Consider the following 288,358-nt stretch of genomic DNA (forward strand, 5'->3'; position numbering starts at 1 on the left):
GGCGGAGCTACACGGAGCCGGCATTCTGCACGAGCAGCTCCATTGAATACAGCAGAAGACCCGGACTGCGCAAGTGCGGCTAATTTGGCCATCGGAGGCCGAAAATTAGTCGGCACCATGGAGACGAGGACGCCAGCAACGGAGCAGGTAAGTATAAAACTTTTTATAACTTCTGTATGGCTCATAATTAATGCACAATGTACATTACAAAGTGCATTATTATGGCCATACAGAAGTGTATAGACCCACTTGCTGCCGCGGGACAACCCCTTTAACTGCTTACATGCTGCGGTTGGGGGGCCTTCGGTGTCCCGTCATCTCTTCCATGGCGCACTGATGCATTGCCTTGGCTTCCTGGGGTCTCGGCTCCTTAGGCTACTGGTGAAAATACTAGTATTAATAAAAACTAGCTCTGCTTATAAAGGAAATGCATACAACTTATGCGGTTCAGACTCTGCCAATAGTGCCCCCCCCAAAGGTTGTGCCGATGACCCGCATGATGCCGTTAACCTGCCATTTTTACACCTTAAAAAGCAAATCTCACCCCAACCTCAAAAAAAGTTTTTCGATGTCATCCCACTTAGAAATTTGTAAAGGTTTTCAGTCCATTTATATAGTAGGTTAACTGGTCCCTTTAAGAACCACGGCTCACCCTATGAAGTCCAAGCCCTCATGCGGCCGTTGTCAGAAAAATAAAGCCGTGGATGAAATAATGGTAAACCAATGTGGCGGCTCGTTGCGTTCAGTCGCTGGATTGGTTGTAGCTGCAGATCTGCTCCCATGGCTTCGCACTGCCGCTGGCGGACGCTTCTGCCGCTGCCCTCTTGCCGGTAACAGTTGGTTTGGTGAACTTTATGGATCTTTCTTTAATATTTTTAGACAACTGGAGCGCCAAGGCCAAGAGACGCAACACCACCGGCACCGGCCGCATGCGACACCTGAAAGTTGTGTACCGCAGATTCAAGTAAGTCTGGCCGTGGCTGCTGCTCCTAGAGGAGTTCTGTCACGTCTTCTGAGTGCAGTTTATCAGCTGTGATTTTTAAAGGGGGTATTTCTGGACTTTTAACCCCTTGTGGTACTGATGGCCTAGCATCACAGTAGGTCATCAACTGTTAATTGGTAGTAGTCTGCTGCTCGTGTTCCCCGGCGATCAGCTGATCTCAACCCCCTGCATTCATTGCAGCAAGACCGTACTTCCACATTCGGGTTGGAACTTGAAGTGCAATAGAAGGTACAGCTCCTGTTGATTTCAGCTGTACCTTCAGTTGCATTTCTGGCTCTAACCCCAATGTGAACGGAGCTGTCAACATTTGACCCACTGAAGTGAGTACGGGGGCTGAGATCAACTGGTCACAGGGGTCCTGAGCAGTGGACCGCTGATGATAAATGCAAGTGGTGTCACTAGGCTCTGCTCACAAGGGTATCCATGTCAGAATTACTCAATGTGGAGATTCACTCAAAAAAAGGGCAGCAGGGTGCATTTTTTTCAGTGGTATTCCCACCATGATTCCACTGCTAAATCTCTGGCAAATGAGTAAGATGCGGATTTGTCATTGTATTTACTCAGTGTATTGTAAGGGTTAAATTCACGGCACAAACTGTGATGTCTGACGTTTGCTGTGTCGTTCGCAAATCTGTCAATCTCGTGCAGCTGCGGACTACTGGCACATTCACAGAAGCCAGTCGATTCTGCCCACAATAGCGCTAGATGACCCGCCTATGTGCTGAGCCACGGTTGTGCTTGATTAGTACAGACCTGTTGATATAGGAGATGTCATCCATGTTGCTCACAGCAAGTGTGTCTGGGGGTGTGTTAAAAGAAAAATATGTTCATTAAATGGAAAGAGGGGGAAATATCTAAAGAAGAATATAATGCAGTCTGCAGAAACTGTAGGGCAAGTGTCAGAAAAGCTAATAATGAATTGAGGCTTGTCAAAGCAAAAGAAAAATCAAAGAGGCTCAATTGGATGCTTACAGGATGAAAATGGTGAATTGGTTAAGTATGATGTTGAGAGGGCCGAGCTATCTATAAACAGAGATGGTGAGGGAACACTTAGCTAACTTGTAAGTCTCCAGGTTCAGATGAATTACATCCTAGGATACTGAAGGAAGCAGCAGAGGTAATTGCTGAACCACTCGCTGTAATTCCTATAGAACAGAAGAGTCCCAGAAGATTGAAAAAGGGCAAATGTTGTTCCTGTCTTCAAAAAAAAAAAAAGGAAGAAGGTGGATCCAGGAAACTAGAGGCCTGTGAGCCTGACTTCTATACCGGGAAATATGTTTGAACAAATTATTAAACCGCATGGATGCAAGTACTTGGATGAAAATGGAGTAATTAACCAGAGACTGCATGGGTTTGTAATAAACAAGTCATGTCAGACTAATCTAATTTCCTTCTATGACGATCACCGACTAGGTTGATCAGGGAAATGCGGTGGATATACTATATCCTGACTTTAGTAAAGCATTTTAAGAAAGTATCTCATGTCATCCTTATGGAAAAACGACCCAATATAGCCTTGACAAGACAACTGTCTGTTAAAGGATCTGGGAATGTTTAATTTACAAAAAAGGCAGCTGAGAGGAGACTTAATAGCTGTCTACAAACATCTGAAGGGCTGTCACAGTGCAGAGGGATCAGCCCTATTCTCATCTGCATAAGGAAAGACTAGAAGCAATGGGATGAAACTGATAGGGAGGAGACACAGATTAGATATTAGACAGGGAGAGGGACCAATGAGTGGAACAGGTTACCACGGGAGGTGGGGAGTTCTCCTTCAATGGAAGTGTTCAAACAAAGGCTGGACTGACATCTGTCTGGGATGAAATGGTGATCCTGCATTCCTGCACTGATCTTTCTGCCATTATATAATGGTACCGTAGTGCTGGCTGTAGTGAGCAGATGGCATGTGACATTCTGGAAAGGCCCCGATAACAGAACGGCCAGTAATCTACAGTAAGAATACCCTGCCGGACGTCTTCTGACATCGAAGCTGTACAGCCTTCCGTCAGAAAGTCTTTAGATGTCACTGTGGATTGGACAGGGTTAATGCTGACTGTGTTTGGTTATACATTGAATGATCACCCCCATCAGCATCCCCAAGTCATGAGCACAAGTTATGGCAGCTGGGTGCCTTATAATGGTTTCCCAGGGCTATCATGTACATAGCCAGCAGCATGATTAATAAAGACATGTCCCACTGACAAGTGTATTACAGTGCTGGACAAATATATTGCAGTGCATTATACCAGAAATAGGAGATTCCTCTAGGACAGTGGTGGCGAACCTATGGCACACTGCCAGGGCGGCACGCAGAGCCCTCCCTACTGGCACGCGCTGCCATCGGCCACTCACCACTTTGGTGTATACCGGCAGGGGCCGCTGGGGGATGTCACTATTAATACTGGGGGCCGCTGGGGGATGTCACTATTAATACTGGGGGCCGCTGGGGGATGTCACTATTAATACTGGGGGCCGCTGGGGGATGTCACTATTAATACTGGGGGCCGCTGGGGGATGTCACTATTAATACTGGGGGCCGCTGGGGGATGTCACTATTAATACTGGGGGCCGCTGGGGGATGTCACTATTACCGCTGGGGTATGTTTACATGTGGCAAAAATTGGCAAGGTGGTTTCAAAATGGACAGGGTGCAGATTTTGGATGCGGAAATGCTGCAGAACTTTCCACAGAAATTTCCGCATCCAAAAAGCAGCCGAAATCTGCTCCCTGTCTATTGTAGAACAATGGAGGTAAAATCATATGTTGTGATAAGCCTCGCCCCCCTGACATGTTGGCACTTTGCAATAAATAAGTGGATTTTATGTTGCAGTTTGCTCACTCGGTCTCTAAAAGGTTCGCCATCACTGAACTTTGAGGACTAGACGCTGTTTACAGAACTTTTTTGAGCTGTATATTTTTTTTTTAATTTCCCTTCCCCAGTTTAAAAAAAAAATAATAAATAAAACACAGACCTATTTTTCCCCTCCTGAAAAGTCCCTTTTTGACAGTTGTGCTTGGCATAGTTGCCCCCATATACTGGCGTGGTCGCACTTCTCCAGCGCCGTCCTGCTTATCCATGATGTCTCCATAAATGTCTGAACAAATGACATCCAGTGATTTCATGTTCCTACTGAGATAAGCGCCTCCGATCCTCCATGTCTCATCTGTCGCTGATGTTCCTGCTAACGCTTCTCTCTCCCCTTACAGGAATGGTTTCCGTGAAGGCACAACCCCCAAACCTAAGAGGGCCGCCGTCGCTGCTTCCAGCTCATCTTGAGGACAGAAATTTGTTAAAATAAATGTTTAAAAAACAGAAAAAAAATGTCTCCTCCCCCCTGGTGTCTGACCGTGGTTTGTGTGTGCCGTGTTTTATGACCCCTTGGTTACACTTTGGTTGTTCAGTTTTCTCACGGCAGATTCCCTTTATAAACCTAGTGAGATCAGCTGGACCCCCACCCCCCAAATAACTTCTGTATGGCACATATTTCATGCACGATGTATATTACAAAGTGCATGTATATGGCCATACAGAAGTGTAGTGTTTAACTCTATTTTGCTGGACAACCCCTTTAAGGCAATCGGGCTCATCAATGCACAAGAATAGTCGTGGGCCGTGTTAAGGCCCATTTCCACACGATTATCGCTCAAAAGCCATCTTTTGAGCGATAATCGTTGTGTATAAAGGTGCGCCTATAGCTGACTTCCGGGCCGCATGCAATCCTCGTCTCTCAGAACGATCGGACTGCAGGATGACATTCTTTACCAGCTGCTGTTCTGCTCGAGAACAATTGTGATGTATTTAGAGAGCAGATCACCGGCTGTTCACTAAATACCTGCAATGAAGTACTAAAGGGCTGGTTTAGCCAATTAGTACTATGCAAAATAATCGCTGAAAGCTGTCCGTTTCTGACACATTTTGAGCAATCATCTGTGTGTGTAAATGCACCGTACCTCTCCTTTGATTTTTAGGCTAATTTAGACGGAGCTAATGTAGCATCATATTAACCCCTCTATTCCGGCCCTGATACCCTCAACTACTTCTAGTTCTGCTTAACTGAACGGAGGGCCCTATCCAACCTCATGATGCTGTACGTTTGGGTCAGATAATCTACGGGGTATTTCTGGTGTTCTGTTAAGCTTTACACCTATAGGATCCTCATTCGTTGGATGCTTTCCTCCATCACAACGTTACATGAGACATCACCACGTAGTTGGCAGTGACACCCCGGCCAGTCTAGCCCCGATGACCCGGCCTCGTTGGAAGTCACTCAGATCGCTGGGTTTTCTCATCTAATGTGGATTCGCACTAAAACCGATCCATGGAAAACTTGTGACATGATTTTATGCCGCACTCCGGGGTCACGGGCAGCGTTTCCATGCAAGGAAGCCCCAATTGTGAGAGGGCCGGGGCCCTAATGAAAGGTCCATTTGGTGCATATCGACCTGTTCAGGTCTCCCTGCTCTTTCATGTGCTCTTCGCCCTCATTCACTGCAGTTTGCACCGTTATATCTGTTAAGTTCTGATTTTCAGATAACAATAATAATAAACTTTATTTGTATAGCGCCAACATATTCCACAGCGCTTACATAGACAGGGGGAATACAGAAAGACAAAATACAAACATTACAGAACCACGGTTACATAGTAATCAATTGATGGAAACAATAGGGGTGAGGGTCCTGCTCCAACGAGCTTACATACTACAAGTAATGGGGTGATACAGAAGGTAAAGGGGCTGGAGATGTGCATGGTATGGAGAGGTGGAGAGTGAGGGATGCTATACACACACAGACAATGGTCAGACATTTAGCCGTGTGACGGCAGAAACGGTATGACTGCAGGAGTGGTTTATGATGGCTAGCAAGGATTGCAGTCAGTAGGTCAGGGAGCATGTTATCGGGCGGAGTACAGAGGGGTTTGTTTAGGGAATGCGGTATGCCTCCCTGAAGAGGTGCGTTTTTAGAGCACGCCTGAAGTTCTGCGAGTCCTGGATTGCCCGGGTAGCCTTTGGTAGTGCGTTCCAGAGGACCGGTGCTGCTCTGGAGAAGTCTTGGAGGCGGGAATGAGAAGTTCGAATTAAAGGGGCGCTCAATCTGGTTTCGTTAGCAGAGCGGAGAGCCCGGGCTGGGTGGTGGATTGAGATGAGGGAGGCGATATAGGGGGGCGCTGCGCTGTGGAGGGCTTTGTGGATGAAGGTTGCGAGTTTAAACTGAATTCTGTATTTATCGGGCAGCCAGTGCAGTGACCGGCACAGGGCAGAGGCGTCCGAGTAGCAGCTGGACAGGAAGATGAGCCTGGCTGCCGCATTCAGGATGGATTGGAGAGGGTAGAGTCTGGTGCAGGGGAGGCCGATCAGCAACGAGTTGCAATAATCGAGCCGGGAGTGGATGAGGGCAACAGTAAGCGTTTTTAGCGTGTCCACAGTGAGAAAAGAGCGGATTCTTGCGATGTTCTTGAGGTGCAGCCGACATGTTCGGGCCAGAGATTGGATGTAGGGGGTAAAAGAGAGATCAGAATCAAATATGATCCCACGGCAGCGGGCATGTTGTCTAGGAGTTATGGTGGCGCCACACACGGAGATAGAGATGTCAGGAGGAGGTCGGTTAGTGGAGGGTGGAAATACCAGCAGGTCAGTTTTAGAGAGGTTTAGTTTTAGGTAGAGAGAGGACATAGTGTTAGAGACAGCGGACAGTGATGTTTTGGAGGAAGGGTGCAGAGATGTCACAGGAAGAGGTGTATAGCTGGGTGTCATCAGCATACAGGTGGTATTGGAGGCCAAAGCTCCTGATGGTTTGTCCAATAGGGGCTGTGTAGATAGAGAAAAGGGGGCCGAGGACCGAGCCCTGGGGGACCCCAACAGCAAGGGGAAGAGGAGGGGAGGTAGAGCCAGCAAAGGAGACACTGAAAGAGCGGTGAGATAGGTAGGAGGAGAACCAGGAGAGAGCAGTGTCCTTTAGGCCAATGGAGCGAAGTATACTGAGGAGGAGTTTGTGGTCAACAGTGTCAAATGCTGCGGAGAGGTCGAGGAGGATCAGTAGGGAGTAATCGCCCCTCGGTTTGGCTGTCAGTAGGTCATTGGATACCCTTGTAAGGGCAGTTTCTGTCGAGTGTTGAGGTCGAAAGCCAGACTGTAGGGGGTCTAGGAGAGAGGGCTCTGATAGGTAGCTTACAAGGCGGGAGTAAACCAGGCGTTCTAGTAGTTTGGAGATGAAGGGGAGGTTTGAGATGGGTCGGTAGTTGGCAGCATCAGTCCCGTCCAGAGTCGGCTTCTTTAGCAGTGGGGATATGATGGCGTGTTTGAAAGAAGAGGGAAAGATGCCAGAGGTCAGAGAGAGGTTGAAAATAGTGGTGAGATGGGAGATGACCACTGGGGAGAAGGAACGGAGGAGGTGTGAGGGGAGGGGGTCGCTAGTGCAGGTGGTGGGGCGAGCAGAGAAGAGCAATTTGGAGACTTCTTCCTCTGTCGCTGGTCTGAGTACAGACAGTGAGCAGGAGCTAGATGCAGTGCTGACAAGACTAGGGTCAGGGCTAGTCTGGGATTGGGAAGTTATTTCCTGACGGATGTCATCAATTTTCTTTTTGAAGTAAGCAGCCAGATGGTCTTACAGGTTTTTCTGCTGTTTGCAATCCACTTTCAGAGAGGGGGTGTATAACAGGCCTAACATTCTGCCAGTAGTTCGCTGTCTTGAGTTCCTTGCCTGTACTTGCGATGCTACATTTCCCTGTGTTTAGTTCAAGCAGCAGGGAGGCAGTATCTGAATGCCCAACCCTCTGCTCTCCCAGAATGATTCAAGCATTCACAGACATTCTGGCCAAATGAGTTGTAAACTTGCTATGTACATAGACACTGTAATGGTGGCGGCAACTGTGAAGAGCTTTATCACACTGTCTGCAGATCAGTAAGCCTGAGTCCACGAGAGCTGCCTGAGAAGATAGCTTCTCCCCCTGTTGTCAAAGAAATGCCCCTATGTCCTTGTCACTATAGAAGCTCTGCACCTAACAGTGGATTGCAGAGAAGCTGGAAGGGAGACCCCCTAGTGGCGGCCACTTCATATACATGATTCACAGTGGTAACGCATCAAAAGAAAAGGCTGGCATTGCTGCTTTTTCTTCTTAACAAAACAATCTTTATCCTAAAATCGTACCACAAAGTAAACTTATTCTGCAAGCAAAATGAAAGCGAGCCGTCAGTGGGGAAAACATAAAAGTTGTGGCAATGGCGGTGTAGCAGCATTATTTTCCTATGAAAAATGCATTTATTGTGCAGCAGTAGCCATAAAACACATGGATTTGGTATTGTGTTACAGTAGCTTTACCCAGTGCGATGATCGTGCCATAATCCTCCCATGTGTGCGGCCGCAGACCGGCCCCGAGTGACAAGTCGCTCTTGTTCAGGTTGTCGCTTTTTTTATCAGAACTAAAAACCAAGCGCCTGTCGGGCTGAGTGAACAGGCAGTGCTACATCTGTGACGACTGCCTGTTTACTGTGGATGGAGGCGGACGGCCCGAATCATCCTGGCGCGCTCTGCCTAAAATAACATACGCGGGTCTGCTCCGCTTTCCTGGCGCTGCGGTGGTGAATTCTGGAGGGGCAGGAGGCTGCAGCGTCACGTCCCCAAACACCTGCCATCATGACAGCCCGGATATGAGCGCTGATACCAGGAGCGCCGGGTGCGCTATTTCGACTTGTAAACTTTACCAAAATGCCGGACTGCTGGCCAGAAATTGAACGGAGCCGCATTATAGAAATTAGCGTCCGCTGACAGTGTGCTCATACAATATATAGTTAATAGAACCAATGGGTTCGTTCACGCTCTATTTTCTTGCGCATTTGTGCCCCAAAAGTCTGCATAAAAGTCAATAGAGATGCGTGAATGTGCGCGGAATGCACTAGGAGAGCTATGGAACTGCACAGGAAAAGGAACAAACCTTAAAGGGGTTGTCCCGCGAAAGCAAGTGGGGTTCAGCACTTCTGTATGGCCATATTAATGCACTTTGTAATATACATCGTGCATTAATTATGAGCCATACAGAAGTTATTCACTTACCTGTTCCGTTGCTGGCGTCCCCGTCTCCATGGTGCCGTCTAATTTCAGCGTCTAATCGCCCGATTAGACGTGCTTGCGCAGTCCGGTCTTCTCCCTGGTGAATGGGGCCGCTCATGCCGGAGAGCTGGTCCTCGTAGCTCCGCCCCGTCACATGTGCCGATTCCAGCCAATCAGGAGGCTGGAATTGGCAATGGACCGCACAGAGCCCACGGTGCACCATGGGAGAAGACCCGCGGTGCATCGTGGGTGAAGATCCCGGCGGCCATCTTGCTAAGGTAAGTAAGAAGTCGCCGCAGCGCGGGGATTCGGGTAAGTACTAAACGTTTTTTTTTTTTAACACATGCATTGGGTTTGTCTCGCGCCGAACAGGGGGGCCTATTGAAAAAAAAAAAAAAAAACGTTTCGGCGCGGGACAACCCCTTTAAACGCATTAGCCCGATTATAGCTGGGGGCTTGGGTTCTTTTTTTTTTTTTAATCACACAACTTGCGCAAAAAAGCAACGTTCGTTATGCAAAAGTGCTGCTCTCATGTCGTGTGAATCCTTACTGCACACGGTAAAACAGCAACCAAACTACATCACCATAGAGGAATAAGGGGTGCAGTTTCCAAAATGGGGTCTCGTCTCTGGGAGTCCGGATATATGATGACGGGCCTGATCACCAGTCGGCAAAGCCTGTGCTCTACAAAGCCAAATGATGTTTCTGGTCCGGCAGTGCGCCCAACCGGTGGTTATGTCCGTACGGCGTTGCCGTATCTCAGGAGCTGTCATGGAGGGGACCTGGTGGTTCGCAGCTCGTTTCCTTGGTGAAGGCTGCAGTACCGGCTCCATGTAAGGTGGCGCACTTCTCTCTGTAGTGTCTGGTCCTGAGGCTGATTTACAGGCTTCATATCTAACGACAGACTATGGCCGGGATCACATGACCATGTGCGCCATGTAATAACCTGTATGCTTGCTGCCTGCCTCCATTCCCCATGCACTGTCTTGGCGTATAAGAGAGCACGCTACGATACTTTCTTATTGTGTGAGTAATATGCAAAATAAAATGCAGGTGTGGGTGACCAATGGAAATCAATGTGCTACTGGCATCGCATGCCACGCACGAGACGTTTAATGCCGATACACCCATGTGACAGCGGCCTAACAGATGGTAACAGACAGAAATGAAAGCGACCGTCCAATCCAGAAACAAAGATGGCCACACCAGCTTCTCTGCCTGCTGCCCACCGGGCATAGTATGCCCATAGATTTGTACGAACGAAGTTAAGTGATAATCGTGCAGTATGAATGCACAGAGCGCTCACTCGTCGTTCACAGATCTTTAAGGTCTTTTCAGTCCACTTAAAAACCATCGCTGGATCGCAGGCTTCTCGCTACGTGTAAACGCTCCCCGCTCCACCTAGAGGGTGAAGCGCTGAGCGAGAAGCCCACCATCCAGTGAGAAGTCCTCCCTGACGACCTGAGCGGTGACTTCAGCGCTCCTGCAGTTGTGTACCCAACTGTCGCCCCGTGTAAAGTGCGTGTAAGTTCAGTGTCGGGGTGAAGTCCACGTGCTACGTCTGCTTTTTAACATAAAAAAAAAAACAAGAACGGCGCAATTTTGTTTCTGGAATTGTGTAGCAACAATTAGAGGTAATCAGCCCATACGGATGCCCCCTGGTTTTCTTTTGTGCACCTATTGACTTTAACCCCTTAATGACACGGCCTATTTTGGGCTTAAGGACGCAACGATTTTTGGCGGATTTTCATCTCAATTTTTCGAAAGCCATAACTTTTTCCGAGTTCCCTCTGTGAACCCTTTAAATGCCACGATTTACATAGATCGCAGCAGGGAAGGGGTTAACAGCGGGGGTCGCTGCTCCGATGCACCCCCGCTGTTGCAGCAGGAGGCCAGCTACCGGTGACAGCAGCCTCCCGCTCCCGGATAGTGCGGGATCTCTTATGATCTCGCGCGATCACAAAAAAAACCAAACCAGAATATGCAGCAGCACCCCTCAAAAGCCCGTCGTCCGGGGTGGGAGAGAGAAAAAGCGGCAACAACAATAATGATGTCGTGCACGCTGGGTCTGAGCGCAGACTTTTCAATGGGCCCAATGGATATCAAATATGCAAACAACAGAGGGGCCAGCAGCACGTACAAAAGGTGCTTGATGTAAGGAGGAGATCCACCGCGTTGTAGAGAGGTAGAAAAAAGCGTACCTTTATTGGATATCCCAGATAAAACACGGACAGCAACGTTTCGGCTTTTGGTTAGCCTTTGTCAAGCGGCTAACAAAGGCTAACTTATAGCCGAAACGTTGCTGTCCGTGTTTTATCTGGGATATCTACCGTGTTTCCCCGAAAATAAGGCACCCCTGAAAATAAGACACCCCCCGAAATTCGCAGAAGTCCCAAATATAAGGCACCCCCCGATAGTAAGGCATAGTAAAGTGTGCAGGCAAGTCAAGAGGCCTGTCCCCTGCTGCCATCCCCGTTGTCTCCTACCTCCAGATGTATAGGTAGATCTGCAGACAGTCTGCTGTTATCCTGTCCCTGCTGTGCTGTACATGTCTGCTGTGATGAGCTCCCCCTGGTGGCCGGAAGCTGCAATACCATCCCTGCTTACAAGTGGTACAGGAACTTCTGTCTGCAGACAGGTACGTTACTTTACAGCCCTTATTTTTTTATGGCTCTGTGTGTGAGTCAGGCAACCTGTGTGTGATTCTTAAGGCTGGGTTCTCACAGAGCGTATTTCCAGCGGAAATCTCGCAGTTTGGCCACAGCGATAAACAGCGAGATTTCCGCCGGGAAAGCGCTGCTTTAAAACCCACAGCACTCAGCCGCTTGTTTTGAAGCGACCTGGCTGCACGCTTTTCCATTTCTGTGGCCAGTGAATCCGCACCACAACACCGGCTTCTCCCAGCTTTGCCGTGACAGATTTGCTGTCCCATGTGGACGAGATTTCTGAGAAATTTCGTCCACAAAGCTGGCCAATTGAGGAATTAGCGGCCACAGAGGGATTTGCCACGGCGAAATAAGACACCCCCTGAAAATAAGACATAGCGCATATTTGGGAGCAAAAATTATTATAAGACACGTCTTATTTTCAGGGAAACAGGGTAATAAAGGTACGCTTTTTTCTACCTCTCTACTACGCGGTGGATCTCCTCCTTACATCAAGCACCTTTTGTACGTGCTGCTGGCCCCTCTGTTGCTCGCGCTCTCACAAGGGTGTAACTGTACGCCATGTTGCGCCAAGTACCCCTCTGCCAGGACGTACTGATACACCCTGTGGCAGGAAGGGGTTAAAACTAAGTTCACACAGGATGGATTCACCACGGATTTTTCGTTCACAACCTCCACCCAGAAAATACGTTCAATTTACAGTAACAACAAAGTGGATGACATTTTGAAAATCTTGTCCACGCTGCCGGAAATATCTGCGCAAAACCCGGGCGGAAATTGAAGTGCGGTCAGATTTTAACTCTGCAGTATGTTAATGAGGCTACACGCACACGAAGGCGAAAACACGCATGAATATGAACTCCATTCTCTTGATTGGAGTCGTACACATCAGCGATGCTGCGAGGTAACACTATCGCTGCATGACCTATTTTTTCACGTCCCTCCGCATACATCACCCATTGTGCTCAATGGGACGGTCAGACACATCGCAGGCCGTGGGACGTGCAGCCAGTGTGATGGGAGGTAATCTATTGGTATCAATGGAAACACTTGCCGATCCTCCAGCGCTCAGGAATCCTGCGCCGGACAATAGCAATTTCACTGAAGTGATGCGAGGTTTTGCATTAAGGACGCCTCTCATCTGCGGGTAAAACAGGTTGAGCAGTGCGATATCGGGCCGCGCTTCTCACGCTCGCCTGTGTGACGGTCGCCTTATAGCAGTAAACCTTTGGTGTGGATTCTGCACCAAATAGAGCAGATTTTGATGTGGAATGTCCACAGTGGGTAACCCATGGCAGATTCCACCCCATATGAACATAGGTGATTGTTATCTGGGAGGTTGGGCCAGAACAGCACATGGTGTAATTATTAGGGCTCTTTTACATGCAACGATAAATCATTCATTGTATATGCATGTCCTGACTGCACAACGAGCAGGAATTTGTGTGCATCTCATTCATTGTTCAGTTTTTGCATGCAGAAAACCGAATGATGTATCGGCCCGTGTAAATAGGCATCACTCATCTATAAATGAGTGAATGGCGTAGGGTGGGTGAACAATCCCCGGCCCGCGCCACCTCCATTCACTAGTGATGATCGTTCCATGTAAAAGGGTCTTTGTAGTCCATGTCTATATAGCCCCCCAAAAATGTACGGTGTTAGCCAGTAGAGCAATGTTGGGATCAATAGCATTTAGATAAATACCAGGGAGGGATGACCATAACAGTAAATTATCCAGTGACAAGGAATCTGAAATCTCTCCTTCAGACCTGCAAACAAGGAAAATGGAACAATACCTCTGCAGCGCCACCTACTGGATGGCAACATTCCTTCAAGTATGAGTTTTTACCAAGTTTGTAAGACAATGATTGAGAATAGCATGCCTTCTGGGTGCTCCCCTGCCATCCCCTGACCCACTGACCACCCCAGGTGTCTCCACAACCCCCAAGAGTGCTCTCCTTAAGGACACCCATCGTGACCTCCTTCAGACCTTTCATATTCTCCACTGATGTAAGAACCCGCCTCCGAGGTTCATTCCATTCTTGAGGATATCAAAAATGGCCATAAATTTATACTCCCAAATTCTTCGGTGACGCTGTGACTTGAAGTTGCCCTTCAGTATGATAACTCTCATCTGCTCTATGCTGTTTCCATGACCACAAAAATGTTTTGCCACAGGGAATTCTGTCTTTCCCTCTAATTGAGTGGCAATGAGATCTCATTCTGGCTCCCAGTTTTTGTTCTGTTTCCCCGATATAAGGCCCCCAACAGGACATTCACTGCACCGAATCAGGTACACAACATTGGATGTGGAACATGTGAATGTCCCCGAGCTCTTACAGTCCTGCTGTGTGTTGGGGATTTGTATCCTGTCTGCAGTCCGTACATGTGAGCAGGTCTTGCAGATCCTTACATTAAAGGGATAAGGATTATAAGGTTCCTCAAATTTGGAAGTTGCCTGTAACACAGAAGGGGAGCGTCTGAGAATATGGTACTAAGGAAAACTGCAGAAAAACTCCATCCTACCCTACACAAGGCTGACTGTCTGAAAACCATATACCGCCTGAGGAAGGATTCTGAGAGGTTGGAAAGCTCGCACTAACATCATGTATTTTTGTTAGCCATTAAAAGGTCTACTATCTACAAGATGACCTGGTTTCTATCACTGAGGACAATCACATATATAGCCCCACTGACTGTAATGGCGCAGTGTGCTGTCTGTGGGCAGTCAGTTGGAAATAAGACATAACATGGATGTGAAAATCGCCCGTGTAAGCAAGCCCTCAGGACCCTCTTATGTGGGAGAACGGCCGGGCGCAGATGCCTTTATACAGGAGAGATCCTCGCTCCCTGAATTTAGGCGAAGTGGGCCGGGGATCGCTCCAGCCGCCCGCCTCCATTCACAGTAAACAGGCAGCCATTCTTAGATGAATGACTGTTCACACGGGCCGGTCGTCATTTGGATTTTATGCCTACAGAAGCTGAATGATGAATAAGCGAATGAATTATCGTTGGTCGTAGATTGACTGAATGATAATCGTTCATATCCCTGCGATCCAGCAATAATTTGACCGATAATTGGCCCGTGTAAATGGCCCTTTATAGGTCTGTGAACTACGCAGCGCTTATCCCCTGAACAGTAGCATTTCCAAATCGGAGATAGAGGCGTGATGCTCGGCCTCCTTAAAGGGGTTTTCCAGGCATAAATACTACTGATGACGTATCCTCAGGATAGGTCATCAATAGTTGATCGGCAGGGGTCCGCCACTCGGGAACCCGACCGATCAGCAGAGGGGATGCATGCCGTCAGCGCCGCAATAACACAGAGGTCAGCGTGGAAGCCTCCACGCTGACCTCCATATAGCGGCCGGCGCTTGTAACTGCAGGCACGGCTCTCATTGAAGTCAATGGAAGCCATACCTGCAGTTACAAGCGCCGGACACTACATGGGAGGTCAGCACGGAGGTTTCTGCTCCGACCTCTGTGTATTAGGAGTGGAAGTCTTTGCAATGGACTCTCATGTAGTGGCCGGCACTGACAGCATGCGCCCGCACAGCTGAACGGTTGGAGGCCCAAGCAGTGGACCCCAGCCGATCAACTATTGATGACCTATCCTGATGATAGGTCATCAGTGGTATTTCCCTGGTAACCCCTTTAAGGCCTCATTCACACGAGCGCTTTTTACGCGCTATTTTGCTACGACTTGACTTGTCTTTTGACGGAAAACACTGGAGGCTCCCATACGGGGGGGGGGGTTTACCTGCATCCGGCGCTCGGACAGAGGACAGCTGTCTCATTAGAAGTCATTCTGAGGATGTTTGCCAACCAACAGAATTCCACGCTGCAGCTACAATGCTACAAATCGCATGTATGTGAAGCCCATGGTCTCCAATGGGTTCCTTCACATTAGCGGTTTTCTCTGATGCTATACAGAGCATGCCGCAATTTATGATTCCATGTTGCCCATGTTTCCCTATGGAGCCTTCGTTCTTGTTGCGTCACAACGCACAAATCGCGTTTTTTTATGCAATGCGACATTATCATTAGAAAATAAGCTCTACCCCGAAAATAAGCCCTAGCTGCACTCAAACGAAAGGGAGTATTTACCTAGCAGGCTGGGTCCGGGTCCTCCTGCTCTCTGGCGCTCTGCTGGGCATCCTGCAGCCCTCATTCACCCACAGATCCCTTCCAAGAAGTGATAACTCTCATTGGCTCATCCAGCACTGCTCAGCCTATCAATGCAGCTCTGGATAAACCAATCACAGTCATTGCATTGGTTCATTGAGGGCTGCGTTGATTGGCTCAGCAGCGCTGGGTGAACCAATCAGAGCCATTACTTCTTGGAAGAGATCTGTCGGCAAACGAGGGCTGCAGGATGCCCGGCTGAGCTCCGGAGAGCAGCAGGAGGACCTGGACTGAGCCTTTTAGGTGAGTATACCCTTTTTTTAAATAATAAAGTTAGGGCTTAGCAATAGTAGTGACACCCAACAGCAGCCCCAGCAATAACAGTGACCCCCACAGTAGCCCAAGCAATAATAGTTACACCTCACAGTAGCCCTAGCAATAGTAGTGCCCCCCCCCAGAGAAGCCCCAGCAATAATAGTGATCCCCACGGTAGCCCCAGCAATAACAGTGACCCCCACAGTAGCCCTAGCAATAGTAGTGCCCCCCCCACAGAAGCCCCAGCAATAATAGTGACCCCCCAGTAGCCCAAGCAATAGTAGTTACACCTCACAGTAGCCCTAGCAATAGTAGTGACGCCCCACAGAAGTCCCAGCAATAATAGTTATCCCCACAGAAGTCCCAGCAATAATAGTGATCCCTACAGTAGCCCCAGCAATAATAGTGATCCCTACAGTAGCCCCAGCAATAATAGTGATACCCCACAGTAGCCCCAGCAATAATAGTGATACCCCACAGTAGCCCCAGCAATAATAGTGATACCCCACAGTAGCCCCAGCAATAATAGTGATCCCTACAGTAGCCCCAGCAATAATAGTGATACCTCACAGTAGCCCCAGCAATAATAGTGATCCCTACAGTAGCCCCAGCAATAATAGTGATCCCTACAGTAGCCCCAGCAATAATAGTGACCCCCCCCCACAGAAGCCCCATAGTATTAGCTCTTCTCCCCCCTTATACTTACCTCTCCCTGTTCTTCACAGTGCCGACGCTCCTCTCAGCGCTGTTGCTGGCGGGTGGAGGTGTGTGTGCCCGCAGGAGCGCCTCCTCCCTTCTCCTCTTGCAGATGAAGATCCCAGATGCACACACTGCCGACAGTGTGTGCATCCGGCCCGTGGTGCTGCAGAGTGATTACCAGCTGAAGAGCTGCGGCACCCCAGCTAGTAATCACTAGAGTGGTGACCCGACGTCCCGAAAGGCTGTCCCGCTGGGGTCTCCACGGAAAGCAGGACTGTCCCGCCTAAATCGGGACGTCTGGTCATCTTATTTATAGGATTTTTTTTTACTGTTACCATGGAGACACACAGCTCTGCATTTGAGCTGTAGACACAAAACGGTACATTTTCGACAAAGATTTTTTGTAAAGTTGCTTTATTTTACACGTTTATGGAGAAAAAAGTGAACAGATATTCTCAGGATTCACGTGTGTTGCACAAGTCTCCGCACCCCACGTGACCGACACGGACCGGCACCTGCCGCCCCATTCACTAGTATGAGGGGACTTTTCAATCATAGAACTTTCTAGAAGCGCCCTGTGTGACTCTGTGTACAGCGGCTCCTACACACACTACAACCACGGAGGCTGCCCTCTAGCGGCAGGCAAGGCTATAAGGTAACACAGTACAGAGAGGCCGGCGGCTGGGACCGGCTCGGGCGGGCTACGTGCGGCGCTGCCACCTCCCGCCTCCTCCCAGCGTCTCACAGACCGCCGCTTGTTGTTTACCAGGTAACCCTACTGACCCCGCCCCTTTCCTAACCAGCCACTCAGCGCCTCCCTCGCCTCATAATTAACCACGTCCCCGCAGTTCCGCCCCCGACGCACTGTTGGCCCCGCCCATGAGCGCGCCTCTGTTTCCTTCCTCAGCGGGCGGGAACGCGCTCTGCGCAGCCGCAGATCCTTCCTGAAGATGGCGGCCGATAAACAGAAGCATCATGACGGCCGGGTGAAGATCGGCCACTACATCCTGGGGGACACGCTGGGGGTCGGTACCTTCGGCAAAGTGAAGGGTAAGTGAGTGCTGCGGAGGGGTGAGGCGGGCTGTGCGGTCCGAGGCCGGTTACTGCGGGGTGTAGGGCGGGTAGGTGGGAGTGGTGAGGTGTAATAACCTTATTACAGGCGGGTGGGTAATAACTGTCACTGGGGAGGCAGCTGACAGTCTTATTACCTCTCCATGTTAGTCAGCGGACGCCATTGGAGTGCGCCAATGTTATGGTCAGCGCCGTTGCAGCGTGCGCTGAGTGCGGGCCGGTAACGCAGGGCGGAGTTCGTCCACAGAGGGCGCTGCGCTGTAATGTTACCCCTATGGGGGCCGCGCATTTTACAATCTACTTCCAAACCGCGAGATTTCACTCCGCAGCGGGAAAACGGCCGTCCAATCGGTGTCCGCGGTTGTTTCCGTCTTGCGTCAGGCTGCGGGCGCGGCCGTCTGACCGGAGAGGAGTAATATTTCTAGTATGGCGGTTTGCTGTATTCCTCTGCCCCTCCCCCATCTCGCTGCCTGGTTGTCATGGGAACGGTGAGAGACGTTCGCCTCCTTGACTGTATGTTACGTTTTTATCAGTTTTGTGACTCCGCCTTTGGCCGGGCCGCCATCTTGTTGGTCACCGTTAAATTGGCTTTTCGACATCAGCTGGCGACTCTTTTGCGTACGGTTGTGTGACTGTAGGGGGCGCCGCACGGAGGGCGCCCGTCTGCCATCCAGGTGGGTTGTGCGCTGTTTTTGCAAAAGTATGATTGGAATTGTTGCAATATTGGTCGTCGCCATGGAAACGGATGACGGAAGAAGCGTGCAGCGTCCGTTTGGCATCGCGGTTCATGGGACGTTCTGTGCGTCCCTCTTAGTTTGACGCCCTTCTTAGTCACCTGCGCCGTGTTGTCATGGAAACAGCGGCTTAAAGGGAACCTGTTGCCCAGAAAGTCCCTCTCATTCTGCCGCCGTAGCGTTCAGCGATGACGGACGGATGGACGGACCTGGAGGGATGCTGGGAAAAAGTTTGGGAATTCCCTAATTTGAAGGTTTTATGTCGAATTATGCAAATGCATTACCTTTAGTCAAAGAGGCGGAGCCGTCAGCGCCTCACTGGGTAAGCCCCGCCTCACTGGGTAAGCCCCGCCTCTCTCCTGCCCTTAGTTTGACATCCATGCTGGGAGTGTTAACAAGCGGTGCCTGTTCTGTGTGACGTTCGGGTACTATTGTACCTTAACGCCACCAGAATTTAAGGGTCTGACAGCCCTTAGCAGGAGGGAACGCCCCTGTCAGGCCCCTAGCTGCTGATTGGCTGCATGGCACAGTGGGGACGCTGAGGGCGGCACTCACCGCTGGAGGAGCGTGACTGAAGCAGTGCACCGCGGCGACGGAACCAGGAACAGCAGGGGGGGGGGGGGTGAATGGCATCTGTGGCCCACCTGAGCAGGTAGACTGATGGCAGGAGCGCCGAGGGGACCAGTCAGAGGGCTGTGGGTGACTGACTGGACCAGGCACGGGGCCAGACAGTGTGGCAGCGCAGCAGCAGGCAGAGGGTCGGGGATGGGGGGGCGGAACATAGTTGCTGGAGAGTGTCCAGAGCCAATCAGAAGGTGGGGGCGTCAACATATGTTGAAACTGCAGTATTATGTCCCCACCCCTAACTTCTGGTGGCGACATAATACAACAGTACCGTCGCATTGTTTACTAGCATAGCAAACTGCGTACCCCTGTGCATTGTCGCACTTCTGCACGCCTATGCCTGCGCACCAACAGTCTATCTCACGCAGGCCGTTCTGCCGTGGCTTCTGTATTTGTGACCTCTGAAGTCAGCACCCCATCTTTCAAAAAAGTTAATTTTTTCATAAGTTCTGGATGCACCCAAAGAGTTCTAGAGTTCCCAATTATTTTTAAAAATAGTTCTAGCGAATTAAGCAAAAAAAATCAACAAATGTGTCTCTGCGGTGCTAACTTCCAAAAATATTACTAAATCAGCGAGAACTTTGTAAATATTGGTTCTAGAGCTTCGAGCAGTAAGAGTTTTCTTCAGAACTCTTGAGGTGCTACCCAGAACTCTTATAAAATCGCGGGATTTCCCCAAAAAGTTTTTACACATAACTTTGAAACTTTTTAAGCTATTATGTGTAAATACTTTTTGGGGAAATCCCGCGATTTTATAAGAGTTCTGGGTAGCACCTCAAGAGTTCTGAAGAAAACTCTTACTGCTCGAAGCTCTAGAACCAATATTTACAAAGTTCTCGCTGATTTGGTAATATTTTTGGAAGTTAGCACCGCAGAGATACATTTGTTGATTTTTTTTGCTTAATTCGCTAGAACTATTTTTAAAAATAATTGGGAACTCTAGAACTCTTTGGGGGGCATCCAGAACTTATGAAAAAAATTAACTTTTTTGAAAGATGGGGTGCCGACTTCACAGAGGTGTATTTGTGTTTTTTTTAAACTCATGTTTCCTAGCAACGTGCATAAATGTCGCACTGACGCAATGTAACTGTATATGTACCGCGTCCCAAATGCACTCCTAGAAAACAAGGCTGTGCGAGCGCAACACGCGGTAAAATAAGAACGTGCTGCATTTTTTTCTTTTTTAATCGCGCGTAATATACGGCGGCGTTAATGGATTTTCATTGACGCAGTTCACCGCGCGTTGTGTACATTGTGGGTGTAATACGCTGTTCAGATGCGTTGGCGTGAGCGCGGCCTAAGGGTGCTTTTACACAGGTGAATTTAGGGAGAAGGCAGGCGAAGCGCGTTTGCCGCAGAGCCTCCGCACGGGAATTCCGTGGCATTTACAGTAACAGCAAAGTGCGGGAGTTTTTGAAAATCTCATCCATAAGTTGCGGAAATAATCTGCATAAAACCCGCGCGCTAATAGACTTGTGGCGCGGTATTCAATTCCACAGAATGTCAGATTTTATTGCGGTTTCTGCTGCGTTTTGCTTCTTCTCAATGAGGGGGGATTTCTGCGACCGGCTCCCCGCTGCAGATCAGCCGCCGTGCAGATCTGGACTTTGTGCGAGGTGTGTACATTGCGAGATGCACAACAATTATACTTATAATTGGGGGGGGGGGGGGGGTCACATGATCAATTTTACTATCGCAGTGATGCTGCGAGAAAGAGGAAGACTGCAGCGCGTTCCATATTTCGGCTCTATCTCCTGTTTTCAGTGCACCTGCAGACATCCGCATCGCCTTGCGTGCCGTGCTGCGTGCGTACGGGTGTGATGCCATTTTTCTATCTCTTACTATTGCAACAACATGCATTTTGTTCGCACAAACAATGGCAGGCGAGTTGCAGGTTCACGGGCGCCATACTGCGCTGAGAAACAGGCGCTCGCCAGGGTAACTGCCCCCTGGTGGCGGAGAGCGGGAGGAGAGGCTTGGTCTGGGCGGTGAGGCGCTGACTCAGAGGGCTCCTGACACGAGGCGGTGCATTGTTTAGTATACAGCCATGTGTATCCGGCTCGTCGCCCTGCTGAACGTTATGGTGGCGAGCGGAGTACGACTTTACCAGTGCCGGGTTCCCTTTGGGGACGGCGCGGTCCCTGCCCAAGCCAGCCGTATCTTCGTGTTGCATAGAGGCAATGCGTTTTTCTCACAAACCGCATCACACTTGCAGCAGGACCCGCAGGCTCAGGAGGGCGGCGGCGGTCCGAGTCCCGGGCCGGGGAATGGAAAATAAAAACATTACAAATTGGAAAATGTTTGCCGATCTGCCTGTGAAGGGCGTCCGTCGCGTCCTCCGAGCAGCGCAGACTTGGATTAATGGCTGATGGGATGGGACAGGGCGGGCTGGAGGTGTGCCTCCTATACTAACCCTTGCTGTTGACCAGGAAGTAGTCGCTCGGGTGAGTGGACTATTCGGTGCCTACTGCCCTCTATGGGAGAGCGCGGAAAGGAGTCCGGTCAGTGCAGCAAACAGTCCTCAGGCTGGCGGAGCGGGGTAAGCAGAAATACCCCCGGACTCCAGGACACTGTCCACTACTGAGTTCTGTAGTTTCTCTTCTGTATGGAGTCGTCAGTATTGCTCCTCGTCGTCCGACTACTAGTCCTCCTCCATAGGCCGTAAGGTTTGGACCAGTGTTCAGCGGCGCCTCCGGTCACAAGTGACATTTTATTTGATGGAGAAGATGGTGCTGCAGGTAGCCACACACTGAATATAATCATTGCCACACGGACCTCATGCAGCTCGTCTGTCTGTTACACAGGGGTCCCCAACTCCAGTCCTCAGGGACCCCAATAGGTCATGTTTTCAGGATCTCCTATAGTAAGAACACCTGTGGCAATGTCTGAGGCACCGACAATAATTACATCACCTGTGCAACACTGAGGAAATCCTGAGGACTGGAGTTGGGGAACACTGTTATAGCCCCGTATCCCCACTCATCTGCAGGTCTATTGAGCTGATCCAGCAATATCGTAGGTGGCATGATCCAGCAGTATCGTAGGTGGTATGATCCAGCAGTATCGTAGGTGGCATGATCCAGCAGTCCGACATGGGCACAAAAAGTACTACTATATTGGTAGGATTCCGATCTTAAAGTCCCTCTTATAAGGGCTGACTGTGGGGCTATAGGTCAAGTGGATGACGGCAGAGAACAGGCCGGTGAGCACTTTGGGTGCCCGCCACCATTCACAGTAAACAGGCAGTGGTTTGTAGTTGAGTGACTGCCTGTTCCTGCCGCCGGCCAGTCTCTTGGTTCTCACTTAAAATAACAAGCGGCTCCCGATTTGTCGCTCAGTGCCGGTCGGCATCTCAGGACGATGATCACACAGATTCGCTGTTTTCAGCGAGATTTCAGGCGATCGCCCCGTGTAAAGTACTCTGTAGTGTAGAAGTGGAGCCTGGGGTGTGCTGTACCTCCGTGTTACTGCTTGTATCCAGCTGTAGACCCCTGGGGATCCGCTGGGCCGGAGCCATCTCTGGAGTGCTTGGTATTGATTAGTATATTTGCTTTCTGTGGCTTTTTGCTTCTGTATGATGTCAGGTAAACAATGAAAATGTCTGTGCGTGTTCTCTAGGAGGAGGTGGGGGGGGCGACGCGGGAGCTTGCCATCCAGGAGGAGGTGGGGTGGGGGGGTGCGGGAGCTTGCCATCCAGGAGGAGGAGGTGGTGTGGGCGACGCAGGAGCTTGCCATCCAGGTGGTGGTGGTGGTGGGGGGGGGGGGCGACGCGGGAGCTTGCCATCCAGGAGGTGGGGGGGGGGGGGCGACGCGGGAGCTTGCCATCCAGGGGGAGGGGGGGGGAGGGGGGGGGGCGACGCGGGAGCTTGCCATCCAGGAGGAGGGGGGGGAGGGGGGGGCGACGCGGGAGCTTGCCATCCAGGAGGGGGAGGGGGGGGCGACGCGGGAGCTTGCCATCCAGGAGGAGGGGGGGGGGCGACGCGGGAGCTTGCCATCCAGGAGGAGGAGGGGGGGGGGCGACGCGGGAGCTTGCCATCCAGGAGGAGGTGGGGTGGGGGGGTGCGGGAGCTTGCCATCCAGGAGGAGGAGGAGGTGGTGTGGGCGACGCAGGAGCTTGCCATCCAGGTGGGGGGGGGGGGGGCGACGCGGGAGCTTGCCATCCAGGTGGGGGGGGGGGGGGGGCGACGCGGGAGCTTGCCATCCAGGAGGAGGTGGGGGGGGCGACGCGGGAGCTTGCCATCCAGGAGGAGGAGGTGGTGTGGGCGACGCAGGAGCTTGCCATCCAGGTGGTGGTGGGGCGACGCGGGAGCTTGCCATCCAGGTGGTGGGGGGGGGGGGGGCGACGCGGGAGCTTGCCATCCAGGTGGTGGTGGTGGTGGGGGGGGGGCGACGCGGGAGCTTGCCATCCAGGTGGTGGTGGTGGGGGGGGGGGGCGACGCGGGAGCTTGCCATCCAGGTGGTTGGGGGGGGGGGGGGCGACGCGGGAGCTTGCCATCCAGGTGGTGGTGGTGGGGGGGGGGGGGGCGACGCGGGAGCTTGCCATCCAGGTGGTGGTGGGGGGGGGGGCGACGCGGGAGCTTGCCATCCAGGAGGAGGTGGGGGGGGGCGACGCGGGAGCTTGCCATCCAGGAGGGGGGGGGGGCGACGCGGGAGCTTGCCATCCAGGAGGAGGAGGGGGGGGGCGACGCGGGAGCTTGCCATCCAGGAGGAGGTGGGGTGGGGGGGTGCGGGAGCTTGCCATCCAGGAGGAGGAGGTGGTGTGGGCGACGCAGGAGCTTGCCATCCAGGTGGGGGGGGGGCGACGCGGGAGCTTGCCATCCAGGAGGAGGGGGGGGGGCGACGCGGGAGCTTGCCATCCAGGAGGAGGTGGGGGGGGGGCGACGCGGGAGCTTGCCATCCAGGAGGAGGTGGGGGGGGGGGGCGACGCGGGAGCTTGCCATCCAGGAGGAGGTGGGGGGGGGGGGCGACGCGGGAGCTTGCCATCCAGGAGGAGGTGGGGTGGGGGGCGACGCGGGAGCTTGCCATCCAGGAGGAGGTGGGGTGGGGGGTGACGCGGGAGCTTGCCATCCAGGAGGAGGTGGGGTGGGGGGCGACGCGGGAGCTTGCCATCCAGGAGGAGGAGGTGGTGTGGGCGACGCAGGAGCTTGCCATCCAGGTGGTGGTGGGGGGTGACGCAAGAGCTTACAATAGGGAATGTGATCGGTCTCAGTAAAGAGATGCATTTTAGGGTTCTGGATATTGGGGATTGTCCGGAGTGGCGAGTACCAGAGAACTGGTACAGTTTGAGAGAAGTCTTGGAAACTGGAGTGGGAGATGGAAGGTCTGGATTACTTCATTTAAGGCCATTAGCAGAATGAAGAACCCATATAGGGAGGAGCAGCACTGTGGAGAGCTTTATGGATGAGACTTATGAGTATAAACTGTATTCTGTAGTGCTGGGGGCCATCGGTGCGGCTGCTGGCACAGGGGTGGGGGCCATCGGTGAAAGACAAAAAGAGGAGCCTGGCTGCTGCGCACAGGATGGGTTGGAGCGTTTGAGGGGGCGCCCGATCAGTAGTGAGTTGCCGTGAATGGTCCAGGAGGAGCAACAATAAGAGTTTTTGCCTTTTCCACAGTAAGAAAAGGGAGAATTCTGGAGATGTTTTTGAGGTGAGCGAGCCGGTGACTGAATGTGGAGAGTAAAGGAGAGATCAGTCAAATAACGGCTCTGCCTATGCCTGGTGCCCTGAATGGAGGAAAGGGACTTGTTTGTATAGCGCCAGCTTATTCCGCAGCACTTTCGGGTCATTTATTACCCCTGAGCAAGCTGGGTACTCATTGCTGGCTATCTGAACCCGCAACCCTCAGGTCATGAACGAGAGCTTGGGACTGCATACTGCTGCCTTAACACTCTGCGCCACACGAATGTGCCAACCTCTAATCTGCTGCAGACATAGTTGCCCCCAGCTGTGAGCCGGCCGGTGGTTCCTCCAGCAGTGGTCGGTGGCCCTCGGCATGCAGTGTAGTTTATGGCGTCCTGTCAGCAGTCTTCACCTTCAGCCTCTGTTTGTTTCTTGCTGGTGTTGGAGGAATCCAAGAAGCCGCCTACCGGAAACATTAACCCTGTTGTGAAGACGACACATTCCAGCGTCTTACACCTTCGAGACGTCTCAGGTTCTGCGTCCGCAGGAGTCTTGTCGGCTGCTGCTCAGACAGGATCTAGAGCAGAGGTTCCCAAACTTTGTTGCCCCATAGACCACTTGCCTGTTTTTTTTTCTCCTGTAGACCCCCTGCCGGCCTGATATTGAATTTCCCTTAACTTATTAACCCTTTCCAATCCACTGTCTGACGTCTGAAGACATTCTGATTGAAGGCTGTATAAGCTCCGATGTCGGAAGATGTCCGGCAGGGTATTCTTACTGCGGATTACTGGCCGCTCTGTTGTCGGGGGGCCTCTCCAGCATGTCCCATACTACAGTACTGGCTCTAGGCAGCAGATGGGGCCATTGTATAATGGAAGAAAGAGAAAGCCCCCTAGGAAACCCTGAATCCAAAATTGGATTGCAAAGGGTTAAAGTCCAATATGTTTTTCCCAGCCGGCACAGGGCTGCTCACTTACATGGGGCTTGTTGTAGCGTGAACGATTGTTACAAAAGAACATGTACAATTTTTATTCAGATCTTTATTGAAAAGACACAAAATGCAACTAAATATTTGGATTTGGCCCTCAACCAGCCGACCTCCCCCCCAACCTCTCCATATCGATATCTGGCACCACCATAACCCCCAGACAGCACGCCCGCTGCCTTGGGGTCACACTGGACCCCGACATCTCCTTTACCCCCCACATCTGATCTCTGGCCCAAACATGCAAACTGCAATACAGAAATATTGCTAAAATCCAGCCGTTCCTCACCACGGACACGCTAAAGACACTCGTGGTCACCCTCATCCATTCCCGACTCGACTACTGCAACTCGCTCCTCATTGGCCTTCCCCCACCAGACTCCCCGTCTCCAATCCATACTAAATGCGGCAGCTAGACTCGTCTTCCTGTCCAGTGGCTTCTTAGACGCCTCCGTACTATGCCAGTCTGTGCACTGGCTGCCCATACACTACAGAACTACCGTAAATTCAGGCTCCTCACCCACAAAGCTCTCCATGGCGCAGCGCCACCATACATTGATCCGCTGACCTAGTCAGACTAAACACCCCTGTAATACGAACCTCACATGCTCGCCTCCAGGACTTCACCAGAGCAGCACCCATCCTCTGGAACGCTCTACCCCAAGGCATCCGGACAATCCCCGATTCACGGAACTTCAGATGCGCCTTGAAGACACACCTCTTCATAGAAGCTTACCAAACCTCCTCATCTAGCCCCCCACAATATGCCCCCTGCCCCTCCCTATGGCTTTCCACTTTTGCCTGTCATGTACACTTCTTGCCCCTGTATTACCCCCACCCCGTGTGTCCTAAAAACTATATATCACATGTTATCGATGCACTGCTGTTCCCCCTCGCTCCGCCGCCCGCCCTGTACCTTCTGTATCACCGATACCTCCATCGTCTCCAAATAACCGTAACTTCTGTAATTTTCGTATTGTTTCTGTTCCCCGTTTGCCTCGTAAGCGCTGCGGAATCAGTTAGCGCTATACATATTAAGATTATTAATATTTGGGACGAAACGAATCGGAAGCTAGTAAAATGATTACATAAAGGAATCCGCAGATAATGCTATTATTGGGGGGGGGGGGGGGCGGGCCGGACGCTCCGATGGCAAGTGCTCAATATTTGGCTTCACATTAGTGAGGTTTAGGCTCGTCTCCAGTGATTTGCAATCAATTTGCTAAAACCCCTTTCCACAAGGCATGAAGATGGAAAAGCTATCAAACCCTTTCTTGCGATAGTCATGGGAAGGGTGGGGTGGGGGGGAGAAGACAGACAGGATCAGTGTGAGCGAGCAGCCTGTCCAACGGATGATCTGCAAGGGCTTGTCAGCCGCACACGCTGCATGCGATCTACGGAAAGGCAGTAGTGTAGACTCATGGGACGTTATGCTTCTGCCCCTCTATTAGCGCCCCCTAGGGTTGGGTTAGGTGTCTGAGGCTTCATTTTCCTGACAGACTCCCTCCAATACTGTGTGGCCATCTTTGAGTATTAGATTGCGGACGGACCCCGGCTGACTGGAGATCTGCTAGCGATGGAAGCTTCCTGCATGTGAAGAGGCCGAGCCGGCCCCCTGCCAGTCCGCGGAGGTTCTTGGCGTATTGTAGAATGCATCAGCAGGGTTTCTCCTTGGAAGACTGACAGCTCCACAGACAAGTCAATTATGTTTGATCTTCTGTATTTCTTGGAAGCGATTATACATGTCTCGTGGGGGGGCTGTCACTATTATGTCTCGTGGGGGGGGGTCACTATTATACATGTCTCGGGGGGGGGGGGGGGGGTTGCTTTGATGGTTACGTGCAGCCGTGTCGGCGTTTGTTGCGCAGTGTGGGAAGAGGATGAGGGCCTGTAATGTAATCACCGTATGTGCCGCTGTTACAGGATGGCGGCTTCTACTTTGTAGCTCTGAAGTCTTTCAGGAGTGGAGATCCTGTTCAGATCCAGTACATGGAGAACAGCAATATGGAGGGTCTCGGGGATTTATCCTCGACCTTCACAGAAAGGTCCTCCAAAAAGAGGAAAATGGTGAATATATAATGTAAGAAGAATAATTGGGAAATTAAACATTGTTGGAGCTTTTGTTAAGTAAAACTACCATGTCAGGTCTGTCTCAGGGCAGTACAGGAAACGGGGAGGGGGCCGAGCTCCAACTCCCAGAAGAGAGCCTGGGAGTCCGCCCTCTTCCCGCTCGGGGGGTGGGACCAACGGGCCTCTGGTGGGAGCCCGGCCCCTTCCCGCTTGGGGGCGGGCCTCTGGTGGGAGCCCGGCCCCTTCCCGCTTGGGGGCGGGCCTCTGGTGGGAGCCCGGCCCCTTCCTGCTCGCGGGCGGGCCTCTGGTGGGAGCCCGGCATACGGTGGGTGACAGCACTTGCTATTTGAGAATACAATGGGAAATTTTTAGCTTTTTATGCTAGTTTCTGGAGTAACGTTACAAGGCATGCTTGTACAAAAGGAAAAGTTGCCACTTCATCTTCTAGTGGGTGATCAGGAGGGGTCTTTGCCACCCCGACCAGAAAGGATGGCCAGATGGGACCCGTGTACATCTGTGTAGAGGAGCTGAGATGCCCCTAATATATGAAGAAGCCTGCAGAAGCTGAAATATTAAGATAGGCTTTTGAAATGCCGGTTTTAATATATTTCCCCCTGTAGGCCCAGGCGTGGGCTGTCTGCACCCTATACTAAGCCTGCATAGGAGTGCATTACAATACGCACTCTTATGCAGACGGCCGCGCGAAATCTCGCGCGGCAAACAAACCGCGGCATGTCCTATTTCAGGCGCGGGTGAGTACGCGCTCGTCCCTGCAGGCTCTCGGGTCGGGTCCCGCAGCGAGAATTCTCGCCGCCGGATCCAACCCGCTTGTCTGCAGGCGGCCTTAGGGCAAGTTAGAGCATACCAAACCTTTCAACAATCTCTGCATAAATCGTTAGTCCAGTGTACGTTCCCTCCAGCGCCGTGGAGGCGGAGTCTTAAAGAATGAAGGAGTTGGCGGTTTGGCTTACCGACTCCAGCTTGTGGTTCTGATCCGTATTGCCTCCAGCCTGAATGAACGCAGCAGGTCGGGGGGAGGGGCGGCAGGAAGGATCAGACATGTAGAGTTACACTGTCGCCTGCCCTTTGATTTCCCAGGAGATAAGCTGACAGAAGTGTCCGACAGCCACTGATCTTCTCCTGTGTGTCCGTGTCCGCAGGTTGTTGGCAATTTTAATGTGCCTGTCTAAATTCAGTATGGGGGCTGCAGCGCTGGTTCCAGCTGTATTTACGTGGACGATTTTCCTCGCGCCTCCGACTAACTCAAACGACTAAAATAAAATGGGTCAGTCTGCTTATAAACGCAGCCGGATCTTCTCTCAGACCGAGTCGGGGGTGTCCTGTTCTTTGGGTGAGATCACCCATTGTTTCCTATAGGGGGAGGGGGGGGGAAGGATTGTTCTGGCTGATGTGACTTTCGCGGGAGTCTGAGGTGAACTTTGATTTTCTATTGAAAAATGCAATATTTTTTTTTCCCCGTGCCGCGATGTGATGTGTTTTTTTTTTTTTTCTCGAAAAACGCATTGCATTCACAGTTAAAATCCCAGGTTTGCAGGTAAGATATTGCAGTCGCCCGTGTAATTGCAGGCCTGGGGCTCATTCAGACGCGTACTGACGGTCGTCACGTAATGTGTGATCAATGCTAATGGCCTCCATGGCTTTCACCTCCATGGCCGCTGATCATCTCACCCCTTATCTCTGCAGTGAAGTGTCCTCTGTGTGCTGTTACTGCCATGGTCCACATGTGGTGGTTTTGCGCTGCCCATCGTACGTAACCCCGAACACACGGACCCGTTTACAGTGTGCACCATGGAAGACCGCCTCATAATTGGGCATCCCGATAAGCCTCTTCCGTTACTAAAAGATGCTCTTAAAGGGGGTTTCCAAGTTTTTCCTTGTTATATAGTTTTGGGCTCCCCTCAGTAATATACTCACCGCGGCTCCGGGTATCTGACAGGCGATGTCACCCAGCAGTCCTGGGGACGTCCCGTAAACCTGTCATGTGGGCTCCTAATGTAGAAACTGCAAGGCAGGTTTATGGGATATCGCCTCCTATTGGCTGCAGTGGTCACATGGGTAAAAAAACACATATCGCTGCTGCTGGTTATGGCTAGTAGACCGGCGGTGGGAGCTGTGTATTATGGTGTTTTTATTTATTTTTTAACCCCTTATGTGTCATCCATCACCCCTCCCTTTCCCACCAATGTTTGGGGACTCGGAAAACCCCTTTAGCCCCTTCCTTGTGTACAACTGATACAGACTGCAATAATCTGTCTACAGATGGGCCTTTATTAATGTACCTCTTTGTTTTCCCCCCACTAGTCGGGAAGCATGAGCTAACGGGCCACAAGGTCGCGGTGAAGATCCTGAACCGGCAGAAGATTCGAAGCCTCGATGTGGTGGGGAAGATTCGGAGGGAAATACAGAACCTGAAGCTTTTTCGGCATCCTCATATCATTAAGCTGTGAGTATTCGTGCCTCTAAGTAGGGATTTATAGTGATTCTTGTGCTCCCTCGTATTAACCCCTTAGTGACCAGCCATGTGTGTTTTCATAGCTGTCACTTACCTTAGACTAGATTGCTGTAAGAAAAACAAACTTAAAAAAAAACCCCTAGTGACCCCCCCGTCTAAGGCTTCGTGTCCACGGGGACACGCAGTTTCCCAGTGCAGAATCCTGCAGTGGTTTCCAGCTGTGCCCGCAAAAATACATTTACTCACCTGTCCAGATGCGGCACGGATCTCCTCTGTTGCAACTGGATCTTCTTTCTTCTGCAAAGCGGATGCGCTCCGGATGTCGGCGGCGCGTATGAGCCGTGCTTTTTTTTTTTTTTAAATGCCCCGCTTTTCCGTGGATCTTGACTTCAATGGAAGCTGTCTGTGCAGGAAAACCACAGAAAATGGAGCATGCTGTGGTTGTTTTTCTGCGTGTGCGATCCGCACGCTGGGGTAAAATGACATCCGCAGCATGCGGGTCTCCAATGATTCCCTATGGGCGTGGGAGACCCGCAAAGATTTTTAAATTCCATTTTTCCCGTGGACATGAGGCCTAAGGCCAGCATGGGAGTCTCGAGCCAGAAAGAGCCGAGCTCCTGCTCTAAAGGACGGGACTAGGGAGCCTTAGATCCTTTAATCCCTTACATGCCACAGTCCATAGCATCTGCGGTATCTAAGTGGTTGACGGGGAAGGGAGTTCTCCCTGTAATAGGATTGTGGTTTATTGATGGGTTGCCATGGCTTTCTGGGTTTGCCATGCAAGCCATCCCATTACATCCTACCTCAGGGCATAAGTCACGCAGTGTGCCAGCAATCAGACAACTGCATCAAGTTCCTTTGAGGGACAATGAAGGGGTTAATATGGATCAGAGTCTGTCAGGATGGACGTGGAAACCCGCAGGTATATAGTCTATGGGTGTTCTATACAGATGAGCGCCTCCTGAGAACCGCTGGCCGTCCTACAAAGCTGCCACTGACCGCTGCGCTGTTTGTGAAGGTTGCACAACGTGACTCATCTGCTTGTTGCTCCATCATTCTGCAATGTTTACCGTGGAAGGTTTGCATCATCCTCAGAGGGCTTCAGATGTGATTTGCAGAGAAGTATAACTCGTCTACAGACACCGAGCCTTTACCTCTCACGCATAAACTTAGATACTCGAGTTGTTGACGTGTTTCTTCGAGACTATACTGCAGCTCAAGTGCTCAGCCATCTCCGGCGGCTCCATTTAATTGAAGCTGCACTTCTGCAACCGACGCCTGTTTAATTCCAGGACAGATGGCCCCATGAGGGCTTCCGATGTGCTATGCTAATCAGCAGACTGTCCAATAGGCAGTTCTCCTCTCTGAGCGGTCAGGGCTCTCCCTCCCTCTTCCACAGCTCACTGAGGGTACGGGTGCATGCACCGAATGTCAGTCACACGAATGAGCCCCGTCCCTTACTGTGGCGTAAAATAAATCTTATTTGTATAGCGCCAACTTATTACGCAGCGCTTTCAGGTAATTTTTATTTATTACCCCCCCCCCCCCCCCCACCAAGCTGGGTACTTATTTTACTGACCTCAGAGGGATGGAAGGCTGAGTCAACCTTGGTCCGGCTCCCTGACCCATTTGAGGTTTGAACAACCTTCAGGTCGTAAGCGAGAGCTTACACTCTGCGCCACATGAGGTGGAGGCGTTCCGTATGGGGAACGCATGATGCTGCTGCAGATGTCAGTCAGCAAAGAAAGGGCTGGTATTTTATGGAAGAGGGAGGGAGAGAGCCTGGACTACTTGGGGAGGTGAGCCGCCCACCAGACGATTTGTCGCCAATTAGCATATCGCACAGAATGCCCTGATGGGGCTAGATTTCTGGATGGGACCTTGTGCTGAAGGCAAAAAAGGGATTGTCTTATTGCCTGTGAAATCCCACATCTGACACTATTGGGTTTATATACCAATAATAACCAGAGGGACTTGCGTAAAGTTTTACAATACATAAACGACTTCAGTCTGTCTCATTTTAGGCTGCGCGTTCATTAAAAAAATGTCTTCTTCTGTTTACTCAGGTACCAAGTGATCAGTACACCGACTGATATCTTCATGGTGATGGAGTATGTTGCTGGTGGAGAACTCTTTGATTATATATGTAAGAACGGAAAGGTAAGTGTTAATCGTACATTGTGCGTCCCCAGCTGCGGCACGGGCAGAATAATTATCAGATGTTTCTGTATAGCGAAGCTCTCTGTATGCAGACCCGCTGCTGAATGATGTCGTTTGCATAGACGGCGATGCTCTTTGCATGTCTGGAAGCTCGTTGAGCCGCTGGTGGTAGAAACGTTGCAGTAAATGATGGGAGTTGTCTGACTGCAGCGGCTATATATATATATCTCTTACTTTCCATTGTAGTTGGATGAGAAGGAATCGCGACGTTTGTTTCAACAAATCCTTTCTGGCGTGGACTATTGCCACAGGCACATGGTGGTGCACCGAGACTTGAAACCAGAAAATGTCCTCCTGGACGCGCACATGAATGCAAAGATAGCCGACTTCGGTAAGTCACTTTATTAGAATCACTGTAAGCGTCTGCACAGGTTGGGATCATGTGGGGCATGGCTTTTGTCATGTTAACCCCTTAGTCCGCGCCTGCTACAGACTCCTCTGCTGTCCCGCCTATACACTGTATAGTGGCCGAATTTGGTATTGCAGCTCAACCCTATTCACTTGAATGGGACTGGGCTGCTCTTGGGCTACGTGACCAATGAACGTGCTGTCACATTCCTGTCTCTAGACAGCTGATCAGCGGGGATCCTGAATGATGGGTCAATCAGTATTCTAGTCCAGGAAAGCCTATTTAATGCGTAGAACTTTGCTAATACACCCTCTTCCATGGTGCATCGCAGCAGAGCAGGACTTGTGCGGACACTACATCCTTGGGGATAATGGAAACAGGATTTGCAGTTTTGTGTCCTGATTTTCCAGGTGGTCCATCCTTACGGCGTTGAACAGAACAATTGGGGTCCAAGAGCCATTCTTATGCTGTGATTTATACTTTGTCTACAGGTCTCTCAAATATGATGGCAGATGGAGAATTTCTGAGGACGAGCTGCGGCTCTCCCAATTATGCTGCGCCAGAAGTAATATCAGGAAGGTAAGTATATTGTAAAGCGAATGGCCTTATCTCCATAAAAATCATTGACTTCTATGGGAGTGTGTGGTGGGCATTCTGTGCTACCTGTACAGGGAGGGGGAGGGGTTGACGGCAACCCATCATCAAAGCTGGTAACACTTCCGTTATAGAGCTGGAGGCAAATAACCTAATTCACCAATCACAATAGTTGAGGGTCATAGCTCCCCTCCTCCCCTCCCTGCACAGGTTACAGAGCATGCCCACAACACTCTCCCATAGAAGTTAGTGCATCCTCTCCAGTCTACAGGTTACTGTGGTCTGTGTGGCTGCTGCAATGCTTTTCTCTGAATGCTGGTAATGGCAGCTCAGACAAGATGGCGTCCAGTAAGTCACGAATGCATAATTGATATCCGTATAACAGTAACTTATAGTGAGGGGTTTATTTTAGATGCTTTGAAGCATTTATAGTGTTAATTCCTCTTGCCTGAGGCAGCTATTTGGCACCTGGAGAATATGGTGAATGGGCTGTATTAATCATCATGGGACCTGTGCGCTATAGTCCTGTACATTGTGCGGTTGCCTTGGTGTAGTGCACTTCCACTATCCCACCCCTGATGTCAGATCACTTTTAATGGGGTTGTAACAGAATTTCAAGTCATCCCTTGAGATGGGGGATAACTTGCGGATTGGTGGGTCTTGCTGCCGATCTCAAGAACAGGAACCTGTGTCCCCCGTTCTCCTCCCTGAGGGTTTTTGTAAGCAGGAGACTAAATGAAGCACTGGATGTGCGCAAACACCAGCGCTCCATTCACTTTCATTGGGACTGTCAAGAGACCAAAGCCGCACCCGCTCGATTGTTTCTGTCAGCCCTATGGAAATAAATGGAACTCTGACCGCATGTACGGCCAACGCTCCATTCACAGTGATGAAAGAGTGGGACAGGATTCACGTTCTCAAGATTAGTGGTTGGTCTCGGCGCGGAGACCCCCACCGATCGGTAAGTTATCCCCTATCCGTGGATAAAAGAAATTGAAATTCTGGTACAACTCCATGTTAAAGAAAAATTAAAATTGTTGCAAAAGTGTTCACGCCCTCTAAACTGTGATCTTCCATAGAGCAATAAACTAAATAGTACGCAATGTCTTCCATGATGCCCTCTACCTCGTATCTTGACACTGCAGACATGAGGAGCCCCTGTATATTAACAGGTCCGTGTTTTGCTCCTCAGACTGTACGCTGGTCCTGAAGTGGATATCTGGAGCAGCGGGGTCATTCTCTATGCATTGCTGTGTGGGACGCTCCCGTTTGACGATGACCACGTGCCAACACTATTTAAGAAGATCTGTGATGGGATCTTCTACACCCCTCAGTACCTGAACCCTACAGTCATCAGCCTCCTGAAGCACATGTTACAGGTGGATCCCATGAAGAGAGCAACCATCAAGGACATCCGGTAATGAAATATGTTGCGTCAGACTCTTCTCAGTAGGTTTATATGGCAAGGATAAAGGGGCGGCTAGAATGAGGCCGGAGTGCGCTGTATGTCTATTACTTCTGCCTCTCTAACGAGGCAGATTGGTATCCCTGAAGTGGAAGCTTGGGGATATACGGCAATGCTGAAGTGTTACGAAATGTTTTGATACAGTTATTATGGTACCTCTTTTGACTGTTTATGCACTGAATGGCACAACGATTATTTTATACCCAATTGGGTTTTTGTTAATATGTTGTTTTTAATTTAGGGAACATGAATGGTTTAAACTGGAGCTTCCCAAGTACCTCTTCCCGGAGGACCCCACCTACAGTACCAACATGATTGATGATGAAGCCTTAAAGGAAGTGTGTGAGAAGTGCGAGTGTACCGAGGAGGAAGTTCTCAGCTGCCTGTACAGCCGCAATCACCAGGACCCACTAGCGGTGGCGTATCACCTGATCATAGACAACCGCCGGATAATGAATGAGGCCAAAGATTTTTATTTGGCTACGAGCCCCCCGGATTCTTTTGTTGATGAACCTCATACACCCCGTCCTCATCCGGAGAGAGTACCGTTTCTGGTAGCGGAGTCTCCTCGGCAGAGACACACTCTCGATGAGCTGAACCCCCAGAAATCCAAACATCAGGTCGGGGTCAGGAGAGCTAAGTGGCATCTTGGAATTAGAAGTCAGAGCCGACCGAATGATATCATGGCCGAGGTCTGCCGAGCGATGAAACAGCTGGACTATGAGTGGAAGGTAAGTACTGAATGTCAATTACATCATCTGGAAGATGGGTAGGCCTGAGATGCTCTTAATGTATTAACCCTTTCCAATCCAATTTGTATCCTGGGTTTCCCAGGGGGCTTACTCTTTTTCTGCCATTATACAACGGCGCTATCTGCTGGCTAAAGCCAGTACTGCATGAGGTGACACGTTGGATAGGCTCCGACAGCAGAGCGACTGGCATTCTACAGTAAGAGAACCCCGACGGACGTCTTCCAACATCGGAGCTGTACAGCCTTAAATCATAATATCTTTAGATGTCAGACAGTGGATTGGAAAAGGTTAAGAGTTGTACGCCTCTTCTGACGGCGGGGCTGCAGGTTGAGTGGTGTACGGAGCGCTGGTCTTATGACCCATAGTATTTGCTGCTTACAAGTTGGTCCTCAGAAGTATCTTCTGTCTTCTCAGCTTTGTCTTTAATGCATACTTTGTTTACATCATCCATATGAGAAATACAATATTTTCGGGTGGGACGTCCCATGTGTTCTGGCATATCCCCCAGCCCTACAGCATAGTGACTATATAGGTGACACATGTGGTATTGATGTCTTGTGATGGACTTTGCTTCCTGTGCTTGGACCCTGCAGGTGGTGAATCCGTACTTTCTACGAGTCAGGAGGAAAAATCCCATCACTAGTATGTACACCAAGATGAGCCTGCAGCTATACCAAGTGGACAGCCGGACGTACCTGCTGGACTTCCGCAGTATCGACGGTAAGACGTGGCACCCGGGGGTAGAGACAAAAGGGAGTGAGCAGCCATTTACATGGCTGCTTTCTATGCAGCTGCTTCCTCAGGAACGTCATGGATTTACTTTCCATAGCGAACGGTTCTTGTGCTGCAGTTGCTTGCAAAGATGTTTAGAATTTGGTGGATGTTGCAACTAAGGTGAAGCGATGGGATTCGGCGCTCGGCTGCCTTCTCCTGAGTTTGTGGTTGAGCGCCTCTGTGCAGATATTGCAAAGAGGAAGAAAAGGCGGACCGGAATCTGGGATCACTGGATAGAGGTTTTCCTTATAGGGGTTGTCCAAGACTTTTATGTTTGCTAAACTATCCTCAGGATAGGTCATCAGTAGTTCACCGGCCAGGGTCTGCCGCTTAGGGTCCCTGCTGATGCCTGGGCCTGTTGTCTGTGGACAGCGCTGGAAGTGGAGAATGCTGTCCTTATTGCAGCGCAGCACTACAGGCACCGCTCCAATTGAATTCAGTGGCAGCTGTGCCTGCAGTACCAAACCGGTCCACCGCACTACGGACAGCGCTGTTCACACTGACAGTGGGGGTATCGAGCATCAGACCCCTGCTGATGAACTACTGATGACCTGTCCCAAGGATGGTAAAAATCCTGCACAACCCTTTTTAAATATCTTGCCCTTTAAGGTCTGTGAGATCAGTCACTGCCGCAAGTCTTTAGAGCTGCCCTGGCTTTGACGGGAGATATAGGCCGATGATACACCTTCATATTTCGGACAGGTTTTTGCATCCTTTAATATGGATATGTCTCCCAACCTGACCTGGACTCCGAGCATCATGGGAATCTTTGCTCTGATTTTGAGTCTGGAGATCCGCACTCAAGTCGGGATGCATGTTCGTATTACAGATGCAGAAACGTGGCCGAAATTCGATGGTGTCACCGGCCTTTCAGAGTATTATATTGGAGTCCCACCCTGTACAGGAACACCTGCACATCGTAACGGCACCCGTTGTATTTCCAGCGGATGGCAGAAATGCTTCAGTGATAAAGATCCCTGTTATGGCCCATTTATACAGGACGATTATCACTCAGTGTGTTCAAATAAACTAATTAGAGTGATGATTGTGCAGCGAACATGGAGAAAATCGCTCACTATTCGCACACAGGTTTTAGTCAGCATATAAACTATCGCTGGATCGCGGGCTTGTCGATCAGAGTAAACTCAACGCTGGGGAAAGAAGGTGAAGCGCTGAGCGAGAAGCTGTGTAACCGCTCTGCACGAGCGCCCATTACCTTAGCGGTGCAGTCGTTTCCCAAACAGTTGGCCCATGTAAAAGGGTCCTAAGTCAGTTAAGCCCACAGGCCAAGTGGCTCATTATCAACAAATGTTAATTACCTTGGTGTGATGGCATACCTGTGCCATGAAGGAATCATTGTGGCACATGATATGGTACACAGCAGTATGACCATACCTCCAGCCACGATGGGGACTGTGGCATCTACGGGTCGTGCCTTGTAGTAGTTAGTGGGTATCATGGCCACGTGACTCCACCCCAGCCCTCCTGCACATAACGTCCTCTTTCCCCTCAGTGGCCATAGTTTACAGCCTCGAGTCTTGGATGTGCTCATTACAACAGGACGTTTGGTTTTGTTCTATATCAACACTTTTATTTCTCCAAACAGACGAAGTCACAGAACCCAAGCCCGAAGCCGCCCCCCGCAGACGCTCAGGATCCGTCGGCAACTTCCGCCCGGGCCAGAAGACCGATTCTGATGCCGAAGCCCCAGCAAAGTCATCCGACGGTTCTGTCCCCTCCTCGCTGACCTCCTCTGTGGACTCCTCCAGCAATGACGTGGTCCCTCGACCAGGAAGCCATACTATAGAGTTCTTCGAAATGTGTGCAAACTTAATAAAAATCCTAGCGCGGTAGGCGGGGCTCTTAACTATTTCATATCCAGCAATAAACATGCAGTAACTTGTAGCCAAATGCTTCCAGTTTTAATCCAGTCATACTATACAAAGAGCTGAAGGCAACATCACAATGCTATTTGCACATAGACTGTATTAGCTCTGAAGCAGTTTAAGCTTAATGTGTGATAGATCCTCGTCCGCGGGCGTCTACCGGATTGTATATAAGTTCCTTCAGGTCGACAGACTTCTACTTGCACATTTTATTGAACACTGGGCTTTGTTGCTTGTTTTTAATTTTTACCATTTTTTTTTTTTTTCCGTTCATGGTTAATTTTTGCATTAATCCCGGTATAAACATATCGTGAGAATGTCGGATGTGTCGTATCTGCAAATCTGGGGGTCGATCAATGAGGGAATTTAGGGGGGAAACAAATCTCATTCCATTTCTACAAAGTTGAAGGTTGTGAAATAAACAGTGACTTCTATTAGTAATCGGAGATGAAACCTTCCTCCAAGTCCTGGGGCATCTGATTGTGTAAAGCGTCTTAACGAGATATTGCCTGCAATGTAGAGACACTAATGACGTTAACAAATCAACACGCTGCCCCCCCACCATGTTGTCAATTGGGACCAATGGGCACAGCGCAGAATTCAGACACATTCCATTCAGCCTTTAAAGTGTCCAACTTTGACCCCCATTTTTTTTATAGAAAGACCAGAATTCTGTGCTGATTAATTTCTTATATATCTTTATAGCGGTCAGCTCTGCTTTCCTGATATAGAGCTCCAAATCCCCTGTGCAGGATCGGTCAGCCTGCAGCTACCACTAGGGGAGCGCAGGTTACTGCATAAACATTGCACTCTATAACATTGACTATACAGAAGATTAATATATACTTACCGTAGTTACACAACTTTCTACTACCTACAGTCACCACTAGGGGGAGCTCAGGAGATGATTGCAGTATATACGTTGAATTATTTAATACAGCAGAGAAGTAACTTCTGGGCCCCAATGCAAAATCTATAACTGGGCCCCAACTTTAATGCTTTATTCATAGTACTGGGCTCCCTATATGGAGAAGAAAGGTCTCTTGGGCCCCCTAAGGCTCCTGGGTCCAGGTGCAACTGCATCCTCTATAGTTACGCCCCTGTAACACAGTATACACTAATCTCCTGTATAGTCGGTTACATGATAACATTCTACTACCTGCAGTCACCACTAGGGGGAGCTCAGGAGATTACTGTATATACATTGTACTCTATAATACAGTATACAGTAATCTCCTGTATAGCCATAGTTACATGATAACATTCTACTACCTGCAGTCACCACTAGGGGGAGCTCAGGAGATTACTGTATATACATTGTACTCTATAATACAGTATACAGTAATCTCCTGTATAGCCATAGTTACATGATAACATTCTACTACCTGCAGCCACCACTAGGGGGAGCTCAGGAGATTACTGTATATACATTGTACTCTATACAGTAGATTACTGGATACTGTATTAGTCATAGTTACATGATAACATTCTATTTTCTGCAACCACCACTAGGGGAGCTCAGGAGATTACTGTATACACACCCTGTTTCCCTGAAAATAAGACCTACCCAGGAAATAAGCCCTAGTTAATTAAAATATAAAAGCAATTTAAATAGTACCCAGGCAGCTATACATGTAAAAAAAGAAAAATCTTTTGAAACAAAAATTTAAGCTCTTGTCTTATTTTCGGGGAAAACATTGCATTTTACACTATAATACAGTACATGGTGATCTTCTAGGCTCCCCCTAGTGGTGGCTGCTGGAAATCAGATTTTTTTTGTTGCTCTAATGTATGACTGTATACAGGGGATTTGAAGTTCTGTGTTGGACTGAAGCCCAGGCCGCTGTAAATATATACTAGGAAATGAAGTACTTGTTAGCAGTCCATCTAGTGGACCATCAGTGAGGAACATGCTTTGTCTCTAGGGGGCACTCATGCTGTGCTAGGGTAGCACAGTGTATGATCACAGCCTTGTGGGGGCTTTGATGTCTTTATTTTTGGGGGTAATGGGGTACTTAGAAATATTAGGAAATCTTGTTCTAGATCACGTTCCTGTTTTGTGGCACCAGAGCATTTTTTTTCTTTTTTAGTCTAGCACCGACGTGGTGCCTAATGAATGTCATATCTGTGTGGGCTGCTGTTGTATACATATCTGATGCCTGTACTACCTTATCCTGTACTGTATGCAGATCTAGTCAGGAACACGTGATTAAGGGGAGCATGTGCCAAAAACTGAAGGGAACCTGTGTGCTGCCATTGGGTGCTGTTGGATATCCTACCATTGAACTGCAGGGGGCAGTAGAGAAACCAGATGGTTTTTGCAGTGATCTTCCTCTATATGAATGTGCTGCAATGAGGAGTCATGTGATCAGTCCCTTGTAGATATACAGGACTGGTGCCGGATACCGGGTTGTGCTCTGATTTGCATCTAGTTGGATCCGTTCTAATTTAAGGTCTACAGGTTTTCTTCAGTCAGCAGCGTTGGGCTATGGCGACATGGCAACTTTTGGCCCTGAGAAGGGTTGTCCACCAAAGCGCCATGTAGCCCTGTGACCTCTGAGGTCAAGGTGGTTATAGTGTGAGATGCTGGTTGCAAAAAAATCTTAACTCCTGGATTTTTTTTTTTTTTTTTGGCGAGCTGCCCCTCTGAGGACCTCATTGCTCTCCATGTGAGGTCACAGGGCTACATGCCGATTTTTGCTACTGCAACTCCCCTCGAGCCTGAAAGTTGCCGTGTAGCCCGAGCCTGAAGGGTTAATCTAAGACATCCTGGTTACCAGACGACCATCTTAGTAACGTGTCCTGAAAATGTCTGTTGTTGGAAAGTCTATGTAAATGATTTTATACACGCCTGGGATAAACGTGTATATCCTGAGATACGAATAAAAAGGAAATCTAAGAGCAAACACCGCGGCGCGGGGGTCTTATTCTGCCGTCATGTCTCCTGTGTGTCTATAATGTAGTATTTGGATATTTTTGAATAGTCAGATTACCTGCTGCCAGAACTCGGAGCCTGCGAGTCCTGCTCACATATAAAGGGAGTCCTGTTCCGCCATGCCATTGTATATGGGAAGCCCAGGGGGGGGCGACTGGTTTTCCCCATCCATGCATAGAGGAAAACCTGTAAGGACTGCTTCACATACACAGGTAATGCAGGACTCACACGCTCCCTAAGCCTAGAAGGGGAAGCCTGTGTGTCCCACATTACCTAAGCCTAGAAGGGGAAGCCTGTGTGTCCCACATTGTCCCGCCCATGCCTAGAAGGGGGAGCCTGTGTGTCCCGCCCATGCCTAGAAGGGGGAGCCTGTGTGTCCCGCCCATGCCTAGAAGGGGGAGCCTGTGTGTCCCGCCCATGCCTAGAAGGGGGAGCCTGTGTGTCCCGCCCATGCCTAGAAGGGGGAGCCTGTGTGTCCCGCCCATGCCTAGAAGGGGGAGCCTGTGTGTCCCGCCCATGCCTAGAAGGGGGAGCCTGTGTGTCCCGCCCATGCCTAGAAGGGGGAGCCTGTGTGTCCCGCCCATGCCTAGAAGGGGGAGCCTGTAAGAAGTGCTGCTTTCCCCCTCAGGCAGTCATCTGACACACCAGAGTGCATCCGATGACCTGGTAACCCCAGTGCACAGCTGATGCAGCTTAGATAAACTCCTCTCTGCACCTCATTGCTTTGTTCTATGTGGCATCACCGGGCCGCTCTATCAGGTTCACCATTTTCCACTTTCTTGAATATGGTTGGCCAGGATTTAGATTTGTAGTCGCAGTCTGTAGCGGTCCTCTCCTTTTACATTGTAATCACCCATAAGGGCTTCCATATAAATGGGGAGGAAGACTGTAACACAAACCTCTGGCTGATCCCGCTGCAGGAATCTCCTATCTCCACCCTGGGGGTCCTGGCAGATTCCCCACTGTATGGGAATCCACCTGCATTATTAATCTGGCTGAGGAGTACCAGCTTCACTCCTTCCATGGCTGTCAGGCCTGTCTATTTACACGGGCGAGTACCAGAAACTCGGACCCAGATCGTGCTTGTAAACATGCCACTTTGCATCTGGGATTTTTTTTTAAAGGATTTTCCAATAGTAAAAATAATAATCGCGGCGCCCTCGCGTGAAAACTGCATCTGTCTGTGTGCGCCATTTGCTCTACTCCCACAGTAAATAAGAACGGGGGTCACTGAAAAAATAGGACCTGCTGTGATTTTTCCGTTTCTTACTATCATTCTAATACAATCATCCTGGTAAATAGACCTGCTGCAGATAATGGGTTGTATCCTCCTGCGTCTCGCATCGCCCAAAACCCGTATGATAAACCCGCCTGTGTAAATACGACCCGAGGTCGCCTCCACAGCAGGGTGGCACTTTACATAAAAGTGCTTTGTATGAAAAAAGTGCGGTGACGCTGCGCTCTGACTCCTTTTTGGAATTAGCGTTTTCTAGTCCACATGAGCGCATCGCATGAATGGACTCTACAACAAACGCCGCAGCAGGTACACCCCCCCCCCCCTTTTTCCGGCTCCCATAGTAATCTATGAGAGCTCTCAGTGATTTCCCTGACGACATGGCCTATAGTTTTACGCTGCAAGGAAAAAATGGAGGCTGAAAATCGCCAGTGATTCAGTGATTTTCAGTTGCAATTGTGACGGTGCGAGAAAAAAAAAAAATCCCCAATGTAAATGACTGCATTGGAATCCGATGCTTTACATAATGGCAATTCCCAGTTGATGTTTTCTCGCAGCTAGCATTTGTGTGAGTAAGGACTCGGAATGAATCTTTACTTTCAAGTGCTTGAGCTCAATAATCTCCGTCCGTCCAGTTGACATGAATTGAGCTGCAGTGTGCCTGCTTGACCTCCTGCCATAAATGCAGGTCATTCAGCTGTTTGCAAGGCATGGCATGCTTGTACACTCAACTGCTTTTTGCAGGAAGCGGACAACTCTGTTCTTACTGTAGTGGCCAGACATGACATTGCAGGCAAAGTTCCCATTCATTCCAATGGGAGCTTGGCTTGTAATACCACACTTGGCTGCTATAGTCCACTTCCTGCAGAATTTAGTTCAAGCAAACAGCTGCTTGGTGGGGATCATTGTCTGGGCCTACTGCTAATTTAATAATCAGGTCCCCTTTTTCCCAGGACTACAGCAGGACAACAATTTGTCCCGCTTTTGGGACGTCTGATCGCCATTAAAGTCATTACCAGCCAGGATGCCGCAGCTCCCAGTTAGTAATTACTCTGCTGCACCGCAGTGGATGCACATACTGACGGCAGTGTGTCTATCTGGGATCCTCCTCTCCTGACTTCTTAGTTCCGCAGGGGAGATGAGGAGGAGGTGCTGCAGCAGCGGCATTCTGAAGACGAGGAAAATGTAAGTATATAGAGGGGCTCTATTACTACTGGGGCTACTGGGTGGAGAGCACCCCTGTTACTACTGGGGTCAATATAGAGGACACTCCTAGGAGACACTATTCCTAAATCAGCTCCAGTAGTGATAGTATCACCACTGTGGGGGGCAGCATTACTAATTAGGCCACTGATGCTACTGAGGGGGGGGGGGGGGGGGGGTCACTGTTACTACTGGGGTTGATGTAGGGTACTACTGGGGCCACTGTGGGGGGGTCACTATTACTGGGGGCCATTCTGCAAGTGGCAGCATACCTCTAGCTGATTTAGGGCATGTTTATATGTGGAGGAAATGCAATTTCCATGGCAAATTCCGCAGCATCTCCGCATCCAAAAAACAGTGAAATTCCGTACCATTGCTGCAGGTTTTGACTGGAAATCAGCCATATATCTGCAGCTGCTTACATACTGTGTGACGCTTCCTCATCTCTGATGGCTTCACACTGTAAGCCTCTCTGGCCTTTTGGCTCCAGCGGCCTGGTCAGGTGAAGCCACTACAGGCCGCTGGGAACTGGAAGCCGAGGAGCGCTGATTGCGAGAAACCTTTAGAGTAGGTGAGAGCGTGCGAAGCATAATATGATATCAGCTGCAGGTAAGCGGCATTGCCCGTTGTTCTCAATGGGGCCTGCGGCAGCATCACACTGGGTGTTGGCTGCTTGCGAGTGCGATGCAAGGTTTCCCATTGAAAACAATGGGCATCACTCCGCGATCGCCGCTTCCCTGAAGTGATGCAGTTTTGATTTTAAACGCCTCCCATCAGCAGCCAAATCGCATGTTGGTGAACGAGACATCGGGCCAGATGTCACAGCCTGATTTTGTACTTACCAGTGTGAAATTAGCCTTAGTCACATAACCGTATACATGTGGTGTTAAAAAATAGCCCAAAAATCGCGACAATCTGAAGCATTGGGTTCCAGTGTATTCATGAACATGAATGATTATTGGGCGCGTAAAAAAAGAAAAATAGCGCAGCGGAGACCGCGGTCTCAAGGTTTGTGCGCCGCGTCAAAAGATAGGGCAAGACCTATCATGATGATATATGCAGGAAGCTCCCATAGACTTCTATGGAAGCAGAGAAAGAATGGGGCAGGAGGGCGGGCTTGCCTGCATCCAACGCTGGGAAATCACAGATGGCTCTATTTAAGCATTAGCGCATAGGGAGGAGGATGGATAGGGCTGTGCTTAGCTCTGCCCCGCCCCCTCTGATTGCAAAGCGCGAGCTCCGTGGAGAGCAGAGGGTGGGAGCTGCTAAACTCCCTCACTCCGGCCGCTGTCATTGGCTCCCATAGGAGCCCATCCAGCGGCCGACGTATTCCGGCCCAAAAGATAGTTCCAGGACTATCTGTTGGGCCCGACATGAAAACGCCCGGCGCTATATTGGCCAGCCGTTTTTATGTCACGGAAATACGGCCATGTGATCTGATGCATTGGAATCTAATGCATCAAATCGCAGCGTATATTGGCCGGCCGTGAAAACGGCGGGCATATATACGTTCATGGGAAAGAGGCCTTAGTCACAGGCTGTGGGATATTGTAAATCCTCCTATATCCGGGAATTCCTCCGTTGCCGTTGGCCTACAGCAGGGCGGTCGGGCGGTCGGTGGTGTATGCGCTGTGATGGATCCGGGTTATTGACAGCTCTGCTACATGTTGTGTTTTACAACCCTCCTGCGTGCTCCTTGTACTACAGAACGGAGACCCTCCAATGAAACAACGTAACGCTCTGAAGGGGTTCCAGCTGAACAATAACCTGACTTGGTTGGGTTTTTTGAAAAATTTTTTCTTTATCATTTGCATCTCTATTTCTTGTATCATTTGCTGACACCTGCAGGCAATAGCCGCGATCGGTTGTTCGCAGCTATTAACCCTTTAAATGCCACATTTAAAGCCCCTGAACTATGTTCGGGGCCTCCGTATGGCCCCCCGTGGTGAGATCGGGGGAGCCGTGCAGGTGTCATGGCAGCCGGGGGCCTCCTGAAAGCCTTAGCAGACTGCCTATCAAGCCATTCCCGTGGGGTGGCTTGATATACTGCATTCTGACAGGCAGTCTGACGTAATACTATAGCATTACGTCATACTGCAGGAGCGATCAAAGGATCGCATGTTGTAGTCCCCCCGGGGGGACTTAAAAGTTAAGTAAAAAAAAAAAAAGTCAATAAAATTTTTTATTTGCCATATCTGTAATTAAAAAATCGAAATCATAAAATAAAAATACATATTTGGTATCGCCTCGTCCGTAAAAGTCCGATCTATTAAAGTAGCACTTTATTTACCCCGCACAGTGAACGTCGTCCAAAAAAAAAGCCACAAATGCACTTTTTCAGTCACCCTCTCCCAGAAAAAATGCAATAAAATGCGATCAAAAAGTCGTATGTATTCCGAATTAGTCCTAACGAAAAATAAAAGGACATCCCGCAAAAAATGAGCCAGCGCTGAACTAGGTCGATGGAAAAATAAAAAAGTTATTGCACACACAAAATGACCGCAGAAAATGATTGAAAAAAATTAAATGTCTTTAAAAAAACAAAACAAAAAAAAGAGTAGTATAGTAAAAAAGAAAAACCTCTACACGTTTGGTATTGTAGTAATTGTACCGACCCGTAGAATGAAGGTATCAGGTCATTATTGTTGCAGTTTGTGTGCAATAGAAACAAGACGCACCGAAAGATGGCGAAATGTCGTCTTTTTTTTTTTCATTTTACTCCACCTAGAATTTTTAAAAAGTTTTTCAGTACATTATAGGGTGCAGTAAATGGCACCACTGAACACTACAACTCGTCCCGCAAAAAACAAAAACATATTTCATATTGGGCTCGGACCTACATGCCTAAATATCCGTTATTAAAAGATTCTCCCATTAATCTGCCCCGGAGTCAACTGGTCTATGGGCAAGGGCAGAGACATGGATCCTCATTGGCAGGCGGCCGATTAGCATCCCCCTGTCACTAGCTAGTTTTATTGCCATTGGAACAAAGGATTTCCTGGCCTCCTGCACATCAAAGACCTATTTTCCAGTGATTCTGTTACAAATCACTCATTTGTTCCTATGGAATCAGAAAAAAAAATCGTATCCCACTCATCTGTACATGTGAGTTTCATGCAAGTGTAGTCACGTGGTGCCAAAGAGCCAATCAGGTGGCTCTAATCGGCAATGCCGCTTAAGTGCGGCTGAAATACCAAATATGCACCCTGGGCTCCGCACTGCAAGTTATTGATTAATATGGGGTACTGGCTGATACTTGCATGCAGTGCGGGTTTCTTTGCCTGTTTTTATATTTCCTTTTCTGCGGTTTTTTTTTTTAGTACATTCATCCAACCTCATGTTGTAAGTTTTGGGGTACGTTCACACGAAGCGGAAAACCCACTCCAATGCCTGTGTCAATTTCCGCGTGGAAAAGCTGCATCCAAATCTGCACCATTACTGCGGATCCGCAGCAGTACTTACCCTCCTGCACACCGCGGAATTTCCGCCCGTGGAAGCTGCCATAGGATTGCGTTAGCAAACGCAATCCTAGGCAGACAGCCGCGATTTGTCCGTGCGAAATCTCGCGTGGCAAACAAATCGTGGCATGTTCTATTTCAGAAATCCATTGACTTCCATTGAAGGAGAACTCATCACCTCCTGTGGTAACCTGTTCCACTCATTGATCACCCTCACTGTCAGAAAGTCTTCTAATAACTAATCTGTAGTAGATAGACGTTTAGCAGTCAGCAATAACACTTTATAAACACGTCTCTTACTGTCCATTCTCCCCACATTGTTCTAGAAAAGTTTTTTTTCCAACTTTGGCGCCATGTTTAATGCCGAGTGCTCTGGTACACTTATATGGACTATTCCACTCTCCCGGGCTCTTCTGTTTAACACCTTCCCGCCCCAGGATGTAAGTGTATGTCCTGGGTGGGAAGCAGTTCCTCCAAATGGACATACATTGATGCCCTATGGATGGCGCGGGCTCAGGAGCCATCTGTGACTAACAGCCAACCTCCCTCTGCAACAGCGGGAAACTGTGAGAACACCGATCCTCGCTATTAAAACCTTGCATGATTGTGGCATGAAAAAGCTTCACAGGGGGAGGGCACTCCCTCTGTGATGTCCTTGGCTCTCCGCTATGTAATAAGAGAGCGGATGGGTTGCCATGGCAACAAGACGCTGGATTGCAATGTTTACCGATAATGCATTACTGTTAAAAAGAAAAACTTTTTTTGCGTCTATATCCACTTTGTTTAGAAAAAAAAAATTAAATCAACCCCCCCCCTGATTTTTTGTATTGTCACATCCGTAACGACCCGTGCAATAAACTGAACACACATTTTATGCCTGAGGGCAAATGCTAAAACAAAAAAGACATAAAAAAAAAAAAACGGAATGAAAATGTTATTTTTTAATTTCACCTCCCATAAAAAATAAAATAATAAAAGTGATCAAAAAAGCCAGATGTAACCCCAAAATAGTACCCATAAAACTACAGCTTGTCACACAAAAAACAAGCCCTCACAGGGCTCCATTCATGGAAAAATCAAAAAGTTACGGTGGTTTCATGCTGGTAAGAAAATCGTACGATAATGAAACAGATTATGAAAGCAGCGATTTTCGATGGTTTCCTTCCGGTCTGCGATGTTTCCACTGATGTGATGTTCGCGGCGCGCTCTGTCTTTATGCGATTTTTATTCTTTTTTATCTCCCATGTTCCCCTATGAAGGCTCCCTTTATCGCGAGCGGCAGCGATGTGATGCCAGATTATTTTTTTAAAACATTGCTGGTGCCCAAAAATCGTGGGAGCAACAACGCGATTTTCCGCAATTTTCTCTCGCGATCGCCCGTGTGAAACTAGTCTTATGCGACCGAATACAGCAATGCAAAAAGGAAGGTATAAAAAGAAAGGTGGAAAAACCTAAAAAGTATGTATTTTTTGGTGCAGAGTGTTAAGGCAGCAGTGTGCAGTCCTAAGCTCTCGCTCACGACCTGAAGGTTGGAAGCCATCCATACGGAATCAACAGCAAAATAGCGCATGCTGCGATTTTACATCCGCGAGCAGTTGGTTTCCGCTCATGTACATGAAGAATCAGTCGTGCCTTGCATGCTGTAGTGGCCCCCAGGGTTGGGGACCTTCATGTTCCGTGCCTGCCCACCCCACAGGGATTTGTCCTTATGTATTTGTGTGTCTACATGGTGGTTGGTTTTTGTGTCCGCCGAGGTGACCTTTTGGGGTCAATGTCTTGTGTTAGTGTCACCAATCTTGGTGGTGTCCGCAGGACTGCTCTGTGTGATGTGATTGGTAGAGCAGTTGGGGGCGGTATTGGTTGAGAAGGAGGAGAGATGCAGTCGGGGAAGGAGGACGTGTGAGCCGGAGGCTGAGGCTCTGATGCTAGCTTTGAGATGAATCCCCTCAGGGGACCCGCAGTGAGCATCAGTTCTTGGAGTAGGGGTCTGCGGAGGATGCTACACACTCCCCTGCTTAACTATGGAGTAGAGGGACAGTACCGACGCCGCTACTGAAAGTCGGAGGACGAGTCTGGCGTGAGTGTTTGGCGCAATGAATGTCGCTACATCAGCAGGGAAAGTGCGTGAAAAGTAAGAACCGCCGCAGAACCTTCCATCAGATAACTGAGACTCATGACGCCGGGAGCTCGGGAAAAGAGTGTGTGTCTAACGCAAGTGTGTCGGAGGGCGGTGACAGGAGGCTCTGTACTTCAGACTGTGGCAGTAATGTACTCGGACAATCAGAGTTGGAAATACCCAGTAGAAACCGCGGGCCTCCGGTTTAAAACCACACTTTGACTGTGGAATCTTTATTTGGTTTCTGGAAAAGGGGCACTGGCGTCACGTGAAATGTGCCATCATTTCTCTGCTGGCACAGCCGCTAGCTTTTACCCTGGCATGCTGCCGGGACAGACGGCGTTTTGGGATGTGAGGGTAGAGCCACCGTGACCCACCATTCTGTTCCCCACTGTCTCCCTCATTAAAAAGTTTGCCCTGACCGCTGCAATGCTATGGGCGGCATTTGCTGCGGAATCTACAGTAAACCACGCACAGCCAAGTACATAACACCCACTGCGCAGAATGGGTGCTGCACATTTACAAGCACATCAACATAGTTTACAGTACTTTTTGCACGCGCAAAGAAGCGAGATTTTTGCGCGATGCGAGAGCGCATGAAGACGCAGAATTAGGAAACCCCTGCTTTTCAATGGCTTCCTTCACATTTGCGATGCAGACTCTGCTCGCAAATCACAGCGCCGGAAGGCGTCACCCAGCCCTGCTATCGAGGGCGTCTGCGAGGCCCCATTGATTTCAATGACGGCGTAGTCAGGGGAGAAAAAAACGTAACACGCGTGCAGATTACATGTCTACTTGTAACCGTTCTACTCCACAAATCCTTTCCCCGCTGCCGATATCACATGCAAAGCATGAGGGGTTACCCATAGCAACCAAATTCAACCAATCGTCTGATTGGTTCCTGGAAAGTGGAGGTTGCCCATAGCAACTAATCGGATTCAATTTAAAATGCAAACAATTGTCTGATTGGTTGCTTTGAGTGAATTGCATATAGCAACCAATCAGATTCAACTACCAATGCAAGCAACTATCTGATTGGTTGCAGGGGCAGCACCATCATATCACCCTGCACACCGCGCGGTTCTAGTCTATCATTTCACGGAGGGCGCAATGAACGGCACACAGCGCGGCCACCGGCCTGTTATTCCACACTGGGATCTCACAAGACCCTGGGCCTGCGCGCAAGCGTGTCACGTGCCCGCTCTACAACACGTGACTCTTACGTCACGGCAAGCAGCAGCTGACGCGATGATGATTGGTTGGATATTGAAAGCAATGGACAAGACGCGGCCGAAAATAAATTAACCCTGGGAAAGTCTTGACGTCGTATGTTCATCCTCTGCTTCTAGTTCTATATTCCTGGGGTGGGTTATGTTTGGCCGTACGGTATAGCTCTCTCACCGCTGCTGTGTACGTACGGACGAGGAAGAAACTACAGGTAAACCGCAGTCATGTGAACGCGGCCGACGAGCTGCCCGGCACCGGCTCGTGCTGTACACAGCGGGGTTACCGGTGCACGGGGGCTGTTCATAGTCCTCTAACTAATAGAACCCCGACCATCCCAGCTCCTGCGGCACCGCACTCTTATGGAAGCGGCGTAAAAGAAAACCTGTTTCTGTTGCCCCTAGCAACCAACCACGGCGCAGCTTTCATCTTGTATACTGCTGAAGTACAATGAAAGCTGCACTGTGATTGGTTGCTATGGGCACCACACTCTGCCTTGCCTGTAGCAACCAATCACAGCGCAGCTTTCATTTTACCTCAACAGTATGAGTCCAAAGCTGCGCTGTGATTGGTTGCTATGGGAAACGCCAGACAGATTTTCTTCCTGATGACTTCCATAAGCGTGCTGCTGCGGCCTACTTCTCTGCGGCCGACCCTCATGTGTAGTCGTTGTCTGAGGGCTGAGGTGCGACATTTCTTCATTAACGTGTATTATTTTGGGGAGGCCGCTGCTTTATGGGTTTATTTTAGCGCCATTTTCCTTGCGGTATAAACAAGGGTTGTCAGAGGGGTCTCCCTGCCAAACCCACACCTCTCCTGTCTGAGGGTCCGACCGCAGGGACTCGTCACAGGCAGCCATTTCCGTATCATGTGACCGGGGGCGCTGCGCACACTAGAGGCCGCCGTGGAGGCAGGAGGAAGGCTGCGCCGATAGTGCCAACAATCGGGAGGTGCGGCGAGCGTTCTCCCTGACCAACCCTTGAGTCTCATTCCGCCCGGCGGCACGGATTCTCGCTCTGTTTTGGATGTTGAATTTTCTACTGAGTTTCCGCACCATTTCCATCCCCGTGCGAACGTAACCTTAAAATGCCTACTGATGCCAGTGTGATTCTAGGCTCATTTACACGGGCACAGGCGGTTTAATGTTCGCTCACTTAAAAACGCGTAAACGGGCACACAAATCTGGCGCCTGTTCAGACAGCCTGGGGCGTTGGGCGGCAGAGACAGTGTAGCTCTGCTAAGCTGTCTCCCCCTTGCAGGAGCCAGTGTGCTAAGCTCCGCCCCCATTCCGCTCATTGCAATGGGAGGGGGCGGAGCTTAGGCTCACTAGGGGTCTCAGTGGTGACATCCCCACTGGTCAGACCTTTATCACTATCCTATGGAGAGGCGACAAAAGTCTGTCTGGTACAACCCATTTATGGCGATTTTTCTCGTACGAGTTTTGTGCGTTGCGAGATGCACGGCGGCAGAAGCCGTTGTTTTCAGTGTGATCTTCCCCTTTCAGCAATGTTGTGAGATGGGGGGGACTGTCTGAGGGTGCACACAGTATGCCTTACTCCCTTAGCACTGACTTAATGCCTTGTAGAAGTTCTGCGGCGATCTTCGCAAAGAGTCCGCTAACTTTCTTCTTGCGGGGGTTAATCGCTTAACTCTGGCACAAACTCTTTAAATATCCCACTGCTGCCACCCATTTGTCCCGGATCGACTAATCCGAGTGCTCTCACCGCTACGACCGCTTGTCACGGCAGAGCCTCGGTCGGTCACTCTAGCGGATTGCCAGCGCGGAGTTGTAAGAGTACAGGCTGATTTGTACCCAGCTTTCCCGGACTCCTGCACACATGCGAAACAAAAGCTCAAATCAGCCCCTGGTCCAGTGTAACGGCTCCCGCACTCTGTAATACCCACACGCTGCCGCTACGACCAGTAGCTTGTGTATCACCAGTATGCTGGAACCCAGACTATCAATTATGAACACATTTTTCAGAGTTCTGATTCGTTTTAAAACAGACAAGGGTCGACTAATAAATCACAGATTTATTCTAAAAGAAGACTAGCAGTGCAAATCTATAAGGGAATCTATCACCGTGTTTTTTCACCCCCTTCCGAGGGCAGCATAAGGTAGCGCCTGTGACGCTGATTACACTGATATGTCTGCTGTGTGGATCTGTGCACGGGTTTTAGAGAAACTTACATTTTATTAGTAGCAGCCAGACACAGAAGTAGTCCTCCATATTCATGAGCTGCAGGCTAGCCACACCCACCCCGCCCTCCAGCCAATGATTGGCAGATCTCTCTCTATGTATAGTAATAGCAGACAGCAGTCACCATTGGCTGGAGGGCAAGGTGGGTGTGGCTAGCCTGCAGCTCATTCATATCCAGGACTACTTCCTGTAGTCCTCTATGTGCAACTACTGATAAAATGTAAGTTTCTCCAAAACTCCTGCACAGATGCACCCAGCAGACAGATCAGTGTAATAAGTGTGGCTGGTACTGCCTTGTGCTGCTATCAGAGAGGGGTGCAAAAAGATGGTTAGAGTCTCCTTAAGAGAAGACGTTGTGCCACAGGGTAACAACAATTACCTAAAATGTGCCTCCACAAAACAAGAGCCGCTCCTCACACATCCTGAGGCGACGCTGACGCATCGGACTGGAGTTGCACTCGGTTTATTGGCTTTTTCTGCTGTTTTTTCTAGTCAGTCATGGCCTCCTTTGGATGGAAGAGGAAGATCGGGGAGAGGGTGTCGAAGGTGACATCTCAGAACTTCGAGAAGGAGTTTGCCGAGGAGGCGGCCGGCATCGGGAGCAACGATGTAGACTGGCTGCATTCCATTAAACGCAAGAAAGGCCTTCTAGTGGAGGACAACGTCTCCAAGAGTAAGCGGCTGAAGGAAGAAGGAGCCTTACTGGCCCTCAATGGAAGGTACGAGCAATGGCTGTCTACATCTATCCCATGTCTTGTATCATCACCCTGTACCCCAGAGAGTCTCGGCGCTTCGGCAGCCTTCCAATGTAGTCATGCAGCTTCGTAGACTACCCAACGTACGCTGACCACTGGGGGCGCACCGCTAGTCTAAGACACTGCACACTGCTCTGATTGGCCAACATTGCTCACATCAGCGGCACTGGCCAATCCGAAAGCAGTATGCAATGTCTGGCTACCGATTGGGTAGAAGCAGAGCAGCTACGTGGAAAGACGTCTGAGGGGCCACAGGAAAAGACAGATCCAGGGCAGTGTGCAGATAGAGAAGCACATCAGGTAATATAACTGCCCCCTCTGGTCCCTAGACAGATTTTGTCCCCAGGACTGGAGAGTCGCTTCAAGGGTCTTTGACATCAAAACATTTGACAATCAAAGAGATCGGCACTCGTCTACCTGGCCTTTACACAGGCTGATTCAGAGTTTGTGGTGACGATCACTGATCCCCCGTAGGGTTTCCTCAGTGCCCCCTGTTTATACGTGTAGATGGGCTGCGGACCATAATGAGCTTTGGCGCAACATGAAGGTGCGATCGCCCAGCGTAGATAACATTGAGCTGCATAGTAAGTAACGCAGTAACTGATTGATGAGCCGCTGCAGCGGCTGCGTGTGCTTACACATATATGGCGCGGGGCCGGGTGACACCGACATATGTTCATCCATGGAACGCACACGCTTTAGTCCAAAGAACAGAATGAATATGTTGCGTTTCACGGATCCACAGGCTATAATGGGTTAAATGTAGTCAATCTACGCATGCGTTTAGCCTGACACGTTTTCATGCATTCTGCTTGCGGGAGTGAGAGGCTCAGCGGCGTCACGTGGCGGCGCGCTTCCATACGCTTAACGTACGCGTTTTTTTGTGATGAGCTACAAAACTTTCATAAAAAAAAAAAAAAATTGTTAAAAATGTAGATTACATACGTGATTTTAAAATGTAACCATGTGCTTAAAATGCGCGCGTTTTTACACCTTTTTTTATGTACGTTTCTCGCATACCTGAAACGTACGGGAAAGTTCCAGCGCGGATGGGCCTTTGCTTGTCTCAAAGATATATCCTACCATCGGGATCAACCAGGTGCCCGCAGGACCTCTAGAAGTGGCTTTAGAGGGTATTGATACCTTTGGTTATTGTTGGTAACCCTGTACAGAATGTGGTGCGTGACGGGTGATAACGCCATGACAGGCGGTGACCGTGCCTAATGCAGTGCCTGGTACTGTATATAGCACATGTCTGGAAAACCCCACAGCATAGGAGCGACCGTTATAGGATACCAGGCCATGCAGCAGGATGACTTGTTATTTACTCACTTGACCACTTGGGGGCAGTAGAATCCTTCAGGACGGGATCTTTGGACGCGGGAATGGAAGCCGTTCTGGTTTGCTGTAAGGATCGCCTGCAGGACTGTTAGTAAGTTTGTGATATTACGGGTACACTACACTTATTATAAGAGGATAAGGAGCGCCTGCGCCCCGGCCTACATCTGCACGCCCTAATTCTGAGCCATGATACGGACAAAAATAGGATGTGGTGAGGCGTTTTTCACGTGGACCAGCGATCATTTCTGTTCTGTTTTGATTCCATATAGAGAAGGTTATAAGAAAGTGCTACAATTCTATAACAGCGTCACGGACCCAAAAAATACAGGAAAAGGGAGAAAAACGCCTCTAGAAATTCGCAGTGTTCGTGGGGCTTTTCATATTTTGCTGTTGCCGTTCAGGAAACATCTGGATACAGCGTTGTTCTCCGCAAAACAACACAGCTGCGTCAAAACCGACTGAATGTGGTGTTTTTATAAAAAAAGGACTGTGTGACATCAGCCTACAGCAGCAGCCTAATGGTCACATGGGCAAGTCCCTAGTGGGACTAAAAAACGGAAATGTAGAGAAAAAAACGCAACAAAATTTCTGTTTCTTTCAAAATGTTTTATTTTCTAAAGAATAAATGTAAAATATGAAGAAGTACAGACGCCTGCAATTAGTACCATGCTTCCCCGAAAATAAGCCCTACCCTGATCATTGGGAGAACTCTGCAGCCCTCTGTGTGTATGGATGTAGCAGAGCTGTATTGTCTTTGCTGCAGAACTCCTTGTAGCAGAGCTGTGGATGTTGTGCACATGTACAATGTGTGCAGCAGTGCTGTGCATGTGTATAATGGTAACTTATGTGCTTCCGCCAGTGTTTGAATGGGCACACTCCATTTACCCAGGAGCGGACTGTTCACTGTTAACCCCCTTTCTACACTTTAACATCAAAGTTAAGGCCTCTTTCACATGGGTGACAGTGATATCGATACATTTTCTTGCAGCAATATCACAATTTTGTAGCGCTACAAACCCTCGTGTCTTTGTACTGCTCTTTTTCCAGGATTTTCCGGGGGGTGGGGGTCTTAGAATATAAGCCCTACCCTGACAATAAGCCATAGCTGCATAATAAACAAATACATCACCTAACAGCGGCTGTCGGCTCTGCCGCACGTCTCCTCTGCGGGTCCCCGGCACTTGTCTTCGGCAACAATTCCTGGTCAGGAGTTTGAAAAATCCCACCTCCATGAAGTGCAGCCTCTGATTGGCTGAGCCACAGCACTCGAGAGCCAATCACAGCCATTCATTGAATGGCTGTGATTGGTTCATCAAGCACTGGCTCTGATTGGCTGAGCTGCGGCGCTTGAGAACCAGTCAGAGCCAGCGCTTCCTGGAGGTGGGGTTCTTGAACCTTCAATTCAGGAAGCGCTGACAGAAGACTTCAAAACAAGTGCCAGAGGCCTGCAAGGAGAAGTGCGGCGGCGCGGACAGCGGCTGTTAGGTGATGTATTTTTTAATGCAGCTAGGGCTTATTTTAGGACGTTTACAGTTGGACTTTCTACTGTAAAAGTTGCATCGCATCGCACGAAAACCGCGTTTTCATGCGATGCTACAGAAAGGAAGGTTCCATAGGGAAACATGGGCCATAGACCCCGCAGATCCCGCAATGTTTAGCAACCCGGGATTTTTTTCTCACAATGTAGCAGCCTATAAAACATCGCTAATGTGAAGGAACCCATTGGAAAGGACGGGCTTCACATACATGCGACTTGTAGCGCTGTCGCATCACCAGAAAATCGCACAAATTTTGTTGCTTGTGTGAAACTGGCCTAATGCCGGAGGCCCCCGCACCTCGTTAGATTCACAGAAAGGTTTAAATTAGTATGAAGTATATTCACCCCAATATATTACCATTAAAAAAAACACTCGTCCTGCGAAAAAACATCCTGCCCCCCCATCAATGGGAAAACGGGAACGCTACGATCCCTGGAAGACGTCGCTGCAGGCAAAAAAGAGTAGGCCGGTCCTTAAGGGGTTAATGATAGGACATTAACATTAGTTACAGTAAACCCTTTTACCGCACTATTCCTGGTTTCTCCTAAACCACAGAGGTCTGGTTATACGGGGAGCAGAGAGTGAATCGTATGTTTAGGCGGGGGGCGCTCCCACTGATAGCTGTTCATGGCGGCCATATTGGTCGACACCCAACTATTTCCCAGAAGTAATTTTTAACAATTAGACAGTGAAGGACGATACAAACCCTCAGCCCGAGGTCGGCGGGAACTCCCCCAATACTTCCAATAGTTCATAACCGACCTGAGGTCACATGTTACACGGCTGATGACATCACAGGGCCATTGATGTGTCATCGCTAATCACAGACTTGACCACAGATGAGTGTTTTTGGCCCGTCCGCCGCTCCACACGATACCTCTGTGTCCTCAAACTCCCATTGTTATGTAGCAATAACATAAAGTGAGAACACAGCGCGCCTCCTCTCCGACGCTTCGCCAAGTCCCTCTGAGGTTTCATCTGGCAAAACTGTCTGTTTTTGTTCTGGCATCTCCAATAAAAGGAGATTTTTCTCCTGTTTTGCAGCAGATCTGCTTAGTCATTGTGCGAACCACAAACCCCTCAGTTATTACACATGTAAGCCACCGGAGAGCGCCATATTATCAGCTTCCTAAAACCACCAAAAAACAACCCCCCAAAAAGTATTATTGCAGTCTGCATGAGAGCTGCGTACTCCGTACAGAGGAACGATTAGATCTCGTGCCGTGAATGTTTTCGATTCTGTGTTTGACGCAAAGCAGTTTCCACGCACCTCAGCCATAGGAGAACATGAATAATGTGCGGGTATTGTACTCTATCCTGCCCGGTCTCTGACCTTATAGGTGTAGACTGGTGACTGGACAACCCGCCTTCATTGGGGCTGGCGCTTAAGATGTGAGCGCCAATGCCAGGAGAACGAGCGGCGACGCTGCAGCTTCACCTGATCTCCTGTGACATCATCTGTTACAACAAACACTGGGACCACAGCGGGGCTGCAGCTTCACCTGATCTCCTGTGACATCATCTGTTACAACAAACACTGGGACCACAGCGGGGCTGCAGCTTCACCTGATCTCCTGTGACATCATCTGTTACAACAAACACTGGGACCACAGCGGGGCTGCAGCTTCACCTGATCTCCTGTCACAACAAACACTGGGACCACAGTGGGGCTGCAGCGCTGGATCCCAGCAGATCCTACAGGCAGCCCTGTGTTGTCCAGTAACTGGATCACCGTTTTAAAGCGGTTGTGCCAAGATGGCATGCCCTGTTCATGTGCCGTAATAAGGCATATGGGTGTCATAGGATGAGGTCACCCACTTGGGACCCCTCCTTTATGTCCCAGTACAGGGGATAGGTTTACACCGGTGGGATTTGCTGTGCAGACTTTTCGCATGGAACATCTGCCGTACTTACAGTAGCAGCAAAGTGGATGAGATTTTCTTAATCTAGTACGCACGCTGCAAAAAAAAAAACTGCTATGGAAACTGACATGCGGAGCAGAATCTAACTCTGCAGCATGTCAGTGATAGCCCCAGATACGCTGCGGATTTCTCCCAATACACATCCACACTAGTGCCGTGGATTTGGAAAGCTTCAGAGCAGCTCCCATCCCGGCAGACCTTCTGATGTCCTACTTGCAGGAGGTGTGAGAATGGGACCCGCGGCGATCAGCTGAGGGCCTGCAGGCTTGTATTCTCAGAGGGGCTATCCCAAGTATTACATGTAGAGAAGACCTATCCCTGTCCCATATCAGGGAGGTCAGCTGCACACCATCCACAACCCCACCGGCTACAACAATGTCTTCTGCTTATACTGCCCCGGGTGTCCCGGACTGCAGGCAGAGTCTAACACTCCCCGAAGAGATGCAAGATGGCAGCAACAGAGAGGTGTTCACAGAACAGCCCCCAGGAACAAGAAGCCTGGTGCCCAATGGAGTCATGTTAATGCGTCAAACATCTACAGAATGGCCCCTTTATTAGAGCCCGGGCCTCTCATGATTGGCACTTCCCTGTAGGGAAATTCTCCCCGTGACCCCGGGGTGCAGCATAAAATCACGTGACAAGATCTCCATGTATCAGTTTCAGTGTGAATCCACGTTAGATGGAAAAAACAACGATCTGAGCGACTTCCAACGAGTCCGGTCATCGGTGCTAGACTAACCGGGATTTCACTGCCGACCGCGTGGGGTTTTCTCATGTAACGGTATGGATAGTATACAGAGAATGGCGTGATGGAGGAAAAACATCCAGTGAGAGGGGATCCTGTGGACGGAAACAACTCATCACTGAAAGGGGTCACAGGAGGATGTCAGGAATCGTTTTGACAAACAGGCGCTGCAGAGGCAGGAGTAGCCGAATACAACGCTGGTGCTTGTCTGAACGCACAACTTCCTTGGGGACTATATCAGCAGACGACCAGCTCCAGCACCATTGTGTATAAGAGAAACAGAAAGACAAGACTCCGGGGGGCAAAAGAGCCCAAAAATTGTATCACTGAGCAGCGGAAAAGCATCTCCTGGTCAGATGGATCCAGATCTCTGTTGCCCCATGCTGATAGGTGGTCAGAATTTGGCACAAGCAGCATGAATTGATGACCCCTTCCTGTCAGCTGGTTAGAACATGTCAGCACCTCAATCTAATCTGCAGCAACTACAAGAAGCTTCCTGTCCGCAGGGGCCGATATTTCTGCAGAGTGATTTTATTACCTAGTAGAGTCTAAGCCACGACAAACTGCTGTGGTTCTGAAAGCCAAAGGAGTCCAACGCGCCACTAGATGGGGTCTCTAATAAAGTGTCCTTTCCGTGCATACGGTATATATGATGTGTTCTTCGCTCCTGGTGCGGCACGCGGCTGTTATTACACGGCACGGCAGGGACGTCCCGCTCCTCTTTCCGCTTTGTAGGATGTTTCCCTGTTATGTAACCTTTGAAATCGATATTTGTTTTTCATCTTCATGAGGAGAATACCCCCCCGGATAACGAGGTCATTACTGGGTCTCATCAGGAGAACATCCCTGCTATAAAGTATCTGCTCAGCGCTGCGGAGCTGGAGCGCTCTGTGGAAGTGTTGGATCCTGGGCCCATAAATCAGCGCTGCGGGGCCGCTCCTCACGGAAGGAACCGAAGGGACAGCATTCATTATTCTCTGCCAAAGACATTAAATCTCTGGAGAAGCATTTGTGCCGCGGTCTCCAGTTTCGGTCCTGCTGCCGTTTGACGTCGGTTCGCACCGCTGGTATTAATTACATTCTGATGACGTTTTCAGTCGTTTTTTCCTTCGTTGGGAAGCTCAGAGATCCCTGTGTCCTCATTTGCTTCCTCAGCTGCCCCGTCTTAGAGCTCGATGAAGGTGTGAAGGGCAACTCACTTTTTACTGCCTTCTTATTCCAATCCACACTGAACGACCCCTTTATTAGAGACCCCCATCTAGTAACGTGTTAGACCCCGTTTGGCCTTCATAATGGCAGCAGTTCATCGTGGCGTAGATTCCACCAGGTGATGAAATCGTTCTGCAGGAATATCGGCCCCTGCGGACAGGAAGCTTCTTGTAGTTGCTGCAGATTAGATGGAGGTGCTGACATGTTCTGACCAGCTGACAGGAAGGGGTCATCGATTCATGCTGCTTGTGCCAAATTCTGACCTCCCATCAGCACGGGGCAACAGAAATCTGGATCCATCCGACCAGGAGATGCTTCTCCGCTGCTCAGTGATACAATTTTTGGGCTCTTTCCCCCCCCCGGAGTCTCATCTATCTGTTGTTATAGCCCATCTGTGCTAAGGAATGGCGAGTTGTGCTTTTGGGCATTTTTAGTTGGAGCTCCAGTGTTGTAGTTGACTGCACCTATTCCAATAATTAAAAACAGAATACTTCATTAATTACCTTAAATATCTGCATACATATCAGTAATTTATGGAAATAGATGATATTCCATGGTGAATAAATGAAGAAGCATGTAAATACATTCCAGCGGATCTTGATAAGCAGTTGGTGTTGGTTGCCAGATCCCAAAACAGATAAGATGGAAACAATACGGATGGCGAATTAATAAGAATATCCCTAATCTGACTGCTGGAATGGTATTTAACTAACTGTGGAGTAAACGCTCTGACAAGGGCAACCCCTCTGGCGTCATCAGGGGTGTAGGAGATATCATAGCTCCCATACCCCTGATGACGCCAGAGCTCTGGTGAAGCGTGTTGGGGAGCTGATCAGTCTCAGTTCATCTGGCAGCATTTATCACACATGCTGGCAGTTCATGCAGGGATCTAATCACTTGCCATATCTTCAGTATATAGCGGTGTATTGCTGGATGGTAGTGCACACCATTTGCAGCAAGTGTTAGTCGTGACCCTAATATTGGTGCACCATCAGCCAGGCAGGGTGTTGTTTCTGTATCACACTCCCACTATATGGAGACTCCGATCTTTTTAATTCATTGTTACGCTAATAAATTTTATTACATATCAATACAAGTTACTTTCAGCTTATGGCAAAGGCTGTGGTGGGATTGGCTACAATTAACCCTAGGGGGCTCTTGAGCCCCCCACATTTTAGTTTGCTTTACTACAGGAATGTCATCTATATATATATATAAAGCTGAAAGCCCTCACTGACTGACTGACTGACTGACTGACTGACTCGCCAAAAGTTCTCCAACTTCCCGATGTCGTAGAAACATGAAATTTGGCGCGAGCATAGATTATCTGCACAATAGGAAAATAAATTGGGTCCCAACTTGATTATTCAATTCTAGCGCAAAAGAATTGGCGTCGAAATTTTACGTACGTAATCTAAATCTGTCACTTTCCAATGTCATAGAAACGTGAAATTTGGCACAAGCATTGATTGTCATAAATAGGAAAAGTTAATGGGTCCCAACTCGATTATTCAATTCTATGCGCAAAAGAATTAGCGTCCAAATTTTAAGTACGGATTCTAATTCTCTCACTTTCCGGTGTCATAGAAACGGGAAATTCGGCACGAGCATTGATTATGTCATAAATAGGGAAAGCTAATGGGTCCCAACTCCATTATTCAATTCTATGCGCAAAAGAATTAGCGTCCAACTTTTACGTACATAATCTAAATCTCTCACTTCCCAATGTCATAGAAACATGAAATTTGGCACAAGCATTGATTGTGTCATAAATATGAAAAGTTAATGGGTCCCAACTCGATAATTCAATTCTAAGCGCAAAAGAATTAGTGTCCAAATTTTATGTACGTAATCTAATTCTCTCACTTCCTGATGTCATTTTATATAAAGGAAACGTCGCATGGTTGCCTCCACGTGGTGTTTCCTGGGTAACGCAGAGAACTATGCAAAATGGTGAACATATGTTTTTCCTCAGTATCTCTTAAGTAACCACGACTTCATAAGATTTTCCATGTGAACACCAGATAAACACCAGTACCAAATTAACTCGGGCGAAGCCGGGTATATCAGCTAGTCTGTTATAACCGCCGTATTACGTCAGTCACCTGCAGACCGAGATACATCTGGCGGCTGTAACATGTGTGATACTACTTTATGAGACCTGTGTGGAATTACATGCTGCTTCCAGCGGCTCTTCATGTAACGGACTCCATGTGCAGTACTACTCATGACCTGCAGGTGGCACTGCTGCTCCTTGGTGTAGCTTCACTGTCAATCTTAAGATACTAGTCAAGGAGCTGCTTGATACATTTGTTCCCATTGCCTACAGAGAATGACATCGTACACAAAGCTGCATGAGGAAAGATCTAGAATTCAGGGAATTACCCGTCTCTGCCACGGGGTGACAACCAGGACGGCCTCCATGAGGGCAGGTTGTTATCAGGCTTCCCCAGATTCCTGACCCGCTAATCTCCACAGTTATGTGGTAATTGGGAAGCAGGCATGCATCGCTGCAATTCAGGAATGTGGGACATCCGGTATTAGAGCTGCAATGGCGGCCTCATTAGTGATTACCCAGCTTTCCTAGTAACAGGGAAGCCGTCCGCCGCCTCCTGCTGAGGGTGGAGTGCGGTGCGCCGGTTACTTATGATTATGGGGTCCTTTGGTGAAACTCACAGTTTAGTCCCAGGAGTGTGCTGTAATGGTGTGAGGGGAAGTCTCTGGTGCGCTGTAAAAACGTGTGAACTGGCGCACAAATCTAACAGACGACCCCGGCCCGTTGAGCGGGGATAGACAGCTTAGCTCCCCCTCGCCGGCTCACCTCCAATCTCCTCCCCTCCGGCTGTTTGCAATGGGAGGGGACGGAGCACTCCCGCCCCCTCCCTGCCCCTTGCCCGCTCCCAGCAATGGGAGGGGGCCGAGTGGGGTGAAGCTTAGCTCCGCCCCCATGCCGCCTCTCTCATTGCAAACAGCTGGAAGGGAGGAGAGAAGGGGGAGGGAGTTTAGCAGTCACGCTGCTAAACTCCCATCCGACCTCCCTTCTCCGGCCGCTGTCATTGGCTTCCATAGGAGTCTACGGCAGCGGACAATGTATTCCGGCCAGAAGGATAGTTCCAGGACTATCTTTGCTGCCCGTAGTAAAAGCGCCCGGCACTATATTGGCCTGGCCAGGCGCTTTTATGCTGCGGGAATTTGCCTGTGGGATCTGATGCATTGGAATCCAATGCATCAGATGGTAGCATATATCAGCTGGCCCTTAGGGCTTATTCACACGAGCGTATATTGGCTGGCGTTTTCACGGCCGGCCGATATACGCTGCCATCTAATGCATGGGATCGGTGTATATGCTGTCGGACGGGAAAGACAGCTTAGCTCAGAACGTGAACAACGAAGCCTTGTAGGAGCTGTGAAGACATCGCACACATTGTCTGCCCTCGCTCAGGGGGTCTCACAGGCCATTGGGACATCCATTAGTACCAGAACCATCCGTAAGGAACTAAATGTGAAGGGTTACCATGGACGAGCGGCTGCACACGACATCACAGCAGTGTATGCACAGCGGCGCCTGCGATGGGGCTTGGAGCGACGGACTGTAAATGAGTGGAAGCAAGTGTTGTGGACAGATAAATCACAGGATGCCATCTTCCGGTAGGATGGCAGCACTTGGATATGGCAGTTGTCTGGAGAGCGTTTTTTACATGACTGCATTGTCCCAACAGTGAGGTTTGGAGGAGGTTCTGTTATGGTGTTGGGGGTGTTTCTGCTGGGAAGGACTTTGGTCATTGGTTGTATTGAAGTCAGTGCTCAACACCAATGGGTACAGAGACATTCCGGACAATGTGGCATCACCTACCCTGTGGGAATACTGTGGTACAGCTCTGTCTCTCTACCAACATGACCGAGCACCATGTCATACGGCACGCAGGGTTGAGGTTTGCTTTGAGGAGCAGAACGTCTACATACTTCATTGGCCGACCCAAAGTCCGGATCTCAATGCCATTTAGCGTCTTTAGAACAAACTAGAACGTCATATCCATGCACAACCAACACATCCATCATCCCCCCCATCACTATCTGAAGCTCTCCTCCAGGAATGGAGGCCAGTCAAAAACCCACATGTCTCTCACAAATTCCCACATGTCTATGGTGGAACGAGGCCTAGGAGGGTTACTGCAGTCACTGAGGCCGAAAGCGACCCAACACCAGATGGAAGAATGCGAATAACCCCTAATGCCATTCCCTTCTATGTGTCCAATACTTTTCTCCGCACAGTGTATGTCTCTGCATCAGATTAGCCTTCACTGAGGACAGTTTGCCGGAGGCTCTTCCAGCTGAACTATAAGACCCATCATTCAGCACTTCTCCCGGAGTCTGTACTGGTTTTACTATCTGACTTCTTTCTTCTTAGACTCCCAGACACTTGAGATCTCATACCGTCATAATTGTACTGACCCACCGAAAAACGTCATGTCCTCTATACCACATGGTGAAGGCCGTAAAAAATGGCCGAATTGATGTGTTCTTTCAGCCTGTCCTCCCCCAAGTTATACAATACGTTATATGTACCCCAGAATGGTACCAGTAAGTACTGCGGCTCATCCATCAACAGACAACCTTCATACTATTATGGCTCCTGAAACGTGAAGATAAAAATCCCCAAAGATAGTCATGTCCTTAAGGGGTTAAAGACGATGATCCGTTACTTATAGAGGTATTGGCATTTACCTTTTTCATTGCAGTGGCAGCTGCAACAAGTGGGTAGATTTTCATCTGTTGCGCTATCAAGGTGTCGACATGCTGGAATTCGTAGTGCATAAACATCTGGAGGGCTGCAGCCACTGCCTTGGACCGTGTGACTTGTTGGGAAACATGTTTTTGTGAATCCTTCATGATCCCGCGGCACATATTTTGGAACTCTCATGATCCAGATCAGCAAAAAAGTAACCTCAATCATCAGTTTTTTTTCATGATGCCTCTTTGGCGGTGCTACATTGTAACCTTTTTTATGTCCTCTCGAGCCTTGCCCTGTGTCACCCTCGATGATTCATTGGCCAGATGTGGTAACGATGCCGCCAGGGTAATTAGCTTTGCTGATGCGAAATGTGAAAATCTCATTTCTGTGCCCGGTATGTATGCTCCTCTAAATTAGACATTTCACAGTTTTTCCACATCCTTCACGTTACGTCTCCGGTTGCTAATTGGTAGAATTACAAAATCCTCAATGGGTACTTAATGAACTCTGGATCAGCACATGCTGAATATATGCTGTTATAATCATATCCCACCCAACAATAAAATAAACTTTAGTGTTAGAAGATGAGGAGTCGAGTTGTAACGCTAAAAACAGCAGCAGCACCAATGTTTGCTAGTTTGCTATGATGTATAAAACTGGAGTCTAGGCTGTTTAGCTCACAGAGCATTGTCTACACTGGATACAATTATATGCACTTTTCAGCTGAGAGCAGGACTAGCTATGTACAATGTATCAGTCTGGAGTCTGGGCTGTTTAGCTCTCAGAGCATTGTCTACACTGGATACAATTGTATCCACTTCTCAGCTGAGAGCAGGACTAGCTATGTACAATGTATTAGTCTGGAGTCCAGGCTGTTTAGCTCACAGAGCATTGCCTACACTGGATACAATTGTATCCACTGCTCAGCTGAGAGCAGGACTAGCTATATACAATGTATTAGTCTGGAGTCCGGGCTGTTTAGCTCTCAGAGCATTGTCTACACTGGATACAATTGTATCCACTGCTCAGCTGAGAGCAGGACTAGCTATGTACAATGTATTAGTCTGGAGTCCAGGCTGTTTAGCTCACAGAGCATTGCCTACACTGGATACAATTGTATCCACTGCTCAGCTGAGAGCAGGACTAGCTATGTACAATGTATTAGTCTGGAGTCCAGGCTGTTTAGCTCACAGAGCATTGTCTACACTGGATACAATTGCATCCACTTCCCAGCTGAGAGCAGAACTAGCTATATAAAATGTATCAGTCTGGAGTCCGGGCTGTTTAGCTCTCAGAGCATTGTCTACACTGGATACAATTGTATCCACTTCTCAGCTGAGAGCAGGACTAGCTATGTACAATGTATCAGTCTGGAGTCTGGGCTGTTTAGCTCACAGAGCATTGTCTACACTGGATACAATTATATGCACTTTTCAGCTGAGAGCAGGACTAGCTATGTACAATGTATCAGTCTGGAGTCTGGGCTGTTTAGCTCTCAGAGCATTGTCTACACTGGATACAATTGTATCCACTTCTCAGCTGAGAGCAGGACTAGCTATATACAATGTATCAGTCTGGAGTCCGGGCTGTTTAGCTCACAGAGCATTGCCTACACTGGATACAATTGTATCCACTTCTCAGCTGAGAGCAGGACTAGCTATATACAATGTATCAGTCTGGAGTCCGGGCTGTTTAGCTCGCAGAGCATTGTCTATATGGGATACAACTGTGTCTACTTCTCAGCTGAGAGCAGGACTAGCTATATACAATGTATCAGTCTGGAGTCCGGGCTGTTTAGCTCACAGAGCATTGTCTACACTGGATACAATTGTATCCACTTCTCAGCTGAGAGCAGGACTAGCTATGTACAATGTATCAGTCTGGAGTCTGGGCTGTTTAGCTCACAGAGCATTGTCTACACTGGATACAATTATATGCACTTTTCAGCTGAGAGCAGGACTAGCTATGTACAATGTATCAGTCTGGAGTCTGGGCTGTTTAGCTCTCAGAGCATTGTCTACACTGGATACAATTGTATCCACTTCTCAGCTGAGAGCAGGACTAGCTATGTACAATGTATTAGTCTGGAGTCCAGGCTGTTTAGCTCACAGAGCATTGCCTACACTGGATACAATTGTATCCACTGCTCAGCTGAGAGCAGGACTAGCTATATACAATGTATTAGTCTGGAGTCCGGGCTGTTTAGCTCTCAGAGCATTGTCTACACTGGATACAATTGTATCCACTGCTCAGCTGAGAGCAGGACTAGCTATGTACAATGTATTAGTCTGGAGTCCAGGCTGTTTAGCTCACAGAGCATTGCCTACACTGGATACAATTGTATCCACTGCTCAGCTGAGAGCAGGACTAGCTATGTACAATGTATTAGTCTGGAGTCCAGGCTGTTTAGCTCACAGAGCATTGTCTACACTGGATACAATTGCATCCACTTCCCAGCTGAGAGCAGAACTAGCTATATAAAATGTATCAGTCTGGAGTCCGGGCTGTTTAGCTCTCAGAGCATTGTCTACACTGGATACAATTGTATCCACTTCTCAGCTGAGAGTAGGACTAGCTATGTACAATGTATCAGTCTGGAGGCCGGGCTGTTTAGCTCACAGAGCATTGTCTACACTGGATACAATTGTATCCACTTCTCAGCTGAGAGCAGGACTAGCTATGTACAATGTATCAGTCTGGAGTCCGGGCTGTTTAGTTCACAGAGTATTGTCTACACTGGATAGAAAAATTGAAGAAAAAAAAAAGTGCGGAGAATATGTTTTTTTTCCAATGATAAATAATATATCTATGGTATGGTATTCAAACTATGTAACATAAAAATGGCTTTGGAGGCTTTCCCATTTCTACTCATTTATAACCTCTCTTTTAGTATGTTTACTCAACCAGTTGTGAATCCACCTAACAGTTGCCTTGTCAATCCCATAGTTGGCCGTTTTTTCAAAAAGGATAATATGAGATACTTTGTCAAATGCTTTACTAAAGCCAAGATATACTATATGAACCGTATTTCCCTGATCAACCCAGTCGGTGATTCTGTCATAGAAGAAAATTAGGTTCATCTGGCATGACTTGTTTGTTACAAACCCAAGCTGGTTCTGCTTAATTACTCCATTTTCATCCAAGTCCTTGCATAAATGCTGTTTAATAATTTGCTCAAAGATCTTTCCTTGTATAGAAGTCAGGCTCACAGGCCTGTAGTTTCCTGGGTCCACCTTCTTACCCTTTTTTGAAGCTAGGGACAACATTTGCCCTTTTTCAATCTTCTGGGACTTCTCCTGTTCTTCAGGAATTACAGCAAGTGGTTCAATTACCTCTGCTGCTTTCTTTAGTATCCTAGGATGTAAATCATTTGGACCTTGAGACTTGAATTCATGTAAGTTATCTAAGTGTTCCCTCACCATCTCTCTGCTTATGGATAGTCTACATTCTTGTATCCCCCAATAGGACAGGGAACATCAGTTGATGTTACATCTACTCTCTGAGAGAAAACAGATACAAAGCAAGAATTTAGAAGTTCAGTCTTCTCAACATAATTTTTAACAAATTCAACATTTTCATACTGTAAACATCTTATAGCATCTTTGACTTTTACTTTTGACATACCCCCACAATCTTTTCTGACACTTGCCCTACAGTTTCTGCAGAAGGCATTATATTCTTCTTTAGATAATCCCCCTCTTTCGATGTGATAAAGATATTTTTTTTCCTTTTTAGTGTGTGTGCAAGTTATGTGTTCATCCATCCGGGTCTCTTTAAATGTCTCCCATTCTTCTTTCTTTTGGGCTATTCCAGCAGCATAATGCCCTGTGCCATCGGGCCCAAGTTTTCCCAAATTAGTTTTGAGGAACATCCTGGAGAGTTCCTACGAATGGTGTGACCTCCACGCGCTCCTGACATGAGCGCAGTCGAGCATTTCTGGGATGTGTTGAGGTCCATTTGCTCCTGCATCTACAAACATCCCACTTGTGGAATTGATGCCACGTTGAGTTCCTGCAGCTTTCCAGGGTAGAGGGGGTGCTACACAAGATGAGTCCCTGTCCCATGACTTTTGGCATGTTACTGTATATTTAGTATAACCTTCAGCTTGCTTTCTAATCATCGATTAGTGTTCCGGCTCATAATCTACCTTTTTCCAGGTGACCTCCAGAATACTGTCTGATCCATGAAGATTAAGCGGCACTTTAATCCTCCGTAGATAATTGTTTTAGTTTTAATACACAATTAGAGCAGTTCTCGCTTTTCTGCACACGACCGCTGTGATTGCATTAGACTTTAATTTCCTGACCTGTCTGTGAGATATTACTAATCCTTAATTACTGCAGGCAGCCGCTGCGCACAATGATAGATGATTAAGGGTGTCCGTACGTGGTGCGCCCCAGCCGCCAGTAGTGCACGCGTTTTACCGCGCTGTGTCTGTTTTTGCCATTATTTCAGCTGTATTACGGGTGCAGCCTGCAAAACGTGCCCACTACACCTCTGGCTGCACCGTCTATGGAAACCCTTAGTTCCATCTACAGTGTGGAGTGATATTTAATATCTGCGTCAGTTCAGGCCGTACACAGATGACCTGATCCTGGGCTGTAATGATGAGGGGCTGTATAATCTTATTGTTTGATCACATTCCTTCTGAGCAGCTATGCACCTTACGTCCACTAGTCTTGTCCCCTGTCGTTCCCCAAGGCTCAGAGCTTGCTTTATTCTTCTTGATCAATGTCTGTTATAGATGTCCAGTACACAATGAATTATAGATGTCCAGTACACAATGCAACTGCCACAGGGTGTGAAGGAGAATCGGAGTGTTAGAAGAGAGCCACGCGTTTTGCAGAAGAGAAGTAAGAAACTATTATTTATTCTGTACTGCAAAGCTGCACTTGCTATTTTGTTGGTGGAGTCACTGTGCATATACATTATATTACTTACAATTAGTCATACTGAGTTCCATCCTGTATTATATTCCAGAGCTGCACTCACTATTCTGCTGGTGGAGTCACTGTGTACATACATTACTTATCCTGTACTGATCCTGAGTTACATCCTGTATATACTCCAGAGCTGCACTCACTATTCTGCTGGTGGAGTCACTGTGTACATACATTACTTATCCTGTACTGATCCTGAGTTACATCGTGTATTATACTCCAGAGCTGCACTCACTATGCTGCTGGTGGAGTCACTGTGTACATACATTACTTATCCTGTACTGATCCTGAGTTACATCTTGTATTATACTCCAGAGCTGCACTCACTATTCTGCTGGTGGAGTCACTGCGTACATACATTACTTATCCTGTACTGCTGCTGAGTTACATCCTGTATTATAGTCCAGAGCTGCACTCACTATTCTGCTGGTGGAGTCACTGTACATACATTACTTATCCTGTACTGATCCTGAGTTAAATCTTGTATTATACTCCAGAGCTGCACTCACTATTCTGCTGGTGGAGTCACTGTGTACATACATTACTTATCCTGTACTGCTCCAGAGTTACATCCTGTATTATACTCCAGAGCTGCACTCACTATTCTGCTGGTGAAGTCACTGAGTACATACACTACCTATCCTGTACTGATCCTGAGTTACCTCCTGTATTATACTCTAGAGCTGTACTCACTATTCTGCTGGTGGAGTCACTATGTACATACATTACTTATCCTGTACTGATCCTGAGTTACATGCTGTATTATACCCCAGAGCTGCACTCACTATTCTGCTGGTGGAGTCACTATGTACATACATTACTTATCCTGTACTGATCCTGAGTTACATGCTGTATTATACCCCAGAGCTGCACTCACTATTCTGCTGGTGGAGTCACTGTGTACATACATTACTTATCCTGTACTGATCCTGAGTTACATCCTGTATTATACTCTAGAGATGTACTCACTATTCTGCTGGTGGAGTCACTGTGTACATACATTACTTATTCTGTACTGATCCTGAGTTACATTCTGTATTATACTCCAGAGCTGCACTCACTATTCTGCTGGTGGAGTCACTGTGTACATACATTACTTATCCTGCACTAATCCTGAGTTACATCCTGTATTATACACCAGAGCTGCACTCACTATTCTGCTGGTGGAGTCACTGTGTACATACATTACTTATCCTGTACTGCTCCGGAGTTACATCCTGTATTATACTCCAGAGCTGCACTCACTATTCTGCTGGTGGAGTCACTGTGTACATACATTACTAATCCTGTACTGATCCTGAGTTACATCCTGTATTATAGTCCAGAGCTGCACTCACTATTCTGCTGGTGGAGTCACTGTGTACATACATATACTGTCGTCCTGATCTTTACTTACATCCTGTTTTATGGTCCATGGCTGCATTCAGTATTCTGCTGGTGAAGGTACTGTGTACATGTACATCCTGTACTGATCTTGTTAGACATACTGTATTTCCCCGAAAATAAGACTTAAATGAATTTTTGCCCCAAAAGAGGCACTAGGGCTTATTTTACTTACAGAGCAGGCTCGGTCCAGGTCCTTCCCGCAACTCTTCAGAGCCCAAGCGCAGTACCCGCAGTCCTCGGTCACCCACACAGAATCACTTCTTGGGTACAGGATTCATAAATCCCGCCTCTATGAAGGGTTAGCTGTGATTGTTTCTTCGAGCGCTGCATTTATTGGCTGAGCCACGGCACTTGAAGAACCAATCACAGCCACCGTGCCGTGGAGGCAGGATTTATGAATTAGCTGAGCCGCGGTCAGACCTGGACTGCACCTGCTGGGTAATGTACTCCCCTTTTGACTTTTCTTTCATGTGGTGTAACTAGGGCTTATTTTCAGCACAACACGTTGTGTCTCTTCCCGCCTTACACACTATATTACTTTGTGACCCAACTGCTGGATGTGGATTAGACTGTTATTTACATCTTAGTGTCTCCGCTGACTATTCTATTAGGTTCATTAGTTTGTCTATTGAAGCAGTGAAGCCCCTGAATCCGCACATTAGTGGTCAGCGGTCGCCGTACTCTCACACAACACCTGTGTTATACCGACAAGGAACATATGGTGTTGGCTTTAGTATTTTCACTCCTGTTTCCTTCTACTGCCGTCATCTCATCAGCCATATAGCACCTGCAATACAGCATGTACACAGCTGATCACGGAGGTGTCTGATATGTAAATCCTGCGTGGGGCCTCCCGTATTAGACAACTTCATGGTGTTTTAATCTCTTCCTTAATACTTTAAATAGAATTCTAGTTCTGTGGAATTTTCCAGAACGTTCCATCAGTTCACACCTATTAATTACCATTTATAGTCGCTGTACAAGAGAGGATGCTGGGAGTGTGCTGGATGACTAACATATACAGGATGCCACAAGCTGCTTTAATAGAGCCCCCGACCTCTCACGATTGGCGCGTCCCTGTATGAAAATTAGATCTGTGACCCCGGAGCATAAAATCACGTGACAAGTTCTCCGTGGATCAGTTTCAGTGTAAATCCACATTAGGTGGGAAAATCCAGCGTTCTGAGTGACCTCCAACGAGGCCGGGGTCATCGGTGCTAGACTAGCCGGGGCCGGGATGTAACTGCCAACTGTGTGGGGTCTTCTCATGTAACGGTGTAGAGAGTATACAGAGAATGGGGTGATGGAGGAAAACATCCAGCGAGAGGGGATCCTGTGGATGGAAACAACTCATCACCAAAAGGGGTCAGAAGGGGATGTCAGGAATCGCACTGACCAATAGGCACTGCACAGTGCGTAGTGGGTGAATATTATGCTGGTGCTCCAACTAACATGTCTGAATGCACAATGTGCCATTCCATAGCACAGATGGGCTACAACAGTAGATGACCAGTTCCAGCACCATTGTGTCTAAGAGAAACAAAAAGATGAGACTCTGGGGGGAGCGGAAAAACATCTCCTGATCAGATGGATCCAGATCTCTGTTAAAGCGTGCTGGTGGTCTTTTGTCTAGAATAGTCCACCAATCTGTTATTGGAACACGTCTGGAACCCTCTCGATCAGCACCTTCAGTTATATATTCAGCATGGTGGCTTTTAGGTACGATTATATTTGCTGCTGCAGCTCAACCTCAAATGAAGACTTTGTACTGCTATGTGTTTGATTTGAATAGAGTGCTGTGTAATACCACATTTCTCCTGCAGTGGCCGCTGCAGGTGAATTGGTGCTTACCTGTCGCCAAAATCTCTTCACGGCGCCTCATTCTGAAGGCAGGGTCTGCGGGGAAGCGGGACCAAATTTTGACTGCTCTGCAGCTGAAAAAAAGGCTAATTTTTCGAAGTATGTGAACCCCTTTTAAGCACCAGATATTGGCAGGTCTACAGCTGACTAAATGATATCTGTCATTCTCAGGGAACATTTTGTTTTCCGTGGTTGGTTTTCGTCACACGCTTTTTCCAATGTCTGCGTACAATGGGTTCACTTGGGAACTGGCGCCGCCATGATTTTTGTTTTTTTAAGAAATTCTGTATATTATTGCGCTATTGATAGAGCTGATTGTCTCCTCTTGCCCCAGTTTCAGTGGACCCACTCATGTTCCTGTTTACTTCTTCTCTGGTTTTCCATTCTTTGATTCCATTTTAAAGCTCTGTTTATAATGTGAGATTAAGGAAAAATGGAAATGGGGCTTGGAATAATATTGTAGAAATTGGCATCGTGGCCTGACGCACTTGAACTTACATTTTACTTCTCTTATCCGGAGTTGAGAAGTGGCCTGGAAATTGATTTCTTCATAAACAGTGAAACAATGTGTCACACAGCCGTCCCTATCATTACACTGTGAGAAGATGACATTAGGCGAAGACCTCCACAAGTACTGAGTTGCATCCTGTATTATACTACAGAGCTGCACTCACTATTCTGCTGGTGGAGTCACTGTGTATATACATTACTTATCCTGTACTGCTCCTGAGTTACATCCAGTATTATCCTCCAGAGCTGCACTCACTATTTTTCTGGTGGAGTCACTGTGTACATACATTACTTATCCTGAGTTACATCCTGTATTATACTCCAGAGCTGCACTCACTATTCTGCTGGTGCAGTCACTATGTACATACATTACTTATCCTGTACTGACCCTGAGTTACATCCTGTATTATACCCCAGAGCTGTACTCACTATTCTGATGGTGGAGTCACTGTGTACATACATTACTTATCCTGTACTGATCCTGAGTTACATCTTGTATTATACTCCAGAGCTGTACTCACTATTCTGCTGGTGCAGTCACTATGTACACACATTACTCATCCTGTACTGACCCTGAGTTACATCCTGTATTATACCCCAGAGCTGTACTCCCTATTCTGCTGGTGGAGTCACTGTGTACATACATTACTTAGGTGATCCCCAGGATAGGTACACAACATGCGGTTTAGCTCCTTCTCTACTGCACTCTAAGTCAGTGAAGACAGATGAATAACATAATGTAGCCAGGTTTTATTTTTGTTGGGTTGTTTGGAGAGCTCAGGGTCTGGGCTGCCCTCTTGGTTACACTTCTCTGCCATAGGATATGTATAGCCTTGGTACATTAAATACTGCATCAGGAACCCTCCTGTAGAACAAGTCACATATTAATTTCTCTCTCCCTCGTGTCTTGTGGACTATTGTAAGACTTTTTTAATGCACATTTCTTGAATCTTTAATTGGAGTCCAAAAATGCATCTTCCCTGGAAGCCGGTAAAAGGTGGTCTCGGTACACTTTGGTTTACTTTGCTTCTTCACACATTAAACACACTCAGCTCGCTCATTTCACTTTGTTTAAAGATTTAATCTTGTCACATAGGGATTACACTGAACCAGCGTGTCCTTAGCATTGGGCACAAAGTGAGCCAGGGGCAGCCAATTTCCAGTGTAAACAGTGCTGCAGAAGGCACCGAACGCCCGTCTCCAGCTGTGTACAATACTTGGAAAAAGAGACTCCAAGTCCATGTCACCCCCCAACCTCAAGAATCTGAATTTCTTAAGGAGCCAGGCAATGTTATATCTCAGCCTTTGTAGCTAGTCAGTGGGGAATTTAGTATTTATATAAATTGGGTGAACTAAATCCGTAGTAAATGACTGTTGCCATATAGCACCAAATAATTAGCCATAGCTAACTATGATAGGTAATAAGAAATGGAAACATCTCTGGGTTATTGGACAGAGAAGGCATGAATCTGGTTCTATCTTCGTCATCCGCAGTCTCAGGTCACCCCTTACACATGTCTAAAGTTTGTTTATCGCTTTTGTCAGGAGCTGCTGAACCGCACTGAAGCCCCTCTCCACTAAGTATGTAGATGGAAAAGCTAACAGGAGCAGCTTAACTTCCTGCCACAGTATAGGATAGGAATTCTTCACTTTCACCCAAAAACATTCATAGCCACATTGTGGGAAAGGTGCTTGTGCTTCGCTATCATGTTTCAAGTCTTACAACTGCTCTTGTAATCAGGGATGAAATTCTTCTGTGTCTGCTGAAAATGGATTGAGTACCCACAATTGTATTCCAAGGGTACCTAGATCATGAAACCTAGTTTGCATGTCTTCTTTGGCTGCATCTTCAAGTTTGCAATTCTTGAAGACTTGGAAACTCACAGAGCTCGCGTCAACTCAGGTTATTGGTATGAAGGTTCAGTTTGGCAATGAAGGAAGAGATTATACCTTTAGCCTTAATGAAATTAATTTTCTCTCCTTGTAGCTTTGTGTTGACCTCGCTGAGTTTGTCAAATACATCTGTGAGATAGGCAACGTCAAGACATCGTAATACGATTGCATCGCAAAGGCTTGGGTCAATCGGCCGAAAAAACTTGACTACTGTGTCAAAAAGTTTGTAGAAGCATCGTAAGCACTTTCCTCTTGACTACCACCTCACTTCGGTGTGTAGGAGTAGATGTTTTAATTCTTCATCATGGTCTTCACAGAGTTTGCAGAAAATACGGTCGTTCAAAGAGTCCGCTTTTATCTTGTTAACAGCATTAATTCCATAGCACAGAGAATCATGCAATCTCTCACATAATTGTTTAGCAACAAGGGGCTGCCGATGGATCACACAGTGGAACAGCATTATGCCGGCTATAGCCGTTTTTAAATGGGCTATAAATCCGTGATATCGACCAATCATGGATGCTGCTCAACAAGCAAGTACATTTGTTAAAGGGATGTTTTTTCTTGGAAAAATTCTTCCACTCTTTTGTATATAGATGAGCCTTTTGTGTCAGTAATTAAATTTCTGGTAAGCAACAGTTCCTCCACTACCTCTTCATTCCGATTAATGAAACGAACATAAGCTAGCAGCAATGCTTCATTCTCTCTAACTGTTGACTCGTCAATTTGCACTACAAATCCTGTGCTCTTTAACACGTCCAAAAGCGTTTCTTCCACATCAGCAGCCATCTCGTTAGTTCTTCTTAAAATTGTGTCCTTACTAAAAGGAATCGATTTCACCATGGCACACGCGTCAGGCCCCAGCACAGTACTGACAATCTCTTGAACTGTGGGTAACACAAGTGTTTCCCCAATAGTATGTGAATTTGCCACATTGTGCTATTAATAAAGAGACTTTGTAGGAAGCAAGGAGGCCTTTGTCAGCATTGAGAGCACATTTTCCAAATAGCTTGCCTACAGTGCTGCGGTTCTCAAACCTTTTTTTTTTTTTAAACTCGTTTTATTGACAAGTAAACAGTTTACATTAACAAAACTTTTGCAGTACAAGGTCATACATATGATTTAAAGGACAAACAGTCACAGACTTACAGTGTTCATTAAGTACAGTGCATCTCATGGGTGGAAAGAGGAGGAAGGGGCTGGTGGGGAGAAGGGACTTATAGGAGGTTCATAAAGAAAAATAAGGCAGGAAGCAGCAGATCACATAATGAAGGTCACATACCATTTGTAGGGCTGTGAGTAGGTGAGCGTGTAGACCTCTATATAGGGAAAGAGGAAGGAAGGAGGATGATAAATGTGCCCGCATTGGGGGTTTAGTGTAGTATGTAGTGTGAATATATAGTTGTCAGGGAGATTTAGATAGGGTGTTCTAGCTAAGTGATCAGGAGTGGGGGTTGGGTTTTGTAGGATGGCGGTCAATCTCCTAAGTTGTTAATGCCGTCTTTGTAGTGCTGATATGGCTAAGGTGAGAGGTTGTTGGGGAAACAGAGTCGCACCATTTACCCCATACTTTTTGGAATTTGTCTTGGCACTTACGTGCCTTAAATATTAGGTTGTTGTGGGGTATAGTTGAGTTGGTAATCTTTTTCCACGTAGCCAAAGTTGGACCCCTCGGGTCCATCCACCGCAGTGCGATAACTTTTCTTGCTAGGAACAAGACTTCCCACAAGAAGACTCTGTCATAGTGTTGCCAGTGTTCTGCATCAAGGACACCAAAGAGGCATATTTCCGGGGTGATGGGAACCGGGACGTCCAGGATTGGAGCCAGCAGGCCAATGACATCGCCCCAGTATGACCTAATCGACGGGCAGTCCCAAATCATATGCCAGAAGTCAGCGTACGTGCATGTACATCGGACACAGTGGGGAGATGGGTATCTGCCCATCCTATGCAGTCTCGCCGGGGTGAGGTAACATTGGTGGACTATGTATAGCTGGGTCATTTTATTGTTTACTGAGGGAGAGACGAGTAGAGGGGATTCTAAGACTTCTTGAAAAGTTTCTTCTGTCAATGCTGGGATTAGGGATTTCCATTTCGAGAGGGCTGGAGGGATCTCACGGGCGGCTTTTGAAGTTGTTAAATGAGAGTATAACGTTGAGATAAGACCCCTAGGCCCTTGTGACCGTAATATTCCTATTAATGGATAATGCGATATATTGCTACTCTCTGACGGAAATGGCGTCTGGAGTGCATGCCAGATCTGTAGGTATTTGTAAAAGTGGGTTCGGGGAATTTGATATTGATTTTGTATCTGCTGAAAGGATAGCGCGGTTCTCAAACTTTGACTTTAAACCTTAGAAAAATGACATCGGCTTACCCACTTTGTCTGAATGCATTTTTGCAAGGTGATCACTCAGTCTCGAAGGCTTCATAGCTTCATTCGAAAATGCCTTTTCACAAACAAGGCACAAGGGAAGCTGTCTGTTTGTAGGAGAACGGATGAATTTGTACTTCCAGTATTCATTTGAATATTGACGGCATGTCTTCTTCTCAGCCATTTTTATAAAGTATTCTTGAAGAACGCACTGCTTATGTCGCTCTATCATATAATGATGTATGACTTGTATAACGCCATGACTGCTACAGATCAATCACACTGGATAACCTAAAGAACAACCTAACCTGCTGTATTCCATAATGCTGCTGATTGGCTGGAACTTTCAGTTGTGTGGGTCTCTGGGAGTTGTAGTTTATATCAGTGTTCTGAAAAGACACTTGGCGTCCACTAAGACTAACTGACAACTCCCAGAGACCCACACAAGTGAAAGTTTGAAGCGGTTCCAGCCAATCAGCGGCATTATGGAATATAGCAGGTTAGGTTGTGCTGTAGGTTATCCAGTGTTATGAAGTGTGATTGGTCTGTAGCAGAGTCAAGGAGTTATAAAAGTCATACATTCTATGATAGAGGCGCGCAGGCTGCACACAACTCCCATTACATGGAAGGGATTGGAAATAATTGTCTTGGTTTTTGTCAGTTTTGGATTTCACCGATTTGTTTTTAGACGGATAATCAACCAAAACCGAGGTATCACTACTAATTTTTAGAAAAATGTTGTTACTAGATGAAAAAAATCAATAAAGCAAACACAGAACGCCCTGCTTACAGCCCCTTAAGGTTCCAACAACCCCCTGCCGCCCCTTTTCGTTCCACCGCCCCTTGGGAAGTAAAACCGGCCCCCAGAGGGCAATAACACCCACGTTATGTACCGATGATCTAGAGTAAAATATGTTTTAGTGAGGCTTAAAGCGAGTAAGTTCAGTCTGGCCTCGTTATTGAAATCTCCCAACTAGTATGATGGGCACTTGTGTATCCACCATCGTGTTGCCACGGATCCTCTCTGTAGTCTCAGAGGAACAGCCATCAGTCCCCCGAACAGCGGTATTTTCAAATCCGAGATAGAGACGTGACGCTCGGCAGCCTTCGGTCTGAGACGCTCCCGATTAAGCCTTTAGATGTTCAGCATTAGTGAGTTTAGACTTTTTGTAATTCTCACGAGCCGCTCCGTCCTCGCAAATTAGTTTTCTATCATTTTGAAGCCATTTATTAGCCATATGTTGCGGCATAAATTTGTTGCCGTTCTTCGCACCACATTTTTCTCAAAAGTTCAGCATTTGCTTTTTTTCAACGTATTCTTGTGAGTCGAATCACGTGACACCCCCATGATGTGATGGTATGCTGGCGCTATTGCATCACCCAATAACATAATACCGAGCTCAGGCTCTAGTTGCTGGGTACATCAGTCCTTCCTCTTTACAAGTATTTAACACCGTCGTACGTGTTGTCTAGAAATGATTTATTTCTAAATGTAAGCCGCCCAGTAATGCACTTTAATCCTTGGGGAAGCAACATCTGGCCTGCGTCAACCATAGCATTATAGATAGTCTATGCATAGATGGACCTGGCCCATTGTTTCAAGCTAGAGACCCCCTCCATGATGTCCGCATCCCGTATAGGACACGTGGGCAGGTGTTGTCTGTCTTCATGAGAACACCCTTTTAAAACGCTTCCACATTTTTTCCTCCATGAGTAGCGCCACTTTTGTCCATGGTTGTGCCTGGTATTGCAGTTATCCCCATTCAAGTAAATACCAGATACCTACCAGCCATGGACTAGACTGCTTGTGTAGCCAAGCGTCATAGACGTGTAGACTTAATGCTATTTTTGAGCAGTTGGTCAGACGTGTAATAGGGTGAAAATCTGCTCTAATGGAAGGTGTAGCTCCAGTGAAATGCAGCTTGTCCTCCCCGGGGATCCACCGTCCTGCCACTTCATTTTCACCTAATTTGCTTCTTGTAAACACTCTCAGATTTCATCTATTACCTGAACTGTTCCATCTGGATGTTTTGTCCTCATCTCAGCGTCATTATCCCACCGGAGATCTTCTCAGCCTCTATTTTCCTCACAGATTGGCAAGAATATATAAGAATATTCACCTTCCCAGACTGTTTTATATCACTCCGCTGCATCTGCAATAAAAAGGGAACAAAACCATTTTACAACTACTTTTAAATTCAAAATCCCCTGCAGATTTGTGTCTGCAGCTCCAATGCAGGCTTATACTGAATGGTCCCTTTATTCGAGACCCCCATCTAGTAGCTCGTTGGACCTCCTTTGGTCTTCAGAACTGCAGTAGTTTGCCGTGGCATGCATTCCACTAGATGATGACATCGTTCTACAGGAATATCGGCCCCTGCGGACAGAAGCTTCTTGTAGTTGCTGCAGATTAGATGGAGGGGCTGACATGTTCTGACCAGCTGACAGGAAGGGGTCATCGATCCGTGCTGCTTGCGCCAAATTCTGACCTCCCATCAGCAGAGGGCAACAGAAATCTGGATCCATCCGACCAGGAGATGTTTTTCTGCTGCTCAGTGATACAATTTTTGTGCTCTTTTGCCCCCTGGAGTCTCATCTTCATGTTTCTCTTAGACCCAATGGTGCTGGAACTGGTTGTCTGCTGTTATATTGTCAACTGTGCTAAGGAACGGCGGGTTAAGTGGTCGGAGACATTAGTTAGTTGGAGCACCAGTGTTGTATTCAGCTGTTCTTGACTGTGGAGTGCCTGTTGGTCAGAATGATTCCTGACATCCTCCTCTGACCCCTTATCATGACCCTCTTTAGTGAGGTATTTCTGTCCACAGGATTCCCTTTCGCTGGATGTTTTCCTCCATCACCCCATTCTCCATATACTCTCCACACCGTTACATGAGAAAACCCCACATGGTTGGCAGTGACACCCCGGCTAGTCTAGCACCGATGACCCGGCCTCATTGGAAGTCGCTCAGCTTGCTGGATTTTCCCATCTTATGTGGATTCACACTGAAACTGATCCACGGAAAACTTGTCATGTGATTTTATGCTCCGGGGTCACGGGGAGAATTTCCATACATGGAAGCACCAATTGTGAGAGGGATGGGGGTCTGATAAAAGGGGCGTGCATTTCCTTGGTTACAGACTACAAACAAAGCCTTGTCATGTATAACTCTTGTACTAACCACTAAATCCACACATGGCTAGCTGTTTTGGAAATATTCTGACCCAGTCGTCTAGACAATCTGGCTCTTGTGACAGTCGCTCAGATCTTCACAATCGCCCATTTTCCTTCTTTCAATATCAACTTCAAGAATTGGTCACTCTCTGTCTAATGACCCTTTTACATGGGCCAAGAATCTCACGATTCTCTTTTGCCCAACGGAACAAACTGGTGACGTCATCACTAACTCATTCGCTCTTGGGCCGCCCGTTTAGACTGCACAATTTTCGTTAGTCATTCAGTCAGTGGCTCTTGCTTAAACTGAATGATTAACTCTGCCACCAGGCCATGTGGGGCCCAGACTGGAGTCAGTGCTGCTTCTGCATGCCAGCCTGGACACAGAAACCCGTCCGTGCTCACACGTAGATCGCGGCCGCAGGCCTGTGTGCCACAGCAGGGGAGGGATGCACAGTGTCGTCTGGCCACGAGGAGACCACCGTCTTTCATCTTCACCTTGATACTGGATAGGAGCAGTCAGGACTCGGGAGGACAGGAAGGAGAATCGCCGCCACATGCTGGACTCGGCGTGAATGACTGAGTCAGACAGTCACAGAGCTGCAAGTGCCGCCCAGTGCCTCGTCATCTGTATAAGCCGATCTAAGAGTAGAAGCTCATAGCCTGCCGCTGCCAGGTACCGCCTACAGCCTTGCTTTCTCCCCTTCCAGCCTGCGCGGGCCCACCTTACCTTTGGGCCACATTCATAGCCATCTTGGGCTGCATGCAGCCTTGCGGTTTGGATACCCCTGCTGTACACTATATGGTAAAGAGTAAGCAGATCCTGTATAGCATTGTGATTCAGGCAGCTATATGGCATTATCATGCGGCCACCACATGGCACTGTTATTTGGAGATTTTACAATATAGTGCTTAGAATTAGGCACTGTATGGTTCTTTGTGCACGGTATTGCAGTACATCACATTGGGGTGGAGAAGAACAGCAGGGTGCATGCCACCATCCAAGCCAATGCCAACATCCAGGGCTACTGTCGTAGTCCCCAGCAGTACAAGTAGAGCTGTCATTCATGTAATGGACCCCTCTAGAGATGGTAGAAATGACCTTCAATAGTATTTGACTCTGCAGAAAAAAAGATATAGAAGACAGAAAGTCACCGTGATTTCCTAGGAGCCGGCATACTCGACCACATGTTGTCTATGGTATATGTTCTCAGATTCAGTGCCAAGATTCTACTGGCTGCATATACACATGGAGCAATGTACAAATAATAGAGGCTCACGGGGGAATTTTGTTTCTTCAGCTTAATAATTTTTTTTTCATTTGGCAAAAAATCAGCTCTCAGAATGTAATGACACGGTGTACGAAGAACGCCATAAGGAAGCTTCAGCCAAAGGCTGTCCAGAGAGGCTCATCCGGAATCCATCAGCAAGAATAACTTCATCCAATGTTTATCAGCAAGACGAAAATACATGAACAAAGACTCATACCCCAACCTTCAAGGATTGAAAATAGGGACGATTCTGATACTTCTGTGCACCCTCAAAGTAATAGTGCCGCTCTGTGCCCCCTCAAATAGTGCTTCCTCCGTACCCCTACAAAGTAATAGTGCCCCTCTGTGCCACCTCAAAGTAATAGTGCCGCTCTGTGCCCCCTCAAATAATGCTTCCTCCGTACCCCTACAAAGTAAAAGTGCCGCTCTGTGCCCCCTCAAATAGTGCTTCCTCCGTACTCCTACAAAGTAATAGTGCCCCTCTGTGCCACCTCAAAGTAATAGTGCCGCTCTGTGCCCCCTCAAATAGTGCTTCCTCCGTACCCCTACAAAGTAATAGTGCCCCTCTGTGCCACCTCAAAGTAATAGTGCCGCTCTGTGCCCCCTCAAATAGTGCTTCCTCCGTACCCCTACAAAGTAATAGTGCCCCTCTGTGCCACCTCAAAGTAATAGTGCCCCTCTGTGCCACCTCAAATAGTGCTTCCTCCGTACCCCTACAAAGTAATAGTGCCCCTCTGTGCCACCTCAAAGTAATAGTGCCCCTCTGTGCCACCTCAAATAGTGCTTCCTCCGTACCCCTACAAAGTAAGCGCCGCTCTGTGCCCCCTCAAATAGTGCTTCCTCCGTACCCCTACAAAGTAATAGTGCCCCTCTGTGCCACCTCAAAGTAATAGTGCCCCTCTGTGCCACCTCAAATAGTGCTTCCTCCGTACCCCTACAAAGTAATAGTGCCCCTCTGTGCCACCTCAAAGTAATAGTGCCCCTCTGTGCCACCTCAAATAGTGCTTCCTCCGTACCCCTACAAAGTAATAGTGCCGCTCTGTGCCACCTCAAAGTAATAGTCCCCCTCTGTGCCACCTCAAAGTAATAAGGCCACCTTGAGTCTCTCAGACTAATGGTGGTATGCTGAGCCCCTCAAAAGCGATAATGGTTCTCTTTCCACCTCTTAAAGTAATAATGCCCCTCTGTCCCTTAAAGTAATAGTGCTAACCTGAGACCCTCAAAGTAATATGGTCCACTTTCCACCTCAAAGTAATAGTGCCCTCATTCGCTCCTCAGATTGTGCCACCCTGAGCTCCTCAAAGTAATCATAGTCCTCAGCGTAATAGTGCCACTCTGTACTTCTAGCAGTTCAGTTTCTCTTGTACTCTGAAACTTTAGCTGGCAGAGGTCATGCTTTGTTACTTATGCTGCTGCCAGGCACCTAGTAACTGAGTGCATAGCATAGCCCGACTCCTCTCCTTGTCTCCTGCTCCCAGTACGCACAGCAGAAGACTTGGGGAGGAGTTGGGCTATGCAATGCCTGAAGCCATGCTGAGTCCTGCAGAAGTGTGAGTTGGTAAGCTTGTCCTCTGCCCTTGTGTTCACCCCTGATGGAATGCAGCTAAATCTGCATTTTGTGGACACAGATACACTTGAAATTGGCACACTCTGCATGCCTCCCAGGACAGCGCCTAAAATATGGGACTGTCGCGCTGGAGCCATGAAGAAGCACTCTTAAAGAAAAACTCTATGAGAAAGTCTATTCAGCAAAGTTTGTCAATGGCTCATCGGTGGTCGGCCCCTCCAGATCCCTGCCAATCAACTGTTCACCGTGCCTGCTGTGATTACAGACCGAGCTGCAAGCTGCCAGCGCTATGCACATTGCCCAGGAGTAGGGACAGAGCTGCCTGCTGCTGGCATCTGCATTGACAGCCTGCCCAAAGAACAGCCAATTAGTTGGTTTCCGAGCAGTTGTTGACTCGGGTCATCAATAGATAAGTCCCAGAAACCCCCTTAGAACATTTCTATTTTCAACCATGGTTTCAATGTCCATTTCTGACTACGCACTCCCTTTTCATGCCTTTCGTGGCATCTCATTGGCACCAAGTAATCTTGATGTAGCAAATTTAACTCTTTTCCTATTAAAGAAGGGTTTTTTACTTAGTGAGCTTTTCTATCAGAATCTGGATTTATAGTAACCGGACTATTTGGTTGGAATATTGTGGGTATCAGAGATAGTTCCTGGCAGGCAAAGCATTGGTTAGCGCTTCGGGAATATGAATTTGTGCTCTGGGTTCAGTGTTACGACTGCTGCTTCTTATCATCCTTCATAGAGTAGAATGAGATGTGACTCGGATATTTACCGCATCACATACAGCATCTGGTGAGACGTAACGTAAATATTTCCCAGCAGTCGACACTAATGCGTTTCCCAGGAGCCTCACAGTTGGCATGGTTCTCAACCGTGACTTACACTAGTGCTGCCAATTAGATAGAATTGCCTTTCCAGATCTGCCGTTAGACACATTATGGTGCTATGTGGAGCTGTTCTAAAGAGTGGCCCCTGCTCTACAGGACCTTTCAAGATTATGCATTATATGGCTGTCCTTTCATTTTTATCATTGTTGTGTAATACCATATTTCTCCTGTAGTGGCCACTGTAGATAAAATGTGCAGTCTCTTATTAAAATGCTAACAGCAACCTGTGAGTTACATGCTCCGCCCCTGATCACATGACAATGACGTCATCACAGGTCCTGTAAGCACACTACTACTGTCCGGCTAGGTGTTTGCTTGTTTTCCATAGCAACTGAGGCTGCAGGGGGTTTGTAAGGGATGCAGTCCACCTGTAATCTGCACAGGGATGAAGGACCTGTGATGGAGTCACCATGATGTGATCAGGGGCAGAGCATGTAACTCACTTGGGATGAAGGACCTGTGATTAATTCATCACCATCATGTGATCAAAGGCGGAGCATGTAACTCACTGAGGATGTAGGACCTGTGATGACATCACCGTCGTGATCAGGGGCAGAGCATGTAACTCAGGACCTGTGATGACTTAACTCTTGTGATTAAGGGCAGAGCATATAACTCACTCAGGATGAATGACCTGTGATGATGTCACAGGTGCGAAGCATGACGGTGACGTCATCACAGGTCCTTCATCCTGAGTGCTGTGCTGATTGTGATCCCTGTTGTATGGAATGAAGACTGTATGTAACAGAGCTGTCTATGATGTACATGTACCAGAGCTGTGTGTGTGACGTGCATGTAGCAGAGCTGTGTGGCAGATCGTGCCACCAGAAACACTGGTACTATAATTTCCTAATAATTACTAGTAGATTCCCTAACACATAGCTGATCACCAGCGGGTCTACATTTACAAAGGGAGTTGTCCACATTACAAGATACTTTTTTGTTAAACGAGCCTTTCATTAATGAGCTATCACATGGTCGCCACATCTGGCACTCTAGTAATCAGCTGTACTCTATTGAGGATCTCATAAACAACTGTTCAGTTTTCCTGTAGCGCCATGAAAGGGGAAAATGAGCATTACATCGGCTATATTGAAATCAATGGGCCGTGTGTATAATGCACCGATGTGTTGGGCACTCCAGTCAGCGAGGCCCTCTTCGGGGGCCACTAAAATGGCCATTCAGTGTGCATCTGTCCCTTTAAATACAGATGATATTACAGACTCGGATCATTTGCTACTGTTGAATATGAGTTCATAATAGCGATATAAGGGAATTATTGTGCTTTTCGCTCCTCCAACATTTTAATTGTGTGCAAAACTCTATTACTGGAAAGAGGTCTGTGAAAAGCGATTATTCAATTTGTGGTCCAGTTGGACTTGTGCCTCCATTTACCATAACTCAGGATGTTCAATCCGTTTGGGTTCTAATTGAATATCCAGTTCTACAATTTTATTTTTATTCAAAATATGATTTTTTTTCTACATCAGAAGAATATTTGTGGAAATAATAAAATCCTGAGACGTCTGTTTCTGGTACAAAAACCGCTTGTAATTGTTTCTCACTCTATGTGAGCTGCATTGTGCGAAGGTGCAGATAATGACGCGCCAAAGTTACTCCAGCTCCCAAAGAGGTTGTCCCATGTAGATAAGCTTCTCCAACATGAGGACCCACTGATAATCAGTCACCTGAGTTTACGGATCTGATGTGAGCAGGGGCGCCCTAAGCCTTTATGCTGCCTGAGGTGAAGTGTGAAGTGGTGCCCCCCCCCCAAAAAAAAACAAAACCCAAATACTTATTTTACAGGCATTGAAAACGCCAGTATACAAGATGCCCAACCCATACTTGAGCGATTGAGACTTGTTTGAAGTGGCAGAGTAATAGTGCCCCCTTCAGTGGCAGGTTTATTATTACCATGTCATGCCTCACAGGACAGGTTATTTAAATATGTCAACAATGCAATAAAAACCCTGGAAGACTTCAGATGACAGCTCAGTGCACATTTCAGCACTAGAGCTGTCTACGGAAATCTTCCGGGATTTAACTGCATGGTCAGTGCAGCAAGCCCCGGAGATTTTCCAGGCGTTAATGGCCTTCATTAGTACTAATGATCTCCTTAGTGGCCCCAGTAATAATAGTGGCCCCAGTAGTAATAGTGACCTTGTTAGTGGTCCCAGTAGTAATAGGGGCCCCATTAGTGGCCCAATAAGTAATGGGCACCTTATTAGGGGGCTCAGTATTAATAGTGTCCCCCATAGTCACTCAAATAGTAATTCTGACGCCCATGGTGGTCTTAGTAGTACTGGTGGCCCTAGAAGTAATAACGCCCCTGTAATGGCATTAGTAGTAAATGTCCTCCATAGTGACCTCAGTAGTAGTAGCGTCCCCCATAGAGGCCCCAGTAGTAATAGTGTCCCCCACAGTGGAGCTTGCACCGCATGCAGGATCGCGGATGCTGTAGTGGGTGGTACACAGACTAATTACAACAACGGTTGCTGCCGGAAGAGAGCTGCAGGCTGAGTGAGTTCAGTGCTTATCGGGGTTGTTGCCTGGCTGGCTCACAGATAGCAATTATTTTTAAGGGCCAGTAAAAAATTTAATACCGCCCGGGTGGCAACCTACCACCGTTCCTCAGGTCACCTCATGAAAGGAGCACCCTGGGTGTAAGCTGCTAGTGTGACCTGGGAGAGGAGGGGGGGAATTATGTTCTTTGGAGATCACCATGATCGTGTAGATAGTGTTATAGGCCATGCAATGATTCCTGGGAAAAGCTATGTAAATGAGTGATGGGATAATATTTCACAGCGCCACCGCTTGGAACATAGTTACAAGTCAATATCTGACTTTTTAACAGGTTGTGTAACAGAGATGTAAGCCAAACCAGAATAAACATGCATAGACAGCTGTTTCAGGGTTTTTGCCCCTCTTCAGTGCACACTAGCTACCTTCCAGTAGGTGGTGCTGTAGAGACATTCCTAATCATATCTAAAGGCCTGCTAATAGGTTGGATGCTGACTCGTAGGGTAGCTACCATTCCAATAGGAGGCGCTGCTACAGTATGATACATGATTCCACGAAGTTCTCCAAACTTCCTGTGCAGCTGCTCACCATTCTGGCATGTGGAATGGGGTCCCAATAGGACGGAGCCCCATCTATAATTCCATAATAGGATAAACCCTTTCCGTATACCCCATATAACACCAGATAAATGTAATATAAAGATCTGCTTCTTGATAAGGAATCTGTGGCGGGAAATCCGAATGTGGATTTTCAGATTGAAAAAGGCTAAATCCACATGTCGATCTGCGGTATATTGAAGTGCGAATTCACGGCTCAGCCACGGATTTCTACTACAGATCCCGGGGTAGAATCTGCACGGAAAAATCTAACGCCAATTCCACCGCCTGAATAGAATAATAAAATGGCGCAGATTTCACAGCGTATTTTAGCCCAGAATCCATGGCAGAATTCCTAACCTAAGGGTCCTGTCTGTATCCGCCTCCGCTGTGGACAGTGTCATTTCTGAGATGACCCCACCTGTTGGAAGCCGGAAAGTCTTCTCATTATCCAAAACTTGGATCAGAATGTCCATTTCAACCGCTGTAATAGTGAAACAGGTTTATTACAAGTAAACAACTCCACAATCCCGCAGCCGTCGCTCCATCGCTCCGTGGAAGATAATGGAGTCATACGTAATTGTTTAGTAAACAGCCTTATTAGTGTGATCGGACAAGAGGACTTCTGAGTCATCCACTGACAGCAAGCATCCTCATCAGCCCGACTGATGTGTCACAGGCGCTGCCAAGAGCTGCTCACAGGTTAGATACAATTAGCGTGTGCCCAGTGGTAATGAGTTGTGATAATTGCGCCAGTCCAGTCCTGGTGGTTGGCATACCTCCGTCCGCTGTCAGCGCCAATAATGCTAATGAGACTCTAGAAGTTATTTGGATTTCCGTTGGGACCTAACAATAAACCCCAATTGTATCCCCGGTGTGGGACTAACAGCTTCTGCTTTATAAAATCCAAGTAGTAAGTACTAAAGCGACTTAACCCCTTAACGACCTGGCCTTTTTATTTGTTTTATTTCTCCTCCACACTTTCAAAAAATCCTAACTCTGTCTGAGGGCTTGTTATTTGTAGGATGGGTTGGATTCTTCAATGATGCTATTTAATGTACTATGTAATGTACTGAAAATGTTTAAAAAAGTTGAGTGAAATGGGGGGTAAAAAAGCACGTTTGTCATCTTTTGGGGAGGGGCTCTTGTTTTTATGGTGTATACATGGCAACAAAAATGACATGATAACCTTGTTTTATGGCTGTGTGTATGGACAAGCCAACATGCAGGGGTGCCAGGACTAATGATAGGCCATTAGTTCTTAGGTCTCAGAACACCCTTTTAAAGGGATTCTGTCACCAGGTTCATGAAGACTGAGTCGGAGCCGAGCACTGAGTCACAGAGGTGGGCCATGCTGGCTTCTCCCCACCCACATCATGCAAAGTGACAGATCTCTTCTCTTTTTCACTCTACCCTCACAGCACTCTCACTATCCTCTCTACACTTTCGCTATCCTCTCAGCACTCTTACTATCCTCTCTACCCTCTCAGTACTCTCGCTATCCTCTCTCTACCCTTTCAGCACTTTTACTATCCTCTCTCTACCTTCTCAGCACTCTCACTATCGTCTCTACACTCTCAGCACTCTCACTTTCCTCTCTACCCTCTCAGTACTTTCACTATCCTCTCTACTCTCTCAGCACTCTCACTATCCTCTCTCTACCTTCTCAGCACTCTCACTATCCTCTCTCTACCTTCTCAGCACTCTCACTATCCTCTCTCTACCTTCTCAGCACTCTCACTATCCTCTCTACACTCTCAGCACTCTCACTTTCCTCTCTACCCTCTCAGTACTTTCACTATCCTCTCTCTACCCTCTCAGCACTCTCACTGCTGTTATTGGACCACACCGGTACCGATCTGATGACCTCGTTGCCAGGTGCAAAATTGGTAGATATGGAAGCCCGTGATGAGAAGATTTGCTAGCAATTATCTATCAATAGCATGAAATCACTCCATGTTATGTCAAGACACTTCTTCATGAGAACTCAATGAATTCTACTTTATTATGAACATTGCCAACTCTTATACAGAAAGACGAGGGCGTATTCAAGAGTTACTTGGTACAAAGATTAGTGTTACATAGGTGACAACGCTTATTGATCATAAGGCTTATTGACATCTACCAAATAGTCTCAAAGCTCTTTAGGCTCGTCTCAGACATAGAAATGACCTAAGTCAGGATATTGCTGTTGCATTAGACAATAGTTCTGCTATCGCTGTGTGTCTTCTCTGTTAACATAGCTTAGCCTTATTTAATTTGTCTGTTGATTTCTTATCCTAAAATCCTAGTTACCGGCACTACAAAATATAGGTTTTAGTCTTCTATTTAAGGGCCAATAGTCCAATGCAAGGTAAGAAACATACACTTATTGCATTCTGAAACACTTTATATTCCATGACACTACCCTCTCAACACTCTCACTATCCTCTCTACCCTCTCAGCTCTCTCACTTTCCCCTCTACCCTCTCAGCTCTCTCACTTTCCTCTCTACCCTCTCAGCTCTCTCACTTTCCCCTCTACCCTCTCAGCTCTCTCACTTTCCCCTCTACCCTCTCAGCTCTCTCACTTTCCCCTCTACCCTCTCAGCTCTCTCACTTTCCCCTCTACCCTCTCACTATCCTCTCTACCTTCTCAGCACTCTCACTATCCTCTCTACCCTCTCAGCACTCTCACTTTCCTCTCTACCCACTCAGCACTCTCACTTTCCTCTCTACCCTCTCAGCTCTCTCACTTTCCTCTCTACCCTCTCAGCTCTCTCATTTTCCTCTCTACCCTCTCAGCACTCTCACTATCCTCTCTACCCTCTCAGCACTCTCACTTTCCTCTCTACCCTCTCAGCACTCTCACTATCCTCTCTACCATCTTAGCACTCTCAGTATCCTCTCTACCCTCTCAGCACTCTCACTACACTCTCAGCACTCTCACTATCCTCTCTCAGCACTCTCACTATCCTCTCTACCCTCTCAGCACTCTCACTATCCTCTCTACCCTCTCAGCACTCTCACTACACTCTCAGCACTCTCACTATCCTCTCTCAGCACTCTCACTATCCTCTCTACCCTCTCAGCACTCTCACTATCCTCTCTACCCTCTCAGCACTCTCACTATCCTCTCTCAGCACTCTCACTATCCTCTCTACCCTCTCAGCTCTCTCACTTTCCTCTCTACCCTCTCAGCTCTCTCACTTTCCTCTCTACCCTCTCAGCTCTCTCACTTTCCTCTCTACCCTCTCAGCTCTCTCACTTTCCTCTCTACCCTCTCAGCTCTCTCACTTTCCTCTCTACCCTCTCAGCTCTCTCACTTTCCTCTCTACCCTCTCAGCTCTCTCACTTTCCTCTCTACCCTCTCAGCTCTCTCACTTTCCTCTCTACCCTCTCAGCTCTCTCACTTTCCTCTCTACCCTCTCAGCTCTCTCACTTTCCTCTCTACCCTCTCAGCTCTCTCACTTTCCTCTCTACCCTCTCAGCTCTCTCACTTTCCTCTCTACCCTCTCAGCTCTCTCACTATCCTCTCTACCCTCTCAGCTCTCTCACTTTCCTCTCTACCCTCTCAGCTCTCTCACTTTCCTCTCTACCCTCTCAGCTCTCTCACTTTCCTCTCTACCCTCTCAGCTCTCTCACTTTCCTCTCTACCCTCTCAGCTCTCTCACTTTCCTCTCTACCCTCTCAGCTCTCTCACTTTCCTCTCTACCCTCTCAGCTCTCTCACTTTCCTCTCTACCCTCTCAGCTCTCTCACTATCCTCTCTACCCTCTCAGCTCTCTCACTATCCTCTCTACCCTCTCAGCACTCTCACTATCCTCTCTACCCTCTCAGCACTCTCACTATCCTCTCTACCCTCTCAGCACTCTTACTATCCTCTCTACCCTCTCAGCACTCTTACTATCCTCTCTACCCTCTTAGCACTCTTACTATCCTCTCTACCCTCTCAGCACTCTCACTACACTCTCAGCACTCTCACTATCCTCTCTCAGCACTCTCACTATCCTCTCTACCCTCTCAGCTCTCTCACTTTCCTCTCTACCCTCTCAGCTCTCTCACTTTCCTCTCTACCCTCTCAGCTCTCTCACTTTCCTCTCTACCCTCTCAGCTCTCTCACTTTCCTCTCTACCCTCTCAGCTCTCTCACTATCCTCTCTACCCTCTCAGCTCTCTCACTATCCTCTCTACCCTCTCAGCTCTCTCACTATCCTCTCTACCCTCTCAGCACTCTCACTATCCTCTCTACCCTCTCAGCACTCTCACTATCCTCTCTACCCTCTCAGCACTCTTACTATCCTCTCTACCCTCTCAGCACTCTCACTACACTCTCAGCACTCTCACTATCCTCTCAGCACTCTCACTATCCTCTCTACCCTCTCAGCACTCTCACTATCCTCTCTACCCTCTCAGCACTCTCACTATCCTCTCTCAGCACTCTCACTATCCTCTCTACCCTCTCAGCTCTCTCACTTTCCTCTCTACCCTCTCAGCTCTCTCACTTTCCTCTCTACCCTCTCAGCTCTCTCACTTTCCTCTCTACCCTCTCAGCTCTCTCACTTTCCTCTCTACCCTCTCAGCTCTCTCACTTTCCTCTCTACCCTCTCAGCTCTCTCACTTTCCTCTCTACCCTCTCAGCTCTCTCACTTTCCTCTCTACCCTCTCAGCTCTCTCACTTTCCTCTCTACCCTCTCAGCTCTCTCACTTTCCTCTCTACCCTCTCAGCTCTCTCACTTTCCTCTCTACCCTCTCAGCTCTCTCACTATCCTCTCTACCCTCTCAGCTCTCTCACTATCCTCTCTACCCTCTCAGCTCTCTCACTATCCTCTCTACCCTCTCAGCACTCTCACTATCCTCTCTACCCTCTCAGCACTCTTACTATCCTCTCAGCACTCTCACTACACTCTCAGCACTCTCACTATCCTCTCTCAGCACTCTCACTATCCTCTCTACCCTCTCAGCTCTCTCACTATCCTCTCTACCCTCCCAGCACTCTCACTATCCTCTCTACCCTCCCAGCACTCTCATTGTCCTCTCTCTACCCTCCCAGCAGTCTCACTGTTCTCTCTCTACCCTCCCAGCACTCTTAGTATTCTCTCTCTACCCTCCTAAGACTCTTACTGTCCTCTCTCTACCCTCTCAGCACTATCAGTATCCTTTCTTTACCCTCCCAGCAGTCTCACTGTCCTCACACTTTACTCTCTCAGCACTCTCAGTATTCTCTCTCTTCCCTCCCAGCACTCTCAGTATCCTCTCACTACCCTCCCAGCACTCTCACTGTCCTCACTCTACCCTCCCAGCACTCTCAGTGCCCTCACTCTACCCTCCCAGCACTCTCCCTGTCCTCTCTCTACCCTCCCAGCACTCTCACTGTCCTCTCTCTACCCTCCCAGCACTCTCACTCCACCCTCCCAGCACTCTCACTGCCCTCTCTCTACCCTCCCAGCACTCTCACTCTACCCTCCCAGCACTCTCACTGTCCTCTCTCTACCCTCCCAGCACTCTCACTGTCCTCTCTCTACCCTCCCAGCACTCTCACTGTCCTCTCTCTACCCTCCCAGCACTCTCACTGTCCTCTCTCTACCCTCCCAGCACTCTCACTGTCCTCTCTCTACCCTCCGAGCACTCTCACTGTCCTCTCTCTACCCTCCGAGCACTCTCACTGTCCTCACTCTACCCTCCCAGCACTCTCACTCTACCCTCCCAGCACTCACTGTCTTCTCTCTTCCCTCCCAACACTCTCACTGTCCTCACTCTACCCTCCCAGCACTCTCACTGTCCTCTCTCTACCCTCCCAGCACTCTCACTGTCTTCTCTTTTCCCTCCCAGCACTCTCACTGTCCTCTTTCTACCCTCCCAGCACTCTCACTGTCCTCACTCTACCCTCCCAGCACTCTCACTGTCTTCTCTTTTCCCTCCCAGCACTCTCACTGTCCTCTTTCTACCCTCCCAGCACTCTCACTGTCCTCACTCTACCCTCCCAGCACTCTCACTGTCTTCTCTCTTCCCTCCCAACACTCTCACTGTCCTCTCTCTACCCTCCCAACACTCTCACTGTCCTCTCTCTACCCTCCCAGCACTCTCACTGTCCTCTCTCTACCCTCTCAGCACTCTCACTATCCTCTCCTGGACCTTCCTCTCTTTAGCCCCTCTGCCCTCTGGTCATTACATCTCCTCAGCTTTCTTGTCGTCCCCTCCTTACACTATTGCCGTTCTGCAATGTCTTCTGGCTGCTTCTTCTCGCTTACACAATGCTTCAAAAGATCCACAATTGAGGCCATAAAGCTAAAACTTCTTCCTGACGTCTCCGGTTAATTAGAGTGAGACAATGAGGGCCGGACGGCTTCACAACAATGGGAACATGTCACTGTATAAAAGAGACATATATGGATGAAAATGTGGGATTTGTGCGCTGGGATTGTGGGATATTTCGCCACTGTGGCATTGTTTAGCTCACTGACACTTGCTAAGCATCACTAAAAGCTGCGGCTGAGCTCATCACCGTCCCACTTTTCATATTTTATTAGTGAAGAATACAGCAAAGAGAAAAATATAATGCAGTGAATGAATGTAAAAGAAATGGGCATGATGGCATCAGGGACGGTGCGCCAGCTGGAAATGCATCCTGCTCACCACAGCTTGCAGAAGTCGGCACTACTTGTAGGTCAGACCTGGGTTGTGGGTTATGGAGTGAGGGATTCCAGGCCATCAGTACGCTTGACAAGCAATTGATTCTATAATTGATGTGCGAGAGAAATCGCTTAGGATCCTGTAATCTGATCAACCATCTGACAAGTGCCAGGCATAATCTGAGAACTTGCCGCAGTCGATCTTGTAAGAACGTTTCCAGACCTCTGCAGCGAAGTCTGTCTTTTAGATTTTATGCACTCGGCCCTGTTATGGCTATGAACATATTATATACTGCACCCTTGGATGCCATATTAAAGGGAACCTGTCAGCAGAAATGTTATTATTAAGCTGCCGACATAGTACTTTCCAGCATCTTCAGTGCATTACACATGTGTACACTCTTTGTCAAAAACACTCCCGCCCCTAGAAGAAGTTGTCATTTTGCTGTAAAACCCGTCCTGCAGGGTACTAGGGCCTCCATGCCCACCCGTATCACATCTTGTATCCAAGCTAGAGGCAGTACAACAGGGGACTAGAGCCTCCATGCCTGCCCGTATCACATCTTGTATCCAAGCTAGAGGCGGTACAACAGGGTACTAGAGCCTCCATGCCTGTCTGTATCACATCTTGTATCCAAGCTAGAGGCGGTACAACAGGGTACTAGAGCCTCCCTACAAGGGGTCAGTTCTCGCTTACTCTAATCACTTACTTCTAACAACGCTACAATCACACAGAGAAAGTTTAATTCCCTCCGACAACTTCTATGGGAGGGATTGGTGCTGACAATGGGTGTATTTGTGTTAAAACCTAGAAAAATGGTTACCCCAATATCTTAGGGCTCATTCACATGGGTGTATGCTGAATATTACACACCCATATCCACACGTATGATATGGGGTGCTGAATCCCCATTGATTTGCAGTGGGGTGTTGAGATGAGCATATTTTCCACATGACTCTTCGTCGCGTGAAAAGTAAGTGCAGCATGTCCTATTGGGATGTGTAGTACGCACGGAGATGGCTCATGGAAGTCAGTGGGATTACGGAAATACGCAGTGAAGATGCATAATACGTGCTTTTACACTGCGATTATGTGCAGAAAAACTGCAAAAACGTTCAAAATGCGCACGGAATAATCGGAGCTTCAATCTGATAATTTGCCATTTTAGTTGAAAATATGACTTTTTGATCGCTTTTTTTTGACCATTTTGAGTTGATCATGCAGGATCAATAATGGTATTTTTTCTTTATTTTACTTTTTTTTTAAATTAGTCTCTACTTTGAACCCTTATACAGTATACTGTGCATTCTAATATATTTTAATAGACTTTCCCCTCTTTTTGTAAGATAAAAAAGCACCTTTTTGGGATCATCGTATCCGTGACGACTATTTATCCCGCACAGCGAAAACTGTAAAAATGTTAATTTGTTCATTTTGCCTCTAAAAAGTAATCGTAATAAAAGTGATCAAAAGAGAAGTCTGTACCCCAATATTGTGCTAATAAAAACTACAGTTAGCGATGCAAAAAAAAGCCCCCAGCAACCAGTGCAAAAAAAAAATTACAAAAAAAAAGTTTTTGGCTTTTGAAAAGTGAAGATGAAAATCCCTCAAAAATCAATGTGTCCTTAGGGCGATAATAGGCTGCGTCACCGAGGGGTTAATGTCACTTGCCAGATGCTGAATGACACTTTGTGTAATCTTCAGAGCCTCAATTATCTCTGCGGTGGAGGACACTGCGGCACCAACTAATGGCCGCAATATTACACTTTATAGACCCGCTCACACTAATCACAACAATCTGTAACCTGCTCTGTCATAAAATACAATTTATTGAGAAAGGAGTCCTGTTAACCCTCTAAATACCCCAATCGTAGTTCAGGGGGTCCCAAATGGCCCACCTGCCATGATATCCGGGGGGTACTGCTCAGCTGTCATGCATGAATGCCTATCGAGGCTTGTCTGTGGCACAGCTTCATAAGCAGGCTGTGAAAATGAGCACAATGTAATACTATGGTATTACATTATAGAGTATGAACGATCAAACGATTGCGAGTTCAAGTACTCTGTGCGGCCGAAAAAATAAGAAAAAAAAAGTTTTAGTAATTATTGGAAAAAATAACTCCCCAGCTTATTTCCCATATAATTAATAAAAATCAAAGTAACATTAGTTATCCCGCACATTGGATGTCGTTAGGTTGTACCCCAGTGTCATTTGACCCAAAGTATGTGGCTGCTATGGTTGTGTCAGGACATCTGCTGATCATGTGATCTTCTCCTCTGCTCCCTTCACCTCTCAGACAGAATGCGCCAGTTGTCTGCTCTTTTCTACAGCTGAGACATGCAGTCCGCCGGCACCAAAGAAAGGAGCAGGCAGCTTGTCTACAGGTTCCACTGTCTTATTCCGTTTTAGCGTAGGGGCGAGCAGAGGGGAAGATGACAGGATCATCAAACATGACGCTCTGCCGTATAGTAGCTGCTGCACACTTTGGGTTGCGTGACACTGAAGTCCAATAGGGGGCAGAGCTTTTGGTCAAAATAAAGTGCAATTGGTAAGTCAGGGTACTTTCACATCTGCACTGGGGATTCCTCTGTCCTGCTCCGTTCGGGGGCAGGAGAGGGGAATCCCTGCAACTGAACAGTTCCAGCTCTGGATGAAATGGAACAAAAGCAGGCAGACCCTATTAATCACAATGGGGTCCGCCCCTCTTTGCGGCCAGCTGCCCGGCTTTTGGACGGAAGAAAAAGCGCTACATGCATCTCTGGCGGAACGTCCGGCCAAAGGTCCCATCGCAGATGTGAAGCCACCCTTACTTATACAGTGACCACTAAAATGTTGCCCCCATGGTTTTATTTGAAGGGACGACCCCCTTGAGAGGAAGAAGGCAAGTCCAGATTTTCTTGTTGTAGTACAGGGACCCTCCAGCAGTTTGGGAAAACCTTGCTTAAACAATAAATCACTAGTCAGAAATATCTCCTGGAGGATCTCCACCAAGAACCAAAGCGTATCCCAACCGAAAAACATAAAAATGTGATCCCCTGCATGCCAGTGTACAGGGCTGTCTATGGGCGAAGGGTGGACACTACAAGGGGGTCAGAATGTGAACTTATTTCCAGATTCAGTAAGAGATTGGGCTGTTCTAAACATGGACATCTCAAAGCATCGGTGTTTTGGTTTATTTCTTCCCAGTTTCACATATTTTAGGGCCGTTTCCACACATCTGTAGGGTTCTGCACATCCAGTTCATCCTCACTTGTTTTTCTCCCCTCTCATGCGTCAGGTCCCAGTAGTTATTGTGTCACGTCTTCTCTTCGCACCTTCTTAATCTCTTTATAACTTTCTGGAGATTTTAAACCCGTTTGCATTAAACAATCATACTGATGACGGGAAGGAATGCGGCGTCTGAAGACTGGATGGCATTTTCCAAGAAAGCAATTCCTTCCTAAAATAAAGATCTTATTAAAAATTAGCTCCAGAAAGTGAAGAATGTGAAAGACTTCAGACCAAACCTGATGCGTTGTCATATAGTGGAGGGCCTGAGGGGGGCAGAGCATGACAAAGGAATAGACAGTCCGTATGCCAGACTCCGCTCCTCAGTCTCTGCACATTTACCAAGCCATATTCCCGAAGCCCGTGGCCAGTGTAGGTCCTCCTTAATGGCTTTTTTACATGGCTTCATGAACATACATTTGTTTGATGATCGACCCATGGGAAAGTGCCACCAACCACATCTGTCAAGTGGCACAAAAAAACATCATGGTTGGCTGTACATCTCCCCATGTATATTGTATGGTGGACAAATGATCATTTGAATGATCAGATAATTATTGCTCAGGCTCTATAAAGGCTAGGTAGACGAGCTCCAGCCTCTTTCATCACTATTTGTTATCTGGACCAAATCTATAAATGTAAAAGGACCTTTAAGGTCGTGATCAACGATTGGATTCCTTCCTTCCTCCACTTGGAAGAGGACCAGTCATCTTGATGCTTTGATAAATGACCTGTTAAAACTAGCAGACTTGCCAACACCTCAATCCCACGTTGCATCGTTCTACTGATGAACACCCCAAAACTGGCTAGAAACTCCCCTTTTAATGAAAGTGACTTTTTGTAATTTGATTTGTGGGAGAGTCGCACTAAAATTGGATCTGTTGACTGGGATAAAGTTCAGGGTTGGCATTTTTGATAGCTTTTTTTTTAAATACACCACTGGCAGTTGTTCCTTTATTCATTAATAACTTCAGAAGGTTCGTTGATCTGGGGATTATTCCGATTGGACCTAGCTCTGATTGTGACCATTCAACCACTTAGATGTCATGGTTAACATTTACTGCAGCATCTAAGCCATCAGCAGGAAATGAGGGTCTTCTCTGTTGCTCCATTGGCCTCCTGCAACAAGATTGCAAGATATCAATAGGTTGCCATGGCAACCTGGGGCCTAGTGAAAGTTCCTATGTCTGCTATCAGTTCCAGCAATTTAAAGGGGGTTTCCAAGGAAGAATACTATTGATCACCTATCCTCAGGCCCCTGACCGATCAGCTGATTGTGCACCTGCTGACAGCCCTGCAATAACACAGAGGTTGGAGTGGACGCAACGGAAGTCTCTGCTCCGACTACTGTGAAGTGGCCGGCGCTTGTAACTTCAGGCATGGCTCCCATTGATATCAATGAGTCATGGGATGGACACATAACCGCAGTACTGACTGCAGAATGGAAGAGAAGAGAGAAAATAATTCAGCATAACAAAGCACAAGCATATGATACATTTAATATTGGACGGCGGCCATATCTGCAGTACGTCCGTCCACAACCTCTCCTTTATGATTCAGTGTTGCAAATGAACTGCTAATTCTGTAGCGCTTGTTTTATTTTATTTCATACCTAAACGCTGAGTTATGACTCTCATGACCTGTTTTAGGAGATGTAAGCCAGACATTGCTGTTCCCTTCCTACCTCTTTTGCCATGTAAACCACAACAGAAGCTGTCTTACCCAAAATTTATGGGAGGAACAGTCGGACATTCATCTTCTCCTTCTGTACTTGTGAAACTAAACATGGTCCTTAAGGTGGCGGATCAGACACAACTGGAAAGCATCTGCCTCTGGTTAACTAACACAGAACACCACGCTAAGATGTGATCATTATGTGCCTGTTGAAGAATACATCCGCCGGGAACCTAGTAATTACAGCATGAAATGGATTTATATGGGAATTATATCTATGAATGGATACATACAGAGTTGAGTTAGATTATTATGACCACCAGCTAGTATCCAGAGTAACCGCCGTGTTCCACAAGGGCAGCAGCTAGATGGGTTGGGAGTGATTCAAGAAGGTGCTGGTAGGTTCGTTGGAGAGGATCTATAGAGTGAGAACAACGATCGAGGTGGTCCCACAGACGCTCACTTGGGTTCACGTGGAAGTCTTGGTCGTGCTCTTCAAACCACTGTTGGACATTTCTAGCCATTTGACATGTTGCATTGTTTTACTGGAAAATGCAATCTGCCCCAGGAAAGACACACAGTATGTATGGAAGTGCGTGATCCGCAAGGATGGATTCATAACCAAATCAGTTCACAATGCCTTCCACATGGATGAGCAGCCCAGAGAATACCCCAGACCATAACGCTGCCACCGGCTTGTGTTCTTCCAGCAATGGTTGCAGGGTGTTTGTTCTTTTACGTTTCTTGCCTGACTCGCCAACGTCCATCCGTTTAATGAAGCTGAAAACGTGACTCATCAGAGAAGGGGACTTTTTGCCAATCAGCGGTTGTCCAATTCCGATATAGCCGTGCAAATTGAAGCCTTTTCTTCCGATGCACCTTTGTTGGCATAGATGTAGTGACCGTCCGTCTGCTTCGGAGCCCCATGCACAGTAGGGTTTGCTGAACTGTTGTTGTAGATACACGTCTGGTAGCCCCCTGGTTCATTCTCATGGTGAGCTGATCTACTGTAGCGTATTGGTCGGCCCTTTGTAGACAACGTCCATCTCTCGCATCAATGGCACGTGGTGCTCCACAGTTTCCATATTGGTTATTGTCAAAGGCGCCATTTGTCTACTCACAATGCACTTTCACCACAGCAGCACATGAACAGTTCACAAACTGCGCTGTTTGAGAAATACTGCCACCCTTGGTCGAAAGCAAAATCATCCTTTTTTGCAACTCTTATAAGTTGCCCCTTTTACCTCTGACAACAGCGAGGGATATGTGAGCAGACGGCCTATCGCACACCTCATATACCCACCAAGCTCACCACACATTACTTCCATCATCAGCTATGTGCTGCCGATGTCGAAAGTAGGAGACGGCCATATAATGTGACTCAACTGTGTAATTACTGTATTGTGGACCATACCATTTCTTAAAAGGGTGTTTCTCACACCGGTGGCATATTGATGGGTTATGCCGTAGAAGTTTTATCATTTGGTCCTAACTACTGACACCTGGGGTCCCGTATTCTAAAAGAGAGAGGGGCACGCATGAATTAACTCTCTATTATACTTAGTGAGAGATACAGAATCAACTGAGCCTGTCCATAATGTTGCCATAGCAGTGATTGGCTGATTGCCCCCGATCCCAATCCTGGTACCCCAGCCATCAACTGATTTTGTTGACGTGGCTGCACCCATATACCTATGTGACTGCTGCAGTCACTCACAGGCCTCATCAGTGGTCTTAGGAAGAAGTCGGAGCGCCAGCTTTACTCACATTGAATTGAATAGGAACACCATGCTGCTCCTACACTTCCTGCTCAGGATAGGACATGACGTACAGACCGTGGTCCAATAAGCTGGACAATCAACTGATGGATGGAAATCCCAAGCTGCGGATCCCCATTCATGAAATAGGGGATAGGTCATCAGATAAAAACGACCGGAGTACCCATTTAAAATGCTGAAAACGTACTTGCAGTTCTGCTATTAAAAATTCACCAGTTTTCTGGAGCAAATTACGCCAGAAAACTGTTTTGCATGGTTTGCTTCACGAAAACTGGGCTTGGCCTAATTGTGGCATTCCGCGCCAAAGATTCTGTAAAATTTTCAGCACAATTTTATGTATTTATTTTTGTTGTAAACAAACCAATTAATTGACGTTATAAATGCAGAACAGATGAGTAAAGAATCTGAGTCTTTACACTCTAAACATTTGACTTCTGTGCTCCCTGACCTCGGCTCTGGACTTTGTTGCTACCTGCCCTGACTTTCATCTTGAACATCATTACTGCATCTGTGCCACCAGCCCCGACCGCAGCCAGTTTTTCAATTACGCTCCTGTTCAGACCTTCAGGTTCTGCGCCTTGGCCCATTACCAGGACTATCTGTGTTTTGTAATAGTTGAGGGACCCTGCAGCAGAGCCGGAATCCCACCTAGAGGGGTCAATTGTGAAAACTGGGCTTCCCAAAGGGCTGTCACCTCATATTCTAGATCTAAACCAGTGTGTGGCACGGTGGATCCACATCCGTCTGCCTAACAAAACTGTGTGTGGTTTGAGTGCATGCCAGACTAATTGCCCATGTGGATATACCCTTTGAATACATGTACATCTTGGGAGTGGTGTTGGTTTGGCTCGGGAGTCAAGCCTGCTTCATAACTGGTGGATGCCGGCTGTAAGAAACAGCTGATGCCCACCCTTAACAACCATGATCAATGCTGATCGTGGCATGTAATCCGTTAGCCCAAGGAAATCCCTCCATCAGCTTCAATGATCATGGAAGGGTATCTATGGTAGGATGAGGCCTAGTGAAGCCCCCAGGGCTGCCATGTATTCAAGTTTAGTTTTGCTGCCAACAAAACAAGCCCCCATACAGCCGTGCTAATGGATAAATATAAAACTTTCAGCTCTTAAAAGTTGATTGGGGGGGGGGGACGGGACTCAAAAACCTGAAAAATGACTGGTAGTTAAAGAAATATTCTTCTTCCGGTGACTTCTTGGCAAGTATTTAAAAGAGCTTTAATTGAAAATGACACAGAAGGATGACGGTGATTTAATGCCGGGTCTGACTTCCTCTTCTGGTTGGATCACCAGAGGATCGGCATTTGGCATGACGTTGCCCTAATCTGGAAAGCTCTGCTGCATTGATTTTATAGCGTAACTAATGTCACATATCAGGTTGTATCTTCCATACTCTCCGGTTCCCATGCTTTATGACACCCATATATTTCCCCATTTATCATTCCTTCAGAAAGGTCAGGAGTGGATTTTTAACCCATCGAATGGCAGATTTAATTTACTGCTCTTGGAAAGGCTGTGACAATTTCCAATGATCTCCACATGTTGGAAGTAGCAGTTTGCCTCATCGTTCCTCTTCCTCTTCGGTGGACTGACTATTTCTAGTTGTGTTTCTAGCAGCCTCACAAATTATACTGGATTGGGAGTGATGCCGTCTATGGGAAATGTGACAGATCTAAAACAGCTCATGTTTTTGGGAAGTTCTCCCCAGGGAACCACGGGTGACATTAAAATTCTGCTTGATTTATGTCTGGCTATTTGTGTAAAATTATTTTTATAATTGTAGCGGAGAATGGAAATGGATGTGAGTGGAATTTTGTGGACTTGGGTAACTTTTAAAGCTGCCTGTACACAATCAATAGCTTTTGGCTGAAAGTCTTGTGTTCATTGAGACTCAATTGGCCAATTGGGTTTCAGCCTACTGGAAAGCACTTGCCCCACTTATTACAAAAAACACCTGCGAAGAAGTGGTGAGATTGTACTGCAACAGGTATGGATGCACTGTCAAAGACTGATTGGCTTTGGTCTACTTTGAAAGGTCCCCTGGTTTTCACCCCTTAACTCCTTTTTGAGGGATATGGCCTTCACTGCAGGAATCTTCAGGTCATTTCCCCAGGAGTGTTCTCAGTACAGTGAGAGCTGAACTATATCAGCCAAAAGGCATCGGCGTGTGCTACTAAGTGAACAAACAAGGACGTAGTATCAGGCTTAGGTCAGGGCAAGCAGAGTTCATAGAGAGTGGTAAATTTGGGTGGAAGTCAGGGAAAGCAGCAATTTAAGCAAGAGGTAATCAGAAAACAGGTTTAGGTCGGGGCAAGCAGGGTTCTGAAAAACTGGGTATTAAAATCTAAGCATCACAATTGACAGGTAAACAGGATTCGAAAACTTTTGCTTAGAACAATATTGCTTTGTTACTTAGCTCCACTACATCAGCGCTCTACATCAGAGATACTCGGCCCCACTACACCCGAGATACTTGGCCTCCCTATATCAGAGATACTCGGCCCCACTACACCTGAGATACTTGGCCTCCCTATATCAGAGATACTCGGCCCCACTACACCTGAGATACTTGGCCTCCCTATATCAGAGATACTCGACCCCACTACACCTGAGATACTTGGCCTTCCTACATCAGAGACACTCGGCCCCGCCACACCAGAGACGCTGGGCCTCGCCACACCAGAGACGCTGGGCCTCGCCTCACCAGAGACGCTGGGCCTCGCCTCACCAGAGACGCTGGGCCTCACCTCACCAGAGACGCTGGGCCTCGCCTCACCAGAGACGCTGGGCCTCGCCGCACCAGGGACGCTGGGCCCCGCCGCACCAGGGACGCTGGGCCCCGCCGCACCAGGGACGCTGGGCCCCGCCACACCAGGGACGCTGGGCCCCGCCGCACCAGGGACGCTTGGCCTCGCCTCACCAGGGACCCTGGGCCCCCTCTACATTTTTACATTCTTGGAATGCTCAGTTATGTTGAATACAACTCCATAAATAAGTTGGTTATTTCAGTCGTCTCCAGTGGTTTTCTGCTCCTGGCCGCTTCAGTCAGAGTGTAATATTAATCCATACAGCTTATCTGGCAGTACAGAGGTGGGCTCCAGTTCACTTTTTTCAAAGCCCAGCTGATTCTCAGTAACTGCTGGGGCCTAATTACTCAATTATCCTCTAATTCCTGCCATGAAGTAACAGCTCTTTAGATCCCACATCCTGGAGAACTTGGACATTGAAACACAATGCATTTTCATTTATATGGTGCAGAATTTGTCATACAAGGTGATGGTTCATAAACTGGCACTGGCGGAAGGAATCAGGAGGCAGTAGAAATGCATCTCCAGCAAGTCTTGCACACTTTAGACCAAGTAAAATATCATTTGGGGGACAGGAAATTAAGAAGTACTGAAAAGCATTGTTGTAGAAAGAAGACCCTTTTTAAGAAAAGATGGTGATTGCCACGGGTCTGGCTTGCTTACAATACCACCCTCACAATTGGCTCCAACTGTCCATACATTTTCTATAAACCAGTATCTGGCAGGGCCTTATTTCCACCACCTCAATTTGAGTCCAAGGGGATAATGTTTAGGTCTTGCAATGCTCCTTGGGAAAAACTATGCAAATGAGTGATGGAATAATGCCTCCACAGTGCCACCTATTGGAAGTGAGTCAATATCCAACCTTTAACAGGCCTTCCAACATGACTGGGGATGTAACCCAAACTAGAATACCCATGTATAGACATGTGGTTCATCACCTTATAAGTGTACAGTAGGGTTCTCTATATTAAATTGACTCATTGGCTAGCCATCTTCCAATAGGTGGTGCTGTGGAGCCATCACTTATTTGCATGACTCTTCTCAATTAAAACATTTGGATGAGAAGGAATAGCTGGCAGCTATTGTAAGTTTAAGGGCTACTTTTAAGAGGTTGTATGAAATCAGTAAAGTCTTGGGCTCTGCCAGGATCTCAATAGTCTGCAGTCGGGACTGAGGGCAACTTTTATACACAGATTCTACTCCTCCACATTGACTTTGGGGCTTCCAAAGATGAAGCCAGGAGAATCTATGTGAAAAAAAGTTATTTTGAACTTATGTCTCAACCCAAAAGACCTAAGAAAACTTATGAGTTCAAGGGCCAGTTCAAAGTTGGTGGAGGTGCCTTCCGAATATCAGGACCACATGGCTAAAAAGTTGGACTTTGATATCAGATACTTGTGAGCAGATGTCGACACAATTTAATGATTGCTCAGTTCACATTTCATTTTCAGCTCCGTCGCAAGCTTCCATCTTGGGGTTTTATCTGAAATGCCGAAACCAGCAGAGATGGAACTATAGGCTATAATATGTGAAATGGGAGACCGCTCTGGTGTCTGTTTCACAAGGTTCACAAGCTGATATTACATCAAACTAATCAAGCAGCAAAGTCGACAATGAGATATAATACATGATAAGACTCTTAAGAATAATTTCTGGATGTATCCAAGGTGATCCCTCGTTTTGGAAACCTCATGAGGTCCACGCTTAGAGTCTTTACATCATAACTCAGAACAACCAAAAGGCTGTGCCCGCCATTGTGTGCATCCAAGAGTCCACTTTAGAACTGACCCTATTCTCGATGTAGAAGAGATCACTCACACGAAGGATTACATCATATTAGTCTTTCGCCCTAAGGGCCATTTAACCTGTTTGCTCAAGAGACTCAGTATAATTGCTCTGAGGGTGCATTCACATGAACGTATATCGGCTCGGTTTTCACGCTGAGCCGATATACGTTGTCCTCGTGTGCAGAGGGGGGAGGATGGAAGAGCCAGGGCCAGGAACTGTGCTCCCGCCCCCTCTCTGCCTCCTCTCCGCCCCTCTGCACTATTTGCAATGGGGAGAGGTGGGATGGGGGCGGGGGCTAATTAACGGACCTTAGCCCCGCCCCCGTCCTGCCTCCTCTCACTGGAAATAGTGCAGAGGGGCGGAGAGGAGGCAGAGAGGGGGCGGAAGCACAGTTCCTGGCCCTGGCTCTTCCATCCTCCCCCCTCTGCACACGAGGACAACGTATATCGGCTCGGCGTGAAAACCGAGCCGATATACGTTCATGTGAATGCACCCTGAGATTGAAGCGATTTTGGGCCACCTATAATCTCTTAACATCACTTACTTAATTTCCAGTGTTCATCACCTGATCATTTGTACAAGTCTAATTTTAGCAAACCAGGCTACAATCTGTGTTGTAAATCCAGTCCATGAACCCTACAGAGCAAATCTGTCTGCTTGATGAATACAAGATAAGAGCTTTGATATCAAATATGTTTCTTAAGGGGTTTTTCAATAGGATAAGTTATCAATAGCCGATCGGTAGGGGTGTGTTACTTTGGACCCCTGCCGATCAGCTATTTGAAGAGGCCACGGCGCCTCTTCAAATAGAATGGAGCCCCACCATTCCACGGGATAGGGGATGAATTTATGGTGTCTGGCAAGTGGGACCCCCACTGATACTAAGAACAGGAGTTGGTAATCTCTGGAGTTCCAATTGAAATCAATGGAGCGATGACCTCTGTACCATAAATAAGGGGACGTTTGGAGGCCCTCTGGGATTAGTGAAGGTCCCAGGATTCAGACCTCCATCGATTATACAGTTACCGATCCTGGAGATACTGTAGGGGGATAACTTTATATCCTTATACAACCCCTTTTTAAAGACAGAAAAGTATCCAACGACTAATGAGACTCCGGGAAGTTATGCAGTACAGCTCTTCCCCCAGAGTTCAGGGAGTGACAGTAGAGCCTTATCTGTGTAAAGTGTTACTCTCCTGCCTTATGTAGTCCTCCAGTGGTACAACAAGAAGTCATTTAATTTCTCAACCTGTAATGAAAATGAATTCACTCTGCTCATCATGCCCTAGTCTACACAACAAAGCTAACATTTGAGCTGCAGAAAACAGGAAGTGTCATCCTATTGTGACTGCTCTAGTGGCCAGTGTGAGAACTGCAGGATTTCAATAAAAATTCCATAACTATGTAAATCCTATATTATAAGCCTATATATAAAGGATGCAAACTTAGCAGTTGCATCCAAGTCCAGGTGCCTGAGTCCTCTCTACCACATAAAAAGATACCTGTATTATAAATGGCACATGGTAAGTGGGGGTCCTGGTACAGATTTTGCATTGCGGCTCAGGAGCTTCACGGTATATCTTTGCCTGAGTGCACGTGTGGAAATCCTATTCCCCGTCACTTCCCTGTCACTACTGTTTATGGCATCCTGTATATATTTGTGAATGGGTTTATCACCGGGGGGGGGGGGGGGGGGGGGGGGGGGGGGTCACCATGTGCCGACCTCATTTTGAACTGCTTTCCAGTTAAAGCCATGAGCTGTCGCCCAGGAGCGGCTGCATCTGTTACTTAACTTACGGTCTTCTAGCATTTTAGGGTTTAGTTTACAGAAATAAGTAACTTTTCTCAATGGACATGTAAACAAGAGTCCATTAGAAGACACACCGGACGGATATTCGTCTACGTCATCGGGGTTTATTTCCTGAACAATATAAATCCCTCCATGTAAACTCCTTTCAAGTGCGATAATACCGAGTCACAACGGTGGTAGGAAGATGCCGGTGGGTCTTGGGAAGTAAACGTGTAGCGGTGCGGTTTCTTCTGTAACTTTCTTCATTTGCAATTTTCCTGATGATTTCGTTGAACAGGGTCTTACTGATGGGCACTAGAGGGGTCCTTTTGGACTATGATATTGATGAGCTAGGCTTGGGATCAGTGGTGGTGGGTCCTCCTGGCAGCAGCAAGGCACGTGATGTTCTATGCGACATACAGCATTATTATGGCCCAGGCTTATATAATGCGCCTTGTGGTGCCAAAAACTTCCAGGCTTCTGCACTGGGGAGAGGCGGCTTATTCCCAACTCGTTTCCATATCAAGAGGCCGATATTCTCAGCGGTTATGCGCTAGTTGCATCACTGCTACATCACTGGAGGACGGGATCTCCACTGGTGCCACTAGGAGGCTACGGCAGTATGGCGCAAGCCAGCGCCCTTCAACATGATGCATGCATGCACCTGAATGCTCCTGCTACCTTCCATCCCCAGACATGGCCCTGGACAGCAGAGGGGAGCTCCAAACACAACACTGCGCTGCTGGTCTCTTTTCCCTTCCGCTTTCCCACCTGACCGGGTACGGCACCGGAGGAGGTGGGGCCTGATTGTGTGGCCATCGGCTGCTGGTTACAGGTGGCTGCCAAAGTCAGTGGTAAGGGGGAGCGGATCACCGCTAATCACTTACATCAGGCATCACCGCCAATTGATTAAATGAAGGAGCTGCTGGAGCCCTTCATGTTTACCAGGCACTGTAGTTTGTAGTGACCGGTCTGGGCAATACAGCTTGTTCTCATTCACCTGCTATCATCACCACAAGTATATAAGGCCATGTGCACTGGCTGGAGCACTGCTGCCGTGGTGTTTAGCTGAACCGTCACGGTGGCGGGAGTCATCATTCACTTGCCTTTATCTTAGACACCCGCAGCCAAACTTTGAAATCACAATATCAAATTTTTCCGCCCGGTAATAGGCTGAACTAGATGGCTATATGTCTCTTCAACCTATCATACTATGGCTACTATGGTATTAGGCTGAATCATAATATGTGCATACTTCCCTCCCGGCTATTCTATATGTTCTGTATGGTGGTCACTTCTGTCTCAAATCTGTGTTGTGCAGGCGCAGGACATAGTTCTCATCTGCAGCCGTCTTCAGATCTCTTCTGCTCATGTGCTGCGTAAGGCCGGCTTCACACGGGCAGATTACAGTTGCCGATACTGCACGGAGGATCAACGGCAAAACACGAGCATTGTGAAGCATCTAAAATTCCACTAGTGGAGGAAAAATCGCAGGATGCTTTATTTTGCCACGGATTCTGCGTGGGCGGCCTTCATTGAAATCAATGGAGGCCGTCTGACGCGCAATTCATAACCAATTAACATTACATATAGGTGCGGGAAATGAAAACAGTAAAAAAAAAAACAAAGAACTGTACTGCCCATGACCGATGGCGAGCCACTGCAGTCATACGCATTGAGGTACACGGGGTTACCTGCCGGCTTCACAGCCGAAATCAGCTGTGGGTCTCCCGCATGCAGAATCTGGTCCACCCGTGTGAAGCCAACCTAAGTGTTACAATATGCAGCTGCAGCCAACTTGCCTCTCTCAGCGACTGTGGAGTGCAAGCAGTTCTTCTTCTTTGCAGGTGACAGTCTCCAATCATCTGCGCTGTCTCTGACCAGAGGGCATGCACACACTTGGCCATGCTCTTGAAGGGCCGTGTGCCCAGACAACATCTCCAGATGCTAGGGATGCCTGGCGATATCAGACATCCGCCACCTATGGAGCATGTCTGAGTATTTGGTTTGCTCTAGGTGTGCTATCAAGTTGCTTCTATTTCTCGGTTTTCTGACTTTGCTTGGCTACTCTATGTTCCCGTCACCGCTCCTGATTCAGGCTTTTCTATTGACTACTGTCTTCTGCCTGCCCTGACCTTTGGCCTGATCTATGACTGCTCTACAATCTGCAGCTTCCCCTGACCTTTGGCCAGATCTATGACTGCTCTACAATCTGCAGCCTGCCCTGACCCTTGGCCTGATCTATGACTACTCTACAATCCGCATCCTGCCCTGACCTTTGGCTTGATCATCTGTGCTAAACCTGCTCTCCATGACCCAACCTCTACTTTGTTCTCGGTGCTGAAGTGTGCCACCTGCCCCAACCTGGACTGTCTGACTACGCTCCTGTTCACACTCTCAGGTACCACAGCTAGGCTTTAAGTAGCGTCAGCTGCCACAGTACCGGGACCACTTTTGAGTTACAGCCTGGGGACCCTGTAACAAAGCCCACAACCCAACTTGTGGGGGTTAAAGGATGAAGGCCTGGGTACCACAGGTGTCCGTGGCTCGGTGGATCTACGTCCGCTGATCCTGACCGTAAGGGGGCATCTTCCATAACAGAAGACAGCTGATGTCATATGAGGTCACCACACATTCGCTTTTTCTATCTCTCCTTTTCCTGGCGCATTCTGGGCAGAAGGCAACTGCAGATGAGCAGATTTGAGATCAGTGTTGGACATTCAGAAGGCTGTGAATGAAACAGCAGGAGCAGCAATTAGGCTTCAGCTACATGAATATATTGGATTCTGCTACAGATCACGTCGGAATCATCTCACCTCTTTAGCATATTTGGCGGGAACACTGCAGGTACAGATTACTCAGGTCATCTGGAGTCGTATGGAGACATTTTGGCAGTGGAACAACGGCGTTTAGTTGGGTGGTGAAGTTCTTGGAGACCGGTCCCATTCAGGCTCGCTGCGGTTCGCTCTTTGTAATGGGCTATGATGTAACGCTGGCGTGCCGCTGCACCACAATCCTCTGTACGCTCTCCGTTTACATCCTGCGGATACAAATCACATCATCTTTGCCTGAGATTACACGTGAGCGTGCGGAGGAGAAATGTGTTTAGCGCTAAATAATTAATATTGTGGATGTAACATCAGAAGGAGGTAATGAAGAAGTGACCGCATTACACATTTACCGGAACGCGCTCGATACACGCCTGTTCAAGGGGAATTAAACTGCAAAGCGCCGAAGTTGTTCATCGCCTTGTGCGTTTCAAGACGAAGGGTCATCCATAGAGCTGCTTAACCCCTTCATGACCGCAATAGGCCTTGTTACTAACCTCACTACTGGGCTTTAAACCTACATGTACACCTTTTCAAGGTGGTGGCTTGACTGACTACTGATAGCCATGATCTTGCTTTGAGAACCAGGAATGGAGAAACTTCAGATTTGGCAGTTTAACCCTTTATACAGTTAATACCAACTGCAGCCTATAAGCAGATGACAGGGGAAGGGGACGTCTTTCTATCACCTATTGGCACCCTGCAGTGTGTTTTCTCAAGGTATTAATGGGTTCCTATTGCAACCAGACGCCTCCATTTCTGCCATATAAGTCAGCCTATTAGGCCCCACGTACAGCAGAGTCTAATAGGCTGCTGTCATAGGCTCAGTAGAATGTACTACACAAAGGCCTATTTAGATACAATGATTCTCGCTCAAAATTCACTCAAAGCTATCTTTTGAGCTATAACCGTTGCATCTAAATACACGGACATTGTGCAGTTTCCATGCACGATTTGTTCCTTGCTCAATTCTAGTTTTCTAGAATTGAGCGATGGACTCTTATCAGTGGTGCAGGCTGTTATCACAGTTGGTAGAGCTGATAAGATTCCTTCAGCTCATGTCCCGCTGGTAGTTCACAGCGGGACGCGAACTGTAAGAATAGGGAACAATTCTGCTGTTTGCTTACGCAAAAGAGTTGTAGTGTTCACCGAGCGATAGCGGCGGTGTTCCGCTCCGCATGCATAGCTCTTTAGTAGCTAATTAGCTACTATAGACTATGCAAAGATGATTGCTCAAAACACTGTTGTATGAGCGATTTTTGAGCGATCATCTTTCAGTGTAAGTGGGGTCTAAGTAATGCCATGTACCGTCCTAATGATCAAACGATCACATCTTCAAGTACTTTTAGGGACTAAAGTGCAGCGTCAAAAAAGGTCCATAAAGTTAAATTGAAAGAAAGAAAAAAAATCCAGGTTATAAAAATACACATTTTTTTTCCCCCACAAAAATGGTTTAAATTGATAAAATACTCCCCAAAAAATTAAAAAAGCAACACATAATAGGTATTACTGCATTCGTAACAACGCAGACGATGAAAGTATTTTCTCTTGCTTGGTGACGCTGTAAAAATAAAAAAATTATTGCCAGACTTGCTATTTTTTATTTTGTTCACCTCCCAAAACATGTAGAAAAAAGCAATCCAGAAGTCGCATATACCTCAAAACGGTACCAATAAAAACTGCAACTCTTCCCGCAATAAACATGCATGATGAGGCTCCATTGCAGAAAAAATAAAAATGTCCTGGGTCTTCGGATACGGCGATGCAGAATCAATTGTTTTTCTTTAAAAACATTTTTATTGTGCAAAAGTAGTAAACAGTTAAATAAATTTCTGTAAAGTTGGTATCACAGTAATCCTGATCAGGGTAAGAAGGTTATCTGTTGTTTTTACCGAATGGTGAACGCTGTCAAAAAACAAAATTCAAAAACAGCATCAATGTGAGGGGAGCGCCAAACAGGATTGTTGGAGATATACCAATAAAATCGTACTTACATCCAAAGGGGGGAGAAAGCAAGCCGTCAGCCCCCTATTACTAAAGGAAGACCAAAGTCATATAGGAGTGAGTGTCCCAGGATTTATTTCTAAAGGCACAAAGCAGCATGTTTTGGGGGTCTCTCAGGCTAGTGCCCCCCTTTTCAGGCAGTGCATGAGGTATATCACACATACAGTAGAGCATACATCTATTTATACAAAAAGTACATAGACATTCACTTACATGGTTGCCACCATCTTCCCTCCAAAACTCTGGGGTTGTCTCGCGGCAGCAAGTGGGGGTATACACTTCTGTATGGCCATATTAATGCACTTTGTAATGTACATCGTGCATTAAATATGAGCCATACAGAAGTTATTCACTTACCTGCTCCGTTGCTGGCGTCCCCGTCTCCAAGGCTCCGTCTAATTTCGGTGTCTTCTTGCCTTTTTAGACGCGCTTGCGCAGATCCGTCTTCTCCCTTCTTCTCCCTTCGGCTCCGCTCGGCAGCATCGGCATTTTGGCTCCGCCCCCTTGTACGCATCATCACGTAGCTCCGCCCCCGTCACGTGCCGATTCCAGCCAATCAGGAGGCTGGAACCGGCACACATCATGGGGCGGAGCTACGCGATGATGCGTACAAGGGGGCGGAGCCAAAATGCCGATGCTGCCGAGCGGAGCCGAAGGGAGAAGAAGGATCTGCGCAAGCGCGTCTAAAAAGGCAAGAAGACACCGAAATTAGACGGAACCATGGCGACGGGGACGCCAGCAGCGGAGCAGGTAAGTGAATAACTTCTGTATGGCTCATATTTAATGCACGATGTATATTACAAAGTGCATTAATATGGCCATACAGAAGTGTATAACCCCACTTGGTTTCGCGAGACAACCCCTTTAATGTTTTCATATTGCATTTCTCAAAAACAATAGCAGAATTGTTTTTTTAATCCACCCCCCCCCCCCCCCTTCCCACACACACACCCTCCTTCCAAAAAAAAATGATTGATGGCGCATGGACCTCTAGGATCCCCGCTGAACTGGAGAATGAAGGGTCTGAGGGCCTCATGGTATGTCTACCTCAAAATTGCCTTTTTTCACTCGTGCACCATATGCAAATTGGGATCCAATTTGAAAGTACAGCCTTTGCACTTGTCCAGGCCTCCTCCCCTCCTTCCTTGGTAACTCCCCCATTGTCAGTTGTTTGAGTGACTCTGCACCTCCGGCGTAGGTGCATGCAAATGACATTAGCAAGAGCGATGCACAGGCACAATGTCTGAAACCTACGGCGTCTCAACTGGCTCATTTCCAAAAAATATTTTGAAGTTTGTGTTCCAATTTTACTTTAACTTGTATTGGAGTTACAGTGTTATAAAAAATATACTATAAATCTACATATTATTACATAGAGAGCGACATCTTGTACATCTTCCTGCGCCCAATATGATCAAAAATGATGGTTCTCACCGACTTTTGGAAAATTGTCCCTCCCGCATTTCTTGACCTGATGGGTCTGAAAATGGAGATTTTTAGATATATTCTAGTAATGAACAAATATGCAACGTTTCGTAAAAAAGCTTTGAAGGATGCCCCCCTTTATAGGTCCCAAATCTGAAGCAAGTGGAGGGACGATATCGGACCATATCAGGCTATAGGCAGTATATCATAGATACGTACATCACAGGTCTATAATACCGCCATGTGCATGAGCCTATGAAAAAGGAAGATGAATTTGCCTTCTCACGTTTTCTTCCTTTAATTACTTAGAAGTTGTTTTCTATATCTAGACATTAGCTGAAGACGGGGTTCGGTCGCTCCGGAGACGCGCTCTACATGAACGTTCCATGAGATATCCTAAGCTTATTACACATGATATCTTGTTCCCGCTGTATCACTGCTGCTCAGAGCTCGTCTCAGGCTCCTTCTTATTATTCATCAGTCTTAGCGCTCGTTACATTGACTTCCCAGATTGATTTGCCTTGATTACTAAGGTAGACATTTATATAGTGAAGCATTAGCTTTCGCGCAGCGAGAAGCCGGAATGAAGGATGGAGCAGAGGGTTCAGGTTTCCTGATAACTGCTGCTGGATGAGTCTTCAGATCTGCTATAGTTAAGAATTGGAACAGCGGCGATTTCACTGAACGGAGCAGGAAGCCTTATATTGTGTGCTGGCAGATTTTAGAGCAGTCGAGCACCAAGAGTTGAAGAGAAGTCAGACTATTTACGTGGGCCGGGGACCTGCAGAGTAAATCATTCTGTAAATACTGACCTCTTAAATGGGGTTTCCTGAATTTTAATTTTGTGCATCTTGGATATGTTTTGCAACCCTAATCCGTACATCTCAGCAGCCTGTAGAGTCAGTTTATTTGGCACGGGCTGAGACTGCGCCCATCAAGTACACCAAAAACTGTCATTATGACTTTAAAATATTCCTTTGCCTTTACAAACCCTCTGGGTGACCTCCTACACTGCAGCCTTTCCCCTGTCCTTCCCTCGCTGTTCTCCTCTGCAACCCTTGCTTGTTTCCCATTTGCGTGCCCTCCTCCTTGGTAGTCTTTCCCTTGTCCTTCCCTGTCTGACCTACTCTTCCTTTGCAGCCTTTTACTTGTCCTTCCATGGGTCTCATTCTCCACTGCACTCTTCCCTTTGTCCTTCACTGGGTGTCATCCTCCTTTGCACCCTTCCCTTTGTTTGTACCTGGGTGTCCCCCTCCTTCTCTAAAGCGTTCCCCTTGTTCTCTCAGGTCCCTCCCTCCTCTTCCCTGGGTGTTCTCCACTGCAGCCTTCACCTTGTACCCCCAGGTCCCTCCCTCCCCTGCACCCTTCCCTTTGTCCCTCCCTGGGTGTTCTCCTTCTTCTCCCATGCACTCTTCCCTTTGTCCTTCACTGGGTGTCGTCCTCCTTTGCACCCTTCGCTTTGTCTGTACCTGGGTGTCCCCCTCCTTCTTTGAAGCGTCCACTTGTTCTCTCAGGTCCCTCCCTCCTCTTCCCCGGGTGTTCTCCACTGCAGCCTTCACCTTGTTCCCCCAGGTCCCTCCCTCTCCTGCACCCTTCCTTTTGTCCCTCCCTGGGTGTTCTCCTTCTTCTCCCCTGCACTCTTCCCTTTGTCCTTCACTGGGTGTCGTCCTCCTTTGCACCCTTCCCTTTGTCTGTACCTGGGTGTCCCCCTCCTTCTCTGAAGCGTCCCCTTGTTCTCTCAGGTCCCTCCCTCCTCTTCCCTGGGTGTTCTCCACTGCAGCCTTCACCTTGTTCCCCCAGGTCCCTCCCCTGCATCCTTTCCCTTTTTTCATCCCTGGGTGTCTTCCTCCCCTGCAGACTTCCTCATTGTCCCTCCCTGGTTGTCCTCCTCCTCTAGAATCTTTCCTTGACCTCCCTGGGTCAGCCTTCCTCTTGTCCTTCCCTGGATGACCTCCTCTACCTTTTGTAGCTTTCTCCTTGTTCCTCCCTGAAGGTTGCAAAATATTTTAATTACAATTAATAATAAAGCAAGTTTGCAAAAAGTCTTGATGAAAAAAAATCGCCTACCCTTTTATGTCCACAGTTTCTATGCAGAGCTATGTGTCTCCATGGTAACAGACAACAAACAAACCTTGTGTAGTCTGATCCTGCATCCCTATTACTCCACTCACGCTGCCTTCTTTTGCTCACTTACAGACAGTAGAAAAAGAGGTAGAGGAAATTAGAGTTGTTTGTAACTATGGAAACACATAGAGCTGCATAGGAGCTGGAAATACAAAATTTACATCAAGACTTTTTGCAAAGGTGCATCATTATTTTGATGAGTTAGATCGATAACTCGGAGTCTAGTGATTCATATGACACACATTTCCGTATTCCCTGACATGTTCCTCCACAGTTCACCAGATTCTATGCAGAAAGCATCCATAAATCCTCCACCCTGCGTCCTCCTTCTCTTCATGTACCTGACCTCTGACCCTGACGGTCACTCTCGCTACTTTCTCAGAAGTAATGTCCTACTCCTCCTTCTTCAGTCTCTTTCTCACAGATGACGTATTTTCCTGGATCACGGTTTACATTCCAGACTCAGTATAATGTCAGCCACCACTCATGTATCTCCCGGTCCTCGACTGTAATAGTGGGGATATAATTAATGCAAATATCCTTCTTGATGTTTTGTTAATTAACTTTTTCACTTTTGAGTGATGTATGATTGTGCGGCCGGTCATAAATCCAGGGCACTGATGTTAATTAGATTTTTCTTTTGTTCCGTCTAATTAGTAAAATGCTGCTGAATAAGTTGCTGTTATGTAAATAAAGGTTATATAATAATAGTCTTAACATTGTAGCAAACCTCCCCTCACTCCCTCCGCGGACCTCCCATCACTCTCTCCGCGGACCTCCCATCACTCCCTCCGTGTACCTCCCGTCACTCCCTCCGTGTACCTCCCGTCACTCCCTCCGCGGACCTCACGTCACTCCCTCCGCGGCCACGGACCTCCCGTCACTCCCTCCGCGGACCTCCCGTCACTCCCTCCGCGGACCTCCCGTCACTCCCTCCGCGGACCTCCCGTCACTCCCTCCGTGGACCTCCCGTCACTCCCTCCGCGGCCACGGACCTCCCATCACTCCCTCCGCGGACCTCCCGTCACTCCCTCCGTGGACCTCCCGTCACTCCCTCCGTGGACCTCCCGTCACTCCCTCCGCAGACCTCCCATCACTCCCTCCGCAGACCTCCCATCACTCCCTCCGCGGACCTCCCATCACTCCCTCCGCGGACCTCCCATCACTCTCTCCGCGGACCTCCCGTCACTCCCTCCGCGGACCTCCCGTCACTCCCTCCGCGGACCTCCCGTCACTCCCTCCGTGGCCACGGACCTCCCATCACTCCCTCCGCGGACCTCCCGTCACTCCCTCCGCGGACCTCCCGTCACTCCCTCCGCGGACCTCCCGTCACTCCCTCCGCGGACCTCCCGTCACTTCCTCCGTGGACCTCCCATCACTCCCTCCGCAGACCTCCCATCACTCCCTCCGCGGACCTCCCATCACTCCCTCCGCGGACCTCCCATCACTCTCTCCGCGGACCTCCCGTCACTCCCTCCGCGGACCTCCCGTCACTCCCTCCGCGGACCTCCCGTCACTCCCTCTGCGGACCTCCCGTCACTCCCTCCGTGGACCTCCCGTCACTCCCTCCGCGGACCTCCCGTCACTCCCTCTGCGGACCTCCCGTCACTCCCTCTGCAGTCCTCCCGTTACTCCCTCCCCGGACCTACTAAAGGCTCCTAGGGTTGCCATGCATAGATGCCCATGCAATATAAAAAATTTGTATATACTGAAATATGCAATATATACTGCAGTATAAGGGCTCCCACCCACTTGCATTTTTCTTAACCCTGCGATATCGCTGCGTTTTTTACCACGATTGTCAATGGGATTTTCTAATGTTAAAAACGCATCGCAGGTTGGTGCTTTGCGATTTTTGTGCAATGTGTTTTTAACATTAGAAAGTCCCATTGACAATCGCGTAAAAAGCGCAGCGATATCGCAGCGTTAAAAAAAACGCAAGTGGGTGGGAGCCCTTAAAAAGTAAAAAAAACATTTTCCCAATTTCCCCCCATAGAAAATCTAAACAATTAAAAAACCTACATATTTGGTACTGCCATGTACGTAAAAGTCGGAACTATTGAAATATATGACGATATTTATCCCACACAGTAAAGACGGGAAAAAAAATGGAATGCCAGAATTGGGGGGGGGGGAGGGGGGGGAGGGAAGCGTACCAGCTTCCATAAAAATTGAATAAAAAGTGATCCAAAAGACAAATGTATCCCAGAATGGTTCTTTTATTAAAAGCTACAGCTCACACCACAAAAAACAAGCCCTGACACAGCCCAGCGGGCAGAAAATAAAACCTTACGGGTCTCAGAAGATTGTAACAGAATGCGATTTTTCTTTAAGAATTTTTTTTCCTTTTTCAACCATGTGGTATCCCTACAGTCATACTGACACACAGAACACCGTTCATGTCATTGTTACTGCACCGTAAGCGCTATAGATCCTAACCCCCAGCTGTCAGAACCGGCAACTCTCGGGGCCGCTATGCCCGCACTGCCAGTCCTAACACCCGGGTTGCAGGAGTGCGGCGCAGGGGAGCCCCGGTTCTAGTGATCTCCCCTGGCCGCTGTAACCCTGGTCGCCGCCGGGTTGCTAGGGACGCAGCGGGTGCCGCCTCGCGCGTCCCCATCTCCATGACTACCAGGCGTGCTTCCTTGGCATCCATCTGCTCAGCAAGGCTGGGGGCGGTGTTCCCAGCGTCTCCTTGATTGGGTCCTGCTGCTATCAGGCTCCCCGCCCCAATCAGCCGCTGGGGCGGGAGTTCTGACAGCATTTAGATGTGTCTGTTTCCTTCCAGCATTGCCAGTGTTAGTTTGGTCTTCCAGCTGCACCCGCGTATCGTTTTGACTCCTGTTGTGACCCCGGCTTTCTGACTTCTGCTTTTGGACCTTGACTACGTTCTTTGCCTTCCCCTCTGTACCACGTACCCTCCTGTTGCCGATCCGGATTGTCTGACCATTCTACCGTATGTTTGTCTCCAGTGTCTGTTTGTCTTTCCCGTGTCCTGCTTCCCTAGTGAGTGTAGGGACCGCCGCCCAGTTGTCGCCCTTGGGGTTAGCCCAGGAGGGCAAGTAGGCAGGGACAGGGGTTGCGGGTTTTCTCAGGGACTTCCATTATCCCGGACCCTGTCCTGACACCGGCCATAAAATATTTCGCACTTGCATTTTATTTATTTCTCCCCACTTCTATATGTGTAAAGGTTTTTCTGTACATTAAATGGTACAATTAAAACAAATACAACTCTGTCCACAAGAAACAAGCCCTCAAATGGTTAAATTAAAGAGTCACGACTCCTGGAAAAGCAAAAATAAAAAAATGAAAAATCTCAGATCCTGAAGGGGTTAACTCTGATCATTATAGAATATTTTAAAAGTTTTTCCTGTAGAGCAGCTGCCGAGTTGTCTTTGTTATCATAACTTCTCTTCAGCTGCCTGTCTTGTACTGACCAAGCTGGATGACCTCCACGATCCGGCATGGACTTTGGCGCAGCTTTCCAAGGCTCCTGAATGGAAAGCCTGCATTGTTTTGCACTGATACCGACCACTCTTTTGGAAACCAACTTGATGGACAATAGAGGATGACTAAGGCTAAGGCTGCCCATCGTCATCGTCTCACAGGCAGTCATATTATAAGATGCCGTCATGATGGCCGCACACCGCTTACTCACACCTTAGTGTGGGAGGAACGCTGGACCGATAATTGGGGATAATCATATTCCGATGATAAGCTAGTGATTCAGCTCAGCGCTCGGGGAGTTATTTACCCTACTGTAGTGTAATTTAGCCATCTAACGACCTGCTTATATCCTCCGAGACGTCGGCGTATAACTGCCCAGTACGCTCTGTCTGTCTCCACCACTGAGGTCATCCTCCTTCCCAGATTTACTTCTCTCTTATTAGTAATGACCCGAAGTTGTAGTGACGTCACCCAAGATGTCTCACAGTTATTTCCCATTGGAAGCCATCACGTTTGGTTCTCTGTTCCGCAGCCCCTCGGAGAAGCTTTGGAGGGATGTCCGGCTGCTGTCTGTGCAGCTGTTTCCTCCGCAGATATAACGCGATAGGAATCTAAGCGTACGGCGTCTTCACAGTACAAGTTCACATGCTGGGAGGTTTCCATCTTCTATGCAGACACATGCATAGGGACAGGAAGCGGCATAGAGTTGTCATGGAAGGGGGCAGCGACAAAAGTATCGGGATACAATACGGGCACCAGACTTACCAAAATATAACTATTACTAATATTAAACCAATATTAAGAAAATGATGATGGAAGTTTGGTGAACAGTGGGTAAAGTTATGTCACTTCCCGATCCCGTATCGCAATCCTGTCTAAAAAAACCAGTCCCTCCCCTAGAAGTTGTGGAATGAAATGAAACTTTTTCTGTGTGATTGTAACATTCATATAAGTGAGTACAATATCCGAACAAAAGGATCATTAACTGCGGAAAGCTAATGCATTAAAATAGGTCCTAGTACCCTGTTGTACCGCCACTAGCTTGGATACAAAATGTGATACAAACAGCCATGGAGGCTCTAGTACCCTGTTGTACTGCCTCTAGCTTGGATACAAAATGTGATACAGACAGCTATGGAGGCTCTAGTATCCTGTTGTACCGCCTCTAGCTTGGATACAAGTTGTGATATGGGGGGCATGGAGGCTCTAGTATCCTGTTGCACTACCTCTAGCTTGGATACAAGATGTGATACAGAAGGGCATAGAGGCTCTAGTACCCTGTTGTACCGCTTCTAGCTTGGATACAAGATGTGATACGGGCGGGCATGGAGGCTCTAGTACCCTGTTGTACCGCCCCTAGTTTGGATACAAGTTGTGATATGGGGGGCATGGAGGCTCTAGTATCCTGTTGCACCACCTCTAGCTTGGATACAAGATGTGATACAGAAGGGCATAGAGGCTCTAGTATCCTGTTGTACCACCTCTAGCTTGGATACAAGTTGTGATATGGGGGGCATGAAGGCTCTAGTATCCTGTTGCACTACCTCTAGCTTCGATACAAGATGTGATACAGAAGGGCATAGAGGCTCTAGTATCCTGTTGTACTGCCTCTAGCTTGAATACAAGATGTGATACAGGGGGCATGGAGGCTTTAGTATCCTGTTGTACTGCCTGTAGCTTGGATACAAGATGTGATGCGGGTGGGCATGGAGGCTCTAGTACCCTGTTGTACCATCTATAACTTGGATACAAGATGTGATATGGGGGGGTATGGAGGCTCTATTACCCTGTTGTACCGCCTATAGCTTGGATTCAAGATGTGATACAGGCGGACATGGAGGCATACAGCTTCAATATGTTATTGTGCAGCATATCAGTCCACATTTTCTGTAACCGAACCTCTAAATCATGAAAACCTGTAGGCTGTTGAATGTGGCATCCTAGATGGTCCCATACATGTTCTTTTGGTGATAATTCTGGTGACTAGGCAGGCCACAGAAGTGTGACAATGTTGTGGAGGCATTCTTGTGACCCCCTTTGTGTGGGGCCAAGCATTATCCTACAGGATGTCCTGAACATATCGCTGAGCTGTCATTGTCCCTCGTACCTCTACTAGAGGTGACCGACTGTTGTATGTGATGGCCCTCCAGACCATCACACCAGCAGTAGATATGTGCCACTCCAGAGTAAAGGCAGGATTGAAGCGCTCACCCCGAGGTCTCCAGACACGAACACAGCTGTTGTCTGCTCCCAAATTAAACCTGGATTCAATGCTGAAGACAACCTGGTTTCATTTAATAGCAGTCCAGTTTCGTCATTCATGCCACCCCTGCAAAGGAAGGCGATGGTGGGTGTCAAAGGCAGTACATGTAATTGGTGCCGTGAGACCAAATACCCTTCAGTCAAGCACCTCGAAATGGTTCAGACAGACACAGAGGTCTGTTATGATGGTGCCACTTGTCTCTGGATGGCGGATAACAAAACAGTTGGAGCTGCTCGTTCTTATCGTGTGATCAGATGATCCTCTCTACTGGTTGTCCGTCAAGGGAGTCCTGAGCCACATTGTGTGTGTGCCCTCACGCATTTACTGATCTCAACACCTCCTAACAGTCTGGTCAGAACAACCCAGATAGCAGACAATTCATAGATATGACCATCCAGATTCTCACATTCCAGGAACATGGAACAGGATACAAGGGATGAGGAACAAGGTGCTGAATAGCTCAATCAGTAGAGGCATTGTTTGGAGTATTGTCTTCAAAAAAGGTGGATCCAGGAAACTCCAGACCTGTGTGCCTAACTTCTATACCAGGAAACAGAGCCAGCATGGGTTTGTAACAAACAAGTCATGCCAGACTCATCTAATTACCTTCTATTACAGAATCACCGACTGAGTGATGCAGTAAATATACTATATCTTGACTTGAGTAAAGCATTGGACAAAGTATCTCATGCATCAATATTGAAAAAAATTACCAAATATGGTAGAGTGGTCATAAATGGCTGGAAGAATGTGTCAAGTGGGGAACATTGGAGGAGGGAAACTGATCACAATTTTGTGATGTATTAAGAGAGGCACAGAGTCTAGATCACGTGAGTTAATTATTCCCCTCTACTCTTCCTTAGTCAGACCTCATCTGGAATACTGTGTCCAGTCCCGGGCACCCCACTTTAAAAAAAGACTGAGAAAAAAAAGTTCAGAGAAGAGATACCAAGATGGTGAGTGGTCTACAAATCATGTCCTATGAGAAACGATTACTGGATCTGGATATGTTTAGCTTGTAAAAGAAAAAAGGCTGAGAGGAGACTTAATAGCGGTCTACAAATATCTGAAGGGCTGTCACATTGCAGAGGGATCAGCCCTATTCTCATCTGTACAAGAAAAGACTAGAAGCAATGGGATGAAACTGAAAGGGAGGAGACACAGATTAGATATTAGACAGTGAGGGGGATCAATGAGTGGAACAGGTTACCACAGGAGGTGGGGAGTTCTTCAATGGAAGTCTTCAGAGGCTGGCTGGGATGATTGAGTGATCCTGCATTGAGCAGGGGGTTGGACCTGATGACCCTGGAGGTCCCTTCCAACTCTACCATCCTAGGATTCCATGACTAGAAAGAGGTAGGGACTGCCTCCAAAACAAAGCAATGAGGCATTTAGCTGCGGTAAAGATATGTAGTAGCATCCTGGAATGGATCTTGCCCATGTTTTGGGGGACACATTTAATAAATAGACCTCAATAAATAGACTTGGGTATATTTTGTTAGATGTGAAGCAAGGGAGATACAATGACCAAGTGTAACAGATTTATGGTCTCCCGTAACCCCGCAGGTAATGAAACCGAGACGGCGTTTAGTTTGAAATAGGTTTTCAATTATTCTCTAAGCGTTTCTCTGTGAATCTGGTGGCTAAAAAAACGCTTATCAAAACATCAATGACATGTCCCAAGGGCCACTAGAGCAGGAGCCATTCTTTACAGCTGCTCAGGCAAGAGGGGTCACCCACTTGGAGATGTGCCCAGAAGCTATGACCCTTTCAAGGTTCTCTGTTGATGTGGAGAATTTTTTTTAAGCTTTGCCAGACACTTTTATAAGAAACTCTTATACTTGGTTTAAAGAAGTGTTACCAAAATTGTTAGAACTTCCTGATTGGTGGGGGTCTCACTGCTAAGACCCACACCGATCTGAAGTACAGGGGTCTCATGTCCCACTCTGACTGTCACTGTGGGGGCCACTTCTTCCTTCGTAGTAACGTCACTGTGAATGGAGCACTGGCCGAGCAAGCACAGCCAGCGGTCCCATTGAAAGTTAATGGTGCGCTAGTGTGTTTGCACAACCAACGGTCCATTCAATATCCACCTCACTGCGGGGGCTGCAATGACCTCACAATGAGGAGGATGAAGGACAGGGGACCGCTCCTTCTCGAGATCGGCAGGGGTCTCAGCGGTGAGACCTTCACCGATCAGCAAGTAATCTCCTATCCTGTGGATAAGGTATAACGTCCAATTGTGGTACAGCCCCTCTGTAGAAACAACTTGTTATATTAGTTGGTTAAGATTTTGAAATTGTTCTTTGATTGTTATTTTAAAAACAGCTGAAAGTTTGTAAATTTGGCAGATTAACATAATTTACAATGGGTGGGTGGGAGGGTGAATAATTTTGACTGCAACTGTATGTAAGAAAAGCTCAATGAAGATTTAAAAGACAAAAGAAAAGCAAAATAGCAGCAAACGTTATAAAAAGATAGGACATCAGCAACTGGAATTCCCTGCTGCGTGAAAATATTGGTTCTGACCTATCTTTGGTGCGCAGCCTCCATAGACTCCTGTGGGAGACTATGCAAACCGGACGACAAAGGGAGATGAAGGAGTTTCCCTGCAGGGGGGATGGAGGGATTCCCCTGTTGCAGAGGAATCCCTTCATCTTCCCTGCAGGGGAACCCCTCCAGGCTTTCGGAGCTGAATGGAGTCCCCAGTGATGAAGGGAACCCGCGGGGAATACTCTCATCTCTCCTCCTATTCGGCGTGGAAAGATCGCGTCTGAAGCTTGGCACTTCAGCGCAGAAAAATCGTCTGTTTAGACAATTTTTCCACAGCTAGAGTTGCAATTTCTTTTGCACAGCTGATAGCTGCGTGAATTCCACGCCCAGGTGAACGAGCCCTCAGACAACCCCTCACTGCCCTTTATCACTTTTGTTGCTTTTTTTGGAGGTTGGGGGGTAAGATGAAATTAACAAAAAAAAATATATCTTTCCATTTACACTTTTTTTGTCCCTATAGGGGATTTGTACCTGTGATGATATGATTGTTCTGATAATGCACTGCAATACTTCTGTACTCCAACGCATTATCACTAATTATACAGACCTGGACGCCATTGTCTGGTTGCCATTGCAACCCATCAGCCCTCTGTAATGACATGGCGGAGGGACGATGACATCACAGAGGGAGTGCCCTGCCTCTGTGAACACTTTACATGCCACAATCAACATTAATTGTGACAGGTAAAGGATTCACAGCAGGGATCGGTGTTGTTACTGATCCCCGATATTGCACCATTCATAGGGCATAACTCTACGCCCATTTGTGGGAACTGCTGCCCTTCTGGGGTGCACACCCACACTCTTAGGTGGGAAGAGGTTAAGGTGCTGTCACCCTGACACAATACGGCCATGAATATAACCGTATGGTCTGTCTGTGCTGGATGGAGCACAGATTTGCGCAGTCCTGCAGTCCTGGCGCGTTACTAGTCATACAGTATAGATTCAGTGTTATGAGCTTTATCTTATCAGCCGCTTCCATCTAATGTCCATCACATAGCGGGAATCCCACACGTTGTGCGATAACCTTCCATTAAGGACAGGAAGCGCCTCGCTAATGTTTTGTCCTGCTGAGTGGCCGTCACCTGCTGCTTGTCACTGACAGACGGGAACCACTTACCGCACACGGAGAGCTTATATTTACTTTTCCACCTGCGAGTCATCTGTTCGTCTAATGTAGGAAAATGACGCTCCGCGCCGTACATTATTACGTTTGTTGATGTTTGCTGGGAAAGTCGGAGACGGAGTGTCGCGTCACAGGAGTTCACGTCTAAAGAATGCATGAAACCCACATTCCACATCTTCTAATGACCATTATGTAAAGCGCCTACATGTTCCGTAGCGTCGTACAGGAATTAAAGGGTGCAGTGACAATTATGCAATACGGTCATACCGGGACCTGTATATGGCGATATCTCATGTGACCGGCCCTTTACCTCCAGATTTATGTGAGATGAGGATGGTGCAGTCTGTGTCTGCTGCTGAGCCCACCTACCGGTCCGGGAGAACTTACTGTAACTGGATGTTATCATTCTGCGGCATTTATTTTCTTATAGACTGTGGCTGTTGTCGAACTACAACCCTCAGCATACTGGTAATTGTAGCTATAGTGGTCCGAAGTCTATATATCTAGTCCTTCCATAATTGTCATACATGTCATGTCTTGTATGTGGATGTACTGTGCAAATTGTCTTGTCTTTAGTTATGTGTATTGCAGAGCTGCAGCATGTAAGAGGTTAATGTCTGCAAGTGGCTGGGATATGTCTGGGAAAGTATCAAGTCTGTCTAGTCACATGATGTCATGTGATTATAAATATGAGTGATTGAGAATTAGGTGTGGTTCGTCTTTTGTCCATCTTCTGCAAACAGTAGTGTGTGGAGTGCGAGTGCCGGCTGCATGGGGGTACCTTCAACCCTCATGTGGTGAAGGGATGGAAGCAGAAGAGAGGTATCCTGAGGTCCCCAATTCCAGGAACCACTTGTGAGGAGTGAGAGAGAGTAGAAAGAGTGCGCCGCGCAGCAATTTACCTTCTAAGTCTCAAGTCAGTGTCTGAGGAGTGTTGTGTCCCCCTCGGGTGTTATCCTGGAGTGTGCGTGTCCAGGAGCGGAGTCATACAGAGAGCAACTGTAGGCCCCGTTTCATGCCGTGTTCTCCCGCCCTGACCGTCTGCTACTGCTGTCTTTACCTGCACGAGGGAGTAAGCTGTATTCTGCAAAACCTGATGTAAAGTTTGCCAGTTACTGCCTGTTCCCAGTGATTGAGTTTCTCAAGTTAAATCGTGTGTGGACTCTCTTTGTTTCTACTGCCGAAGAGTCATCGGTGAGAAGAAATGGTGGCGTCACAAGTGACAACATCTACAGTCCATTACACACGTATACAGGTAATCGCTGACCCGGCGTTGCCTGGAAGAGGCCTAGCGGTACTTGCGCTGAGGTTCTGTGCGTCCCTGCGGGGAGGAGTCTGGTAACACCAGCGTGACAAGTACCATCTCTACCCCGCCAGCTCCTCAGCATGGGCCTTGTGTCTCGGTCGTTGCACAGCTTTTACAAGTACTGAAGGACCATAGGTGACAAATCAATAAGTTAAGTGGTAAGTAGTAAAGAGTGTCTGCCCCAAAAATAAAATCTCTTTTTGAACAAATTCTTTAAATATTTTTTCTTAAAGGGGTTTTATCACTTAAGCAAAAATTTTACTAGCCCCTAGGCCCGCCCTAAAATGAAACTAGAGTGTATACTCGCCTCTCCTCAGCCCCTTTGCATGCAGCTGTATGGCTCCCACCGCCCCAGCTTCTCTGTGTATGGACCAACAGGAATTAAGTGACTGCTGCAGCCAATCAGAGGCGCTGCCTTCCAAAACTTCTGGCACCATAGCAATGTGAGAGTTGATTTCAGGAGTTCTGATGGTGATGCTGTGACCTCTGACTGGCTGCAGTGGTGACCTGATTTCCGCCAGTCTGTATACACAGAGGCTGTGGGAGCCATTCAGCTGCATCCAAGGGGGCCGAGGAGAGGTGAGTACATGCTAATATCTTATTTTAGGCCTGGCCCAGCAGTTAATACATTTTTTGTTTTAGCAACAAAACCCCTTCAAGTATTTACTTTATAAAGAAATTTTGGGTGACAACCAGTACATTCTGAATTACAGATATCTGATAGGTTGTCACTCAGCTTTCCCACAGCCCTGAAAGTAGATCTGTCTAACAATGCCTTCATATGGGAGTTGGGGATATATTACAATACAGCTAGCGAGGTTTACAATCAGAGGCCTGAGAAAGTTAGGTGACTATATACTGTACCATCCGATAAACCAAACTAAGAAATCGCCGAAACAAATGTTTGACGGAAGAGAATTTCACTCTACACTGAACAGCCCCTTTATTAGACCTCATCCTAGTGTGTTGGATCTCCTTTGATCTTAAGAACTGCAGCGGTTTGTTCCGCTAAGTGATTACGTCGTTCTGCAGGAATATCGGCCCCTGTGGACAGAAAGCTTCTTGTAGTTGCCACAGATTAGTTGGGGGTGCTGACATGTTCTGACCAGCTGACAGGAAGGGATCATCAATTCATGCTGCTTATGCCAAATTCTGACCTTCCATCAGTATAGTGCCGATCTGAGGTCAGTACAGAAATCTGGATCCATCTGACCAGGAGATGTTTCTCCGCTGCTCAGTGATACAATTTTTGTGTTCTTTTGCCCCCCGGAGTCTCACGTTTCTGTTTCTGTTAGACACAATGGGGCTGGAACTGCTCAACGGCTGTTATATCCCATCCGTGATGAGGAACGGCAAGTCCTGCGTTCAGACATGTTAGTTGGAGCACCAGTATTGTATTTGGCTGACTGCGCAGTGCGTTTTTCTGAACGCTTCCTGACATCCTCCTCTGACCCCTTTCAGTGATGAGTTGTTTCCATCCACACGATCCTCTTTCACTGGACGTTTTCCTCAATCACTCTATTCTCTATATACTCCCCACACCCCGGCCCCGGCCCCGGCTAGTCTAGCACCGATGACCTGGAAGTCACTCAAATCGCTGGATTTTCCCATCTAATGTGGATTCACACTGAAACTGATCCACGGAAAACTTGTCATGTGATTTTATGCTTCGGGGTCACGGGGATAATTTCTATACAAGGAGGCAGCAATTGTGAGAGGGCTGGGCACTAATAAAAGGGCCAGTCAAGGTATTTACTTTAGTGTAATTTATCTTATTAGCGACACATTTATGGAGGTTTTCACTTTGAACAATTTTTTGTTAGAATGGTTCCCTTATAAAAAAAAGTGATCCGCAGGATGTAAAGCTGATGTGACCTCCAGTGATTAGCTGTTTAACGGTGTTCTGTTGCCAGCAGCACCCCCACAGGAGAAATAAAGCACTACGCAGTTCTTATTGAAATCAGTGGGCTGTCCATGTAATACATAGATGTGCTGGATCCTCCAAACAGACTGCTTTCTACCTTGGCTGGTAGATGAAAGTCCCGAACTGGAGACTCTACTTTTACCCTTTGTAATGTGGGGGGCACCTCTAAATGTATTGTTATACTTTACATAAATATTAACAAAGACTTTGTCAAAAATCCGTCCTGCAGTTCCATCTCAGGTAGATATACAAAATGATGAGAGTCGTGGTGATTAGATGAACGGTCTTGTCACTGAGGCCCTAAAAGTGGTTCCCCCCTTGGCCTATAAGAGGCTCTCGGAGGCTCCTTGTGTGTAGTGACCTCTTCTTCCGCTTGTGTAGAGCTTGTTGGCCACTAGACGCCTCTACAACGCAGAGAAGAGATTTCACCCCGTTACCAGAGTCTGAGAGGGGCACATTATTGGGATGTGAGGAGCTGGATGGTCATATCGATGAATTACCCCCACCTGGCCATTCTTACCTGACTGTTGGAGGGTGTTGGGACCAGTGGATGTGTGAGGGCACACAAGGTGACCGGGCTCAGGAACCCCCAACAGACCACCAGTAGAGAGGAGCATCTGACCTGACTGTTAGGGGGTGTTGGGACCAGTGGATGTGTGAGGGCACACAAGGTCACCGGATTCAGGACCCCCCAATAGACCACCAGTAGAGAGGAGCGTCTGACCTGACTGTTAGGGGGTGTTGGGACCAGTGGATGTGTGAGGGCACACAAGGTGACCAGGCTCAGGGTGCCCACTACAGACCACCAGTAGAGAGGAGCATCTGACCAGACTGTTAGAGGGTGCTGGGACCAGTGGATGTGTAAGGACACAAGGTGACCAGGCTGAGGACCCCCAACAGACCACCAGTAGAGAGGAGCATTTGACCAGACTCTTAGGAAGTGTTGGGACCAGTGGATGTGTGAGGGCACACAAGGTGACCGGGCTCAGGACCCCCTTACAGACCACCAGTAGAAAGGAGTGTCTGACCAGACTGTTAAGGGGGTATTGGGGTCAGTGGACACGTTCGGGTAGTATATAACCAGACTAGGCTCAGGACGCCCCCGACAAACCACCAGTAGAGAGGATTGTCTGATAAGCAAGGGAAGCTTCAATTATTTCATTATCTATCATCCAGAGATAGGTGGCGCCATTGTTACAGGCCCCTGTGTCTGTTGGAAGTGTTTGCAGGCACTTGTCTGAAGGACATTTGGCCTCATGGCGCCCATTACATGTACGGCCTTTGACACCCACCGTCACCTCCGTTTGCAGTGATTTCATGCAATGAAACTGGACGCTATGGAGTGGAACCGGTTGTATTCAGCAATGAATCCAGGTTTAGTTTAGGCACTGACGACGGCCGTGTTTGTGTCTGGAGACCTCAGGGTGAGCGCCTCAATCCTGCTTTTGCTGTGGAGCGGCACACTGCCCCCTGCTGGTGTGGTGGTCTGTGAGGCCATCGCATAGAACAGTCGGTCCCCCCTAGTAGTTGTATGAGGGACAATGACAGCTCAGTGATATGTTCAGGACATCTTGCAGCCACATGTGTTCCTCTCATGGTGGCTTCCAAGAGGCTTCCGCACACACAAGGGGGTCATAGGAAGTCCCCACAACATTGTCACACTTTCGTGGCTGCCCGGTCACCAGATTTATCACTATAAGAGCATGTGTGGGACCATCTGGGACACCAGCTTCCACAGCCAATGAGTTTACATGATCTAGTAGATCAGTTACAGCAAATGTGGAGCGATATGCTGCAGGATACCATACAGAACCTGTATGCCTCCATGTCTGGCCGTATCACAACTTGTATCCAAGCTGGAGGTGGTACAACAGGGTATTAGAGCCTCCATGCCCGCCGGTATCACATCTTGTATCCAAGCTAGAGGCGATACAACAGGGTACTAGAGCCTCCATGCCCCGTGTATTACATCCTGTATCTAAGCTAGAGGCAGTACAACAAGGTTCTAGAGCCTCCATGCCTGCCTGTATCACATCTTGTAGCCAAGCTAGAGATGGTACAACAGGGTACTAGAGCCCTCATGCCGCCCATATTACATCTTGTATCCAAGCTGGAGTCGGTACAATAGGGTACTAGAACCTCCATGCCCACCTGTATCACATCTTGTATCCAAGCTGGCGGCAGTACAACAGGATACTAGAGCCTCCATGCCCGCCCATATCACATCTTGTATACAAGCTATAGATGGTACAACAGGGTACTATAGCCTCCATGCCCACCCTGATCACATCTTGTATACAAGCTAGAGGTGATACAACAGGATACTAGAGCCTCCATGCCTGTATCACAACTTGTATCCAAGCTAGAGGCGGTACAACAGGGTACTAGAGTCTCTATGCCCACCTGTATCACATCTTGTATACAAGCTAGAGGCAGTACAACAGGGTACTAGAGTCTCTTTGCCCACCTGTATCACATCTTGTATCCAAGTTAGAGGCGGTACAACAGGGTACTAGAGCCTCCATGCCTGCCCGTATCACATCTTGTATCCAAGCTAGAGGCAGTACAACAGGGTACTAGAGCCTCCATGTCCCCCGTATCACATCTTGTATCCAAGCTAGAGGCGGTACAACAGGGTACTAGAGCCTCCATGCCCCCCCGTATCACATCTTGTATCCAAGCTAGAGGCGATACATTAGGGTACTAGAGCCTCCATGCCTGCCTGTATCACATCTTGTATACAAGCTAGAGGCAGTATAACCGGGTACTAGAGCCTCCATGCCGGCCCGTATCACATCTTGTATCCAAGCTAGAGGCGGTACAACAGGGTACTAGAGCCTCCTTGCCCGCCCATATCACATCTTGTATACAAACTAGAGGTGGTACAACAGGGTACTAGAGCCTCCATGCCTGCCAGTATGACATCTTGTATCCAAGCTAGAGGCGGTACAACAGGGTGCTAGAGCCTTCATGCCTTCCCATATCACATCTTGTATACAAGCTAGAGGCAGTACAACAGGGTACTAGAGCCTCCATGCCTGTATCACATCTTGTATCCAAGCTAGCGGCAGTACAACAAAGTACTAGAGCCTCCATGCCTGCCTGTATCACATCTTGTATCCAAGCTAGCGGCAGAACAACAGGGTACTAGAGCCTCCATGCCTGCCTGTATCACATCTTGTATCCAAGCTAGAGGCGGTACAACAGGGTACTAGAGCCTCCATGCCTGCCTGTATCACATCTTGTATCCAAGCTAGAGGCGGTACAACAGGGTACTAGAGCCTTTCTACAAGGGGTCAGTTCTCCACAATAAATGACCCTTCTGCTCTCATACTGTAATCACTTACTGATAACAACGTTATAATCACACGGAGAAAGTTTCATCCCTCCGATAACTTCTAGGGGAGGGATTGTTCTTTACCATGTGTGTTTTTTTTAGAATTTTTGCAGTATTTGGATGCCTGAAAATCATTTCCTAGACACAACAAGAGCAGGAATGATGCCCTTTGGGAAATCCGTTGCGTTCTTAGAAATGAATGTCTATTTTGGCCTCTTTTTTCATGTGTCTGTAAACAGCGGGTCAGTGGTTGCTGACCTTGGCCGGGATGGGTAAGGGCGTTGTCAGTCCTCTTGGGTTTACTTGTTGGTCAAGTCGGTTTTTCATAATCAAAAACATAAAACCATTAAAGAGGATCTCTGCCGGCGATGACGTAGATAGTGCGAGCCTCTGCGAGGTTTGCACTAGAATAGGACATGCTGCGATTTCCACCCTGCGAGCGGAATATCGCACTTGATTTCCACTCGTGGGCATGGAAATGTATTATTCAGTGCACGTCCTATGGCCTGTATTTCCTCCAGACCCCGCAGTGCAAATGCTGTATGCCTGTGTGCATTGGGCCTAGAAGTAGATCCTCTATCATCATCATCTCCTGAGCCCTTTTAAGCCGATGGTCTGCTGTAGGTGGAGTAGTTTGTTCCCGAAGGGCCGGTATACAAGTCCTGGCAGTGTTAGCTAGATGACGACTTGCGGAGCGTGTATGTAGATAGCGGATGGGGTTGGAAGAAGCGTGTATGTAGATAGTGTATGTCACACGGATGGGGTTGGAAGAAGGCGGAAGACTTGAGTACGGAAAAATCTGTGAACTTAGAAGATATACACCATACCTCTGACCAAAAGCTGGCCAACAGAGGACAATCCTAGGATATGTGTAGTAGTGTACTCATCTGCATCTCCAACATATGGATGGGATAGGAAGAACTAAAGTCGGTGTTCAGGAAGGTACTCCACACCAACACGTCTCCTGTATATGACTAGCCAGAGATGATTGTATATAACCCAACCTTCTGATCTTCAGACAATACCATCCTAAATCCCTCTCCTATGGATCCGCCATATTTGTTGGTGAGACCAGTAATCTATACATGTTGAATACTGCCGGGCGTTGAGCATATACATTCAAACTGAGTCTTTGTGCAATCAACATTCTCAGCCAGAGGCAATGAACATAAAATGTGATGAACTTGGATAATTTGCCAGGTTGTGAGGGCACATAGTCCAGAAATGTGTGATAGAATTAACTCTGATACCCATCTGGGCTCTAAGCTTATTGTCCAAGATGGAACGGGTGTTTTCTAACCCCAGGTGAAAAACTGGGTTACCTAAGATGGGATGTAACTATGATGGTGTTGGTGAGATGGCTGCCAAAATCAAAAGCTTGCAAACCTTTTGGGGCCGCAGATAGGTTTTTAGCAGTTCACTTTGTAAGTAAAGACAATGAAAGTGTAATAAATACTTCTAGTTACAAAGTAAAGGCCCCTTTTACATTGGCCGAGTATCGGGCAAACGATGCCTGACGCTCGTCCCCTTGTGAACTCGCTCCCGTGCTCTTACACAGGAGCGTATATCGTAGGATCGCTCACAGCGTAGCCAGCAGGAAGGCGGGGCGGTTGGAGGAGAGTTCTCTCCCCGCTCTCCACCCGCCCCTCTCTATTCACTGTCAGCAGCGGACGCTCAGTACTGAACAGCTGCTGTTTACACTGAACAATTGTCATTCAGGATTTTAAGCATGCTGAAACTGAACGACTGGACGATTCTCCTCCAGCCATTCAGTTTCTGCACGTTTTACACAGGACGATTATCGTCCAAAACCCCGCAGGAACGCAGGAGCCTGAACAACCAGAGCGATAATCGTCCCGTGTAAAAGGGCCTTAAGCCTCTAAAAATCTAAACTTATAAAACACATTTTGCAAGTTTTCTTAGTGTGATATGTAGTTAATCAAGTGTCCTATTTATATTCATAGTGACCCCAGGTGTCCTTGTAATACTCATAGTGCCTCCAAGTGTCGTCTTAATAGCCATAGTGCCCCCAGGTGTCCTTGTAATAGCCATAGTACCCCCAGGTGTCCTTGTAATACTCATAGTGCCTCCAGGTGTCGTCTTAATAGCCATAGTGCCCCCAGGTGTCCTTGTAATAGTCATAGCACCCCATGGTGTTTCTGTAATACTCATAGTGCCTCCAAATGTCCACTTAATAGCCATAGTGCCCCCAGGTGTCTCCTTAATAGCCATAGTGCCCCCAGGTCTCCTATTAAAACTCATAGCACCCTATGGTATCCTCTGAATAGTCATAGTTCCCCATGGTGTTCACTTAATAGTCATAGTGCTCCCAGGTCTCCCATTAACCCTTTAACGCCACAGGACGTAAGGGTACATCATGGCAGCGTGGTACTTAACACGACAGGATGTAACCTTTACATCCTGTGGATGGCACGGGATCAGAAGTGACCCCAGCCGATCAGCCGAGCAGGCACATGACGTCAGCGCCGCAAATACACAGACGTCTCCTCGCCCACCTCTGTGTAGTGCTGGCGATTTTAACTGCAGGCACGGCTCTTATTGAAATCAACGGCAGCCGTGCCCACAGTTACAAGTGCCAGGCACTATAAAGAGGTCGGAGCGGAGGCTTCCACTCCGATCTCTGTGTATTTGAACCGGAAGCCTCTGCGCCGACCTCTGTGGCACGCCTCTCATTGACATTAACACAAGCTGTGCCTGCAGTTACAAACGCCGGACACTACACAGAGGTCAGCCCAGAAACTTCCGCTCCGATCTATGTGTATTTGCGGCGCTGACGGCATGTGCCCGCTCAACTGATCGGTCAGGGTTTCGAGCGACGGACCCCAGCCGATCAACTATTGATGACCTATCCTGATGATAGGTCATCAATAGTATTTCCCTGGAAAACCTTTTAATAGCTATAGTGCCCCCAGGTGTCCCTGTAATAGTAAAAGTGCCATGTTAGTAGAAATAGTGGGTCCAGGTGCCCCCAGTGCCTCCAAAGCAATTATGCCGCTTTTATAATACTACTACACAAAATGCCAAAAATATATGTACTTCCCTAAGCATGCTGTCCTCGGAGATCCTGACGCTGCAGCGCCGTACAAGTGAGGATAGCAGGAGAGGCGGCCGCACCAGTATGCCGGCAGTGAAATGCCCATCGGCCCCGGACTACCAGATATGTTGTGCTGGCCACTCTAGATGCTACCGTCGGTCTTGGGCTTGTGGTCGGATGTAGTTTTACCTCTGAGGTTGTTAGTCCAAAACTCACAGTAGGGTTTTTAAAGGAGCGGAAAGAAGTTATTGTTGGAGCATTATCCGGCATATCTGCACCCATCAACAGTTAGAAGACGGGCGGCTCCAGAACGAGCAGTTATGTTCGGTGAGCCAGTATAATACATGCCAGGTGACCCCTCCACATGCACTTACTGTCGTGGAATGGGCAGACCTGAAGAAGCAGTTTGGAGTGCTGATTGGTTTGCTAGAATAAAGTATAAGATGCGAGAAGTACGTTGATTGTAAATATGGCGCATTTACGGACCACGAATATAAGTCCTTTCTGGGAGATGTAATAATAATCCGCAGCTGTTTTCTGTCTTTTTAGGCACCTGGAGGCCATAAAGAAATGGGACGAGGCGATCCACCTCACACCCGAAGACGCCGCTCTGTACGAGATGAAGGCTCAGGTGCGCTACATACCTCACGCCATAGTCTGAGTATACTGCTGTGACCGGTAGTTGGCAGGTAGTCAGCGCTTCACCTGGACTGCATATATACACCTGGCCAACTAACCAAAGGTGCAAGAAGCACCATCCGTAAAATCCTACATTTATGCTGCATCATCAAGAACAAAGCTGGAAGCATATATATAAGGGCTCTTTCACACGGGCGAGAAAATCGCACAATAATGAACCCCGTGCGATATCAGGCCGTGATTTCACGCTCGTCAACATGCATTTTCCCTGCGAATGCAAGGCGTTTTTCTCTCAAAACCGCCTTGCATCACTTCGGGGAAGTCACGATCCTCCGCCGCGGCTTCCCCGAAGTGACGTGAGGTCATACACATGAGTGATATTTTCCTGCATGGCACTGCGATGTGATGCGGTAAACAAATCGCCGCATGCCCCATTTTTGTGCGTTCTCTTGTATCACATCTCCTATTGTTTTCAAAGGAGATGCAATGCGAGAGGACACGCAAAAATAGGACACACCGCGATTTGTTTCCCGGGCTCACACGGCTGTAATTCAATGACATTGTGTACATGCTGTGCGCCGCCAATCGCCATGCACTACGTTGGCGTAATATGCACCAAGATCGAACATGCAGAGATTTTTCTTGTGTGCGTATTTTGTGCAACATGGGAGCCTATGGCAGATTGTTACAGTGTGTTACACGCGCGATACGCACGCACATAATGCGCTGTCAGCACACGCTCATGTGATCCTGGCCATATTGTTTTCCTGTTATCTGACGTGTGTCATCCTAAGGGCCGGAGTAATCTGAAGTATATCGTACAATCTATGTAAAACCAGGCGCCGTGTGTTGGCGTCTGTTATTCTGTGTGCAGACATTGGCGTTATTGTACCACGCACCCAAAAGAAAGAGCTACAAAACCCCACGTGTTCCCGGCCGCGCGAGTTTTTTTCCAGCATCACAATTTTTTTAATGTGTTTTACTTGTACAGATACGTTCACAGGACATTTCTTGCAATGGGTTCGGAATCTGCGCCATTTCCACATCAAATCTGCGGTAAAATCCGCACCCTGATATGAATCATTGGTCTTAATAGGAATCCGCATCATAGTCTACACTGACTGATTCTGCGCAAAATCCGCACATGAATTTCTCCCATTGACTGATCTAAATCTCTGCGCAGATCTGCAGCAAATAAACATCTGTGTCACGAATCCACGGCGACCACACAGAGTTTTATGCGCCATTTTCATTGCAATCCTTATGCTATGTGAACAAAGCCTAAGGGTGCCTTCACACAGGAGACAGTGAGTCACACAGGAGACAGTGAGTCGCACAGCTAACGGCGCCCCCATCCGTGTGCTGTGCAATGTGCGGGCGGACGCTCATCGGCATGAAAATAGATCATTCCGTAATCGCTGCGAGAGACAAACCCCCCATATAAATACACCCAGTACAAATAATAGGTTGTATTTTCGTGCACATTTTGCGTGTTTGGCAACGGACAAAACCCGCACGATTTTCTCGCCGGTGACAACGCCTCCTCAGGCTGAGTTCACACTACTGTTTTCTTGGCAGATCCTGTTTTGTAAAAGAAACTGAATTGTGTATAAAACAGTATATGAAAGTGAAGCAGGAATGAGCAGAAAGCATTCTTTCCTTTTTTGGCAGATACACCACCAACCAGATCCTTAATATACAAAGTATCATTTCTGTTCATTATCGTTTCACTTCCGTCTTTCACTGTTTTCAGTGGGTCCGTTTTTTTGTACTGTTGGCCTGTTTATCTTCCCCTCCTGTTGTCTCCTTCTCGCCCCATGTACTCAGAAATAAAACCTGATATGAAGCGGAAAGAACTACATGTTCAATTTCCATGTTTTTAGACTGAAAATTAGAGCGCCGCGGTCCGCGCTCTTGTTCCAGTGTAGAAATGGAACGGAGACAGAAAATTGAAAAACAGATTAAAACTGAAGGTCTTCAGCCTCAGTGCATTACTATGGGCAGGAAAAGTAGAACATTGTCTTTCCCTTCTGCTTCTCCCACTACGGAACAGCTAAACGGAAAGTAAAAAACACCAGTGTGCAACAGACCTTACAAAAATGCTGGAATTTGCAGTAAAACCGTGGCACAGTAACGATCCATACTAAAGGCATGTGATACATAGTTTGGCAGCAGCAAGTCACCTTCACAGCACATGCGGGTCGTTAGCCGACACGGTCTCATCTAAATACCCTTAGTATAAACTGATCTGCCTCTATATCAGCATGATGTCGCAGTGTCCCTATAGTAGTGTGATATCACAGTGCCTCTAGAATAGTATGATGTCACTGTGCCCATATTATAGTGTGATGTCAGAGTGCTCACAGTGATTCAAATAAATATAGTAGTATGATGTCAAAGCGCAGAAATAATTTTGTGATGTCACAGTGCCCATATAACAGTGTGGTGTCACAGTTCTTCTATAACAGTATGTTATCACAGAGCCCCTACAATAATGTGATGTCACAGTGCCCCTATAATTTTGTGATGCGACCGAGCCCTTATAGTAGTGTGATGTCACGGTGCCCCTATTGTAGTGTGATGTCACGGTGCCCCTATAGTAGTGTAATGTCACAGCGCCCTTATAGTAGTGTAATGTCACAGCGCCCTTATAGTAGTGCGATGTCACAGTGCCCCTATAGTAGTGCGATGTCACAGTGCCCCTAAAGTAGTGTGGTGTCACGGTGCCCCCATAGTAGTGTGATGTCACGGTGCCCCTAGAATAGTGCGATTTCATGGTGCCCCTAAAATATTGTGATGTACTCTCAGAAAGTAGATGTAACCTCAACTGATCTTCCCTATGCTATTGGGGGAATAAAATTAGGCAGGCTATCTGTAAGCAGAGAGATGGTGAGGGAACACTTAGATAAATAAATGTATTCAAGGCTCAAGGTCCAGATAATTTACAACCTAGGATACTAAAAGAAGCAGCAGAGGTAATTGCTGAACCACTCGCCTTAGGCCCCCTGCACACGGGCGGAAATTCCGCGGCGGGATTTCCCGCAGAATTTCCGCCCGTGGAAGCTGCCATAGGATTGTGTTAGAAAACGCAATCCTAGGCAGACAGCTGCAATTTGTCCGTGCGAAATCACGCCTAGAAAACAAATCGTGGCATGTCCTATTTCTGTGCAGGGCTCTTTGAGCAGCGGGAGAGGTGAGTGCTGTGCTGGTCCCTGCAGGAGCTCTGGTCGGGTCCCGCTGCGAGAATTCTTGCAGCGGGATCCGTTCCAGCCGTGTGCAGGCAGCCTTAATCTTTGAAAATTCCTGGAGAACAGGAGAGTCCCAGAAGATTGGAAAAGGGCAAATGTTGTCCCTATCTTCAAAAAAGGGAATAAGGTGGATCCAGGAAACTACAGGCCTGTGAGCCTGACTTCTATACAGGGAAAGATCTTTGAACAAATTATTAAACAGCATGTATGCAAGTACTTGGATGAGAATGGAGTAATTAACCAGAGTCAGCATGGGTTTGTAAAAAACAAGTTATGCCAGACAAATCTAATTTCCTTCTATGATAGTATCACCAGCTGGGTTGATCAGGGAAATGCAGTAGATATAGTATATCATGACTTTAGTAAAGCATTTGACAAAGTATCTAATATCATACTTATTGAAAAAATGACCAAATATGGGATTGACAAGGCAACTGTTAGGTGGATTCACAAATGAATGATCGTACTGAAAGAGTGGTCATAAATGGCTGCACGCAAGTGGAAGAATGTATCAAGTGGGGTACCACAAGGCTCTGTCCTAGGCCCAGTGTTGTTCAACACTTTTATAAATGATCTGGAGGAGGGAATTGATAGGAAAATTTGCTGACGACACAAAGCTAGGAGGAATAGCTAACACTAGGGAAGAGAGAGAGAGTATTCAAAAAGATCTAGAAAAGCATGAACAGTGGGCAGCGACTAACAGAATGGTATTTGGCAAGCAGAAATGCAGTCATACATCTGGGCAAGAAAAATGGAAAAAGCACATACAGAATGGGAGGAATTGGGCTAAGCAGCAGCATATGTGAAAAAGACTTGGGTATACTAATAGATCACAGACTGAACATGAGTCAACAATGTGATGCAGCAGCCAAAAAGACAAACACAATTCTGGGATGTATTAAGAGAAGCATAGAGTCTAGATCACATGAGGTCATTATCCCCCTCTACTCTTCCTTAGTCAGATCTCATCTGGAATACTCTGTCTAGTTTTGGGCATCCCACTTTAAAGAAGACAGAGACAAACTGGAGCAAGTTCACATGCATCCCTATTGAAAAAAATTACCAAATATGGGATTGGTGGATTTACAACTCAAACAGTGGTCATAAATGGCTGGAGGAATGTGTCAAGTGGGGAACATTGGAGGAGTGAAACTGATCACAATTGTGGGATGTATTAAGAGAAGCACAGAGTCTAGATCATGTGAGGTCATTATCCCCCTCTACTCTTCCCTAGTCAGACCTCATCTGGAATACTGAGTCCAGTTCTGGGCATCCCACTTTAAAAAAAGACTGATTAAAAAAGTTCAGAGAAGAGTTACTAAGATGGTGAGCGGTCTGCAAATCATGTCCTATGAGGAACGATTACTGGATCTGGATATGTTTAGCTTGCAAAAAAGAAGGCTGAGAGGAGACTTAATAGCGGTCTACAAATATCTGAAGGGCTGTCACAGTGCAGAGGGATCAGCCCTATTCTCATTTGTACAAGGAGACACAAATTAGATTTTAGAAAAAACCTTCTGACAGTAAGAGCGATCAATGAGTGGAACAGGTTACCACAGGAGGCTGGACAGACAGCGACTGGACAAATACCTGTCTGTGATGATCTAGTGATCCTGCACTGAGCAGGGGGTTGGACCCGATGACCCTGGAGGTCCCTTCCAACTCTACCATTCTATGATTATATGTCACATTGTGTCTATAATAGTGTGATTTCACAGATCCTCTATAATAGTGTGATTTCACAGTGCCTCTATAGTAGTATGATGTCACAATGCTGCTATGGTTGCGTGATGTCATGTTGTCCCTATGGTAGTGTGATGTCACACAATAAATCGTTCAATTGTAACATTTTCTGGCAACAAACAGGAAGAACAGTATTACAAGTATATTTGTAGAAACACTTTATATCCGCTCCTGTTTATCAGAGAGAACTACAAATGTTACATCTCTCCCCACCGATAGTAACACATGGCAGAACGTGACAGACGGCGCCTGGCTTCCATTGATTGATCAGTTCCTATCAGTATTAATTGACTTGTCGTTGTACGGGTGATGCCTGATATAAACACTCTTGGTGTTTTCCATGATCACCTGTGCGGCTGGTGTACCTCATTGTCTGGAATGATACATGGCAGTTCATTTACACGTCAAGTATGGACAGCCTGAGGCTTTGTATACAGAGCGCGGAGCTGCTGTACATCATCGGAGGTGCAAGTTAAAAGCATTCCTGCGATAACGGTTTGGGAACAATTATTCACCCCCAACCAAGGAAGAAAGACATCCAGCGGGAATCTGAGATGTTCAACGCTATTATTATAAGTATTGGCATGTCTGCCTTGTACAGTAAGCAACAACATGAGTCATAATTCCGGTAACTCGTGTGGAGCTCATACCCCCCTCATGCCGGAAAGTCAGAACCTGGGACAACGGCTATTGTGTTCCACTTGGTGCTTGCAGAAACGTAGAGCGCTGAAGATATTACAGCCCGAGTCTCTCAGGAACGTTGTAAACCGCACAGTAAGAGTTTGTGGTCACGACTGGTAGGGTAGAGGGTCGTAAAATCATCACTTTTTTGGCTTTCGCCCTCAGAGGCATTTTTAGGAAGGAACACGCGGCTCTAATGAGTAAGTCATATTGGCAGGCATTGAACATGAGATGAACTCTGGAGCAAAAGATGTGTTATTCTGAAAACAGAGGAACATCGGTCGTAATTCTAGACTTTGATCTAATCTTCCTCGGAGACGAGTCTTCAATTTCCCTAAGAGTGAAATAAAGTCGCGGAGTAAATTGTATTCAGTTTGTCTTGAAGCCATCGCCTGATTTCTCTTCTTCGGTGCGAGAAACATAATGAGTTTCATTACATTGTGGACTGCATGGAGAAAGGCGCAGGGTCACACAGAGGTGACCGCCGTCTTGAAGACACTCATAAGATCTTAAATAGCCGTAACTTTTGCATGTGGATGTTGAAACAGTCTACTAGAGAAACCGTCGGGAACAAAGTGACAAAATCAGTTCAGCCTTCACATAGAACTGTGGAGGAAAAAATAAGGCTTTATCTTGTTGCTTGATGTTCTGTTTGGTCATAAAGTGTATAAATAATTATACCGCACGGTGCCTAATAGTCGTGAGCGGACAAAAACCGGCAAACTCTGTTTTAGGTTTAACTTTGCTAAAACTTTGGTTCAGCCCAAACCTGAAACTCAGGCAGTTTGTCTCAGCCGAACCCACATATATCTCTTCTTATATTTTTCCTCCTCCATAAATGTATGCGCTATATAAATAAAGGAAATTATCTGGAAGGAGAAACCCACAGGAACACGGGGAGAACATACAAACTCCATGCAGATGTTGTCATTGGTCTGATTTAAACCAAGAACTCCAGTATTACGAGGCAACAGTGAAACCATTGAGCTACCACCATGCTGCTTCTTTCCTCCTCTTCCTCCTGTTCCTCCTCTTCTTTCTCATCTTCTTCCTCCTCCTCTGTCTCCTTTTCCTCCTCCTCCTCTTCATTCTCTTCTTCCTCTTGCCTTTCTTCCTCCTCTTCTTTCTCATCTTCTTCCACCTCCTCTTCCTTCTCTTCTTCTTCCTCCTCTTCCTCCTCTTTTTCTGTTTAGGGGTATTGGTAAAGTTCCAGTTCAAACTAATTCGGACCAAACCAAACTTTTTGCCAAGTTTCGACAAGCCAACCTAACCGAACTTTTCAAAAGTTTGCTCAACACAAGTGCCAAATAAATAGCACCATACAATGCGGTGCCCTAATAAATGTGACACGTTGGTCAAATAACACTTCCACACAGTTGTCTAAATAACACTGTTATAAGCCGCCACTATACACTGCAGATATAATACTATTGTGTACCATACGTAAATAGCAGTGATGCAGAATGGCTAAGTATATACTGCCATACAGTGCTCAAATAACACCAATGTCTACATAATTCTGATATACTGTTAGTGCGAAGATTCTTTATGGTAGCAAACCTTGGGGAAAGGACCTCAGGGATGATGCACCCTAAGTTGCACACCCCAAAAGGCTGGTCTGGAGAACAGGAAATCCACCCCATGCAGAGGTCCTGTGAATGTTCCCCACCTGTGTTGGCACAGTCATGACTCCCTTTGCATAGGGAAGGGGGTTATTATAATCCACTGATTTCCCTGTATACAGGGGGGAGATCCGGAAAGGTCAGACCCTTTCACTTTTTCACATTTTGTTATGTTGTGGCCTTGTGCAAATGAAAAAAAATCTACTTTTCCCCATCATTCTGCACTCCGTACCCCATAATGTACAAAGATTTTTAACATTCTGTTCTTACTTTGTCATTTTTAAAAAATGAAAAACTAACAATTGCAATGGCATAAGTATTCACACCCTGTAGTCAGTATTTGGATGAAGCCCCTTTGACAGCGATCACAGCCTCCAGTCTTCTTGGGTATGAGGCCACAAGATTGGCTCTCCAGGGTTCAGAGATTTTCTGCCATTCTTCTCTACTAATCCTCTCACGCTCTGTCAGGTTGAATGGGGGCTGTCTGCGGACAATCATTTTCAGGTCATTCACAGAGTTGTCCCTAAGCCACTACCATGTTGTTCTGGCTGTGTGTGGTATTAGCATAGTATGTCTCCACTGGAAGTATGGGTTGGCTGGGTAACCTACAGGTGATGCCCAAAGCTGACAAAAGCTCCAAAGTGGAAGCATACTACACTAATACCCCTCTTGTATATTCCAGGTTTGACATCTTTTTTTTCTGCTCAAGGCACAAACGGTCAAGCAGGGGGCCGGGGTGGCTCAGGGAGATTTCACTCCTTGCTCTCCCCCGCCCCTTTCCATTCAATTTAGCAGCAGCCGTTCAGTACTGAACGGCTGCTATTTAAACTTAACAATCAGCATTCATGATTTTATGCAGCTTAAAATCCTGAACGCTGATCGTTCAGTGTAAACAGTAGCCGTTCAGTACTGATTGGCCGCTGTGTTAAGTGAATGGGAGGGGCGGGGGGGAGATCGAGGAGTGAAATCTCTTGTAGCCGCCTCACCCACCTGCTGAGCGAGCCAGCAATACTCGCTTCTATGCAGCAGCACGGGAGTGAGGACACACAGGGACGAGTATCGGGCATTGTTTGCCTGACATCCGGCTAATATAAATGGGCCTTTACATGAGATGAACTGGGTATTAGTCCAGTATGTCTCCACTCAAAAGCTTTTGTCAGCTTTGGGTGTTACCTGTAGGTCAGCCCGGCCAACCCATACTTCTGGTGGAGACATACTACACTAATACCACTATGTGCTTAGGGTCATTGTCCTGTTGGAAGTTGAACTTTCTGCCCAGTCTGAGGTCCCTCATGCTCTGGATCAGGTTTTTGTTAATATCCCTTGTACTTTGCTCCATGCAGCTTTCCATCCACCCTGACCAGCCTCCCTATCCCCCAGCATGATGCTGCCACCACCAGGCGTCACTGTAGGGTTGGTGTTGGGCAGGTGATGAGCGGTACCTGGTTTCCTCCAGACATAATGCTTAGAATTGAGGCCAAAAAGATCCATCTTGGTTCGTCAGACCGGAAAATCTTGTTTCTCCCATTCTGAGTCCTTTAGGTGATTTTGGTAAACTCCACACGGCTTTCATGTGTCTTTTACTGAGGAGGCTTCTTTCTGGCCCCTCTGCCATAAAGCCCAGATTGGTGGAGGCTGCAGTGATGGCTGGCCTTCTGGAAGTTTCTCCCATCTGCACACTGGATCTTTGTAGCTTAGCCAGAGTGACCATTGGGTTATTGACCCTTCTTCCTCAATTACATAGTTTGGTGGGTCGGCGGCTCTGGGAAGAGTCCTGGTTGTTCCAACCTTCTTCCATGTAAGAATTATGGAGGCCGCTGGGCTCTTGAGAACTTTCAGTGCAGCAGAAATGTTTTTGTAGCTTCTCCAGATCTGTACCTCCACACAATCCTGTCTCTGAGCTCTACAGGCAGTTCTTTCCTCTCATGACTTGGTTTTGGCTCTGATATGCATTGTGAACTGTGATCCTTTATATAGATGAGGAGTCTCTTTTAAAATGTTGTCCAATCAACTGAGTTGACCACAGGTGACTCCAATCAAGGTGTAGAAACATCTCAGAGATGTTCAAGAGGAATGGGAGCCCCCAGAGCTACATTGCAAGTATCATACCAAGGGGTGTGAATACTTATGTCAAAATGTCAGTTTTTCATCCTTAAAAATTTTACAAGGATTTCTAATATTCTGTCACTTCGTCACTATAGGGTCCTGAGTGCAGAATGAGGGGAAAACCTGAATTTTATTTTAATTTGCACAAAGCTACACCTTAGGGCCTGGAGACTTCCCGGACCGGCTGTACATAAACAGTTTCTGCTATTACAGGTTTCAGCAGACACAGAGCAGAAGGTGGATTATAATACTGTTTTGTGCAGAGGGTGCAGCCTGCCTACAAAAAAAGGTTTTTATTTCTCCTACTGAAATGAGATTTTTTACGATATGTTTTTCTTATCGGATTTTCTATAGTTTACGGTAGAACCTGGCGTAAAAATATAGCGGCAAGCAACACCAGCTCGTAGCGCCCAGCCTGGCGCATGCACTAACCAGATGCGCCACTGATTAAAGAGGAATGCATCTCTTAATAAACTTGGTGAACTTCATTCAGGGGAACTTGGTGTCAACATGGTTAATGACATCTGAATGAGACGGTGATAAGAAAGCACAACAAGTGGTCATTACACGCTACAAACAACATAGTATATGAAACCACAAAGATCACACAGGAAGTCGCCGCAGAGCCGGTCAGTAAGGAACGCGTCGGTAGCAAAACAGCAAGTGACGTCTATATTATTACAGGGGGGTGATATGTACGTGGATATGGTATATGTGGTAGAGACGGCGTGACAGAGAAAAGAGAAAAACAGCTGACTGTATAGACACTATGATGATGTGTGATGTCATCACTGATGAGGTCATCGGAAGGTACTTAGAAGGCAACAGCAACCTGATGCTTACCTTGTAGCATTGGAAAAACGTAAATGAGCCCACCATTATGGTGTCCACCCAGGACAGCGGGGCAGTATTTGTTTTGCCTTCCATGTTGTTTAACCCCTTAACGACGCATCACCCCCCCCTTTTTTTTTAATCTTTTTTTTTTCCTCCCCACTTTCAAAGAAATCCTAGCTCTTACATATCCATCGTTGTCGATTTCTGAGGGCTTGTTTTTTGTCATTTTCAGTGCTGCTATGTAATGTACCATATAATACACTGAAAAACTTTTACATATTTCTAAGTGCAGTGAAATGGAAAAAAACGCAATCCTGCCGTCTTTGGGGGGTCTTGTGTTTACGGTGTAAGATGGACATGATAACTTTATTCTATGGATCAGTATAATTACGATGATAATTTATATAGTTTTTTTATGCTTTACTACTTTTAAAAAAGTACCTTTTTGGAATTTATTTTTAAAAGTATCTTCTGACCGCCATAACTTTTTTACTTTACTGTCGATATAGTTGTGCGAGGGCTCCTTTTTTACGTGACGTCCTGTAGTCTCTGTTGGTATCATATCATTGATTGATCACTTTTTAGTAGCTTTTTTTCTTGTTTTAGTTTTTTTTCTGAGCGACGTTCACCCTGTGGGATAAATAATGCGTCACTTTTATAGAACAGGCTTTTATGGACGCAGTGATACCAAATACGATGGTGCCTATTGAGCCGTGCCCTTGGCATTATTCTGTATTGGCAATCAAACGATTGCAAGTTCAAGTCCTGCGTGGGACTTAAAATGAAGTGAAAAAAAGATTTTTGTTAATTATAAAAAATATTAAAAGTTAAAAAAAGAAACCTTTTCCCAGTCATGGCATCAAAAAATAAAAACAATGTAAAAATCGGTATTACTGGGCCCGTAAAAGTCGAGTTTATTAAAATATCACATCATTAATCCTGCATGGCCAACGCTGCCAGAGAAAAAATAAGAAAATGCCCGCCAAAATTGTGGTGTTTTGGTCAAAACAACACATCTCCAAGAAAGGGTTGTATAAAAAGCAATAAAAAAATCATATATACCCCAGAATGGTACCGAGAAAAACTATACGTCACCTCTGTGAATGCTGTACAAACACAGGTTCATACTTTATATCTAATCCACGGGGGATCACCTCAAAATTAGGGATTGACTATTCAATTTCTTTCTAAATTTAAGAGGCTCATGAAGCTTCCTGATGAACGGTTACCCCCAGGGAAGGGCATAAAGCCAACGAACCAACAAGATGGAACTATAATCAACCAATAACCATAAAGGGAACCACATTCTATCTATCTGAACTACTGAAAATACTAAGTCCATGTCAGTCTTTCCCTACTGGTATGTAGGCTATACTGCTATGCCCAGACCTTGGCCACTTCTGCCTGATCATAATGGGGCAGCTGGAGTCTTGGTACAAACCCTATAACTAGGGAACCTCCACTCCCTATACCCACAGGCCACAGGGCATCCCGGGCTCATATGTGACTACCTGGGATATTCTCACTGGTTTTGGGGGGACCCTACCTACTTCCTTATTCCTAAATGTTTGTGTTGCCAGGTATTCACATTACCTCCTCGATTGTAATTTCTTCTAGACATTGACTATCAAATACGGGGTTAACGTGGTGTCTATTTGTGTCCAAAGCCCTGTTTTTTAACTAGATCAATATAATGTAGTTTTAATACTGCCTATACTGTGAAGGGCTATTTAATACTAATAGACTTTTTTCTGCCCCAGTGAAACATACAACCCGTTCTGCAAATAACAAGCCCCATGTGGCGGTGTCTCTGGAAAAATCAAAAAGTTATGAATTTTTGAAAGTGGGCAGGAAACAATGAAAAAGAGAAAAACAAAAAGGGCTGCAGCAGGAAAGGGTTAATTAAGAGGTAATGTTGGCCTTACTGGCTGCAGCCGCCTGGGTCGGGGTTCGTCCGCTGGTATCCCTCCTCTGTATAGTGAAGGCTATGGGGTCACCTGGGGGTATTCTGTAATCGGTTCATCTATACAAGTGAACCATCTCTATATACATGGGTTGTTGTTCTGCTGTTTTGCTGTGATCAGCATAACAAATACTACCGCCAGCCACAGAGTACATAATACGGGCGACCGCAGAGCTCTCACTGTTCTTCATACAGGAACTAGCCTTTAGTTGGTCAGTGAAGAACACGTAAGTGAGAAAGTAACAGAAGCGTAACAAGTGAAAACTGGAACAACATGTGTCGACCTTCTCGCTAACCTACAGCACAAACATCCTCATCAGCTGTGCGGTATAGCAGCCGGGGTACGTTACTACAGCCCTGATGCACTTATAGGACGTATGTGCACAAGTGGTGATAGACCAGCAACCATAGCGGCTGTGTCCAATCCTGGCGGATCATGAGTGAGGGGCTACACAGGTCTCCTACATCAGGAATGTGGCGGAAGGAATTGAAACTATTTGATCAGGTTTTGATTCTTTGTTTCATATGTTACACTTGTGATGGGCGCAGATACTTAATATCACACTCAGGCCTCTTTCACACGGGCATTGCCACTTTTGCCCGCCCACACCGCGGACGAAAATCCCATGAACGAGAGAGGCCCCGACCAAGTCACAGCTAAATCTTGCGTTTTCTTGCCCATTCACACAGCTGGATGAGGCATATATAATCCGCTGCCCGGAATTTCAACGGCCGGGAAGAGGGAGTTTAGCGATGTTAAACTCCCCCTCCCTTTGCCAGCTGAACGCGGCAATAGAAGCTCCCATAAAAGCCTGTGGGAGCTGCCGGCAAAGGGACAGAGAGGGAGGTGGGAGGGGGGTTAGCAGCGCCCCTTGCCTGCTGATCACGGCCAACGGCTCAGCCAATTAGAGCCACCGCTCAATGAACCAATCACAGGCATTCTTTATAATGTTGTTTATGTTAATGAATGAGGAACCTGAATAGGGTTCAGCCCTCTATTAATTTGAGATTCCATGATTCTGGTTAGAAAACCCATTTTGATATTCCCTAGCAACCCCTTTAATGAAAAACTTTGCCAATTCTCTCACTACATAGACACAAAACTCCAGATAAAATTACCAGTGCACTCCGGTAATCAAGTAATAATCATCTAAGATCAAGGAAAAAAGGGTTTCGCTTTTACGTATTTTGATCCTCTGCCTGATGTCAGATGGAACGGAGGACGCGACAATTACTGTGATGATGATGTTGGTGACTATGACATTAGGCTAATGAGTGTGCACTATATTTACACTAGTGATGTCTCCTGCAGGCTACAGGGACACACCCGCCTATAACAAACCCGGCCTCTGAACCATCACCATGACACTATATACATAAACGGATGGAATGACGGTGACACTTGGCATCACTTTATGCTGCTGAGTAATGTTTTATAGGGAGTATAAAATAAACCAATAAACCTGTCTCTCTGTCCTTCACCGGTATGCCTCCCAGACAGTGATATATATATATAGTATCTGCATGGTCTTCATAAATATGTCTAAAACAAATTCAGCACAAGGTAAAAAATGGAAAACCAGCAGCAGATAAAGTTACAGAACTTACCAAGAAACTATAAGCCAATGTTGAAGTGGAAGGGCAGAACCAAAGAACCGACAATCCCTTTAAGTTAGAAAGGTCCCCTGATGATCACTGTGATGTTACTAGACCCAAAACAAAGTATTCAAATTTTCTGCATCACTTCCAGAGGACAAATATGGTATTACATGATGTCTATGGACCCGCTGAGTCCTCCAGAGAGACAAATGTTCATTAAAGAGATAGAGAAGTGCAAATTTTAAATTGAAATCCGCTATAAAGACATGGAAAAGCCTCACCTGACTACCCCACAGCTCCCATTTCGATGGTGCTCGGTCCTGTGCTGCACTCTTCTTCTTGCTCCAGCGATGATGTCCCATCACAGGGCCATGGGAACTCTGCAACCAATTACCAGTTGTGTGTAACTCCGGATCAGTTGGTAAGAGGCTCTCGGAGGCTCCTTGTGTGTAGTGACCTCTTCTTCCACTTGTGTAGAGCTTGTTGACCATTAGACGCCTCTACGATGCAGAGAAGAGATTTCACCCCGTTACCAGAGTCTGAGAGGGGCGCATTATTGGGGTGTGAGAAGCTGGATGGTCATAGCGATGAATTGTCCCCCACCGGCCGTTCCGACCAGACTGTTAGGAGGTTTTGGGACCAGTGGATTTGTGAGGGCACACAAGGTGACCAGGCTCAGGACCCCCTACAGACCACCAGTAGAGAGGATCGTCTGATCGTTCAACAAGCTCAAGCAGCTCCAACTTTCATTGTCCTCCATCCAGAGACAGGTAGCGTCATCATTACAGGCTGCTCTGTCTGTCGGAACCGTTTCCAGGCACTTGGGTGAAGGACATTTGGTCTCACGGCAGCCCACGCTTTTAAAGGGCCACCACATGCACCATGGTAAATCTTCCCCTGGCAATCATGAGCCAAGAGCTATCCCTGGCAATATTCGGCACTCTCCACCTTTAGGAATGTACTTGAGTTTTTGGTGCAGTTCAAGATGCTATCTCTTGTGTTGGGACTCTACGTTTCCTGACTCCACTGCATTCTCAGCTTCTGACCCCAGCTTGTTAGACTGACCACTCTCCTGTCTGCTGCCTGCCCCGACCTCTAACCTGTTGTACCGTACTGAACCCCTGACCCCTGGCTTGCTCTTCTCTGCTACCTGTCTGACCCCGGTTTATCTGACTACGCTCCTGTTCACTTGCTCAGGTACCGTGCCCTGGTCTGTTGTAGCATCACCCATCACATTACTGGGACCACTTCCAGTATAATGGCCTGCAGTGCAGCCCACATCCTGACTGGTGGGGTTAACGGGTGAAGATTGGGTTTCTCAAGTGTCGCCTCTGGATCTGGCCCAAAGCTAAACCAGTGAGCGGCACAGCGGGTCCACATCTGCTGACCCTGACACCATACATGATGCGTCCCAGTAGCACAAGTTCTACTGATAATTGCCAGGCTGCACCTGGACTTGCTTTTCTTGCAGGAGTGCTCTACACATGGCAGGGACGCACTTAGGTTCCTTGGAGAAGCACTGAAGATACTGGTTGGTCAGTCAGTTACATCAGCTGAGAGGGACTATGTCCTTACAGAATGGCTTCCTCTTCTGGATGTCTATGCTTTCTTCCATGGATACCCTACTTTAGGCCCTTCTACACCATTTCTATTGAACTAAAGACACACTCCAGGAAAAACGCTCTGATACATTATGTTATAGCTGGTGCCGGACCTAAGTGGGTGGAGTATGACTAACAACATAGAAGTCAGGCCCAACAATAACGATGTTTACATTTTAATTTGTCTCCTTTAACATCATCAAACCAAATTCAAAGACAATTGCGGAATTTCTGGAGGGGGGGGGGGGGGGAGGGTTGAATCTCCTTCCCCAAAAATGTAATAAAAGTTATACAATATCTACCCCCGAGGGGTGCCATTAAAGAATACAACTTGTCTCCAAAACACAAGCTACACCTGGCTATGCCAACACGTTATGGCTCTTACAATGCAGCGGTGACAATCCCTTGGTCCTTGAGGCAAATGGGCTGGTCTCTACTTAAACATTTGTGGTTTTATGATGAAGAGAAGACGTCTCGAGCTGTTCTCCATCCTTGATGCATGGCTCGTTGGTCCTTCGGGTCTGGCATCGCTAATCTTTTAATGGCCTATTATAATTTCCTCATTAACCTTCCTTCGGTGTCATGACTCCTTATTACCGCTTACACAGCTCAGAGGATTTACATACATCGCACTTCTCATTTAATTACAGCCTTGTCACATTAGCTATATAAACCGTGCAGATAATTTGCTGCGCACCGATTGACCCGAAGTAAAACTCCGGCCCTTCGCGGTGCGAGACGGCGGATTCGTTTTAACACCTGGAAATCAAGTGAAATTACAGACTTAGGAGCCTCTTGGAAGGAAGTTAATGAGCATTTACGTTTCATTAGCGCGGCGGGAGATTTATGAATGCACTCGATCAACCTTATTAAGACCAGTGTAAGATTAAGAAAGCAGAGTCTGCCCTTTATTACTTCTTATCGGAAGCGGCTATGAATAATGGGATCGGCTCCATCTGTCATCCTGTGTCTTTCTTCTATTTCTTAACTGTTTTTATTTGCACTTATGCGTTTAAAGTATAATTTTAATGAAAAGTATAACCCCCCCCCCATACTGTCAATCCTCATCTATAGAGGCATTGTGTAGCCTTTCCTTTAAAGCTCAGACTAACCATGCATATAAGGCCGGCCTAACGCGAACGGATTGGATTCCACAGCAGAAGACCTGCGATCATTTGTGGAAAGTAATTGCGAATGATCACGGATGCCAGTGTTTCTCCGCTCGAATGTACGCTATACACAGCGTATTGTTCATATTTGAAGTGGCAAGCGTTTCCACCGCTCATCCGCACTGTTAATTGCAGTATGGGTAACAGAACACTCACATCCTTTGACTTCAATGGGGGCCGCCCGTGTGGAATCCGCGCTAAAATAGAGCATGCTGCGATATTTCTTCTGCTCGCAGAATACGCAGTTTGTACCTGAAAAATCGAAAATACATGCCTTTCAATGCCCACGTTTTACCGCGGATCTTCCACGCAGACTGCCATCGTGGAATCTGCAATTAAAATCTGTTCAAATGAGACCCCCTTAAGATGTTTATTGGCTGAATGGAATCGGACAGTTATCTTATGTGTATGGGCAGGGCACCCAACGGTGCCGGATTCGGTGCGACAGTCATTGATTTAGCGTACCGTCCCTCCATCCTGGGAGGCCTGCTGCATGTCCTGCTCCCCTCACCAGGTTTGGCTACAGAAACTTCAGCCACTGTAGTTACTTCTATCTACATTACACACTATGTGCCAGCCACTGACAGCACGCTACATATGTGTAATATATATATATATATATATATATATATATATATATATATATATATATAAAACCTGATTCCTCTGCCGGGTGGAGCAGAAGCTGGAGAAAGCGTGTAAGGAGTCAGGAGGTGTATAGAGCAGCACGCTGTTGGTGTCCTGTCCACCGCTAGAGCCTAAGTGACCGAAGATATGGGGAGGGTTACTAAGTAGAGATGAGCGAGCACCAAAATGCTCGGGTGCTCGTTACTCGGGACGAAATTATCGCGATGCTCGAGGGTTCGTTTCGAGTAACGAACCCCATTGAAGTCAATGGGCGACCCGAGCATTTTTGTATTTCGCCGATGCTCGCTAAGGTTTTCATGTGTGAAAATCTGGGCAATTCAAGAAAGTGATGGGAACGACACAGCAACGGATAGGGCAGGCGAGGGGCTACATGTTGGGCTGCATCTCAAGTTCACAGGTCCCACTATTAAGCCACAATACCGGCAAGAGTGGGCCCCCCCCCCCTCCCAACAACTTTTACTTCTGAAAAGCCCTCATTAGCAATGCATACCTTAGCTAAGCACCACACTACCTCCAACAAAGCACAATCACTGCCTGCATGACACTCCGCTGCCACTTCTCCTGGGTTACATGCTGCCCAACTCCCCCGCACGACCCAGTGTCCACAGCGCACACCAAAGTGTCCCTGCGCAGCCTTCAGCTGCCCTCATGCCACGCCACACTCATGTCTATTTATAAGTGCGTCTGCCATGAGGAGGAACCGCAGGCACACACTGCAGAGGGTTGGCACGGCTAGGCAGTGACCCTCTTTAAAAGGGGCGGGGCGATAGCCCACAATGCTGTACAGAAGCAATGAGAAATATAATCCTGTGCCACCGCCATCAGGAGCTGCACACGTGGGCATAGCAATGGGGAACCTATGTGCCACACACTATTCATTCTGTCAAGGTGTCTGCATGCCCCAGTCAGACCGCGGTTTTTTATAAATAGTCACAGGCAGGTACAACTTCGCAATGGGAATTCCGTGTGCACCCACAGCATGGGTGGCTCCCTGGAACCCACCGGCTGTACCTAAATGTATCCCATTGCAGTGCCCTGGACAGCAGAGCTAATGTCAAATTAAATGCAGGTGGGCTTCGGCCCACACTGCATGCCCCAGTCAGACTGGGGTTCTTTATAAGTAGACACATGCAATTACAACTCTGTGTGGACCGACAGCATGGGTGGGTGCCAGGAAGCCACCGGCGGTACATAAAAATATCCCATTGCAGTGCCCATCACAGCTGAGGTAGTAATGTCATGTTTAATGCAGGTGGGCTTCGGCCCACACTGCATGCCCCAGTCTGACTGGGGTTCTTTACAAGTGGAAACAGATGCATTTATAATTCCCTGTGGACCCACAGCATGGGTGGGTGCCAGGAAGCCACCGGCGGTACATAGAAATATCCCATTGCATTGCCCAACACAGCTGAGGTAGTAATGTTGTGCTTAATACAGGTGGGCTTCGGCCCACACTGCATGCCCCAGTCAGACTGGGGTTCTTTACAAGTGGACACATGTAGGTTAAACTCTGTGTGCACCTACAGCATGGGTGGCTCCCTGGAACCCACCGGCGATACACAAAAATATCCCATTGCATTGCCCAACACAGCGGATGTAACGTCAGCTGTAATGCAGGTGGGCTAAAAATTCATTTGATTACACTGTAGGCGAGGGTCCACAAAAATTGCTGTATCAACAGTACTAATGTACATCCAAAAAATTGGCCATGGCCAACCAAGAGGGCAGGTGAAACCCATTAATCGCTTTGGTTAATGTGGCTTAAATGGTAACTAGGCCTGGAGGCAGCCCAGTTTAACGAAAAATTGGTTCAAGTTAAAGTTTCAACGCTTTTAAGAGCATTGAAACATATAAAAATTGTTTAGAAAAATTAGATGAATGAGCCTTGTGGCCCTAAGAAAAATTGCCCGTTCAGCGTGATTATGTGAGGTTTCAGGAGGAGGAGCAGGAGGAGGAGGAGGAATATTAGACACAGATTGATGAAGCAGAAATGTCCCCTTTTTGGATGGTGAGAGAGAACGTAGCTTCCATCCGCGGGTGCAGCCTACGTATTGCTTACGTATCGCTGCTGTCCGCTGGTGGAGAAGAGAAGTCTGGGGAAATCCAGGCTTTGTTCATCTTGATGAGTGTTAGCCTGTCGGCACTGTCGGTTGACAGGTGGGTACGCTTATCCGTGATGATTCCCCCAGCCACACTAAACACACTCTCTGACAAGACGCTAGCCGCAGGACAAGCAAGCACCTCCAGGGCATACAGCGCGAGTTCAGGCCACGTGTCCAGCTTCGACACCCAGTAGTTGTAGGGGGCAGAGGCGTCACGGAGGACGGTCGTGCGATCGGCTACGTACTCCCTCACCATCCTTTTACAGTGCTCCCGCCGACTCAGCCTTGACTGGGGAGCGGTGACACAGTCTTGCTGGGGAGCCATAAAGCTGGCAAAGGCCTTGGAGAATGTTCCCCTGCCTGCGCTGTACATGCTGCCTGATCTCTGCGCCTCCCCTGCTACCTGGCCCTCGGAACTGCGCCTTCTGCCACTAGCGCTGTCGGATGGGAAGTTTACCATCAGTTTGTCCACCAGCGCCCTATGGTATAGCATCATTCTCGAACCCCTTTCCTCTTCGGGAATGAGAGTGCAAAGGCTCTCCTTATACCGTGGATCGAGCAGTGTGTACACCCAGTAATCCGTAGTGGCCAGAATGCGTGTAACGCGAGGGTCACGAGAAAGGCATCCTAACATGAAGTCAGCCATGTGTGCCAGGGTACCTGTACGCAACACATGGCTGTCTTCACTAGGAAGATCACTTTCAGGATCCTCCTCCTCCTCCTCCTCCTCAGGCCATACACGCTGAAAGGATGACAGGCAAGCAGCATGGGTACCGTCAGCAGTGGGCCAAGCTGTCTCTTCCCCCTCCTCCTCATCCTCCTCATGCTCCTCCTCCTCCTCCTCAACGCGCTGAGATATAGACAGGAGGGTGCTCTGACTATCCAGCGACATACTGTCTTCCCCCGGCTCTGTTTCCGAGCGCAAAGCGTCTGCCTTTATGCTTTGCAGGGAACTTCTCAAGATGCATAGCAGAGGAATGGTGACGCTAATGATTGCAGCATCGCCGCTCACCACCTGGGTAGACTCCTCAAATTTTCCTAGGACCTGGCAGATGGCTGCCAACCAGGGCCACTCTTCTGTAAATAATTGAGGAGGCTGACTCCCACTGCGCCGCGCAAGTTGGAGTTGGTATTCCACTATAGCTCTATGCTGCTCATAGAGTCTGGCCAACATGTGGAGCGTAGAGTTCCACTGTGTGGGCACGTCGCACAGCAGTCGGTGCACTGGCAGATTAAACTTATGTTGCAGTGTCCGCAGGGTGGCAGCGTGCGTGTGGGATTTGCGGAAATGTGCACAGAGCTGGCGCACCTTTCCGAGCAGGTATGACAAGTGGGGGTAGCTTTTCAGAAAGCGCTGAACCACCAAATTAAAGACATGCGCCAGGCATGGCACGTGCGTGAGGCTGCCGAGCTGCAGAGCCGCCACCAGGTTACGGCCGTTGTCACACACGACCATGCCCGGTTGGAGGCTCAGCGGCGCAAGCCAGCGGTCGGTCTGCTCTGTCAGACCCTGCAGCAGTTCGTGGGCCGTGTGCCTCTTCTCTCCTAAGCTGAGTAGTTTCAGCACGGCCTGCTGACGCTTGCCCACCGCTGTGCTGCCACGCCGCGCGACACCGACTGCTGGCGACGTGCTGCTGCTAACACATCTTGATTGCGAGACAGAGGTTGCGTAGGAGGAGGAGGGTGGTTTAGTGGAGGAAGCATACACCGCCGCAGATACCACCACCGAGCTGGGGCCCGCAATTCTGGGGGTGGGTAGGACGTGAGCGGTCCCAGGCTCTGACTCTGTCCCAGCCTCCACTAAATTCACCCAATGTGCCGTCAAGGAGATATAGTGGCCCTGCCCGCCTGTGCTTGTCCACGTGTCCGTTGTTAAGTGGACCTTGGCAGTAACCGCGTTGGTGAGGGCGCGTACAATGTTGCGGGAGACGTGGTCGTTCAGGGCTGGGACGGCACATCGGGAAAAGTAGTGGCGACTGGGAACCGAGTAGCGCGGGGCAGCCGCCGCCATCATGCTTTTGAAAGCCTCCGTTTCCACAAGCCTATACGGCAGCATCTCTAGGCTGATCAATTTTGCAATGTGCACGTTTAACGCTTGAGCGTGCGGGTGCGTGGCGTCGTACTTGCGCTTGCGCTCAAACTGTGGCACTAGCGATGTCTGGACGCTGCGCTGAGAGACATTGCTGGATGGGGCCGAGGACAGCGGAGGTGAGGGTGTGGGTGCAGGCCAGGAGACGGTAGTGCCTGTGTCCTGAGAGGGGGGTTGCATCTCAGTGGCAGGTTGGGGCACAGGGGAAGAGGCAGTGGTGCAAACCGGAGGCGGTGAACGGGCATCGTCCCACCTTGTGGGGTGCTTGGCCATCATATGCCTGTGCATGCTGTTGGTGGTGCCTCCCCAGCTGATCTTGGCGCGACAAAGGTTGCACACCAGTGTTCGTCGGTCGTCAGGCGTCTCTGTGAAAAACTGCCAGACCGTAGAGCACCTTGACCTCTGCAGGGTGGCATGGCGTGAGGGGGCGCTTTGGGAAACAGTTGGTGGATTACTCGGTCTGGCCCTGCCTCTACTCCTGGCCACCGCACTGGCTCGGCCTGTGCCCACACCCTCACTTGGCCCTCCGCGTCCTCGGCCGCGTCCACATCCTCTAGGCCTACCCCTACCCCTCAGCATGCTGTATTACCAGTGATTTGATTTCCCAGGCAGGAAAGAAATTGGCGCAAGGCTGCACTCAACCGTAGCTGGTTGCGTCTGATTTTTTTACGTTCTCCACGCAGCACACACATACCCAGAGCCCTTAGGACTGACAGAGGCAGGGCAAATATACTTTTTTCCCTTTTGTTAAAAAAGAAAAGGCCCACTGCGTCTATTCAATGACTAATAACTGTGTTGTGGCCCTGCCTACACAATTCTGTGCCTGTAGTATCAATGCAGGGTGCAATGCTCTGCACTGCCGATTTTGAGAAAAAAAAAAAAATTCTCCACTGCTAACAGCAGCCTGCACACACGTAGATGTGGCCCTAAGAAGGACCGTTGGGGTTCTTGAAGCCTACACTCACTCCTAACGCTCTCCCTACAGCAACTCCAATAGAACAGCACTTTCCCTCAGCTAAGTCACAAGGCATGTGTGGCGAGCCGCGGGAGGGGCCGACTTTTATACTCGGGTGACATCTGATCGCCCCAGCCACTCACAGCAGGGGGTGGTATAGGGCTTGAACGTCACAGGGGGAAGTTGTAATGCCTTCCCTGTCTTTCAATTGGCCAGAAAAGCGCGCTAACGTCTCAGAGAGGAAACTGAAAGTAACCGGAACATCGCGTGGTACTCGTTACGAGTAACGAGCATCCCGAACACCCTAATATTCGCACGAATATCAAGCTCGGACGAGTACGTTCGCTCATCTTTATTACTAAGGCCAATTAACAGAATTTCTGAAAAGGGCCCAGCAGGGTGTAGCGCTGTAAAGTGGAGCCACAGAGGAGAACACTATGAGGCCACAGTGGGGAGCACTATAAAGTGGGGCTACAGAGGGAAGCATTGTAAGGTGGGGCCACAAAGAGAGCACTATAGGGGCTACTGCCCACAGACGGATATTTGCTGCGGAATCCGTGCCGGGTGTCCGCACCAAATAGCGCCAGATTCCGTACTGATGGCTTCCATTGAAGTCAATGTAAGCCGTCCGATCCGTGGCCCTTATGCAATTGCATTGTGGAAAAGTCGTGGATTCCGCGTCATCACTAGGCGATAACGCAGGAAAAGCAGGAGTTTAAAAAATATATATATATATCTGTACTGTGCATGTCTGATAGCTCACCGTGTGGACCATCCGCAATACATATAAAGATGAAAGTAATGGTTACGAGCGGACGCCACTGCTCCCATGCAGAATCCGGCCTGCCATGAGCAGGCAGCCTGAAGTGGGGCCATGGCGGAGAGCGCTATGAAGTAAAGTGGGGCCACAGAGTAGAGTACTGTGAATTAGTGGGCACTATTAGGGTCACACACCTCTCTCGATAGCAGATGGTGGAGAAGAGAAGGATCAGGCAGATGGATTTTAACTACACCGACCCTTTGTTCTTATGGGGAGAGGTGTCTGGCAGCGACTTTCTTCTCTCTCTACATTCATTACTTGCATGTGTATGGGAATGCCAGGCAACATAGCTGTAGGCCAAATAGCTCTTTAATGTGTATGCCTAGCCTTAGATGTTTGTGCTGCAGGCCTCCCCTCCTACTAATTCACCAGCCGGAAGTTCTTATCATTGTCTTCCACCTTACAGATACAATGGAGCTGCAGCCCGGTCACAGTCACTATTTTTGCAGAACCTGCTTGCTTACATTATAGTTTCCCCTCCTCGCTCTTCTCACAGGGCTTCACAGATATGACCCTTATACACCAGTAGGATAGCTTTCTATACATTATGCCCCATTAGTCCATCATTCCTTCAGAAATTAACTTTTTAATCATCCAAATTGAGTTTGACCAGTCCAGTGGGCATACCTGGATCGTTTCAGCTGCCGTCAGTATAATCCTGCCTCTGATGCCTTCATCATCCACAGACTAGTGTAGATGCTGCTGTCCTGGAGATCAGAGTGGGACCAGTGCATGTGCAGAGGAGCCGGGCCTGCTGTGGGCAAACCCATCAGCCTTCTCTGTGCATGCGCTGGTTCCAGGACATTGATATTCCACTGGCCTGTGGATAAGGTAGGTGACATCATTCATAGGCAAGTAGCCGGATTTCAATAAAGGCTTCGGCCGGCTGGGAGGGTTCATGTACATCAGACCGTTTGAACCTCATTTGTGTATGTTGCGGGATGTTTAAAAAGTTAATTTCCAAAGATATGATGGGTTGGGACCTTTTCACACGGGCGGACATATCGTTCAGAATCCAGCAATCAGTGAGAATCTGAACGATTGTCGTTCAGTGTACAAGCATGTACCGACTGAACGATGACAGATAATTCGTCTGCATGCCTAAAAACCAAATGATGGATCGACCCGTGTAAACATCCATGAACAACCGTCTGTTTACTGTGGAGGCAGCCGGGTGGAATGATGCCTGTCCCTCTTCACCTCCATTCACTAAAAGCACAGGAAGGGTCATCACTTTATAAGGGTCAAACCCAGTGGCAGGTGTCCGTTCAAACAGTGCAGAGGCTGCTGTAATCACAGGATTTAGTTATCCGGCAAGTTCCATCTACAGACACATTAGGTAGCTAGCTAATCATTATTTGGCATAGTGGTGGTATTCTTAGTACATTCAGAATACTCTGGTGGAGGCCCATGGGTAAAAGGAGTTAAACGATCATGAAATAACCCAAACGTATGCCTGCTGTTATTTTATGTCAGTTCCACTCCTTTTTGCCCACAGGCCTCCACCAGGGTATGCTACAAGCCCGGCTGGCCACTGAACTATAGAGGACAGCTTTTACACTAGTTTTTTAGAATTGTCTCATCTGTTGTTTTGAAGTAAAGGGGATGTTTGTTACTAGATGTTATAGAAGCAGCGATGATGATGATGATGAGAGTTTATGTTTCATCAGGGCAGTGAGAGATGTACGATAGTTCCGACCCTAGTAACACGAGACCGTGACTCATAGACAAAAATGTTGCTGCAAGCTAATAAACGAGAAAGAAAACAACAAAGCTAATCAGTATTGTATGAAGGAGACGAGGACATAATAATGTACGAAACACAACTTCAGGAGAAAATTGCCTCAGATGTTGAAGCCGCATGACCTTTTGTTTTTGGCAGCCCTCTCAGCGGCAGGTCCACCGATCACCCCGTAGAGTCTGCAGAGGGTGGGCTTTCTTCATGTGTTGTAGTATATACATTTTGCAGCAGCGCATATTCACTTTTTGGCAGCTGCAATGTAGGGAAGCCAATGGATAGAGCTCAAGGAAGTGATAAGTACAGCCAACTTTTTCAGAGACCTGAAGTGATGTACACAGCCTTATCTGTGTGGCCAATCCACGGGGTCATATGGTTGTGGAAGGAATATCAGTCTCGGCTAATAATATTATGAGGGTATTCCAGGGAGCTCGAGTTTTCACACATCTGCTAGGTAGGACCCCCACCAATCGCCAGAACGACCAACTTGCATCCTCCCTCAGTCCTAAATTTCTTAACGCTGCAGCGAATAAGTCACTGGTCGCCTATGCGCCGCTGCTGCTCCTTTCATCTCAGCGGGGCAGACAGAGATAGCCGAGGCCTTTGAACTTGGCAATCTCCGCCTGCCCCATTGAAATGAATAGATAAAAGAAAAGTATGCGGAAAGCGCCTTACAGATCAATGGTTTGTGCTCACCTTGTGTGGGCTCCAGGACCCTAGGGGTCTCCAGGTGCCTCACCTGTAGTCCTTCAGTGACAGCCCAGTCGGTCTTATCCCAGGGCGATTCGCATCCACTATGTACAGGGGAGAGCTGCATGGATACTGGGGGGGCCTCAAAAAACAGAGTCCCTCCCCAGTATATAAAACAAAAGAAAAGATAAGCTGGTAAGAAATCCTGCGCTCCCAGGATGACCGTGACTATGGAGAGATGGTATATCTGTGTGATCATATAGATATTAATACCACCTACTTTGGAGGAGGGGGATATGTGTCACAGAAGCCCCCTCCTTGTAGTGATGATGCATGCAGAGGATGCAGTTACGGCAGAGTCCTCTGACCCAAGTGTCAGAAATCGGAACTCTTCTTTTTATAAGTGACAGAATGACAACGCGTTTCGATGCACGCAGACACCTTTCTCAATCCAAAGACATATGGATACAGGCACTCACATTTCTATAAAATAGCTACCTTACACGTAGTTCAGGTCTTTGCTGTCGCTCGGTCCGCCGGAGTTCCCGCCCTCTCCTCTCATCTAATGTCCCCCAGAGGTCTTATGTGACATAGATGGTAAAAAATAAAGTTTAAAAAACTACAGAATAAAATAAAAATATATACAGAGAAAAGAAAATGTTCCAAAGCCAACAATAACCAAAACCGTCGCCATATGCACCCTGCAATCCAAAACCATACATATTTATCAAAACGTCCAAAACAAAACGAGGAACCCGTTCCCGTACTTTATTTTAGTGTAAATATACTAATTAAAAAAAAATATATATATAGAAATGTTAAAAGTCAGTGAAAAAAAAAACTAAGCAAAAATAACCCACCACATGGGTAAAACCCCTAAAAAGTGTCTGGTCCTTAAGGTACCAAACAGCCTGGTCCTGTTCCATGTAATTGGGTATTACGCTATTGAAAACAGGAAGCCTCAGTTCATTGTGTATTTTAGTGGCCAATGTGAGAACTGCAAGATTTCAAGATTTTGTTTATACAAATAGTTAGAAAAAACACCAAAAATTAGTCACTATAATGAAGTTTAGTTTGTATTACATTTTTTTGCAGCAGTTGACCCTAATCTTTCTTTATCATTATTACAGCTACTGGGATCAGTAAACTCTGACAAGTGGTACCAGCTGGTGGGGCTCATATACTGTAGAGCTGTGGTGGTTATCCCTTTGTGATTCCTCCTTCCCTTGAGCTTTTGTCCTTGATTTGTGATTTGAAAGGCGTTTGTCCAGCTCTGAAAGATTGATGACCTATCCTCAAGGTCGGACATCAATAGTAATTCAGCTGGGGGTTCGCCACCCAGTACCCCGACCAATCAGCCGTGTTTTGTCTGCAGCTATCCTGTGGATAGGTCATCAATCTTTCAGATCTGGACAACCCCTTTAATCAGGAGAAAAATAACCGTCCTCCGCACCGTTTCGCCATATCATATACAAGCATATGAATAGTTAAATCCGCACTACAGAGTGTGAATAATATCAGACAACTCCACATATCTGCAGCCAGCCACGTCTAGCCTCCAGGATGTCCCATTTTGCCATCTCGCCCATTCTGGGACATATAAGGCCCCATTCATATCTGCACCCTGGGATCCAGCTGGCTTCCATTGTTTGGCTTCGTCTTCAGCACTACTGAGCCCAGTTCATGCCAGAGCCGCATGGACCCCATTGACTATACCAGGGTCTGCTAATCTTCCGGTATTTCTGCAGCTGAAGTAGTGAAGCATGCTTCCCTATTCCCTCCCAGCTCTTCTGCCAGATCTCCTCCAGTGGTCTTGAACAGAACATCCAATGTAAATGTGAATGGGCCCTAACATTGTTATATTTTTATTTTTTGCGATAACACAAGCAAATTGTACTTTTTGTACATAGCTTACTGAAGTACTAGAATTAACTACAGGGATCAGAGTCTTTACTGCTCCTGGCACTTCAATCAGCTATAATCTCTGGAGGAACTCAGAAGCAAGTGTTCAGTTTTCCTGCAGTGTCCCCGCAGGAGAAATGAGGCATTACACCATGTCTACTAAAATCGATAGGCTATCTGTATAATGCTTTGGGCATGCTCAATCCTCCAGAGTAAGAGAATCTCTTCCTAGCTTTATTAGTTAATATATGGTGGACCCCCTGTAATAACGAAGAGCTTTCTACTGGAGGTGTGAAATGGGTTTTCTGGTATTCCGAATTCGTATTGTTCCCAGGAAATATTTCATTGACAGCAGTGACTCGGTCAGGTTCGTTACCTGCGCCTCTGGCGATGTGTCTGTGATATATTGTCCCAGCTTAATTCTAAGTTCCGGCACTCCAAGGTCTTGGCAATGAATTCTGAGCCTGGCATCTCATCAGAAAGCCTTCACCGCTCGCTATATTGTGTGGCTGTTACTTTACTGTATGTTCTGTATTGATATGCTCCGTGATTATATGGCGTGACGCACTGGAAACGGATTTATAGAAGTCATTCAACATCTCATGTAATGCTTATGTAGCAGAGCTGATCTTGACACTATTTCATTACTGCCACATGGGAACTCATCTCTCATATGGAAAACCACAGATATTGATATTGCAATAATTTGTGTCACATGATGAACGTCTGTAGGAAGCTAAACCGTAGTTCATCAGGACGACATGAGGGACGTCTATGGGCTATGAGCTGGTGTAGGGTTTAGCTGTAATTTGCACCACTTTCTGGGGTACATTATAATAAATGTACTGAGCCATGCACGGCCACCGCCTAAAGCTAAGCCCCACCCACTTTTTGAAGAAAAAAAATTCGGACCTGTCGTAAAAGCTGAAGATAAAGCAGAAAGCTGGTTACCACTAATAGTTATGTCCCAATGTCTTTTTGGAACAAGAGTATGTTCGTTAATTTTAGGGTATCTTGTTACTAGGACCCCCAGCAATCAGCTGTGATCTGTTAGGACAACCAACATTAACCAACATTACACAGTGTGTTTGTAAGGTAATAATAAGGCTCCCATGGCATGTCTGCCATGGAACTCTGCCTATTAGGCCCCGCCTCCAAGTCTTATATGCAGCTGTCATAGCCTTAGTAGAATGCATTACATAAGTAATGCAGTGTATTATTCTAACGATCGAACTACCGCAACTTCAAGTCTCCATGAGGCACTAAAAAATGGCATCAATAAAAGTTCAATAAAGTTTGATTTAAGATTTTTTAAAAATGCATTTTTCCCCCACAAAATCAAAGCCTTTTTCAATGGATAAAAAAATTGAAGATAATTTTAAAAAAGCATAACATAATAGGTAACGACTAGAGATGAGCGAACACCAAAATGTTCGGGTGTTCGTTATTCGGAACGAACTTCCCGTGATGCTCGAGGGTTCGTTTCGAACAACGAACCCCATTGAAGTCAATGGGCGACCAGAACATTTTTGTATTTCGCCGATGCTCGCTAAGGTTTTCATGTGTGAAAATCTGGGCAATTCAGGAAAGTGATGGGAATGACACTGTGACGGATAGGGCAGGCGAGGGGCTACGTGTTGGGCTGCATCTCAAGTTCACAGGTCCCACTATTAAGCCACAATACCGGCAAGAGTGGGCCCCCCCCCCCTCCCAACAACTTTTACTTCTGAAAAGCCCTCATTAGCATGGCATACCTTTGCTAAGCACCACACTACCTCCAACAAAGCACAATCACCGCCTGCATGACACTCCACTGACACTTCTCCTGGGTTACATGCTGCCCAACCGCCCCCCCTCCCCCCCCACAGCGCACACCAAAGTGTCCCTGGGCAGCCTTCAGCTGCCCTCATGCCACACCACGCTCATGTCTATTTAGAATTGCGTCTGCCATGACGAGGGACCGCAGGCACACACTGCAGAGGTTGGCACGGCTAGGCAGTGACCCTCTTTAAAAGTGGCGGAGCGATAGCCCACAATGCTGTACAGAAGCAATGAGAAATAGAATCCTGTGCCACCGCCATCAGGAGCTGCACACGTGGGCATAGCAATGGGGAACCTATGTGCCACACACTATTCATTCTGTCAAGGTGTCTGCATGCCCCAGTCAGACCGGGCTTTTTAATTCATAGATACAGGCAGGTACAACTCCCTATTGTGAAGTCCCTGTCGACCCACAGCATGGGTGGCTCCCTGGAACCCACCGGCGGTACACAGAAATATCCCATTGCATTGCCCAACACAGCTGAGGTAGTAATGTCGTGCTTAATGCAGGTGGGCTTCGGCCCACACTGCATGCCCCAGTCTGACCGGGGTTCTTTACAAGTGGACACATGTAGGTTAAACTCCCTGTGGACCCACTGCCTGGGTGGGTGCCAGGAAGCCACCGGCGGTACATAGAAATATCCCATTGCATTGCCCAACACAGCTGAGGTAGTAATGTCGTGCGTAATACAGGTGGGCTTCGGCCCACACTGCATGCCCCAGTCAGACGGGTTCTTTAGAAGTGTACAGATGTATTAAAAACTCAGTGTTCACCTACAGCATGGGTGGCTCCCTGGAACCCACCGGCGGTACATAAAAATATCCCATTGCATTGCCCAACACAGCTGAGGTAGTAATGTCGTGCGTAATACAGGTGGGCTTCGGCCCACACTGCATGCCCCAGTCAGACTGGGGTTCTTTACAAGTGGACACATGTAGGTTACACTCCGTGTGCACCTACAGCATGGGTGGCTCCCTGGAACCCACCGGCGGTACATAAAAATATCCCATTGCATTGCCCAACACAGCTGAGGTAACGTCAGCTGTAATGCAGGTGGGCTAAAAATTAATTTGATTACACTGTAGGCGAGGGCCCACAAAAATTGCTGTATCAACAGTACTAATGTACATCCAAAAAATTGGCCATGGCCAGCCAAGAGGGCAGGTGAAACCCATTAATCGCTTTGGTTAATGTGGCTTAAGTGGTAACTAGGCCTGGAGGCAGCCCAGTGTAACGAAAAATTGGTTCAAGTTAAAGTTCCAACGCTTTTAAGCGCATTGAAACTTATAAAAATTGTTCTGAAAAATTATTTGAGTGAGCCTTGTGGCCCTAAGAAAAATTGCCCGTTCAGCGTGATTACGTGAGGTTTCAGGAGGAGGAGCAGGAGGAGGAGGAGGAGGAATATTAGACACAGATTGATGAAGCAGAAATGTCCCCGTTTTGGATGGTGAGAGAGAACGTAGCTTCCATCCGCGGGTGCAGCCTACGTATTGCTTACGTATCGCTGCTGTCCGCTGGTGGAGAACAGAAGTCTGGGGAAATCCAGGCTTTGTTCATCTTGATGAGTGTAAGCCTGTCGGCACTGTCGGTTGACAAGCGGCTACGCTTATCTGTGATGATTCCCCCAGCCGCACTAAACACCCTCTCCGACAAGACGCTAGCCGCAGGACAAGCAAGCACCTCCAGGGCATACAGCGCTAGTTCAGGCCACATGTCCAGCTTCGACACCCCGTAGTTGTAGGGGGCAGAGGCGTCACCAAGGATGGTCGTGCGATCCGCTACGTACTCCCTCACCATCCTTTTACAGTGCTCCCGCCGACTCAGCCGTGACTGGGGAGCGGTGACACAGTCTTGGTGGGGAGCCATAAAGCTGGCCAGGCCCTTAAAGACTGTTGCACTGCCTGGGATGTACATGCTGCTCGATCTACGCACATCCCCTGCTACCTTGCCCTCGGTACTGCGCCTTCTGCCACTAGCGCTGTCGGCTGTGAATTTTACCATCAGCTTGTCCGCAAGGGTCCTGTGGTATAGCAACACTCTCGAACCCCTTTCCTCTTCGGGAATCAGAGTGGGCAGGTTCTCCTTATACCGTGGATCGAGCAGTGTGTACACCCAGTAATCCGTCGTGGCCAGAATGCGTGCAACGCGAGGGTCACGAGAAAGGCATCCTAACATGAAGTCAGCCATGTGTGCCAGGGTACCTGTACGCAACACATGGCTGTCTTCACTAGGAAGATCACTTTCAGGATCCTCCTCCTCCTCCTCCTCCTCCTCAGGCCATACACGCTGAAAGGATGACAGGCAATCAGCCGGTGTACCGTCAGCAGCGGCCCAAGCTGTCTCTTCCCCCTCCTCCTCATCCTCCTCATGCTCCTCCTCCTCCTCCTGTACGCGCTGAGAAATAGACAGGAGGGTGCCCTGACTATCCAGCGGCATACTGTCTTCCCCCGCCCCCGTTTCCGAGCGCAAAGCAGCTGCCTTTATGGTTTGCAGGGAATTTCTCAAGATGCATAGCAGAGGAATGGTGACGCTAATGATTGTAGCATCGCCGCTCACCACCTGGGTAGACTCCTCAAAATTACCAAGGACATGGCAGATGTCTGCCAACCAGGCCCACTCTTCTGAAAGGAATTGAGGAGGCTGACTCCCACTGCGCCGCCCATGTTGGAGTTGGTATTCGACTATAGCTCTACGTTGTTCATAGAGCCTGGCCAACATGTGGAGCGTAGAGTTCCACCGTGTGGGCACGTCGCACAGCAGTCGGTGCACTGGCAGCTTAAAGTGATGTTGCAGGGTGCGCAGGGTGGCAGCGTCCGTGTGGGACTTGCGGAAATGTGCGCAGAGCCGGCGCGCCTTTACGAGCAGGTCTGACAAGCGTGGGTAGCTTTTCAGAAACCACTGAACCACCAAATTAAAGACGTGGGCCAGGCATGGCACGTGCGTGAGGCTGCCAAGCTGCAGAGCCGCCACCAGGTTACGCCCGTTGTCACACACGACCATGCCCGGTTGGAGGCTCAGCGGCGCAAGCCAGCGGTCGGTCTGCTCTGTCAGACCCTGCAGCAGTTCGTGGGCCGTGTGCCTCTTATCGCCTAAGCTGAGTAGTTTCAGCACGGCCTGCTGACGCTTGCCCACCGCTGTGCTGCCACACCGCGCGACACCGACTGCTGGCGACATGCTGCTGCTAACACATCTTGATTGCGAGACAGAGGAGGAGGAGGAGGAGGAGGGTGCTTTAGTGGAGGAAGCATACACCTCCGCAGATACCAGCACCGAGCTGGGGCCCGCAATTCTGGGGGTGGGTAGGACGTGAGCGGTCCCAGGCTCTGACTCTGTCCCAGCCTCCACTAAATTCACCCAATGTGCCGTCAGGGAGATGTAGTGGCCCTGCCCGCCTGTGCTTGTCCACGTGTCCGTAGTTAAGTGGACCTTGGCAGTAACCGCGTTGGTGAGGGCGCGCACAATGTTGCGGGAGACGTGGTCGTGCAGGGCTGGGACGGCACATCGGGAAAAGTAGTGGCGACTGGGAACTGAGTAGCGCGGGGCCGCCGCCTCCATGATACTTTTGAAGGACTCAGTTTCCACAACCCTATACGGCAGCATCTCAAGGCTGATGAATTTTGCTATGCGGACGGTTAACGTTTGAGCGTGCGGGTGCGTGGCGGCGTACTTGCGCTTGCGCTCGAACACTTGCGCAAGCGACGGCTGAACGGTGCGCTGAACTACACTGCTGGATGGGGCCGAGGACAGCGGAGATGAGGGTGTGGGTGCAGGCCATGAGGCGGTAGTGCCTGTGTCCTGAGAGGGGGGTTGCATCTCAGTGGCAGGTTGGGGCACAGGGGGAGAGGCAGGGGTGCAAACCGAAGGCGGTGAACGGCCTTCGTCCCACCTTGTGGGGTGCTTGGCCATCATATGTCTGCGCATGGTGGTGGTGGTGAGGCTGGTGGTGGTGGCTCCCCGGCTGAGCTTTGCGCAACAAAGGTTGCACACCACTGTTCGTCGGTCGTCAGGCGTCTCTGTGAAAAACTGCCAGACCTTAGAGCACCTCGGCCTCTGCAGGGTGGCATGGCGCGAGGGGGCGCTTTGGGAAACACTTGGTGGATTATTCGGTCTGGCCCTGCCTCTACCCCTGGCCACCGCACTGCCTCTTGCAACCTGCCCTGCTGATGCCCTTGACTCCCCCTCTGAAGACCTGTCCTCCTGAGTAAGCGTTGCACACCAGGTGGGGTCAGTCACCTCATCGTCCTGCTGCTCTTCCTCCGAATCCTCTGTGCGCTGCTCCCTTGGACTTACTGCCCTTACTACTACCTCACTGCAAGACAACTGTGTCTCATCGTCATCGTCCTCCTCACCCACAGAAAGTTGTTGAGACAGTTGGCGGAAGTCCCCAGCCTCTTCCCTCGGACCCCGGGAACTTTCGAATGGTTGGGCATCAGTGACGATAAACTCCTCTGGTGGGAGAGGAACCGCTGCTGCCCAATCTAAGCAGGGGCCCGAGAACAGTTCCTGGGAGTGTTCCCGCTCCTGAGCAGGTGTCATTGTAGTGGAGTGAGGAGGCTGGGAGGAAGGAGGAGCAGCAGACAGAGGATTCGGATTTGCAGCAGTGGACGGCGCAGAACTGCGTGTTGACGATAGGTTGCTCGAAGCACTTTCTGCCATCCAGGACAGGACCTGCTCACACTGCTCATTTTCTAATAACCGTCTCCCGCGTGGACCCATTAATTGGGCGATGAATGTGGGGACGCCAGAAACGTGCCTCTCTCCTAATCGCGCAGCAGTCGGCTGCGACACACCGGGATCAGGAGCTCGGCCTGTGCCCACACCCTGACTTGGCCCTCCGCGTCCTCGGCCGCGTCCACGTCCTCTAGGCCTACCCCTACCCCTCAGCATGCTGTATTACCAGTGATTTGATTTCACAGGCAGGAAATAAATTGGCGCAAGACTGCAGGCCAAATATAATTTTTTCCCTTTTTGGAAAACGAAAGGCCCCACTGCCTCTAGTGAATGAATAATCTAAGTTTAATAACTGTGCTGTGTCCCTGCTAATGTGTCACAGAACGTGAGGGTAGCAGAGTTATTATAACTCTGGCAGAGCAGGTATTTTTTTTCCCAATTAAGGAAAGCAAATGGCGAAGCCAGCAGTAAAGCGTAGCTGGGTGCGTATGATTTAGCAATGTTTTTCACGCAGCTCACACGTGTCCACCGCCCGTAAGGACGGACAGAGGCTGGACAAATAGATTTGTTTCCACTTGTTTTTCCACCAAAAGGCAGCACTGCGTATATTCAATGAACATGAGAAGTTTAATAACTGTGCTGTGTCCCTGCTAATGTGTCACAGAACGTGAGGGTAGCAGAGTTATTATAACTCTGGCAGAGCAGGTATTTTTTTTCCCAATTAAGGAAAGCAAATGGCGAAGCCAGCAGTAAAGCGTAGCTGGGTGCGTATGATTTAGCAATGTTTTTCACGTAGCTCACACGTGTCCACCGCCCGTAAGGACGGACAGAGGCTGGACAAATAGATTTGTTTTCACTTGTTTTTCCACCAAAAGGCAGCACTGCGTATATTCAATGAACATGAGAAGTTTAATAACTGTGCTGTGTCCCTGCTAATGTGTCACAGAACGTGAGGGTAGCAGAGTTATTATAACTCTGGCAGAGCAGGTATTTTTTTTCCCAATTAAGGAAAGCAAATGTCGAAGCCAGCAGTAAAGCGTAGCTGGGTGCGTATGATTTAGCAATGTTTTTCACGCAGCTCACACGTGTCCACCGCCCGTAAGGACGGACAGAGGCTGGACAAATAGATTTGTTTTCACTTGTTTTTCCACCAAAAGGCAGCACTGCGTATATTCAATGAACATGAGAAGTTTAATAACTGTGCTGTGTCCCTGCTAATGTGTCACAGAACGTGAGGGTAGCAGAGTTATTATAACTGTGGCAGAGCAGGTATTTTTTTTCCCAATTAAGGAAAGCAAATGGCGAAGCCAGCAGTAAAGCGTAGCTGGGTGCGTATGATTTAGCAATGTTTTTCACGCAGCTCACACGTGTCCACCGCCCGTAAGGACGGACAGAGGCTGGACAAATAGATTTGTTTTCACTTGTTTTTCCACCAAAAGGCAGCACTGCGTATATTCAATGAACATGAGAAGTTTAATAACTGTGCTGTGTCCCTGCTAATGTGTCACAGAACGTGAGGGTAGCAGAGTTATTATAACTGTGGCAGAGCAGGTATTTTTTTTCCCAATTAAGGAAAGCAAATGGCGAAGCCAGCAGTAAAGCGTAGCTGGGTGCGTATGATTTAGCAATGTTTTTCACGCAGCTCACACGTGTCCACCGCCCGTAAGGACGGACAGAGGCTGGACAAATAGATTTGTTTTCACTTGTTTTTCCACCAAAAGGCAGCACTGCGTATATTCTATGAATAATAACTGTGTTGTGGCCCTGCCTATACAATTCTTTCCCTGCAGTATCAATGGAGGGTGGAATGCTCTGCAGAGGCGATTTTGAGAAGCCCAAAAAAAATGCAGCACAGCTAACAGCAGCCTGGACAGTACTGCACACGGATAAATATGGCCCTAGAAAGGACCGTTGAGGTTCTTGAAGGCTACACTCACTCCTAACACTCTCCCTGCCTATGCAGCACTTCTGTCCCTAATGCCAGGTGCAACGGTCTGCAGAGGCGATTTTGAGAAAAAAAAAATTGCCACTGCTAACAGCAGCCAACACACAGCTATCAGTGGCCCTAATAAGGACCTTTGGGGGGTCTTGAAGCCTACACTAACTACCAATTCTTTCCCTACAGCAGCTCCGGTATAAACAGCACTGTCCCTCATCTAACTCACACCGCATCTGAGGCGAGCCGCGGGAGGGGCCGACTTTTATATTAGGCGAACACCTGATCTCGCCAGCCACTCACAGCAGGGGGGTGGTATAGGGCTTAAACGTTGCAGGGGGAAGTTGTAATGCCTTCCCTGTCTTTCAATTGGCCAGAAAAGCGCGCTAACGTCTCAGGGAAGGAAGTGAAAGTAACCAGAACACCGCATGGTGTTCGTCACGAATAACGAACATCCCGAACACCCTAATATTCGCACGAATATCAAGCTCGGACGAACGCGTTCGCTCATCTCTAGTAACGACCCAGACAACAAAAATACTTATCGCACGTGGTGAACGCCGTAAAAATAATTAAAAAAACTTATGCTAGAATTGCTGTTTTCTGTTTTTGTTTGCCTTCCAAATAACACAATAAAAAGCAATCCTAAAGTGACCTGTACCTCAAGATGGTACCGATAAAAAAATACAACTCTAAAGCAAAATACAAGACCTCACAGAAAGGGAAAAAAACAATGCTATCGATCTTACCCTGTTTACCAAAAAATAAGACACTGTCTTATATTAATTTTTGCCCTAAAAGAGGCACAGTGTCTTATTTTCAGGGGGCAGGGGCCTATACTCACCTGGTCCGTGGCGTCCTGATGGTCCCTGGCGGCGCTGCCGCAACCTGCAGTTTCCTCCCTGTCTGCCATTTCAGCTTCTGGTGACGTGGCATTGAATACCCCTCCTCCAGCAAAGCGAGCGCTGTCATTGGCTTATCGAGCGCCAGCACAATCACAGCCACTCAGTGAGTGACATCCATGGGCACGTTGCTTTTTACAGATTGTTCAAAAGCAACGCTAGAAAATAAGTTGTCCCTTCTTCCATTTTTTTTTTTTTTTTGCCCTCAAGAAAAACAGATGACACACGGAAGTAATAAAAATGGATTTAGGGCTGATATTGGTGCCGATCCGCTGTGAATGGAGCCTAAAAACAAATCTATAAACCCATAAGGCCTCGTTCGCATCTGACAAGTGGATTTTGGGGCAGATTTTGACACAGATTTGCGCTGCGGAGCTTCAGTGCGGATCTCACCTCTTCATATCCGGGTACGGTCTGTGTCAATATCTGCACCAAAATCTGGCTAATACATGCACATTTGGATTTTGGCGCATATTTTAGGAAGCGAGGCGTCACCAATTCACCTACCCTGTCTTATATACGGGTAATGAGTATCATTGTTGTATGTCTGCAGATCTCGCAGCAATGGCGGCACCAAGTACAAAGCCATAAACTGGTAATGTGTATTCTGTTATTCGGTGTGTAGCCGCCCTTGAGGTGGCACGGTTCATTGTGCGGCCACCCGCAGGAGCATTGGACCCGCTGAGCCACCAATGGCCGTTGTCAGCTAATGTGATCTGATTTATTATATTGCTCCTCTGGAGACGATGGCAGATACTATTTGTTGTGTTATTGCCGGAGATGACCGCTCTCGTACAGATCTCATAATCCAACGCGAAGATTGGTTTTTACGTAGCCGTTACCGTCTCGACTTTATTGCCTCCTTGTTCCAAATCACTTTTCCTTAAAGGGGTTGTCCCGAGGCAGCAAGTGGGTCTATACACTTCTGCATGGCCATAATAATGCACTTTGTAATGTACATTGTGCATTAATTATGAGCCATGCAGAAGTTATAAAAAGTTTTATACTTACCTGCTCCGTTGCTGGCGTCCTCGTCTCCATGGTGCCGACTAATTTTCGCCCTCCGATGGCCAAATTAGCCGCGCTTGCGCAGTCCGGGTCTTCTCCTGTTCTCTATGGGGCTCCGTGTAGCTCCGCCCCGTCACGTGCCGATTCCAGCCAATCAGGAGGCTGGAATCGGCAATGGACCGCACAGAAGCCCTGCGGTCCATGAAGACAGAGGATCCCGGCGGCCATCTTCAGCAGGTAAGTATGAAGACGCCGGACCGCCGGGATTCAGGTAAGCGCTGTGCGGGTGGTATTTTTAACCCCTGCATCGGGGTTGTCTCGCGCCGAACGGGGGGGGGGGGGGTTTAAAAAAAAAAAAAACCCGTTTCGGCGCGGGACAACCCCTTTAATTCAGTTATTTTTCTTTGTCTTAGTGTTCTCAGCCTATGGAGTCGGCCATATTATTTTATGCCGCTCTGTGTTATGTCATTGATCACCCGTGGCCCTTAATTCACCAGGCGTTGTGTACCAAGGGGCCTCTGTCATCGGGGTGTTGGACTTCTCTTACAGTAGAATGGGGAGGAAGTGGTCACTTTACTACATTCTTCTAGAGAGGTTTAATCTGAATGCTAGGACCTCCACCAATCACAAGAATGGGGTCTCGAGTGTCTGCCCCCGAGTCAATCATACATGCTGCTGCCCCATTCATCTCTACGTAACACTCGAACTTTGCAGAATACATTGCTCACCTGTTTCCAAAACGGGGTTCCCCAATACCCATCCTGCCAGCAGAGGCTGACCATGCATTCAGGAAGTCAGTGAATGGAGCGGTGGGGCGCACAGCTGAGCAAGGGTGCTGCCAAGAATTTACTACTATATAAGTGGTGTAGATATTTAGTTTTTCTTTTTGAAAACTTCCCTGGGGTGGCCATATTGGACACACATTTACTGTCTGTATAGACTTTGCGACAGGATGTACACTTTATTGCATTTACAATGATTGGGAGTCAATTGACTGAGAAATATCATAGTTAATTGCAGTGTCCTGGAAGTGATAGAGTACAGTCCCTCGTCCAGAGACCAGAGAATGACAGAGGACCTGTATACAGAGATATACTATCTGTGTGCTGCTATCTTACCTTTCAGCAGTACAATAGAGCTGTCAGTAACCCCCCCTAAACACACACACTCTCTAATGATTGTGAAATGACACTGTTCATGTGTTCCAGCCTATACAGCAAAGCTAACAAGTGATCTGCAGAAAACAGAAAGTCTCAGCCTATTGTGTGCTCTAGTGGCCAGTGTGAGAACTGCAGTATTGTTGCAGGGTGGAGGTGCGACAACAGGTTCAGGATGGCACATCAGGTGGCAGACAGAGATGGAGGCCAGAATTTTTTTCATAGACAGAAACTTTAATGAACTGAAACCAGATATTTTACGTATAATAACTGTAATCGGAAGTCACACTTACAATAGGCCGCCATCTTGGTCCGGCATTGAAACGCCGCATACTTTAGTTTCAGAGGTACACGGCACACTGTAACACCCCGGCCTCAAGGCACCCTGGGGGCCGTCGTCACATTATACAGACCCTAGCTCTCATCTATACATAGTTTCAGATCTCTGTCTATTCGCGGACTCCCTGCACCATGGGTGCATACTAGTCATCAAAAAAGCGGTCCATCACTTCATCTACTGTAACTTGCCTTTGTACATGCCCATTGTTAACCCCTGCATGTCCAGTACACCTCTTTAGCCCTCGCATAACAAGTGCATAATCAGTAACATATTAACCTTTTGAGTCAAGTGCCTCTAGTGTTCACACACTCAGACATTCGAGACCGGTCTCACGTCTGGCATCTTTTCCTTTAGTTTGGCTTGGCTCTATGTAGCTGTCCTCTTCTGGGACCGAGTCCCATGCAGGAAGGGAGTCTCCCTCTCTTTCCATGCGGTCTGTGTCTTTTGTTCTGCCCCGGTCTATGGGCCCTTTCGGTGCTCATCTTCCGGCCTCAGTCTTCTGTGCTCTTTCCATGGCTTTCCCTTTTCATGGGGCCCAGGCCGCTCTCCATCCTCCGCAGCAGCTGCCACATCTGCTTGCTGTCTGTTGTTGGCCCTCTCACAATGTAGTCCTGGGCACCGCCACTGCTGTTCTCCCTCCCTGCTGCATCTCTTTGTGACGCAGTTCTAAATTCGCTTTTTATGCCCCCTTGATGGCTGCCTAAATTGTAAGTGGGCAGGACCTAGGTGAGGCCTGGGACCCATTATACATTGTCCGTTTCAGAGGGGCTGATCTTCTGGCTGGTGACACGCTATTCGTATCGCCGCCCACATCATTACCGGTGGCGGAATTCCCCTTCTTCAGCCTCCGAGCAGCTTCAGTAACATGGCAGTCGCAGTTCCAGCCATTCCCCCCACTGCAGGGCCGCTCACACAGGTGCCTCCATGCGCCTTCTGCAACTAGCCCCAGCGAGGCTCTGGCCAGCGGAGGGGAACAAATGACACTTGTCCGCACTCGTCAATTTCTGTTTCCCCACTCCCCTTTCGGGCCAGGTACCAGACTGGAGGCGGCGGGGCTTAATACATAGTGCTCCTGGCTGCATTATATGGCGGCAGAGCTGCTGCCATGTGTAAGAGAGGGTGCCGGGCACCCCCATTACAGTGTTCCAGCTTTTATGTGGATAGTAACAAAATCTCTATAAAATATACAACGTTTGTAATAAAAAACTGATAAAATAATCTGTCGTGTTCCGATGATACATTTTTTCAGTGGTTTTGAAAGCGTGATGCTTGACTTTTGAAATGCAGCAGGGCGTGACAGGGTGTAGCTCTGCGTGGGGACCTGGCGATCCCAATGAACAGATAAGTTAGAAGATAAATAACAGATTTATTGTGGCATAGGAGTGTAAAAAGATCATCATAAGGTTATAAAAGTGTAGAAGATACTGAGGTTGTCCGGAGGAGCCGATGACAGACAGAAAGATAAGACGTGGAACGCTACCACTCAAGATGCCAGTAGTACAAGAGCGATCACACAGCGATGCCAGCTGACATGAGCTCCTGAATGGTGGAAGACTCCCTGACATTTATAGTGTGTTTACAGAAAAGCTAAGCACGTGTGTCAGCTGTAAGATTTTCTCCAATCAAATCCTCTTCTAACATCTACATAGTCTTATTCTAAGGATTGTTGGCATATTGACTGAAACTTAATATAATTCAACGTACCACACTCTGAAGGGAAAGAGTCACGAAATCCAGCATGTAACGGGTGCTGCATACAGAGACTTGTCTCTGTATAGTGTATAACGTTACTATAGCTTTATCTAGGCCTCCAGCAGTACTTTAGAGCTGTAAGTAACTCCAACGTGCTCTTATGATAATGAGATGACTCTGTGTATTATGCCCCATTCTGTACAGCAAAGCTGACAAGTGAGCTACAGAAGACAAGAAGTGATGGAGTACAATCCTCTCCTCCAAAGAGCAGGGAGTGACCGTACAGCTGCATACAGAACCTGATCTGTGTACATAGTGTATAGCTACTATCCATCTTTATTTAGGCCTCCACAGTACAAGACAGCTGCCAGTACATGTCTGTAGTGATAATCAGATAACACTGCTTACATGTCTCAGTCTATACAGCAAAGCTGACAAGTGAATGACCGTAAATGTCAGCTTTTTGTGCTTGCTCTATTGTGAAAATTGGGAGTACAAGATATATTTCTATGGCTAATTAGTAGTAGTTAATAATTAGTAATAGTTAAGATGGCAATCCAAAATTGGATTGATAAGTGGTCTTCTAGGTGGGTAATCATCTTAGGAAGGATGGCCATTATCGTTGGACTCCATTAGGAGCCTCCATCCAACATGCTGCACTATTTCGCATAAAATAATGGAAACCATGATGGATCTCGTTGGGCGCTGTTCATGTCCATTGTGTGATGGATCCGTTCCCAGCTTGCATTTTGTTTTTCTGTTCCCATGACGGAATAGAAAAACAGAATTCCCAATGCAGATGTAAATAAAGACAGAGGTGGTCCTCTCCAACGGGTGGTCTTTTGGAGAGGTCTCACTCTACGGCTCTTGTAGAACCACCGGAATTTTCCAAACATTATAATGTGACATTTGAACCCTTTGTCTTATTTCAGCCGCGTTCTTCCATTGATGTTTCATCTCACTTATTTTATGTTCTTTATTTAATTGCAACCTTATAAAAAAAATCACGTTCAGAGGAGTCAAGCAAACCGCGGGTCTTGGTGTGTGTGATGTGACGAGCGCAGACCGGACTCTGCCAGGGAAACGTTATGTAACATGGAGACAAAAAGGACTCGTGTGGGAGAAAAACCGTAAAACGGATCATTTCCACATGATTTTAGCTGATTCCTGGCCCGTTTGGGAAAGCAGAGATAATGACGCCTCAACCACTAAAACATTTAATTGTCTATTTGGACCTAATAAAATTATGAAATTCATAGCAGAGGAAAATCTAAAAATACTGAATTATGAACATAAATGCAAGATCTGAAAGCAAGATCAGTCCGGCAAAAGCTGAGAGCCTTCCAGTGCTTTAATTTAACAACCACAATAAAAGCAGATTATGGATCCAAAAACAAAATGTGCAGCTTGGCACTTACGCGTTTCCAACTGAATAATCCATATTTTTATGTAAAACAATGGCTTTCTGTTGTCTGTTCTTTATGCACGACCAAATCACTGGACCAATCTGCGCCAAATTTGCCACATAGGTAAATCAGACGCTTCAGAATGTTTTAGGTCAGGTTTTAGCTCTCTAGGACTTTCTTTTCGCATTATATATGCAAAAAATCAGAAACACCACAGAACTTCATTAATAGTATCCAAATTTATGAAGGTATGAGCCCCAGAACACCCCCAAATGGTGTATACTGTCTGTTGTGTATACCTGTAACCTTATCTCCATTGTAACATCTTTTTCTGTATATATTTGTACATATCAATATTTGCCCTGCTAGTCTTTTTTTCTAGAATAAATTTGCAATTTATTAGTCAAACCTTGCCCTTTTTAAAACAAACCATAACTCCAAAAATTGTGTTCGTAATTTATAATCTGGGTTCCAGGTTACCTTTAAAAGCTGGTGGTGGCAGTGAGTGTGTTTGTGGGTATAGCAGAGAGCTGGAAGCGTTAGACCAGATCAGCGGGTGATTTGAGCTTTAGTTCTACATGTGTGCAGAAGGCTTGGAAAGCTGGGTACAAATCCACCTGTATTCTAACAACTCTGCGCTTGCAATTCTAATAGAGTGATCAATAGAGGCTCTGCCCTGACAATTGGCAGCGGCGAAAGCACTCCGATTAGTCGATCCAACAAATCAGAGGCGGGATTGGTCGAGGTCCTCCCTCTCTCTCCCTGACAGGGACATTTACTATTCTTCACTTTGCGAATGAATAATTTTGGCTCCCAGGAACGATGCAGCAAATGCGATCAATGCTCAATTTTTTAAAGAGATGCCAGGACAACCTTTCATATGCACTTCTGTTGAGACCAGTAATCAATGTTGAGGTTAGAGGTTAGTGTACAATACCCTGTTGTGTTTTTTGTATTCCTTGGAACCGACTGTAATACCGACACACCAATGAGAAGTGAAAGCTGGAGCTCCGATAACACTGTTGAGAAATTTAGATGCACTGTGACTTTGCAGTGTGACCCAACTCTTTGTCAAACAATGTACTCCTCATGTGATTGGGGCTACAATACTGGCCGGCCGTTCTCTATTCCTCTCGTCCCTCTAATCCAGGATGACCGGCACTCGCCATTGTACTTCAAGAGACTACAGTTACCTGTCCGAGTTTCTGTAGTGATGACAATTGACAAGATGCAAGGCCATTCCCGGAAAATTACTGGTGTCAGCTTGGAACAGCCATCCTTCTCGTAAATCGTTCACTTTATTGGATATGTTGGCTTCGTATCAGTAGCAAACAAGGTTTTTAAACGCCCACAGAAACAACAAAGTTACATAAAATAGACCCGTGCAAAGTCGGGGAATCCTGTTAGCATGTGATATATCTGTTGTATTTCCATTGGGAAAAAGATGAAGTCGCCGCTTGATTTGGATACTGCAATGCGGTAAAAAAGAAGCAACTATGCAAATAGTCCCAATTTAAATATCTCCACCCATTTTGTGTCTACAGCTTCTATACAGACCTATGTGTCTCCATGGTAACAGACTACAAACAAGCTTTATATGGTTGCAGTAATATACCTTTCTATCTCTAGGAGCTGTAGACACAAAATGATCATCAAGACAATTTGAAAAGTTGTTACTTTTTTTAGATATTGGCGCAATAAAGAAAAGGTTGCAAACAAAGATGTTAGTGATGAGCGATTAGTAGAATAATCAGTTTTTGATATCATTGGCCCAATTTTTCAAAAATAATGGGGAATTCTAATGACCTGAACCGATTGGATAACGGGAGTAAAAATAGGTTTATTCATTTGCCCTCTTTCTTCTTACTTGTCTTCTTCTGGCTTTCGCCAACCAATCATCAAGAGGTTTTGCACTGTTGCCTTGCAGCGTTGGGGTCTTTTGTTCAAATCCAACCATTGACAACATCTGCATAGAGTTTGTATGTTCTCCATATTTTTGTATGACTTTCCTCTGGGGGCTCCAATTTTCTCCCACATTTAATAATATGAGATGCCTTTACACGGGACAACTATTGTCACCTGATTGAGTGAATGTAGGCAACGGTTGTTTCATGTAAGTATGAGAATGCGTTCAATAGTCGCTGCATTTCACCTCACCTAAAATTAGTCGCTGGCTGATTAATTATCGTCTGGTATGAGCAGGTAATCGTCTTCCAACAAGTGGTCAACCACTTTGCAGAAGGGGTGTGCTTGTCCAGCGTGCGCCTCCCACCAAACCCTGATTGGCTCCCAACTTTTTTTGGTAACATTTTGCCTTCACACTTAACGCTCATTGGATCCCGAAAACACATAAATGTGTGTTGGTGACCCTCAATAGCTGATGCTGGTCTACAAAACAACGCTCCCTGCTCCAACAGCTACAATCACCCAGTAACCTTATATCTGAGCCCACAGTCAGGATTTCCCCTGCTTAAAGATTTCAGCACCAAATAATCCTAAAATATTATAGTTTGATGCAAGGCCGTCCGCAAAATATCTCCCAGTCCCGAGCTGCGATCTCCGGACGCAGATGGCGCGGCGCAGTATTACTTTTCTACACTACCGTGACTTTAAACAATGGAGATTTATTAACATTTGAGTGCGGTACGAGCGGCGCACAACCTGCTGCTGGCTGAAAATGAAAAAAGAAATGCACTTCATGTCTCTGTCCCCCGGCCATCAGCTCTTACTGGTCATCTAATGAAATTATTGGGCGCCTATTGATTTTAGTGGCCTTCCAGATCTCGCTGCAATTCTGGTGTTCCTGTCTATGTGAAGAGGACCATCATAATAACCGCGCCCTATAATTTATCACCTCTGCATGCTCACATAGGGTATATTATACAATATATTATGGATTGGCTTGTGTCGGGTCCCCGGAGTAGGGCAGGAGGACATGCGATATGTGCAACCTATGCAGCTGCCCTACGTAGGGTAGGAAGCCGCCTGTAAAGCAGTTCTCAGCTTCCTACTGTCCTTTAGTTGTTATGTTTGGCCATTAGCTAATGAATTTTATAGCTTACAATACTTTTTGTAATTAGAGAGGTATTAGAGATGCTCTATGCTGAGCGAAGAAAGAGCAAGGGACCCATACACTGTTCTTGCACAAGGGCCCTTCTCTGTCTATGCTGTCTTTGTCCTAGACTCCAGACTAATACATTGTAGTAAATTAGCAGAAAGATTTGTGCAGCTGTTGATGTGTTTAGCTCACAGAGCATTGTCTACACTGGATATAATTGTATCCACTTCTTAGCTGAGAGCAGGACTAGCTATGTACAATGTATCAGTCTGGAGTCCGGGCTGTTTAGCTCACAGAGCATTGTCTACACTGGATACAATTGTATCCCATTCTCAGCTGTGAGCAAGACTATGTACAATGTATCAGTCTGGAGTCTGGGCTGTTTAGCTCACAGAGCATTGTCTACACTGGATACAATTGTATTCACTTCTCAGCTAAGAGCAGGACTAGCTATGTACAATGTATCAGTCTGGAGTCCGGGCTGTTTAGCTCACAGAGCATTGTCTACACTGGATACAATTGTATCCACTTCTCAGCTGAGAGCAGGACTAGCTATGTACAATGTATTAGTCTGGAGTCCAGGCTGTTTCGCTCACAGAGCATTGTCTACACTGCATACAATTGTATCCACTTCTCAGCTGAGAGCAGGACTAGCTATGTACAATGTATTAGTCTGGAGTCCAGGCTGTTTAGCTCACAGAGCATTGTCTACACTGGATACAATTGTATTCACTTCTCAGCTGAGAGCAGGACTAGCTGTGTACAATGTATCAGTCTGGAGTCCGGGCTGTTTAGCTCACAGAGCATTGTCTACACTGGATATAACTGTATCCACCTCTCAGTTAAGAGCAGGACTAGTTATGTACAATGTATCAGTCTGGAGTCCGGGCTGTTTAGCTCACAGAGCATTGCCTGCACTGGGTACAATTATATTGACTTCAGTTGAGACCAGGACTAGTTTTGTACAGAGTTACCGCATCTGAAAGTAAGCAACAGTGTTCTCATTCACTAAGAGCAACCATGGATCTTGAAAATGGTGAGAGAGCTTTTTTCTTTTATATAAAAGGCACACGGGCAGCACGCTGACCCATTACAGTCAATGCAATGCAACAGGACTGATGATCCGTGTTAAATAATCGTAGCCTGTCCTATTCTGCTCCAATTTCTTGGACATCAGTCACCCATTCATTTCAATGGATGTGCAAAGAAAATGGGAGCTTACCAATGGCATCCGTGTGCGCTCCGTTTTTCATAGATCATTACTAAGCAGTGTTCAAAAAATTGATGCCTCCTTCAGTTTTTTTGGCTTGCAAGAAAAGAATGGCTGTCATAGGGATGACACACAAAAGTAAAAAAGAGACACACAATGCATACAGATACAATGCCAATATACACATGGATTACAATCAGTTCCTGTTACTGCAGAGAGGCGATGGAGCAGAAAGGGAACTGATCTCTAAATACCATTTCTTTCTGGCGGGTCACTGGTGTTGTTGTCTGACCTACACAAACCTCAACACTTCTCCCTTACAGCTCCACCATCACTCTTCACCCTCCAAGCAGTAAATCACTTGTTGGTAAACTCCATAAACTGTCCTTCTGCAATCTGTGCCGTAAGCAGAGGGTTTACAATGGGCGGAGGGCGCGTCCGGCACACGTCACTCATGTAATGTTTTGTTCTTGGGAAATCCCTGGTGATCAATAATGGCTTCACAGTTGTGCCAACCGTAAAGCCACGTTAATATATGATCTAGTTTTGAGCGTCTGACTTTTCTGCATCAGCACAGAAATACAAATAAATGCATAGACTGAAATTCAGGAGTTTCCGCAGTACATGACTGCCACTAGGGGGAGCTAGCTGAATACGGACAAATGACAAATACAACCCCTATCAAACTCAAGGAGCCTGTAAAAAAATCTGTCTACAGATTGCTCCCCCTGGAGGTCACCTTACGCTGGATAAACTTATGCATCCAACATATCTAGTCTCTGTATGTGCAAACAACATGTAAACCTTTAACATTCTGTTTATTTTTCCTTTTCAGTCTCTTCTGTGTCTTCAGGAAATCTTCCCAGCAGTACAAGCTGCAGAGAAAGCCGTCAGCAGGGACCCAAAGTTTGTTGAGGCTTGGCAGACTTTGGGACGGGCACAACTGGGACTAGGAGAAATAGCAATGGTGAGTTGGTACACGTTGTCGAAATACAGTTATGTCACCTGAATTCACTACTACAGTAGCTTGTGTTTACTGCAATACTTGTGTTATGGCAGCGGCCCATGGCTGGCAGTCCTTCTCAACGCCTTCTATCCGTCATGGTCAGTGGCATCTTCGGTCCCATGTATGTGGCATATGCTGCACTCTCCTCACTGCTGACAGGATCTCCCTTAGGGTGTGTGCTGAACCTTCCCGTCCCCAACCAATCTTAATGATTCTCCATTTATTTAAGGCATCCTGCCCCACTGGAGGGTCTTCAGCAATAGATTCAGTTCTTTGAAGGTGCTATTGATTCTTGATTGACTCCTGTTTTTTTTCTGTACCTTTATACCTAGCTTTTCTAACTTCTCCTGCCCTGACCTCAGCTTGATCTTTGACTATGATTTGCCATCTGCCTTGACTCCGTGCTTTTCTCTCTGTTTTCGCATAAACTCAGTCTGTCCTGACCTCAACCTGTGATATCAACTGTGAATCTGCCTATCCCTCCATAACTGCGCAGTGAAAGGTTATACGTGAATCACTGGAGGCATGTATAAGTCATTATACACTGAATGGCCACTTTATTAGAGACCCCCATCTAGAAGCTCTTTGGGCTCCTTTGACCTTTAAAACTGCAGTTATTTGTCGTGGTGTAGCTTCCATTAGGTGATGAAATTGTTGTGCAGGAATCTCGGCCCCTGTGGACAGGAGGCTTCTTGTAGTTGCCGTAGATTAGATGGAGGTGCTGACATGTTCTGATCAGCTGACAGGAAGGGGTCAGCGATTCATGCTGCTTGCACCAAATTCTGACCTCCCATCAGCACGGAGCAACAGAAATCTGGATCCATCTGACCAGGGGATGGTTTTCCGCTGCTCAGGAACTGGTCATCTGCTGTTATAGCCCATCTGTCATAAGGAACGTCAAGTTGTGCGTTCAGACATGTTAGTTGGAGCTCCAGTGTTGTATTAAGCAGCTCCTAACTGTGCAGGTCCTGTTGGTCACAACGATTCCTGACATCCTCCTCTGACCCCTTCCAGTGATGAGTTGTTTCCATCCACAGAAGATCCCCTTTCGGGGGGTTCCGGTAGGGTCCACGTCCCAGAGGTTGGCATTATTTGCTCCATTACCCTTGCCCTGGCCCGGTCTGCACCCCCATGACCTGGACAGGTAGATGTCTTCTAAGCATGCTCCACATAATGCTCCAAGAGTTTGTTCAGTGTTATAAACCTGTAATAGCTGATAATAAAATGAACGTCACAGCTTCCTCCTCGCTGACAGATGATGATTTAGTAGATGTAGTGAATGCCGTAGCCGGCTGGAAACCAACGAGCCTGGCGGTAGTAGGAGAAATGCTTGTGGTCGCCTCCATTACGGAGAAATCCTGATGTTCATTCACGTCTGGAGCTGAGTCTTACAATACATTCACCACAATGAGAATATGCAGCTGTAGAACAAAGTGTGGCCATGTTTCCGGACCTTTAATGGCTCGTAGAGGGGCTCGTCAGAACCTAATGTATACTTAATGCCAACCGCGACTTCTGCCAGCCTGAATATTGCACATTAGCTTTCTCTGAGCTGAGAAATTACCTTCACGGCCTTTGTAGATTTACCAAATTATAAAACATTTATGGGAAAAACCATGTCTGTACTGAGTCGGAGGTAAAAGCAGGGGCTTAACCCTTCCGTACTTAAAGAAGTGGCGCCATGATGGGTGCTGTATGTATGGAGCAAATAATGCAGCTGCATCAGAACCTCTTGAGTAGAGATGAGCAAACTTTACAAAAGTTCAGTTTGGCTGGGTTGCATCAGAAAGTTTGTATTGGTGGTGTCCTCCTGAGGCGCGGTGGCTCAGTGGTTGGCACTCTTGCCTTCCAGCAAACTAGGTGCAGATCTGACCAAGGACAACATCTGCGTGGACTTTTAAAAACTTCTGTTAAAAAATTGGCTACAAGGAGCATCTCACACCAAGGAGGACCTGTTATATCTGTGCATTACACAGACTGCCTGTTGTAAAAACTGTGTAATACTTCGTTCCTCCTGCGGGGGCACTGCAGAAAAACTGAATATTTGCTTCCAGGAATCCCCAAGATTAACGCTGATCACTAATCATCGGAGCACCCTTCTAACAAAAAGGGAATTCCAAAGCGAATAACCCCTTTAAATAATTACTCCGCTCTCTTATGATCTTCCATCATTTCAGTCCCCATAAAAAGTTAAAGAGCTTTGTTAATATTTAATATTCACTTCTCTTGTTTCCATTTTTAATCACATGACGTTTTATTAGCTTTTGAAACAAAAAGTAAAGTCAAAACTTTCCCAGACTCCTCTAAGCAGAGAGCAGGGCAAGATAGGAGGGTGGAGCAAAACCGCGGTCGATACTGGTGTCCCCCGCTTTTGATGAGGTCAGCCAACTTTGTGTGAAGGTGTCAAGGGTTAAATGCTACATATCGCCTACTGCTAGTTATTCAGTGTAATCATCACTCTTCTATGAAGTGGCAGAATTAACTACCATATGCCTCCTCGGTCTCTGTCTGTTACCGCCATACCATACACGGCACCATGACCTGCTTCACATACACAGCACCAGGACCTGCTTCACATGCACGGCACCATGACCTGCTTCACATGCACGATACCATGACCTGCTTCACATGCACGGCACCATGACCTGCTTCACATGCACGGCACCATGACCTGCTTCACATGCACGGCACCACGACCTGCTTCACATGCACGGCACCATGACCTGCTTCACATACGCTGCACCACGACCTGCTTCACATGCACTGCACCACGACCTGCTTCACATACACTGCACCACGACCTGCTTCACATACACGGCACCACGACCTGCTTCACATGCACGGCACCACGACCTGCTTCACATACACGGCACCATGACCTGCTTCACATGCACGGCACCATGACCTGCTTCACATGCACGGCACCATGACCTGCTTCACATGCACGGCACCATGACCTGCTTCACATGCACGGCACCATGACCTGCTTCACATGCACGGCACCATGACCTGCTTCACATGCACGGCACCATGACCTGCTTCACATGCACGGCACCATGACCTGCTTCACATGCACGGCACCATGACCTGCTTCACATGCACGGCACCATGACCTGCTTCACATGCACGGCACCATGACCTGCTTCACATGCACGGCACCATGACCTGCTTCACATGCACGGCACCACGACCTGCTTCACATACACTGCACCATGACGTGCTTCACATGCACGGCACCATGACCTGCTTCACATGCACGGCACCATGACCTGCTTCACATGCACGGCACCATGACCTGCTTCACATGCACGGCACCATGACCTGCTTCACATGCACGGCACCATGACCTGCTTCACATGCACGGCACCATGACCTGCTTCACATACACAGCACCATGACCTGCTTCACATACACAGCACCATGACCTGCTTCACATACACAGCACCATGACTTGCTTCACATGCACGGCACCATGACCTGCTTCACATGCACGGCACCATGACGTGCTTCACATGCACGGCACCATGACCTGCTTCACATGCACGGCACCATGACCTGCTTCACATGCACGGCACCATGACCTGCTTCACATACACGGCACGTGGCTGCGTGTGGTTTGCTCTGAATCTGTAGTTTCGGCTTCCTCTTGCATTTGTCGTCAAATGTCAATGTGGTCACTTAAGGGAAAGCGGAGAGGAAGCGGAGCGGGGTAATTCCCCCTGATAGCCGAGTCGCATGTTTCACTTTTAATCAGCCGCCAGTTGGTGTAGATGCCAGGTGTACTAATATATGGAGATGATATGTTACATGCAGGTCCAAAGGAAATAACAGAGAGTGTGATGAGCCGACACTTGGGGAGTTCCATGTAGAACAATATGTCATATACTTATATGCTCTTATTGGAAATGACCAGGACAGCTATTGGGGAATGTTCTGCTCTCGTCTCTGTTCTGTCAGCCTATACATTGTGTCCGCGGTGCAGCAGAATATCTGTATACTGTTCCATGAGTGGCCCCTTTATTAGACCCCGGCCCTCTCAAGATAGGTGTTTCCCTGTATGCAAATTCTCCATTAGATGGGGGAATCCAGCGATCTGAGTGATTTCCAACGAGGCCGGGTCATCGGTGCTAGACTAGCCGGGCCGGGATGTCACTGCCAACTGTGTGGTGTTTTCTCATGTAACGGTGTGGGGAGTATACAGAGAATGGGGTGATGTGACGGAGGAAAACATCCAGCGAAAGGGGATCCTGTGGATGGGAGCAACTCATCACTGAAAGGGGTCAGAGGAGGGTGTCAGGAATCGCTTTGATAAACAGGCACTGCACAGTCAAGAACAGTTTAATGGAACATTGGTGCTCCAACTAACGTGTCCACATCCATAACTTGCTATTCCTTAGCATGGATGGGATATAACATCAGGCGACCAGTTCCAGCGCCATTGTGTCTAAGAATAACAGAAAGGCGACCCCAGGGGGCAAAAGAGCGCAAAAATTGTATCACTGAGCAGCAGAAAAACATCTTCTGGTCAGATGAATCCAGATTTCTGTTGCCTTGTGCTGATGGGGGGTCAGAATTTGGCGCAAGCAGCATGAATCGATGACCCCTTCCTGTCAGACTGGTGGAGGTGCAGTAATGGCTTGGGGAAGGTTGTCTTGACACACCCCAGGTCCTCTGACACCTGCAAATGGATGCCATAAGGAATAGCTGCAGCTCTAAAGGCCAAAGGAGGCCAAACACGCTTCTAGATGGGGGTCTCTAATAAACTAGCCCATCAATATATATATTTATATGGCAGTACCATACTCTACAGCTACGGCTCTGTTCACATTCGCTTTGGCGACTGCGTCAATATTCTTCCTCTCAAAACAATCAACGCCCTAAGTACACCCAATGCGCCCCGTTGTAAGTCAGTGCCATCTGTTGAGCGGTGGTCGTATCTGTTGCATGAGGCATCCAGCAGAGCGCTGTACCCTCTGGTCTAAACGGGATTCACAATGCAAAGGTCAACCAAGCCTAACCCCGACATCCCAACCCATCGTCACATGGAGGTCCAGGCCTGGGAGGAGCCTTGCTGTCACGTGATAGCTGACGGCTGACCTATCAATACGTAAGGGTAATTAACTTACTACTGACACATTTCCAAGTGTGGGAAAAAAATGTGTCACGGAGGAAGCAACCATGAGCATCTGCAATGTAGAACCCATACTGCAGCCGACCAAACCGCGAGCTCGTAGAGCACTCTGCTGGGGGATTTAGCATTCTCCCCTTCTGCTTCCTATTGACTTTCTTATTTTAAGGTGAGTGTCCCTTTAAGCACTTTCGTTATTCGCTCCTCCATTCTTGCGCCATTACTGCCATGTGAGTTCATTTACCGCAGGCTTAGGTTTGCTTTCCTTGTGCTAAACTTTAATAGACCGAGCTCCACCTTGCTTTTATAGCTGGTGGTAAAGAGCATTCCTCCGATCCCGACAGCTGCTCCACAATGTCCATACAATTAAGTTATTGATTAACTCCGCTTTAGGTTCATGCAGTGCATCCACCGTGCTCCAGGATGGCTCATACCCTGTGTGCAAACAGTGCAGAACATGTGCCGGGCGTCTCAGGTGTCTCCGTATGCTTCTATTTGTTGACTGAGAGTTATGGAGATCCCTGACCTGATTTGGAAATACCCTCCACCCGGTAAAATGTCATTACTGTGTAGATGACTAATAATGGTCAACTTTATATACCTAGTCTGCTCTTACAGGCGTAACTCCCAGGAACCAAGGTAAAATGTGTACCAGGACCTCCACCCACCATATGTCATTGATAACCTTGGACCTTTGGCCCACTCAGGCACCCTCAGCACCATATATGCCCTGACCTACTGGTAACTCTATTGCTAAAAGCATACCTCCCAACTTTCAAAGAGTGAAAAGAGGTGCAATCCTTGAAATATGGTGATTTTTCTTTACATTAGCCACGCCTCTAACCCCACCCAATCCAGCCCAGGGTTCTTTGTGCCCCCACAAAATAACAGTACCCCTTAGTTCCCAACATACTTTTTTAGAGTCTCCTTTGAATAGCACACAATAGTGATGCCCACACACAATATGGATGCAGCCTTAGTACCCCGCGCACAGGAAGGATGTCTGTCTCCTTAGCTCCCCCCCCCCTTTGAATATTGATGCACCTTTTCATGCCCCCCCTCCTCTACCCCCCTCCCACACACAATAATACCTATGATGTCAACAACCAGATTGGCAGAACCAAAGAGAACTGAATGGATCCCACCCATTATCAGGACATGTGGAAGACTTCCCAAGACATTGGGAAGACCTCTGAAATCCGGGACAGTCCCACTGGAACCTGACCGTTGGGGAGTATGCTAATAATTCGAGAAATTTAAAGGTGACCAGATCATGTGGACCCATCCGATTTAGTATGGAGTCCACTAGTTTCAGTGCAAGGGGCATATCTGTTTATGGCATGTCAATGGGATATTCTATAAATGTTTGATAGGTGGGACTTACTGCTAGAACCCATTGAGCAGGGTAATAGTGGCCCCATGTCTCCTCTTTCTCCTGCAAGCCTAAGACAAAAATTAGAAAACAGGATTGACAGTGTGTCCAACAGTATCGATTGAAGTCTATAGGTGACAGAAATAGCCAAGACTAGACCTTGAGCCAAGCGCCAATTGTGTCATTGTCAAATGCCAGTAGTATGGGTCTCTCCAGAAGTGCAACTTAAGCTCCTGGGCCCTGCACAATCAGTTACAGGGTCCCATCTGCCATTCATGTCTTATTATGTCACAGAGGGGCCCTTGAGACACCTCAGACATCAGGACATCACATGACTACTAATGGTACATGCTCCATAACCATTAATGCTGTGCACTGCCTGGCACTAAGTGCTCAGCACCAAGTCTAATGTCAGCTGCTTATTAGGTCCATATGGGTGGTCTACCTTGGGTCATCCAGTCACTCTTTTCATAGTGTATGTTGGCTTTGGATTTGTAGTAAGTTGACTTCTCCTATATAGGCCAAGGCTCATGTCATGTAATTTAATAATATGCCTCCAAGCTAGACAAGTTTACCCTCTGTTGGGTTGCACGACTAAATGTGACAGTTGCATCTCTTACCGTACGCAGCACTGATTGACAACGGGTACAGCTCAAAATGTCATGGCTCGGTAGCCTCCTCACTTGACCAGCTCACGCCTTACACAAATCTGTGGAATCTTTTTGGAATATCAGCCTAAATACAAATGATACAAGCTGAAATACAGATGGCTACGTCTGAAGAACACACTCAGCCCACGCAGTGCCCATCCTACCACGAGCACCCAATGTCCATGAGAACTAATGACCCCTACCATGGAGAAACGCTCCAGTGCTGTGCCTGTTCTTCGGAGATAAGTGTCTCTATTAATTATTCAGTATGTATGTGTAGAGTAATGACTCGGTGAGGGGAGAAGGCTACAACGGAGATAATAAATCCTTCATTAATACATACTGCAACCTCAGAGTTGTCTGATCATACTTTCATATCCTCTCATAAAGACAGAACCGGCGACTATTAAACTCGGATCCTAACTCTTTTACATTACAGAATTACAGAAGGTGTAAGATAGATGTTGGCCAATTCTTCTCTGCCATAAATACGTCTGTAAGGAAGTGAATCCCCCCCCCCCCCAAGGGAACGTAACTATTGCTGGTCAAGTGTGTAATAAAACAGTTTTATTGCGCAGCTTGTACGTGTTATACACACTTTATAATTATCTGTAAGGCGTGATGGAATCCTAGAATATGGGAAGATGTGAGCTGTCTACTCGAGCAAGGGGGAACATCAAGATGGCAGGACAGCTTGGGGATGCAGTTGATGTATTGTGGGGTAGTAGAGAGTGACAGTGTCAGCACCGACTCATGTCATCATGACTACAGAATATGCACTTTGTCATTTTGCACTGTTCCCTTCTTCTCTTCTCTGCTTTAACATCTCCTTTGGTTTATGGACTTATTGGCCGACAGGAAAGTGTTTCTCCTAGCTAGCCAATCAGCCACAATGGGAGTGTGTTTTTGATCCTGCCCCTACATGGGCACCGGTTATTCTCCTGTGTGCATGCGGTGTAGATCTCTGTGTGTTTGTCTGGATCCAGTCTTATCCATGTCTGGTCTATATCCTGTCTGTTGCCTCCATCCAGTGGTCTACTGCAGTGAAGATCAGGTGGTGATACTGTTTGTATTCGGTTTATTCACCTTTGCCCATTGTGTTTAAGACAAACAGAAAGACGAGACTCGGGGGTAAAAGAGCACAAAAATTGTATCACTGAGCAGCGGAAAAACATCTCCTGATCAGATGGATCCAGATTTCTTTTGCCCCGTGCTGATAGTCAGAATTTGGCGCAAGCAGCATGAATCGCTGACCCCTTTCTGTCAGCTGGTCAGAACATGTCAGCACCTCCATCTAATCTGCTGCAGCTACAATAAGCTTCTTGTCGCAGGGGCCGATATTCGCGCTCAACAATTTCATCACCTAATGGAAGCTACACCACGACGAAAAGCTGAAGATTAATGGAGATCCAACGTGCTACTAGATGGGGGTTTCAATAAAGTGGCCTTTAGTGTATATTAGGATATTGCTGTTTCTTGGAATACTTCCATTAGCTCAATAGAGAGATTAGCAGGCGTTTGGGGTCATGTTCCTTTTGTAGTGAAGGTTGTATCCGCTCGTAGCTAGAACAAGTCAATTCATAAAAGCACTTTAGAAAATTTAAAATGATACAGTTGTGTATTGTGAATGCCAGGAGGGTAGTCAGTACGGGCCGAGTCTGCGCTGTGCGTGAAGGTTAATGCAGCGCGGTTGTAGTTTATGACACCCGTTTCAGATTCTTGGCTGCCAGTGCCGGAGAAGAGTTCACACGCCAACAAGTTACCCAACGGCAGATGTCCTCCACCTCCGAACAGTAAGCAGTGACCTAATAAGTAATGCGAGTGATACCTGTGAAGTTATGGAGCACAGAAGGTCACCATTATCATTCTACCACCTGGATACATTGCTTATTCTTTTGACACTCTGGTCAAATATTATTGGCACCCTTCTTGAGTTGAAGCAAGAACGGATTGTTTTACATCTAGAACATCCATACAAACGTACAACTGAAGATCAATAGCTCTACTCCATTAAATCCGGAGCACAGTCATTGAAATATTGACCCTTAAGGACAAGATTTCCTTAGATAAGAAGAACACTGAAGAGGCCAGACTCTTAACATCGACTTATCTGATGACCATAACCCGGTTAAGACGGAATACAAGAGCTACAGTAGTGCATATAACACTAATCTACTACAACCACCCACCAAGTATGATCTCTGGTCCACGTGATCCTCATAAAGCTACTCTTCTCGCCTGTTACAGCTGGCATCATTGGCATGCCACTTGCATGTTGGCATTAAATATTCCTTATTACACTGTATGATCATTGCATCAGGAGCAGCCCGTACACAATGTAGTTACGTATGGGCTGCGGGTATATCTGTGATCATACAGCACAATGGGCTCTATGTTGTGGATATCAGCTGTAAAATAGAACCTGCTGCGTTCTGTTTTCTGTGAGCGGTTTCCATAATTACGACCCGCTTTTATGAGCAGAATTGTGTGATCCAAAGCATTTGATTGATCCGCGTATTACCACGAATCAAACGCATGCAGAATCCACAATTTCTATCCGGTCGTGGGAGACCGGCTTACGGTAGATCGCTACTTTTTTATCATGTGACCGAGGACCGCTGAACGAGGCCACCGGTCACTGCTCCAGGTTCTCGGCGACCTTTGGTAGCCAAGAGCAAGGAAATTTTACATTTCCCGAGCTTCCCGGCTGCTGTGCATGTGTACGGCATTATGCTGATGGGCGCATGCGCAGAAGCCGGGGAAGGTCCGTGGAGGAGGATAAAGTCGGGGTTCAAATACGGAGGCCTCCGTTGAGAAGTTTCATCTCCTCTCACCGATCGCATTGGTGAGGGGAGATGAAACAAACTCTTTTTTGAATTTTTACGTAATTGCCATTATCCATTGGATAATGGCGATCACGTGACCAGGAACTGTGCCCCCCACCGTGACATCTCCAGGCTTTTAGCTTTTTAACCTTCTTTCTTTTTACACTTTTTAACTTGACATGATCACCATTATCTGATGGATAACAGTGATCATGTGATGGAACCGCATACACCGGTCCCCGGTGACATCTCCCTGCACTCGGCTATCTCTGACAGTCGGGTGCAGGGGGATTTTAAATTTTCCGGGCTCTACGGCCTTCTACGCATGCGTGCCACATCAGCGCATGCGCCAAAGTCCGCACCATGTCCAGATTGCCACGGGACATCACAGAGGACGGGGGTGAGTATTTTCAGCTGCCCTCATGGATCCACAGGAAAGATTTCAATGGACCTCAGACACGTGGCAGAAAGTCCTTTATTCCTCCAAACAATTAAAACAACAACCTTTCGACTCAATAGAGTCGAAACGTTGTTGTTTTTATCGTTTGGAGTAATAAAGGATTTTTAACTGCACCACAGTTGCTGCCATCTCTATCTTCCACATTACAACTACGATTGGGGTCTGCATTGTATCGGGACCCATTCAGGTGGCTATGCAAACACCTGTCCAGCTGAATGAAGCTTGGTAATGTGCTGTTGACAATCTCTTCACTTCGCCTTACGTGGCAGAAAGTCGTCTAGAGTGATGAGTCCCATTTCCTGCTGTACCATAGGGATGGCTGGGTCCGCATCTGGCGTAAACAGCATGAAACCGTATCCCATGGAGTTCTAGAGGCCGGTAGTGGTGGTGGTATCATGGTCTGTGGAGCATTTTCCTGGCATGGCCTAAGATCATTGGTCATAACAGCAAAATCCTTAAATGGTGAACACTACAGGGACCTGTTAGCTGACCATCTGCACCCATATTTTCAGGAAGTCTTTCTCGACCACATTGCCATCTTTCAACAAAACAACGCTCCATGCCATCAAGCCTGATTACTTGGGAGTGGTTGGAAGAACATGACAATTAATTCTACACATTGTTTAGGACCTAAACTCAATAGCTACCACAATCAACTCAACCCCTATAGCTACACCACTGGGTCTATAAGGGGGAAGGAGGGAGGGTTCATTTACTTGTGCAGCTCAAGCCAAAGACTAGTAATTATGGAGGTCCAAGAGAAGTTACAAAAGCACACAGAAACTAACAATTAAGAGATACACTTTTTGTAAAAATAAAGACATCCACCCCCTACAAGGAATTGTCATTTTGCTGTAAAACCCGTTCTGCAGTTCCATCTCAGGCAGATCTGTAAATGATGAGAGTTGTGGTGATTAGATGGACGGTCTTGTCACCTGAGGCCCTAAATTGGTCCCCCCCTTGGCCTATAAGAGGCTCTCGGAGGCTCCTTGTGTGTAGTGACCTCTTCTTCTGCTTATGTAGAGCTTGTTGACCACTAGACGCCTCTACGACATAGAGAAGAGATTTCACCCGTTACCAGAGTCTGAGAGGGGCGCATTATTGGGATGTGAGAAGCTGGATGGTCGTATCGATGAATTGTCCCCCCAACGGTTGTTCTGACAAGACTATTAGGAGGTGTTGGGACCAGTGGATGTGTGAAGGCACTCAAGTTGACCGGGCTCAGGACCCCCAACAGACCACCAGTAGAGAGGAGCATCTGATCATCTGACAAGCATGAGCAGTTCTAACTGCTTCGTTGTCTACCAGCCAGAGACAAGGGGCGCCATCATTACACCCCTGGGTCTGTCTGAGGCATTTCCAGACACTTTGCTGAAGGACATTTGGTCTCACGAAACCCATTGCATGTTCTGCCTTTGACACCCACCCATCACCTTTATTTTCAGTAATGTCATGAACAACAAAACTGGATGCTATGGAGTGGAATCGGGTTGTCTTCAACGACTAATCCAGTTTTAGTTTGAGCGCTGACAACGGCCATGTTCATGCCCAGAGACCTCGGGGTGAGCGGCTCAATCCTGCTTTTGCTGTGGAGCAGCACACTGCTGGTGTGGTGGCCTGGGTGGACATTGCATACTATGGTCGGTCACCCCTAGTAGTGGTACGAGGGACAACGACAGCTTAGCGATATGTTCAGGACGTCCTGCAGCCACATGTATTCCTCTCATGGGGGCTTCCAAGAGCCTTCCAGCAAGAGAGTGCTCGTCCGCACACACAACGGGGTCAAAGGAAGCCCCCACAACACTGTCACACTTCCATGGCTGCCTGGTCACCAGATTTTTCACTAATAGAACATGTATGGGACCATCTGGGATGCCAACTTCCACAGCTTACGAGTTTGCACAATCTAAAGGCTCAGTTTCAGCAAATGTGCACTAATATGTTGCAAGATACCATACGGAATCTGTATGCCTCGATTCCCGTATCACATTTTGTATCCAAGCTAGAGGCAGTAAACAGGGTATTAGAGCCTCCATGCCCGCCTGGATCACATCTTGTATCCAAGCTAGAGGCAGTAAAGCAGGGTACTAGAGCCTCCATGCCCGCCCGGATCACATCTTGTATCCTAGCTAGAGGTGGTACAACAGGGTACTAGAGCCTCCATGCCTGCCCGTATTAAATCTTGTATCCATGCTATAGGCGGTACAACAGGATACTAGAGCCTCCATGTCCGCCCGTATCACATCTTGTATCTAAGCTAGAGGCAGTACAGCACTGTACTAGAGCCTCCGTGCCCGCCCATAACACATCTTGTATTCAAGCTAGAGGTGGTACAACAGGGTACTAGAGCTTCCATGCCATCCATATCATACTTGTATCCAAGCTAGAGGCAGTACAACAGGGTACTAGAGCCTCCATGCCCGCTCAGATCACATCTTGTATCCAAGCTAGATGCAGTACAACAGGGTACTAAAGCCTCCATGTCCCCCATATCACATCTTGTATCTAAGCTAGAGGCAGTACAGCACTGTACTAGAGCCTCCATGCCCGCCTGTATCACATCTTGTTTCCAAACTAGAGGTGGTACAACAAGGTACTAGAGCCTCCATGCCCACCTGTGTCACATCTTGTATCCAAGCTAGAGGTAGTACAACAGGGTACTAGAGCCTCCATACCCCGGTATCACATATTGTTTCCAAGCTAGAGGTGGTACAACAGGGTACTAGAGCCTTCATGCCCACCTGTATCACATCTTGTTTCCAAGCTAGAGGTGGTACAACAGGGTACTAGAGCCTCCATGCCGACCCGTATCACATCTTGTATCTAAGCTAGAGGTAGTACAACAGGGTACTAGAGCCTCCATACCCCAATATCACATATTGTTTCCAAGCTAGAGGCGGTACAACAGGGTAGTAGGGCCTCTATGCCCCCCGTATCACATCATGTATACAAGCTAGAGGCAGTACAACAGGGTACTAGAGCCTCCATGCCCACCCGTATCACTTCTTGTACCCAAGCTAGAGGCGGTACGACAGGGTACTAGAGCCTCCATGCCCCCCGTATCACATCATGTATACAAGCTAGAGGCGGTACAACAGGGTACTAGAGCCTCCATGCCCACCCGTATCACATCTTGTATCCAAGCTAGAGGCAGTACAACAGGGTACTAGAGCCTCCATGCCCACCCGTATCACATCTTGTATCCAAGCTAGAGGCAGTACAACAGGGTACTAGAGCCTCCATGCCCACCCGTATCACATCTTGTATACAAGCTAGAGGCGGTACAACAGGGTGCTAGAGCCTCCATGCCCACCCGTATCACATCTTGTATACAAGCTAGAGGCGGTACAACAGGGTACTAGAGCCTGCCTACAGGGGTCGGTTCTCCACAATAAATGACCCATTTGCTCTGATATTGTAAGTACTTACTTCTAACAACATTACAATCACACAGAGAAAGTTTCATCCATCCGACAACTTCTTTTACTTGCTTGTTCTTTTTGACAATGAGTATATTTCCCAATTACAAGACGCTGCCAACGTTCATGGATTTTGGAAGAAAACCTCCTAAAAATAAAGAACACATTTGCTCCTTTGGGTTCGTTCCCGTTTTCTTATTTTTAGCAGCCAATGTTTGGATCTCGCCCTCCGCACTCACTGCTATTTGTTAATTGGTGCAGAAGAGTCTTTATAGTGTTTAAATCGCTGCCCATAAAAAGACAAGTGAAACGTGTGGCTGTTACTTCATGGAGCCCGGGCTGAGTATCACCAGGGGCGCAATTACGCACCTCCTCGCAGGTCAAATGAGTGGAGACATAAACCGAAGCAAAACCCCTCCGCAGAAATGACTTCCCGGCAATCATTTTTCCAGTTAGTGTGGGAAGCTGTAAGAAGCCATCTGAGTGGTCCCTACGGGCATCTCTTCTGCTATTAATGACAGTACCCATAGTCTTTCCAGTGGCCCATTGTGTGGACTTCTGCCCTATGACGACCCTCCTGTGGCAAGCAGTTGGTTCCGTGTATGGCTTCCAGCATTGTTCATACCTCTCTTCAGTATACTCCCGGCCGCTATGGCTGCAGCGCTGCTTTAACTCCTTAATTGTATATATATTTTGTTCCTAACTTCCAAGGGCCACAACCTTTTAATATTTCCATTGACATGGCCATATGAAGACTTGTTTTTTGGCGGGACGAGTTGTATTTTTTTTAATGGCACCGTATAATTTATGGGAAAACTTAAAAAAAATTTTTTTTTTAAAGCGATCGCACCAGTTTTTGGAAGGGTTTAGTTTTTACAGCAGTCACAGTGTAGTAAAAATGACCTAGTTTGTTGTAAGGGTCAGTATGATTACAGTGATGCCAAGTGTAGTTTTTTAATGTTTTTCTATTTTTAAAAAGTACCGTATATACTCGAGTATTAGCCAACCCGAGTATAAGCCGAGTCAATAAGTTTTACCACAAAAAACTGGGAAAACTTGACTCGAGTATAAGCCTAGCTATACTCCAGTATATACTGGGTAAAGAAAAAACTCAATACTTGCCTCCCAGCCGGCGTCTGTGTCCCTGGCACGATGGTCTCCCCGGCGGTGCGGCAAGCTGCTTGAGAATTCTCCCCGCTGTCATCCCCCTGCTCGGCTTTGAATTCCTCCGCCTCAGCACTGTGTAAGTAAGCGGTGTGATTGGATCGAGCGCCGGCTGTGATTGGCTGGTGCTCAATAAACCAATCACAGCCATTTAGTGATGTCATCCACTGAATGGCTGTGAATAATCGAGCGCTGGCTGTGATTGGCTGGCGCTCGATCCAATCACAGCGCTTCCCTACACAGCACTGACGGTGGGGGAATTCAAAGCTGAGCCGTGAGATGACAGCAGGGAGAATTCTCAAGCAGCTTGCCGCACCGCCGGGAAGACCATCGCGTTGGGGACACAGACGCCCACTGGGAGGCGAGTATTGCGGGTTTTTTGTTGTTGTTTTTTTTTTAAACCTCACTCGAATATAAGCCGAGGGGGGCTTTTTCAGCATTAAAAAATGTGCTGAAAAACTAGGCTTATACTCGAGTATATATGGTACATTTTTTTCTTAAAAATAGCTTCTTGCCGTCATTCTCTGACACCTGTACCGTTGTTATCTTTTCATTGATCAGGCTGTGGGAGGGCCTGCTTTTTGTATGGTGAGCTGTAATTTTTATTAGTATCATTTTAGGAAACGTCTTTTTAATCAAATTTTTGGGGAGCTGGGATAACAAAAATGTCACAATTTTGGCATTTCGTACTTTTTATATGGCCTTCACCATGCAGGATAAATATTGAGATATTGCGGACTTTTATGCGCACGGCAATACCAAATATTGGTGTTTTTTTAATTGTTCAGATATTTATGTGGAAAATTATAAAAGTCTTTTCCTCATTTTTATTTTATTTTATGCTGTTTCCCGCACGCGGAATCCAGCTCTGCCATGTGCAGGCAACGTAGTGCACAACGTACACTGCTCTCTGATTGGGCAGTGTTGATCATGTAAGCATCTCTGGCCAATCAGAAAGCAGTATAGTACATTGATAGTCTAACACTACTAAGGCACTATAGGGATTAGGTAGTCTCAAAATTTAATCGGCCATCTTGGACTACTGAAAAGGGAACCCGAAAGCAGCAGATCAGACAGACAGCAGAGAAGAACAAGTGTTTCCATTCACTGACTGTAACCAGAATTCATCAAAATTGAAACATTTTCAGAAAATCTGAAATGTTTGACTAAAAAAGCAACAGATAACCACATTTCTTGCCATTGTTTCAGCTTGATGTCCATAGTCCATGAAGGATCTCATATAGTTGTTGACATTATATATGAAGCATATTTGAGGAGGCAGCAAAATGTAGTCCTAAGCTCTCACTATCCTTAGTATAGGCCATCAGTAGTAGTAGTAGATTGATTGGGTCTTCTGTCAGGGGACCCCACTGGCAAGCTGTTCACCAGGCCAATGTGCTCTTGCACTGAGCTAATGCATGCAGGAAGCAGACAGCTCAATTTTTACTGTTGTGGCCAAGCTTGGTATTGCAGGCAAGTTTCTTCTGAAGTGTATGAGAACTTTGCCTGTAATACCAAGCCTGGCCACTACAGTGGGAATGGGGCTGTCTGCTTCCTACACATATTAGCTCAGTGTATTAGCAAAGCAGCTCAATGAACAAGTGATCAGATGCCTGAACTCTGCTGTTAATGGCCTATCCCAGGGACAACTAATTTAAGACTCCCAGGCCTGCCATGTCTATGATGGGCAAAAACCCCTAAACAGCTGTCTGTCCATGGTCATCTTTTCCTTCTGGAGAAGACTCTGGTTTGGTTTATATCATTAGCCATGTTACAAGGCCTGTTAAAAGGTCAGACTTTGACTAATAGGGCAGCCAGCTTCCCATAGGTGGCGCTACAGAGGTGTTATACGGTACCATCTCCAATTTGCATACTTTTCATAGACATTGTATATGTTTGAGCCGTGTCTAGTATTTATGTACAGATCTTCAGTATTAACGTGCAATCTGGCGGCAGCCAGTGTGTAATTAGCAGTGGTTGTAATAGAAATCCGGCTCTTCTTGCACTTCCTATTTGAACAAGAAATAGCAGTCAAGAAAGGAATAGTTCTTAATTTCTAAATATTTGCAGGATGGATGCGAGCCAAAATGCAGCTTTGTCTCTGACAGAGCAAATAAGGACAGGAAGAACAAACATGCTTGGGATTAGCAGACAGCAAGTGCATCATCTGCACCATCCACTTTGACTCTTGTGGGAGTTCATCGTTTAGTTAACGCCTTTTCTGCAGATGTAGCAAACTTTAACTTGATATTTAATGCTTTATGATACTCAGGGGAGCCCCCAGCCTTCATTCTGCCAGAGGTGAAGTGTGAAATAGTGCTTTCCTCCCCCCCAAAAAACTCATTTTACAGGCATTCAGAGTGCCAATACACAAGATACCCAACACATATTTGAATAATTGAGACTTGTCTGAAATGATAGAGTAATAGTGCCCCCAATAGTGACCTCACAATGGCCCCAGTAGTAATAGTTACGCTGATAGTGTTACCCATAGTAGTCCCAATACTAATGGTGACTGCCTATAGTGTCCTCTATAGCAGCCCCAGTAGAGATAGTGGCCCCTATAGCTGTCAAAGTATAAATATTGACCCTCATAGTGGCTCCAGTAGTAAAAGTGTCCTCTATAGCAGCCCTGGTACAAATAGTGGCCCATATAGAAGGCCCAGCATTAATAAACTTCAAGTGCCCCTACTCCTCAGTATATACACATAGAGGTCAGGTAGATTCTCCTTAGTATATACACATGAAGTTGGGGTAGATTCTCCTCAGTATATACACATATACTGAGGAGAATCTACCTCACCTCTATGTGTATATACTGAGGAGAATCTACCTCACCTCTATGTGTATATACTGAGGAGAAATTACCTCACCTCTATGTGTATATACTGAGGAGAATCTACCTCACCTCTATGTGTATATACTGAGGAGAATCTCAGTGACCTCTGTGCATATACTGAGGAGAATCTACCTCACCTCTGTGTGTGTATATACTGAGGAGAATCTACCTCACCTCTATGTGTATATACTGAGGAGAATCTACCTCACCTCTATGTGTGTGTATATACTGAGGAGAATCTACCTCACCTCTATGTGTATATATTATGAGGAATCTACCTCACCTCTGTGTGTATATAGTGAGGAGAATCTACCTCACCTCTATGTGTATATACTGAGGAGAATCTACCCCAACTTCATGTGTATATACTGAGGAGAATCTACCTCACCTCTATATGTATATACTGAGGAGAATCTACCTCACCTCTATGTGTATATACTGAGGAGAAATTACCTCACCTCTATGTGTATATACTGAGGAGAATCTACCTCACCTCTATGTGTATATACTGAGGAGAATCTCAGTGACCTCTGTGCATATACTGAGGAGAATCTACCTCACCTCTGTGTGTGTATATACTGAGGAGAATCTACCTCACCTCTATGTGTATATACTGAGGAGAATCTACCTCACCTCTATGTGTGTGTATATACTGAGGAGAATCTACCTCACCTCTATGTGTATATATTATGAGGAATCTACCTCACCTCTGTGTGTATATAGTGAGGAGAATCTACCTCACCTCTATGTGTATATACTGAGGAGAATCTACCTCACCTCTATGTGTATATACTGAGGAGAATCTACCCCAACTTCATGTGTACATACTGAGGAGAATCTACCTCAACCTCATGTGTATATACTGAGGAGAATCTACCTAACCTCTATGTGTATATACTGAGGAGTAGGGGCACTTGAAGTTTATTAATGCTGGGCCTTCTATATGGGCCACTATTTGTACCAGGGCTGCTATAGAGGACACTTTTACTACTGGAGCCACTATGAGGGTCAATATTTATACTTTGACAGCTATAGGGGCCACTATCTCTACTGGGGCTGCTATAGAGGACACTATAGGCAGTCACCATTAGTATTGGGACTACTATGGGTAACACTATCAGAGTAACTATTACTACTGGGGCCATTGTGAGGTCACTATTGGGGGCACTATTACTCTATCATTTCAGACAAGTCTCAATTATTCAAATATGTGTTGGGTATCTTGTGTATTGGCACTCTGAATGCCTGTAAAATGAGTTTTTTGGGGGGGAGGAAAGCACTATTTCACACTTCACCTCTGGCAGAATAAAGGCTGGGGGCTCCCCTGAGTATCATAAAGCATTAAATATCAAGTTAAAGTTTGCTACATCTGCAGAAAAGGCGTTAACTAAACGATGAACTCCCACAAGAGTCAAAGTGGATGGTGCAGATGATGCACTTGCTGTCTGCTAATCCCAAGCATGTTTGTTCTTCCTGTCCTTATTTGCTCTGTCAGAGACAAAGCTGCATTTTGGCTCGCATCCATCCTGCAAATATTTAGAAATTAAGAACTATTCCTTTCTCTCTCTCTCTTTCTCTCTCTCTCTCTCTCTCTAGACCTCAGTATACACACATAGTGGTGAGGTAGATTCTCCTCAGTATATACACAAAGAGGTGAGGTAGATTCTCCTCAGTATATAAACATAGAGGTGAGGTAGATTCTCCTCAGTATATGCACATAGAGGGTGAGGTAGATTCTCTTCAGTATATACACATGGAGGTGAGGTAGATTCTCCTCAGTATATACACATAGAGGGTGAGGTAGATTCTCCTCAGTATATTCACACAGAGGTGAGGTAGATTCTCCTTAGTGTATACACATAGAGGTGAGGTAGATTCTCCTCAGTATATACACATAGAGGGGAGGTAGATTCTCTTCAGTATATACACATGGAGGTGAGGTGGATTCTCCTCAGTATATACACATAGAGGTGAGGTAGATTATTCCCATTATATACACATAGAGGTGAGGTAGATTCTCCTCAGTATATACACATAGAGGTCAGGTAGATTCTCCTCAGTATATGCACATAGAGGTGAGGTAGATTCTCCTCAGTATATACACATAGAGGGGAGGTAGATTCTTCTCAGTATATACACACAGAGGTGAGGTGGTGAGGTAACATTTCCTCAGTATATACACATAGAGGTCAGGTAGATCCTTCTCAGTATAGGTGAGTCAGTGAGGGCTTTCGTATATATACGAGAGAGAGAGAGACCTATATAGAGGTATAGAGAGAGATTATTAAAAATAAAAGTAATAACCATTTAACCCCACTTTCCCTTTTAATAAAAAAAAAAAAAACATTTAGTCTCACTGTGTCCGTAGAAGTCCATTCTATCAAAGTAACGCATTATTTATCCTGAGCAGTGAGCCGTACCCTTAAGGTGTTGCTAGGTTCAATCTTGACTTATAGGGAAGTTACCTTTAAGTAGGTGGTGCTGCAGAACATTAAACTTTCTCTATTTACATACCAATTTCCCATGGGAGCTTTGCATGTCCTATAAGTCTCCTTAATGAAAAAAAATAGGTTTGGTACGCTGTTAGCGAGTAGAGTAAAGTGTGATTGTTCTCAGTAAGAGAAGCCAAGTAATTTTGTAGAAATGATACCTTTTAATGGCTGACAAAAATACATGATGTTACAGCGAGCTTCCGCACCAACGCAGGGTTCTTCTTCAGGCTTAAATGAAATAGATCCGAAGAGGCATGCTTATTCATACACACTTACGTATGACATATGTCTGTACCTTGTCGTAAGTATTTGTGTATGAATATGCATGCCTCTTCGGATCTATTTCATTTAAGCCTGAAGAAGAACCCTGCATTGGTTACGAAGCTCGCATTAACATCATGTATTTTTGGTATCATATCTACAAGATTACTTGGTTTCTCTTTCTGGGAACAATCACATAAGTCTCCTTACACCTACTTGGTACTCTCCAAAAGGAGAAGTAGTGGCCCCCCTGAAAGTATAGAAAGTATTTACACCCTCATTACAGTTTTCATTTATACAGTCATTAAGCTTTATTTCGGAAAACCCCTGTATGGCAAAAGCCCGGCACTTCTTTAGACCTTCAGCCCCAGGTAAGCTTGTGCCTGTCCAGTACAGAATAGGCTCCATGGAAGTTGTTGAAGTTTGAAAAATTTTGCAAAAAAGTTTGAGAAACGTTCCATAGCATTCATAGAGAGTTCCCCAGAGAGTAAAGGGTTAGCTCGCTCTTTTATCCCCTGCTCTATATTTAATATGGGAACATTTTGCTTTGTTTGGGAAACAAAAGGAGAAGCGGTAGAGTCCTGCTCTATTTACATGCTGCATTATTTGACCAGTTAATGCCTTTTGGCGGTTTTCCCGGTGGGAACACTTAATGAAGACTTGCAGCAACTCAGCAGGGAGGCATGGCCGCCATCTTCAGGCTTTCCACTTCCCAGAAGCTTTTGAGGTTTCTTACAATGAACAGTCACTCTTCCAGGCAGGTAATGATAATAATAATCTTTATTTGTATAGCGCCGACTTATTCCGCAGCGCTTACGAGCACTGTAGAACACAGACAATGCAACAAATTACATGTGGTATACAATCAAACTACTAACGGCTGCTTGTCTGTATGTTTGTGTGTGAGTGCTTCTTATGCTCCACCACTGGTAATGTCATCGCTCCGCCCCCTGGTGACGCCATTGAAGGTCCTACAACATATATAAAACACAGAGTCTGACTGACAGAAGAACAACACAGTTAGGGCTCTTGGAATGGGAGGGCAAAAATAACACACTGAGAATACAACTAAGCCGTTATTATCTCAGAAGACACAACTCAGCGGTCCTGACAGAACACACTGACTTACCACCACTCAGAGATCCGGTGGGCTGAAGGACCTGTGGTGATGTCACTGCTGTGGGAGAAGGCAAGCTGTGTTTGTCTTTTGTAGTAATCAAGCTACTATGAGCGTGATGTGCCACCAGAAACTCTAGGACTATAATGTCCTAATAATTACTAGTCAGTCTGAAAAAAAGAAGGGCTTGGGGTGATACAGAAGGTACAGGGGGAGAGGGAGATGAGGCATCGGGGAACACAGGCAGTGCAGGAAATACATGTGGAAATCAGTTATTGGAAAGTAAACAGGGTGTGGGGCAGTAAGGAGGTACTGGTCATATGCGAAAGGCAGGGTGGAAGGTGTGGGGCGCTGTAGGAAGGGGCTGAGGGACTAGGTCAGGAGATTTGGTATGCCTCCTTGAAGAGGTGCTTTTTTAGGGCACATCTGAAATTTCGTGCATCAGGGATTGTCTGGATCCCTTGCGGTAGAGTGTTCCAGAGGATCGGTGCTGCTCTGGTGAAGTCCTGGAGGTGAGCGTGTGAGGTTTGTATTAGAGGGGTATATAGTCTGAGTGTGTTAGCAGATTGGAGTGTGCGGGCTGGGTAGTGTACAGACAGGAAGGAAGCGATGTAAGGTGGCACAGTGCCCTGGAGAGCTTTGTGGGTGAGGAGTTTAAATCTCGTTCTGCAGTGGATGGGCAGCCAACGCAGTAATTGGCATAGTGCAGGGGCATCTGAGAAACGGCTCGATAGAAAAATGAGTCTAGCTTCCGCATTTAGTGTGGATTGGAGATTGGAGAGTCTGGTGCAGGGAAGGCCAATGAACAGCAAGTTGCAGTAGTCGAATCGGGAGTGGATGAGGGTGACAATTAGTGTTTTTAGGGTATCCGTGGTGAGGAATGGATGGATTTTAGCAATATTTCTGAGGTGCAGATGGCATGTTCGGGCCAGAGATTGGATGTGTGGGGTAAAGGAGAGGTCAGAGTCCAGTGTGACCCCAAGGTAGCGGGGGCACTATCTGGGGGTTATGATGGTGCCAGATACTGATATGAAGATGTTGAAAGGAGGTCAGCTGGTTGAGGGCAGAAAGACAAGGAGGTCAGTTTTTGGGAGGTTAAGCTTGAGAAAGAGGCAGCGAACTAACAGTTGGTGATGTTTTGGAGGAATAGTTCAGAGATGGGAGGAGGTGTATACTTCGGTGTCATCAGCATAGAGATGGTATTAGAGGCTGAATTTGTGAATGGTTTGTCCATTTGGGGCTGCGTAGATGGAGAATAGGACAGGGCCAAGGACCAAGCCCAAAAGTGAGAGGAAGTGGAGAGGAGATAGAACCAGCGAAGGACATGCTAAATGAGCAATCTGAGAGGTAGGAGGAGAACCAGGAGAGAGCAGTGTCCTTTAGGCTGAGCGAAGTATAGCAAGGAGGACAGTGGTCAACAGTGTCAAATGTAGTGGAGAGGTCAAGGAGGATCAGTAGAGTAGTTGCCTGTCGACTTTGCTGTCATCAGATTGTTTGATACTTTTGTGAGGATGGCTTTGGTTGAGTCTATGGGGCAGAAACTGGACTGGAGGGGGTCGAGGAGAGAGTTGTCAGAGAGAAAGCATCTGAGGTGGGAGTAGACAAGGCGTTCTAATAATTTGGAGATGAAGGGGAGGTTTGAGACGGGTCAGTAGTTGGCAGCGTCTGTTGGGTCGAGGGTCAATTTCTTTAGCATAGGGGATATGATGGAGTGTTTGAATGAGGAGGGGAACATACCAGGGAGAGGTTGAAGATTGTGGTGAAGTGGGTAATGACAGCCAGGGAAAGGGACTGGAGGAGGTGAGTGGGGAGAGGGTCGCTAGCGCAGCTGGTGGGGTGAGCAGCGGAAAGCAGTCTGGAGACTTCTTCCTCTCTCGTTGGTTCTAACATAGAAAGTGAGTGGGTGCTGGATGCAGTGCTGAGGAGACCAGGATCGGGGCTAGCCGTGCAGCTTTCGAAGATTTCTTTTTAGATGTTGTCGATTTTTTTTCTTTGAAATATGCGGCTAGTTCCCCAGCACTAAGGTCCGTCACAGGGGTCTGTTTTGGGGGGCTGAGGAGGGAGTGGAAGGTATCGAAGAGTCGTTTGGGGTTGTGGGATAGTGAGGAGATGAGAGAGGTAAAGTAGACTTGTTTGGCATGGTGGAGGGCTAGGTTATAAGTTTTAAGCATGAATTTGAAGTGGAGGAAGTCTGCAGGCAGCTTTGACTTTCTCCACAGCCGTTCAGTGCACCTAGAGCACCGCCGGATGAAGTACGTTTGGGACATGAGCCAGAGTTGCCGAGGTCTGCGGCGGACGGCTCGTGTCATGGGGGTGTCCCACTTTGTCCAGGACACGTCTGAGGGTGGTGTGGTAGTGTTCAGCTGCCAGGTTAGGGCAAGAGAGGAGAGAGATAGGGGACAGGAAGGACTGGATGGTCTTGGAGAACTGGTGGGTGCGGACGGTCTGCAGGTTCCTAGATGTGCGATAGATAGGAGGGTCTGGGTAGGTGCTAGGGTGCCTGATGGAGACGGAAAGGAGGTTATGATCTGAGAGTGGAAGGGGGGAGTTAGTAAAGTGAAAAGCAGAGCAAAGACGGAGGAAAACTAAATCAAGAGTGTTGCTGTCTCTGTGAGGGGGGGAATCTGTGTTACGCCAAGGGAGGAGATGAGTGTTATAAGCTGGGAGGCAGATGAGGAGCTGGGGTCATTAGTAGGGATTTTGAAATCAAGGATGAAGGTTGGAATTTCACAGGATAGGAAGTGGGGGAGCCAGGCGGCGAAGTGGTCTGGTGTAAGTAACCTGACCACAATGGGAAGAGAGGAAAAGGCAGCTGGAAGCTCATTAAGGTTTACTAACTATATAGCCTTTAATGAAGAATAATAGATGTACCGTTTTTCCTCGACAATGGGTCCTACCCCGATAGTAAGACCTAGCTAATATGCCTCCCCCCCCCCCACACACACACCCCAAAAAATTAAAAAATCAATACTCACCTGGTCTGCGGCGTCCCGAATGTCTCCGGCGGCGTTGCGGCAAACTGCAGAGTCCTTCCTGTCTGCCATCTCAGCTTCTTCTGGGACGGGGCTTTGAATACCCCGCCTCCAGCAAAGGGAGTGCTGTATTGGCTAATCAAGCGGCGGCAGCAAATTACAGCTGGCGCTCGATGAGCCAATCACAGCCATTCAGTGATGTAGATGGAACAGCAAAAATCCAGATGGTCAGAATAAGTAGGGTCTCAGTGATCTTATGGGACATTAATATTTTGGCCACAATCCATGTAATTTTTCATAAATAATGGCTGGACATTTCCCAGATATGTGTAGAAAGTTCTGTGCAGAAGAGCAGATGTGTAATCCGTCCCCTGCCAAAAGAAATGAAATGATCTCTCCAGTCGGCCCCTCCTACGGAGACATTATACATGAATATTTGTAGGACTTCATCCAATATTGGAGCATCTGACCAACGTGGCAGTTCTACATGCATTCTTTGATATCGATGATCTGTAGATGGTTTTGTAATGAAAGTGTGGTCATGAATCATCTCTTCAGGAGTTCATGAATCCTCACTTGTGGCTTCCAGCTGCCTAGCACTACCAACCACATGTATTACCCTCTAGGTGTATTTACACACCGTATCTTAGCCTGCAATGGGAAGTTACATTATTTGACTAACCTTCATATTAGACATGGCTGTCTTTCCAGTTATTTAGTGTTCTAATTAGTTGTACCAGTCATCATTACATCAGCACTGAGATCCTGGTTCAGCACCATATGGATTAGCCAAAGAACAGTTTTGCTTTCGGCAAAAATGCTCTGCTTTTAGTTTTTAAGGTGAGCTCACTGAATTTTGTGACGTCATATACTTTTTTTTCTATAGATTAAACTGATTCTATAGGAGGAAAGTGGGAGAACCGGATAGAACAAATGCTATTGGAGAGGAAGGGAGTGTGGAGAACCTGATAGGACAGATCCTACCAGAAGTGAAGGGGTATGTGGACAACCTAATAAAACAGATCCTACTTGTGGAGAAGGTGGTGGAAAGATGGAGAAGCTAATGGAAGAGATCCAACCTGATGGGGGAAGAAGGTGTGGAGAAGCCGATGAAAGTATTGCAACCAGAGGGGAAAGGTAGTTTAGAGAAGTGGATGGAACTAATCCTTCCTGAGGGGAAGGGAGTGAGGAGAAGCAGATGAAACTGATTCTATAAGAGGAGACGGAGATGTGGAGAACCTAGTGGTGAAGAAGGTATTAAGAAACTGACCATACTGAAAATGTCTATTAAGAAGTCAATGATACTGAACCTACTTGAGGGCGTTGATGTAAATGATCTTCATGGTGATGGAACTGATCCAAATCCTATTGGAGGGGAAAGGTGTTTGGAAGAATCGATAATACAATCCTACCAGAGGGAAATGGGATGTTGAGAAGCCGGTGGAATTGATGCTACTGCAGGGGAAAGGGAGTTTGGAAAAGCTCATGGAACTGATCCTACCGGAGAAGAAAGGGGAGTGGGCTTAAAAACCTACTTTTGGGTCATTCTTACCTTCTATTTCTTTCTTTAGTTATGAACATTTAACTACATTTAAAGGGAATCTATCACCTACTTTTAGCCCTATGAACTAAACTTATGGACTGAAAGTAGGTAAGCCGCTGAGTACGGAGATGTAAGTGTTATACTTACCTCTCCTGTTGTTCCCATGATGTGAGCACTGAATGCATTGAGCGGTGCGCTGAATCGGCCGCCCGTTCTAATTTTATAAAGGGCGGCCTACTTAGCAGGGCTGCTGAATGCACTGCAGCGGCGACTTCCAGCTCTCACACCGGGGGAACGACGGTCGAGGTAAGTATAACACATCTCTGAACTCACCGGGTCACCTACTTTGAGCTCATAAGCTTAGCTCATAGGGCAAAAAGTAGGTGACTCTCTTCAAGCTCAGCTCCAATACTGGCAAAGCTGTGATCTGCTCAACAGTGTCATCGGGGATTGTAAAGTAGTTTGACGTTCGTCCCCTGGTCTATAATGTGCTCCGGCCTCTCCTCTGTCCTGTAATTTACACTGCAGCCCTGTTTGTTCAGATTAACCATATATATATATATATATATATATATATATATATATATATATATATAAGCCCCAAACCAGAGACTAAAGTGCCAGTGAGATAAAGATAAGTTTTATACATGTATTGAGAGAAATTGGACTTAAAGGGGTTGTCCAAGTGTAGAACGTTGATGGCCTGTACTCAGGACAGATCACCCATAGAAGATTGACAGGAGTCCGGCGCCCAGAACCCCAACGATCAGCTGCTTGCCAAGCTGGTGCACTTGTGCACTGAAATAATGTATGCAAGAAGCAGACAGCGCCATTCCCACTGCGTTGGCCAAACGTGGTATTACAGGTCAAGTTCCCATTGAAATGAATTGAGGCTTGCCCTGAAATAACAAGCCTGACAACTGTAGTAAGAATGGAGCTATTTACTTCCTGCTCTGTGCATGAGCGCACCAGCCTGGCAAACAGCTGATCGGCATGGGTCCTGGGAAGCAGACACCTACCAATCTACTATTGGTCCTTAGGTCCTGTCCTTAGGATAGACCATCAATGGTTTACAACTGGACAACCCCTAATAAGTGGGGATCTGGTGATATGCTTGGTACAAGTCTTCAAAGTGTAAATCATGAGCAAGAGTGTTATAAAACAGATGCTACAGGGGGTTAAACAGTCCTCATCTCCGGTAGGACGCTGCTACATCTCACTGTGCTTTGACTATTCCCCGCTTTGCATATTTATGGTCCATGTTAACCACAATCTGCATGAAGTAAGCTGATGGCAAACACAAGTTTGTTATGTGTTTGCATAGCGATTGTGTGACATCTCACGAGCTGGGGCGCTCTACCTCTCCAATTGTGGTGACGATACAGTGCGACCGCCGACAGCAGTTCTGAGAACACGGTGACATGAGGTTATGATACGTATACAGATAGACTTCTATCTACAGACCACTGAGACAAGATGTCACATCCAGGCATAGGGGGTGCATCTTGTCTTCTATTCTTTCTGCTGTGTTCAAGTCAGCATCGAAACGTAACTGCATTGCATTAAAGGGGGTTTCCATCATTAGAAAAGATCCCAATTGGTGAGGGTCCGAACGTTCGATTTCTCCCACCAGTGTCACATTTCTATTTTTTCCAACTATCGTTTAATTACTCTAGTCCTAAAATACAAGAATGGAACCATTTTGGAGCCTTGATTAAATAATGTCTTATCGTTTTATGTATACAGCTCTTATGCCAACCTATATGGTTCAAGGTTTAACCCTCTGATGCTGTCCTTTTTTTCATTTTCAGTTTTTCCTCTCCCCTTTACTAAAATCATACAACATTTATTTTTTCATCGGCGTCGCTGTCTGAGGGCTGTTTTTTGCGGGACGAGTTGTATTTTTCAATAGTACGATGTAATGTACTGAAAACATTTAAAAATGAGTGAAATAGAAAAAAATGCAATTCCGCCACTTTTGAGGGGGTCTTGTTTCAATGGTGTACACATTGCGGCAAACATGATGGGGTAACTTTGTTCTGTGGGTCAGTACGATTACGGCGATCCCACATTTATATAGTTTGTATTTTTGGCTGTACTACTTTTAAAAATTAGATTATCTTTAAAAAAAAAACGGAAATATTTTCTGCCGCCATCCTCTGACCGCCATAATTCTTTTCCTTTTCTGTCGACATAGTTGTTTGTGGACTCGATTTCTCAGGACATCCTGTAGTTTCCAGTGGTGCCATATTAGAGTGCATATGACTTTTTTTGATTACTTTTTTTCTTGGAGATGGGGTGACCAAAAATGCGCAATTCTGGTGTTGTGTTTTTTGGGGGGGACTGCGGAGATAGCCCAGCGACAAGAACTGTGGTATTTCCATCAGCCCTATTGAAATAAATGGAACGTCCACCATGCAGGCTTAGCCAGCGTTTCAATCACTTTAACGTTTTATGGGTGGGAGAAGTGACCTCACAGTGGCGAGAAGATGGGGACACGGGGGTACCGTTCTCAGGATCCCCACCAATCAGCAATTTACCCCCTATCCTTGTAACTAATAATTCCTCTACAACCCCTTAAAGGCTCCTTTTACTTGGCCCAAACAACAAGATTGGCACTCATTTACTGGGCCTTTACATAGGACGATTCAGACTCTACTGGAGAATGAACGATTGTTGAATGATTATTCGTTCCACAGAATTCAAAGTTTGTCAGCAGCACATTCCCCTTTTACATGAGGAGGTAAGCCGCCAACAGCGATGATTTTATATACAATCACTCAATGAAGAAGCATTTTCTAAGTTGTTGGGGTGATCAGTGGCAACTTCCACTTGATGATTAGGCAAAAGAGCATTCCTAAGTCGTCATGTTGTGTAAAAGGTCCCTTACACCACTATCTCTGCCTTCTCTACAAATGAGGAAGTAGAGTAGATTGTATACATAACTGTACATGGCCATTCGCCATGGGTGAGTGATGCTCAGATTTCGTCAACGTTGTTCATTATGACCTAAAAAATGACGTTTGATGTTCTCCACAGGCCGTTCGGAGCTTCCAGATTGGAATTCACATCTGCCCATCTAACAAGGAGTTGTGGGAAGAAGATCTGACTTGGGCTCGAAGGCTTCTCCTGCAGAAGAAAGACACGGAAGCTGCAGAAGTTGTGAAGAGGAACCAGATGGATATCCGAGTAGAACAGGCCTTAATCCCAGACTATGACTTTGAGAGTGACGAGGTGGTGGCAGCCTGCGATGCCATATCTCAGATACAGAAGGCGGCTGCTGCCGGTGGTAAAACGATTGTTGTATCTTCATCAGGAAAGGTGTCCAATCAGGAGCCAACGACAGACGACGCCTCCACCTCCGAGGAGTCGAAATTGTTTATCAAAGCTCGATAATTGGATCCTTGGTAGCATGCTTTCTATATCGGTGACATCAAACCGTCCTTCAAGAAAAGGGACATTAAAGATATATTTGTACACAGAGAGATATCACTTTATGGATTGATATGCAATCATTAGCTCTTCCCTTAATAGGCTGTAGTGGGGGGCAGTAGTACAGATTACTGCCCTGGATACAAGTTCTCTTCCAAAGATGTTTACACATTGAGGATCTTCTAACCAGTCATTCATACATTTAAGAGGGTCACATCCATGGAATCCTGGGTGGTCAGACCCTCTCTGATGTACTTTAAAAAACCATGGCAGCACTTGGTTCATTGGAAAGATGGCCATTTGTAGGTATTCATAACTGCCATGGACTTCATTGAGTAGAAGTGCAGCAATCTTTGTTAGGCAAGGCCCAATCTCAGAGATTCCTGTACATGTGAGTTTCTTACATGTCTGAATAACATGCAAAAAATACAAAGGGCTTATGCACATAGTAGAGCCTTGTGCATAGAATCTGTACACAGGCACACAGAGCCTTAAAAGGATTACACAGTTATAAATTATTTAACGCCTATCCCCAAAAGGGGCCATCGATAGTACACCAATGAGAGTCTGCCGCCCGGGACTGCCTTTGATGAACTATTTCAGTTCATGCACTGAGCTGATTTTTGCAGGAAGCAGACAGCTCCATTCCCACTACAGTGGTGAGTTTTGGTACTACAGGCAAGTTTCCCATTTAAGGGAATGAAAACTTTGCCTGTAATTCCAACATTGGCCACAGCAGAGGGAATTGAACTGTCTGCTTTCTGCAGAAATGAGCGGAACCAACTTATTAAAGGGCCGTTCCACCAACTCTTCTATTGGTGGCCCATATTGAGCATAGGCCATCAATAGTTTACAGCTGGACAATCCCTTTAAAGAGGTTCTCTGCTTTTGACAATCCTCACTTGTTAGAAGGCTCACTTTAACAATTATCTGCTATAATCTGTGGGAGCATATGGAAGTAACTGTTCAATTTCCCTGCAGTGCCCCCACAGGGAAAGTGAAGTATTACACAGCGTCCATTCGTATCAACGCCATGTTGGTGTAGTACAGGAAAGAGCATTCCTCCAGAGAGAAACAGATACTGTATATAACCACTCTGAACAACAGATAAGAATCCCAAACAGAGGACCCCCACTGTTAACTCAGAATTTATTTGTAGGGTGTATGAAAGTGGGCTTTTTAAACTAGATGTCCCCTTTAAGCACTACTTGTGCCACAATATAGTGCTGTATTATGGAGATATGCAAGCAAATATCTCCAGGGTCTGACAGACATGCAATTTTTATTTTTGTGAATGCATAAAGAATAAAAAAAAATCTCTACATAGGGAATGTACTGAGGTACAACAGGGCACATTGACTTCTGTGGGCCCCATAATACCGCTCTGTATAATTTGGAGGTTGTATGGAGCCATCATATAGCTTGAAAGTGGATATAACTGTATAGGTAATCTGCGATCTCTTAGATGTGTTGAGAAAAATAAGCCAGCTGAACCCCAGCTCCAATAGAAAGGCTACCCTGTACCTTAATTTACAGACCGTCAATCAGATGCTTGAACCATGTCGCTGCCTCCATGGCTCCTCACAAACTAAGTATTGGGACTGCAACCACCTGATCATTGTGGGATCTGTAGTAACGCTCACACTGTAAGTTAAATGAGTTGCCCAGTTTAGAAACCCATTTTCATACACTCTATTAAAGGGGATCCACTATTCAGGATCCTTCTCTCTTGGCCAGCGTGGATAGTAGTTATAAACTGTGTCTTTCCCTGGAGGATCTCGTTGATATGAATGTCATTGTGTAATACTTCATTTTCCCTGTGGAGGAGCTGTAGGGAAATCGAACACTTACTGCTAGGTTCCTGCACACAATACAGCTGATCACTGGGGGTTCCAGCGAGAAGAGGGGCGACACTTTATCTGTTTATTGTCAAGGGACCCTTCGAAAAAGTAAGAACTATACAAAGTGGAGAAGCCATTTAAAGGTCCCTATAAAGATGATTCTTTCCTGTACAATCCTTGCAAGGAACTTCAGTATTAAGAGGAAGACAAACATCTCCTTTAAATGAAAACGTTCAACAGCTATTAATTATGAAGACAACTCAACAACCATTGTATATACTGAGGCATGGGTGTTGCCCGAGTTCTTGTGTGTGTGTTTTCTGAAGACTTGGAAGATAAATGACCCTTGGCATGGATTATATACATTGATGAGACTCTCTGTGGGTAAATACACTGTGTATTAGTAACGGCTGCTTAAAGAAACAGAAACTAATAATGCAATACAAAAGGTAATAAAGTATAATATTCTATATGTTACAAGTTATGGGGTCTGAATGGGTTATGTTTTTCCTTGTGGAGAGTGTCAAGTAGCTGAGAGGAGACTTATGGCTCATGCAAAGCTGCTCTGAGAAATTTGGTATGCAAATGAGAGATGGTACAATACCAGCGCCACCCATTGGAAGGTAGCTCAGTTATAGGGAAGCTACCTTCTGATAGGTGGCATTGCAGAGGCATTATACCATCTCCCATTTCCATATTATGGGGTCACCACTCCCAGGACCCCACAAAAGAAGAACACCAGCCCCAAGCCAGGCATATTGGGTGGGCTTATGTGCTGTCATCGTAAAGTAAATCCTCCATCCCTCAATTACACGACACTCTACCCCTTCTGCATTTCCTGAAGATCAACTCCCCCAATTAGTAGTCAGTGGGGCCTATGCCGCATGCAGGTTAAGCCCAAGTTTGAGGATAATTTGCTTATCAGGGGGTCCAACAGCTGCCGTTCCATTAATATCAGTGGGACTGCCGGAGAAAGTCAAGCACTTGAACTGTGTCTTCTCTGGCAGCTCCAGTGAAATGTTGGGAGCAGTGGCATGCATGACCATTGCTCCATTCATTCAGGAACCTTCCCAGAGGTCGAACCTTTGCTAATCCACTAGTCCTGGTCGAATCCCCACCAATCAGCTAGCTCCCCCATACCCCTCCACTACCTTGAGAAGACACACACCTCTTAGTAAATTTGGCACGTCTTGCCAGTCCTGTGTGCACTGCTGAAGCATAGATTTCAGCTACAATTTGTTTCGGGCGTAAGTTACAGTAGATCCTATAGGCCCAGGAGGGCCCACCACTCTTTTTGTGTGGGCACAAAGTCCCAGAAGTCACAAATTTTGTCATAAATATGGCGTGCTCCAAGATTTGATACTTGTTAAGGTTGTGCATCTGGGACCTGTGGTTCTACAGGTTTCCTTGTGCACACCTTCACAGGTAGGGGTTAATCGAGCTGGCAGGGTATGGTATTCTCAACCAGCCAATCCCCCGAGTCTCCTGCAGATAAATACAAGCAAACTCTTGGGAGAGATTGCTGGTCATTTTAGCACTTTAGGCCTCCTGCAGACAGGTGGAAATTAGATAATGCAATCCTATGCAGACAGCCGCAATTTGACCGTGTGAAAACTCGCGTGGTAAACAAATCTTGGCCTGTCCTATTTCTGTGCAAGCCTTGTAGAGGCCCGCACAGAAACGTCACGGCTCATGCGCCGAATCTGCCCTGCGCATGTGCCGGCTGGACAGCAGCCGGCACATAGCAGAGCGGAGGAGACAGCGGAGCAGGGGAGCCGCGGTGGTCACTGCAGGGGCACCGCGCGCATCCTGCTGCGAGAATTCTCGCAGCGGGATCCGACTCAGCCGTTTGCAGGAGGCCTTACTCTGTGTTAATCCCACTCAGAGCTGGTGGTTGCATGCTTGTCTCTAGTGTCCCTCCCTCCTTCCCTGAAGATGGTCTGGACAACTGCTGTCCCTCCTCTCCTTGCGTTCTAGGGTGCGTGCATTGAGTAGTGTGTGGTACGGTAACTACACAGGTGCAGGCGGCCCGCGGGTTTCTCCCCATCCCTGGGCAGGTGTGTCCCCCAGACGTATGATATCTTATGTGTGTGTCAGATGGGTGATGCCTGATACTGTTCCCTGTATCTCAGCACAGTGGCTGACTTTCCATTTTCCACTGGTGTGAGGACACTTGATCTGGCTATGGTATTCCATCCGTATGCATGCGAGCTCTGGGTGGGGTTCCCGTTATATGTTGTGTGCACAATCTGGTATGTTGGTGTGAACAGTGACGTGTGTGTTATGTCTGTGCAAGTGGCCAGATATGTGCTTTATGTGTAGTCAGTCCTGTTCTGTGTTCAGTGTGTGTGAACAGTGTCATGTCCTATGTGTGTTTTGTGCACTTCTCCAGGTTCCTAATCAGTGGAGCCAACCTTATCGAGACGATAACTCTGGTTTTAGGAAGGGGTTCCCCACTTTCCCTGGTTAGTAAGGGACAGAGGTCTTTCCATCTTTGCCTGAAGAGGTGCGAGTTGTGAGTGCAAATGCTGTGTGAGTGTTTGTGGTTTTTAAAAGGACACAATCCTGCGTCCGTTCTGAGGAGTGGCGCTTTAGTGAGTCGAGCGAACATAACAATACTTTTATACGCCACCAAACATCTTGATGAATTCCCCCTGTGCCTACTTCGGCCTACTTTTATCGGCACTTTGTAAATTTGGCACGTGCCGAGAAAAGTCATTGTGACTTTTTTGGCACAGTTTAAACTCTTAATAAATTTGGCACACTTCACTCTGTGGCGCTCTTTACTTTAACCGGCATATAAAATGCAGATCTAAGTAAATTTACCTTCTGTTCTTTACCTGTACTAGTCGCTTGGCCAAAAACCGTGACGCAAAATCACAGCAGTTGGATGTAATTGGTTTACGTAGAAGGAACTGGGATTAGAAAAATCCCTGGTAGTTTTGGACAGTGAAGGGGTACATAATTTTCTCAGGGCCTATGAAAGAGTAGATTTGGAGTTAATAGTAAAATCCCTGGTGGTCTAAGGCAGTGAAGGGGTAAATAATTTTCTTGAGGTGTAGCATATACAGTAGGTTTGGAGTTAATGTTAAAATCTCTGGTGTTCTAGGGCAGTGACCAGATACATAATTTCTTCAGGGCCTAGAGCACAATAATTTTGGAGCCAAAAGTAAAATCCTTGATGATGGTCTAAGGTAACGAAGGGATACATGATACAAAAAATTTAGAGTTAATAGTAAAATGCCTGGTGGTCTAGGACAGCAAAAGGGCAAAACATTTTCTTGGGTTCTAGGATACAGTAATTTTGAAATTAACAGTAAAATCCTAGGCAGTGAAATGTTACATAATTTTATCAGGGTTTATGGAACAGTAGATTTGGAGTTAAAAATAAAAACCCTGGTGGTCTGAGGCAGTGATGGGGCCTTTTGAGCTCGGTGTGTCAAAATTCGCCAAAAAAACGAGCATAACTCGGGTTGTGTGTCACTTCGAGAAAAAAAACATAAATTCGCGATATTTATAGTTTAAATAACAAAAATGTATAATTGTAATGTATAACTGTATTTAATAACCCCAAAACACCCACAGCACAGGCCTCCACCTATCGCTGTCTCCCCCTCACTTATCTCAGTAATGATGAGCCCCCAGCGGAGACAGTGCCCCCACAGTGGCCCCCAGCATTAACAGAGGCCCACAGCAGAGACAGCGGCCCCCAGCAGCGACAGCGCCCCCCCACAGCGTCTCCCCAGCAGTGACAGCGGCCCCCTAGCAGTGACAGCGCTCCCCACAGCGCCCCCCCCAACAGTGACTGCCCCCCACAGTGGCCCCCCAGCAGTGACTGACCCCGACAGCGGCCCTCCAGCAGTGACTGACCCCCACAGCGGCCCCCCAGCAGTGACTAACCCCCACCGTGGCCCCCCAGCAGTGACAGTGCCCCCCAAGAACAACGTACTTACCTCCAGGAAGCTCTGCTCCTCCTGTGCCCGGCGCTCCGCTAGCAGAGATGATCTCCGGCACACACTGTGACGTCAGTGTGCTGCCGGAAGCCTCCTCCGCCAGACGCTCTCGCGGAACCAACAGGTAAGGGACGTCGGGGGAGGGGGGAGGAGGATCCCAGCTGCACACTGACATCACAGTGTGCGCCGGAATCAACGCTGCTAGTAGTGCTGGTTAGTGAATACCAGCAGGGGAGCCACGGCCCCTGCCAGTATTCACTAACGGGGTGAGCGGTCACGTGTCAGCGACTATGGCTACGCATGTCAGTGCTGAGATGCGGGTCATAGGCTCGCCATCACGGCCCTAAGCCTTAGGGCCTAAGGAATGGTATGACTAGTTCAGGCGCTTGTCCTTGCCCATGAAAGTGACCGCTTCTCTGCTTCTAAATAATGGGAAACCCTGGCACCCATAATCCTATGTCGTACAGATGAAGCAGAGATAAATTTGTGATTGGCTCAACATATAGTGATCATCGCCATAAACTACTACAAGTTTAGCTCTGCTGCATCTGTGACCTATACACAAGTGCGAGCTAAGACAAATGCCCTTCTCTTGTGGGGAGATGGCGCCATACGAACCTCGCTGACACAAGGAAATTCTATATGGTAAATGTTTAATTGGCATTCTTCGATCACTTTCTCAGACACCAGATTGTTGCGGTGATTGGAAGCAACGCCATCTTCTTTATTAATGGCTAATTATGTTTGCTTAAGTGACAGAATTGCGCAAATGATTTACTCAGCATTTCCTCCTGTCTCCCATAAGATCAATAATGCAATATTGCATGAGAGGCCGTGCCAGTAGATATGGAAGCCAGAACTTCAGTGAATCCATTTAAAGGGATCGTCTCACCATAAACAACACCTTTTATATGCGAGCTGTTCCTAAATTTATGGTTGACCAAGATTAGAAGAAAGAGCTACCGTGCCACTCCCTGTGCCAATCTTGTTCATGGGCTATCTCTGGCATTGCAGCTGAGCCCAATAGAAGTGACAGTTCTTTTCCCAGTGTATGTCATCAGGGATCAAAGCCAAGAGGGAAAAGACAAGTACCAAACCGGAAGGAACAAGATGAAAGCTGAAACCAGATGTACGGCCATCGCACAGTGTGCCAGTCACCAACTTGTAGGTAAAGCACCAGGCAAATGCACACTGGAGTGATTGCTCCTCCTCCTTAGATCCCTTCGGCCAGATGATCTTCCTCCCTTAACAGTGCCTTGTGGAATTACTATAGATAAATCATCCTCCTCCTGGCTCTGTCTCTTCCCTTCTGAAGTTCCAAGGCATCACTGACAAGTCATCAACACCTCTGCAACACAATCACTTAATTCTGCTACTGTATGTTACGAGCTTGGTTCTGGTGCTGTATCTATTATGGCATGCACCATCGCTCACCTGCTCCAGGGCGTGCAGTCAATCCCCATCGCCTCCTGCGTGGTGTGCACTTGTCCTCTGTTGGCCCTTAGCCTGCTGTTGTACTGGTGTATCTTGACGCCACCGGAAGAATGGGTGGAGACAACAGACACCAGTTGAAACAACGTCCACAACCTGATTGGCTGCTATGGGGAAGGGGGTCGGCATTATGTGGCCGGCCGCCTCGTGTCACTGCTGGCGTCCCTAATGTGAGTGTATGATGTCGGGCCTTGTTTGTGCCTCTCCCCGCCACCAGTTTCCCAGCTTACTACCAACAGACCGCTGGTTTGGCGGCTCCTTCTGCTGGCGTCCTGACCCCGGCGATGTTAGCAGTCCTGGTGTGCACACCGGCAGTCACAACGAGGGAGGTAGTGCGGCAGCCAACAATGGAGGAGCGGAGTGTCAGCGCAGCTCTGCGGCACAGGGTGGTGAGTCAATTCAGTGGAGGAGCTGCGCAGATCACCGGAGATTGCCGCTTCATGGACCCTCTGTCTGCCCTTCCCATGCAGCGGCACCCGATGACTGCCGCTGTCTGCGCTTCTGCCGCTTCCCCTGACTGCTGTATCTTGTTCTGCCGCTTCCCCTGACTGCTGTATCTTGTTCTGCCGCTGCCCCTGACTGCTGTATCTTGTTCTGCCGCTGCCCCTGACTGCTGTATCTTGTTCTGCCGCTGCCCCTGATTGCTGTATCTTGTTCTGCCGCTTCCTCTGACTGCTGTATCTTGTTCTGCCGCTGCCCCTGACTGCTGTATCTTGTTCTGCCGGTGCCCCTGACAGCTGTATCTTGTTCTGCCGCTGCCCCTGACTGCTGTATCTTGTTCTGCCGCTGCCCCTGACTGCTGTATCTTGTTCTGCCGCTGCCCCTGACTGCTGTATCTTGTTCTGCCGCTGCCCCTGACAGCTGTATCATATTCTGCCCCTGACTGCTGTATCTTGTTCTGCCGCTGCCCCTGACTGCTGCATCATGTTCTGCCCCTGACTCCTGTATCTTGTTCTGCCCCTGACTGCTGTATCTTGTTCTGCCGGTGCCCCTGACAGCTGTATCTTGTTCTGCCACTGCCCCTGACTGCTGTATCTTGTTCTGCCGCTGCCCCTGACTGTTGTATCTTGTTCTGCCGCTGCCCCTGACTGCTGTATCTTGTTCTGCCGCTGCCCCTGACTGCTGTATCTTATTCTGCCGCTGCCCCTGACTGCTGTATCTTGTTCTGCCGCTGCCCCTGACTGCTGTATCTTGTTCTGCCGCTGCCCCTGACTGCTGTATCTTGTTCTGCCGCTGCCCCTGACTGCTGTATCTCGTTCTGCCGATGCCCCTGATTGCTGTATCTCGTTCTGCCATTGCCCCTGACTGCTGTATCTCGTTCTGCCCCTGACTGCTGTATCTTGTTCTGTCGCTGCCCCTGACTGCTGTATCTTGTTCTGCCAGTGCCCTTGACTGCTGTATCTTGACAGACAATCGTAACCTATGGGCGTGACTGGGCCGTTCACTCCTGGTGACAGCTGTCGCACCCCTAGCTTCCGGTGGTGCCAAGATACACCAGTAGCGGCTGCTGCCTGTAGGGCTCGTGCACACTCCCACCCCCTCTTTTAAAGGGCTAGTGTGCTCTGCCTAATGCTTCCCCAGCCAATCATTTGCACTCCTCTGCTATCTTAGACACCATTCTCCCATGGAGGATGTCTATGCAATTGGTCTCATTCCCACCCCTCTTGTACATTCCTGTTTCTGACCTGTACTCAAACTGACATTCCTGACTTCTGTGCTCCCTGACCTCGGCTGTTTTGCTTGCTGCCTGCCCTGACCTATGGCCTGGCCCTCCTTTATGTACCTGTGCTGCCTGCCCTGACCTATGGCCTGTCCCTCCTTTATGTACTTGTGCTGCCTGCCCTGACCTAGGCCTGGCCCTCCTTTATGTACCTGTGCTGCCTGCTCTGACCTATGGCCTGTCCCTCCTTTATGTACTTGTACTGCCAGCCCTGACCTGTGGCCTGGCCCTCCTTTATGTACCTGTGCTGCCTGCTCTGACATATGGCCTGGCCCTCATTTATGTACCTGTGCTGCCTGCCCTGACCTATGGCCTGGCCCTCCTTTATGCACCTGTGCTGCCAGTCCTGCCTCTTCTAGCACTACTTCACAAAAACGCCCCAGCGTTAGAAAAATACAAAAAAGTAATGGTGGCCAAAAGACAGTGACAAAAGCAATAAAAAAAAACCAAAACTTGTCTTATTTTAAGTAGTACAACATAAAAAAAACAATATAAACTTGTCATTGTTGGCATCATACTGACCCACAGCATAAAGAGAATGGGTCATGGTTACTACACAGGAAATGCCGTAAAAACGACAACCAAAAAAACTATTCCGCAATTGTGATTTTTTTTTTCTCCCCGTTTGACCCCACTTAAAACTTTAAAAAAATGTTTTAATACATTATATGGTGCCATTAAAATGTACTACTCTTCCCACAAAAATAAACCCTCATATGGGGCGTGGCTATAGGGCGTGCAGTGGTAGCCATCGCTACTGGGCTCATAAGAAGACCCCAGTATCATAAATGCCACATGGTAGGTAGGGGGACCTTTTACAGATTTTGCATTGGGGCTCAAGAGCTTCTAGTTGCGCCTCTGACTGAGTCAAGGGAAAATTAAAACTACTGTACTTGGAAGGTGGGGATGAAAAAATGGCAATGAAAATTGACTGCGGAGGGAAGGGGTTAATTGTTACATTATCCGCTGCAGTGTAAGTTACCTTATAATAGACAACAAGGAAACAGGAACCTTTCCATCACTCATATTCGTGTGGCTACTTCCCTCTCCCTACCTATAATCAGTGCATGAGTGATGATCCCAGAGGCGACTGCATCAGCGCCTTATCTATATAATGTGCGAGATTTATGGCCACCCTTACCGTGCAGGCGTTACCTGCGGGCAATAATCCTTGGCCTAAGTAGGGGTAGTATATACCATGTACACTTTATTAGCCCCCATCTAGTAACACGTTAGACTCCTTTGGCCTTCAGAATGGCAGCAATTTGTCATGTGTAGATTCAACTAGTTGATGAAATGGTTCTGCAGGAATATCGGCCCCTGCGGACAGGAAAATTATTGTAATTAGATGGCGGTGCTGACATGTTCCGATCAGCTGACGGGAAGGGGTCATTAATTCATGGTGCTAGTGCCAAATTCTGACCTCCCATCAGCACGGTGCAACAGAAATCTGGATCCATCTGACCAGGAGATGTTTCTCCACTGCTCAGTGATACAATTTTTGTGCTCTTTCCCCCCACTGGAGTCTCGTCTTTCTGTTTCTCTTAGACACAATGGCGCTGCAACTGGTCGTCTGTATAGATGAGCGAGTATACTCGCTAAAGGCAATTGCTCGAGCGAGCATTGCCTTTAGCGAGTATCTCCCCCACTCGAGACTGCAGGTTCGGGTGCCGGCAGCGGGCACAGAGCTGCGGGGGAGAGCGGGGCAGAACGGAGGGGAGATCTCTCTCTCCCCCCCGCTCCCTCCTGCTGACAGCCGCTACTCACCACTCCCTGGCGCCGGCACCCGAACCTTCAGTCTCGAGCGAGGGAGAGCAATTGCCTTTAGCGAGTATACTCGCTCATCTCTAGTCGTCTGATGTTATAGCCCATCCATAATAAGGAATGGCGAGTTGGGTGTTCACACATGTTAGTTGGCCATCAGTGTTGTATTCGGCTGCTCTGGACTGTGCAGCACCTGTTGGTCAGAACGATTCCTGACGTCCCACTCTGACCCCTTTCGGTGATGAGTTGTTTCCATCCACAGGATCCTCTTTCGCTGGATGTTCTTCCTCGATCTCACCATTCTCTGTATACACTTTATGCAATCACATGAGAAAACCCCATGCGGTCGGCAGTGACATCCCGGCCCGGCTAGTCTAGCCCCGATGACCAGACCTTGTTGGAAGTCGCTTAGATCGCTGGATTTTCCCATCTAATCAGGATTCACACTGAAACTGATCCACGGAAACCTCGTCATGTGATTTTATGCTCCGGGGTCACGGGGAGAATTTCCATACATGGAAGCTCCAATCATGAAATGGCCGGTGCTCTAATAAGGGGACCTTCAGTGTATGTATGTTAGCAATAGACACACTATACATCTTCCACGTAGACAGCCCCATACTTGTCTGCACTGAGGCGTCTTCTGTACTATACACTATGTGGTGGAGAGATCTCAAGACAAGTGGAAGATAAATGAAACATATTTTTCCGGATCAATAGGCAGAACGTACTGACGATCTGTCAGGATTTTGCTGATGTTCCCCGCAGCCATCAATCTGATTAATAATGGCAAACCTTCAGACAGACAGACAAAAATGCATTAATGCAGGAAAGTAGAAGTGATAAACTATTGCATGTTTCCGACTGTTGCCGTGGAGCACGCTTCTTTAATCGGTTGTGGACTGGCCATTGACAAACATGGAGGAATGATAACACTCATCCTCCATAGCAAGCAGGTCATTCCATTTCTAAAGCCAAGTCCTATACATGGGCCATACCATTTACATGCAAGAATATCTGTCACACAGGGGGTTGTCCATTTTGAGAAAGGATTTCTCTATTCCCTATTAGTGAATTCTAATAAATCGGGGGTCTGATGTTGAGGATCCTCATCTTTTGACCAGAGTAGAGGACCTGTCCTTTCCTGTATTACACAGGCAACACGTTGATTGCCTTTCAGGGCATCAGGTGACAAAAGAATGTCATCATTGGCAATCAGAGGCAGCGATTTCGGAATCATCCCATGAATGGTCTACAATGCTCAAGTCCTCCATAAATGTACGTTGCCCGGTGATCTTTTGCCTTCTCCATCGAGGCTTCCCATTTCTTGGATTCTAGGAGATAGTGATTCTTCCCAGTCTTGTTTGGGGGAGTCGTAGAATGTGTCCAACAGAACTGAGTCAGCCTTCAGTGACCCAGGAATGGAGTGGTCTCATACCAGAGTGGCGGTAGGTTTCTTCATTGGTCCTTGTCATTGGTGATTGAATGGCCTAAGTAGACAAACTGGTCGACCTTTTGCAACTGCTGTTGTTGGTTGACCATAATTGACGCATATGTGGATGTGGCGTATCCAACATAATCTGTGTCCTCTCACCGTTAATCCATAAACAAACCATTGCTGATTCTGTCAGTTGGAACCTGGGGAGCGAAGGCGCAAGAAGAGCCATACCATCCGCAAAGTCCAAGTCAGTAAACCGTTGCAGTGGGCCACGTCCCACAGCACCAACTATTTTCAGACCAATCACTTGTCCCATGATGTGGTAAAGGAACAGCAACAGGACACAGCGCCATTGGACAATGGAGGAAATATGCAGTTCCTGCACTGGCTTGAATGCAGCACCAGCAACAGTTGTAGTACAGTGAATGAAAAATGCCAATGAACTGGTCAGGTATGCCATAGGACTCGATGGTCCTCCACAGGGCGTCTCAGTGAAGGCTGCCGTATGTCCTCCCAAAATCTACAAAACTCACACATAACTTCTGCTGAAACTCAAGGCTTTCAATGATGGTTCGAAGTGTCAATATCTATTTGATACATGACCGCCCCTTTAGAATCCTGCTTGCTCTTCACGTCATTGCTCATCAGACGCTCTTGAAAGGCATAGCAACAGGACTTTACAGAATACCTTGATTTTGATAATACTTCATTTTCCCTATGGGGGCCATGCAGGGAAACTGAACACTTACCGCCCAGATTCTTCATAAGATTACAGCCGATCGCCAGCAGGGGGACACTCTGCGGTCAGTTTACTGGCAAGAGAACCATTTAGGTTGTGTTTAGAAATGAGCGAGCACCAAAATGCTCGGGGGCTCGTTACTCGGGACGAAATTTTCGCGATGCTCGAGGGTTCGTTTCGAGTAATGAACCCTATTGAAGTCAATGGGCGACCCGAGCATTTTTGTATATCGTCGATGCTCGCTAAGGTTTCCATTTGTGAAAATCTGGGCAATTCAAGAAAGTGATGGGAACGACACAGAAACGGATAGGGCAGGCGAGGGGCTACATGTTGGGCTGCATCTCAAGTTCCCAGGTCCCACTATTAAGCCACAATAGCGGCAAGAGTGCCCCCCCCCTCCCAACAATTTTTACTTCTGAAAAGCCCTCATTAGCAATGCATACCTTAGCTAAGCACCACACTACCTTCAACAAAGCACAATCACTGCCTGCATGACACTCCACTGCCACTTCTCCTGGGTTACATGCTGCCCAACCCCCCCCCCCTGCACTACCCTGTGTCCACAGCGCACACCAAATTGTCCCTGCCCAGCCTTCAGCTGCCCTCATGCCACACCACACTCATGTCTATTTATAAGTGCGTCTGCCATGAGGAGGAACCGCAGGCACACACTGCAGAGGGTTGGCACGGCTAGGCAGCGACCCTCTTTAAAAGGGGCGGGGCGATAGCTCACAATGCTGTACAGAAGCAATGAGAAATCCAATCCTGTGCCACCTCCATCTGGAGCTGCACACGTGGGCATAGCAATGGGGAACCTATGTGCCACACACTATTCATTCTGTCAAGGTGTCTGCATGCCCCAGTCAGACCGCGTTTTTTTATAAATAGTCACAGGCAGGTACAACTCCGCAATGGGAATTCTGTGTGCACCCACAGCATGGGTGGCTCCCTGGAACCCACCGGCTGTACATAAATGTATCCCATTGCAGTGCCCTGGACAGCAGAGCTAACGTCAGATTAAATGCAGGTGGGCTTCGGCCCACACTGCATGCCCCAGTCAGACTGGGGTTCTTTAGAAGTGGACACATGCAGTTACAACTCTGTGTGGACCGACAGCATGGGTGGGTGCCAGGAAGCCACCGGCGGTGCATAAATATATCCCATTGCAGTGCCCAGCACAGCTGAGGTAATGTCATGTTTAATGCAGGTGGGCTTCGGCCCACACTGCATGCCCCAGTCAGACTGGGGTTCTTTAGAAGTGGACACATGCAGTTACAACTCCGTGTGGACCGACAGCATGAGTGGCTCCCTGGAACCCACCGGCGGTACATAAATATATCCCATTGCAGTGCCCATCACAGCTGATGTTACGTCAGCTGTAATGCAGGTGGGCTAAAAATTAATTGGATTACACTGTAGGCGAGGGCCCAAAAAAATTGGTGTACCAACAGTACTAATGTACCTGAGAAAAATTGCCCATGCCCAACCAAGAGGGCAGGTGAAACCCATTAATCGCTTTGGTTAATGTGGCTTAATTTGTAACTAGGCCTGAAGGCAGCCCAGTTTAACGAAAAATTGGTTCAGGCGCAAGTTTCAACACTTTAATGAGCATTGAAACGTATAAAAATTGTTTACAAAAATTATATGAGTGAGCCTTGTGGGCCTAAGAAAAATTGCCCGTTCGGCGTGATTACGTCAGGTTTCAGGAGGAGGATGAATATTATACACAGATTGATGAAGCTAAAAGGTCCCCTGTTTTTGATGGTGATAGAGAACGATGCTTCCATCCGCGGGTGCAGCCTACGTATTGTTTAGGTATCGCTGCTGTCCGCTGGTGGAGAAGAGAAGTCTGGGGAAATCCAGGCTTTGTTCATCTTGATGAGTGTAAGCCTGTCGGCACTGTCGGTTGACAGGCGGGTACGCTTATCCGTGATGATTCCCCCAGCCGCACTAAACACCCTCTCTGACAAGACGCTAGCCGCAGGACAAGCAAGCACCTCCAGGGCATAGAGCGCGAGTTCAGGCCACGTGTCCAGCTTCGACACCCAGTAGTTGTAGGGGGCAGAGGCGTCACGGAGGACGGTTGTGGGATCGGCTACGTACTCCCTCACCATCCTTTTACAGTGCTCCCGCCGACTCAGCCTTGACTGGGGAGCGGTGACACAGTCTTGCTGGGGAGCCAGAAAGCTGTCAAAGGCCTTAGAGAGTGTTCCCCTGCCTGTGCTGTACATGCTGCCTGATCTCCGCGCCTCCCCTGCTACCTGGCCCTCGGAACTGCGCCTTCTGCCACTAGCGCTGTCGGATGGGAATTTTACCATCAGCTTGTCCGCCAGGGTCCTGTGGTATAGCATCACTCTCGAACCCCTTTCCTCTTCGGGTATGAGAGTGGAAAGGCTCTCCTCATACCGTGGGTCGAGCAGTGTGTACACCCAGTAATCCATAGTGGCCAGAATGTGTGTAACGTGAGGGTCATGAGAAAGGCATCCTAACATGAAGTCAGCCATGTGTGCTAGGGTACCTGTACGCAACACATGGCTGTCCTCACTCGGAAGATCACTTTCAGGATCCTCCTCCTCCTCCTCCTCAGGCCATACACGCTGAAAGGATGACAGGCAAGCAGCATGGGTACCCTCAGCAGTGGGCCAAGCTGTCTCTTCCCCCTCCTCCTCATGCTCCTCCATCTCCTCCTCCTCCTCCTCACCGCGCTGAGATATAGACAGGAGGGTGCTCTGACTATCCAGCGACATACTGTCTTCCCCCGCCCCCGTTTCCGAGCGCAAAGCATCTGCCTTTATGCTTTGCAGGGAACTTCTCAAGAGGCATAGCAGAGGAATGGTGACGCTAATGATTGCAGCATCGCCGCTCACCATCTGGGTAGACTCCTCAAAGTTTCCAAGGACCTGGCAGATGTCTGCCAACCAGGCCCACTCTTCTGTAAAGAATTGAGGAGGCTGACTCCCACTGCGCCGCCCATGTTGGAGTTGGTATTCCACTATAGCTCTACGCTGCTCATAGAGCCTGGCCAACATGTGGAGCGTAGAGTTCCACCATGTGGGCACGTCGCACAGCAGTCGGTGCACTGGCAGATTAAACCGATGTTGCAGGGTGCGCAGGGTGGCAGCGTCCGTGTGGGACTTGTGGAAATGTGTGCAGAGCCGGTGCACCTTTCTGAGCAGGTATGACAAGCGTGGGTAGCTTTTCAGAAAGCGCTGAACCACCATATTAAAGACGTGGGCCAGGCATGGCACGTGCTTGAGGCTGCCGAGCTGCAGAGCCGCCACCAGGTTACGGCCGTTGTCACACACGACCATGCCCGGTTGGAGGCTCAGCGGCGCAAGCCAGCGGTCGGTCTGCTCTGTCAGACCCTGCAGCAGTTTGTGGGCCGTGTGCCTCTTCTCTCCTAAGCTGAGTAGTTTCAGCACGGCCTGCTGACGCTTGCCCACCGCTGTGCTGCCACGCCGCGCGACAATGACTGCTGGCGATGTGCTGCTGCTGACACATCTTGATTGCGAGACAGAGGTTGCATAGGAGGAGGAGGGTGGTTTAGTGGAGGAAGCATACACCGCCGCAGATACCACCACCGAGCTGGGGCCCGCAATTCTGGGGGTGGGTAGGACGTGAGCGGTCCCAGGCTCTGACTCTGTCCCAGCCTCCACTAAATCCACCCAATGTGCCGTCAGGGAGATATAGTGGCCCTGCCCGCCTGTGCTTGTCCACGTGTCCGTTGTTAAGTGGACCTTGGCAGTAACCGCGTTGGTGAGGGCGCGTACAATGTTGCGGGAGACGTGGTCGTGCAGGGCTGGGATGGCACATCGGGAAAAGTAGTGGCGACTGGGAACCGAGTAGCGAGGGGCCGCCGCCATCATACCTTTGAAAGCCTCCATTTCCACAACCCTATACGGCAGTATCTCCAGGCTGATCAATTTGGCTATGTGCACATTTAACGCTTGAGCGTGCGGGTGCGTGGCGGCGTACTTGCGCTTGCGCTCAAACACTTGCGCAAGCGACGGCTGGACGGTGCGCTGAGAGACATTGGTGGATGGGGCCGAGGACAGCGGAGGTGAGGGTGTGGGTGCAGGCCAGGAGACGGTAGTGCCTGTGTCCTGAGAGGGGGGTTGGATCTCAGTGGCAGGTTGGGGCACTGGGGGAGAGGCAGCGGTGCAAACCGGAGGCGGTGAACGGCCTTCGTCCCACCTTGTGGGGTGCTTGGCCATCATATGTCTGCGCATGCTGGTGGTGGTGAGGCTGGTGGTGGTGGCTCCCCGGCTGATCTTGGCGCGACAAAGGTTGCACACCACTGTTCGTCGGTCGTCTGCACTCTCAGTGAAAAACTGCCAGACCTTTGAGCACCTCGGCCTCTGCAGGGTGTCGTGGCGCGAGGGTGCGCTTTGGGAAACAGTTGGTGGATTATTCGGTCTGGCCCTGCCTCTACCCCTGGCCACCGCACTGGCTCTTCCAACCTGCCCTGCTGCTGCACTTGCCTCCACCTCTGAAGACCTGTCCTCAGTAGGCTTAGCAAACCAGGTGGGGTCAGTCACCTCATCGTCCTGCTGCTCTTCCTCCGAATCCTCTGTGCGCTCCTCCCTCGGACTTACTCCAATTACTATTACCTGAGTGATAGACAACTGTGTCTCATCGTCATCGTCCTCCTCACCCACTGAAAGCTCTTAAGACAGTTGCCGGAAGTCCCCAGCCTCATCCCCCGGACCCCGGGAACTTTCCAAAGGTTGGGCATCGGTCACGACAAACTCCTCCGGTGGGAGAGGAACCATTGCTGCCCATTCTGGGCAGGGGCCCGGGAACAGTTCCTGGGAGTCTGCCTGCTCCTCAGAATGTGTCATTGTAATGGAGTGAGGAGGCTGGGAGGAAGGAGGAGCAGCAGCCAGAGGATTCTGAGTTGCAGCAGTGGGCGGCGCAGAACTCTGGGTGGTCGATAGATTGCTGGATGCACTTTCTGCCATCCACGACAGGACCTGCTCACGCTGCTCATTTTCTAAAAAAGGTCTACCGCGTGTACCCATTAATTGTGAGATGAATGTGGGGATGCCAGAAACGTGCCTTTCTCCTAATCCCGCAGCAGTCGGCTGCGATACACCTGGATCAGGAGCTCGGCCTGTGCCCACACCCTGACTTGGGCCTCCGCGTCCTCGCCCGCGTCCACGTCCTCTAGGCCTACCCCTACCCCTCAGCATGGTGTATTACCAGTAGTGCAGAAACAGAATGCTGTAATTAAATGTGCCGCTTATTGGCCTGTGGTTGGAGGCTGACTTCGCTTACGGAACGCACAGCAGAGCCAGGAAAGAATTTTGCGCAAGCCCGCTGTAACACTTATCTCGCTGCGTATTAATTAGGACTACTACCCCCAGCAGAGACGCAGTACAGTCAGGATGGTCACACGCAGCCCAAATATATTTTTTTCCCCAAATTTTTTTGGAAAAGCACACTGCCTATATAGACAGTATACGTCTTTCACGTTTTTCACTGTCCCTGCCCCAGCACTACTGGCCCTATACTAGGTAAAATTACTGCAGTGCAGACTGTTTCCCTCTGGACAGGATGACAGCAATGATGTAACGGGCAACGCAGAGCCAGGAAAGAATTTTGCGCAAGCCCACTGTAACACTTAGCTGGCTGCGTATTAATTAGGACAACTACCCCCAGCAGAGACGCAGTACAGTCAGGACGGTCACAGGCAGCCCAAATATTTTTTTTTTTCCCAAATTTTTTTGGAAAAGCCCACTGCCTATATAGACAGTATTAGAGATGAGCGAGCGTACTCGGAAAATCACTACTCGCTCTAGTAATTTGCTTTATCCGAGTATTGCTGTGCTCGTCCCTGAAGATTCGGGTGCCGCTGCGGCTGACAGGTGAGTCGCAGCGGGGAGCAGGGGAGAGCGGGCGGGAGAGAGGGAGAGAAAGATCTTCCCTCCGTTCCTCCCCGCTCTCCCCTGCAGCTCCCCGCTCCGTGCCGGCACCCGAATCTTCAGGGACGAGCACAGCGATACTCGGATAAAGCAAATTACTCGAGCGAGTAGTGCTTTTCCAAGTACGCTCGCTCATCTCTAGACAGTATATGTCTTTCACGTTTTTGACTGTCCCTGCCTCAGCACTACTGGCCCTATACTATGTAAAATTAGTGCAGGCTAAGGACGCAATGCTCTGCACGGCCGATATACAAAAAAAAAAATGTGCAACACTGCAAAAAGCAGCCTCCACAGTACTGCACACGGTTAGATGTGGCCCTAAGAAGGACCGATGGGGTTCTTGAAGCATAAAATACTCCTAACGCTCTCCCTATAGCAGCTAAAGCAAGACAGCACTTTCCCTCCTCTATGTCAGAATGCATCTGTGGCGAGCCGCGGGAGGGGCCGATTTATATACTCGGGTGACACCTGATCTCGCCAGCCACTCACTGCAGGGGGGTGGTATAGGGCTTGAACGTCGCAGGGGGAAGTTGTAATGCCTTCCCTGTCTTTCTATTGGCCAGAAAAGCGTGCTAACTAGAGATGAGCGAACACCAAAATGTTCGGGTGTTCGTTATTCGGAACGAACTTCCCGCGATGTTCGAGGGTTCGTTTCGAACAACGAACCCCATTGAAGTCAATGGGCGACCAGAACATTTTTGTATTTCGCCGATGCTCGCTAAGGTTTTCATGTGTGAAAATCTGGGCAATTCAAGAAAGTGATGGGAACAACACAGCAACGGATAGGGCAGGCGAGGGGCTACATGTTGGGCTGCATCTCAAGTTCACAGGTCCCACTATTAAGCCACAATAGCGGCAAGAGTGGGCCCCCCCCCCTCCCAACAACTTTTACTTCTGAAAAGCCCTCATTAGCATGGCATACCTTTGCTAAGCACCACACTAGCTACAACAAAGCACAATCACTGCCTGGATGACACTCCACTGCCACTTCTCCTGTGTTACATGCTGCCCAACCGCCCCCCCTCCCCCCCACAGCGCACACCAAACTGTCCCTGCGCAGCCTTCAGCTGCCCTCATGCCACGCCACACTCATGTCTATTTAGAAGTGCGTCTGCCATGAGGAGGAACCGCAGGCACACACTGCAGAGGGTTGGCATGGCTAGGCAGCGACCCTCTTTAATAGGGGCGGGGCGATAGCCCACAATGCTGTACAGAAGCAATGAGAAATAGAATCCTGTGCCACCGCCATCAGGAGCTGCACACGTGGGCATAGCAATGGGGAACCTATGTGCCACACACTATTCATTCTGTCAAGGTGTCTGCATGCCCCAGTCAGACTGGTAATATGTACCTTAACAGTAACCGCGTTGGTGGTAATGTGGTGGTGACTGCGGACCTAGTAGCACGGTTGTATTTTGTTGGTTTTCGGAATGTGGCCAGGATTAAGTGGGCCGTGGCGGGGGGATGGTGTGGGGGCTCTCTTGTTGTGTCGGTAAAGGTGAAATTCTTGGACTGCCACCAGACGAACCAATGCAAAGGCATTTGCCAAGAATGTTTTCCCTGTTGGAGGAGGAGGGGGATGTTTTTGAGGCACTACGTGTCCTCTCCACGTGTCCGTGGTTATATGCACCTTAACAGTAACCGCGTTGGTGGTAATGTGGTGGTGACTGCGGACCTAGTAGCACGGTTGTATTTTGTTGGTTTTCGGAATGTGGCCAGGATTAAGTGGGCCGTGGCGGGGGGATGGTGTGGGGGCTCTCTTGTTGTGTCGGTAAAGGTGAAATTCTTGGACTGCCACCAGACGAACCAATGCAAAGGCATTTGCCAAGAATGTTTTCCCTGTTGGAGGAGGAGGGGGATGTTTTTGAGGCACTACGTGTCCTCTCCACGTGTCCGTGGTTATATGCACCTTAACAGTAACCGCGTTGGTGGTAATGTGGTGGTGACTGCGGACCTAGTAGCACGGTTGTATTTTGTTGGTTTTCGGAATGTGGCCAGGATTAAGTGGGCCGTGGCGGGGGGATGGTGTGGGGGCTCTCTTGTTGTGTCGGTAAAGGTGAAATTCTTGGACTGCCACCAGACGAACCAATGCAAAGGCATTTGCCAAGAATGTTTTCCCTGTTGGAGGAGGAGGGGGATGTTTTTGAGGCACTACGTGTCCTCTCCACGTGTCCGTGGTTATATGCACCTTAACAGTAACCGCGTTGGTGGGAAATGGCCTCGCCGCCATCATGTCTTTGGGAAGCCTCTGTTTCCACACCCCAGAGACATACCATTAGCAGCGGTATAGGCAGAGCCCAGAATTCGTAACATTTCAGCCGTAGCATTAGGACAGGCCCCACTAACATATCACTAGCAGCATTATAGGAGGAGCGCAGTCTTCGTTCCATGTCAGCAATAGTAGCACTCAAGGCAGGCCCCAGTAAAAATTCCGAAGCAGCAGTATAGCGGGAGCGCAGTCTTCGTTCCATGTAAGCAATAGTAGCACTCAGGACAGGCCCCATTAACAATTCTGAAGCAGCAGTATAGCGGGAGCGCAGTCTTCGTTCCATGTCAGCAATAGTAGCACTCAAGACAGGCCCCAGTAACAATTCCGAAGCAGCAGTATAGCGGGAGCGCAGTCTTCGTTCCATGTAAGCAATAGTAGCACTCAGGACAGGCCCCATTAACAATTCTGAAGCAGCAGTATAGCGGGAGCGCAGTCTTCGTTCCATGTCAGCAATAGTAGCACTCAAGACAGGCCCCAGTAACAATTCCGAAGCAGCAGTATAGCGGGAGCGCAGTCTTCGTTCCATGTAAGCAATAGTAGCACTCAGGACAGGCCCCATTAACAATTCTGAAGCAGCAGTATAGCGGGAGCGCAGTCTTCGTTCCATGTCAGCAATAGTAGCACTCAAGACAGGCCCCAGTAACAATTCTGAAGCAGCAGTATAGTGGGAGCGCAGTCTTAGTTCCATTTCAGTAGCCTTAGTATAGCCAAGGCACAAGTTACATTTATGTAGCTAAAGTGTAGGCCAACCCCACACACCTTTCTGTACCATGAGTGCAGGCGAAGAACATAGAAATTACTATGATTACACTGTAGGTGAGGGCCCCAAAAAATTGGTGTACCAACAGTACTAATGTACCTCAGTAAAAATTGGCCATGCCCAACCAAGATGGCAGGTGAATCGCTTTGGTTAATGTGGCTTAAGTGGTAACTAGGCCTGGAGGCAGCCCAGTGTAACGAAAAATTGGTTCAAGTTAAAGTTCCAACGCTTTTAAGCGCATTGAAACTTATAAAAATTGTTCAGAAAAATTATTTGAGTGAGCCTTGTGGCCCTAAGAAAAATTGCCCGTTCAGCGTGATTACGTGAGGTTTCAGGAGGAGGAGCAGGAGGAGGAGGAGGAATATTAGACACAGATTGATGAAGCAGAAATGTCCCCGTTTTGGATGGTGAGAGAGAACGTAGCTTCCATCCGCGGGTGCAGCCTACGTATTGCTTAGGTATCGCTGCTGTCCGCTGGTGGAGAAGAGAAGTCTGGGGAAATCCAGCCTTTGTTCATCTTGATGAGTGTAAGCCTGTCGGCACTGTCGGTTGACAAGCGGCTACGCTTATCTGTGATGATTCCCCCAGCCGCACTAAACACCCTTTCCGACAAGACGCTAGCCGCAGGACAAGCAAGCACCTCCAGGGCATAGAGCGCGAGTTCAGGCCACGTGTCCAGCTTCGACACCCAGTAGTTGTAGGGGGCAGAGGCGTCACCAAGGATGGTCGTGCGATCCGCTACGTACTCCCTCACCATCCTTTTACAGTGCTCCCACCGACTCAGCCGTGACTGGGGAGCGGTGACACAGTCTTGGTGGGGAGCCATAAAGCTGGCCAGGCCCTTAAAGACTGTTGCACTGCCTGGGATGTACATGCTGCTCGATCTACGCACATCCCCTGCTACCTTGCCCTCGGTACTGCGCCTTCTGCCACTAGCGCTGTCGGCTGGGAATTTTACCATCAGCTTGTCCGCAAGGGTCCTGTGGTATAGCAACACTCTCGAACCCCTTTCCTCTTCGGGAATCAGAGTGGGCAGGTTCTCCTTATACCGTGGATCGAGCAGTGTGTACACCCAGTAATCCGTCGTGGCCAGAATGCGTGCAACGCGAGGGTCACGAGAAAGGCATCCTAACATGAAGTCAGCCATGTGTGCCAGGGTACCAGTACGCAACACATGGCTGTCCTCACTAGGAAGATCACTTTCAGGATCCTCCTCCTCCTCCTCCTCCTCCTCCTCAGGCCATACACGCTGAAAGGATGACAGGCAATCAGCCGGTGTACCGTCAGCAGCGGCCCAAGCTGTCTCTTCCCCCTCCTCCTCATCCTCCTCATGCTCCTCCTCCTCCTCCTGTACGCGCTGAGAAATAGACAGGAGGGTGCCCTGACTATCCAGCGGCATACTGTCTTCCCCCGCCCCCGTTTCCGAGCGCAAAGCAGCTGCCTTTATGGTTTGCAGGGAATTTCTCAAGATGCATAGCAGAGGAATGGTGACGCTAATGATTGTAGCATCGCCGCTCACCACCTGGGTAGACTCCTCAAAATTACCAAGGACATGGCAGATGTCTGCCAACCAGGCCCACTCTTCTGAAAGGAATTGAGGAGGCTGACTCCCACTGCGCCGCCCATGTTGGAGTTGGTATTCGACTATAGCTCTCCGTTGTTCATAGAGCCTGGCCAACATGTGGAGCGTAGAGTTCCACCGTGTGGGCACGTCGCACAGCAGTCGGTGCACTGGCAGCTTAAAGTGATGTTGCAGGGTGGCAGCGTCCGTGTGGGACTTGCGGAAATGTGCGCAGAGCCGGCGCGCCTTTACGAGCAGGTCTGACAAGCGTGGGTAGCTTTTCAGAAAGCGCTGAACCACCAAATTAAAGACGTGGGCCAGGCATGGCACGTGCGTGAGGCTGCCGAGCTGCAGAGCCGCCACCAGGTTACGGCCGTTGTCACACACGACCATGCCCGGTTGGAGGCTCAGCGGCGCAAGCCAGCGGTCGGTCTGCTGTGTCAGACCCTGCAGCAGTTCGTGGGCCGTGTGCCTCTTATCGCCTAAGCTGAGTAGTTTCAGCACGGCCTGCTGACGCTTGCCCACCGCTGTGCTGCCACACCGCGCGACACCGACTGCTGGCGACATGCTGCTGCTAACACATCTTGATTGCGAGACAGAGGAGGAGGAGGAGGAGGAGGGTGCTTTAGTGGAGGAAGCATACACCTCCGCAGATACCAGCACCGAGCTGGGGCCCGCAATTCTGGGGGTGGGTAGGACGTGAGTGGTCCCAGGCTCTGACTCTGTCCCAGCCTCCACTAAATTCACCCAATGTGCCGTCAGGGAGATGTAGTGGCCCTGCCCGCCTGTGCTTGTCCACGTGTCCGTAGTTAAGTGGACCGTGGCAGTAACCGCGTTGGTGAGGGCGCGTACAATGTTGCGGGAGACGTGGTCGTGCAGGGCTGGGACGGCACATCGGGAAAAGTAGTGGCGACTGGGAACTGAGTAGCGCGGGGCCGCCGCCTCCATGATACTTTTGAAGGACTCCGTTTCCACAACCCTATACGGCAGCATCTCAAGGCTGATGAATTTTGCGATGCGGACGGTTAACGTTTGAGCGTGCGGGTGCGTGGCGGCGTACTTGCGCTTGCGCTCGAACACTTGCGCAAGCGACGGCTGGACGGTGCGCTGAACTACACTGCTGGATGGGGCCGAGGACAGCGGAGATGAGGGTGTGGGTGCAGGCCATGAGGCGGTAGTGCCTGTGTCCTGAGAGGGGGGTTGCATCTCAGTGGCAGGTTGGGGCACAGGGGGAGAGGCAGGGGTGCAAACCGGAGGCGCTGAACGGCCTTCGTCCCACCTTGTGGGGTGCTTGGCCATCATATGCCTGCGCATGGTGGTGGTGGTGAGGCTGTTGGTGTTGGCTCCCCGGCTGAGCTTTGCGCAACAAAGGTTGCACACCACTGTTCGTCGGTCGTCAGGCGTCTCTGTGAAAAACTGCCAGACCTTAGAGCACCTCGGCCTCTGCAGGGTGGCATGGCGCGAGGGGGCGCTTTGGGAAACACTTGGTGGATTATTCGGTCTGGCCCTGCCTCTACCCCTGGCCACCGCACTGCCTCTTGCAACCTGCCCTGCTGATGCCCTTGACTCCCCCTCTGAAGACCTGTCCTCCTGAGTAAGCGTTGCACACCAGGTGGGGTCAGTCACCTCATCGTCCTGCTGCTCTTCCTCCGAATCCTCTGTGCGCTGCTCCCTCGGACTTACTGCCCTTACTACTACCTCACTGCAAGACAACTGTGTCTGATCGTCATCGTCCTCCTCACCCACAGAAAGTTCTTGAGACAGTTGGCGGAAGTCCCCAGCCTCATCCCCCGGACCCCGGGAACTTTCGAATGGTTGGGCATCAGTGACTATAAACTCCTCTGGTGGGAGAGGAACCGCTGCTGCCCAATCTGAGCAGGGGCCCGAGAACAGTTCCTGGGAGTCTTCCCGCTCCTGAGCAGGTGTCATTGTAGTGGAGTGAGGAGGCTGGGAGGAAGGAGGAGCAGCAGACAGAGGATTCGGATTTGCAGCAGTGGACGGCGCAGAACTGCGTGTTGACGATAGGTTGCTCGAAGCACTTTCTGCCATCCAGGACAGGACCTGCTCACACTGCTCATTTTCTAATAACCGTCTCCCGCGTGGACCCATTAATTGGGCGATGAATGTGGGGACGCCAGAAACGTGCCTCTCTCCTAATCGCGCAGCAGTCGGCTGCGACACACCGGGATCAGGAGCTCGGCCTGTGCCCACACCCTGACTTGGCCCTCCGCGTCCTCGGCCGCGTCCACGTCCTCTAGGCCTACCCCTACCCCTCAGCATGCTGTATTACCAGTGATTTGATTTCACAGGCAGGAAATAAATTGGCGCAAGACTGCAGGCCAAATATAATTTTTGCCCTTTTTGGAAAACGAAAGGCCCCACTGCCTCTAGTGAATGAATAATCTAAGTTTAATAACTGTGCTGTGTCCCTGCTAATGTGTCACAGAACGTGAGGGTAGCAGAGTTATTATAACTCTGGCAGAGCAGGTATTTTTTTCCCAATTAAGGAAAGCAAATGGCGAAGCCAGCAGTAAAGCGTAGCTGGGTGCGTCTGATTTAGCAATGTTGTTCACGCAGCTCACACGTGTCCACAGCCCTTAGGACGGACAGAGGCAGGACAAATAGATTTGTTTTCAGTTTTTTTCCACCAAAAGGCAGCACTGCGTATATTCAATGAACATGAGAAGTTTAATAACTGTGCTGTGTCCCTGCTTATGTGTCACAGAACGTGAGGGTAGCAGAGTTATTATAACTCTGGCAGAGCAGGTATTTTTTTCCCAATTAAGGAAAGCAAATGGCGAAGCCAGCAGTAAAGCGTAGCTGGGTGCGTCTGATTTTTACAGGTTGCAGACGCAGCTCACACGTGTCCACCGGCGTTAGGACGGACAGAGGCAGGACAAATTTAATTATTTTCCGTTTTTTGGCACCAAAAGGCAGCACTGCGTATATTCAATGAATAACAACTGTGTTGTGGCCCTGCCTATACAATTCTTTCCCTGCAGTATCAATGGAGGGTGCAATGCTCTGCAGAGGCGATTTTGAGAAGCAAAAAAATATGCAGCACAGCTAACAGCAGCCTGGACAGTACTGCACACGGTTAAATATGGCCCTAGAAAGGACCGTTGAGGTTCTCGAAGGCTACACTCACTCCTAACACTCTCCCTGCCTATGCAGCACTTCTGTCCCTAATGCCGGGTGCAATGCTCTGCACTGCCGATTTTGAGAAAAAAAAAATTTGCCACTGCTAACAGCAGCCAACACACAGCTATCAGTGGCCCTAATAAGGACCTTTGGGGGGTCTTGAAGCCTACACTAACTACCAATTCTTTCCCTACAGCAGCTCCGGTACAAACAGCACTGTCCCTCATCTAACTCACCAGGCATCTGAGGCGAGCCGCGGGAGGGGCCGACTTTTATACTCGGGTGACATCTGATCGCCCCAGCCACTCACAGCAGGGGGGTGGTATAGGGCTTGAACGTCACAGGGGGAAGTTGTAATGCCTTCCCTGTCTTTCAATTGGCCAGAAAAGCGCGCAAACGTCTCAGGGAAGTAAGTGAAAGTAACCAGAACACCGCATGGTGTTCGTTACGAATAACGAACATCCCGAACACCCTAATATTCGCACGAATATCAAGCTCGGACGAACGCGTTCGCTCATCTCTAGTGCTAACGTCTCAGAGATGAAAGTGAAAGTAACTTGAACATCGCGTGGTACTCGTCTCGAGTAACGAGCATCTCGAACACGCTAATACTCGAACGAGTATCAAGCTCGGACGAGTACGTTCGCTCATCTCTAGTTGTGTTCACATCTGCATTTGGGTCTCCTTTTTCATGCTCTGCTACTGGAGCAGAAAAATGGAATCCCTACAAAAAATAAATCCATCATATGATGAAACCGAGCAGCTCCAAACAGATCCCATTGACTTTAATTGCATCACAGAAGGGGAAATTTAAAAACAAACAATCATTGAAAACGGCCATATACTTACTGACTCAGGAGGGCAAACTTATGCAGGGCAACCCGCCGAACTATTATGGTGTCAATAGGTTGCTTGTTTGCACGGTGCACTACATGTATCAGAAGGTCTGGCACTTCGCACCTACTCTGTGTGGGAGTATACACCAAGCAGCCACCCCCTGTATATAGGAGGTTGTGTGATTAGCTGTTACATCAGGTATCCCTCACTGGTGTAATTAGCTCCCTCATTTGGCAGTTTGCTACCATTGACTGTAATTGAGTTCAGCCAACTTCTTCAGCATGCTGTGCTATTTTGGGTATTCTTTGAGAGATTTGCCATGCAGACTGTGAATAGAGCCGCCGATGCAGATATGAATAGAATCTTAAAAGTGTAAATGTAATTTCCAAAACCTAGAAGATCAGTGGGGTTCTCAGCGGCCGATGCCCCATTGATCAAAACTTTTGACTTGTCTATATGTCATGTCAAACAAAATTTTTGGAAAGTGCAGTTACACTTTAAACAAATAGGGATTATCAAAAGCAGATGACCACTCTGTGAACTAAACAGCCTAAACTGCAGACTAATACATTGTACATAGCTAGTCCTGCTCTCAGCTGAGAAGTGGAAACAATTGTATCCAGTGTAGACAATGCTCTGTGAGCTGAATAGCCCAGACTCCAGACTGATACATTGTACATAGCTAGTCCTGCTCCCAGCTGAGAAGTGGAAACAATTGTATCCAGTGTAGACAATGCTCTGTGAGCTGAATAGCCCAGACTCCAGACTGATACATTGTACATAGCTAGTCCTGCTCTCAGCTGAGAAGTGGATACAATTGTATGCAGTGTAGACAATGCTCTGTGAGCTAAACAGCCCAGACTCCAGACTGATACATTGTACATAGCTAGTCCTGCTCTCAGCTGAGAAGTGGATACAATTGTATCCAGCGTAGACAATACTCTGTGAGCTAAACAGCCCAGACTCCAGACTGATACATTGTACATAGCTAGGCCTACTCTCAGCTGAGAAGTGGATACAATTGTATCCAGTGTAGACAATGTTCTGTGAGCTAAACAGGCCAGACTCCAGACTGATACATTGTACATAGCTAGTCCTGCTGGTTTCAACTTCTTGGACAGAAGGTCTTGGTGGTTCTTTCCTCCTCCACTCCTTTTCCTTAACACTTGGTCTAGTTTCTGACCTCTGGTCTTCCATCAGTGCAGTTCCTCTGGGGAGAGGTGTCCTGCACTGACTCAATCCACAAACATTGTTGGGCCCCTTCTTGCCAAGAGCCCCAAAGCAGTCACATGGTCTGCCTCTTTATTACGTATGCCCTTGGTTGCAGTGCAGATATCATGCTTCCTGCGATAATAGCAGGTGTCCAGGTCACTAGGCAGAAAAGTATTAATGTAGCATTACGTCACGACAGCCAAAGTGACTGCGATATGATGGTGGAGGAGGAATGCCATCCAGACATAATGAAATGTCCATGGAGTTTCCTTCACTCCTGTGTGTAGAACATAAGGACAAACTTACTGCCACCAGCGCTTCGTATGCCAGTCTTAATAGAATCAGCGCCGACACACGATGTGAATAATGTATGAAGAGATGCCCGTCTCGTTCTACATCTTGGGACTGTCTGGGCACCTATATATAAATCTGCGCCACGTATGAGCTGGAGATTTCTTGTATAATGTACATCAGTTTCTGGCATATATATACATACATTTGACAGGCTGGGTGGCCACACCCCCTCAGAAAGTCACGCCCTCTTTTTCTCAAAAGTTGTATGAGAAACTGTATGTTGCTAAAAGTTGACATTTTTCTGCAGAAGTTGGCTTGTACCTGAAATTGTGAGTTTCGTATGCCAGTTTTCATGTGATAAATCTTCCCATTATTTAGAATACCTTGAGGATTGCGTTTAAGCAGAGGCGGTTTAAGGCTACCAAGGGCTCTGGGCTGTATGGAAACAGTAGTACCCCAATGAGTTTAAAACTCTAAAATAATCTGATACATATAGACAATACCAAGGTTGCTATAGAGATACAATAGGAGAAAAAAGCCTACTACATGATAATAGGTGATGGACTGGAGTCATTTACTTTCCCTTTTGTTCTCCATCTGACCTACAAGTAGACCGCCATGATGACTTTACGCAATCATAACTTGTCACTGCAGAATGACCCATAGACTTCATTGGCCCCTCAATTTTCCATCAACCTGCCTTTTGTTTTCCACAGCTCTACACAATCGCCCCATCTATAGTGCCTCAGATTTTTATTATACCACTCGCGGTGCCCCAAACAGTAATAGTGTCCCCCTTTTAGGCCCACACAATAAGTGTAGCTGTTAATGCTCCTCACACAGTAAAAATGCCCCCACTCAGTAATAATACACCTGATAATCCCGTTCAGTAATAATAGCCTCCTTATATGCCCCCTTCAGGTAGTAAGAGCCCCTTAAATGCCCCCATTAGGTAATTATAGAGCCCTTATGCCACTTGTGAACTTGGTGGGAGACAGGAGTGGTGCAGACTGCAGCGGCCAGGAAGTGAATATAGGATTTTTTTTATTCAAAGGCATCAGCCCCAGCACCTGAGCCGTGAGGTCTATGGCCAATTCGGTTATGTGTAAGATGGTGGGACGACAGCCAATAGCTGTGGCCCCCTGAAACCTCGGGCCAGGGCTGGCCATGCCTATTATAATCCACCATTGTGTGTAGACACCTGTCCATCTCCATAGGGTGCTCAATGGAGTCTGTACAGCAGCACACAGAGGCTATGCAGCTCTATACCGTAGAGTATGGACCCTAAGACTCTGTGACATGGACCTCAGGAGCGTCTTTGGGGTTCATCAATACTGATGGACAAAATGGAGCATTACGAATCGTTATTCTTGGGGTCTAAACGATGGAAACCTTGAGAGAACCCCAATGGACATCATTGTAAGTCAGTGGGATCTGTTGGTGGTCATTGGGAAATGGGACAATGTCACAGGTTCAGTTATGAATGGAAGTCATGGTATCAGTGTGTACAGAGTGTAAATAAGAGGCCTAGTATTTAGGTAGATATCTGTATAAATAGATGGGTTCTCTACAATTGTGGTCTCTTGGATGTTCACAATGGGTGGTCCGCTCAAATTAATTACATGGTGCCAATTAATACCAACTGGTGTCCATGTGATGCATCTTTGAAATGTGTATGTATTATAGACCAAGCAGCTGCTATGGGGCTCCAGGAGAGAAAGGATCCAGTCTTGGTTGGTCTCATTCCCAAGACGTTTTGTAGGACTCTCCTTTTCAGAGGAGATATTAGCAAGCAGGAAAGTCAAGAGTTGGTCTCAAGGGCCGTGGAAATGGGGTAAAGGGAGAAAGCAACACCAGATCCTTCTGTCTGCCAAAATCCGACCACATAATGGAGAGACCAGTTTGATCTTCGCTATAGTGCCCCACTCTTCTGTGCATATCACTGGTCTGAGCCTAGTATAGCGGGTCCTATTTGGGGCGTAAGGGAGCTTTATTTCACAGCCCCATAGAGCTGGGTGATCTAAGAGAACAACCCCTTTAATGCTATTATAGAGGACTTGTCATGTCCTTGGGTCAGTGGTGCTGGACCATAGCTGACTCTATTGTAGCTTTTATTCTCTTCCTACTCCCCCCTGTTTGATTAGAAGCATTAGGAGCCAAATCTGTCAAGGGGGTGGTCTTCACCCCTCACTGTCAATCAAATCTGAAGTCTCTTGATAAATTCTGCTCCAGATGCTTTTACTCCAATGTGACTCCTCGTTACGGGGAACCTGGAGGGAGAGTAATAAGAGAATAAAATCTGTGATAGTCAGCTGGGCCGCAGTCGGAGAATTACGCAACTAGTCCGGCTGACTTGAGGACAGGATGGGTCCTCTTTAAATCAATAGGAGCAGATTTCAGTTCCTGGTGACCCCATCGCTGGTGTCTGTTCTGAATACCAATACTGGTATCCTTGTATGTGGCAGAGGGGTCTTCGGGAAACCTCAGGCTTCGGGACACAAGAGGCACTGCTACTTCTTCACCGCTGTAGCTGCACCCCTGAGCAGTTTGTGTCTCCTCAGTTTTACGATGGTGATCATGGCATAACATCCTGTTCCTCTTTTAACTTCTGCTTTTTGGGGCTATATTTATGTTATAAGTTTGGCTACCACTATTGTCATAACCCAACTTTTTTGTTAGGAACACAACTGGTCATGTATTTATGGTATGAGCTATGTTTATGTTATAAGCTTGGTTCTGGGGCTGTATTTATGTTATGAGTCTGGCTTTGGTCCTGTATTTATGCTGTGAGATATGCTTGAGGCCCAATGCCCAGAAATTTCACAGTGAGATTTCGCATGCCATAGGATTGCATGCGTGCACACAATCCTATGCAGACAACCGCGATTTTGATTGCGGAAAATCCATGCGGTAGCAAAATCACGGCATGTACTATTTCTGTGCGAGCCTTGCAGAGGCCCATACAGAAACGTCACAGCTGATGCTTCGGCTCTGCTCTGCGCATGTGCGGCTGTGCGCCACCGGCATATTGCAGAGCAGAGAAAGAAGATGCCGGACGGGTAAGCGAGGGGTCACTGCAGGGGCACGGATCGCATCCCGCTGCGAGAATCTCACAGTCGGAATCCGACCCGACGGTGTGCACGAGGCCTAAGTTAGATACTGATCTTGGTTTGAATGCTGTATTTATGCACTGAGTTTGGTTCTGGTGCTGTATTTATGCACTGAGCTTGGTTCTGGTGCTGTTTATATGTTATGAGCTTGGTTCTTGTGCTATTTATGTGATATTGATTCTGGTACAGTATTCGTTCACTAAGCTGTTTTGGGCTGTGTGCGCTGCTACCTTTTTTATGACTCATAACAGGGGGAACAAATAAAAGTTCTACACATGGTGCCATCTAGCCTAAGGCCGGCTTCACACGGGCATAAGCGCATTTACGTTCGCATTTGCACTGTGTATTTGCGCGATAGGCATTGCATTTCTGCGTGTGCCTGTGTGTGTTTTACTGTATTTTTTGCAAGCGTGCTCTCATTGATTGACAGTTAAGTTAAATTAGTTTAATATGTGCTATGTTCGTGTGCAATAAGCACGAAAATAGAACATGCTGCGTATTTTTTTAACGCGAATGACAAATCTGTGCAAAATACGCACATGTGAACGAACCCAATAAAATCAATGGATTCTACTCACTGCGTATTGCGTGCGCAATATGATGCGCAAACAAGTGTGAATAAGCATGGGGCCGGCCATAACAGCTGCCTTTGCTCTTTATCTACTTCTGCATGGTGACGCCTGCTCTCGCGTGAAGCGGCTTTCATATATTTTTACTTCTGCAACTTACTTTCTCTCCCCACAATTTCCTTCGACTGTCTTCCTCCTGCAAAGTTTCGAGGCGTCACATTACCAAATCACATTTTTAAAGAGCTGCGTCTGTAGATTCTATGCCTACCCAGGGATGCTTGTGCTTTATAGACCTTTTTCTGCCCGAGGCAAGCACTTAAATGGCCCCCCCTTTAAAGTAGGTAAGAGCGACCCCTTGTGATAAGGAAAGGTGGTGTTCTCAGCTGCACCCCTACCACTATTGTCATAGCCCAACTTTTTTTGTTAGCAACACAACTGAAAAATAAGTCAATGCACAAAAAGTGATGAGTTCAACAACATCATTTTATTGTGATCCCCTCCCCGACCCAAAAATCGAACTATTGGTCGACAAAACGGTTGACGGATACAGATTCAGAACGCAATTACAATAAAGCAGTTCACACGGCCACAGAAAGCAACACAACATGCTGCATGATGACCTCCCTTCTGGATTAATCAAACGCGTCAACCGCAACTTAGTGCTTAATTGCGATGAACAATCTATGAACGTGCGGCCAGACGTAACGTTGGCACGGCCGTACGAATACATTGGGGGTTCAACCCTAAGTGCATAATAGTCAATGGATATAACATCTAAAAAGGCTGCATGGAGTGGACGGCACCCGGACAGAGAAGGTATTGTGCAAGTGCTGGAATGTTTTTTGCAAAAGAGGTGTGGCCTGCTGACCGGGGGGTGATGTGGCTAAGGGTGGGGCATGGGTACAGGCACTGATGAACTAAATCTGTTCTGTAATACAAGTCTCTTCTCCCTTTGCTTTGCATGGCTGGTTTCTCATTCTTATGCTAAGTGGGAGGAGCCTAAACAAGTCTGTGCAGCATGGAGAGGCAGTCTCTTGTACAGCAGGGGGATTCTGTACACATGTAATGTGATCACTCAGTGATTTTCTATCATGTTGAGTGTGACTAACCTGCCACTGGTGACTGATGGTGCTCAGAACATTCAAGGATTTTGAGCCACTGATAGTATCTCCAGCCGGCACGTAATAAGCAAGTGACACAACAATAAGCAGTATACCACCCACATGACATATAGAGGCGTTTTTGCGTACACAGGCACGAGTCCATCAATGTACAAGCATTGTGCGCAACATGATGCATCACTGAAAAGTCCTTCCCTGATTTCCTTTGTTCTTTGACATTGATCTTGAAAAGATTGGAGCAGACTACCAATCCTAATGCAGGGCCGATATACAGATGTAGCAGAGCTAACTGGTGATGTTGCAGTGCGTTTACTATGGTTTACATAGGACTGCATTATCTTAACCCCTTTGTGACCAGCCAATTTTGTGCCTTGAGGACCAAGCGATTTTCATTATTGCAAGAGCCATAACTTGTTGGCGTAACTATAGAAGATGCAGGGGATGCCGTTGCACCCGGGCCCAGGAGCCTTGGGGGCCCATAAGGCCTCTCTTCTCCATATACAGAGCCCAGTACTATGAATAAAGCATTATAGTTGGGGGCCCTGTTACAGGTTTTGCATTGGGGCCCAGGAGCTTCACGTTACGCCTCTGCTTGTTGGCGCCGCCATATGAGGACTATAGTTCTGTGGGATGAGTTGTAGATTTTCAGCGCACCACTATGGGGCCCGTATAGTGAGTTGTAGAACTTTTAGCAAACTTTTTTTTTTCGTCAGGGAGGTTGGGGGGAGAACTCTCAGAGATTCCGCCATTGTGTTTAGGTTTTAATTTTACAGCGTTGCCCATTCGTAAATATGGCGCGATGACTTTCCTATCTAATCAGCGGGATTGCTGCGATGCCAAGTTTATAGAGATTTATTTTAGTTTTTACTACTTTTGCACATTAAAAACATGTTTTTGAAGAAAAACAATTGAATCTGCATCGCCGTATTCCAAGGCCCAGAACATTCTCACTTTTCCAGCTGTTTTTGGTCTCGTTTTTTGGCGGGAGGAGCTGTAGTTTTTATTGGCTGTGGATTGCTTTTTATTAATTTTTTTGGGAGGCGATCCAAAGAAAAACATAAATTCTGCCATTACTCTTTAAAAATAATCTTTAAGGCGTTCACTAAGCGAGATAACAAAATATTTTCATTGTCCGGATCGCGGGGTAATATCTATTCATTTATAAATATCTATATTTTATCCATTTCATACAGGTTCTTGTAGGGAAAAATATGTTGTTTTTTTAACAATTTTTAACAATTTTTTTTTTACATTAGATTTTATTGAACTGTTTTAAACACTATTTTTAGTCCTGCGAGAAGACTTGAAGATGCGATCGTGTGCAAGTTTAAAACCCACTAGTGAGGTCAGTAATAAGGCGTATTGTGGTCACAAAGTGGTTAGAGGTTATGCAGCTCTAAATGACTGATGACCCATCATCAGAATTAGGCATCAATAGCTGATTGGCGGAGGTCAGTTACCCAGGACTCCTAGCGATGAGCTGTTTGCCGCATCACTGTATCAGAGTACGGAGCTGGAAACACACACCTCCATACACACCACAGTGGCCTGACATGGTATTGCAGGGATAGTTCACCTTGAAGTGAATGGGAAATGTGCCTGTAGTACCATGCCAGGCCACTGCAGTGTGTACAGAGCTGTGTGCTTTTAATGGGGAGAGGTGAGTAAGTGCTGATTTTGTATTGTAATGCATGGGGGACCTGTTTCCTTAACTTGGACAACATCTTTAACCCCCACTGAAGTGAATGAGAGTTACGGAAACAACTTAGAGCGCTGTGCTATGCTGTTTTTGTAACTGTCACTTGAAAGTTAAGGAAAAAGTGTAAAGCTTCCACGTCAGCTTTTTGCCTCTATAGCTGTTGAGGTGATCAGAAAACCAGCCATTGGTTTCTCAACCTGGAAATACTGAGATAGGACAACCCCTTTAAGGCAATCCTCCGGTCTCGGAAACAAAATTTAGAGGGGGGAGGGGGGTAAATAATATTACCTGCCGTCCTTCTTTTGGGCTAAAATCTGCTGATTTGCAGCACAGTTTTTGGTCTTCCAATATGGCTGCCTCATGCTTTTGATGCACACTGTGTATTGGGAGTGCCTTAGACTACCAATATACTACACATGTTCTTTGATTGACCAGTACTGCCCACATGAGCCACTCTGGCCAATCCAGAAGCACCGTGAGCTGCCTCGGACTAGTGATGCATCAGATAGCGAGAGGAGAGGTGCTGCCATATTGGAAAACCAAAGAGGAATCGGGAAACGCCTAATCCATGGGTGATATGAGAGCTGAAAATAATATTACTTTCCCTCTCTGGTCATGGGATAAATTTTGTCTCAGGGACCGGAGAGTGGCTTTGATGACAATGGTAAAATCTATCTTGATGGAATGTCTGGGGGTTGAGTCTAAGCCCCTATTAATGCTCTTTGGGGCTCTCTGAGAAGTAAACACAAGAGGGGTCATGAGAGAAGGCGCCAGATGGCTAGTCCATCTAATATTTGACAAAGTGATCAAGTTGGGTCATGTTGAGTTTTATGGACTGGATTACATTTGAATGATCCTTACATCAAGTCCCGCTCACTCCGGTGGCAAGAAGTAGCCATATTGTTTTACAGTGTTGATGTGCACAATCTCCACCACTGGCCTTTAGTTATCAATGTTACCAAAAAGTGTCACAATTTAGTGCAAAACCTTCCTTTTTTAAGGACATTCATAAAAGCTCTCGGCAATATTCTAGAAAACGGAGGATATTGCCTAATAATTCTCTTATCTAGACATTTGAATCTAAAAAACCTTCTCACGGAGAAGACAATAAATACATTAAAAATCCCACATACAGACATAGTCATCCATAGAAATTCACATTTGTTAAAGCTTAGCTAGACACATAGACATTCATCATCTAGGAGACAATTTGGATTTGTCGGTGAACGTGTCAGGAATCTGATTGATCTTCTTGTCTCCTCTGAAGCAGCCACCGATGGTGGAACTGATCATCGAAAAGTGCCAATGGAAAAGTCAACTGGGTCAGACGACCCAACACCACCTGAACAATGTTGGTGAAGACCACTGCCTTCGCACCATCTCGGGCTTGTCGAGAACCATCTGATTTCTGATGGACATGGACCCAATCATGAAGATGTTTCTACAACAAGACCCTGTCGTTGATGTCACTAGAACATCGTCTTTGGGTTTTACCACAGTTACCAAGATCTAAATGTGCGATGCGGACAATCAGAAGTCGCTATATACATTTCTCTGATACATTCAATGTCTCATCAGGAAAAGTGACATGAAGTGGGTTTCCTTTGGTGCCATTCCGAGTACTGTGTCTCGGCAGAGTCTCGTTTACTAGCAGTACTTGCTCAGAATCTCGATCCTGAGAAGAAACGGACTGGTCGGAACCACGTAACGTCCTGTCTGGAGCTCCTGGGAGATTGACAGCCATAGTAGCCCCTGGTAAAACTGTGCTGCACCGGAAGCTACCGTCGCTTAGTTCAAGAGGGTAAAGTAAAGTTTGGGATGTGGAGCTAACCTCTCGGAGCTCTCTAGATACAAAGGATGGAGAATGACTTGATAGAACCGAGGAAGCTCTTCTGCCCTCAGTACAATTGAAGCTCCCTGCCGAGTGCGGCCTCCTGCCAGTGCCGATCCTGCAGAAGAGACACTTGATCTTTTCGATGACTTTGCTGAGTACAGTCTTCCTCAAGAGGATATAAATCCACGGATCCAAGATAGGGTTCACCGATGCAATTCTGATGGCCTTTAGATCCGGGTTGTGTGTGATGTCCGTCTCTACTGGTGGTTGATAGAGTTGGTTGATGAAAACCCGAACCTGCAAGAGAAAGAAGAAGGACTCCAATGAGTTCTTGTGCGGTAGAAGGTTCTCAACTCGCAAATGCAAAAGCAACACAATTTGAAGTGACATGTAAGACCATGCATGCTATTATTTGCCCGCAAGGTATGAAACGACTGCACCTTCACGTCACCAACAATATACCGCAACCTATATAACACTGTAAAGCCTCAACATACAACTTTATGTAGATCCTTCTAGAATACCGGCTGGCGTGATGTGTAACCATCTGCTTGGCGAAGCACGTTTGCCATAGACAAAACATTGATTCTCCAGAGCCGGGACAATATCACCTCCTAAGTGGAAATCATGTCTGAAATCTAAATATAGATGAATGGAATGGGCCTCGGGCTACTGAATACCAGATGAAGACTTGCGTATCCATCATCCTGCAAATCAGGATGGAGTCTAGACATCACATTGAAGTAGTACACCTTACGACTCACAGGAGCAAAACTTTAAAGGAGTTGACCAAAAATGGAAAACAGGGTCTGCTTTTTTTCTTCTTCATGAAACAGCGCCTCTCTTGTGCAGTGGTTGTGTCTGGTATCACAACTTATCCCAATTGACGTAAACAGGGCTTAGTTGCAATACTAGACACAATGTATCGAACGGAGCTCAATAATCATCTAAGAAGCTTCTCTCAGGTTCAGCAGGTCACCGTGGAGATTACTCATGTGGGATGAGGAGGGACAGAGGCGGAGCCGATCAATGTCTTAGCAATGAAATCACCAGCCAGTTTATTATCTTTCCCCTAAGAGGCTCTTTAACCCCTTAGTGACACGGCCTATTTTGGACTGAAGGACGTAACAAAATTTGGGGGATTTTCTATTTATTTTGGAATATATATATTTTTTTGTATCGCCCCATACCTTTTTTATTTTTCCGTGTTCTGTGAGGTCGTGTTTCATGTGCGACGACCTCTAGTTTTTATTAGTACCATTTTGTGGTACTTACGGCTTTTTTGATGACTTTTATTGTGTTATGTTGAGAGTCGAAATGAACTAAATAAGCACTTTCACTGATTTCTTATTTTTTTTTAATAGTGTTTGCCCCGCAGGATTAACCGTGTGTTCAATGTCTTGTAGGGTCGTTACGGATGCGACGATACTAACCATATGGGTTTAACTTTTTTTTTTAATTTGTCTTTTAGACAAAGCGGGGAAAGTGTGCAAAAAAGGTTTTTTTATCACTATACCTTTATGTCCCTGTAGGGGAACTTGTCCTTGCGATCCTATGATCACTCCAATAATAACCTGCAGTACTTCTCTACTGCAATGCTAATTATTGCTAATTGTAATGATCACAGGCTATGGCAGATCGGGACGCTAATGTCTGGTTGCCATGTAATCGCTCCCTCTGTGAGCCCTTTACATACAGCAATCAACCATGATCGCAGCATCTTAGGGGTTGACAGCAGGAATCAGTGAGAACACCGATCCCCGCTGTTGCAGTTGTAGTCTGGCTCCCACTTTTGGACATAAATTTGTGTGAACTGCTTCCCACCCAGAGCGTACATTTACATCCTGGGGCAGGAAGGGGTTAATGTAGACATATACATTGATGTAATACTAATGTTTGCAGAACGCAAGGATTTCGGCAGGATCAGCTGACTATTTAATGGGCTGTTGAACAATGGCCATTTAGCAAATGTCAGGGTGAAAAAGGAATGGGCATGATGAATTTCCACATGCCCGATCCTTTCTTGTCAAGGGAGATAGACCGCTGCCAGAGGTGTTTGCAGCAGCTTATCCCATCTCCTCATGCAAGAACATGGAAAGATCGGTAGGAATTTGTCAGCCGTAGGTCTATGGCCAGCTTAAAAGGTGCTTCTTCCTCGTTGGCTGCTGACTGACATTGAGCACACTCTTATAATATTTACATTTCACAAGACCAGTTGACTTTATCATCTATTTAAGCAGAACCAACAGTAACGTCTGTTCCAATATCATCAACATCCAAAGCCAACCATGAATTGGCTGACTAGGGCGCCCTCAGGATTTGAACCTGGGAGAGGCCGCTTCTAGGCTCATCCTCGTTGAGACTCAACTATCATTAGGTTCGTCTGCTGACCGAGAATGTTTTTATTCCGAGGTGCGGACTTGGGAATGACTTCAGGCCAAGTATATCTACATTCCTGTGGTTCCATTCCCCTGAGAAGATGATGATCAGCGGTGATCCTTATCATCTCACTTAGGAGACGCTTCTCTAATTGCCTTCACCAATAGAGGCTGGACTAACCGGACTTTGTAAGGGAAGATGTCTGCAGGGTAGGTAATGGTCACGGGAACATTTATTTTTAGAAGAGAGGTCTAACAATCCATATATCTGCTGCTTCTCCAGACACGTCCAGAGATGGAGCTTCTGTACTTCTCTAAGTGCCTACAGGATGGTGTAACCTGCTGGACCAGAGAGCGGCTCCTGATCAGAGGACTGCCCCATAGAGATTATAGGATGATGTACCCTGCTGGACCAGAGAGCGGTTCCTGACTAGAGGACTGCCCCATAGAAATTACAGGGTGTTGTACCCTGCTGGACCAGAGAGCGGCTCCTGACCAGAGGACTGCCCCATAGAGGTTACAGGGTGATGCACCCTGCTGGACCAGAGAGCGGTTCCTGACTAGAGGACTGCCCCATAGAAATTACAGGGTGTTGTACCCTGCTGGACCAGAGAGCTGCTCTGACCAGAGGACTGCCCCATAGAGGTTACAGGGTGATGTACCCTGCTGGACCAGAGAGCGGCTCCTGACCAGAGGACTGCCCTACAGAGGTCACAGGATGATGTACCCTGCTGGACCAGAGAGCGGCTCTGACCAGAGGACTGCCCCATAGAGGTTACATCCAGACATGAAGCCTGGGGCTGATTGCACGCTCCGCACACCGACGTTTGGACTTAATGCTCCAGGCTGTGCGCACGCACTCCCATTGAGGGTGCATGCGTAGTCTGTAGCTTTGCACCGACTTACCTCCCCAGGCACCTGGGAACCTGCCCTACTTAGATTATGGTGCTCATAGCTGATGACAGGTTCCCTTTAAACAATAAGCAAATTGTTGGAAAAATGGGCATCCCCATTAGGAGAGATGATTGGTTCTGGAGGTTTTGGCAGGTAGGACCTCCAGCTGTTTCCATGCACTGATGCTAATGCAGAGCTGACTGAGCGCATACAGGAACCCACAACTTAAAGGGATTGTGCAGGGTTAGAAAAACATGCTCTCTCCGAAAAACAGCGCCACTTCTATCTATAGGTTGTGTGTGGTGTTGCGACTCAGTTCTATTGACATGAATGGGAGCTGAGCTGCAATACCAGACACAACCCACGGAAAAGGATGGCGCTGTGTTTGGATGAAAGCTATGATAACATGGTGCATATCACATGTGAGGCGGATATTGTGTCATTGCATGCTACGATCAGTAGTTTCCAATCTGCGGCTTTCCAGTATGTGGCAGAACTACAACTCCCAGCAGGGCAAAGTGTGCTCAGATTTGTGGTTTTCCAACATCTAGAGATTGGAGAACACCATTGTGCGCCGTACAGCAGAGAAGAGCTGCAATGGATGTCATGTGCCAGAGTGACCAACAGGTGGCAGCTTCTGCAAATCCTTGGTAATAAGTGAAGCAGCGATCTGTATGCCTTGTATTACAGATGATATAATGTCTCAGCTGGCCAAATCCTGATGTGTGCCCGACCTTCAACAAACAAGGCCAAAATCTCCCTGCAAGGATGTAGCAGAGCTGAATTTGTCATTTGGCACAACTGATGATCATGCCAGGATGTGTTATCTGCTACTGCAGTATCTTGATGAGGATCTCCAGCCGGGAGCTTCCTTTCTTCTGCCACTTCCCCCGACACTCCTCTATTATAGGGCTCGTTCATGTTTTTAACAGACGTTCCATTCGGAACTTCTGTTGCACATTTTCGCTAAAATTCCGGACAAAATAGCGCAGCACGCAGCTCTGTTTCATCTGTGAAAATACCAGAGGGCATTACGGAACCTAAATGGACCCCATTAAAGCCCGTTCAGCACCATTTGGTTGTGGCGGATCCATTTATAGCAAATGACAGATCCGGCTCTGCTACATCTGTAGTATCAATGGGCTCCTCCTGACTTGTTTTTCTGGATCCTGACACTTCTACTTTAGGGCTTATTTACAGGGGTGATAAAAACGTGGACATTTTGTGCGTTCGCTAGACGCGGAACTTGCATGTTGTATTAACCCATTGCTTTCAATGAGTTAATTCACACAGTCATTTCGCTTGCACTGAGAGACAGAAAAACGGAAGCATGCGAAATCGCAGAAATCTCGCTCATCATTTGCTTAAAAACATGGCAGTGTGCTCGCATGGCACTGGCGAGCTTCATACGAGTGCGGTGCGATTTTTAATTTTTCTTTATTGAAACAACATACGATTTTGATGCACATGAAAAATGCGCGTAAAAATTGCATGTTCAGTGATGCATTTTCTCGCAAAATGCTTCACACTCGCAAATAAAATCATGATTTAAGGGATATCGTAACTCGCCCATGAAAATCTGGTCTCAGAGTTATAGTAAATGACAAATTCAGCTCTGCTACATCTGTAGTCCCAATAGGTTTGTTCTATTGGATCATGATCCCTCTCCCTTAAAGGGACATTCCCATATTTGTATCCACAGGATATGCCATAAATATCTGACAGCTCGGGGTCGGACAGAACAGGCGCAGTATGAATGGCCGCACATCGTCCTGTATACTCCATGTGTCTCCACTGTATACAGTTTGTATGTAGATATAGAACAGCTGCTGGAAGGATGAAAGATGGCATCAGCGCCTTGACATTCCAGCAAGACTCAAGAACCTACAACCAGGCATCGAGGGGCTGATTTAAGACCCCTGAGAGATGGACAGTATGTAGATTACCTAGCAGAACCAGGCCTGGTGGGATGAGCATGTGAGGAAGAATTCCTTAAATACAGATGTAGCAGAGCTGTGTTTGTCATGTGGTTCACAGAGGTATTATTTAGAGTTGCAAGTAAACTTACAACAATTACTGGAAAGTCCTCACAATTCACACACAATGCAGCCCCCGGACTATGTAATCACACATTGAGCTCTGCTACATCTGTGAAATTGATGCGCTGCACAATGCAGGCGAGTGATTAAAGCCCCGCACCCTCCGGGGATCCTCAGCAGACGCCGAGCCCACAATACGAAGTATCTTCTACTGAAACGTAGAAAAGGAGCGATAAAGAGGTTACAGCGCAGACACATCTCGCACTAATCCAATCTACTCGCAGATGCCAGGGGCTCATTTCCAGAAGTCGCAGGAAGCGAAGAATTCCAATCTGGTTTTCTTTTCTGTCATTAAATGCATTGAAGACCCCGCAGCAACCTAATCCGTGTCTGCAGAGGTTTACCAGATGTAGCAGAGCTGAGGTTGTTATTAAACAATGATTGTAAATATCACAATGTGACTTTTACATAGGACTGCAGGTAAAACCCGCTGCAAGTCTTACGTCACAGAGGTAACGCAATGCACTAACAATGTATATAGCCAGGAAGACACATTCAGTTCTGTATATATCTATAGGGTATTCCTGCACAGTATATATGATAACCTGTAACAATAAGGCACATTCAGCTCTGCTACACCTCTAGCATATTCCTGCACAGTATGTGATTTCCTGTAACCATATAACACATTCAACTCTGCTATATCTATGGGATATATGTGATTCCATGTAACAATATAACATATTCAGCTCTGCTACATCTATATATTATTTTCACAGAGTCTAGAAGATTTTCTGTAACAATATCGCACATTCAGGTCTACTACATATATGGTTTATTCCAGCACAGCACGTGTGATTATCCGCAACAATATGGCACATTCAGCTCTGCTACATCTATAGTGCATTCCTTCCTACACAGTATTAGTGATTTCCTGTAACTCCGGAGAGCCGGTTATAACGAGTCTCTACCTGTAATAAGGAGGTTACGGCAGTTATATACTGTACCTGCCGGCTATATGACTGCATCCTGAACCAAAAGGCTATATGTTGCTATTGTTCTCTCTTATCTGCCATTTCAGGCCATCTACAGAGTCACTACTCTATAGTTGCCGCCTTTCGAAAAGTTCCATAAATATACATAACTGATAGTATCAGCTGTATATTAGGGTTGGGGGTTCTTTAAGACTCGCCATCTAGGGGGGGGTTGTAGTCCTGCTCCATGGAGCCCCCTGCTGTATGGGCCGGTTCAATAGGTTTGTGTCTCCCCCCAATCTCGTTACATCTAGAGGAGGATGTGGATGTACCACCCCACAGCAGTATTATGCGATAAAGAGCAGCGCAGCCGCACGGCGCAGTCATAGGAACTGCACTAAACCTCCCTGCGTGTCGCCTCATACACGTATAACCTCCAGTCGGTGGAGACGTAAAGATCAGGGTCCCAGGTAACGTCCAGCTCAGGGGCCACAATGCAAAATCTGGACATTTTGCACCCAAACTGTTGTACACGAAGTTAATAAACCTGCCGCTTTTTATGGCTCCTTTTAGTCGTTGCACCCTCCTTTGTATGCCAATGGGCATGCCAATTACATGGGGAGATCTGTGTCAGAATTCTTGGCACATTTGCCATAGTGTATCTGCCTCAATGTGTTATTCCAAATGTCAGGACTGCAGGGGACAGAGAATGACACAGAAAGCTCCTGCAGTTATCTGTGAATCCCCGTGTCACACCTCGGAACAAGATATAATACTAGGTATAGCAAGCTCAAACCCTGCACTACACATAACATGTTCCACCCCTGCACTAGACATAACAAGCTCCACCCCTGCACTAGACATGACAAGCTCCACCCCTGCACTAGATCTAACAAGCTCCACCCCTGCACTAGACATGACAAGCTCCACCCCTGCACTAGACATGACACGCTCCACCCCTGCACTAGACATAACACGCTCCACGCCTGCACTAGACATAACAAGCTCCACCCCTGCACTAGACATAACAAGCTCCACCCCTGCACTAGACATAACAAGCTCCACCCCTGCACTAGACATAACAAGCTCCACCCCTGCACTAGACATAACAAGCTCCACCCCTGCACTAGACATAACAAGCTCCACCCCTGCACTAGACATAACAAGCTCCACCCCTGCACCAGACATAACAAGCTCCACCCCTACACTAGACATAACAAGGCTCCACCCCTGCACTAGATATAGCAAGCTCCACCCCTGCACTAGACATAACAAGCTCCACCCCTGCACTAGACATAACAAGCTCCACCCCTGCACTAGACATAACAAGCTCCACCCCTGCACCAGACATAACAAGCTCCACCCCTACACTAGACATAACAAGGCTCCACCCCTGCACTAGACATAACAAGCTCCACCCCTGCACTAGACATGACACACTCCACCCCTGCACTAGACATAACAAGCTCCACCCCTGCACTAGACATGACACGCTCCACCCCTGCACTAGACATGACACGCTCCGCCCGCTCACCCCTGCACTAGATATAGCACAGTGTATCAGTTGTGCCTGGAGTTTCCCCCTAGTGTCTGGTTAGCGGTAGATACTCCAGCAGACAATGCTGAGGTTTCCCTCTGGATTTCCCTGCTTTTGCTCATTGATTATCTCTATTTCTGTCCAGCACCCGGAGGGTTAAATGAGGTCGCGTGTAACAATTTTAACCAGCAGTAAATTGACCCAGCTGCCCCTGCGCTGCGGGGTAAACACGACTGTAACAACATGTGCGGGTCCTATCAGGAACACAATGCCACCCAGTTATTGCGTCTGTATTAATTACACCGCAACATGGTGCTTATCACCGGCCTCAGCTAATATTTATCCGCGAAGGTGAAATTATTGATTGGTCAGCGCCAACAATGTCTGCAGGGCGGATTATCCTGAACGTGTGACTCCTCACGGGGACAACAGCTGCCATTACTTACTGTAGTGAGGGAAGTGCCGTCACGTGTCTGCAGGCGGCGTACAAAAACATCCAAAAACACCGGAAGCATGGGGGAGCGCTAATTAATATTGGAAGACGGGAAAGTTCTAAGGGGCGATTGGAAAAGACCGCAATGATAGTAGTCAGGGGCCGTATTAAGGGGTATACGACCTGTGCTTGCCGAAGGGGGCGCCATTGTTTGCCTGGTATCGGACTTTGGTGATGACTCCTAACCTTAAATGTATAGCGGTATTTTTAGGCTTTCTATAGCACATTTATTAGATTTGTTTACGTATAGAACAGGTATTATTTGAGCACAGTATGGCGGTATTTACTTTGCGTTACACTAGTATTTGATTGTTTACACATATAGCGGTTCTTGTATGGTGGTATTACATGAGCACTATATGGTAGTATATCCTTAAGTATCCTTAGGTATTGTGCGGTACTGTTATTCAATTACTTCATGTGTACAGTAGTTAGTAGAGCACTGTATGGCGGCTTTAGTTAATCTATATATGGAGGTACTTTGGTATTTTGACATGATTATCTGTCTACTTTATCTATAGTGCTGTTACTACAGCACTGTGTAGCGGTATTATGTGGGCGCTGTCTGGCAGTATTTACTTATGTGCTGTGTGACACTATTATTAGATTACTTTACAGAGAGCTGCTAATACAGCCATGTATGGCAGTTTTATTTGAGCATTGTTTAGCAGTATTAGGCATTGTGTATCACTGTATTTCATTACTTTACACATAAAGCCTGAATTTGAGCACTTTATGGGGGTTTTAGTTGCATATCGTATGAAGGGATACACTAAGGCGTTGTGTGACGCTACTATTTAGGTATATTACTGTTGCAGTATATGCTGGTAGCGGCACTATATTGTATGATGCTCAGGTAACTTTATGGAAGTGTTATTTTGGCAATGTATAGCAGCATGATGCTTATCATTTTGCACTATATGACGGTACGCCACATGAAATCAATGCTTTTTGTGTCCGATTTTTCCTCTCTTGAGGCCAATAATTTATCATAACACCAACAAAGGTGTGCGGCCAGGAGATTAGCTGCGGGGTACGGTCAACAAGGGATTGGTAGCTAAAAATACTAAGCAGCGAGATCGCTTCACTCATCAAGAGACGACTGCGTACACCGAACGAGCAGAACAACAACCCTCCACATGTGCCGAGAGGTAATGATATAAGAAGAACTGAGATATCCTGACATTTGGTAGCTCTTAAAGGGCGACTTATATGATGATGACCCCTAATAGACCCTAGTAGGACATACACTATGTAGACAAAAGTATTGGCCCCCCACCAATCCTGTGCTGTCAGGTGATGTGTGAGCATTAGGTATAAAGGAGAGGATCACACATCATATCCCAGTACAGAAACCATCAGGTGCCCCCAGGTGTAGAGCTGACAACGGGGTCTGGTGGTGGGATGTCACCAGGTGTAGAGCTGACAACGGGGTCTGGTGGTGGGATGTCACCAGGTGTAGAGCTGATAACTGGGTCTGGTGGTGGGATGTCACCAGGTGTAGAGCTGATAACTGGGTCTGGTGGAGGGATGTCACCAGGTGTAGAGCCGACAACGGGGTCTGGTGGTGGGATGTCACCAGGTGTAGAGCTGACAATGGGTGGTGGGACGTCTCTAACCAATCAGTCGGGGACATCGCAGCATTTTTGGACCTTCCAAAGTCCACTGTTAGCCATGTTATTGGGAGATGGAGACCATCCGGTGTTGTGGTGCCGCCACGCTCAGGGAGACCTCGTAAACTTTCTGAACGTTGCCAATGAAGCCATCTGCTCTCGCTCAGGGGGTCTCACCGACCATTGGAATATCCATTAGTACAAGAACTATCCGTAGGGAACGGAATGTGAAGGGTTACTATGGATGAGTGGCTGCACACAACATCCCACCAGTAAAAGCACAGCAGCGCCTGCAATGGGGCTCGGAGCATCGGACTGTAAATGAGTGGAAGCGAGTACTTTGGATAGATGAATCACAGGACACCATCTTCCCATCGGATGGCGCACTTGGGTGTGACGGTTGCCTGGAGAGCGTTTTTTATATGACTGCATCGTCCCAACGGTGACGTTTGGAGGAGATTCTGTTATGGTGTGGGGGGTTTCGGCTAGGAAGGACTAGGGCCTTGGTTATAGCGAAGTCCACCCTTAACATCAATGGGTACAGAGACATTCTGGACAATGTGACATCACCTACCCTGTGCCAATACTTTGTTATAGCTCTGTGTCTCTACCAACATTACCGAGCACCCTGTCATACGGCACGCAGGTTTGAGGAGCAGAACGTCTGCAAACTTCATTGACGCCCAAAGTCCAGACCTTAATCTTATTAAGCATCTTTAGGATAAACTAGAACACAGTATCCATACACAACCAACACATCCATCATCCCCCACATCACTATCTGAAGATCTCCTCCAGGAATGGAAGCAAATCCCTCCACACATCTATGGGAATTTGGTGGAAACCGGCCTACAAGGGTTACTGCAGTCATTGAGGCTGAAGGCGGCCAACACTGAATGGAAAAATGTGAACAAAATCGAATTCCATCCCCTTCTGTGTGTCCAATACTTGTGTCATCATAGTGTCTGATCAGGGGTCTCATCCAAGGTGACACAACCGGATTCTCTGGTCAATACTGCAAGGATTTGGTCGCTGACTAGAGCCGAGCTCCCTGCCAGCTCCATCAGTATCTCAGGCGATGAATATTAGCGTCCGGCCGTCACTTGCGTTATTCTTGCTGCACTGGAAACCAGAACAGGATAAGAAGCTATAAAGCTAATTGCCGTCCTCGCAGCAGTGATGACTGCGGAGCAGCGCTCATCCCTCAGGCCGCTGACATTTTTGCATTTATTGTTGTCATGGTGCTAAAATATTTTCGTGGCTTATTTTCTCAACTGCTTAAAGGGGTTGTCCCGAGGCAGCAAGTGGGTCTATACACTTCTGTATGGCCATAATAATGCACTTTGTAATGTACATTGTGCATTAATTATGAGCCATACAGAAGTTATAAAAAGTTTTTTACTTACCTGCTCCGTTGTTAGCGTCCTCGTTCCCATGGAGCCCGACTAATTTTCGCCCTCCGATGGCCAAATTAGCCGCGCTTGCGCAGTCCGGGTCTTCTGTAGTCTTCTATGGAGCCGCTCGTGCCAGAGAGCGGCTCCGTGTAGCTCCGCCCCGTCACGTGCCGATTCCAGCCAATCAGGAGGCTGGAATCGGCAGTGGACCGCACAGAAGAGCTGCGGTCCACGAAGCAAGAGGTTCCCGGCGGCCATCTTCACAGGTAAGTATAGAAGTCACCGGAGCGCGGGGATCAAGGTAAGCGCTCCGGTAAGCTGTCTGTACGTCCCTGCATCGGGGTTGTCTCGCGCCGAACGGGGGGGGGGGTTGAAAAAAAAAAAAACCCGTTTCGGCGCGGGACAACCCCTTTAAGACTCAACGCCAAAAAATGCTGATGTGACTCAATCTTCGGTTCCAGCCCAAACTCCCCGGTGAAGACGTTTAATGAATTAGTGCAATTAGTTATTTGATGCCAATTTCATTGTCTCCTTGACCTTTCAGTGTTTTTCGAGCAGACCGCCCCACGCCCTACTGTAATAATGCCGCCGCTCCACAGCCCAGGCACGTTGCACCAGCCGTGGTGAATACAAAGCTCTTGGCATAGAAGATGGAATTCCATGAAATACGAGCTGGAGATGTACGGGATGAATGATGGCGTTGTGCACCCGCCTGCAGGCGATTATAGTACAAGGGTATTGCCATAGTGGCCCTCCGGGCACTTCCAGTTGGGTCTATTAATACATGCGCTGGTAATAGAGGACGGGAGGATTAAGTCACTACCGGAAAGTTCTCTGCTGCATAGAAACATAAAGTGTCAGAAATGCATAGAGATCCGTAATATATCCATCTTAAAGGGGATGTCCAGGGAGGAAAACCAATTTCCATAACCCTATTAGTGAGTTTGGAGTTAAAGGGGTTCTACTACAATTGCAAATGTTCCCCTATACAAAGGATTAGGCGGCTTCACACACGGTGTATTTGCGCGTGAACGAGGTTGAAGAGGTAGATATGCGGGTGATCAGTGGGATCCCCTGTCAATCTCAAGACAGGGTGTCCCGTGTCCCCTGTCCTCCTCACCCCTGCAGTGAATGGAGCACCAGTCATGCACGCCATTCACTTTCGTTGGGACTGTGGGGATACCGTGCGGCACCCGCTGTGATGCTTCCATCAGCCCCATTAAAATGACCCCCACCGATCAGCAAGTTACCCCTGTCCTGTGTAGTGGAGGCCGGCATGGACGTCATCAGTGACATCCTGGAAACCTGCTTTGGGTTTCTACATTAGAAGCCCATGTGACCGGTTTACGGGATGTCACCTATTAGACACCGTGGTGCCAAAACTGTGAGTGTACATGGTTTAAGCACCCTTTAACTCACACTATTAAAACTTTTGGCTAATGATGTTTTACTGGTCACTTGAATAGGGCAGAGCTGCAATACCAGGCATGGCCTATGGGCAGAGGTGGCGCTGTTTATAATCACGATTAGCTACTTTTTCTGCGTGCCTCTATTCACAGTAAACAGGCAGTTGCTCATAAGTGAGCGACTGCCTGTTTACACGGCTGATCTGTCATTCGGTTTTCTGCATTTAGAAACTGAATGATGAATGAGAAGGGAACGAATTCTCATTCGTCACTCAGTTGGGGCATTTACACTGAGGGGTGATCGTTCTGATTGCCGCTGGATGCAGGAATATAAAACATTCATCGTCCCGTGTAAAAGGCCCTTTAACCGCACGATCGTGCTGAGGACAACTAACCGCCAGCGAGGACGCAGCGTCCGGTGCCGCAGGCTGCAGTGTGCACCAGCTGAGACCGTGTTTACGGCTGAGGTGTCAGCCGGGATTTACTGTCACTTTTACCCCAGGTGAAAACGTATGGTTGTTCCGGTTTGTCCAGAATCTCCGACGGGAAGTAGGAGCCGGGAGGAAAGTGTCATTCAGCAAAAGTCATTATTGTCACCCAGCATTCCTGCACCCCTGAATGGCAAATCTAGGAAGCGCTGTACGATATGCTGGGACATGTAGTTCTGCAGCACGTGGCGTAGAGCAGTAGGCAGGTTATATTACACTGTCATGTTGATGGGAGGGTTCGGTGGACATGCTGAGACTTGTAGTCTATAAATGTTGGGAGTGACGGTTGCTCATTATTTCATGGGAAAGTTCCATAAAGTTCGGCTAGTCAGAACATGTTGGGACCTTCTGCATATTTTTACATACTTGGGGCTCATTAACACGCAGGTGACATATTCGGAAATACGCTGCATATTACCGTGACTGAAAATCGCATTTGCCTGCGGATTTCGCCCGCTGCTTTGGGTTTATGTGAATACTCTGCATATAAAAGGGTCTCCTGCACATCGATCGCACCGACGGGACGGCCATGCCTTGGCTGATGAGAGTTGCGTACAATAAGCAGAGCATAGAACCCATTCATGCCAATGGGTTCTTCCACATTAACTATTTTTTTGGCGCCCATTGCGGTTGCGCACAAACAATAGGAGCTGCTCTATTTTCTTCCATATCTGTGCACAAAAGGGCCCCATAGAAGTCTACAGGGTGCGCAATACGTAAGGAGATGTATGAAAGACTGCACAAAACCGCAGGACAACTTTAGGCTAAATAGCTTTTTGTATCAGGGCGCGGGGTGGTGGTGGGCGCGGGGTGGGGGGTGGGGGGTGTCGCTTGAATATTAACTGGCCCTGAGTGCGCAAAAACATACAGTACTATGAATAACTCAACCTCGTTCACTGCGCAAAGACATCGTGCCGCAACATGCGTGAATACCAGTGAATGGAACTTATTGATCTCAATGGGTGCGTTCACATGAGCGTATCATTTACGCAATCGCGGCATGGCCTGATGCACATTTGCGCTTCGCAAGAACCAATTGAAATCAATGGTAGTTGAAGGTGGCCAACGGCGATCAAAACTTTTTCAACATGTCCTTATGATATGTCCAAAGTTTTTCATAGGAACAGTTACACTTCAAATAAAGTTGGGCTTGTCCGAGTATGCTGGGACTTGTAGTTCTGCATGTTCTAACATACTTAAACTTTTCCTGCAGCCTCAGGTCATCCTCAGACAGGATTCTATGAGGACACCATAATGAAGGAACGTGCACCCAGTGAGGTCAGAGTCACCGCTAGATGATACTTGGGAAGTATAAGACACCTGAGATGACGTGCAACATTCCAGAACTGGCAGCAAAGGGGTTAAATCATTTCCCGCAACTTGTCGGGACTGAGGATGGGTTGACCCCCATGTGAATCCAGTTGTACCCCCTGTGTTTGGATACTTCTGCCACTGACTCTGATTCTAAATTCTCGGTGGATTCTGTGAGTTAGTATGGATTCTGGCGCGGCATGCGTTCCGCGAACGTCTGGCACGGATTTATTGCATTTTCTCCGCAGGTTCCTGTATGTTAGAAATCCGCAACAACAATTCTGCAAGGCGACTATAATTCCGCAGCAGAAAACTTTTCCATTGCGGAATTTAAGCCTGCGCTTTTGAAGTAAAGAGACGTGGATTTTATCAGGTGCGGAATTCAAGCCCCAGAGGGATAACATTGGGACGCAGAAATGTCCGCATGGACTAATTCCGTCCCGTGTGGAGGTTCCCAAGGAATAGGCTGCCCATAGGCGTCTATGGATGCCGGACAGCACAGGTCTTGATCTGGATATATACAGCTAAATGTACAGTATGACCAACACTAGATGGCGACACAGAGAATGACATCCATTGTGTGTGGGAGGCTGTGATAGCGCTGGGGGGCTCTGACACCTCTGAACACCAGGGATGCATCAAGTACAGAGAGGAGGCGGAGGAGAAGGAAGCATACAATGTGATGGAAGAACAGAAACAGATACAATCACTGCTCCCTCTAGGCTGTGCATTCTGGAAAGGAAAGAGTTAAAGCAACATATTAATGAGGATTAATGAGCCCCATAACAGCGCCATCTGTCTGCAGGGTTTGGAACTTTTAACTCTATCAGTTGCAAAGAAGAAACTTAGATATAATATTAGAGAAGAGAAGAATGATACAATGTGAACAGGCTGCGACTGGCCCACAGGGGAACAAGTGAGTGGCCTAGTGGCCCCTGAGTCAAAGTGGACCCCCAAATCCCCACAGGATCTTCACATATTGGATGAATGAGAGTCTACCAATTTCAGCCATATCCACCATATCTCCATATACTGCAGTGGAGATAGTGCCGCACACAAACACAGCCACCTTTCTGCTGATGTAGGCTGCCTTCACATGAGCGTATATACATAGCTATTTACCTGCGTATATAATGCATTGAGTCCAATGCATTTATTCACATGGCCCAGCGTATATACGCACGTGTGAAGAAGCCCGTATATGGAGAATACAGCGGTGAGGAGTTTGTAAAAGAGGATCAGGTAATATTTGCATGTCGCTGCACAAGGAGCCTCCAGAATGAATATTACTGCTGGGCCTTGGGCATCCCAAGTCCGACACTGAATGTACAGGAAGAATAGAAGGATACAAAGTGGAGGAAGAACAGAATGATACAGCCGATGGAAAAGTGCAGAAAGAAGACATTGGGGCGTATGTACTGAAAGACAGTGCAAAGGTAGACTAGACGGTCTTAAAATGGGCGAGATGTATCACTGAATGATAAATATGTCGAATTTTAAGACTGTCTAGTCTAAGTTTAGACCACCTATTAGTTGGCTTAGTTTATGCCAAACATTGCGCCAAAATGTTGTGGCAATCTTGCACACGCCCCTTTTCAGACAAGTCAGAAAAACTGTCCGAAAGTGTCTAAAATCAGGTGATGAATGTGGCACAAGCATGGAAGTCAGTTTTCTGTTATAATTTGCACTAGAAAACTGTTGCATTTTAAATAGTAAATAAGCTCCGATGTGGAGGAGGAAAAAAAGGTCCAGTGAGAAGGAAGAACAGAAAAACACAAATGTGATGGAAGATGAGAGGAAAGGCCATAATGTGAGGAAGACAAGAAGCTCCAGCATGAAGGAAAAACAGAAGCAATGACTGTTCCCTCTAAGCTGCGTGCTCTGGAAAGGAAGGAGTTAAAGCTCCATATTAATGAGGATTAATGAGCCCAATAACAGCTCTACCTGCCACAGAGGATGGAACGCTATCATCTCCAGAGCGCAGCGCTTAGAGGGAAGGTGGATACAAAGTGATGGAGGTACAGAAAAGACAGAATATAAGGGGAAAGTTCCAATGTGAGGGAATAGCAAATAATGATGCTACAATGTGCAGAAAGAAGAATAGAAAGATACAACTGATGGGAGAGGAGCAGAAAGGACAGAATGTGAGGGAAGGCAAAACGTCTCAGTGTGAAGGAAGAACAGAAGGATCCAACCTGGAGGAAGAGCAGAAATACATACAATCACTGATTCCTCTAAGATGTGCGCTCTGGAAAGGAAAGAGTTAAAGCAACCTAATAATGAGCCCAATAACAGCTCTACCTGCCAAAGGTTGGGACTTATAACTCTATCAGCTCCAGAGCGCAGCACTAAGAAAGAACAGAGGATACAATGTGAGGGCAGAAGAACAGAAAGATACAAAGTAAGTGGAGGAAGCAGAGCAGAAAGGACACAATGTGAAGGAAGAACAGAAGAGAACAAATGTGAGGGAAGGAGAGCAGAAAGATACCAGGTGATGGCAGAAGGAAGAAAAGAAAGATACAGAGAAGACAAAAAGTAACACTGTGAAGGAAGGAAAGAAAGATACAGAGAAGACAAAAAGTAACACTGTGAAGGAAGGAAACAATGTGATGGAAAATGCAAAAGATAAGAATGTGATAATTTTAGATATGCAGAAGTGGATACAATGTGATATATATATATATATATGCAGAAGTGGAAAAAATGTGATGGATATGCAAAAGTAGATACAATGTGATGGATATGCAGAAGTGGATACAATGTGATGGATATGCAGAAGTGGATAAAATGTGATATATATGTAGAAGTGGATACAATGTGATGGATATGCAGAAGTGGACACAATGTGATATATATATATGTAGAAGTGGATACAATGTGATGGATATGCAGAAGTGGATACAATGTGATGGATATGCAGAAGTAAATACAATGTGATATATATATATGTAGAAGTGGATACAATGTGATGGATATGCAGAAGTGGATACAATGTGATGGATATGCAAAAGTAGATACAATGTGATGGATATGCAGAAGTGGATACAATATGATATATATGTAGAAGTGGATACAATGTGATGGATATGCAGAAGTGGACACAATGTGATATATATATATATATATATGTAGAAGTGGATACAATGTGATGGATATGCAGAAGTGGATACAATGTGATGGATATGCAGAAGTAAATACAATGTGATATAAATATGTAGAAGTGGATACAATGTGATGGATATGCAGAAGTGGATACAATGTGATGGATATGCAGAAGTGGACACAATGTGATAGATATGCAGAAGGGGATAAAATGTGATGGATTTATGGAAGTAGATACAATATGATAGATATGCAGAATGTTATACAATGTGATGATGTACAGAAGTGGATAGAATGGGACAAATATACACAAGACAGATATAGAGAAGAGGATACACTGTGACGGATATACAGAAGAGGATACAATGTGACGGATATACAGAAGTGGATACAATGTGATAGATATGCAGACGGGGATAAAATGTGATGGATATACGGGAGTGGATACAATATGATTGATATGCAGAATGTTATACAATGTGATGATGTACAGAAGTGGATACAATGGGACAAATATACAGAAGACAGATATAGAGAAGAGGATACAATGTGACGGATATGCAGAAGTGGATAAAATGTGATGGATATATGGAAGTAGATACAATATGATAGATATGCAGAATGTTGTACAGAAGTGGATACAATGGGACAAATATACAGAAGACAGATATAGAGAAGAGGATACTGTGTGACGGATATACAGAAGAGGATACAATGTGATGGATATCTAGAAGAAGATACAATGTGACGGAAGATCAGACATTTGCAGCGTTACTCACCACCAGCGGGATGGAGCAGATGAGGACCACCACGGAGGTGCCGATGAGCACGATGACCATCTGGATCTCTGCTCCCGCCATCCTGCGGAAGCTCCGCCGCCTCCTGAGCTCGCTGATGCGGCTGTCGGTGCCCAGCGAGGTCCGGCGCACGAACTGGCGGTGCATGCGGATGAGCGCGGCGCACACCAGCACGTTACACAGCACGGTCAGCAGGATGAGGAACGAGCTGAAGCCGGCGTACATGTACGAGAAGGCGGCGTGCCGGGACACGTTGGTCCGCCAGTCGATGAAGCACCAGGTCTGCGGGTACTGCAGGGTAGAGCGCCCCACTCCCATGCTGGGCAGAGCGCAGAACAGCACGTTGGACACATAGATGGCACACAGGGTGAGTCCTGCCAGCTTCTTGTCCACGTAGTGGTTGTAGAAGTAGGCATGGTTGATGGCCAGGTAGCGCTCGATGGACATGGCACAGATGATGCTGAGTCCGGAGAGGCCGAAGAAGAGGAGGATGAACGAGCTATACTCACACAGGGCGGCATCGCCCGGCCACTTGTTCTGGATGTAGGTGGCGATGGTCACCGGGCTCACCAGGCAGGTGCCCAGCAGGTCGGTCAGTGCCAGTCCGCACACCAGGGTGTAGAAGGTGGTCTCCTTCTGCTCCTTGCGGGACTTACACAGCACTATGATGGCGATCAGGTTGCCCACCACCCCAAATATGAACATGACAGCTGGGATGGTGGGGGGTCTGCTGCCCATCTGGGGGGCCACCATGCCCAGCAGGGTGTCATTGAGAGTTGCTGTCGTGTTCTCATCTGTATACATTCTGCCACTTTGGAATGTAGCCAGCATGGGGTTAAATCCAGTAGCGGGGCTTCATCAGGGGGTACAGAAGAGCCAAGTGCCAGCAGGTCCTATTCCAAAAATTGCAGGTTAGTGAAGTCGCAGTCAATGCCAGGGAGGCTCAGGGGTGGCTGCTCAGCCTGGCAGTCCATTCTTGGTGGGAGGCATAGCCTGGCATGGCATTGTGTCCTGCAGGGTGGCAGGCTGGCAGCTCTCTCTCACACTTCTGAGACTCTGTCTAAGTTTCCTCCGGTGAAGTTACTCAAGAGTGGTGAGAGGAGGGGTGAGGTCTGCGCTGCCTCCTCCTCCTCGTCTTCTCATTGGTAGCAGGCATGTCACCGAGGAGGTGCTGATGCCACTAAAGATACCAGCTGCTGCACACCTCACTGTTCTGTCTGATCCTCATGTGTAGCCCTCAGAGATCATCTAGGGTCTAGGAGCCTGCTGCCCCTCCACTATTATCACTGTGCCTCCCCGCCCTCCCCAGTATTACTGTATTGCCCCCACTCCTCAGTATTACTGTATTGCTCCCCCTTCGATATTATTACTGTGTTGCTCTCCCCTATTATTAGTGTGCTGCTTCCCCCTACCCTATTATTACCATATTGCTCCCCCTACCCCCTTATGTTACTCCCCCCCCCATTATTACTATGCTGCTCTTCCTTCCCTATAATTAGTGTTGCTCCCCTCCCCATTATTGCTATACTACCCCCTTCCCCATTATTACTGTGTTGCTCTGTCTCCCCATTATTACTACATTGCTCCCCCTCCCCATTATTACTACAGTGCTCCTCCTCCCCCAGTATTAGTGTACTACTCCCCCCTCCCGTATTATCACCACATTGCTCCCCCTCCCCATTATTACCATATTGTTCCCCTTCCCCATTATTACTATATTGTTCCCCTTCCCCATTATTACTGTGTTGCTCTGTCTCTTCGCATTATTACTACATTGCTCTCCCTCACATATTATTAACATATTGCTCCCCCTCCCTTTTATGACTATATTGCTCCCCTTCCCATATTATTACCATATTGTTCCCCCTTCCCCATTATTACTACAGTGCTCCCCCACCCCCAGTACTGTATTAGTGTACTACATCCCCCTCCCATATTATCACCATATTGCTCCCCATCCCCATTATTACTATATTGCTCCCCTTCCCCTATTATTACTGTGTTGCTCTGCCTCCCCATTATTACTACATTGCCCCTTCCCTTATTATTACCATATTGCTCCCCCACCCCTCCCCATTATTATTACATTGCTCTCCCTCCCCTATTATTGCTCTATGTAGTCACCCGCTATCATTTTAGTCTCTGAACCATCCTGTAAATAGAGTTTTGCTATCATCAGTGTCTGGGAAAGCTGGGTGCAGCTGACACAGTGGTTGTCACGCGGCTTTTCCAGGCTCCTGAGTGGCTAGCTATGCTTTGACCCTTCCCCAGGATTCTAGGACACCTGGGTATGCCTTCTGTAAGTGCTGTTCTGGTTCCCATCCAACTTTTCCAGAACTTGATAGCTAAGGAGACAGAAGGGGACAATTTAGAGGTTTGGTATTCCTGATCCTTTGACTTTGGGGCGTAGACAAGAAATGATGTGAACTATCATTAGTGGGGTGCCTTGTCTTAAAGGGGGGGGGGGGCAGTGACTGGACCTGGGCTGTGCCCACAGAGAAGCTGCTGATTCTTATGGGAACCAGAAGCAAAAAGCAGAAGAAATCTCCCCCCAGATGTGGGAGAGAAGTGATTGTGTGTTGTGTCATCCTCTAGGCAGCCGATGGGTGTTCATTACTAACAATCTTATAAACTGCTGGTGTAGCAGAGCTGGATTTGTCATGAGGCTAATCTGCTAGTGGTATCTCCAGCTGTGGTTTTCTAGTGTGCACAAAGGAAACCATTAACAAATCCAACTCTGCTACATCTGGATATGTGAGTTACGGGTTTTATATAGTAGAGTCATCATTATAATCAGATGGAGGACAGCGCAGCGTTCCCGACCGATGCAGGACTACAACTCCCACCATGCTGTCATGATGTGATGATTGGAAAACACTAAGTCAGCATGATAAATTACTAACCGCCGTGAGGTCATTCGCACGCAGACAATGTTTTACTTAGGATTTTCGGACCCAAAAAATGGGACTGAAATGAGATGGAAATAAAGCAGATATTACACGGTTATATTTACGTATGCGATTATTTAATTGGGCAAAAAAAATCCTAACGTCATTCAGGCCTTGTCCACACAACCGTATAGACGTCAAAATGCGCCCAAAATGGCCACCATGTAAAGCGGAACAATTTGTGAGCGCATAAAAAAAATCATGTTGGGAAAAATAGCGCATCAGCGTGCGGTTTCAGTCGCCGATTTTATACGGCGCGTCAAAAGGTAGGTCTTGCTCTTTCTTTTGCTGAGATACTCCTGGAGGCTCCCATAGACTTCTATGGGAGCTGAACAAAAAGGGAGGGGGTTTATCTGCATCTAGTGCTGGGAAAATAGCTGCCTCTATTCAAGCATTAGCCATCCTTCCGAGGATTTTTGCCAACCGACGGGTTTCCGCGCTGCAGCGTATTTTTAACCATTATGCAGCCGCTGCCTGTGTGAATGGCAGAAAACACGCGGCTAAAGATCAGGACTCGATCGCGGCAATTCTTCATTCGTGCGATTCTGCAGTGCGTAGGGTAACCGTAAAAACGCATACAGTTGTGTAAAAGAGCCCCAACCGGGGGCTTTGGAAGGCGGCAGCTGCCATGTTAAAGGGGTTGTCTGGGATGATATGACCCCTTTAAGATAATGCAGTAGATACACCCACATAGAGGATTAGACTGCGATTCCCCCCAAGCGTTTTACGTGGCGTCGGTTCTAATGTGTTCGTTCGGATGGCCAGTTTTTAGCCGCGTAAAAACGTTGCAGCCAAAAAGATAGAACATTGGCAACCGATTTTATACGCGGCCGAAAATGGAAGGTCTGTCCTATCTGTTGGCTGATATACACTGGCAGCTCCCATAGACTCCTATGGGAGCTGCCGAAAAATGATGGGGGGGAGTTTAGCAGCGGCCAAGACTGCGAAAACATGGCAGGTGCCTCAATTTAAATATTAGAAGTAATTCCTAGGATTAATGCCGACCGCAGGAATTCCAGGTTCGGCGTATATATGCCGCACCGGCTGCGTGAAGGGACGACAAACACTAACTTAATTGGTGCGTAAGCCGGCGTCACATGGGCGTATTTGCAGGCATATTTTTGCACACAAAATTTGCATTTGCAATATGCAGAAAATAGAACATGCATAATAGGCAGCGCAAATGCGTCCGCGTGAATAAGCCCCGATACAAAAATCACCAGTTCTTGCACAAATCTGCCCAACCCGGCTCTGCTACATCTTCTTCCTCATCGTGATCCCGGTCTTCTAGCGGAGGAGTTAAATCATGTGTCATGGAAGCGTTGTGTGACGACACCCAGCGGCGACATTTCTAAGGCTTGATAGCTAACCAAAACAAATCGACTTCTGTGAGCGCGGCCTCCAGTGACATGGGTGAGCGCGGCGTGACGACAGCGCGTGTGTCATACTGTCACTGATACAGCGCCTCGCCACAAGGGGCGGAAAATAATCCTACATGGCTGCCGGCCACAAGTCCCCGTCCAGAGGACGAGCGGAATTACCTGACAGCTTTATGAGGCTCAGGACTGCGTGATTTATAGGATGACGGAATCGGACGCCGTATACGGCCGGAATATAATCGCGTATCCCACGCTGATAAATAACCAGCTGGTTGCGCTCCTTGGGATTCCTACGTGACACTCAGCGTTCCCAGGGACGTATACAACTAAGGGCTCATTCACACGGGCGTATGCATATTCGTTCGCGGAAATACGCTGCAAACGCACGGGAAAAAAAACCTGCCAGAAGGCCCGACTGCTTTCGCCATTTTTTGCCGGCTGCGATCTTTCTATCTCGCACATGAAAATGGAACCAGTGAAAACAATGGGGTCTCTTTCAGAGCGTGTTTTGTGCGTTTCACAATGTTCGAAACCCACGCAAGAATCTCGCTCGCGTTAATGCACCCTAACTCTAAAAAAATCAGAGCGACTTCACACGACCGTAATACGCAAATACGCTCCCAGCAGCGCAGTTCACGTGCGCGTGTCACACCCTTTCCATGGATTTCATGACTATGTAAAGGCCAATGAGGTCCAGATGTCTTCTTTTCCTGCATTTGGCGCGGTGTCACACCCTTCCGTATTTTTGCAACTGCCATAGACTCCTATGGGACTGTTGCTGCGCAAAATGCAGGAAAATAGAGGATATCCTATTTTTTTTCTGGGACGCAAGTCGTGCTTATGGGAAAGAACTCATTGACATCAATGGGCAATATTCCCTGTGTGCACAGCTTATGCGTGCGCAAATACTTAAGCAAACACGGTCGTGTGAAGAAGCCCTTAGGGTTTAATCAGATGAACGTGAAACGCCTCCATTACGTTCGTGGGTAATTCCTGCGAGCAGTGAATAGAACTCCTTGATTCCAATGGGTTCAGTTTTTGGCGCCTGTTGTTTTCGCGGGTGCAACAAAATACGACCTGCCATATCTTTCTGCAGTTTGCGCATTTCTATAGAGGTCTATGGGAGATGCGCGAACACGAACATCTGCCCGCTCGGGTAAACGCAGCACGTACCGCGATCACTGGTGCCTCGTTAAGCAAATTAGCCTATTAAATCAGGGAGGGGTGATTCCTGTGCAAATACACTTGTTGACTGCTCAAAAAAATTGCGCAGGAGCGAGCATATTACGTTACACGCTTGTCTGTTCAAGCCCCTATTCTGCGAATGAATGAACCCTAAACAATCAATAGGCAGATTCTCTTTCTGTGACTATCTAGCGTGCTCGCGATCTAAATTCCGAATGACCTTGTTAAAGGGATGGTTTGGGAATTTCTTACAGATACAGCGCCACCCTTGTCTATGGTTGTGTCTGGTATTGCACCTTAGCTGAATTCATTTGAATGGGATGAACTGTAATACCAGACACCACCATGACCTAGAGTGGCGCTGTTTATGGTAATCAGACCTTTTCTTCTAATATCACACAGGGTGATTAATGTCGGTCTCATGACTATTAGGAGGGAAATATAATACAACTTGTTTCCTGGAACCTTCTGGGGCATCTCGCTTCACTAAGTGCGGTGGCGTTCCGTGATGAGCAGTCTGGGTATTCCGGGTAAAGTCGGTAAATTGTACCAGTCTATTAATGATGCCATAATGCTCTCATCATGGACTCCGTGTGTGAAGGGCAGATGCAGATGTGCAGCAGGAAACTTGATTTCCTTCCGTTATGAATATAGATATAACAGATGTAACAAGAGATATGCCAGGTGGGAGGGTGAGGCTTACTGGGGCACCTTCTGAGATGCCACTTGTCCCACATCACAGCGTCTATGGCTGCAGACATGAGGCCAAGTCCCTTGTATGACCTACAACATAGAAACAGGTCTATGTTCTACAGACTCTGAAGCTGAGAAGTCAGTAAAGGTGTAATTTCTTCGCCCATTGGGCATCACTGAGACCTAGCAAGCTGGTGGACTCTTAGTATCTGTACTGTTTATAGTTCCGTTGAACTATTCATTAAAGTTCATTAAGCCACACAATGGCCTCATGGGAGAATATCTCTTATGACCGCTGCTCAGGCTCCACCATCCTTTCAGAGCTTGGGGCTACTCCATCGCTAATCACCAGCCAAACTCTTTCAAAGGCACCTTCTGAGCATAGGAACAATGACATCTCTTCCGTGTGTCCATCGGGCAAGCTTCTCACTGCCAATTGTTCACCCGAAAATGTGCTGGACTTTTCAATCCCATTTGTTGGCTAGCCTCAGGACTCTTCTGTTGTCTTGCTACTGGGACATTCAAGTAGTCATCCTTGAGATTCAGGCTTAGCATATATTCGTCCTTTTCTACCAGGAACACCAGAAACCTTATTGCCTCTATCCAAAACCATTCTTCTCAGACAGAAGATGTTGACGTGGTCCAGAACATCTCACCTGGTACAGGTGTGAGGAAACAGAAGGGAGTGAACGTCCAGACCCTCTGGCTCCTTTGAAAGCTCTGGTAAGTTTGGAGCGGGACAAGTCTTCTTGAAGGACAGGCAGGTAGCATAACTGAAACAAGGCTATCTCCTGCACCATTGAGTCATTCAAACCTAACATGTTTGCCCCCTGGGGATGGTTCTACTTTCCCTCTGGATCCTCTGTATAGAGTTGGCTTGGGAAGCAGCTAGATGGATTTTCCCTCAGTGGAACAACAAGGCCCATAAGTTGTTCTTAGATGCCTCATTTACCAGCCATGGCTTCATTATGTTAGAGATATGAATTTGGACAATGGAAGGGGGTCGTCTATATGAATCCCCTTCTGAATATTGCTTGTAAACAGTTGAGTCAAGATCGTAACTCCCTGCAACATCCACAAATACTAAAGAGACTCTGCTGCTCCTCCTCGTCCCGCCTCTCCCATTGTAAACAGTGGCGAGGGGCAGACAGTCGGGCAGGAGCTCAGGACACTAGCTCCTGTCCCATCCCGCCTCCTCCCCTTACACAGAGGGGCAGTGTATATATCGGCCGGGCATGAAAACCAGCAACCTAAATTTCATGCTGCGGAAAAATATAGGCCTTGCCCTATCTTTGGACTGAAAAACACTGGAGGCTCCTTAGACTCCTATGGGAGCTACAAAAAAAGGGAGGGGGAGGGAGTTTATCTGCGTCCAAGGCTGGGAAAGATTACAGCTGCCTCTATTTAGACATTAGAAAGTCATTAGGAGGATTTCTGCTGACAGAGAAAACACTAATGAGGCTCGCGACTTGTTCTCGGTAAATCGTCCATTCACACGATTTTCCGGGGCGAACTGGCGAGCATTAAATTGCGACGCTTGCGTGAAAGAGGCCTTATACACTATGTTATTTTATATCTTACATCCATCAGGAATGGATCAGCATTTCAGCAAGATAAATGGTGACGCTTAGAAGATCTCGCCTGGAACTTCCTTGTGCCGAAGGCTACCCGAATCCTCACTAGGTATCATCCTATAGGCATACATGCCATATGGAATAGAATGTGAGTAAAAGAAATGAAAAAGGAGGGTGGAGCAAGACCCAGTGAGGGTGGTGGAATATTTCTGGAGTACAAAGAGCTTTCAATGATTGAGTATTTTGAATGGTGGAGGTGCTGCCAACCAGATGACGCTCCACCAGTGTGGGCGTGAGTGTAGCAAAAAGGATGTGAAAAGAACTGGTATGGAGGCGCAACACTCTAAGCTACTAGAAGATGTTGATCAAAGTCCAATGTGTGATGGTGAAAGCACTTCTTTTTTATTATTTTTTCACAAATTAAAAACCAGCAATAGAATACGCGTTTCGGGGAAGAACCCCTTCGTCAGTTCGGCTGGATAGGACAACAGGATGCCTGGGGGTGACACGACTCCAAAGATGTATTGGATGTGTCGGAGGTCCTGTGTGCAGGAGGGCAGGGGAGAAAAAAAGTGCTTTAACCCTGCCCTCCTGCACACAGGACCTCCGACACATCCAATACATCTTTGGAGTCATGTCACCCCCAGGCATCCTGTTGTCCTATCCAGCCGAACTGACGAAGGGGCTCTTCCCCGAAACGCGTATTCTATTGCTGGTTTTTCATTTGTGAAAAAATAATAAAAAAGAAGTGCTTTCACCATCACACATTGGACTTTGATCTACATCTTCTAGTAGCTTAGAGTGTTGCGCCTCCATACCAGTTCATTTTTTTTTTACATCCTTTTCGATATGGAATAGAATGGCTGACCAGCAGCTAAGATGACAGAAGAAATGGCCCTGGACATTTTACCCTTTTTAGCAGGGGTTAAAAAATCCCTCTAATAAGAGAGGCAGGGGCCCTAATATTGTCAGGTCCGAAGCTTCACACATAAAGTGCTGTTTCAGAAACCAACAAGCCCTCGGGGCATATGTTAGAGGCCCATGGTTATCTGGCTCCTGGTATAAGAGAGGCTAAATACCAGCTTCTTGTGATAAAGGCTAATGAAACGGGACAGGTGCGGAATATGAGGCCGGTGATGGAGCGGATTTACACCAGTGCAGTTGAACAAACAATGCTTTACTGAATGTACGACAAAGAATAATCTGGTAGTAACATGTAACAATATTATATGGATACAATCCAAAGAGTTTATTAATGTTCCATCAATACTATATTTTGGGTTGTACCCTACAAGCAGGGAGTCCTTAATATTGTGCCCGCAATATACAATTCTCCCAAAGTAAATGGTTTACCCTGGTGATCGCATGTGTGAGAGTGGCCTTACTGGTGATGAGCCTGGTTGATAGTACTACTACACACAACAGAAACCAGTATATCTGGATACTGACTGTTGGTGTATCTGCTCTCACTAGTGCCGGCATGGCACTTGTGGTCAATAACTGAAGCTGACATTTCCTTGAACAATCCGCAGATTTTTCTATGGCAGTTGTGTTGCAATAGCTGTGTAGCACCACTTCAGGGATCCGAGTTGCACTCTCCCTGATACAAGACAACCCAGCTCTCCAGCAGCACTGGGGCAGCTCACTCCTCACAAGGCTCTCTGCAAAACTGCTAAGTCATAACAGAGCCCGGGAACAGGATCTGCCTGTTATACCCAGCTCGTCAGCCAATCAATGTGCAGCTCACTCCCTGTTAATCCACAACAGCAAAGAAAACAATCATGTGACCTCTCTGAAGGTTCTAGCAGGAACATATAATATATAAAGTCAAGCAATAATATACATGGATGTAAGTAAATGGGGATTTAACCCCTCAGGAGTCTTTTATGGGGGCTGGAATTTGGCCATAGAACACGCCACAACACACAGCTGCTGCTGGGAACATTTACACCAAAATCCCCATGGTGACACACAAGTTTTGATGTGGAATTACCTGCATAATTAAGGCATTTTCAATTCTGCATTAAATTCCGCACGGAGAGCACTGTGCATTTGAGACTGCTATAAGTGGTGTAGAAAAATGGCAAAGCTGCCACAATCTTTCAATTTGTATGGACTGCTAATTAAGCTTCCACCTTTTCTCTCCTCCCTTCTGTCCTCTTTTCCCCTTGTTTCTCTCCTCCCCTCTTTTCTCATCTTCCCTTTGTTCTCTCCACCTCTCTGTTCTTGCCTTCCTTCTGTTCTGTTCTCCCCTCTGTTACCTCTACTCCTATGTTTGTTTTCTCCATCCCTCCTCCTCAGAGAGAGAGAGAGAGAGAGAGAGAGATTTGGCAATACAAAAATGCTTGAGTCTCCCATTGAAGTCAATGGGCTCCGTTACTCGAGTAGAGCTCTCGAATTTTACGTAAAGCTCGACTCCAATAATGAGGACCCGAGCATTTGGGTACTCGCTCATCTCTAGGAGCAACCCATTATTGTATAGGTGTTCCTAATGCTGTGATTGTTCAGTGTGTATATAGTAGTTAACAATATTGAAGGTTTTTGGTTTTATGTAAATAAAGCTTAATCTCTGTATAAAGGAAAAGTTCTACAGCTTTCTAATAGACTTTATTTTTCATTTCTTCAGCATTTCAAGATCTCTACTTGCTGTCAGTGAATGAGAACACTTGCTTCTGTCAAGGAAAAATAACCCTGTATATAGCTGATCCTGCTCTCAGCTGAGAAGTGGATACAATTGTATCCAGTGTAGACAATGCTCTGTGAGCTAAACAGCCCGGACTCCAGACTGATACATTGTACATAGCTAGTCCTGCTCTCAGCTGTGAAGTGGATACAATTGTATCCAGTGTAGGAAATGCTCTGTGAGCTAAACAGCCCAGACTCCAGACTGATACATTGTACATAGATGGTCCTACTCTCAGCTGAGAAGTGGATACAATTTTATCCAGTGTAGACAATGCTCTGTGAGCTAAACAGGGGCCTGTAACAATGGTGCCACCTGTTTCTGTAGCTGCTCCTGCTTGTCGGATGATCAGACGATCCTCTCTATTAGTGGTCAGTTGGTTGGCCTGTGTGCCCTCACACATCCACTGGTCCCAACACCTCCTAACAGTCTGCTCAGACGCTCCTCTCTACTGGTGGTCTGTCGGGGGGTCCTGAGCCCGTTCACCTTGTGTGTCCTCACACATCCACTGGTCCCAACACCTCCTAACAGTCTGGTCAGATGCTCCTCTCTACTGGTGGTCTGTAGGGGGCTTCCTGAGCCCGGTCACCTTGTGTGCCCTCACACATCCACTGGTCCCAACACCCCCTAACAGTCTGGTCAGATGCTCCTCTCTAATGGTGGTCTGTCGAGGGGTCCTGAGCCCAGTCACCTTGTGTGCCCTCACACATCCACTGGTCCCAACACCCCCTAACAGTCTGGTCAGACGCTCCTCTCTACTGGTGGTCTGTTGGGGGTCCTGAGCCCGGTCACCTTGTGTGCCCTCACACATCCACTGGTCACAACACCTCCTAACAGTCTGGTCAGAACGGCCCAGGTGGGGGATAATTCATCGATACAACCATCCAGCTTCTCACATCCCAATAATGCGCCCCTCTCAGACTCTGCTAATGGGGTGACATCGCTTCTCTGCATCGTAGAGGCATCTAGTGGTCAACAAGCTCTACACAAGCGGAAGAAGAGGTCACTACACACAAGGAGCCTCCGAGAGCCTCTTATAGGCCAAGGGGGGACCACTTTTAGGGTCTCAGCTGACAAGCCCGTTCATCTAATCACCACAACTCTCATCATTTGTAGATCTGCCTGAGATGGAGCTGCAGGATGAATTTTGCACCAAAAAGACAACTTCTTCTTGGGGTCGGATGGTTTTTGTTTTTTTCTTTTATATTACATAACCACAACAAGTTGCAATTATAATCTTTGTGCTGCTAATTTTTGATAGTTGGATACACTCCGGTGTGGGTATCAGTTTCTATTAAGTATTTCCCCTCCCCATCGGGGATGCGGTGGGTGTTTGCATACTAGGGCTCTGCAACACCTTAAGATACTTCTGTTGCACTTTTAATGTTTTTTCCTTTTTGTGGTTATTTAATGACGATTATTTATATGTTTGCTAGGTCTTTGCACCCCTCTTTGTCTTCTATGTGTTTTTGTTATCCTGAGGGCGGGTCATCAATATTTTAGTCCTTGTAAGTTTATCATTATCCTGGTTATGCCGTGCGGAGCCGTATGGCCTTGTGCACCGCTGTACAGGCTCCGTTAGCTCCTGTGGGCACTGAGAGATCATCTTCCAGTAGCGATGCCTTCTTATTCCTCCTTACCTATACAGTCTGGTGGGATGGCCACCGTATGAAGTTGTAGGCATATGGAGACACAGCAGAGTCCTCATGCAGCTCTATGGAGCAGCAATATGGCCGCACATGAGCGCTGAAGGTCATACAGATGAGCTAATGCACCCAGATAAGATTTCCCACGCAGAAAGGTTGAGCATTAACCGAATGATGGATCACACGATTTGTTACTAAAAATCAATAGCTTTCTAACCCCTGCAAATACTTTCTGACCATTTTTAACCCCTTAGTGACCACCAATATGCCTTCTTTTTACTGACCTCACTAATGAGTTTTAAACCTGTGCATACATCTTTTTTAAGGCAGTGACCAAACTGACTACTGACAGCCAGGCTCCTGCTCTAACAGCCAGGAATAGAGAAACCTCAGATCCTGGCAGTTTAACCCTTCACATACCACAATCAATAGAAACTGCAGTATGTAAGCAAATTACAAGAGGAAGGGAACTCTGTCACCCATTAGAACCCCCCAGTGCGATCACAAAGTATCAATCGGTTCCCATGGCAACTAGAAACCTCAGAAAGGCCTCTGTGTCTGCTATGTAAGTCAGTCTATTAAGCTCCACCTCCCGTCTAATAGGCTGCTGTCATAGGCTTAGTAGAATGCAATACATAAGTAATGCAGTGTATTGTCGTAGAGATCGAACAATCACTTCTCTAAGTCCCCCTCAGTGAATACAATTAGCATCAAAAAAGTTCAATAAAGATTTAAAGGAAAAAAAAAACTGTGAAAAAAATGCACATTTTTCCCCATAAGGCCATCCTTCTCCATACAGGGATCCCAGTACTATGAATAAAGCATTATATTTGGGGGCCCCACTACAGATTTTGCATTTGAGCCCAGAAGCTTCAACATATGCCTCTGGTATTGAGCTTTTTTCTGGTGCTGAATTTACATCATGATCTTGGTTCTGGTGCTGTTTATCTACTGAGGTTGGTTCTGGTACTGTATTTATCTATTGAGCTTTGTTCTGGTGCTGTATTTATGTACTGAGGTTGGTTCTGGTGTTATATTTATGTTATGTCGGATCTGGTACAGTAGTCACTGAGCCGTTCTGGTGTGGGCAGACAGCTATCTTGCTGTTCTCTGCACAAACAGAATACATTTAAGGCTCATTTAGACGGGGTGAATGTCAGAAAAACTATGCCCGACACTCGTCCCCGCACATACTCGCTCTTGTGCTGCTGCATGGGAGTTAGTATCGCTGGCTCACAGCGGGGAGGCTACAGGAGATTTCCCCCGCCCCTCTCCATTGACTTAACATAGCGGCTGTTCAGTACTGAACTGCAGCATAAACGACGGGCAATGAGCTGATCACTCAGTGTAAATAGCAGCCGTTCAGTACTGAACGGTCGCTGTGTTATGTCGATGGGGAGGGACGGGGGAGAGTGAGGAGAGAAATCTCCTGCAGCCTCCCTGCTGTGAGCCTGCGATACATGCTCCTGTGCAGCAGCACCGCAGGGAGTATGTGCGGGGACCAGTGTCAGCCATTGTTTGCCCGACATCCGTCCCGTCTAAATGGGCCTTAACGCGGTGAGTAGATGAGCCGATAGGTTGCATGGTGAGGACTCTTATCACAAGGGAACAGGAAGCTTTACGAGAATCACAACACTTTTATCTTCACAGACAATCTTGTATCATAACTTCTCTTTCCAGCGATCTAAAGTCAAGGGAAATGCGCCAAAACGCAGCACCCCTGTCCCACCCCTAGAAAAACTCACCAGATACCCTCATAGTGCTATGTTAGGGGGTACAACAATACCAACTGAAGTGTCTCTAATATTGTAAATCAGGTCGGTCAGGTGATCCCTCCAGACCAATAAACGAGAAGGACCCCAGTGGCCCCTGCTCAGGGGCCCAATCTATGCCATTGCACCACTATATGTGTATCTTCTAGCGTTAACTCTTTGCGGTTGCTTTTATTCCCTGTCATCCACTGCCTACCGTACCCAAGAAGGTGCCACCCCAGCAGTCGCCATAACTGATCGTCTTGTTTACACCGCCAGTAAAACCGCCACACGCGTCCTAATTGGATCATTTTTTACATGTTCAATTACACAATAAGGGACACAAGAAGTGAACGCAACTCATTACCCAAAGCTGAGATCTGATGGACATTAAAAGCCATGATGATAATCTGGCCTCGAGGTGTTTGTTAGTCCCCCATCCCCTAATCTGGGGCTGCGGCGGGCGTTGAACATCCTGTCTAGTAACCTGATGCATCGGAGAACATTTGGATTTCCCTCTGGCTGTGTTCCTCCGTAATAACTATAAATAGGCCATAAATCCACATCGCATTGTCTTTGTATATTCATGCTGGTTTGTAATATCTGGTGCCAGGCCTCTCAGCCAATGTTCCCGCTGCCCTACATCCGCAGCCCGCCACCTGCTCAGACCTACAGCTCAATTAACGCTCCCGACTCTGTTATTTATTGGCTTGTTTATTGGGTACACTTGTTTTATGAAATAACAGAGGAAATTAATGTATTCCCGTGTTACACTGACAGCGAAGTGTGAACTGAATCGCTCGGCATTTGCGTGCGCCACACATGATGGGACGGGCAGACGTTGCGTTAGTTGGAATATGAACGGATGAGAGCGGGTACTTAGTTATGTTTGCTTCTGACAAAGATGGGTGACAGTGATGTGGGAGACCATTATAACTCCAGTAGAGGCCATCCAGATTTCCAAATATCTGATCTACTTTGTTAGTGTGTCGAGGATATACACCATGATGACAGAAGTATTGGACACATAGAAGGTGATTAAATTCAATTTTATCCACATTTTTTCCATACGTTGTTGGGTCACCTTTGGCCTCAATGACTGCAGTAACCCTCCTAGGCCGCTTTCCACCAAATTCCCATAATTTGCCTCCATTCCTTGATGAAAGCTTTAGCTAGTGAAGGGGGGGGGGGGGGGGGATGTGTTGGTTGTGTATGGATATGGTGTTCTAGTTCATCCCAAGGATGCTTGATGGCATTAAGATCTGGACTTTGGGTCGGCCAATGAAGTTTGCAGACGTTCTGCTCCTCAAACCAAACCTCAACCGTATGACATGGTGCTCGTTCATGTTGGCAGAGACACGGAGCAGTACCAAAGTATTGCTATAGGGTAGGTGATGCCACATTGTCTGGAATGTCTCTGTATGCATCAGTGTTGAGGGTGGACTTCACTATAACCAATGACCCCTAGTCCTTCCCAGCAGAAACACCCCAAACACCATAACAGAACCTCCTCCAAACCCCTTTACTGATATGACAACACAGTCGTGTAGAAACCGCTCTCCAGGCAACTGCCACATCCAGTTGCCTCCATCCGATGGGATGATGGCGTCCTGTAATTCATCTGTCCACAACACTCGCTTCCACTCATTTACAGTCCGACGCTCCAAGCCCCATCGCAGGCGCCGCTGTGCATTCACTGCTGTGATGTTGTGTGCAGCCACTCGTCCATGGTAACCCTTCACATTCCATTACCTACGGATGGCTCTGATGCTAATGGATGTCACAATGGTCTGTGAGACCCCCTGATCGAGGGCAGACCATGTGTATGATGTCTTCACAGCTCCTACAAGGCTTCGTTGGCCACATTCTGTCAGTTTGAGGTCCCCCAGAATGTGGCGGCACCGCACACACCGGATGGTCTCCATCTCCCAATAACATGGCCAATAGTGGACTTTGGATGGTCCAAAAGAGCTGCAACGTCCCGTACTGATTGGTTGATGACATCCCATCGCTATACCCCGTTGTCAGCTCTACACCTAGTTGCATTTGATGGTTTCTGTATTGTGATATGGCTGTGTGATACTATTCTACATATCCAATGCTCACATATCTGATTTGCATATCATCTTCGCCTGACAGCACAGGAGAGGTGGGGCTCCCAATTTTTTTCCACTATACTGTGCCATAATTTGATGAAGCAGAACACAGGATTACTGCTGCAGTAATAGAAAACTCTTTACTCAGTTTGACAGGTTCTTCTGGTCCTCAGGAATCAGGTATTGGACATCACACAGTCACTCGGGCCTGGCTTGGTCCCCCAATTTCCCACTCAGCTGTGTACAGCACTTTAACCAAGAGGTCTGGGCAGGCCAAACCAGTTGGAGACTCCTCTTCTCCGTGGCCAAGAAAGCTCTTGGGCCACCACTGTGTCAAACAATAAGACTTTCTTACAATACACCCAAATGTTTGCACCTTCCAACACTGCACACACATCCATGAATTGCCTCATTTGCACCAACACCAAATTCTTATACCCTAACTCACAACTCCTGCTTGTATTAATGCTCATTCGTCCCCATGAACGTCCATCTTTCCTTGTATGATGACCAGTTATTTCATCCCAGTCAAATAGTCGAAGTACCAACAGCACAGTGAATAAAGGCAAGTCTTTTATTGTAGTCCAAACATATAAAAAAGGCGTTTTTATATGTTTGGACTACTATAAAAGACCTGTTTTTTTACCATGAGATTCATCTGATAGATGTTGGATTCCCTTGTGCTGCCTTACTTGTTATATCATTCCTTCATGTGATCTCCATACTGGAGCAGAGACTCTCTCACATGGACAACCATCCTGGATGTGCATGTACAATAAACATCAATAACCGTTTCACACCAAAGCTCCCAAACAACTACACACTTTGGGGTAGGCTGTTTCTTCACAGTGTTCATTCATGCATTGGTGTGACCCTCCAACACCAAATGACTATGGAAGATTTTTTGTCCCTGTAGGAAGCACTACATGGGAAGATCACTGCTGTGGCTGACCTTTGGAAAAAGTTGAATACTGGTGTCCAACAAATGCAACAGTATTTGGTGGGGTTGTGTCAAAAAGGCTTAGCAAGTAAGACCCTGGGGAGTGTCCAGTAATCCCAGACCCTGAGAAAGTCCTATAAGATAAGTTTATATCTCGACTGACCGGGATGAACTTCAAAAATTATATAGAACTGGAGCGTTGGGACAATTTGACTGACATTGTGAAAGAGGCATAGTGGTGAAGTCAAGATGGGGGGAGCGCGAATATAAATGTGCAGAGTTATCAAGGGAGGACAGTTGAAGTACGAGGTCACCAGGAGGAGATAAGTCAGTTAAAGGCAGCAGATTGATGGGAAGGAAGAACAGGGTTCCCAAGAGTATGCCAGTGTGGTGAGCCACTACATATAGTGAGGGACTACCCAATGTCCTGCTGGTATGGGCAGATCTGTCACTGGTAAACTAAGAAGTACCACAGCCATGGGCCAAGTGGTGGAGGTGCTATCTAAGAGATGCCCCAAGGAAAGTGCCCACTTTAAAGGCACCAATTAGCTAGGGGGTTGGACCCATGATCCAAGCAATGAATGATGGGAAATGTTGGTGGCATTTATGCGTGGGATGTCTGTTGGACATGGATTATCAAGTCACCACCTTACTTTTTTTCCAGCAAGGGCCCTTGGTTTCATTTTGTGGCACAGAGCTACCTGTCCAGCCCAGTGTCAGGAGTAACTCAAATGGACTTAGAACTGTACACCATGTTGTATGCCAGTTATAGGGGTGATAATTGTCCAGGGCTATGTTAAGTTGCACCTGCACTTGATCATTGGCATGAATTTGCTCTGGGATTTAGGCACCAGCAGAAGGATAGCAAAGGTGAAGCTGAACATCTACGAGCCAAAAGGCCACAAAGAGAAGGGACCCCAGATAATGGAATTTCTCCTGGGAGTGGAGAAGAATTGAGGAAGTTTTCCAAAGTGATCATGACCTGCCACACCAAGAAACCTGACTACCTCAGTTCAGTATCCCTCCGGATGCCCTGGCCTTCCAAAGAAAAGCTGACCTTATGCCCCTGGAATAACCGATGAGCTATCACATCTGAATGGGGAGACATAGACCTTTACTACTGAGACCATTGGAGAGCGATCTTGATGGGGCTGGGATATGGCCCTAACACATGCGAAAGTAGAGATCAGCAACAACTGGTGAAAGAATTGGTAGTGCCAAGGTTGGCACTCATTAAGTGGTGGGAAAGGTACTGAAGCCCGCTGGAGTGCAATGACTTTAACCACCACACCCGTTGTCTCATACTATATAAACATCTGTTCTGGTTAACCCTGGTGTGCCCATGTCATTGTGCCAGCCTTGAGTAGGGTCTGGGTCACACTCGCCTAAAACCCGTAAGAACTGATCCCTGACCTGTATATTTTGTACCTCCCACTATAACAGCAGGCTTTCTGTGTAGTCTGGAGCGCCCCCTATCTGTCAATATTGTAAAATAACACCCTGATGCACTATTTCACAGTTTTGCCCCTTTAACACGGCAAGTCACACATTCATTATAAAGTATGAGCCACTGATTTATAAGGCTATAAATGTCCTGTGTGACGTCCTCATCTGGTTGTGGATATAATTTTATAGTTGTGGTTAGTAAATCAATAACAAATATTAAAAGGTTCCTTAAAGGAAAGCTACAAGAACGTCTACTTCAGGGGTGTCCAACCCGTGGCCCGCATGCAGCCCAGTATGGCTATTATGGATGCGGCCCAGCACTAAGGGGAGGCTGGATCTGGAGAAGGTGAGGCTGCAGGCGGTACCTGGCAGTGGCAGCTTCGGCTCCCAGACTGGCTCATAGAGATGCCGAGGCACTGGTTGGCTCTTGCAACACTATGACTGTCGTCGCTTCTCCTTCCTGTCCTCCCGAGTCCTGACCACTCCTATCCAGTATCAAGGCAAGGATGAGAGATGGTGGTCTCATTGTGGCTGGACGACGGTTGGACACCCTTGATCTACTGTACCCCAGTGTCACATGGGGTTGTACAACAGTGTGCTTGGCATCCAACTGAAAAGGACATTAGGGTCAACCATTTCAAGGAGAGCTCTATCTGTTTGGCCATTGCTCTCAGCTATTCAGCCGTGTTGACTGCACCTGATGGACAGAGCTCTTCTTAATATATGCGATAAAGGTCCTTTCCAGTTGGATGCCAGACGCAGTGTACATACATGCATAATACAGCACCCTAATCCGTGTGCAAGAACCATTGTCACTAATCAGTAATTTGCATGTACTGCACTGTGTATTACTAGCATCCTTTGCTTTCTGTTTCCTTTATAGGGGTTATCCAGGACTATAATGCAGTCCATCAGTATCTGATTGGTGGGGGGCCGACTCCCTGCACCCTGGCCAGTCAACTGAATGAAGGAGCTGGAGCGCTGCATCCACTTTATGGTTTATTCATAGACAGTGCCCTGCATACAGCTGTGCCGGGTTCTGTAGCTTAAAGAAGCTCGAGCATTCAAGTGAATGAGACTGAGCTGTAATACCA

The 288,358-nt window shown here is 47.4% G+C and overlaps 4 protein-coding genes and 1 non-coding gene across 5 annotated transcripts in view; 4 read left to right on the plus strand and 1 right to left on the minus strand.

Annotated features, from left to right (window-relative positions):
- The window catches only part of RPL37 (ribosomal protein L37), a 6,454-nt gene extending 2,129 nt beyond the window's left edge, over positions 1 to 4,325 (plus strand). The window contains exons 3-4 of the mRNA XM_066602388.1: positions 880 to 964; positions 4,211 to 4,325. Coding sequence (XP_066458485.1) covers positions 880 to 964; positions 4,211 to 4,280 — 155 coding nt within the window. The 3' untranslated portion in view covers positions 4,281 to 4,325. The remainder of the gene's footprint in view (positions 1 to 879; positions 965 to 4,210) is intronic.
- On the plus strand, positions 4,071 to 4,145 carry LOC136630991 (small nucleolar RNA SNORD72). The gene has a single exon (XR_010792992.1). It is a non-coding gene; the product is annotated as a small nucleolar RNA SNORD72 (small nucleolar RNA).
- A 13,442-nt stretch (positions 4,326 to 17,767) lies between the features above and the next one.
- Positions 17,768 to 38,491, plus strand: PRKAA1 (protein kinase AMP-activated catalytic subunit alpha 1). The gene is made up of 9 exons (XM_066602389.1): positions 17,768 to 17,904; positions 30,282 to 30,423; positions 32,499 to 32,592; positions 32,839 to 32,983; positions 33,493 to 33,580; positions 34,788 to 35,012; positions 35,302 to 35,791; positions 36,406 to 36,532; positions 38,193 to 38,491. Exons 1-9 carry the CDS (start codon positions 17,805 to 17,807, stop codon positions 38,438 to 38,440), a joined length of 1,659 nt encoding a protein of 552 aa, XP_066458486.1. The 5' UTR covers positions 17,768 to 17,804; the 3' UTR covers positions 38,441 to 38,491.
- A 12,273-nt stretch (positions 38,492 to 50,764) lies between these two features.
- TTC33 (tetratricopeptide repeat domain 33) lies at positions 50,765 to 215,541 on the plus strand. Its single transcript, XM_066602390.1, has 5 exons — positions 50,765 to 50,856; positions 53,336 to 53,562; positions 135,739 to 135,820; positions 183,376 to 183,507; positions 212,828 to 215,541. The coding sequence occupies exons 2-5, from the start codon at positions 53,342 to 53,344 to the stop codon at positions 213,182 to 213,184; spliced, it is 792 nt and encodes a 263-aa protein (XP_066458487.1). The 5' UTR covers positions 50,765 to 50,856; positions 53,336 to 53,341; the 3' UTR covers positions 213,185 to 215,541.
- Positions 215,542 to 247,386: 31,845 nt separating this feature from the next.
- PTGER4 (prostaglandin E receptor 4) lies at positions 247,387 to 269,989 on the minus strand. Its single transcript, XM_066602392.1, has 2 exons — positions 268,906 to 269,989; positions 247,387 to 250,794 (listed from the first exon to the last, which is right to left on the minus strand). The coding sequence occupies exons 1-2, from the start codon at positions 269,752 to 269,754 to the stop codon at positions 250,204 to 250,206; spliced, it is 1,440 nt and encodes a 479-aa protein (XP_066458489.1). The 5' UTR covers positions 269,755 to 269,989; the 3' UTR covers positions 247,387 to 250,203.
- Positions 269,990 to 288,358: the final 18,369 nt, after the last annotated feature.

Source organism: Eleutherodactylus coqui, chromosome 5 (assembly GCF_035609145.1).
Source record: "Eleutherodactylus coqui strain aEleCoq1 chromosome 5, aEleCoq1.hap1, whole genome shotgun sequence".
NCBI lineage: Eukaryota > Metazoa > Chordata > Amphibia > Anura > Eleutherodactylidae > Eleutherodactylus > Eleutherodactylus coqui.

Coding starts and splice junctions, on each gene's coding strand:
- PRKAA1 (XM_066602389.1), top strand. CDS start 17,805: ATGGCGGCCGATAAACAGAAGCATCATGACGGCCGGGTGAAGATCGGC. Junction 30,424..32,498: donor CATCCTCATATCATTAAGCT/GTGAGTATTCGT, acceptor CTGTTTACTCAG/GTACCAAGTGATCAGTACAC. Junction 32,593..32,838: donor ATATATGTAAGAACGGAAAG/GTAAGTGTTAAT, acceptor TTTCCATTGTAG/TTGGATGAGAAGGAATCGCG.
- TTC33 (XM_066602390.1), top strand. CDS start 53,342: ATGGCCTCCTTTGGATGGAAGAGGAAGATCGGGGAGAGGGTGTCGAAG. Junction 135,821..183,375: donor TGTACGAGATGAAGGCTCAG/GTGCGCTACATA, acceptor TTTCCTTTTCAG/TCTCTTCTGTGTCTTCAGGA. Junction 183,508..212,827: donor GACTAGGAGAAATAGCAATG/GTGAGTTGGTAC, acceptor TGTTCTCCACAG/GCCGTTCGGAGCTTCCAGAT.
- PTGER4 (XM_066602392.1), bottom strand. CDS start 269,754: ATGCTGGCTACATTCCAAAGTGGCAGAATGTATACAGATGAGAACACG. Junction 250,795..268,905: donor TCTGCTCCATCCCGCTGGTG/GTGAGTAACGCT, acceptor TTTCTCTTGCAG/GTTCGGGTTTTCATCAACCA.